The sequence below is a fragment of the Eurosta solidaginis genome, chromosome 4 (genome assembly GCF_040869045.1).
Source record: "Eurosta solidaginis isolate ZX-2024a chromosome 4, ASM4086904v1, whole genome shotgun sequence".
In the NCBI taxonomy this organism is placed as follows: Eukaryota; Metazoa; Arthropoda; class Insecta; order Diptera; family Tephritidae; genus Eurosta; species Eurosta solidaginis.
In genome coordinates this window covers 176648018-176894244 of record NC_090322.1, presented here as the reverse complement: position 1 = coordinate 176894244, position 246227 = coordinate 176648018, and the positions used below count along the sequence as shown (strand labels likewise).

Genomic DNA, 246227 nt, shown 5'->3' with positions numbered 1-246227 from the left:
CTGAACATCAAGGTCTACATAACGATAAGCTACAAAAGCCGGCATTGCTCTATTAACTCCTTCAAGGTAACAAATTCCTTTTTTAAGCCAGACAGGTTTAGCTCACAACTGATAAAACTCGTCCAAAAATATCGAACGAAGCGTTTTGGAACCCGAACCGCGAATCCAAAAACGGAAGTCAAAAATTTTGCTTCCATCAAAATATATTTACGAATAACCGAAAAATTACCCCGGCTCGCTCCGAAACCGGGGGTGTGAGCCATAGTATTTTTGAGCAGAACACCTTTCTCTTCGGCCGTGCTGGGAGATGCGACCCTTGATAAGTCCCAGGGGTGAAAGGAGCTTCTTCGCTCCTGAGACATCAAGAGCCGCTCCACGCCGTGCCAGCTCATCCGCCATCTCGTGACCCTGTATGTTTCGATGCCCCGGCACCCATATCAGGGTAACGATCCGCCGGGTCGTCAGAATCATGGCGCTCTCCCTACACTGCCCAACCAGGTTTGATGATATCGTCTCTGACTCGATGGCCACAAGAGCCGCCTGGCTATCGAGAAAATGGCTACCCTGTTACAGTTACCATTGATATCCATTAACGCTTTACACGACTCTTGGATAGCGATAATCTCAGCTTGAAACACGCTTGCCGAGTCGGGAAGCCGCATACATAAGGAGGTAATTCTATACGACAGCATGACACTGCTAATACGCGTCCAAATGTCGAAAGAAGTGTCAAAAGACGCGTATTAATCGCGACAACAATAATCTGAAACCGGAAAATAAAAATTTTATCTCTGTCCGGAGATATTTGCAGTTGAAATTAGCGATTTTAATGTGGTTGTTGTAATTAGTACCCACAAAAAAAATTGAGAGCGCAGAAGGACATCACCATGGCGGTAGCCACGGTTATACCACACACTCGGACTTGGCATGGCGTAACCCCATTTCGTTAATATCTTTTGAACGAGTTAACATTTTTATTTTCCGGTTTAGGATTATTAATACTGATGTCAAGGCGCGTTGACACCTCTCTCGATATTTTTGGACGCGTATTAGCAGTGTCATGCTGTTTTAAAGAATTACCCATAATAACGTGGGCGGGACTGTCGCAAATACTCCTGTTCCCACTCCGCAAGCCATTTTAGAACCGTCCGTGAAAACAGAGATGTCGAATCTCTGAATGATTGCCCCATCTTTCCTTGTGAGGAAGAGAATTGTGTAGTTTGTGTCGAAGACTTTGCTTGGACATAAAAGTGTCATACTGTCGAATAAAGTTACCAAAATTACCCTGTGTTGCTCCGACAACGATAACCGGAAAATATCGAGTTTCGCCGACACAGAAAGTATTTCTGTTTCCAGCCGGACAAGATGAATTTTGGGGTTAATCTGAATTGTGCAAACTCATCAACACTGGCAATCGGTGCTTTTAACTTACAACACTGCGTTTGTCTTCCTCCGTCTGTCATTCATCAATTATCAGCTGTGAATTTAGTCAATTATTTTAATAAGATTTTCCCAAAGATAAAGATTTGCAATTTTTAGTGCAATGTGGCTTATAAAAAGTTTCTTATTATTTTCCATTTGTTATGGCGCATGTGCCTCTTTGGGTGCGCTTCCAGTTGTATTGTGGCATGGCATGGGTAAGTTAACTAAATAGATTGAGTCAGTTGCAGCGAAGGTAATTTTGTCTATTTCCTTTTATGATTTCCAATATCTATTTACTACCAGGTGATAGCTGTTGCTTCCCCTTCAGCATGGGCGCAATTAAGAAATTAATACAAAAAGAGTTAAATGGCACATACGTACGGTCGTTGAAAATAGGAGGCAGCATTGCTTTGGACTACGAAAGCGGCTATTTCGTACATCCCGATCTTCAAGTGAGCTATGTGTGTGATCAATTAGCTAAAGACTCGCAACTAGCGGATGGTTACAATGCTATTGGCTTTTCACAAGGTGGACAGTTTTTGTAAGTATTTACCTATACCCTGGGGACTATTTGACTAAATTTCTGCTGATATTTATGCATTTATTTTCTAAATCAGACGTGCAGTGGCGCAACGTTGCTCTACGCCACCAATGAAAACGTTAATCTCTTTAGGAGGTCAGCATCAAGGTGTTTTTGGTGTGCCGAAATGTCCATCGTTATCGAATAGAGCTTGCGAGCATTTGCGGAAGTTATTGCATCGTGCTGTTTATGAAGAGTAAGTTAATATGTATAGATCTATGTTGTAGCTTAACTTCAATTACTTTTCAGTAGGTTACTTTGTTCTTGTTGTAGCGATAAATACACTCCCGAAGGTTTTGCGGAGCACTGCTACCACAACCAGGTTTTGGGGATTGTTACCGATGTTGGTGGTGCTCTGCGGGATATAGACCCGATAAGTTCCGGTAACAAGCATAATTAAGGTTTAAGCCGAAGATCGAAACGATTTAATATGACTTGGAGCCGCCTCGCCTGCTAAAAAAAACGGACTCGCCACGCATGGGCGAGGTTGCCAAATGGGCTGGAGAAGCTTTAAATTACGCTGGCAAACCTTTGAAAGGGTTGCTCTACACAACCTGTGAATCATTTGGGTATTTTAGCGGGATACAACCTACCTGCCGCAGGTATATTCCAAGCCCACTAAACCGCTGGGTTGGTGTAGCGATAATAGTTGACACCAGTAGCAACTAGTCTTAAACCTTGAAATCCAAGGGGCAAGCTTAACAAAGGGGTGTTGTTGTTGTAGCAGTGCTCTCTACCCTAAAGATCATTCGCTTGGCAGTATGGACTGCCGATATCGGTAATACTCAGGCTGTTGTAGGCGTAGCAGAGCTTCGCCCCATCCAATAAATGCACTCACTAATTTTCACCAATATCACACAGATAAGGGTATTAGAGGCGTTGGTGTCATGTGGGGACACAGTACAAGGTCGAAATGCATTGGGCGAAGTTGATTCTCTGACTCTGCTATTACAGTATGCAGATCGAAGTTGAGCCAGAGAGACGCGCTTCTCCCTGGTGAGGCTCCTTTCCAAAACTGCGAGTTTAGGACATTTGTCTCGGGGTTCACCGGGCAATCCCTGGTATAGTAGTCCGACGACTTTGTGTGGATGTCTCTGAGGGCCATTCTTGAGTGCCGGATTTCTTCATAATGCTTACGGAAATTACTTCTTAAGTCCTGGGAGGCGGGGCCCCAGCAACCAAGTGTCCCCTGGGCTGCCCATGTTTCTGAGTATTCAGCAGAAACTGTTTATTCAGCATTTCAGTTGTTTTCTTTATGGGGAGTTCTCTAGCCTCACTGGATAGACAATGTTCTAGAGACATAATAAGACATCCCGTGGCAGTTTTGGGCGCGGGCCTGCAGTTTCCTTCAGTGTCTATTTTTAGGTTCGACGACCATATTGGGGACTCTTAGCCTACAAGCGGTAGACCAATTGCTTTATAAGTGGTTTTGAGCGTTTATTTATCTTTGCCCAAATGCTGCCGGCAAGACACTTGAGGATTTTGTTACAGCTCTGGAATTTAGGTACAAATGCGGCTACATGGTCTCAAAACTTAAATCCTGATCGAACTTCACATCCAGTATTTTTATATGTAAGACAGTTGGTAGCGTAATTCCAACGACGTGGAAGGTCGCCGAGGATTCGGTCGGTGACAGTGTCAAATTTCGCGAGGTGAAAAATTGGAAAGATTAGGGAGATAGTCGTTGATTTTATAGCATAGCTAATCGATAGATGAGCAGGGACCTGTTGCGTAGGGCACAATGGTAACTCCTTCGGTGGGAAAGGACCTTCACCCTGTGGAACCCCTTGTTTCATTATTCTCGGTTTTGATGCTAAGTTCCTAAACTGCAACGGTCACAGTCATCGAAACCTTTTGCGGTTACAATACAACAACCACAACACTAGAGAAAATGATCACAGCTCCTGAATAGATGTCTGTGCTAGGCTGGGTTAAGTGCTGCTATAAAGCAATAAAAGGGGTTTTTTTAAGGTTGTTGTTGCATTAGCCGCCGTGGTGTGGTTGTAGCGTGCTTCGCCTATCACACCAAAGATCCTGGGCTCACGCCCCCGGCAAAGCAAAATCGAAAATTTGAAAAAAGTTATTTCAATTAAGTAAAAGTTTTTATAAGCGGGGTCGCCCCTCGGCCGTGATTTGGGATACGCTCCGAGTGTATTTCTGCCATGAAAAGCCTCTCGGTGGAAACTCATCTGCCTTGCAGATGCCGTCCAGAGTCTGCATAAAACATTTAGGTCCTGTTGTTGTTCTTGTTATTGTAGGGATAAGGACACTCCCCGAAGGCCTTAGGGAGTATTATCGATGCTGTTGTTGTTGTTGTAGCGATAAGGACACTCCCCGAAGGCCTTGGGAAGTGTTATCGACGTTGATGGTCCTTTGCCGTATGCATATCAGGAACGATTTGTTATGACCACTTGGGCGCTTCCCAAGGCAGTCGGTTCTATGTACCGGAGCGACTCGGGATTTTTCCGGACCAAAGACTGTCATTTCAGTGTAACCCCATTTAATTTGTTGCGTCCCTCCCACAAATTGTCATCCTCCCAGCAGCTCCTTGCAGTAGGATTGCTCCATATTCTCTTACTCCGGGAAGGCATCGAACCCAATCCGGGTCCGTTTTCTGACCCCGGTCCTGAGAAATGGTTTTGCTGCATCTGCCGGAAAAGAATCTTTTTAGGACGGTCATACTCTGTTCAGTGTGTCTCGTGTAAGGGATGGTTGCATCGGACAGGTTGTTCTGGGCTTGATTCCAAAACCCGACGTCCACGTAACTTTTATAAATCTTTTGTGGCTCCTTGCTATTCACGCCCAAGGGCGTCCCGTAGTGTACGCCTAAGCGCCCCCCACTACCTTCCCCGCTGCTCAGCAAGCCACAACAAGTACCCGCTGCTGCTCGCGCCCCACTGCGCCAACAACTCAAACAGCTGCTACCACTCATAACTACTACCCAAATGCCGCCCATTTTGAACATCCACGTCGATGGCACTACGCTACCGACTGTCCTACACCCCAAAATCTTGGGTGTGACGTTTGATCAGGATCTACATTTTGGTGAGCACGCAGCCGCAATTGTTCCGAGAATTCAGAGCCGTAACAAAATCCTCAAATCCCTCGCTGGCAGTACTTGGGGAAAAGATAAAGAAACGCTCATGACTACATACAAAGCAATTAGCCAGCCGATTACGTGCTACGCGTCACCCATATGGTCGCCAAGCCTAAAAATCACCCACTGGAAGAAACTACAGGCCTGCCAAAATACTGCTCTCAGAATCGCCACGGGCTGTCTTCTTATGTCCCCAGAACACCATCTGCATAATGAGGCGAGAATACTCCCCATCAGGGAGAGAAATGAGATGCTGACCAAACAGTTCCTGTTGAATACCCAGAAACCTGGGCATCCCAACAGACATCTGATTGATGAACCAGCACCGCCTAGGGACTTAAGGAGTCATCTCCGTAAGCATTTTGAGGAAATACGACACTTGAGAACCCAGCCGTATGAAGTGAAAAAACACAAGCAGGTCCTTGGTGAACTCCATAAACAGGCGTCGGACCTTTATGCCGGGAATTGCCCGGTGAATCCAGTACTTAACGAAAATTATCCAAAACTTGCGGAAGAGGAACGCATACTCCCCAGGGAAACGCGTGACTCTTGCTCAACTTCGTTCTGGATACTGTAACAGGTTAAACTCTTACCTATCCAGAATCAACCCCGACATACAAAATGTATGCCCCGCTTGCAATGTGTCCCCACATGACACCAACCATCTCTTCAATTGTAATGTGGAACCAATGCCTCTAACACCCCTTTCCTCCCCTGGTCCACCCCTGTTGAAACGGCAAGTTTCCTTGGACTCCCGTTAGAGGATATTGATGACAATTTGTGATCGGTCGCGGCTATTAGGTGGGGCGAGCGTTGCTACAGCAACAACAACAACTACCTTCGTAGTAGAGTCGGTAGCAATGCTGAGCATCAGCCCCTGCCCCGTCTCCCCCTCCCCCACCCCTCTTTTCCGACAGCAATCGTGTAGGTCAGGGAAACACACTCTTAGTCCCTACCTCCGTTTGCACCGTTTGCCAGCACAGAATATATATGTTTGCGACATCCGCCCAATGCAGCTCCTGCCTTGGGTGGTGCCACTTTCCTAGATGTTCTGGTCTCCGCGACGGCAACCCCCCGACGGGTTTCATCGCGCCATGTTGCCAGGTCGCAAACCCAAATCATCCGGGTACCCCAATGCTTGCCCAAGGACGCCCAGTCCCAGGGCCACAACAGCAATTGCGTCCTGGCCTTCCACAACCCAGGCGTAGTCACCCGTCACTTACCCCCAGAGTGGCGGCGTCTCCTCTTATGCACTTCAGAATTCTGCAGTTAAACTGTAATGGACTAACTGGGAAGATTACGGAGATAGTCGATTTCATGAAGCGGCACAACATCCGCATTGCTGCGATTCAAGAGACTAAACTCACAGCAAGATCTGCATTGCAGACCTGTTCTGGGTATAATGTCCACAGGAAAGACCGCGAGAGCGGAAATGAAGGCGGCCTAGCGTTTATCATACACCACTCTGTGCAATATTATATATTTGATCCTGGAATCGACCGCAGGGACAATGTCTTAGAACGTCAAGGCCTATCTGTCCGGTCAGGAGAGGCAAACGTAGAAATCTTCAACATCTACATCCCTCCTGCCACCTGTTGCCCCAGTGGATACCGCCCTAATATCAGAGCCTTACTCACTGGCAACAATCGCATTATCTTAGGCGATTTCAATGCCCATCACGATCTATGGCACTCAAACTTGCGGGCGGACAGTAGGGGTGAGATGTTGGCGGATCAAATAGAAGAAACGACGTTCTGCACAATAAACGGAGACGCCCCCACACGTATGGTAGGAAGCTGTCACAGTTCGCCAGATATATCAATCGTGAGCGCAGAGCTCGTAAACTGCGTCAACTGGCATCTGATGGTAACATTGGCATCCGACCACCTGCCCATACTTATTTCGCTCGAGCGTACCGCCGACTTCATCGTCACCGAAAAACGCACTTTCATAAACTTCAAAAAAGGAAAGTGTGAAGAATATAAATCTTTTACAGACAACCTCTTTGCTGCCCTCCCTATCCCGACTGATGCCCGCCAAGGGGAGCGTGCCTTCCGTAAGGTCATTGAATCCGCCTCGGCACGTTTCATTCCCGCCGGGAGAATTCCCGAAATCCGGCTCCACTTCCCGGCGGAGGCCGCAAACTTAGCGAGAGAACGTGACCTTATAAGACAGCTTGATCCAGGCGACCCCCAAATAAGGGATATAAACCAACGCATCAGATTGCTTGTGGACGAACACAAGCGGGCGAAATGGGAGGAGCACCTAAGAGGTTGTAACCTCTCTACCGGTGTGGGTAAACTTTGGTCCACCGTAAAGTCCCTATCGAATCCGACTAAGCACAAAGACAAAGTTTCCATCGCATTTGGCGACAAAGTGCTGTCGGATGCGAAAAAATACGCGAGCGCTTTCTGCCGACAATATATAATGCATTCTACGGTCGACAAAGATAGACGGAGGGCCAATAGACACGCACATAAACACAAATCCAGCGCGTCACCAATCACCATCACCGCTAAAGAGGTTGAGGACGCCATTGGTCACGCTAAACCATCCAAAGCAGTGGGCCCAGACGGGATAGCCATACCGATGCTTAAAAGCCTAGGGAAAGAAGGTTTCAAATATTTACCGCCTGTCTTCAACCTGTCTCTTTCCACCTTTGTCATACCCGAGAAATGGAAAATGGCCAAGGTGGTCCCGCTACTAAAGCCTGGGAAACCAGCTAACATAGGAGAGTCGTATCGTCCGATATCTCTCCTATCGCCAGTAGCAAAGACGCTTGAAGCCATTTTGCACCCTTATTTCCAAGCAAATTTGCAGCTAGCCTCTCATCAGCATGGCTTCAGAAAACTCAATAGCACTACCACCGCGCTAAATGCCATTAGCACCCAGATAAATTGCGGTTTAAATCAATACCCCCACCATAGAACAGTACTCGTAGCGCTAGACGTATCAAAAGCTTTTGATACGGTCAACCATGGCTCGTTACTGCAAGACCTGGAAGGGTCTACCCTTCCCCCATGTCTTAAAAGGTGGACCGCAAATTATCTGGGTGGTCGGCAGGCATCGGTGCAATTTAGAAACGAAACATCAAACCCAAGAGAATTAAACAAGGGGTGCCACAGGGTGGTGTCCTATCCCCACTTTTGTTTAATTTCTACATATCTAAGCTACCTTCACCACCGGAAGGAGTCACAATCGTTTCCTACGCCGATGACTGCACAATAATGGCCACAGGCCCAGGCCCAAAGATCGATAAGCTATGCAATAAAATAAACGGCTACCTCCCTGATCACTCCAGTTTTTTCGCCTCGGGAAACCTGGCATTATCACCGACTAAATCTTCCGCGACCTTATTTACAACATGGACGTCCCAAATGTCGACCATTTTGAACATCCACGTCGATGGCACTACGCTACCGACTGTCCTACACCCCAAAATCTTGGGTGTGACGTTTGATCAGGATATACATTTTGGTGAGCACGCAGCCGCAATTGTTCCGAGAATTCAGAGCCGTAACAAAGTCCTCAAATCCCTCGCTGGCAGTACCTGGGGAAAAGATAAAGAAACGCTCATGACTACATACAAAGCAATTAGCCAGCCGATTACGTGCTACGCGTCACCCATATGGTCGCCAAGCCTAAAAATTACCCACTGGAAGAAGCTACAGGCCTGCCAAAATACTGCTCTCAGAATTGCCACGGGCTGTCTTCTTATGTCCCCAGAACACCATCTGCATAATGAGGCGAGAATAGTCCCCATCAGGGAGAGAAATGAGATGCTGACCAAACAGTTCCTGTTGAATACCCAGAAACCTGAGCATCCCAACAGACATCTGATTGATGAACCAGCACCGCCTAGGGGCTTAAGGAGTCATCTCCGTAAGCATTTTGAGGAAATACGGCACCTGAGAACTCAGCCGTATGAAGCGGAAAAACACAAGCAGGTCCTTGGTGAACTCCACAAACAGGCGTCGGACCTTTATGCCGGGAATTGCCCGGTGAATCCAGTACTCAAAGAAAAGTATCCAAAACTCGCGAAAGAGGAACGCATACTCCCCAGGGAAACGCGTGTCGCTCTTGCTCAACTTCGTTCTGGATATTGTAACAGGTTAAACTCTTACCTATCCAAAATCAACCCCGACATACAAAATGTATGCCCCGCTTGCAATGTGTCCCCACATGACACCAACCATCTCTTTAATTGTAATGTGGAACCAACGCCTCTAACACCCCTTTCCTTATGGTCCACCCCTGTTGAAACAGCAAGTTTCCTTGGACTCCCGTTAGAGGATATTGATGACAATTTGTGATCGGTCGCGGCTGTTAGGTGGGGCGAAGCATTGCTACAACAACAAGAACAACAACAACCACATGCGACCTTCTTGGGCATACCGCCCTCCCACCCGCTAGATCCTTGAGGAATTATTAACCCCATAACCCCATGAGGAATTCGGGGTCCCCAAAGCCTCCGCTGTTAATGAAACAGGACTAGCCACGGATAGTTGAGGTTGACAATTTGGTTTGGAGAAGCCATATATTGCGCTGGCAACCTGAAAGAGTTACGCTACACAACTCCTTGAATCTGGGATTTTAGTCGCCTCTTAAGACAGACATACCTACCGCGGGTATGTTCTGACCGCCCAACCCGATGGGGGAGTGTTATCGATGTTGATGGTCGTTTACCGGATGCAGATCCCGTTCTTTCCGGTAACAAGCATCATAAAAGTACTAGCCCGACCATCCCGGGAACGATTTGGTATGACCACATGAAACCTTGTAGGTGATACCGCCCTCCCACCCCCAAGATCCATGAGGAACTTGAGGTCGCCAGAGCCTCGGATGTTAAAGAAACAGGATTCGCCACGGGTAGATGAGGTTGACAGTTGGGTTGGAGAAGCTATATATTGCGCTGGCAACCTCCTGAAAGAATTGCGCTACATCAATCAATTTGTCAGTCGCCTCTTACGACAGGCATTCCTGCCGAGGGTATATTTTAAGCAGCCCCCTAACCCGCTGGGGTCCCGTCCCGCCAATTTGTAGGAAAAACTAATATGCGCATGATTCAAATTGGGAGAAGATCGGCCTTAAATCTCTTCGGAGTTATGGCATCTTACAGGTATTTTTATTGATTGTTTTGTTGCCACACACACACGCTACAACAACAGCAACAGCACTTCGCCCTGATTAGTAGGTATAATATATGGGACGTGGATTATTAAGAACAACAGTCTACTAAATCCCGAGTCATTTTGATACTTGTCGTGTGAATGTCTTTCTTGTTCGTGAAAATGTGTGCCGCATCTTTCGTGAGACTTTCAAACAAAGCTTTTCACTAAATCTTTTAAGGATTATATAAACAAGATTATCAGCTAAATGTGGAGACGGTGGATCTATGTAATAAGTGTGCTCTCAGACTAAAGTGAAAAGAATGTGTCAAGACTCTACAATGGAAACTAGAAATCAGTAATTAACCTGCAAGGCGTGAATTATAAGAGGAACTTACACATTGCAATGCCAATTCAAACCTCATATGCATCAGTAAATAGGATATCCCATAGTGCCGTAAACTTGGTGATTCCGAATATTATTATCTAAAAAATACTGTTTCGATTGGTAATAACGCAGTGCATTACCTCAGCCCCAATTGGTGTAACATTTTCCATTTGGACATATTTACAGTTCAGATATAAACATTTGCCTATTTATTTTTCCACAGATGGATGCAACGCGATTTAGTGCAAGCCACATATTGGCATGATCCTTTCAATGAGGAGCAGTATCGACAATCAAGTACTTTTTTGTCCATTATCAACAATGAGGTTTACATAAACCGTACATACATCGAAAATTTAAATAAACTTAAAAAGTATGTTTAATGTGCAAAATTACAACAGGCAGATTCCAAAAACCGAAACTATTTTCAGATTTGTTATGGTCATGTTTTTGAATGATACTATTGTACAACCTAAAGAATCGGAATGGTTTGGATTCTATGTACCTGGTCAAGACAAGGATATTCGTCCACTCGAACAAGGTATCGCCTATGAAGATGTAGGTTCCATATTTAAATACGATTTTTTTTTAAACTGTTTTTACCGAATTCCTTTTGTTTCGCACAACAGCTCGGTATTAAGCAAATGGATGAGGATGGTAAACTCGCATTCTTATCTGTAGAAGGCGATCATTTGCAAATGACTAACAAATGGTTTATGGAAAATATAATACCATTACTTGCAAGCAACTGAAAGAATTTCCTATAACGACAAAAAGTTTATTTTAAATTATGAATCTCGAATAAGTAAATGCCATAGACAAAAATTTAAAACTAATGTCCGCACTATACATTAGGCATACCTACTAAATAAGCTCCCAGTGAAATTTACTATTGTAAACAATTGTGACTGTACAGGAACAAATTAGACTTAACTGATTGATATACTCGCGTATTATGCAATTTTTAATCAAATAAAGCTTACACGGTATCAAACTTAATACCTTAATCATATGCGGTCAAGTATGGCTTTCTCTATCCTTACATCTATGAACTGCTGCACGGTGGGGTATTTGATCAATCTAGCTGGCCAAAAGTCGATTTTTCAAAATATTCCAATTTTTTTTTTAAATATACTAACCGCGCACATCTACAGTTGTATAGAAATTGTGTGCAGCTCGGTGTATTTTTGGATTAAAAAGCAATATACCCTTCTAACCTAAATACTTGGTCACTTGTTTAGCCTTAATCAAATCTAGTTACATTTGTACGACAGGTAAATGTGTTTTTAATTCATGTTAGGTTTTGTATGGGTGCACCTCATAATCCCGACTTTCAAAATCCCGACAACTCATAAGCCCGACAATTTTTAGAAATCCCGACAAGACACAATCCAGACATAACAAAATCCCGACATAACGAAATCCCTACAACACAATATCCCGACAACTCAAAATCCCGACAGCACATAATCCAGACAAATTTACTAAAATTTAAAGTGCCTACGCAGAAGGGTGTACTACGCAGAAGGACATCACCGTGGCGGTAGCCACGATTATACCACACACCCGGACTTGGCATGGCGTAGCCCAGGGTTATTTTTTATAAGCGCGGCCGAAGGCCACCTATGCAGAAAGGTGTTATACGCAGAATTATTGTGCATGGCGCAGCCGGTGTTGGATCGGCTAAGGATTATTTTTATGAAGCGTGGCCGCAGGCCGCCTACGCAGATAAGTGTTCTGCGCAGACATACTGTGGATCGCGAAGCCGGTGTTGGATCGGCTAAGGATTATTTTTATGAGTCGCGGTCGAAGGTAGCCTACGCAAAAGGGGTGCCTAAAATAATAGAATAATACCGAAGATTTGTATTTTTTATGACATCGTTTTATCACTGAGTGAAAACTTAATCCAGCTTATTCAAAAATACTGACAAAATATATAAAAAATGTTGAAAGTCCCCAATTTACATGTTGTCGGGATTATGAGATGTCGGGATTTGGTCGTGTCGGGATTATGTGTTTCGGGATTTTGTAAGTCGGGATTAAGTTATACACCCGTTTTGTATACCGCATGTTTTTACTGATTTATTCTACTTGTAATACTACTACTGTTCAATATTAAATTTTTTAAAAACCTTGCAAACAAAGAGATATATCTTTTTCTCATGGCATATCATGCCAGTACTTTTTTGACAATACGTAAGCTTGTGTTTGTTTCAAAGTTTAATACCCCTATTGTCAAAAGGTGGCAACCATGTGAAAACATCCTCAGTGGCAACACCTAGGTGAAAAGTCTTAAAATGTTATACTATATCGATGTACCAAATTTGATTCAAATCGGTTAAGCCGTTTCCGAGATTGTAGTGGATATACAAAGAAATATAAAAAAAGGTGAGGTGGCAACCCTAAGTGGCAACCGTACTTAAAAGTATCAATATAAATGCGGAGTAAAATACCGGGTCCCTCCGAAACCGGGGGCTCGATCCATAGTAATTCTGCGCGGAACACCGTGAATTTACTGCCAAATATTTCCTTTCATAACAATAAAGTGAGACAACTACTCTTGTTACAGAAATAACTGCTGTTTTAGTTTTGGCCAGCTAGATTCATCAAACACCCCACCGTGTGTTGTCTATAAGAATTGATTGTAATCAAAGTCATTTCAACTGTCTATTGTTCATTGTATATTATTTTATTGATTATTGTTGTTGTTGGGTTAACAGTGCTTCGCCCCATTCAATAGGCACGTCCACTCACAAATTGTCATCAAAGTCCTCTAACTAGAGTCCAAGGAAACTGACAGTTTCAACAGGGACGGACCATAGGGAGATTGGTGTTAGAGGCGTAGCTCCCACATTACAGTTGAAAAGACGCTAAGTAGTACATAAAAGAACAAATTCCAATTTTTTCAATAAAAACAAGTAGAGCTCTTCGAGTTCCATTTTCCTTTTATATTTTTACATTTTAAACAATAGTAGCAAAAAGTATGCAAGTATAGACCCGTGTAGACCCGAAGCAATAATGAAGCAATGCCTAACAAATCATTGAACAACGCACTAAAAAAAGCCAGCGAAATCGAACTGCTCTCTCATACAATATCTGTACTCTCAATAACCGATACAATATCCTCCATAAAATTGCACAAATGGGTATAAGTTTGCATATAGAGCGTGTCACGGAAAGCCTTACGATGACGAAGCTCTTGCACTAACCACAATTTGATTGCGTCTTCATCTAACTCACGCGAGTGCAACCTCTCTACATTCTCAGCATCACCGCCAGCACTCTCCTTTATAAAAGAAGATATATCCTCCTCCGCCTCATAATAAGTATCCATATACTTTTTCCACGCCAATTTAAGAAAAGCTTCCTCAATTGTCAATGCTAAATCTTCCCACTCATCAATGCCCGCTGAAATTATGCCGCGTACATAGACATAGCATGTGTGCTCACGCTCTGTATTGTCGAGTATTTTCTCATCGAAACTAACATATGGATTACCGCGCATTTCTGTCAAAATACTCGTCATTTCGTCAAAGAGTAAAGCACGCTGATCGGGGTGTGGTTGACGTAAGATCAGAGATTTTAAAGTTTCCACTTTCAAATTCCATACAGGTTCGCGTGGCTTCTTTAAACGTTGATACAACTCCTTGAGTAATTGTATATCGTGATAGCGTTCACAACGATAACCCGGATTATGAAATTCGAAGAGTTCGAGCTCGTTGAGTGTACGCTTGTATGGGCAAATCACTTCGGGCGCTTTAATTAATGGCGTGAGCGTAGCCAACTTGTTGGTAAGCTGGCGTGCCATTTTCGTATTTGATTTATCTAATACATCTTTTTGTGTTAGACGTATCTTCTCCACAAACTCTTGTGCAGGCCGACATTTACCATTGAGACGCATTACAATCGCATCTACTTTACGACAGAAGAACTGTGGATCAATTTTAAGCATCCACTTTTGTTTGATAATATTGACACGACGTGGTTGAAATTGCACAACAACATTCATGATTTCACCCGACACCAGACGAAAGGGTTTTTGTTGAAACACAAATTCCTCATCATTTGCCTTTAAGAGATTGGAATTCTTGTCGAAGTACGGACGATTTACCCACTCAAAATTGAGTATCTTTTTGCCAAGATTTTCAATATGTAAAATACGTTTTATAACTTTCTCAAAGGGTTCGCATTCGAAACGCATCTCTAGGTCAATATATTTGGAGCTACGTTTTTCGGTTAGCTGAAAAACTTGTTCGTTTATCTTAACGCAATAGTCTGGCTCTACGGTGTGCGCCTCAAGCGCCCTAGTTGCTTGCACTTCGGGCGCACATTGCGATGTATCGTCAGATATGCGTTCGATTGGTTCTTCGCCCAAATATTTTATATTCGCATTATGCTGCAGCGTATGCATCTTATTTAAACCCTCACCAACAACCTGCAATTTCTCAATATCCGGATAGAATTCAATCAACTTTTCTATATGCTCACGCTTACGTTCAATTCGATCTTCCAAAACTTTCGATATCAACCAATTCCATTTCTTTTGTGTGCCTTGCAATTTTGGTTTGCCCAATAACTCCTCTTTCGTTACTGCCGGCAAACCAGCAATCTCGACAATCTTCGCGCCATCGCGTTCAGGTTTTGGTAACGTCTCACGTAACTCATTCACGTGCCGACAAGTATTACAGTCGATATATTCGGGTAATATAGCGGCATGTCGATCTATTAGCTTCAATGGATGCAAGCGGTCTGCATAGTCGATTAGACGTCGCACAGTTTGTTTGTCTCGTTCATCTACGGTTACAGCCCGATTGAAGAGCACCTCGGCTGGTACTTTACCCGTTTTTCTCCCTATACTCGCTTGCACACGCTTACGCTCTGCCAACATATTCTTCCAATATTTCAATCGATTGTCATAAGTATATTCGGAACTTTTCTTTTCCAAACTGGAGCAATGAGATGAGGAAACTTCGATTGTACCCAGCTTGTCGTCGAATATGCGATTGACGAGCTCCATAACGATATGGCGATTATGTGCTATGAATGTAGGTCTAGTAGCCGAATCACTCTCGGAAGAGACCAAAGAAGGTGGTGAGAAGATATTGATAAAGCTTAGATCCATATTGGATTTGTTGTAGGTATTGATCATGGACATCTTTATTTATTTTTTTGTTTTTTACTTTTTTTCGTAAATTTTTCGTTTTCAGTCTACAATTTTATCAATAATCAAAAATATAGCGTGCAAATTAAAAAAAAAAAATTTAAGTGCTAAAGGACTACCCGAACAGTGAACAAATTCAATCAAAGGATAGCCTGTAGAATTTTATTTTTAAGGAGAAAAAATTTATTAAATTTTCTTACGCTTTTTTCTGAAGGAAGGAATGAAAGTTGGCTATGATACAAAATACGTTATGAAATCGTTTATGACACACTTGAATGGAAAATGTTACAAGGTAATTCATAAGATTTCGAAATTTTAATTGAGTTCATGCCTGATCTGGCGGCCGCCGTGGTGTGATCGTAGCGGATCGTAGGAATTAAAACGCAGCGGCTACTGCCGCCTTTGGAAGCAGAGGTAGAGGGCGGCCCCAACTCCGTTGGAAGGACCAGGTGGAAAACGATTTAAACTCCCTTGGTGTAACCAATTGGCGCCGGTTGGCAGAGGAGCGACTGGCGCGCCTTGTTGGACGGCCATAACCGTGTAAACGGTTAAGCGCCAATTAAGTAAGTAGCTGTCCCTCTCTGACCTGCATTTTTTTATTCCATTGCATACTTAATGTATATTGGAAGGATTTTCCGTCATCCCTTGTCAAATTTGGTTTCGAGACAAACCGGTTTCGGCGTTGTGTCATCATCAGTGTCGAGTTTCGTTCTCGAACGAAAAATCGTTCCTATATACATCATTTATCCACCCTGTCGGAAAATCAACAAAACAAAATAAGCCATTGTATATTTACTTTATGCATAGATTTGTGCAAGTGAGATCAGAGGCGGATCCAGAGAGACTGCACGAAAAAAACCAACGACTTGTGCGGTTAGCAGAATATCAACGATATCGGTTATGGAACGGTAGGCCAATCCAATCAGAGAAGATGAGTGGAGTGGAAAAGGATACGGCTCTGAGGGATCAAGAGAGCTCTCTCACAGTACCGTGCAGCATTGTAAATTGTCTAGCGATTAGGAGCAATAGGCGACGTAACAAGCCTGGATAATAAGCTCTCAGCGTGGGTTTGAGAGGTGGTCAAAGTAAGCCGAATGCAGTTCAGGAGTTTCGCCGCAAAAAACCTTCGGTACAGTAAGAGCAGGAAGAAGTCACACGGCAGAATGAAACAAACACGTATAATTATCGAAACGGCACTAAATCGATCCTTTGCCACAACTTCTGATGCTCCCAACGAAAAACGAAATTCTCCACATATAAATCTTTTGAGATAACTCGAGTTTATCCCGGCCTTTGGGCGCTTTAACGAAGATATGAAGTAAAATTGAAACTAAATAGCCAAAATGGCAAGATTGAATTAACCTCACTTTTATCTGTAGATTTTTTAATAAAAATCAAATGAAGACTTCCAGCAGCCTACGTAAGTCTTATCACCCGGATACATGAAGGTTGAAATATACTTCCTTAAGGTATAAAGCTACGTAGCTTAAATTTTATAGGAAACACTTTATAAGAATGATTTAAAATTCGTATTTAATTGTTAAAAAAACGGCCGCTTGTATCTTTTAAAAAAGCTTTGCTTCGACTTCGAGGACATGTTGTTGTAGCAGTGCTTCGCCCCTTCCAATTGGTGCGACCGATCACAAATTGTCATCAATGCCCTACTTCAAGGACATCTTCAGTGATAGTGATGAAATTTGTTAGCCATTTTTCCTATACAAGAATCACAAAATCGGTTGATTACCACGCCCTCTTTGAAAAATACACGTGTGGGACTCACATACAAATTCGAGGTCAGTAGGTCTGCCGATTTTTTTCTACATATGTATATATCTGGCTATAAAAAAATTTTATTGTTCACAAAAATTCATAAACACAACAATTTTTATATTTTAATTAACGAATTGAGGGCGATCAACTTGCCTGGGATATTTTCATAACCAGCTCAAAGTTTAGGTGTTAAAAGATGCATTCGAAAAGTTGTATATTTTATTCAAATATCATTCAAAATCAATACTCCAATAATGAACCGTTATACATACATACATGTTTAAATTATCGTGCATTAAATAAAGGCTGAATTATCTTAAGAAAGAAAGTTTTTTTGTTTTCACTCACGCAAATCAAAATTTTAAATCGCCATTTTAATTTTTAGATTATTTATTAACTAAAAAGTAAAAAAAAAAAAGTAAAATAAAAAGCAAAAAAAAAATAAGCGAAATCTTCACTATGGCCCCTATTATGAGACAAATTCGATCTTCGACTGTGGTCGAAAGAGCTGATCGAACGAATTTTCATTCGGTATTACGACGCGCGTTCGATGAAGGCAAGCATTATTGTGAATTTCGATAAATTCAAAAGTTGTTGTTGTTGTTGTTGTTGTTGTTGTAGCGATAAGGTTGCTCCCCGAGGGGTTTGGGGAGTGTTATCGATGTGATGGTCCTTTGCCGGATACAGATCCGGTACGCTCCGGTACCACAGCACCATTAAGGTGCTAGCCCGACCATCTCGGGAACGATTTATGTGGCCACATTAAACCTTCAGGCCATCCCCTCCCTCCCCACCCTCAAGTTCCATGAGGAGCTTGGGGTCGCCAGAGCCTCGTCTGTTAGTGAAACAGGATTCGCCGCGGATAGGTGAGGTTGACAATTGGGTTTGGAGAAGCTATATATTGCGCTAGCAACCTGAAGGGTTGCGCTACACCCCTTGAATTTGGTATTTTAGTCGCCTCTTACGACAGGCATACCTACCGCGGGTATATTCTGACCCCCTTACCCGCTGGGGTAATTTCAAAAGTACACAATAGCATATTTCCAATACTCTGACAAATAAAATAGAATAAATAAACAAAAGCAGAACTAGTTATTAAATTAAATTAAAGTCATTAAATGCAAATATTAAAAATAAAAGTATGACTACAACGGAATTGTGGTTTGATGATTCGTCAGATGAAGAGGAAAGCTTACTGGAGCTAGCCAGAAGTAGGAGACGGGTAAGATGGTTCAAATCCTTTGGAAGTGAATTCCACCACGTAAGTGTAGCTTTCTAAATAAGTTGTTAAATTGTTGAAATTATAAGTTTTGTTTATAGATTTATTCAAAATTTCAGACGGTCCAAAGAAGCGTTCATGGACTTGTTGTCCAGTACAGATGAACTGCTGCAGGAATGCACAAGAGCCGAGTCTATTCCTAATATTTTTTAATTTTTGGAACAGTTCTCCAACTGAGCGTTGGAAACGAAAATGCACTCGGACTTGCCCAACCGACTGTGTCTGTGGTGCTATCAAAGGTGTTGAATGTGTTGGAAAATTTTATTTGTGAAAGATGAATAAAATTGAATTACGAGGAGGCTGAGCTGCATCAAGCAAAGTTGCATTTCTATAATGTGCAAGTTTTTTTGCTATATGGGGATTTTGTTCCATAATTGAAACCAGTCTTTCAAGCTGTTGCTTTGTACTCACGACCTTGGACCTATATAAAATTAATTCAAATGGTTTAAAATTACTAGAAGGTAGTAAAAAAGTAGAACATAAATACAAAAAACTTACATTTTAAACAATTCTTTTTCTATTCGATACTGCATCGGCTACAAATTTCTATTCGTTTGAAAATTAGATACACAACGAAAATTTCGACAGAGATGAGTTGTCATAATACCAATTTCAAATTCGATTTTCGATGTTCGATAGCCAGCGAAGATCGAATAATGCTCATAATAGGGCCTATACCACGCCCTCTTTGAAAAATACACATATGGGACTCACATACAAATTCGAGATCAGTAGGTCTGCCGATTTTTTCCTATATATCTGGCTATAAAAAAAAATTTTATTGTTCACAAAAATTCATAAACACAACAATTTTTATATTTTAATTAATGAATTGAGGGCGATCAACTTGCCTGGGATATTTTCATATCCAGCTCAAAGTTTAGGCGTTAAAAGATGCATAAACCTACATCGCTGGCACTCGATCGAATTATACGCCACTAAATCGATCATATAACTACAGAGCATTGGAAATATTGAAAATGTTGCCCAAAATTAACGAAATCTAGTAGAAAGTTAAATACAAAAACAAAAAATAAATGCAATGATATGAAAAGTAATCAAAAAATGCAAGAATAGCAGGTCGGCATATTTACAGTAACAAGCAAATAAAGATAAAAATCCAATTATATTAAAGCAAGATCAAATTATATTCAAATTACCGTAGGATATATCTGTGTACACAAGTCATCACATCTTAAGTCGAATTCACGCTATCGAAAAGTTGTATAAAAGGCTTCAAATCTCGAATATAAAAGTATATATTATTCAAATATCGTTCAAAATCAATACTCCAATAATGAACCGTTTATACATACATACATGTTTAAATTATCGCGCATTAAATAAAGGCTGAATTATCTAAGAAAGAAAGTTTTTTTTGCATTCACTCACGCAAATCAATACCCAAATCAAAATTTTAAATCCCCATTTTAATTTTTAGGTTATTTATTAACTAAAAAGTAAAAAAAAGTAAAAAAAAAAAGCAAAAAAATAAGCAAAAAAAAGCAAAAAAAAAAATAAGCGAAATCTTTCACTATAACTTGTAATTTATGAATTTCCCCAACATTGTGTCTCCCTATAGGTAATAACCGATCTAGCCACTAGTGTAATAATGTCCACACATTACGGCAGCAAAGTTTTGCACCTCGTTGCAAATATAGGGTCCTCCATACATATTTAAATCTAAAATCGTTAGTGTTTTTTAGAGGATAAAATGCTATCAAAAATTATTTTTGCGTGTTACCCTATCTAGACTTAGGCGATTATGACTTGCGTATAATAGGGGGACTCATGTAACCGTATAAATGCCTTATAAAGTGTGTAAACGTATAAATTTATCTAGTTTACGCACGAGCTGTCAAATTTTGTATGAAAAATCATTTACACAATTTGTATAAATTTACGCGCACATTTCATTGTGTAAACGCGGTAAACTCAAAGGAATGCAACCTTGCAGACATTACAGACGGCATTTTCATCAAAAATCTCCAACATCAGCAAGTAAAGGCGTTTTAGTTTTGATTTTTCACTTAGTCTTGACATTTTTTAATTTGTATAACAATCAAAAAATGTTGTTCGGCAATAATACAGCTGATAAACAATCAAGTTTATCAAGAGTATTACTAGGTGCGTTCATATAACAGCGTGTGTAAATGGATATAATTTTACACCTTATAAGTTTATATGCTATCATGAGTCCCCCTAATACGTGCAACGGATTTGCTTCCGCTGAACGTTTTTAACATGTAGCATACTTTTAGGAGCATTTTATAATACAATGCTTCCGCTGCCGCTTGTGTTTAATTTCTGGGCTCCTAGCAGAATATGCAAACACTTTTTAAAACTTCAAAGATAGTAAAATTTGGATCGTCAGGCTATTTATTAAACAAAATATTTTTAACGTTCTGCATCCTTCCAATTTGCCGTTAAGGAAGCATTGATGAGTCCATTGGGCCCACAAACTATTAATCTCTATAAATAAATAAATGTAAGGCGCGATAACCTCCGAAGAGATTTAAGGCCGAGCTTCTCTTCCAATTTGCATCGTGCTCCTCTTATTTTTTCCTACAAATTGGCGGGATGGGGCCTACTTGTTCTATACCGACTCCGAACGGCATCTGCAAGGCAGATGAGTGCCCCCAGCGGGTTAGGGCGTTAGAATATATCCGCGGTAGGCATGCCTGTCGTAAGAGGCGACTAAAAGACTTGATTCGGGGGGTTGTGTAGCGCAACCTTTTAGGTTGCCAGCGCAATATATAGCTTCTCCAAACCCAATTGTCAACCTCACCTATCCGTGACGAATCATTAACAGCCGAGGCTCTGGCAACCGCGAACTCCTCATGGATCTAGGTGGGAGGGCGGTATGGCCTAGAAGGTCGCATGTGATCATAACAAATCCTTCCCGAGATGGTCGGGCTTGGTACAGGATCTGCATCCGGCAAAGGACCATCAACTCGATAACACTCCCCAAGGTCTTCGGCGAGTGTCCTTATCGCTACAACAACAACAAGGCAGATGAGTTTCCACTGAGAGCTTTTCATGGCAGAAATACACTCGGAGTGCTTGCCAAACAATGCCGAGAGGCGACCCCGGTTAGAAATATTTTGTTTTAATTGAAAAACCCTTTTTTTTCTAAAATTTTTGATGTAGCTTTGCCCGGGGCGTGAACCCAAGATCTTCGATGTGGTAGATAAATGCTATAAAAGCTGTGCGTGGTTGTAATTTTACCTGAAAATGTATCATCTAAATTACCCCCGCCTAGTCTTTATTTGGCTGAAATCCAGCTGTATTGTGTTAAAGAAGGTGTAGCAAGCAGCAGACCTCCAAACTCTATCAGTTCATACAAAGCTGTAAAGCTGCTTTCTGAGATCGACAAAGAGATTAATAGTTTGTGGGCCAAATGGACTCATCAATGCTTCCTTAACCGCAAATTGGAAGGATGCAGAACGTTAAAAATTTCTTGTTTAATTAATCCTTCCGACAACAAGAAGAAGCCTGCATGCAGATCCAAATTTTACTTTCTTGGAAGTTTTAAAAAGTTGGAAATTTTTTTTACAAACCTTGTTTGCATATTCTACTAGGAGCCCAGAAATTAAACACAAGCGGCAGCGGAAGCATTGCATTATAAGTTGCTCCTAAATGTATGCTACATATTAAAAACGTTCAGCGGAAGAAAATCCGTTGCACCCATTATACACAAGTCATAATCGCCTAAGTGAAGCTGGGGGAAACAAGCAAAAATAATTTTTGATAGCTTTTTATACCTACTAAATAAACACTAATGGATTGATTATACATTTTAAACATGTATAACGGTTGGTTCATTATTGGACTATTGAGCTTGAACGATATTTGGATATATATACTTTTATATTCGAGATTTGAAGCCTTTTATACAACTCTTCGATAGCGTGATTTCGCCTTAAGCTGTTATGACTTGTGTACACAGATTAATCCTACTGCAATAGTTGAATACAATTTGATCTTGATAATTGGATTTTTTTCTGCATTTTTTACTCGTTTTTATATCATTGCATTTATATTTGTTTGGTTTCAACTTTCTTATTCGGCCCCTGCAATGGTGTATATCATCTGTTACACAAATAAGTTAATTTTTAGCATACATTAAGGATCATGTTATTGCGCATATGCTTCCGCTGCCGCTTGTGTTTAATTTCTGTGCTCCTAGTAGAATATAAAAAGTTGGGAAATTTCCGACTTTTTTAAACTTCCAAGTAAAATTTGGATCTTGCCGCTGCCGGGAAGATACCACACAATAGTTTGGAAATAAACCGAATATTTTTAATATTCAGGATCCTTCGAATTTGTGGTTAAGGAAGCATTTATAAGTCCATTTAGCCGACAAACCATTAATCTTTATGACAATGTCAGATAGCAGCTTTAGAACTTTGGACTGCTATAGGTTCGAAGTCTGCTGCTATACCTACTTTAATACTGTTGGAAATTAGGTGACGATAATTTAGATGATAAATTTTCATGTTAGAATACAACCACACACAATTTTTATAATCTTTGTCTAAGCGCCTTTAGAAAAATTTTCGACCTGTGTAATCGTCTTCGAGATTGGCTCACGATAACCCAAAGGAGGATGACATTTCAAAGCTTTAACAAATCGTTTTAAGGTGTGTAGTGAGACGTGTTACACACCATTCAGGGACTATTCTTAGGCGCATATATTAGCCTATTACAGTGTGTAGATCGAAGTAATGCGAGTCTAGCAGGTCTATGGGAGCAGACTGGATTATTCTACTGCGATGAACTTTGATTGTACGTACTCCAATGTCCACAAGAAACGCATATCATTTCCGTTTTATGTGCGTCGTATCTCACGAAGGAAACTCTGCGCCTATTTCATAAGTAAAAAGCCATTGGAATGCATTATTTTTAGGTACAACCATCTTCAATCTCTTTTTATTGATCCTCGACATTTTGCAGCTCTGCACTTGGTTCCACAACTTTCTTGCCTGGTCGATCGTGTAGAACTCTCGCCTACATTTAGTCATAAGTAAGAGTTTTACCTATTACAGTAACCATATAGAAATTGTGCCAGTGACGTGCATTTCCCTGGGGAAATTGCTTTCTACTACTACAAGTTTCGAATATTTCTCATTGAGAACGGAGTTCAGCGGGCATTTATTGGCACAGTAATTTACCGGCTCTTTGTGTACGTATTTGCTGCTTTTTTATGTTTTTGTACCGAATTTCTTCAAAATGGTTACAGAGATGTATCCTTAAGTTCGTGGAGGCGCGGCCCCTTCCATCAGTTTTCTCGAGTGTGTTGCCTCAGGCGCACATCTGTCTGCTCATTGAGAGAAATCTTCGTTTTCGAGGAGCTCGAAAAATAACTGGTGCGATTAGTAAAATTGCGCATGCCGAACAGCGTGAGTGCAGGTAAATTCAGACGCTGGCTTATAGTACAAGGTGTGTTTAAGCTGTGGAAGAACCCTTCTCCACATTGTTAGAAAGGTGTGGAAATTAATAACCAGATACTCTAATCCATAACTAGTTCCTTTGCCCCTCCATTTCGAAGTGTGGAGTGGGAATATTCCACCTAAAAAATAACAAAGAACTGCGCTTCTTATACCTACCGATTTTGGTATACCAATTAAATCAAGTTAAATACCCACTCAGCATTTAGATGATTCCCACTCAGCATTTAGATGATTAAGTTTTGAAATTCCCTACATATAAATACAATTTGATTACTCCTTCTGACTAAATAATAAGTTATCATACAATTGAACAAAAGAAATAATCAAATATGAATACTTTTGATGATCAAAAACTGAAAAGCAAATTTCGATAACTTTTTGGAATAATTTTTGAAGCCCTTTGATGATTAAATTTTAATATTTCATAAAAACCAACAAAAAGAATAATCAAATATGCTTACCTTTGATGATCAAAAACTGAATATAGTTTTCAATCACATTTTGGAATCATATTTGAATCAAATGTGTTTACTTTAGGTGGTAAAAAATTTATAATCAATTTTCATTCAGCTTTCTGGATATTTTATGAATATATCTGTTGACTGAATAATGAATTTTATACTTGTTGAAATTTTACTTTTCATTCAAAAAAAATTTTTTTTTTCACATACACATATTTTTTCAATCATGAAGCTAAGAAAAATATATAAAAATTTTATTATTTAGGCAAAAGATATTCTTCAAGACAAAAGTAATGTAATGCTGCTCGTGAACGAAGATTTCCCCAACCATTTCTCCCCTTCAGTTTCCCAGAAAATACATAATGATTGGTCAATGCATAGGTTGTGAGCTATTTGAACCCCAGGTAAGTGAAACTATCTTGACATACCTGAATACGGCTTCAACATCCCGTATCGTATCCGTATTTTAAGATGAAGACGATAATGCTGATGTTGGATGTTGTAGTCGCAGGTGTATATCGGTCAAGTTTGTTTTCGAGTTAGCTGTGGTTCGAATAGCTCACTTTCGCATGCTTTCTTCCCCTGATGAAATGAGATTATTATGTAGTATCCTATCTTGAATGAGATATGAAGAATAAATGCATTATAATAGCATTCAAAAATGATTCAAAAATCTCAACCAAAACTATTGAAATATATTCACGTATGTGATCAGAAAATGACTGTGAAAAGCAGTCAAATAAAACTATTAAAGGTCAATTTTACAATGATATCAAATATGAATAAAAAGCGTTTCGAAATACATATATGTAATACTCCTATATTGCTACAAAAGGCTAGGTACATTCCCAAAAATCAATTGTATGATAACTTATTATTTAGTCAGAAGGAGTAATCAAATTGTATTTATATGTAGGGAATTTCAAAACTTAATCATCTAAATGCTGAGTGGGAATGAATAAACATTTAATAATTTCTTTTTATATATAAATTTGCTTGTTTTTTTTTTATTGTTTTTTGAGGAGTTCAACTTACAGCACAAATTCTATTATTTTTTTTTTCTTTTGGAATATAAAAATATGACAATTTCGTGTAACAATCATTGCTGTAAAATACATTATCGCATGTGCTACTCACTACAAACAAACATTAATTAAATATACATACAATAAAACAAATATTAACTTTAACAAAATTCCATATTGCAATTGAATTCCGAACAATTTTGGAATGCTTTGTAAGCCCTTACATGTAGCACTGTCTTCATTGTGAGATTTTTCACTACTCTTCAAAATTTCAATCGCCTGCACCTTTCATCGTCAGCTCCTTCCCGTTTGTTAATACCAATTTTATTTGCTAACAAGCTTGAAGTAAAGTGGAATTCAGTACCAAGTAGTGTTATTCCATCAGCTGATTGCTCCCTCTTCATAGTTTCCAAGCAACACCTAAGTACAACAAGATGTCAGTTAATCGAAATTAATGCTTGAAACACAATGCCGAGCGACGACAATATACGCCGCGTCGGGCGATGGCATTTTTCAAATTACGCCCAGACATTTCGTCTACTTAAAACACAATGCCGGGCGAAATTGACGCTGTTTATTCGGAGTGGCCATTATTTAGAAATAAAGATGAAAACAATTAAAACTTTTTTAATTCTCTGCTTTAGCACTTGACTGCTAAAACACCCCCAAAATGTTAAGAAATTAACAAAACAAAACAAAAATGTTAAGAAATTAAATCAAAAATAAAAAAAAAAAATTTGTTTTTGGATATTATGTTTTCTTTTTTTATACTTAAAAAATTGAACAGCAGCAACCCTTGGCATGTTTGTCGTCATCGCCCGGCGGCGACGATAGAAATAAATCTATCGTCGCAGAATGACGTCGCGTAAATTTTGCTCTTGGCGTTCATTGTGTTCACCTTCATGTAATTATGGGGATTCTATTTTTGACAAGGCGATGTTAGTCGCTTTTATTTCGCGGCGTCAGGGCATTGTGTTTCAAGCTTAATGCAAATTTTCTTTTGACCTGACATTCTTCTGCACGGCAAATTGGGTTGAAATCGTTTTGCCATCACCTTGAATGGAGTCATGATTCAATCACAAGAGTTTTGCTCGACAGTCAAAATTTTTTACAATTGCGGTCATCTTGCTCCCAAGTTGAACTGACATCCCCTGACTATGTTACTTCTTGGCAAGTTTGTTTAAAAAAGTAGTTAAAGGCGAAATCTTGGTATAAAAATATGTTTCAGCAACACATATCTATTTGATGTTGTAATTTTTATTTATTCTTGAAAAAAAATAATTGTTTTCATCACATGAAACTTGGTAAGTTTAGACAAAAATTTAATAATGAAGCAATATACAGGAATTATTCTTGATTTTGCAGGTCTTAAGCATTAGGAAATATCCCCTACTGCTGTTTAATTGTGAATTCGATTGCTTATTTTGAGGTATGACAAGAAATTATAAAACATAAATTTAAAATTTATTCGTGACCATTTTTCAGAATAAGCAAAAATAAACCATTGTGATGGTGAGTGACCGGCACACATTTAAAGTAGTTCACTTTTAGTAGCCCGTTTAAATTAGTTGAAAGCACACACATATACATACATACATACACACATTTACATATATGTGCCGCTTCCCAGGTGGATGAAGTGCCTGACAGTCTGAAATGCGAATGCGCCGATTCTTTTTTTTTTGATGACAGTAAATTTTTCGTCTTGTTCTCATTTACTGCAAGACCCACTTGTTCACCTCTATATCTAATCCAGTGAAGACAGAACTCACGGCGCGTTTGTTAAGGCGAATAATATCAATATCATCAGCATACGCCAGTAATTATGTGCTCTTATAATTAATAGATTGTGCCATCACGGATTAGTTCTGCTGCTATAATTATCTTCTCCAATATTAGGTTGAACAAATCTCATGAAAGGGAGGCTTATCTGAAGCCTCATTGAGTTTTGAGTGGATCGAAGAGGGCCTTCCAAATCGTCACCGAGCTGGTAGAACTGCTCAAGGGCATCTGGCAGAGCCTTATTTACTTTGCAGGGATCTTAATTTCAGACATAGCAGCATACAAACAACTTCTTTTCGCGCTGTAGAAGGCTGCTTTGAAGTCGATAAAAAGGTGGTGAGTGTCGATTCTCTTATCGTGAGATTCTCCAGGATCTGGCACATCATGAAAATCTGGTCGAAAATAGATTTACTAATACCAAATAGTTCACTGCCTATGGGCTTCAGTCTTTCGCATATAAACCTAAATAAATGTAGAATGTTGTTTTAGGAAATAATTGAGTTTAAATAACTGCTTAAGCATTTGAAACAAATAAACCGCGTTTAATATATATATTGGGGCTTTAATATCATCATCTTTCGGATATACATAAGCCTTAGCTTTCCGAACTTTGTTATTGATTTAGTAAATATGAAATGCCGAAAGCAATCTGTACTTTGTGTAGAAGAACCTGGACCCAAGAGGGGTTTAAAATTTTGCATGTCCCCAAGAATGAGTTAAAAAGAATGTACTGGCCGAATCGTGCGCAGAGCTCCTAAGCGAGTCTTCGAAAATTTGTATCCTATATTTTAGTTCGGCTAATTATTTATTAGGAGCAAAAGCCGAATCAAATTAGCAAGCGACGCGTTACCTATGTATGTGGAATTACTCGAAGACTCTCTTCAGAGTATCGATATAGGAACCCAAACAGAGTAAAACGTCGAAAATCGGAGGCGGCGTTTACCGGCGGGGTATACTTATCTCTAATATCTTCAGATCATTAGGGGATTGTTTTAATAATTATTTCGAAACTATTACGGAATGATTTCGGGATTATTATCGGATCATTTTGGAATTGTTTTCGGGATATACTTTTGCCTATTTCGGGCCCAAATCTGGACTATTTTGGCATAATTTAGGGATAATTTTTGAACTATTTCGAGACTGATTCGGGATTGTTTTAGGAATCCTATAATTGTATTATAACATATAATAAAATTGTGAATGGATAATTATTTAACACACAATATATTGTGACGAATATTAGCAACACTAAGCCATACTTTCATTTCTAATAAAAGCTTGGTTTCCTCGAAAGCGGTGCCGCTATTTACCGGCCGTTGCATAGCGGTAGAGCATGTTGTCAAAATTGTTACAGTGTAAAAGTAATTATGTGTAAACTAAGAAGACGGTGAAGTTCACCGTAACGTAATATAGCGGCAGGGCATAAATATTACGGCCGTCATGACGGTAGGAACTCGTTCATCACCGTTTTTTGCCACCGCTATTGTCAAAGCGGTGAACATTTTGTAAAATATTTATAAAATAAACAATATTTTTGAATTTAAAGTTTTTGAACATGTTTTATTTTTGTATGTGCAGTTAAAAAATAATAGGAAAAATTAAAAAAAAGGAAAAATGTAAAATAAAATTGGGTGGATCATCTGCCGTAAGTGTTCGTAGTTTCCAACAAAGCGGTGCCGCTGAAAACGGTGATTATACCGGGCGTTCTTTAGCGGTCGTAATAAAGCGGCGCCGCTTTCCGATGAAAACAAGCGTTAAGCCGATACTAAGCAGTCACTTGTGTCTACATAAACAAATCAATCATTATGTCTACACATATGTACATACAAGAAGCGGAGAGATATGTACAAAGCCATGCATATATCTGAGATGCTCACAAAAGTATGCAATCATCGGTCGAAGTATCACTCACATATACACGCGCATATGAGAAGCTATAAACGTGCATCTGTAGTTTGTAGCTGGTGAATTTATAGCTGGTAAACAAGTAGTAAATTCTAGAAGGAGAAACGCTTAGCAGTATGCCGACGAGGAAACCGAATAGTATAAAAGTGAAGTACTTTCAAGTAGTCTAATAAATACCGACCATTTTTGTATTATTAAATATTGGAGTTATTTTTTCAACAGGTTAGTGATTCGAACGTTAGCAGAATATTTGGAATAAGCGGAATTTCACTAAATTCGTTACAATATATTTCAGTTAAAATAACCAAGTTGTAGCAAATATTTTAATATTCACTTATACCTAATTAACTATATCAAAGTGAAATTCAAATTAAAATGTTAATGAAAATATTTATAATAAAATCATTCTTTCCATTGAAACTGTTTATGAATATTTGGAGGTTTGTTCATTTTCTCTCGAATGAATGAAGCGAATTTTCTCCAAGTCGCATTCCTAGCACCTGTGAAAATCTTGTCTTGCTTACCGGTGCACTTAACGGACAATATGAGTATACAAGAATTATGTTTTGTAAGAAATTAATACAAAATACATATACAAAGTTTGAAAAGCTTGAATTTGCACCTGTTTATTGCAAAGATTCGCAGTCCCCGCGAAAGTATCTGTATGGTAGAGTAATACGTATACACATATGTACTTATCTATTTCGTCTGTGCGTGTTAGCATATACTGTAAAAAGCAATTATTGATAACTATTAACATACTACCTTTCATACTAGTCTACTACCATTCCTACCATTACGGGAAAAAATTATTCCCCTTTTTCCTTCTTACAGAAATGCAACCCGGAGTGATTTTAGAATTTGGGAGTGTCAAAGCTCTGCTGTCAGTTAGAGAACAAATGTTATGTTTTGAAATTTTATTTTGGGCTGAACCTCATTGTTTGGATTTTTCTAATTTTGATTTGCTCCTTTTCCTTAACATTGTTTAAAAAGTTTTAGTAAGCACTTCCAAAGAGAGCTGTAACTTTTTCTGACTAGTTATAAATATGTTTCAGTGCAGTGATGTTGCATTAGAAGCGAATATCTTCCCAAAATTTCATTTTGTGTTGGTAATATCAGCAAAATTTAAATGGTGTTGAATCTTTTTAAGCACCTGACTAGCAATAAACCTCACAGTGAAGACTTGATATTTTTTATCATTTCGGCACTATACTAAAAATTACGTAGTACATTAAACAAATAAGACAGTAATTAAAAAGTGTTATAAATTATGATTTAGAACATATACTTAGTAAATAGTTTTAATAGTTTTGAGGTAAGTGATAACTGAACATAACACATAATGGGAGCCCGCATTGCGTTATAGGGGAATAGAAAAAAACTAAAAAATTAAATAATTTATAAATTTATATCGAACCTTAACGTTAAAGTGTAACCAAAAAAAATGTGATTATACAGGAGATTTGTATTTATTTTTTAACAGCAGAGCGGATTTTTTTTAATGAATCTTAATGTATCGACATTTTGTTTTAGCTTGACATTATGGTTTTGGGGAGTGTTATCGAGGTTGATGGTCCTTTGCCGAATAGAGATCCGGTAGGTTCCTGTAACAAGCACCATTAAGGTACAAACTCGAGCATCTCGCGAACGATTTAATTTGACCACAGCAAACCTTCATTCTAGGCCATCCCACTCCACCCCTAGCTCCATAATTCCGTTATTTGTTTTAATGTAGTCCGAGTAGTGATTTTTGCAGTTACACCTTTTCTGGTGTCACACTGTCTCGTTTCTGATACCCTTTCTTAATAGCCCCGACTTTACTTTATACAGTAGAGTTTGCTGACGATCCGTACTCGGCACCCAATAGTGGTAAACAGTTTTCAAAAGATCATACTGTCGACAGTTGAGTGGCATATCAATTGCAATTTGTTTAACCAAAGTAAACAAACATTGAAATAACCTTGCAAAATTGAGAGAGCAAACATTGACAATTAAAAAGCGAGGCGGAGATGTATACAGATGGGCAGCTCGGATAGCGGCGTAAGCGTGGAGTCTCTTTTTGCTTTCATTCTCAACAAGGATTTAAGTTTTTGTAACAGGCGTGACGACTATACTTTGATGCAGTTGGTGAGCAGGTTACGGACCTCATTTTTATCTTGGGAGACTCATTTCCCCTGGAGCCCATTTTTCCAGTGTTTGGAGGCGGATGGAATGCGTTACATTTTAATTTAACAACTACTCGGACAGGTGCAAAACTGGGGTCGGTTGGCATCCAGCTGCTTTTCAATAAAGATAATGGGGCGGGGTTCGGTGGCATTCCAAGAAATTGCCAGGCGCATATGTATCTTAGCCCGAGTGAGTACGTGTAGAGCAGAGATATAAGACACTCCCACAAAGGTGAGTAAATAAGTGGTATGTTTAGTCGTATATAGTCGTAGTATGATATAAAAGTCAGCAATCAAGATGAGTCAGAAAACGATCTGAATCCATAGGATTCGAAGTCTTATTCGATTAATTTATCTGACTAAATTTAGCCTGAATTAGTAATGATGGAGAATATCGGAATGGATCTTTTAAGCTTTGTGAGATAGCGCAATTGAAGAATAAACAACTACCGACAAAGAACTAAAATTCTTTTTTTTTCATTGGCTACACAAAAATTGAGATTAGGATTCGATTAAATGCACATATACCAAAACTTGTATACACACATAAATATATACATATGTGACCCGGCGTATGAAAAGGTGGCTTATGACTCAAAAAAAAACAGCTGTTAACAGCTGTTTCTCGTAATTTCTTTTTTGAGTCGTAAGCCACCTTTTCATAGGCCGGGTCACATATATTTAATATTTGTATATATTAAATTAACAAATAAATAAAATAATTATATGTTTATATAGCATATACTACGTATGTGTATTACTTATGTATGGACCAATGTACAACCCTGCAAATATCGCAGTTTCTCCAAACCAATTCAAAGTAACAAAGCGACGTCATGACATCAGATTTAAGCTGTAGTTACCCACGAATGTACGTAGAAAAAATGTGGCAGCTGACACGACCTATCTTATGAATGTACAATGTAAATGAAAACTCACCGACGTTCAACGGACGTACGTACGTAGCCCGGAACGTAGAAATCAAAACAATTTTGATTTTTTTCGTAAGAAAAGGCCCGACGAGAGGGATAGGGAGAGGGGGGGGGGGGGGGAGGGGTCTGAGGGTTCATTTACCCCGGCCCAGGCTTTGGAGGGGCCCAGGAATTTCAAAATGCTATCCAAGCTTTTTGCTTACAGAAAAAAACAAACCACACCTTTAATCACCTTTCGTAGATAGCAATCATTTTAAATGACAACAAATTTTATAAATCTCTTAACGGGTCTGCATCCCGCATAAGGCGTTGTTGGTTTTTGGCGTCGGCTTTGTAGCATAATTTTGAATTCGTTTTCTGTTGCAGCGGAAAAATTCGGTATGATGCAAATTCTTATACAGCGATATATGTACATGTATGCATGTATACGCTTAAATATATGTACATGTATGTATATACAAAAAAATGGTAATTTTGATTTTGAGAATTTGTTCATTTTAGTATGGGGGCCCGGATTTTCTCTCGGCGGCCCTGCGTAAGAACATGCCAACTGATCGCTCTCTCACTAGACAGAGTTGCCTAGTAAACTTTTGTGCGCTAATTTTTGACCGTTTGCAGTTTTATGCAAAAACACCAAATTAAAGTTTGATAAATTGTGAAAATAATTCGAAATAATTATGTAGAAGTGCAGATTATAAATATGTAATCTATTTATACTTATTTAATATTAATTCCAGCCTTTTACAACATCAAAAATTAAAATAGAAAAAGTTGATGTTTCCATATGCATGCATTCAAACAGGTCAATGGCCACATTTTTTTCGTTGCCATTACGGGCATAAATTTCGTTCAAATTTGTGTACGTACGGCATATGTATACGTACGTTACACACGTCGGTGGGTAACTACGGCTTTATGCAATCGGTTTTGACGTATTAACGTATGAGCACCAATAGCGCATCGTGCAAGATACGGGTAAAATAAGATCGTGGAGGATAACTTAAAAGTACTCCAATACAACATAAATTAATCACATCCTCCACGATATTTTGCAGGGATATTGTACATATATATATATATATATATATATATATATATATATATATGTGTGTGTGTGTGTGTGGGTGTGTGTGCGATAATTGATTGTTGTAGAAAGCTAACCCAGTGGACCAAGCTTGATTAATTTGCGAGACTCGCAAAATCCTCAGAAGTGAGCTCATATGTGAACAAAAGAAGATAGAAACTTTATTTTTATCGCAAAAAACCCGTAAACAAGTTGTATTGCAGTTGAAAAAGTATCAAATGAGATATTTTATCCGACTACGCAGAAGTATCAAAAAAACCTAACAAAAATATTGCTTCAGACTCGCTAGCTTTATTTGTTGCGACTATCGTAAACAATACTTTCACTGCCACAAAATTAACGACATACGAATCATATTGCTATCGTTTTTTGATGCGTTTGCGAGAGTTTTATCCGGTTGAATAACGTAAAACGCTCAAATGGGGTATCATTTGTGAGCATTTGGTCCGCTGGGAAGTGTCAACCTAAACTAAATATTGCAACTTATTGATTCATGTGTACGTTCTACATACAAAAGTATTAAATAAGATTTAGCGAAGTGAACAGTTTGTCAAGTTCTTGTACACTTCAATTCCTTTTGCTATGTGTTATGATATACTTGTGTGTGTGTGTATGTGTGTAAGTATTAAAATATTTATTTTAAGCTTTGCTTTTCCACAATGGCTCTTTATCACTTCTCCTAAGTGTGCGGCTGCTGTTAAGCTGCAGCTTTTCTTACTTAACTAAGCTTTGCTTTTATTCTTTTTGGTTGATGCAGCAAATCATAATTTTGACTTTGGTTTAGCGTTGCGTGCGAAATAAACTTCTGGATCCTTGTGTGGTTGTTGAATTTCACGATAATTATTAACTATTTTTTTGCTTTCGTCTTTTGGGCATGATTGTAAATTGCGAAATACCTGTACCTGTGTAAGGAGAAAGCAAAATGGTTAGCATAAAAGTACTAGAAGTAGCCGATCTTATTCTACTCGATCATAGGTTGGCATGCCTATTAACTTTTTTAAACTTATCTTACAATTTGCTGGGCCGAAGTTCCTATACGGACTCCGAAAACATATGCATTTTTGCTGAACAGCTTTTCGTTACAAAAAATACTCAGTTTTCAAGACACTGGCGAAATCGACCTCTTTTGAAATTAAATGGGGTTACATGCCACGTGTCCCCGATATGGTCGCCCAGCCTAAAGGTTACTCACTGGAACAAAATACAGGTCTGCCAAAATACTGCCCTCTGAACCGCTACGGGCTGTCTTCTTATGTCCCCATAACACCATCTTCACAATGAGGCGAGAGTACTCCCATTTAGGGAGACAAATAAAATGCTAACCAAGCAATTTCTGTTTACTACCCAGAAACCTAGGCCCTACCGCCCTCCCACACCCTAGATCCATGAGGAGTTCGGGGTCGCGAATAGGTGAGGTTGACAATTGGGTTTGGAGAAGCTATATATTGCGCTGGCAACCTGAAAGGGTTGCACTACACAACCCTTGAATATTTTTCTGGGCCATTTTTGAGGTTACCTGCCTGTATTTAAATCTGGGTTCTTCGTTTTTGTAGGCAATCACACTGCACATTAGAACACGGTGATCGCCAATAATTTGCTAATTAAATGGCTCTTAAGCACCTCGACGTTGTTGACTTTCCCGCAACAAAGCTCGGCCTCTCTTCTTTAGACTAATTGGCAACGCCAAATTATACTCCACTACAGACAGGTGACGAGAGGAATATTTTTTGAACAGTTCATCACCCATTCTACTCCTATACTCGTCGCTAGCTTTACGGGAAAGTATATAAACCTCCCGACGAATTCTTCTCTAAAACAAATCCGGTTGGCATCTTAGCTGATGACAATAACGTGCTTGATTGTGCACAGTATATATGTTTATAACATGATTTTTGAACGTCGGAAGAGAACTTCAACACTGAAGTGTCTACTCATAAAAAAACACTTGTCGACTCACCACAAAATCAATTTTTTCAGATCTTTACACGAGCCAGAAAAAAAGGTGCCACCCCTAAATCCCAAAGCATCCGATGTATTGGACAATTGGTTTGGAGACAGTCCAGTTTCTGTCGTTGTGCAATCTTAGTACCATTTTTCTTTCACATCAGTGTACACTAGCAATTGCACGCTCTTGTAATAGATGAGCAATTTGCTTTTGTGGCTTAGTTTAAATTATGGTATCGGAATAAAACTTCGTTTTGTCTCGACTCGATGAGGTTGTTGTTGTTGTAGCAGTGCTTCGCCGCATCCCACTTCTGTACGTGATAAAGGAATAAAGGCAGATCACTTTATTACTATCAAAGGTCCCTTTGAAATCGGAAAATGGAGATCCTCTTTTCAATGGTCTTGGCCAGCTTATTATAAAAACTAGATCGAGAGCTCACTTACCGGTGTGGGTAAACTTTGGTCCACCGTAAAGTCCCTATCGAATCCGACTAAGCACAAAGACAAAGTTTCCATCACCTTTGGCGACAAAGTGCTGTCGGATGCGAAAAAATGCGCGAGCGCTTTCTGCCGACAATATATAAAGCATTCTACGGTCGACAAAGATAGACGGAGGGCCAACAGACACGCACATAAACACAAATTCAGCGCGTTACCAATCACCATCACCGCTAAAGAGGTTGAGGACGCCATTGGTCGCGCTAAACCATCAAAAGCAGTGAGCCCAGACGGCATAGCCATGCCGATGCTGAAAAGCCTAGGGAAAGAGGGTTTCAAATATTTAGCGCATGTCTTCAACCTGTCTCTTTCCACCTTTGTCATACCCGAGAAATGGAAAATGGCCAAGGTGGTCCCGCTACTAAAGCCTGGTAAACCAGCTAACATAGGAGAGTCGTATCGTCCAGTAGCAAAGACACTTGAAGCCATTTTGCTCCCTTATTTCCGAGCAAATTTGCAGCTAGCCTCTCATCAGCATGGCTACAGAAAACTCCATAGCACTACCACCGCGCTAAATGCCATTGGCACCCAGATAAATTGCGGTTTAAATCAAAACCCCCACCATAGAACAGTACTCGTAACGCTAGACCTATCAAAAGCTTTTGATACGGTCAACCACGGCTCGTTACTGGAAGATCTGGAAGGGTCTACCCTTCCCCCATGTCTTAAAAGGTGGACCGCAAATTATCTAGGTGGTCGGCAGGCATCGGTGCCGTAACAAAATCCTCAAATCCCTCGCTGGCAGTACCTGGGGAAAAGATAAAGAAACGCTCATGACTCCATACAAAGCAATTAGCCAGCCGATTACGTGCTACGCGTCACCCATATGGCCGCCAAGCCTAAAAATTACTCACTGGAAGAAGCTACAGGCCTGCCAAAATACTGCTCTCAGAATTGCCACGGGCTGTCTGCTTATGTCCCCAGAACACCATCTGCATAATGAGGCGAGAATACTCCCCATCAGGGAGAGAAATGAGATGCTGACCAAACAGTTCCTGTTGAATACCCAGAAACCTGAGCATCCCAACAGACATCTGATTGATGAACCAGCACCGCCTAGGGGCTAAGGAGTCATCTCCGCAAGCATTTTGAGGAAATACGGCACCTGAGAAGCCAGCCGTATGAAGCGAAAAAACACAAGCAGGCCCTTGGTGAACTCCACAAACAGGCGTCGGACCTTTATGCCGGGAATTGCCCGGTGAATCCAGTACTCAAAGTATCCAAAACTCGCGGAAGAGGAACGCATACTCCCCAGGGAAACGCGTGTCACTCTTGCTCAACTTCCTTCTGGATACTGTAACAGGTTAAACTCTTACCTATCCAGAATCAACCCCGACATACAAAATGTATGCCCCGCTTGCAATGTGTCCCCACATGACACCAACCATCTCTTTAATTGTAATGTGGAACCAACGCCTCTAACACCCCTTTCCTTATGGTCCACCCCTGTTGAAACAGCAAGTTTCCTTGGACTCCCGTTAGAGGATATTGATGACAATTTGTGAGCGGTCGCGGCTGTTAGGTGGGGCGAAGCACTGCTACAACAACAACAACAGAGCTCACTTACCAACCTCGAAAACACACTTATAAGGTTCATTCAGCTCAGAAAATGAGAACGGAGTTGAAAAGCAATTGGATGGGCGCTTCCCAAGGCAGCCGGTTCTATGTACCGGAGCGACTAGGGATTTTTCCCGACCAAGGGCTGTCATTTTCAGTGTAACCCCATCTAATTTGTTGCGTCCTTGGTCGCACCTATTGGATGGGGCGAAGCACTGCTACAAAACCAACAACAACATGGCCGCCCTACTAATATGACATCTTTAACCTGTTACAACAAGTCTCCCGCTACCCTTCACTTTAGGTACTTTTAACTACAGATACTTTTGAAAAAATGCTAGATTAGACGACCCGAAGTTTCGACGGTGTCAAACAGTCGGGTTGACATCAGGGTTGCCAATAAATCCATCTGTATTTAATATTATTAACGCATTAGTGCACATATTTTGCCGAATATGCTTTGAAGACCCGAAAGATTCTTAAAAGGGAGTTGCACAAAGCGATCCACCTGTATGAAAACTTTTACCGCTCAATATCAATCTCCTCCTTTACCTTTACTTTAGTGCCAAGATGAGATGGCCTAGACGGTTCTACAGATAGCAGGTCTTCTTATAGGTAGAATTCATTCCCATTCCTATATTTCCCTACATCGTGCCAGTCCCACTCAGATCTTATCAAGTAAAATGGTCATATATCCGATTGAATAGGATAATTAACGTAGGTTTAATATAGTTTTGCAATTGCAATACATTTAGCAAACTATTTCTGGATCCATGGTTCCTGGATGTTCTTTTGGCTTTCTAACTACAACTTCACACATTTGACCAGAATAAAGTAGAGTTGGTTTGGTTTTTATCAGGACTACTGGAAATACTACTACGTCTAGGTCGGTGACTGGTAAAACACATTAAGTACATTTATAAGGAAGTTAAGATATCGAAAATTAAACACGTTTTTTTGTCAGAACTTTGTAGATAATGTTATTTTCAAAACCTCTTCCTTTCACTTGGTCCTCCATAAACTTGCTTGGCTTATAGGCCGATGATATATGTATGTATTATTATTTCTATACAATGAGCTGTCATCCCAAAATATATTCCCTAGAACTCCAATAAGATGTTGTTACTCCACACTCACCTGTCCCCTGGAGACATATATCGGCGTACGATAAATAATCCAAGTGACACTCTCAAAGTATGGTGCTGTAGTGAGAGATCCTTTATATGTGTAATAATGTTTACTAAGCTCTTGCAAGCCAATCCAAGACAGACAATCTATATGTTTAGATACTAAAATGAATTAGAAATAAATTCATATCAAACCAAATGCAACAAATACTAACCGGAATCCAGTGAAGCGCTTGTATGAATTTTCTGAACTATGCGTATACCTTCAGTGATCTTCTTGAATTCAGGACAATCCTTATCACCACACGCCTGTATAAAGAAAGCCACCACCAATAAACCATCTGGTTTATTTTTCGCCTCTGTAAAATCTTTATATTTGGAATTGTAATGAACTGCGTGTGCTTCCATGGAGTATTTGACACCTTCGAGTGTATGCTCACAGCCCGATTCATCCGTATCCGCCCAATGGAAATGCAATTGCTCAAATATATATTTATTATCAAGCAAGTAGCCGCCTTTAATATACGGTTGCTCCTTACGTTTGGCAAATGTTACCACAGCCGATGTGCCAGTATTTTGTACGCGTGCTATACCAACTGGTTCCCAATGTCCATGATATTCCAATGGATCCACATCATCAACATGTTCAATTGTACGATTACTTATAGCAATTGGAGATTGAACGGGCATTATGTTTGTAATTCGTAGAGTCGATTTGTAAGAAGCGTTACGAAAAAGCTGAGTCAGCTGATTTAGTTATCGTGGCGTTCTACAGTGCGTATGCGCGATGAATGATGTAATGACTAGTCACCTGCGACTAAGTGAGTGTTTTGGTGTTTATACAAAGCTGAATGCCGTCTGATGTACGGTGTCCGATTATCTTATGTATTATTTACAGGTTCGATGAATTTTTTCTTCACCTTGTATACACAAATAATGTGTTTAATGGTTATTAAAGCGTGCTGCGACGTGATGGCGAATTTTATTTGTTACACGTTCACAAAGAAGTATCCAATTTAGTCGGCTGAGAACTGAAATGAGAATTAGAAGAAAAAACTAGATTATTGAACTGTTACAAACATTAAAAGCAAAAATTAGGTGGTTCATATTAAGGTGTCATTTAAGTCGGATAGCAATCGGGATTAAGTCCTTATATGAACCTTAAAACACTCCGAAATACTGAAAGGATCTGGAAACAGTCCTCGGATAATTAGGAATTGATCAGGAAAACAAACTCAAATGGTCTCGATATTGATCCTAAACTCATCCCAAAACCATTCTGGAATCGTCTGGAAAATACATAGAAATCAATCTTTTGTATGACTGTGTGTATTGGAACGATTCCGTCCTTTGCCAAATTGTCCACCCTGTAGAAAAATCAACAAAGCAGAATTGATTCCCAAATATTCCCAAAATAGGCTTGAGCTCCTCCCGAAACCAATATCGGAACTATGCCGAAGCAATCCCAAATGTTACATAACAGGCCCATAAGGATGCAAAAAAAGTTTCCAAAACAGCCTCTAAATAGTCCTAAATTCATAGTAAACAGAATGCCATAATCATAATTACATAATGGCCATAATGAACACAAAATTTCCTTAGATCTTGATCAATATTACCCACACAAATAAAAAGTATCATTGGTCAAACTCAAATACACTCAAGTGGGCGGTGCTAAGACCATTTTCAAAATTTTTTCAAATTTTTATCAACAGTCTCAATATCAGTCTACACATCAAATGTCAAATTGTTTACTAAATAATCAGGTTTTTTGCGTTTTCCAAAATATTATATGGATATGTAAAAAGTGGGCGTGGTTATCATCCGATTTCGCTCATTTGAAATAGCAATGGGAGATGAGTTGCAAGGAACCCATATACCAAATTGTGCACAGACAGACGGACGGACGGACATGGATAAATCAATTCCTTTATTCATCCTGAGCATCTTGATATGTATATTATCACTATTCCTTTATGCTGTTACGATTAACCGTTATATTACCAAAGTCAATATACGCTGAGTATAAAAGCAAGAAAACTGTAAAATATGTATGTATGTATATTGGGTCGGGTCGATTTGTATGGACGAAAGTTGACCAATATCGCGCCATCGATTTTTCGTTAGGATTTGGGCTCAGAAAAAAAAGGTCCACTAGGCATACCCAAAAAAATAATTTTCGAGCCTGCGAAAAAAAAAAATGGCGAAAGGGTCAATTTTTCTCGACCAAAACACTCTCCAAAACCCAAAAATATATATTTTTTTTTCCAAAGAAACTGTTGTAAAAACGTTGGCGATAACAGTTTTTTGAAGAAGAAATATTTTTTTGGGTTTTGGAGAGTGTTTTGGTCGAAAAATTTACCCTTTCGCCATTTTTTTTTTTTCGCAGGCTCGAAAATTATTTTTTTGGGTATGCCTAGTGGAACTTTTTTTCCTGAGCCCAAATCCTAACGAAAAATCTATGGCGCGATATTGGTTAATAAATCGACCCATTCTAATGTATGTATATAATCTCAAATTGTCAATTATAAAATGTTGGCAAACAAAGGGATGCTCACAGTCTCGATTTGGCAAAATTTAATATTTTTTATTTTGGTAAATTTAAATATTTTCAATATTAAGGGCCAGATTATGTACACACAGTTCACAGTCACCACTATTTAATACCAAAAATTTCATAAAGGCATTGAGGTTTACTGCCACACACTGAAGTGAATGAATGCTCTTACATGATAGGAATTTTGGTTCACACGAGAACTGACTCGCTGCTTTATACATAATTTGCCACTAAAAGGGATTGTGAGTACCTCAAATAAAGTTAACACAAAACTGTAATTAGTTGAACTATAAATATTTCGAGCTTTTAATTTAAACTTTTTGAATTGTGTGCTAAGTAATATAGAAACTTTAATTCGCAAAATTTTTGGAAAAAATAGCACTTTTTTAATAATAACTTTAATAATAATAATAATAACTTTAGAGCCACTGTACATTTCTTAAGAGAGATAGTCATTTTATGATACACAATGCACTTTTATGACTGAAAAGCCGGTACCTGTGATTCTTATTTATTGGTATAATTGGCTGCATGTTGTTTGTTCACGTGGCAAATAGAGGAAATTTCTATAAATGGGGCGTTCCTCGTCAACAAAGACAGCCGTTTCGCAGCTTTTCTATTATTAACGTTTAAATTTTTGAGTCAGCCGTCACAAACTCTTAGAAAAAGAATTTATTTCGTATGAAATTTATTGGCATTCTAAAAAATTACCACCAGAGAGATTTATCTACCTCATTTTATTTACTCGCTGACTTTACTTTCCGTTAATAAGGCAAACTTGGCGAGGAGATGTATGTGCATATATGCCGCTGTTGGAGAATAACAGATGTGTATTCAGAGTTAGGATGATATATTTAGCAGGAAGTAGGAGCAGACATGTAAGTAGGTCCGGTTTATCAGCGCGACTTTAAACTCCTGTTAAAGTTGAGGAGAGCTTAACCTTGCCACCGGGTGCGATAACATAAAATGTTGCTACTCATCTCAGTTTAAGCGGCCGAAGTAAGAAATGTACACAAGTCAACTTTGACTAGAGTTTTAACTCGCACTCAAAAACCGCACCTTAGTCGGATCCTGTCTACAGAAAACGAGCGTATAGTTTTTTAAACGGTTTTATTCAGCTTGACTTGACAGGCTGCACGGCCGTTGTGAACGAATTTTGTAATTTAAATTTAAGTAACTTCCCGATAAGCTACAAGCACCGCTAGGTGGCGCAAGGATCGAGATATTCACAAAAATCGTATTTGTGGTCCGATTTGGCTCATATTTGGAACACATAATACATACAACAATAGAAAGCGACCTATGAAAAAATCGCCGCTAGGTGGCGCAGGGATCGAGATATTCACAAAAATCACATTTGTGGTCCGATTTGGCTCATATTTGGAACACATAATACATACAAGAATAGAAAATGGCCTGTGAAAAAATCGCCGCTGGGTGGCGCAAAGATCGGACTATTCAAAATTTTCGTATTTGTGGTATGGTTGCCAGATTTTTATTTCGGATTCCCGGGACAAACCTCAAATTTGAACCAAATTCCCGGGATTTTTCCGGGACATTTGAAAAATTACAAACACCTATGTATATATTTGTATGTGTTGCTCATTTCGGCGAAATTATTTTTAGATAGAATTAAACTTTTTAAACTCATTTATTTATAACAAATATTTTTATGAAATAGGCTAACAATTAATATGTTTACTGTGTTTAATGCGAATTCAATATTCTATGGATTCATTTTGCAAACGTTATTTTAAAACACAACACTTCCCCATGCAAAATGAATATTTAGGTGTGCGAAATGTCAAGCATTGACAATAGCCGTGTTTTTTAACACGCGCGTATACGTTTCGTTTGCGCGTGTTAAAAAACGCCTATCTTCGCTTAGATAATGCTTAGGAGACCCATCTAGCGGCTGTGGTAAAACAACTAGCTACAGCAACAGGGTGTACCGAAAAGCGGAGACGCAACGCTCTGATGGCCATAGGGTATAACATATAGCTGAATCAGTTGCGATGAATTGTGGACACACATATAATACATAGAATTAGTGTACAGGGTGAAACAAAGACACATATTTCAGTTACATCTGAGTATAATGCGTATTGAAATTTAGTAGGACAAAATTTATGCGCAGCAATTTCAGAGGTGTATTTATAGTTTGTCTCTTAGCAGTCAATATAAAGTTTAAGCGTAAACGGATATACGCGTGTTAAAAAACACGGCTAATATTAAAAACCACAGTAGGGATGAACTTTTCTTCTTTTCAGAGTTGCATGCAATATGCTAATGACCTGAATACAGTCGAAGCCGCCAATATGGCCATGTTTCGTAGCAGATTATAATTTAATAATTTTGATATTGTGAAAATGCCGGGACATAGCATTTTTCGGCGGGACACTTTAAAATTTGTGAAAAATATGGGATGTCCCGGCCAATACGGGACATTTGGCAACGTTAATTTGTGATCCGATTTGATCCATATTTGGAACACATAATACATACATGAATAGAAAGCGACCTATGATGTCCGATTTGGCTCATATTTTGAACAAATATTACATACAGTCCGGTAGAAGTGACATCAAAATATTTTGGAGTTCGAGGAGAGACAAGCATATGTGGCGCAGTGTCGAGTAAAGTCTTGGGAAGGATTATGTATTGAGGACTTAGATTGTAGCAAATTGTCAGGAAAAAGTCCTTGTAATAATGAGTCACTAAATGAACTAAATAGAATGAGAAATAATGGACAATTAAATAAAGACTAAAAACTTGAAAATAAAATAATAAAAAAAAATGTTTTATTGAAAACAATACTTACATGAAGTAATAATAATAATAAAAGCTAGAAAATAATTAGGTAGGTCCTAGGTACAAGTCATCACACTCCTCATCAATCTAGGGTGTTGATCAGACAATTAAATAAAATCGTTGAAGGCGTAAAATTTCTATTGATAGTCATATATAAGACCAACTGAACCTTAATCAGGTTATGCTACGCCTCTTCGAAGGTTTTGCGGAGTATTATCGATGATAATGATAGTCCTTTGGTGAATATTGATCCGGTATATTCCATAAATTAGTACCATTATGATACTAGGTACGACTTACGACTGACATGCCTAAGCTGATCTTTGTTGACGCAGAACGTTCCATATTTACAGTTCATATTTAGCGCATTTGATTTTATTTATTTTATGTATAAATGATTGCAATCGGAGAATCATTAAAATAAATAACTTCTATCATGGCGAATTGAGTTTGTTTGACTGATGGCATAACTGCTGTTGAACAATAGCCGTGTTTTTTAACACGCGTATATCCGTTTACGCTTAAACTTTATATTGACTGCTAAGAGACAAACTATAAATACACCTCTGAAATTGCTGCGCATAAATTTTGTCCTACTAAATTTCAATACGCATTATACTCAGATGTAACTGAAATATGTGTCTTTGTTTCACTCTGTACACTAATTCTATGTATTATATGTGTGTCCACAATTCATCGCAACTGATTCAGCTATATGTTATACCCTATGGCCATCAGAGCGTTGCGTCTCCGCTTTTCGGTACACCCTGTTGCTGTAGCTAGTTGTTTTACCACAGCCGCTAGATGGGTCTCCTAAGCATTATCTAAGCGAAGATAGGCGTTTTTTAACACGCGCAAACGAAACGTATACGCGCGTGTTAAAAAACACGGCTAATATACCGTTATTTTTTATTCAATTATTCATATCGACTTCAAAACGTCAGGACAAACGAAATATGTAAACATGTGTACATGTTTATTAGGGGGTTGCATTATTTTATTAGGGATTTCAATATTTTTGTGAGAAAAAAAATTTCAACTCTGGATAAACACAAACTCGAATAAAGTGTAATGAACAAAATCTGAAAGTTATATACCTCAGCAATAAAAAGAAATTCCACCAAGTGGCAAAATTGTTGAATATTTACGTCGGTGGTACTCCGCTATCGACTATCAGCACCACCCAGAAGTCTTAAGTGTTCTGAAAGGTGTATCTGATTCAACACGCATGCAACCACAACTGCCTCTAGATTAAAGAGCATACTAAAAATTACAGTTTCAGCTGAGCTTGCATATATGCTGATGATATCGCAGTGGTAGTAGTGGCCAAGAAACTGGGCCTGCTTCAAGCATTATGTAGTGACGCCGTAGGAGGAATAAAGGAATGGCTGACCAATACGGGACTGGAATTGGCTAGCCAAAAGACAGAAGGGGTATTGCTGCAAACGGTCGGCGAACGAGTTAGTCTCAACTGTTGGGGATCATGAAATCACATCAAAGGAGTCTCTAAAATACTTAGGAGTGCACGTTGACTCTGAGTTAACTTTCAAACAGCACTTCATAGCGTAGGGTAGAGGGAGATTCTCTTTGCCCAAGGTGTACCACGGAGTTAGAAAACGCAGAACACGTCGGTTGCACTGTCTCCGTTTTTACGAGGAAAGACTCACCTTATATAGAGTTTTTGGTAGGAACCTACCAGGAGAAATTTAGTATCAGAAATGTGCAACAGGTAGGAATGCTGGATTGCAGTGAGCAAAATGCCATTGACGCGCCTGATGGATGCTGAGAGGGAGCGCAGAGAAATGCGCAGTGGCGATTAAATCGACACTCAGAGCAAATAGTGGGAACATGGACGCAGGGACAACAGTAGGCACTTAAAAAATGAGAAATATGAAACGCCACCCTGAAGTAATGCATAAGTGGTATCAGGGTGGGCGTCTATTCCAAAACTGGGGCTGTTTTTTAGTCTACGGATACACGGTTGCGACGGCAGCAATTATGGTGCATTAGGTATTTTTCAGCCCTCTCGCAAAAAAAACTGAGCTTACATACCGGCAGACAACTGCTTTATACAGATTTGCAGTATAGGCCAATAATGTCACTTCTCTTACTGCACATATACCGCCTACTTCCAGAGGAGACAATCAGCTTCATAAACATAGCTGTGTCACTCTGGCTCAAGTGACATCATTTTGTAGGTGATTTCAATTTTCAAGGTTCATAACAAGTGGACTTAGCACGTTTGCCCACGTAGCGAACCATACTAATACTAGTAAATGTGTTCGTTCATTAGAATTTAATAGTACTATCGACAGATAGATGCCACGCAAACTTTCAAAATTTATTTCGTAATCGAAAGCTTCCATCTTCAGAACTCGGTTGTATAACGCCCTATATCAGAATTTGTTTAAAAACGTTTTATCTCAGCAAAAACGCAATACATCTTAAGCTGAAAAAGGGCGTTCTTGAAAACGTTTCTGAGATAGGGTGCTCTGCAAAGGAGTTTGGACATAGGACGTTTTTTTGGAACAAGTGCAGATATATATATGCATACAAAGTGCCATGGCGGCTTTCTTTGCCCTATCTATCCCAAGGAGTTTCCAAGACAATTTGCTCTTTGGTATGATTGCTAGATATTTTGTACAACGATTCTTTTATAGGGTTTTTAGGATTAAAATCAATCCGCCAGGCACACAAATCCCGAAGTTCGTGATCCGTCAAAGAAATATTTGCTGCCAAAGTTTGGACAAGATTTATTAAAAAGGGGCTTGAATGTCTAACGATTTTACTACAGGTATGGTGAAACAAACTGGAAAAAGAAGCGGTGATGATTTCTCTAGCGACGATCAAGTTATTGCTAATTTATTTGCACAATTTTTCAAATCTAACTATTCCGCTGAATTTTTTTCTTTGTCTAGTGAATACCCGTATCAACTTTACTCACTTAACGCAATTAATATTCCATCAATATCTCCAGAAGAGGTTCTTACATATTTAACTTCTTCGAAGGAATCTTATAAATACGGTCCTGATCTAATTCCCACATGTTTCCTCAAAAGATGTGCAGAACACATTTATCTGCCCCTAACTGATTTATTCAACATGTCCCTAAAACATGGAGTTTTTCCTTCTGCTTGGAAGGAATCTTTTCTAATACCCCTCCACAAAAACCGCAGTAGGTCATGTGTAGAAAATTATCGAGGAATTGCAAAATTGTCTGCCATTCCAAAGGTGTTTGAAGCCATTGTTACTAATCAGCTAACATTTTCCATTTCTGCATTGATTGCAGACTCTCAACATGGATTCTGTAGAGGCAAATCTACCATTACCAACCTACTTGAATTCACAACGCATGTTTCTAATGGATTTAGAGAAAATCTTCACACCGATGTTATTTACACTGATTTCAGTAAAGCATTTGACAAAGTTTCATTGCTTATCAACAAACTGGATCGACTTGGTTTCCAACCAGGTCTCACTCAGTGGATATCTTCTTATCTCTGCGGTAGAACGCAACAAGTAATTTTTAAAAATACTCTTTCAGAGGTCATTAATGTTCCCTCTGGCGTTCCACAGGGCAGTCATCTCGGTCCAATTCTGTTCTTGCTATTTATTAATGATATCTGTACCATAATAAAATATTCCAAAATTTTAATGTATGCTGATGATGTAAAACTTTTTAGGTCTTATGAGTCTATTGAAGAACGTCCATTGCTTCAAGCGGATTTAAACTGCTTAGTTGCTTGGTGCAACGCGAATTCAATGCCGCTGAACATCAATAAATGTAAGTTCATGTGCCTCTCTCGGAGATCTTTGCCAGCAGCCTCTTACGTAATTGATAATTTTTGTATTGCATCAGTAAATTATTTTGTTGACTTGGGAGTCACGATGGATGCTAAACTTAGTTTCAACCTTCATATTATGACTACTGCCAATAAGGCTAGAGGTGTTCTATCATTCGTGAAGAGATGGTCTAAAGAATTTAGTGACCCTTATGCAGGCATGCTTAACGAACGAAACGATATCATTTCGTTACGATAATCAACGCTAATAAACGAAACGAAGTCACTTTGTTTCGTTTATTAACGTTAAGATCGTCAAATTAACGTTAATTTGACGTTCTTAACGTTAATAAACGAAACGAAGTGACTTCGTTTCGTTTATTAGCGTTGATTATCGTAACGAAATGATATCGTTTCGTTCGTTAAGCATGCCTGCCCTTATGTAACCAAAGCCCTTTTTACCACATTAGTTAGACCGATACTAGAATATGGATCAGTAGTCTGGAATCCACGATATCAAGTTCATGCAGATAGGCTTGAGTCAATACAGAAGCAACTTTTACTTTTTTCTTTAAGGAATTTTCATTGGGACTCTGCATATAATCTTCCACCTTATACTAGTCGGTTAAGGCTTATCAATCTTCCAACTTTCGCTAGCCGTAGAGAAATGCTAGGCGTATTATTTATGGCTAAACTACTGAATGGACTAATTTCTAGCCCCTTTCTTTTGAACGAAGTAAACTTCAATCTCCCATCACGAGCGTCAAGACATTACAAACCTCTTCTTTTGAGGCAGTGTAGAACTAATTTCGAATTAAATGAACCCTTCCGGTGTTTGTGTTATGATTTTAACTCTCACTCGAATTCATTTGACATAACGAATTCACTTTTTACTATAAGGAAAACTGTCCTATCCTATCTTAACTCGTAACAAAATAAAAATAAAAAAATAACAATCTTTATATGCTAAATCGTTAACTTATTTAACAATTTACTATATGTATAATTTTCTACTGTTATTATATAATACTCAGCTGATGATTTTTATTCTGTAGCTGAGCAGTTTTAGATCTCGACGCTTAACAAACCTCCGCCTATCAAAAACTCGGCAAAAACAAAAACAAATCCGTGCGTCATGCGGATGCGCCCCTCGTGTCGGTTGGGCGGGCTTTGGAGGGTATTAATCCGTTGGGTTTATTATAACTATTATTAAGACGGGTTTGATGGTGAATGAGGACAAAGCGAAGTACCTGCTGTCATCGAGCAAAAAGTCAGCGCATATGGGCCTTGGCAACCACGCTACTGTTTGCAGCCATAATTTCGAAATAGCAAAATACTTCGGTTATTTGGAACCAGCATTAACACTAACAACAACATCAGCTCTGAAATCGAGCGAAGAATTACTCTAGCCAGTAGGTAATTGAAAAATAAAGTGCTCTTTCGGAAAACGAAAATCATGCTCTACAAGTCACTTATAGTCCGGGAGGCAGCGACACATTTTTGGCACAAAAGTTACTACCCTTGGCTTTCACATATAAGGTAGTTGGTTGTGCGTACGCTCAGGAAACGACGGTCAGCTGGCACACTAACGGTGGGTGTAGGCGGTAGAGTCTCTCCCACGCGTAAAAAATCTTGTGGAATAAAACTATATTACCGTCGCTGAAATTTGTTTTCTGATCTAATTGTATTATAAAATAATGAAAAATAATAGTCAGCTGTTGATATGCAAGTGGAAAATGCATCAGCTGTGAATATAAAGAGTGTAAATGAAAAATGAAAATAGAAATATTTTACCATCGTTAAAATTTGTTTATATAACAAGAATTATTATTTAAGTGAGGAAAAAGTAAGTCAGCTGGCTGTTAGGCGGGGGAAAGACAGTCAGCTGATGCAATAAACATCATTCACGGCGAGCGAAGCCCAGGTCCTGAGAAATGGTTTTGCTGCATTTGCCAGAAAAGAATCTTTTTAGGACGGTCATACTCTGTTCAGTGTGTCTCGTGCAAGGGATGGTTGCATCGGACAGGTTGTTCTGGGCTTGATCCCAAAACCCGACGTCCACGTAACTTTTATAAATCTTTTGTGGCTCCTTGCTGCTCACGCCCAAGGGCGTCCCGTAGTCTACGCCTAAGCGCTGCTCGCGCCCCACGGCGCCAACAACTCAAACAGCTGATACCACTCATAACTACTACCATCGTAGTAGAGCTGGTAGCAATGCTGAGCATCAGCCCCTGCCCCCGTCTTCTTCTCCCCCCTCTTTTCTGGCAGCAATCGTGCAGGTCAGGGAACAGACTCTTAGTCTCTGCCTCCGTTTGCACCGTCTGCCAGCACAGAATATATAGGTTTGCGACATCCGCTCAATGCAGCTCCTGCCTTGGGTGGTGCCACTTTCCTAGATGTTCTGGTCTCCGCGACGGCAACCCCTCGACGGGTTTCATCGCGCCATGTTGCCAGGTCGCAAACCCAAATCATCCGGGTACCCCAATGCTTGCCCAAGGGCGCCCAGTCCCAAGGCCACAACAGCAATTGCGTCCTGGCCTTCCACAACCTAGGCGTAGTCACCCCTCACTTACCCCTAGAGTGGCGGCGTCACCCCTCATGCACTTCAGAATTCTGCAGTTCAACTGTAATGGACTAACTGGGAAGATTACGGAGATAGTCGATTTCATGAAGCGGCACAACATCCGCATTGCTGCGATTCAAGAGACTAAACTCACAGCAAGATCTGCATTGCAGACCTGCTCTGGTTATAATGTCCACAGGAAAGACCGCGAGAGCGGAAATGGAGGCGGCCTCGCGTTTATTATACACCACTCTGTGCAATATCATATATTTGATCCTGGCATCGACCGCAGTGACAATGTCTTAGAACGTCAAGGCCTATCTGTCCGGTCAGGCGACGCAAATCTAGAAATCATCAACATCTACATCCCTCCTGTCACCTGTTGCCCCAGTGGATACCGCCCTAATATCGAGGCCTTACTCACTGGCAACAATCGCATTATCTTAGGCGATTTCAATGCCCATCACGACCTATGGCATTCAAACTTGCGGGCGGACAGTAGGGGTGAGATGTTGGCGGATCAAATAGACGAAACGACGTTCTGCACAATAAACGGAGACGCCCCCACACGTATGGTAGGAAGCTGTCATAGCTCGCCAGATATCTCAATCGTGAGCGCAAAACTCGTAAACTGCGTCAACTGGCAGCCGATGGTAACATTGGCATCCGACCACCTGCCCATACTTATTTCGTTCGAGCGTACCGCCGACTTCATCGTCACCGAAAAACGCACTTTCATAAACTTCAAAAAGGAAAGTGGGAAGAATATAAATCTGCAACAGACAACAGCTTTGCTGCCCTCCCTATCCCGACTGATGCCCGCCAAGGGGAGCGTGCCTTCCGTAAGGTCATTGAATCCGCCTCGGCACATTTCATTCCCGCCGGGAGAATTCCCGAAATCCGGCCCACTTCCCTGCGGAGGCCGCGAGCTTAGCGAGGGAACGCGACCTTATAAGACAGCTTGATCCAGGCGACCCCCAAATAAGGGATATAAACCAACGCATCAGATTGCTTGTGGACGAACACAAGCGGGCGAAATGGGAAGAGCACCTAAGAGGTTGTAACCTCTCTACCGGTGTAGGTAAACTTTGGTCCACCGTAAAGTCCCTATCGAATCCGACTAAGCACAAAGACAAAGTTTCCATCGTCTTTGGCGATAAGGTGCTGTCGGATGCGAAAAAATGCGCGAGCGCTTTCTGCCGACAATATATAATGCATCCTACGGTCGACAAAGATAGACGGAGAGCCAATAGACACGCACATAAACACAAACTCAGCGCGTCACCAATTACCATCACCGCTAGAGAGGTTGAGGACGCCATTGGTCGCGCTAAACCATCCAAAGCAGTGGGCCCAGACGGCATAGCCATGCCGATGCTTAAAAACCTAGGGAAAGAGGGTTTCAAATATTTAGCGCATGTCTTCAACCTGTCTCTTTCCACCTTTGTCATACCCGAGAAATGGAAAATGGCCAAGGTGGTCCCGCTACTAAAGCCTGGGAAACCAGCTAACGTAGGTGAGTCATATCGTCCGATATCTCTCCTATCGCCAGTGGCAAAGACGCTTGAAGCCATTTTGCTCCCTTATTTCCAAGCACATTTGCAGCTAGCCCCTCATCAGCATGGCTTCAGAAAACTTCATAGCACTACCTCCGCGCTAAATGTCATTAGCACCCAGATAAATTGCGGTTTGAATCAATATCCCCACCATAGAACAGTACTCGTAGCGTTAGACCTATCAAAAGCTTTTGATACGGTCAACCATGGCTCGTTACTGCAAGACCTGGAAGGGTCTACCCTTCCCCCATGTCTTAAAAGGTGGACCGCAAATTATCTGGGTGGTCGGCAGGCATCGGTGCAATTCAGAAACGAAACATCAAAACAAAGGAGAATTAAACAAGGGGTGCCACAGGGTGGTGTTCTATCCCCGCTTTTGTTTAATTTCTACATATCTAAGCTACCTTCACCACCGGAAGGAGTCACAATCGTTTCCTACGCCGATGACTGCACAATAATGGCCACAGGCCCAGGCCCAAAGATCGATGATCTATGCAATAAAATAAACGGCTATCTCCCTGATCTCTCCAGTTTTTTCGCCTCGCGAAACCTGGCATTGTCACCGACTAAATCTTCCGCGACCTTATTTACAACATGGACGCCCCAAATGTCGACCATATTGAACATCCACGTCGATGGCACTACGCTACCGACTGTCCTACACCCCAAAATCTTGGGTGTGACGTTTGATCAGGATCTACATTTTGGTGCGCACGCAACCGCAATTGTTCCAAGAATTCAGAGCCGTAATAAAATCCTCAAATCCCTTGCTGGCAGTACCTGGGGAAAAGATAAAGAAACGCTCTTGACCACATACAAAGCAATTAGCCAGCCGATTACGTGCTACGCGTCACCCATATGGTCGCCAAGCCTAAAAACCACCCACTGGAAGAAACTACAGGCCTGCCAAAATACTGCTCTCAGAATCGCCACGGGCTGTCTTCTTATGTCCCCAGAACACCATCTACATAATGAGGCGAGAATACTCCCCATCAGGGAGAGAAATGAGATGCTGACCAAACAGTTTCTGTTGAATACCCAGAAACCTGGGCATCCCAACAGACATCTGATTGACGAACCAGCACCGCCTAGGGGCCTAAGGAGTCATCTCCGTAAGCATTTTGAGGAAATACGGCACCTGAGAACCCAGCCGTATGAAGCGGAAAAACACAAGCACACAAGTCGGACCTTTATGTCGGGATTTGCCCGGTGAATCCAGTACTTGAAGAAAAATATCCAGAACTCGCAGAAGAGGAACGCATACTCCCCAGGGAAACGCGTGTCACTCTTGCTCAACTTCGTTCTGGATACTGTAACAGGTTAAACTCTTACCTATCCAGAATCAACCCCGACATACAAAATGTATGCCCTGCTTGCAATGTGTCCCCACATGACACCAACCATCTCTTTAATTGTAATGTGGAACCAACGCCTCTAACACCCCTTTCCTTATGGTCCACCCCTGTTGAAACGGCAAGTTTCCTTGGACTCCCGTTAGAGGATATTGATGACAATTTGTGATCGGTCGCGGCTATTAGGTGGGGCGAGCATTGCTACAACAACAACAGCGAAGCCCAGCGTCCCGCATTGTTTTCTTGGCATCAGCTGACTACTTTTCCCTTGCATAACAAGCAGCTGATGAGCATTTTCTTTAAATACATGTTAAATATTATAACATATTTCATTTTCAGCGATGGTAATATTTAATTCGCTTAAATATTTGCATACAAAGGTTCTAAAATATGCAGTAAATGAGAAATATTCTATTTTTTATTTGTAAAACTAAAGTCTTTGTATTAAAATATTTTAATTTGAGAGAACAGCAATATTAACATTTTGATCATGAAATTATTAATAATTTTTTAAATAATAATTATTCATCTTCCGAATCAGTTGAATCATTATTACTTTGTCCGCTATCCTCCTCGTCGCTCGAAGGTAAGGTTTCTGAGGTGTCTAGTTGATTCTCATCATTTTCTATAAATAAAATAAACATTAATAAATTAATTATTAAGTAAATTTTATTAAAATATATAACGTAAAATATAATACCTTCAGTATTATCTTCAGTTGAGTCGAGTGTAATTTCTGAAACTTGTGATGGCAATTGCGTGCCTTCGAACCACTTGAAAATGTACTTCTCTTCTTTTTCTTCCCAACCATAATTTTCTGGAAAAAATGGAGAAGGATTTTTACAAAAAGCATGAGCCCAGAGATGTGCAATGTAACACGTTCTTAGAAAATGTTGCCGCAATTCGGATTGGCATGGTGGCATTGCAGATCCGTCGATACTTTTTTTTGGTAGTTGAAAGACGTCATCGTTGTCCAGTATTTTGTAAGTTTTTACGAAACTCGCTACACGCGCTTTGTTAATCTCATTCATCTTTGTGAAGCCATATATGCGGCAAACATATTCCTCAATTGTTGAAAATTCTTTGTTAATATCTATTTCAGAAATATTACTAATTTTTTTAAAAGCATCTATATATTTTTGTGTTTTCTGTAGCAACTGAAATGTTCGGTTTTTGCCTTTTCGAAAGAAAGCTGGATTGAAGTCGCAACCTAAGAAGAGAATTAAATATTTAATAACAAAAGCATTTTTCAGAAGATATATTTTGTAATATTAATGAACAGTTTATCAGTTTTACCTGTGAGAGCATGAAAACCTGGTAATGCGGCGCTCAACTGTGGACCCAAATTTTTATACAATTTTGTTATATTAATGAATCGTTGATGATTTCCTACGCCAAATTCCATTGAAATATTAACGTCTTTATGGGTATTTTCCATATTTGCTAGCATTATAATTGCAACATCAGTATCTGAACATCTTATAGTAATATTAGCTTCAAAATTTATTTTGCAAATGTGATATACTATTTTTGTATCTGCCTCCTCGTGCGCTGGACAATTTAAATTAAAATCTTCCGTTCTTTGTACGCAATTATTTACGACCCCATATTTATAACATTTATCAAAATTTAAATAAATTTGCCTATTTGCTATAAAAGGAGCCATGTAATCACTGTTCCAATCGTCGATAATAAAATTAACCAAAGCCTCTTTGAAATTAACATTTTTTAACTCAGCTACGAAGTCGGCCGGCGAATTTGATCACGTCCGGTAATGTGAAAGTTGGAGCGTCCCATTCCTCGTAAAATATGCTCATGATCTTTTATGGATGGAAACATGTATCGGTTAAATGCTATTATAACAATAGAGGCTTTGTCCATGAGAAACATTTGCAAAATTTTTTCCGATACGTTGCCAAACGTTAACGGTACTTCTTTCATTAAATGGAGAATAAAAAAAAACCATCGAAAACTATGATGTCAGTATGTGCAGGAGGTATATTGTCCGTTTTTTTTTTTCTAATAATTTTAAAAGAGCTGATTTAGCAGTCGTACAAATAGTACTATCTAAATGGCACAATGAAAAAGGTACAGGTGTTAATGGATATGTCAAGACTTTATCAATATCTAAAGTTTGTTGTAAAGATACGGACAGCAATTGGCCGAATAAATTCGTTCCATACGGACTTCTACAACTTTACCAGAAACTGACATCTTCTTTTTCTGTACAGTATTACTGAAATTTTAAATTTTATTTTGTTTTATAACTTTTTCAAACCTGACTTTATCTGCAGCGCATTCTTCAATAAATCTTTCTCGCTGTTCGTTCCCATTCTTCTCGATGTTCAATAAAAATGTCGCAATATTATCTGGTACTGATTCACCCGTTGAAATGTTAAATAAACAATTACGATCGATATTATTTGAAAAAGGATTAATATTTTCATTAATCGCTTCAATTAACTTATAAATTTGCGTATAATTTTTTGAATACGATTTTTTTCAAGATCAGCAGTAATATCCTGGCGCTTCCTTATGCCTGTCTCTTCCATAACAAAAGCAATTATAGTCGATCTAAAACTGTGGCTTTTACACCATCTTTGATGGGCTTCGGAATTCGTCATGTGACTTATGCCTGTTAACTTATTTGTAGCATCTGCATTTATGGTTTGCTCCAATGTTAAATAGACAGGTTGTCTGGAAAACGGGTTTTCTGTCCTCTTGATGCCAAACGATTCTTTTCGGAACTGTTCTCCTAAACCAGGATGAGATTCGTCCACCTTCATTAGATTGTCATGATATTTAACCAAATATCGAGAATAATTTTGTAAGTTAAATATAAAAAATAAGTTACTAATTTTTGGTAAAACATACAGAAATGTCTCGAAATTTGCCGCTCTTATGCTGCTATTCAACATGAAATAGTAATCTATTAAATTTACATATATATATCATGTAAAATTGCGCTGTTTTTCCTTCGAGCGTTTCTTTTTTATATGTTTCATACAATTGAAATAATTCTATTAATTCAGTATTTTGTAACATTGGCATACTATATTTTTCTTTGGTAAAATCTATTAAGTAATTTTTCATCTCATCCGTAAAGTCAAGGTTGCACAATTCCAGGAAACTTTCAAAATGCAATATTTGAATAGAAGCTGATAAAACTGTGTGTAATCGTTTGCATCTATTAAAGTGCTTTTCACTGATGAAACTATTTACAGATCCTCTCGCCAATAATTCACTATTGACCATAATGGTTGGTAGGCCTACGGCTTTAAAAAAAGGCCATCATCAGGTGAAATGTGCCAACGTGTATAAAAAGATTATCGAAACGTGGTTTTTCGGAAGCCTGTATTTGGAGAGCAATTTTAGCTATCGCTAAATCAAATGTCACTTGCATATGCTCTTCATCGCACTCCAAAGCAACTTTTTGGGACTGTTTCATTATCTCTAATACAACACTTGCGTTTGTTGGTGACAAATTTATTGTTGTTAAATACGAAATTTTTTGTTTTGGCGATAGATCGTTAAAAATGAGGCTATTGAAACCAACCCACATCGGCGTATTTGATATTTTTAAGAAATGCGATACGAACCATATAAAATTTGTTTGCTTCAGTGATGTCAAATTTTCTGGAATAAACGACCGTAGTGGACTATTTAAAGGTTGCAAATATTCACTAAGCTTCGGTTTTTTTGAATAATTTTCTATTTCCGAGGTAACTACGTCAAATGTTCTCCGTCTTTTCTTTGCAATTTCAGAAGGTTCTTCTACATCAATGCAGCGAGTATCATCATTGCTTCCGCTACTTTCAGAAACATTACTAATATTTTAAAATATAATGCCGACAGTGTCATGCAACGTATCTTTTCCAGTCGCTGTATCTACAAATCTATCAAAATTATTAAATGCCAATCCAGTGCCTAAATTTTTATTACGAGAAATATCTTCTGGGCAAATATCAGTGCGAAGGCAAGAAGTGAAAGTAGCTTCTGTTTGTAACTCCTCTACTGTTGTGTAACTACAGCAGTGACCATATCTGTGTAAAATATTTAAAATTTTTTTTACTATTTGTTAAACTATTTATGGTTATTCCAAGAGAAATTTGCTTTGATGTTTTTATGTTGCCATTAGAAATCGCATATATGTAATCTTCAGAAAATGATTTTGCTAGTCGCTGACAATGAGCACTACGTACACGACGATAATTTCCACCAGAAATTGATTTTAAATGAAACTGAATAATCGATTCTGGAATATTACACTCCCCTTTCATTAAATCAGTAGCTGTTAACTGACTGGGCAACTTTTTACGTTCCATTTTTTTCACTTCTGCATTTAAAATGAGGGCTGCTCTCTCCAAAACGTCATTTTTTTCTATTTTTAAAATATCACTCCGCAGTAAACTGCCACCGTAAGGTTTAACAATTTTTTTATTGTCTATTTCTACTATTGCAATTTTTTTTGTAAGTGTATTCTCCAATCGTTTTTCCAAGTGATATGGCTTTATGTACGAATACTCTAATTCATTCACGTCTTGAACATTTTCCATAAAAAGTGTCTGTAAAAAAGAAAGAAAAAATGACTGCTGGTTTTTAATAATATTTTCGGAAATAAATTGGCACACTTCTTCATAGGCCTTCTTGTTTACATTTCTAACTTTATGCCAGTCTGTCTCCTCACGTTTTGCGGAGACTTTGCGAAATAAATTATTTTCATATGCTTTTTTGCAAGTGGAGTGATAATAGATGTGATTATTTTTACGAATAATACTAACTTTATTAAAAAAAATTTAAATCGTCTAATTGGACAGCTAAACTTTCTAAATTATCAACTGTTTCTTCGTTACACACGCGTAATATTTCTTCACGGCTTTTAACCTTTTTCCGTTTTTTATCGCAAAATATACATACAGTTTCATTTAATAACTCCTCCTCTTGTTGGACATCTTCATTGGATTCAGTTTGCGCACATTCTTCCATAGTAACATCTTCAGCAGGATTTGGAATCATTACTTGTATAAAAAATCATTAAAAAATTATAATTAAGCATAACATATTAAAAATATGCTTAAGTGTAAGATTTTATAATTCCTTCAATATAACATTTTTTTTAATTAAAAATGATTTTAATTATTATGCACTAAAATAGTTAGTAACAAAATCTGTTACTAAAAAAAAATATTACTAAACATTAAAAAATAACTATTATTATTTAGAGAGCGATTTTAGAGGCAAATGTAACCAGAAAGTTATTCCAGGTAGAGAGTTCAAGCGGACCCTAAACGCACTTCTCTCCGTCTTCACAGGTAAATAAGCAGGTATACTCTCGGCTGTGTATCGTACTGTATACGCTTTGACTACGAAACTTTCAAATGTATATTTTGCAATTATTTTAACGGTAATTTTAAATTCTTAATAATGTTCACAAATAATTTAAATTTATATTTCAATCCGATTAACTAAATGCACAAATATAATTAACAGTACAAAATAATTTAAAATTTTTTTATTTGATTCTTCATTTATGTTTTATTAACAGTTCAGTAGTTTTCAATGTACTTACTCATTTTCCTTTGCTGATGATGTTGATGCTTCGCTTTCTTCGATTTCACTCACAATCTCTTCACGTTTGCGATATTTTGGCGGCAAAGCTGTAAATGTTCTATAATACTTGACATGGTATAATTCAAAGTCGTTTATTTGTTTCGGTAATACTACATTTTTTGACGACAAATTATTTTCTTTACGCACACTTAAGATGTCATTGCATTTCAATAAATTTGTCTCATTAAAGTTTATTAAATTACCCGATTTTTGCAAACAAAATACACAAAACCGTTGCACTTTAGACATTTTGATTTTACGTTGTACACTGAGGAACAGTTACTTGCGATCTGAGAGCGTCCCCACGCTACTGACCTTCCAGTACCGTACATTATTGTGCAAATATTTATGTACATTAAATATTACCATCGTTGAAAATGACATATGTTATACTATTTAACATGTATTTAAAGAAAATACTCGTCAGCTGCTTGTTATGCAAGGGAAAAGTAGTCAGCTAATGCCAAGAAAACAATGCGGGACGCTGGGGTTCGCTCGCCGCGAATGATGTTTATTGCATCAGCTGACGGTCTTTCCCCCGCCTAACAGCCAGCTGACTTACTTTTTCCTCACTTAAATAATAATTCTTGTTATGTAAACAAATTTTAACGATGGTAAAATATTTTTATTTTTTATTTACACTCTTTATATTCACAGCTGATGCATTTTCCACTTGCATATCAACAGCTGACTATCATTTTTCATTATTTTATAATACAATTTAATAAAAAAATAAGTTTCAGCTATGGTAATATATTTTTATTTAAAAACATTTTTTACGCGTGGGAGGCGCTCCAGCGCCTACATCCACCGCTACATGATTTTCAGCATGTAAAGCTTTGCTTTTTTCAATATTGAAACAATAAAAAACCAAAATGGGAAACAAGCAGCAATAAGCTTGATACTGTAGCTCTAAGCTAGCACTGAAATTCTGGACCTTGTAGTGCCAATCATTTGTATTTTTGATTGGAAAGGCCAGATTATGCTCATGAATTAAAAATGGAATAACTATTCCGGAATAAAAGAAATTAATAATTCATTATTCCAAAAAAAGAAATAACTAAAGGCTGTAATCCAAAAGTGTTATTCCATGAATGGGAATGCATGGATTGCATTCCGGGGTGATAGCATTCCTGAGCATTTTGGAGTTCAGATACTTTAAAATTTTCACTATTAAACCATCGACTAAAAAATTGAGGTATCGAGTTCTAAATATAGTGCCTGGCCTCTAAATCGTATCACAATGATGAGTTCCCAAAAATTTTCCAATCCAAATCAAGGAAAATAGACAATTTTGTCGATTACGCATTTTACATATTCGATCCATCGAAAATAAGATTATACAAAGTAAAGATGCCATTTAATTTAAACATTGTATAAACTGGTACAAACTATTCGATTTTTCCTGCTGCCATTGTACTTCACAGCACTGTATATATGTATGTATGTTCCAATATAAATGTAAAAGCTAGTCATTTGTTGATGAGTCGTTTGAAACAAAATATGGTTTTAATTTCAATATCCCGAAGGCGACGCTAGACCAACCATCTTTTCATGCAACATCATTATGCCTGTGTTTGCCGAGTAATTTTAGAACATTTTTCTTTTGTATTTCACTTTCACATTTATTGTAGGTGTGGTGTCACTGATATCTCGACAAATAGCACATTTTATTCATGATAAGTAAACTATAAAGTGTCCATGTTGACAAAAGAAATTATTGCTACGAGGGTTTATAAATAAGTACTTAAGTTGATAAACATAATTTAGAACGCAAACGCACTGAATATAATTTACGAAGCGAAATAGGAGCAGTAAATTAACACCCGTTCGCCTTATTTTATTTTTAAAAGGGAAACAACGCCCGTAGAAAAAAGGGAATAATACAAGCGGAGGAATAAAATTTAGATCCACTTGCAGAACGGCAGGTTCTTTTTTTTAGCTCAGAGTTAATTAAAAAAATTGGTGAAAAATGTATGAGTTTAACCTCTCATGTCAGGTTAACTCTGAGTTAAAAATTTAACTTCCGTTCTGCAAGTTGACCTTAACTAAAGAAATAAAAGAAAATGAAATAAAATTCAATGAAATTAAATTAAATTAAATACAATAAAAAATTACATTAAAAAAACGAAATGCAAAATAAATTAAAATTTTTAAAATATGTAATATAAAGTAAAATAAAAAAAAATTATTTGAAATAAAACAAAATAAAATATAACAAAACAAAATAAAATATAACAAAACAAAATAAAATAAAACCATATAAAATAATATATACAAATATAAGTAGAATACAATACAATATAAACTAATTAAAAGCAAGTAAGGACGGGACTGTCTTCGGCTGTGCCGAAGACTTCATACCTTTCATGAATGGGGAAGAACAATAATCTTATCCTGTTCGCAATCTCCAAATAATCGGATGTATAAGATAAGAAATGTATAGTGAACAGATGTATATACCTAAACGATTTTTAAGATAAATATAAAATAAAAAATGGCAAAAAACCCCCTTATCTGAACGATCGGTTGTATGGGATATATATTATATATAGCTCCGATCGAAATGATTTTTACAGGAAATCTTCTATGATATCTAATCTAATATATGTATATTATAAATGGCAAAGTTTGGATGTTTGGATATTTCTCCAGACGTTTGTCTTTGTGACTCAATCACGCAAGAACGGCTGGACCGATTTGGATGAAATTTTGCACACATATAACCAATAGTCTAGAAGGGTCTACTAGCTATATATTTTTGAAAAGGGGCTTGGTCCCCGCCCCCTAGGAACAGTTATAATTTAATTATTATAATTTTTCGTCTTTGCGACTGAATCACGCCAGAATGGCTACACGGATTTTGATGAAATATGGGACACAGGCAGTAGTCTACTAGCGAAATTTTTTTCGCACATGGAAAGAGGGGTGGGGGTCCCACGACCTCTTCGAGCAATTACTTTTTAATAATTTTTACACATTATAACTTTACGTATACTGGCCTTCACCAATATCACAGACTCAAGGGGTCAAATAAGTCGAGGGCTTACAAAGTAAGCAGTGACACCCTCCGCCCTCTTCCCCCCTTTATCTCCCACTCTGGTGTAAAATCTATAAATTGTTATAACTCAATATAAATTTTCTCCTAAATCAATAGTTTTTGGTATCTGGCACATACAGATCGAGATCTAGACAATTTTGGAGGAACGATCAGTGGTCCTCTCCTTTTACCCCCGCCATCCGCCCTCCTTCAATTGTTTTTATTAGCACGCTTTTATTAACTTTACCTGTACGTTTCTATGTAACTTTTCATTCGCTCCTGCGCCTGCTGCCTTATTAACATGGTTTTATAATTAGCTTCACCTTATTTGTAATCGCGTAAAGGTCATATCGAGACCCTTCCGGGATCATTTCTGGATGGTTTTCGGGATCGGTCCGGGATTACGCCGGGGTAATTTCGGGACTTTTTCGGGACTATTTCGGGACCATTTTGGGACCCTTCCGGGATCATTTCTGTATAGTTTTCGGGATTCGTCCGGGATCCCGTCGGGGTTATTTTGGGACATTTTCGGGACTATTCCGGTATCATTTGGGGACCCTTCCGGCATCATTTCTGGATGGTTTTCGGGATCCGTCCGGGATCCCGTCGGGGTACTTTCGGGATCATTTGCGTACCTTCGAGAGATAAATTCTTGATGATTTCTGGGATCATTACGGAACTTTTTCGGGGATATTTTGGGTCCCTTTAGGCATCATTTCTGGATGGTCCTCGGGATTCGTCCGGCATCCCGTCAGGGTCATTTCGGGACTTTTTCGCGACTAATACGGGATCATTCGGCATCATTTCTGGATGGCTTTTGGGATCCGTCCGGGATCTAGTCGGGGTCATTTGGGGACTTTTTCGGGATCATTTGGGGGCTCTTCCGGCATCATTTCTGGATGGTTTTCAGGATACGTCCGGGATCTCGTCGGGGTCATTTGGGGACTTTTTCGGGATCATTAGGGGGCTCTTCCGGCATCATTTCTGGTGGGTTTTCGGGATCCGTCCGGGATCTCGTCGGGGTCATTTGGGGACTTTTTCGGGATCATTTGGGGGCTCTTCCGGCATCATTTCTGGATGGTTTTCGGGATCCGTCCGGGATCTCGTCGGGGTCATTTGGGGACTTTTTCGGGATCATTTGGGGGCTCTTCCGGCATCATTTCTGGATGGTTTTCGGGATCCGTCCGGGATCTCGTCTGGGTCATTTGGGGACTTTTTCGGGATCATTTTGGGGCTCTTCCGGCATCATTTCTGGATGGTTTTCGGGTTCCGTCCGGGATCCCGTCGGGGTCATTTCGGTTCTTTTTCGCGACTAATACGGGATCATTTGGGAACCCTTTCGGCATCATTTCTGGATGGTTTTCGGGATCCGTCCGGTATCCCGTCGGGGTCATTTCGGGACTTTTTCTCGACTAATACGGGATCATTTGGGACCCTTTCGGCATCATTTCTGGATGGTTTTCGGGATCCGTCCGGGATCCCATCAGGGTAATTTCGGGACTATTAGGGGATCATTTGGGAACCTTTCCGGCATCATTTCTGGATAATTTTCGGTATCCGTCCGGGATGCCGACGAGGTCATTTCGGGATTATTTCGGGATCATTTTGGGATCCTTCCGGAATCATTTCTGTATGGTTTTCGCGATCCGTCGTTGATTCCCTCGGAGCCATTAAGAACTTTTTCTGGAGTATGTCGGGGTCATTTGGGGACTTTTTCGGGACGGGATCATTTGGGGGCTTTTCCGGCGTCATTTCTGTATGGTTTTCGGGATCCGTCCGGGATCCCGTCGGGGTCATTTCGGGACTTTTTCTCGACTAATACGGGATCATTTGGGGACCCTTTCGACATAATTTCAGGATAGTTTTCGGGATCCGTCCGGGGTCATTTCGGGACTATTTCGAGATCATTTGGGGCTTTTCCGGCATCATTTCTGGATGGTTTTCGGGAACCGTCCGGGATGCCGTCGGGGTAATTTCGGGACTTTTTCGCGACTAATACGGGATCATTTGGGAACCCTTTCGGCATAATTTCTGGATGGTTTTCGGGATCCGTCCGGGATCCCATCAGGGTAATTTCGGGACTATTAGGGGATCATTTGTGGACCTTTCCGGCATCATTTCTGGATAATTTTCGGTATCCGTCCGGGATGCCGACGAGGTCATTTCAGGATTATTTCGGGATCATTTGGGATACCTACCGGCATCATTTCTGGATGGTTTTTGGGATTCGTCCGGGATCCCGTCGGGGTTATTTTGGGACTTTTTCTCGACTAATACGGGATCATTTGCGGACCCTTTCGGCATCATTTCTGGATAGTTGTCGGGATCCGTTCGGGATCCCGTCACGGTCATTTCGGGACTATTAGGGGGTCATTTGAGGACCTTTCCGGCATCATTTCTGGATAGTTTTCGGAATCCTTTCGGGATCCCGTCAGGGTCATTTCGGGGCTTTTTCGGGATCATTTAAGGATGGCTTTCAGGATTCGTCCGGGAACCCGTCAGGGTAATTTCTGGACTTTTCCGAGACTATTTCGGGATCATTTGGGACCTTCCCAAGATCATTTCTGGATGGATTTCGGGATTTGTCCGGGATGCCGTCAGGGTCATTTTGGGACTATTAGGTGAGCATTTGAGGACCTTTCCGGCATCACTTCTGGATGGTTTTCGGTGTCCGTTCAGGATCCCGTCGGAATAATTGCGGGACTTTTTCGGGATCATTGGGGTCCTTCCGACATCATTTCTGGATGGTTTTTGGGATTCGTCCGGCATCCCGTCGGGGTCATTTCGGGAATTTTTCTCGACTAATACGGGATCATTTGCGGGCCCTTTCGGTATCATTTCTGGATAGTTGTCGGGATCCGTTCGGGATCCCGTCAGGGTCTTTTCGGAACTATTGGGAGATCATTTGAGGACCTTTCCGGCATCATTTCTGGTTAGTTTTCGGGATCCTTTCCGGGTCCCATCAGGGTCATTTCGGGACTTTTTCGGCATCATTTAAGATTAGTTTTCAGGATTCGTCCGGGATCCCGTCAGGGTAATTTCTGGACTTTTTGGAGACTATTTCGGGACAATTTTGGGACCCTCCCAAGATCATTTCGGGATGGGTTTCGGGATCTGTCCGGGATTCCATCAGGGTCATTTTGGGACTATTAGGTGATCATCTGAGGACCTTTCCGGCATCACTTCAGGATGGTTTTCGGTATCCGTTCAGGATCCCGTCGGAATAATTGCGGGACTTTTTCGGGATCATTTGGTGTCCCTTCCGGCATCATTTCTGGATGGTTTTTGGGATTCGTCCGGCATCCCGTCGGGGTCATTTCGGGACTTTTTCTCGACTAATACGGGATCATTTGCGGGCCCTTTCGGCATCATTTCTAGATAGTTGTCGGGATCCGTTCGGGATCCCGTCAGGGTCTTTTCGGAACTATTACGAGATAATTTGAGGACCTTTCCGGCATCATTTCTGGATAGTTTTCGGGATCCTTTCGGGGTCCAGTCAGGGCCATTTCGGGACTTTTTCGGGATCATTTAGAGATGGCTTTCAGGATTCGTCCGGGAACCCATCAGGGTAATTTCTGAACTTTTCCGAGACTTTTTCGGGATAATTTTGGGACATTCCCAAGATCATTTCTGGATGGATTTCGGGATCAGTCCGGGATGCCGTCAGGGTCATATTGGTATTAGGTGATCATTTGAGGACCTTTCCGGCATCACTTCTGGATGGTTTTCGGTATCCGATCAGAATCCCGTCGGAATCATTGCGGGACTTCTTCGGGATCATTTGGGGTCCCTCCCAGGACCATTTCTGGATGGATTTCGGGATCTGTCCGGGATCCCGTCAGGGTCATTTAGGGGTGCGTTCGAGATCCCGTCAGGTTCATTTCGGGACTATATCGGGATCATTTCTGGATGGTTTATGGGATCCGTCCATGACCACTTAAGGGTCATTTCGGGACTATTAGGTGATCATTTGAGGACCTTTCCGGCATCACTTCTGGATGATTTTCGGTATCCGTTCGGGATCCCGTCGGAATCAATGCGGGACTTTTTCGGAATCATTTGGGATTCCTTCCGGCATCATTTCTGGATGGTTTTCGGGATTTGTCCGGGATCCCGTCGGGGTTATTTCGGGACCTTTTCGGGGCTAATACGGGATCATTTGGGGATCCTCTAAAGGTCGTTTCGTGACTTTCTGTATTATTTCGGGATCATTTTGGGACCCTTTCGGCATAATTTCTTGATGGTTTGCCGGATCCATCAGGGTCATTTTGGGATCATTTGCGGGCCCTTTCGGTATCATTTCTGGATAGTTGTCGGGATCCGTTCGGGATCCCGTCAGGGTCTTTTCGGAACTATTGGGAGATCATTTGAGGACCTTTCCGGCATCATTTCTGGTTAGTTTTCGGGATCCTTTCCGGGTCCCATCAGGGTCATTTCGGGACTTTTTCGGCATCATTTAAGATTAGTTTTCAGGATTCGTCCGGGATCCCGTCAGGGTAATTTCTGGACTTTTTGGAGACTATTTCGGGACAATTTTGGGACCCTCCCAAGATCATTTCGGGATGGGTTTCGGGATCTGTCCGGGATTCCATCAGGGTCATTTTGGGACTATTAGGTGATCATCTGAGGACCTTTCCGGCATCACTTCAGGATGGTTTTCGGTATCCGTTCAGGATCCCGTCGGAATAATTGCGGGACTTTTTCGGGATCATTTGGTGTCCCTTCCGGCATCATTTCTGGATGGTTTTTGGGATTCGTCCGGCATCCCGTCGGGGTCATTTCGGGACTTTTTCTCGACTAATACGGGATCATTTGCGGGCCCTTTCGGCATCATTTCTAGATAGTTGTCGGGATCCGTTCGGGATCCCGTCAGGGTCTTTTCGGAACTATTACGAGATAATTTGAGGACCTTTCCGGCATCATTTCCGGATAGTTTTCGGGATCCTTTCGGGGTCCAGTCAGGGCCATTTCGGGACTTTTTCGGGATCATTTAGAGATGGCTTTCAGGATTCGTCCGGGAACCCATCAGGGTAATTTCTGAACTTTTCCGAGACTTTTTCGGGATAATTTTGGGACATTCCCAAGATCATTTCTGGATGGATTTCGGGATCAGTCCGGGATGCCGTCAGGGTCATATTGGTATTAGGTGATCATTTGAGGACCTTTCCGGCATCACTTCTGGATGGTTTTCGGTATCCGATCAGAATCCCGTCGGAATCATTGCGGGACTTCTTCGGGATCATTTGGGGTCCCTCCCAGGACCATTTCTGGATGGATTTCGGGATCTGTCCGGGATCCCGTCAGGGTCATTTAGGGGTGCGTTCGAGATCCCGTCAGGTTCATTTCGGGACTATATCGGGATCATTTCTGGATGGTTTATGGGATCCGTCCATGACCACTTAAGGGTCATTTCGGGACTATTAGGTGATCATTTGAGGACCTTTCCGGCATCACTTCTGGATGATTTTCGGTATCCGTTCGGGATCCCGTCGGAATCAATGCGGGACTTTTTCGGAATCATTTGGGATTCCTTCCGGCATCATTTCTGGATGGTTTTCGGGATTTGTCCGGGATCCCGTCGGGGTTATTTCGGGACCTTTTCGGGGCTAATACGGGATCATTTGGGGATCCTCTAGGGGTCGTTTCGTGACTTTCTGTATTATTTCGGGATCATTTTGGGACCCTTTCGGCATAATTTCTTGATGGTTTGCCGGATCCATCAGGGTCATTTTGGGATCATTTGGGGACCCTTCCGAGATCATTTCTGGATCCGTCCGGGATGCCGTAGGAGCCATTTCGGGATTTTTTGTTACTTTTCCGGGATAGTTTTTGCACCCTTCCGGGATCATTTCTGTATGGTTTTCGCGATCCGTCGTGGATCCCCTCGGAGCCATTTCGGAACTTTTTCTGGAGTATGTCGGGATAATTTAGGGACCCTTCCTGGATATTTTCTGGATGGTTTTTGAGATCCGCCCGGGAGCCCGTCAGGGTCATTTCGGAACCTTTTAGGGAACATTTTGGAACACCTTCAGGGATCATTTCTGTGTGGTTCTCTGGATACGTCTAGAATCGTGTCGTTGTCATTTCGGGTTTTTTGGGACTATTCGGGGAACTTTTGGAGACCCTTTCGGGGCATTTCTGGATGGTTTTCGGGATCCGTCTGCGATAGCGTGGGGGTAATTTCGTAGCTTTTTGTGGATAATTTCGGGATCATTTGGGATCCTATCAGGTTATCAGCTCATTTAGTTCTTTTTTTACTCAATTACAAAAATAAAATGCATTAGACAGAAAACAAAATTTTAAACAGATAATAAGCAGGCTAACGCGAATAGCCCATATATTTAAATTTCTCATTGCGGACGGGGCCGCGGGTAAAGGCTAGTATCTAATATATATTATAAATGGGAAAGTTTGGATGTGAAGATGTTTGGATGTTTGGATGTTTGGATGTTTGTCCAGACGTTTGTCTTTGTGACTCAATCACGCAAGAACGGCTGGACCGATTTGGATGAAATTTTGCACACATATAGCCAATAGTCTAGAAAGATCTACTAGCTATATATTTTTCAAAAGGGGCGTGGTCCCCGCCCCCTAGGAACAGTTATAATTTAATTATTATATTTTTTCGTCTTTGCGACTGAATCACGCCAGAATGGCTACACGGATTTTGATGAAATTTGGGACACAGACAGTAGTCTACTAGCGAAATTTTTTTCGAACATGGAAAGAGGGGTGGGGGTCCCACGACCCCTTCGAGAAATTATTTTTCAATAATTTTTACACATTATAACTTTACGTATACTGGCCTTCACCAATATCACAGACTCAAGGGGTCAAATAAGTCGAGGGCTTACAAAGTAAGCAGTGACACCCTCCGCCCGCCCACCCCCCCTCCCCCCTTTATCTCCCCCTCTGGTGTAAAATCTATAAATTGTTATAACTCAATATAAATTTTCTCCTAAATCAATAGTTTTTGGTATCTGGTACATACAGAACGAGATCTAGACAATTTTGGAGGAACGATCAGTGGTCCTCTCCTCTACTCCCTCCATCCGCCCTCCATCAATTGTTTTTATTAGCACGCTTTTATTAGCTTTACCTGTATGTTTCTATGTAACTTTTTATTCGCTCCAATGCGCCTGCTGCCTTATTAACATGGTTTTATAATTAGCTTCACCTTATTTGTAATCCCGTAAGGGTCATATCGAGACCCTCTGGGATCATTTCTGGATGGTTTTCGGGATCGGTCCGGGATTACGCCGGGGTAATTTCGGGACTTTTTCGGGACTATTTCGGGATCATTTTGGGACCCTTCCGGGATCATTTCTGTATAGTTTTCGGGATCCGTCCGGGATCCCGTCGGGGTTATTTTGGGACATTTTCGGGACTATTCCGGAATCATCTCGGGACTATTTCGCGATCATTTGGGGACCCTTCCGGCATCATTTCTCGATGGTTTTCGGGATCCGTCCGGGATCCCGTCGGCGTCATTTTGGGACTTTTGCGGGATCATTTGGGGTCTCTTCCGGCATCATTTCTGGATGGTTTACGGGATCCGTCCGGGATCCCGTCGGCGTTATTTTGGGACTTTTGCGGGATCATTTGGGGTCTCTTCCGGCATCATTTCTGGATGGTTTACGGGATCCGTCCGGGATCCTGTCGGGGTCATTTTGGGACATTTGCGGGATCATTTGGGGTCTCTTCCGGCATCATTTCTGGATGGTTTACGGGATCCTGTCGGGGTCATTTTGGGACTTTTGCGGGATCATTTGGGGTCTCTTCCGGCATCATTTCTGGATGGTTTACGGGATCCGTCCGGGATCCCGTCGGCGTCATTTTGGGACTTTTGCGGGATCATTTGGGGTCTCTTTCGGCATCATTTCTGGATGGTTTACGGGATCCGTCCGGAATCCTGTCGGGGTCATTTTGGGACTTTTGCGGGATCATTTGGGGTCTCTTCCGGCATCATTTCTGGATGGTTTACGGGCTCCGTCCGGGACCCTGTCGGGGTCATTTTGGGACTTTAGCGGGATCATTTGGGGTCTCCTCCGGCATCATTTCTGGATGGTTTACGGGATCCGTCCGGGATCCTGTCGGGGTCATTTTGGGACTTTTGCGGGATCATTTGGGGTCTCCTCCGGCATCATTTCTGGATGCTTTTCGGGATCCGTCCGGGATCCTGTCGGGGTCATTTTGAGACTTTTGCGGGATCATTTGGGGTCTCCTCCGGCATCATTTCTGGATGGTTTACGGGATCCGTCCGGGATCCTGTCGGGGTCATTTTGGGACTTTTGCGGGATCATTTGTGGTCTCTTCCGGCATCATTTCTGGATGGTTTACGGGATCCGTCCGGGATCCTGTCGCGGTCATTTTGGGACTTTTGCGGGATCATTTGGGGTCTCTTCCGGCATCATTTCTGGATGGTTTACGGGATCCGTCCGGGATCCTGTCGGGGTCATTTTGGGACTTTTGCGGGATCATTTGGGGTCTATTCCGGCATCATTTCTGGATGGTTTACGGGATCCGTCCGGGACCCTGTCGGGGTCATTTTGGGACTTTAGCGGGATCATTTGGGGTCTCCTCCGGCATCATTTCTGGATGGTTTACGGGATCCGTCCGGGATCCTGTCGGGGTCATTTTGGGACTTTTGCGGGATCATTTGGGGTCTCTTCCGGCATCATTTCTGGATGCTTTACGGGATCCGTCCGGGATCCTGTCGCGGTCATTTTGGGATTTTTGCGGGATCATTTTGGGTCTCTTCCGGCATCATTTCTGGATGGTTTACGGGATCCGTCCGGGATCCTGTCGGGGTCATTTTGAGACTTTTGCGGGATCATTTGGGGTCTCTTCCAGCATCATTTCTGGATGGTTTTCGGGATCCGTACGGGATCCTGTCGGGGTCATTTTGAGAATTTTGCGGGATCATTTGGGGTCTCCTCCGGCATCATTTCTGGATGGTTTCCGGGATCCGTCCGGGATCCCGTCGGCGTAATTTTGGGACTTTTGCGGGATCATTTGGGGTCTCTTCCGGCATCATTTCTGGATGGTTTACGGGATCCTTCCGGGATCCTGTCGGGGTCATTTTGGGACTTTTGCGGGATCATTTGGGGTCTCTTCCAGCATCATTTCTGGATGGTTTTCGGGATCCGTCTCCGTCCGGGATCCTGTCGGGGTCATTTTGGGTCTCTTCCGGCATCATTTCTGGATGGTTTACGGGATCCGTCCGGGATCCTGTCGGGGTCATTTTGGGACTTTTGCGGGATCATTTGGGGTCTCTTCCAGCATCATTTCTGGATGGTTTTCGGGATCCGTACGGGATCCTGTCGGGGTCATTTTGAGAATTTTGCGGGATCATTTGGGGTCTCCTCCGGCATCATTTCTGGATGGTTTCCGGGATCCGTCCGGGATCCCGTCGGCGTAATTTTGGGACTTTTGCGGGATCATTTGGGGTCTCTTCCGGCATCATTTCTGGATGGTTTACGGGATCCTTCCGGGATCCTGTCGGGGTCATTTTGGGACTTTTGCGGGATCATTTGGGGTCTCTTCCAGCATCATTTCTGGATGGTTTTCGGGATCCGTCCGGGATCCTGTCTGGGTCATTTTGAGACTTTTGCGGGATCATTTGGGGTCTCCTCCGGCATCATTTCTGGATGGTTTTTGGGATCCGTCCGGGATCCTGTCGCGGTCATTTTGGGACTTTTGCGGGATCATTTGGGGTCTCTTCCGGCATCATTTCTGGATGATTTACGGGATCCGTCCGGGATGCTGTCGCGGTCATTTTGGGACTTTTGCGGGATCATTTGGGGTCTCCTCCGGCATCATTTCTGGATGGTTTACGGGATCCGTCCGGGATCCTGTCGGGGTCATTTTGGGACTTTTGCGGGATCATTTGGGGTCTCTTCCGGCATCATTTCTGGATGGCTTACGGGATCCGTCCGGGATCCTGTCGGGGTCATTTTGGGACTTTTGCGGGATCATTTGGGGTCTCTTCCGGCATCATTTCTGGATGGTTTACGGGATCCGTCCGGGACCCTGTCGGGGTCATTTTGGGAATTTAGCGCGATCATTTGGGGTCTCCTCCGGCATCATTTCTGGATGGTTTACGGGATCCGTCCGGGATCCTGTCGGGGTTATTTTGGGACTTTTGCGGGATCATTTGGGGTCTCTCCCGGCATCATTTCTGGATGGTTTTCGGGATCCGTCCGGGATCCTGTCGGGGTCATTTTGGGACTTTTGCGGGATCTTTTGGGGTCTCTTCCGACAACATTTCTGGATGGTTTACGGGATCCGTCCGGGATCCTGTCGGGGTCATTTTGGGACTTTTGCGGGATCATTTGGGGTCTCTTCCGGCATCATTTCTGGATGGTTTACGGGATCCATCCGGGACCCTATCGGGGTCATTTTGGGTCTTTAGCGGGATCATTTGGGGTATCCTCCGGCATCATTTCTGGATGGTTTTCGGGATCCGTCCGGGATCCCGTCGATGTCATTTCGGGACTATTTCGGCATCATTTGGGGTACCTTCCGGTATCAATTCTAGATGGTTTTCGGGATCCGTCCGGGATCCCGTCGGAGTCATTTCGGAATTTTTTCTCGACTAATACAGGATCATTTGGGGACCTTATCGGCATCATTTCTGGATGGTTTTCGGAATCCGTCCTCGATCCCGTCAGGGTCACTTCGGGACTATTTCGGGATAATTTGGAGTACCTGCCGGCATCATTTCTGGATGGTTTTCGGTATCCGTCCAGGATCCCGTCGGTGTCATTTCGGGACCATTGGGGGTCCATTCCGGCATCATTTCTGGATGGTTTTCGGGATCCGTCCGGGATCCTGTCGGGGTCATTTTGGGACTTTTGCGGGACCATTTGGGGTCCATTCCGGCATCATTTCTGGATGGTTTTCGGGATCCGTCCGGGATCCTGTCGGGTCATTTTGGGACTTTTGCGGGATCATTTGGGGTCCATTCCGGCATCATTTCTGGATGGTTTTCGGGATCCGTCCGGGATCCCGTCGATGTCATTTCGGGACTATTTCGGCATCATTTGGGGTACCTTCCGGTATCAATTCTAGATGGTTTTCGGGATCCGTCCGGGATCCCGTCTGGATCATTTCAGGACTTTTTCGGGATCATTTGGGGTATCTTCCGGCCACTTTTCTAGATGGTTTTCGGTATCCGTCCGGGATACCGTCAGGGTAATTTCGGGACTATTTGGGGATAACTTGGGAACCTTTTCGGCATCATTTCTGGATAGTTTCCGGGATCCTTCGGGGATCCCGTCAGGGTCATTTCGGAACCCGCGACTAATGCGGGATCATTTGGGGACCCTTTCGCCATCATTTCCGGATGGTTTTCGTGATCCGTCCGGGATACCGTCAGGGTAATTTCGGGAATATTTGGGGATAACGTGGGAACCTTTCCGGCATCATTTCTGGATAGTTTCCGGGATCCGTCGGGAATCCCGTCAGGATCATTTCGGAACTATAAGGGGATCATTTCATTTTTCATCTTTCTTTAAGGGGATCATTTCACCTTCCAGCATCATTTCTGTATACTTTTGGGTATCCGTCCGGGATCCCGACGGGGTCATTTCTGGCCTATTTCGGGAACATTTTGGGGTACCAGCCGGCATCATTTCTGGATGGTCCGGGATCCGTCCGGGATCCCATCGGGGGAATTTCGGGAATTTTTCGGGATCATTTGGGGTCCCTTCCGGCATCATTTCTGGATCGTTTTCGGGATCCGTCCGAGATCCCGTCGGGTTTATTTTTTACTTTTTCGGGAAAATGTCAGGGAGTTTCGAGACTGTTCTTGGATCATTTGGGGATCCTTCAGGGATAATTTCTGGATGGTTTTCGGGATCCCGTCGGGGTAATTTCGGGACTTTTTCACGACTATTTCGGGGTCAGTTGCCCTTAAAGATCATTTCTGGGTGGTTTTCGGGATCCGTCCGGGATCCCGTCAGGGTTATTTCGCGCCTTTTCGGGACTATTTCGGGATCATTTTGGGACCCTTCCGGGATAATTTCTCTATGATTTTCGAGATCTGTTCGGGATCCCTTCGTAGTTTTTTCGCGACTTTATCTGCGATAAATTGCGGACCCTTTAGAGATCAATTCTGGATGGTTTTCGGTATCGGTCTGGGATCCCCTCAAGGTCATTTCGGGACTTTTTCGAGACTATTTCGGAATCATTTTGGGACCCCTCCGGCATAATTTCTGGGTGATTTTCGGGATCTGTCCGGGATCCCGACGGAGTTTTTTCGGGACTTTTTCCGGACTATTTCTGGATTATTTGGGGACGTTTCAGAGCTCAGTTCTGGATGATTTTCGGGATCTGTCCGGGATCCCGTCAGAGTTATTTCGGGGTAATTTTGGGACCCTTCCAGGATAATTTCTTCATGATCTTCGGGATGGGTCTGAGTTTTTCGTGACTTTCGGGACTATTTCGGGATCATTTGCGAAACCTTCAGAGATCAATTCTGGATGGTTTGTGGACTTTTCCGGGATCATTTGGGGATCCCTCCAGAGTCATTTCTGGATGGTTTTCGGGATCCCGTCAGGGTCATTTCGGGCCTTTTTCGTGACTACTATTTCGGAATCATTTTGGGACTCCTCCGGGATAATTTCTGGGCGATTTTCGGGATTTGTCCGGGATCCCGTCAGAATTTTTTCGGGACTTTTTCGGACTATATCGGGATCATTTGCGGACCGTTCAGGAATCAAATCTGGATGGTTTTCGGGATCCGTCCGGGATCCCGTCAGGGTCATTTCGGGACTTTTCGTGACTACTTCGGGATTATTTTGGGACCCTTCCGGCATCATTTCTGGATAGTTTTCGAGATTTGTCCAGGATCCCGTCGGCATCATTTCGTGACTATTTGGTGTCATTTAGGGACACTTCCGGGATCATTTTAGGTCTCTTCGAAACCGGTAATTCAGCACACATGGCCGTGGATTTACGGCAAATTATTCGTAATTAAAATTCGGTATGTTTTATCTTTAATATATCACAGCTTTTTCGTTCTATTTTTAAATGAATCCTGTAACGAACTATTACAACTATAATTAAAATTTTTGTAATATTTTAACCAACTAAATACCCGAAAAAGCAACACTGCTTTCATTTAAAAACTTCTTTTTGGTTTTAGCTAATTGTAGTTTCACTCCTTTTTTCTATGAGTGTAATTCTTTCACCCCTGTCATATCAATTAATTTAACTTAGAAACAAAATGTATTTTTTTTAATTCGAAAAAAGTGTATTGTACTATTCATGTAAGCGTGCCCATCAGCTCAGTTAGTTCTTTTTTTTTACTGTATTAAAAAATAAAATACATTGACAGAAAAAATTTTTAAACAGACAACTTGATAAGCAGGCTAACGTGAATAGCACATATATTTTATTTTCTCCTTGCGGACGGGGCCGCGGGTAAAGGCTAGTATATTATAAATGGCAAAGTTTGGATGTTTGGATGTTTCTCCAGACGTTTGTCTTTGTGACTCAATCACGCAAGAACGGCTGGACCGATTTGGATGAAATTTTGCACACATATAACCAATAGTCTAGAAGGATCTACTAGCTATATATTTTTGAAAAGGGGCGTGGTCCCCGCCCCCTAGGAACAGTTATAATTTAATTATTATATTTTTTCGTCTTTGCGACTGAATCACGCCAGAATGGCTACACGGATTTTGATGAAATATGGGACACAGGCAGTAGTCTACTAGCGAAATTTTTTTCGCACATGGAAAGAGGGGTGGGGGTCCCACGACCTCTTCGAGCAATTACTTTTTAATAATTTTTACACATTATAACTTTACGCATACTGGCCTTCACCAATATCACAGACTCAAGGGGTCAAATAAGTCGAGGGCTTACAAAGTAAGCAGTGACACCCTCCGCCCTCTTCCCCCCTTTATCACCCACTCTGGTGTAAAATCTATAAATTGTTATAACTCAATATAAATTTTCTCCTAAATCAATAGTTTTTGGTATCTGGCACATACAGATCGAGATCTAGACAATTTTGGAGGAACGATCAGTGGTCCTCTCCTTTTACCCCCGCCATCCGCCCTCCTTCAATAGTTTTTATTAGCACGCTTTTATTAACTTTACCTGTACGTTTCTATGTAACTTTTCATTCGCTCCTGCGCCTGCTGCCTTATTAACATGGTTTTATAATTAGCTTCACCTTATTTGTAATCCCGTAAGGGTCATATCGAGACGCTTCCGGGATCATTTCTGGATGGTTTTCGGGATCGATCCGGGATTACGCCGGGGTAATTTCGGGACTTTTTCGGGACTATTTCGGGACCATTTTGGGACCCTTCCGGGATCATTTCTGTATAGTTTTCGGGATCCGTCCGGGATCCCGTCGGGGTTATTTTGGGACATTTTCGGGACTATTCCGGAATCATTTGGGGACCCTTCCGGCATCATTTCTGGATGGTTTTCGGGATCCGTCCGGGATCTCGTCGGGGTCATTTGGAGACTTTTTCGGGATCATTTGGGGGCTCTTCCGGCATCATTTCTGGATGGTTTTCGGGATCCGTCCGGGATCTCGTCGGGGTCATTTGGGGACTTTTTCGGGATCATTTGGGGGCTCTTCCGGCATCATTTCTGGATGGTTTTCGGGATCCGTCCGGGATCTCGTCTGGGTCATTTGGGGACTTTTTCGGGATCATTTTGGGGCTCTTCCGGCATCATTTCTGGATGGTTTTCGGGTTCCGTCCGGGATCCCGTCGGGGTCATTTCGGTTCTTTTTCGCGACTAATACGGGATCATTTGGGACCCTTTCGGCATCATTTCTGGATGGTTTTCGGGATCCGTCCGGGATCCCATCAGGGTAATTTCGGGACTATTAGGGGATCATTTGGGAACCTTTCCGGCATCATTTCTGGATAATTTTCGGGATCCGTCCGGGATGCCGACGAGGTCATTTCGGGACTATGTCGGGATCATTTGGGATACCTACCGGCATCATTTCTGGATGGTTTTTGGGATTAGTCCGGGATCCCGTCGTGATCATTTCGGGACTTTTTCTCGACTAATACGGGATCATTTGCGGACCCTTTCGGCATTATTTCTGGATAGTTGTCGGGATCCCGTCACGGTAATTTGGGGACTATTAGGGGATCATTTGAGGACCTTTCCGCCATCATTTCTGGATTGTTTTCGGAATCCTTTCGGGATCCCGTCGGGGTTATTTTGGGACATTTTCGGGACTATTCCGGAATCATTTGGGGACCCTTTCGGCATCATTTCTGGATGGTTTTCGGTATCCGTCCGAGATCCCGGCGGGGTCATTTCGGGACTTTTTCGCGACTAATACGGGATCATTTGGGACCCTTTCGGCATCATTTCTGGATGGTTTTCGGGATCCGTCCGGGATCCCATCAGGGTAATTTCGGGACTATTAGGGGATCATTTGGGAACCTTTCCGGCATCATTTCTGGATAATTTTCGGGATCCGTCCGGGATGCCGACGAGGTCATTTCGGGACTATGTCGGGATCATTTGGGATACCTACCGGCATCATTTCTGGATGGTTTTTGGGATTAGTCCGGGATCCCGTCGTGATCATTTCGGGACTTTTTCTCGACTAATACGGGATCATTTGCGGACCCTTTCGGCATTATTTCTGGATAGTTGTCGGGATCCCGTCACGGTAATTTGGGGACTATTAGGGGATCATTTGAGGACCTTTCCGCCATCATTTCTGGATTGTTTTCGGAATCCTTTCGGGATCCCGTCAGGGTCATTTTGGGACTTTTTCGAGGCTAATACGGGATCATTTGGGATCCTCTAGGGGTCGTTTCGTGACTTTTTCTGTTTTATTTCGGGATCATTTGGGGACCCTTCCGGCATAATTTCTTGATGGTTTGCGGGATCCATCAGGATCCTTTCGGGACCATTTTGGGATCATTTGGGGACCCTTCCGAGATCATTTCTGGATCCGTCCGGGATGCCGTAGGAGCCATTTGGGATTTTTTGTTACTTTTCCGGGATAGTTTTTGGATCCTTCCGGGATCATTTCTGGATCTGTGCGGGATCCCATCTGGGTCATTTCCGGACTATTTCGGGATCATTTTGGGATCCTTCCGGAATCATTTCTGTATGGTTTTCGCGATCCGTCGTTGATTCCCTCGGAGCCATTTAGGAACTTTTTCTGGAGTATGTCGGGGTCATTTGGGGACTTTTTCGGGATCATTTGGGGGCTCTTCCGGCATCATTTCTGTATGGTTTTCGGGATCCGTCCGGGATCCCGTCGGGGTCATTTCGGGACTTTTTCTCGACTAATACGGGATCATTTGGGGACCCTTTCGACATAATTTCTGGATAGTTTTCGGGATCCGGACGGGATCCGGACGGGGTCATTTCGGGACTATTTCGAGATCATTTGGGGCTTTTCCGGCATCATTTCTGGATGGTTTTCGGGATCCGTCCGGGGTCATTTCGGGACTTTTTCGCGACTAATACGGGATCATTTGGGAACCCTTTCGGCATCATTTCTGGATGGTTTTCGGGATCCGTCCGGGATCCCATCAGGGTAATTTCGGGACTATTAGGGGATCATTTGTGGACCTTTCCGGCATCATTTCTGGATAATTTTCGGTATCCGTCCGGGATGCCGACGAGGTCATTTCGGGATTATTTCGGGATCATTTGGGATACCTACCGGCATCATTTCTGGATGGTTTTTGGGATTCGTCCGGGATCCCGTCGGGGTTATTTCGGGACTTTTTCTCGACTAATACGGGATCATTTGCGGACCCTTTCGGCATCATTTCTGGATAGTTGTCGGGATCCGTTCGGGATCCCGTCACGGTCATTTCGGGACTATTAGGGGGTCATTTGAGGACCTTTCCGGCATCATTTCTGGATAGTTTTCGGAATCCTTTCGGGATCCTGTCAGGGTCATTTCGGGGCTTTTTCGGGATCATTTAAGGATGGCTTTCAGGATTCGTCCGGGAACCCGTCAGGGTAATTTCTGGACTTTTCCGAGACTATTTCGGGATCATTTTGGGACCTTCCCAAGATCATTTCTGGATGGATTTCGGGATTTGTCCGGGATGCCGTCAGGGTCATTTTGGGACTATTAGGTGAGCATTTGAGGACCTTTCCGGCATCACTTCTGGATGGTTTTCGGTATCCGTTCAGGATCCCGTCGGAATAATTGCGGGACTTTTTCGGGATCATTGGGGTCCCTTCCGACATCATTTCTGGATGGTTTTTGGGATTCGTCCGGCATCCCGTCGGGGTCATTTCGGGACTTTTTCTCGACTAATACGGGATCATTTGCGGGCCCTTTCGGTATCATTTCTGGATAGTTGTCGGAATCCGTTCGGGATCCCGTCAGGGTCTTTTCGGAACTATTGGGAGATTATTTGAGGACCTTTCCGGCATCATTTCTGGTTAGTTTTCGGGATCCTTTCCGGGTCCCATCAGGGTCATTTCGGGACTTTTTCGGCATCATTTAAGATTAGTTTTCAGGATTCGTCCGGGATCCCGTCAGGGTAATTTCTGGACTTTTTGGAGACTATTTCGGGACAATTTTGGGACCCTCCCAAGATCATTTCTGGATGGGTTTCGGGATCTGTCCGGGATTCCGTCAGGGTCATTTTGGGACTATTAGGTGATCATCTGAGGACCTTTCCGGTATCACTTCAGGATGGTTTTCGGTATCCGTTCAGGATCCCGTCGGAATAATTGCGGGACTTTTTCGGGATCATTTGGTGTTCCTTCCGGCATCATTTCTGGATGGTTTTTGGGATTCGTCCGGCATCCCGTCGGGGTCATTTCGGGACTTTTTCTCGACTAATACGGGATCATTTGCGGGCCCTTTCGGCATCATTTCTAGATAGTTGTCGGGATCCGTTCGGGATCCCGTCAGGGTCTTTTCGGAACTATTACGAGATAATTTGAGGACCTTTCCGGCATCATTTCTGGATAGTTTTCGGGATCCTTTCGGGGTCCAGTCACGGTCATTTCGAGACTTTTTCGGGATCATTTAGAGATGGCTTTCAGGATTCGTCCGGGAACCCATCAGGGTAATTTCTGAACTTTTCCGAGACTTTTTCGGGATAATTTTGGGACATTCCCAAGATCATTTCTGGATGGATTTCGGGATCAGTCCGGGATGCCGTCAGGGTCATATTGGTATTAGGTGATCATTTGAGGACCTTTCCAGCATCACTTCTGGATGGTTTTCGGTATCCGATCAGGATCCCGTCGGAATCATTGCGGGACTTTTTCGGGATCACTTGGGGTCCCTCCCAAGATCATTTCTGGATGGATTTCGGGATCTGTCCGGGATCCCGTCAGGGTCATTTAGGAATGCGTTCGAGATCCCGTCAGGGTCATTTCGGGACTTCTTCGGGACTATATCGGGATCATTTCTGGATGGTTTATGGGATCCGTCCATGACCCCTTAAGGGTCATTTCGGGACTATTAGGTGATCATTTGAGGACCTTTCCGGCATCACTTCTGGATGATTTTCGGTATCCGTTCGGGATCCCGTCGGAATAAATGCGGGACTTTTTCGGAATCATTTGGGATTCCTTCCGGCATCATTTCTGGATGGTTTTCGGGATTTGTCCGGGATCCCGTCGGGGTTATTTCGGGACCTTTTCAGGGCTAATACGGGATCATTTGGGGATACTCCAGGGGTCGTTTCGTGACTTTTTCTGTATTATTTCGGGATCATTTTGGGACCCTTTCGGCATAATTTCTTGATGGTTTGCCGGATCCATCAGGGTCATTTCGGGACCATTTTGGGATCATTTGGGGACCCTTCCGAGATAATTTCTGGATCCGTCCGGGATGCCGTAGGAGCCATTTCGGGATTTTTTGTTACTTTTCCGGGATAGTTTTTGCACCCTTCCGGGATCATTTCTGTATGGTTTTCGCGATCCGTCGTGGATCCCCTCGGAGCAATTTCGGAACTTTTTCTGGAGTATGTCGGGATAATTTAGGGAGCCTTCCTGGATATTTTCTGGGTGGTTTTTGAGATCCGCCCGGGAGCCCGTCAGGGTCATTTCGGAACCTTTTCGGGATCATTTTGGAACACCTTCAGGGATCATTTCTGTGTGGTTCTCTGGATACGTCTAGAATCGTGTCGCTGTCATTTCGGGTTTTTTGGGACTATTCGGGGAACTTTTGGAGACCCTTTCGGGGCATTTCTGGATGGTTTTCGGGATCCGTCCGCGATATCGTGGGGGTAATTTCGTAGCTTTTTCTGGATAATTTCGGGATCATTGGGGATCCTATCAGGTTATCAGCTCATTTAGTTCTTTTTTTCAATCAATTACAAAAATAAAATGCATTAGACAGAAAACAAAATTTTAAACAGATAATAAGCAGGCTAACGCGAATAGCCCATATATTTAAATTTCTCATTGCGGACGGGGCCGCGGGTAAAGGCTAGTATTAGAAAAATATCACCAGGTTTCACGTTTTTATATCGGAAACTAAGGGAGAAATGGCCAAAAATCTTTCTATCTGAACGATCGGTTGTATGGGATAGGTATATACTATATACATATATGTAGCTCCGATTAAAGTAATTTTTTCAGGAAATCTTCTATGATATTATTAGAATAAATATCACCAAGTTTAACGTTTTTATATTGGTAATTAAGGGAGAAATGGCTACAAATCTATCTGGACGATCGGTTGTATGGGATATATATTATACATACATATATAGCTCCGATCGAAATGATTTTTCCATGAAATCTTCTATGATATATTAGAATAAATATCCCCAAGTTTAACGTTTTTATATTGGAAATTAAGGGAGAAATTGCCAAAAATCTTTCTATCTGAACGATCGGTTGTATGGGATATATACTATATATAGCTCCGATCAAAGTGATTTTTTCAGAAAATCTTCTATGATATATTAAAATATATATCACCGAGTTTCACGTTTATACTTTCTAAATTAAGGGAGAAATGGCCAAAAATCTTTCTATCTGAACGATCGGTTGTATGGGATATAACTATATATAGCTCTGATCAAAGTGATTTTTTCAGGATATCTTCTATGATATATTAGAATATATGTCACCGAGTTTCACGTTTATACTTTCTAAATTGCGGCAGGAATGACCAAAATCGTCTTATCTGAACGATCGGTTGTATGGGAGACATATGTTATAGTGGTCCGATCCTACCGGATCCGACAAATGTCTAATATAATACAAAAATACATCCTTGTGCCAAATTTCATTGAGATATCTCAAAATTTGAGGGACTAGTTTGCGTTCAAACAGACAGACGGACAGACAGACGGACGGACGGACAGACGGACATGGCTATATCAACTCAGTTCGTCGCCCTGATCAATTCGGTATACTTAATGGGGAGTCTATCTTCTATATTTCTCAACGTTACAGACATCGGACCAAAGTTAATATACCATGTTCATGAATGGTATACAAAATTTACGTTAAGCGGTTTTATTGAAAAAAATACTTGCATTAAGTAATAATAATACTAAAAGCTAGAACATAATTAGGTTGATACTACCGGGTACGCTAGTTTTAAATTAAAATAATTTAAAATAAAAAAGCTGTAGTATTTTGAAATAAACTAATTTTCAATTTTCAGCCCATTGTACAGTCAATGAGTGTATGAATGCATTTGCAAATTAAAGAAAAATGTTACACAAAAACAAGAATTGTTTTTTCAATTTATCACTTCTTTCAATAAAGAGTAATTTAATGATTTCAAGTTTATATACAATTTGACTGCGGTTAATTAACAGCTTACTTTCAAATGCATAGAGATGTCTACATTCAGATATTAAAGCAATTGTAAAGAACCCACCCAACAATAGCGAAAACTTTTTCAAAGCAGTCCATGTAAAATGGTAACTAATTTACTAATCTTTATACTATGTACAAACACACACCAAATTGGCAATTTATACCATTTGGGCAATTTATTACGCAATTTATCACATAACAAATTGTAATAATAAATTGCCAATTTAAAAAAAAAATTGCGTAATAAATTGTTTCAAACTGCAAATGCAACTTTGTAAAATGTGTTTATTGAGTAGATTTAAACGTCAGTTACCCATGGCTCAACTATATGGTTGGCTCATCTCATCAGCTGATTTTATTTTTTTTCATTTCACTGGAATAGGGATTGTCAAAAGAAGATGGCAAACTCAAAATGAAACCAAAACATTGAACACATTTTCTTACAACACACAAAAATTTCAAAGTTTTATGTTTTCATTCCATTCCATGCGCCTAATAACAACGCGCACATTTTGACAGTCTGAACAAAGGTATGTTGTTGCTGTAGAGTTGAGCCAACCAGCTATCAAATTACTATTGTGTAAGCTAAATTGAGTTGTATGAACACCACTCAATTTAAATCGAAATTGCCTCAATTTATTTTTCTGTTTGAACATAGTATAGCTCTCTTTATTAATTTGTAATGACAATGGTGAATAGTCATAGTCAAAATAAAATAAAATTTAAACCATAATTTTCTATGGGTTATCTGTCAACGGCCACCGTGGTGTGATGGTAGCGTGCTCCGCCTATCACACCGTATGCCCTGGGTTCAACTCCCGGGCAAAGCAACATCAAAATTTTAGAAATAAGATTTTTCAATTAGAAGAAAATTTTTCTAAGATGGGTCGCCCCTCGGCAGAGTCTGGCAAGCGCTCCGATTGTATTTCTGCCATGAAAAGCTCTCAGTGAAAACTCATCTGCCTTGCAGATGCCGTTCGGAGTCGGCATAAAACATGTAGGTCCCGTCCGGCCAATTTGTAGGGAAAAATCAAGAGGAGCACGACGCAAATTGGAAGAGAAGCTCGGCCTTAGATCTCTTCGGAGGTTATCGCGCCTTACATTTATTTTCGGCCATAACCGTTTAGATGGTTAAGCGCCAATTAAGTAAGTAAGTATCTGTCAAAATAGCTGGACCTAAATTTGAAACCTATTTTATTTTGACTATGAATATTCGCCAATATATTTAAAATATGTCACATCTCTATGTGCAGAGGAAGAAGAATAAAAAGCTAAAATATAAAAATGTTTAACTGAGAAAACATGATAAAAATTTTTTTAAAATTAATAAACCAAAATGATTAAAATATTTGGCCGCCAGGAACTGTATTTTCATGTTTAAGTTGCTAGAATGGAAAACCCCTGAATATCTGTATGACAAGATTCAATTAACCAGATCTCAGAGACTAAACAGCTTAATAATCCCGAAATATAGTACACTAACATCTAGCCGGCTGTTTTTCATTAGTGCAATTAAAATGTGGAACAGGATTCCAGAAAATTTAAAATCAGAACTAAATAGAAGCAACTTCAGAAAGCTAATATACAAATATTTTAATGACCTCGATATAACGCTGGCCTCGTAACTACAAATAAGCTGCTAGTATCTTAATCTCTATTTTCTGTCTCTCTCTATTTTCTAAATTTCACTTACTATCTATATCACTTACTGCCTTTTAAATTGTTAAGTGCCATTGCATTAGTATTAAGCTTGAATCAAATATTTTATTTTATCTTTTAAGTAATGTTTTTTTTTTTAAATATAAATACTAAATAATAGAATGTATCCCATTGCTGATGTACATATAAAAGACTGACTAGTCTTAGTTGTACAATGAAATTAATTAAATAAATGTTATGTTATGTTATGTTATGTTATGTTATATATTTTCCAGACCAAAAACGTGCTAAATTTTATTCCATTAATGATTGGAGCCAAAAGGATCTAAGTGCGCTCCTCCAAGCAATAAATATTTAATTTCTCGGCCAAAAGAACATGCAGAATTTTTTCAAGTATGCAGTTTTGTAGCCGGTTTAATTTTAGTATAATAAAGTGCTAAACTTAAGTTCGTAGGAAGTCTCGCTGAATTGAAAGAGGTGAAGAAGCCTCTCCCCTCTCTCGTCTGTGCCGCAGACTTGGGTTCAATACTTGACTAATGTAAAAGCAGGCTTACATGTATGTTGTATTTTATGTTGTATATTTTCTGTAAATACTTAATATAATGTCACTATGCTAATGTATGCCAAATTCGCGAAAATTTGTTATTTTGGCCGAGCAATCAACGTTCGAAATTTTATTGCAACAATTTTTGGAGCCAAAAGGGTCTAAGTCCGCTAGGATCCAGAAAAAAAATTGCCAAAAGTCAGCGAGACTTCCTACGAACTTAAGTTTAGCACTTTATTATACTAAAATTAAACGGGCTACAAGACTGCATACTCGAAAAAATTCTACATGTTCTTTTGGCCGAGGAATCAACGTTCGAAATTTTATTGCAATAATTTTTGGAAATTTTTGCAATAATTTTTGGAAATTTACAGTTATTTTCCATCTGCAGTAAACATCCTTTGAATAAGTTGACTAACCTGCATTCACTTAGACAGGAATCATTTCAAGCTCATTTACCCATAATTTACAATAAGTAATTTACATTAACCTTAATTATCTCAATTCAACGTCGATGTTACTTAGATCCTTTTGGTTCTAAGCCCTTCATATATATTCCATACACCCGAATGCTCAGATAGGAGGTTCACCGTCGTAGCTCCTGCGTGTAGATGCTATAACCGCGAAACTTTGTATGAGAATTATGAATTTGAGATTTACCAAAAATATCGCAAATATATCTTCTCTATATAAAACAGAATTTTGGAAGAGCGTTAGATAACTAGCATTATCCCGACTGGATAAATTGGTTAGGCAACTACACTAATATTAATAGAATTTGAGTAATAATTTGTTCCGGTGCGGTGAAATAATGGCCCACCATTTCCTTTTAAAAAGGGAAATAATACCCATGGGACTTATTTCTTAATCTTGGCGGGCGTTATTTAATTTTTGAAAATAAGTCCTGCGCGCATTATTTCCTTTTATTGCAAAATTACTCACGCAGCGTAGTAACGTAAAATAAAGCTTAATATGAAGATTTTGCACATAACATATTGTACAAAAAATATGATATAATAAAAAGAAACACAAAACAAAAAATAAAAAATAAAATCAATTACAGTAAAACGCAGCAAAATAAAATAAAATTTATTTATAAGCGAGTTCAGAATTTTGTGTATTTAATGTTGGAAACGTTGCTATAGCCAAATGAAAGTTACGGATCTTGAAAAAAAATTTCGTTTTAAATTGTTTCTTTGCATATTTTTATAGCTAACCGAACTAAAAATTAGAAAATAATTTTTAATAACAAAGATTTTACGTTACACTGGTAGAAGGTGAAATAATTTGTCATAAATAATTTACTCAAAATAAATTTTAAGTTATTAACATAATCAAATTCAGATTAAAAAGCGTGGGGCTCATTTACTATATTTTTATACTCAGCTGAGCAGAGCTCACAGAGTATATTTTGTCCGCATAACGGTACCCCGTAACGGCATGAATTAATCGAGATAGATATGGACTTCTATATATCAAAATGATCTGGGGAAAAAAGAAATTCATTTAGCCATTTCCGTCCGTCCGTCTGTCCGTAAACACGATAACTTGAGTAAATTTTGAGGTATCTTAATGAAATTTCGTATGCAAGTTCCTGGCCACTCATCTCAGATCGCTATTTAAAATGAACGAAATCGGACTATAACCGCGCCCACTTTTTCGATATCGAAAATTTCCAAAACCGAAAAAGTGCCTTAATTCATTACCAATGACGGATAGAGCGCTGGAACTTCGTAGGTGGGTTGACCTTATGACGCAGAATAGAAAATTATTAAAATTTTGGACAGTGGGCGTAGCACCGCCCACTTTTAAAAGAAGGTAATTTAAAAGTTTGGCAAGCTGTAATTTGGCAGTCGTTGAAGATATCATGATGAAATTTGGCAGGAACGCTACTACTATTACTATATATGTGCTAAATAAAAATTATCAAAATTGGATGAAGAACACGCCCACTTTTTAAAAAAAATTTTTTTTAAATTCAAATTTTAACAAAAAATTTAATATCTTTACTGTATATAAGTAAATTAAGTCAAAATTCAACTCCTGTAATGACATGATGCAACAAAATACAAAAATAAAAGAAAATTTCAAAATGGGCGTGGCTCCGCCCATTTTCATTTAGTTTGTCTAGAATACTTTTAATGCCATAAGTCGAACAAAAATTTACCAATCCTTCTCAAATTTGGTACGGACATAGACTCTATGACGGTAACTGTTCTCTGTGAAAATGGACGAAATCGGTGGAAGCCACGCCCAGTTTTTATACACAGTCCACCGTCTGTCCTTCTGCTCGGCCGTTAACACAATAACTTGAGCAAAAACCGATATATCTTTACTAAACTTAGCCCACCTACTTATCTGAACTCACTTTATCATGGTATAAAAAATGGCCGAAATCCGACCATAACCACGCCCACTTTATCGATATCGAAAATTACGAAAAATGAAAAAAAAGCCATAATTCTATACCAAATACGAAAAAAGGGATGAAACATGGTAACTGGATTGGTTTATTGACGCAAAATATAACTTTGGAAAAAACTTTGTAAAATGGGTGTGACACCTACCATATTAAGTAGAAGAAAATGAAAAAGTTCTACAAGGCGAAATCAACAGCCCTTGGAATCTTGGCAGGAATACTGTTAGTGGTATTGCATATATAAATAAATTAGCAGTACCCGACAGATGATTTTCTGGATCACCTGGTCCACATTTTGGTCGATATCGCGAGAACACCTTCACATATACATCTAAGGGCCACTCGCTTTTAAAAGCCTCATTAATACCTTTAATTTGATATCCATATCGTACAAACACATTCTAGAGTCACCCCTGGCCCAGCCTAATGGCGATATCTCGAAAAGGCGTCCACCTATAGACCTAATGCCCACTCCCTCTTAAAATGCTCAGTAACACCTTTCGTTTGATACCCATATCGTACAAACACATTCTAGCGTCACCCTGGCCCACCCTAATGGCGATATCTCGAAAAGGCCTATAGAACTAAGGATTACTCCCTTACTCACCCATATCGTAAAAACATTCTAGAGTCACCCTTGGTCCACCTTTATGGCGATATTTCGAAAAGGCGTCCACCTATAGAACTAAGGATTACTCCCTTTTAAAATACTCATTACCACCTTTCTTTTGATACCCATATCGTACAAACACATTCTAGAGTCACCCCTGGCCCACCCTAATGGCGATATCTCGAAAAGGCGTCCACCTATAGACCTAATGCCCACTCCCTCTTAAAATGCTCAGTAACACCTTTCGTTTGATACCCATATCGTACAAACACATTCTAGCGTCACCCTGGCCCACCCTAATGGCGATATCTCGAAAAGGCCTATAGAACTAAGGATTACTCCCTTTTAAAATACTCATTACCACCTTTCATTTGATACCCATATCGTACAAACACATTCTAGAGTCACCCCTGGCCCACCCTAATGGCGATATCTCGAAAAGGCGTCCACCTATAGACCTAATGCCCACTCCCTCTTAAAATGCTCAGTAACACCTTTCGTTTGATACCCATATCGTACAAACATTATAGAGTCACCCCTGGCCCACACTAATGGCGATATCTCGAAAAGACGTCCACCTATAGACCTAATGCCCACTCCCTCTTAAAATGCTCAGTAACACCTTTCGTTTGATACCCATATCGTACAAACACATTCTAGAGTCACCCCTGGCCCACCCTAATGACGATATCTCGAAAAGGCGTCCACTTATAGACCTAATGCCCACTCCCTCTTAAAATGCTCAATAACACCTTTCGTTTGATACCCATATCGTACAAACATTCTAGAGTCACCCCTGGCCCACCCTAATGGCAATATCTCGAAAAGGCGTCCACCTATAGACCTAATGCCCACTCCCTCTTAAAATGCTCAGTAACACCTTTCATTTGATTCCCATATCGTACAAACACATTCTAGAGACACCCCTGGTCCACCTTTATGGCGATATCTCGAAACGGCGTCCACCTATGGAACTAAGGATCACTCCTTTTCAAAATACTCATTAACAGCTTTCATTTGATACCCATATCGTACAAACATATTCTAGAGTCACCCCTGGTCCACCTTTATGACGATTTCTCGAAAAGGCGTTCACCTATAGAACTAAAGCCCATTCCCTTTTAAAATACTCATTACCACCTTTCATTTGATACCCATATCGTACAAACACATTCTAGAGTCACCCCTGGTCCACCTTAATGGCGATATCTCGAAAAGGCGTCCACTTATAGACCTAAGGCCCACTCCCTCTTAAAATGCTCAGTAACACCTTTCATTTGATACCCATATCGTACAAACAAATTCTAGAGTCAGCCCTGGTCCACCTTTATGGCGATATCCCTAAATGGCGTCCATCCATAGAACTATGGCCTACTCTCTCTTAAAATACTCTTTAATACCTTCCATTTGATACACATGTCATATAACCACATTCCAGGGTTACCCTAGGTTCATTTTCCTACATGGTGATTTTCCTTATTTTGTCTCCATAGCTCTCAACTGAGTATGTAATGTTCGGTTACACCCGAACTTAGCCTTCCTTACTTGTTTTAAAGTAAAATTTTAACAAAAAATGTAATATCTTTACAGTATATAAGTAAATTATGTCAACATTCAACTCCAGTAATGATATAGTGCAACAAAATACAAAAATAAAAGAAAATTTCAAAATGGGCGTGGCTCCGCCCTTTTTCATTTAATTTGTCTAGGATACTGTTAACGCTATAAGTCGAACAAAAATTAACCAATCCTTTTAAAATTTGATAGGGGCATAGATTTTATGACGTTAACTGTTTTCTGTGAAAATGGGCGAAATCGGTTGATGCCACGCCCAGTTTTTATACACAGTCGTCCGTCTGTCCTTCCGCATGGCCGTTAACACGATAACTTGAGCAAAAATCGACATATCTTTAATGAACTTAGTTCACGTGCTTACTTGAACTCATTTTATCTTGGTATGAAAAATGAACGAAATCCGACTATGACCACGCCCACTTTTTCGATATCGAAAATTATGAAAAATGAAAAAATTCCATAATTCTATACCAAATACGAAAAAAGGGATGAAACATGGTAAGGTTATTGGATTGTTTTATTGACGCGAAATATAACTTTAGAAAAAACTTTTTAAAATGGTTGTGACGCCTACCATATTAAGTAGAAGAAAATGAAAAAGTTCTGCAGGGCGAAATAAAAAACCCTTAAAATCTTGGCAGGTATAACATATATAAATAAATTAGCGGTATCCAACAGATGATGTTCTGGGTCACCCTGGTCCACATTTTGGTCGATATCTGGAAAACGCCTTCACATCACTCCCTTTTAAAACTCTCATTAATACCTTTAATTTGATAGCCATATCGTACAAACTCATTCTAGAGTCACCCCTGGTCCACCTTTATGGCGATATCTCGAAACTGCGACCACCTATAGACCTAATGCCCACTCCCTCTTAAAATGCTCAGTAACACCTTTCGTTTGATACCCATATCGTACAAACACATTCTAGAGTCACCCCTGGCCCACCCTAATGACGATATCTCGAAAAGGCGTCCACTTATAGACCTAATGCCCACTCCCTCTTAAAATGCTCAATAACACCTTTCGTTTGATACCCATATCGTACAAACATTCTAGAGTCACCCCTGGCCCACCCTAATGGCAATATCTCGAAAAGGCGTCCACCTATAGACCTAATGCCCACTCCCTCTTAAAATGCTCAGTAACACCTTTCATTTGATTCCCATATCGTACAAACACATTCTAGAGACACCCCTGGTCCACCTTTATGGCGATATCTCGAAACGGCGTCCACCTATGGAACTAAGGATCACTCCTTTTCAAAATACTCATTAACAGCTTTCATTTGATACCCATATCGTACAAACATATTCTAGAGTCACCCCTGGTCCACCTTTATGACGATTTCTCGAAAAGGCGTTCACCTATAGAACTAAAGCCCATTCCCTTTTAAAATACTCATTACCACCTTTCATTTGATACCCATATCGTACAAACACATTCTAGAGTCACCCCTGGTCCACCTTAATGGCGATATCTCGAAAAGGCGTCCACTTATAGACCTAAGGCCCACTCCCTCTTAAAATGCTCAGTAACACCTTTCATTTGATACCCATATCGTACAAACAAATTCTAGAGTCAGCCCTGGTCCACCTTTATGGCGATATCCCTAAATGGCGTCCATCCATAGAACTATGGCCTACTCTCTCTTAAAATACTCTTTAATACCTTCCATTTGATACACATGTCATATAACCACATTCCAGGGTTACCCTAGGTTCATTTTCCTACATGGTGATTTTCCTTATTTTGTCTCCATAGCTCTCAACTGAGTATGTAATGTTCGGTTACACCCGAACTTAGCCTTCCTTACTTGTTTTAAAGTAAAATTTTAACAAAAAATGTAATATCTTTACAGTATATAAGTAAATTATGTCAACATTCAACTCCAGTAATGATATAGTGCAACAAAATACAAAAATAAAAGAAAATTTCAAAATGGGCGTGGCTCCGCCCTTTTTCATTTAATTTGTCTAGGATACTGTTAACGCTATAAGTCGAACAAAAATTAACCAATCCTTTTAAAATTTGATAGGGGCATAGATTTTATGACGTTAACTGTTTTCTGTGAAAATGGGCGAAATCGGTTGATGCCACGCCCAGTTTTTATACACAGTCGTCCGTCTGTCCTTCCGCATGGCCGTTAACACGATAACTTGAGCAAAAATCGACATATCTTTAATGAACTTAGTTCACGTGCTTACTTGAACTCATTTTATCTTGGTATGAAAAATGAACGAAATCCGACTATGACCACGCCCACTTTTTCGATATCGAAAATTATGAAAAATGAAAAAATTCCATAATTCTATACCAAATACGAAAAAAGGGATGAAACATGGTAAGGTTATTGGATTGTTTTATTGACGCGAAATATAACTTTAGAAAAAACTTTTTAAAATGGTTGTGACGCCTACCATATTAAGTAGAAGAAAATGAAAAAGTTCTGCAGGGCGAAATAAAAAACCCTTAAAATCTTGGCAGGTATAACATATATACATAAATTAGCGGTATCCAACAGATGATGTTCTGGGTCACCCTGGTCCACATTTTGGTCGATATCTGGAAAACGCCTTCACATCACTCCCTTTTAAAACTCTCATTAATACCTTTAATTTGATAGCCATATCGTACAAACTCATTCTAGAGTCACCCCTGGTCCACCTTTATGGCGATATCTCGAAACTGCGACCACCTATGGAACTAAGGATTACTCCCTTTTAAAATACTCATTAACACCTTTCTTTTGATACCCATATTGTATAAACAAATTCTAGGGTCACCCCTGCTCCACCTTTATGGCGATATCTCGAAACGGCGTCCACCTATGGAACTAAGGATTACTCCCTTTTAAAATACTCATTAACACCTTTCATTTGATACCCATATTGTACAAACAAATTATAGAGTCACCCCTGGTCCACCTTTATGGCGATATCTCGAAAAGGCGTCCACCTATAGAACTAAGGCCCACGCCCTTTTAAAATACACATTAACACCTTTCATTTGATACCCATATTGTACAAACGCATTCTAGAGTCACCCCTGGTCCACTTTTATAACGATATTCCGAAAAGGCGTCCACCTATAGAACTAAGGCCCACTCCGTTTTAAAACACTTATTAACACCTTTCGTTTGATACCCATATTGTACAAACGCATTCTAAAGTCAACCCTGGTCCACTTTTATAACGATATTCCGAAAAGGTGTCCACCTATAGAACTAAGGCCCACTCCCTTTCAAAATACTCATTAACACCTTTCATTTGATACCCGTATAGTACAAACAAATTCTAGAGTCAACCCTGGTCCACCTTTATGGCGATATTCCCAAACGGCGTCCATCTATAGAACTTAGGCCCACGCCCTTTTAAAATACTCATTAATACCTTTCATTTGATACCCATATCGTACAAAATAAATTCTAGAGTCACCCCTGGTCCACCTTTATGGCGATATCTCGAAACGGCGTCCATCTATAGAACTTAGGCCCACGCCCTTTTAAAATACTCATTAATACCTTTCATTTGATACCCATATCATACAAAATAAATTCTAGAGTCACCCCTGGTCCACCTTTATGGCGATATCTCGAAACGGCGTCCATCTATAGAACTTAGGCCCACGCCCTTTTAAAATACTCATTAATACCTTTCATTTGATACCCATACCACAGAGAATTGGCGCAAATGAATAAATACAAATATAATAATTATAAGCTTGCGATACAAACAGGTGAATGGAACGAATATAAAAACATAAATCGTATCTACAAAAAGCTAGTCAAATTAAAGAAAGTTAAATATATGGAAAATTAAGTCGAAATGAATGAAAATAACGCCAAAGAAATGTGGAAACATCTCAAGCAAGCGGTTTGCTTAACGAGAGATAACGAAGGGATTAAAAAGGCGATAATAGATGGTATGATGGCAGAAAATGAAACTGAGTGGGCAAATGGTCTTAACAGGTTCTTTATAAATAGCGTAAAGAAATTAATAACATCATAGAACCTTGCCGTGTAGCACTAAGTGATATACAATTCAATTGTCATTTGATACCCATATCGTACAAACAAATTCTAGAGTCAGGCCTGGTCCACCTTTATGGCGATATCCCTAAATGGCGTCCATCTATAGAACTATGGTCCACTTCCTCTTAAAATACTCTTTAATACCTTCCATTTGATACACATGTCATACAAACACATTCCTGTGTTACCCTAGGTTCTTTTTACAACATGGTGATTTTCCCTTACTTTGTCTCCACAGCTCTCAACTGAGTATGTAATGTTCGGTTACACCCGAACTTCGCCTTCCTTACTTGTTAAATGTAAGCTTTAGCTAATGCACAAACCAGGAAATAACTTTAAAAGAGCTTGATGTCAATTTTAAAACAGGGTAGTGTGGATAAAAAGTTTTTTTTTAATAATTTGGGAATTATAGACTCTCATACAAAAAAAAATTTAATTTTATTAATTAATGACTGTTGATCGTAGTGCGGAAGGCTTTTCGTAGTCGCCGTATCTAACGCCGCTTATAAAACCAAGGCTATTTCAGCCATATATATTAAGCAAAATTTGGCTGGCATACCGACTTTATTTTCGGTGTTAACGCTAGACAACCCATTTTATTCTTTTCCCGAAATCATAACTAAAATTAATCTGTTTTGTTCATGAAATTTTTCAAAATTCTTACGGAAATAATCATGAAACTATTCAGAAAATATTCGTGCTTGATGTCGAATCTTATAACAATCCCAAATTGGTTTCGAAATACCCTCGTAAGATTAGCCTGAAATAATACCCAAGACACACTGAAATTTTTCCAAATTGGTCCTAAATTATTCAGAAAATAACAGGAAGTTATCCCCATTTTTTTTTCAAAATTGCTTCGAAATAGTTTCTTATTGATCCTTAAAATAATCCTGAAAGTTTCCTTAAGCCAGCGCCAATTGTTCGCAAAACAGTCCCGAAGTAGTCCCAAAATGATCTGGAAACATACGATACAGTTCCTTCGAAGTCCCTCAATCTGTTGCGCATGTACAAAGGTGGCACTTAGTTCCAGAAATAAACAGATCCTACAGGCTGCTGGATTACTGTAGCATATTCCAAGCGGAAATATTAGCTGTAACCAAAGCAGTAGAAACCCTGGAAGAGAATAGCTTAAGCTGCAACCGTGTTAACTTTTATATTGACAGTCAAGCAGCAATTAAGGCAATAGTCTCGCATAGCACAGCATCTAAATGCGTGTTAGAGTGTAAGCAGTCTCTGGAGAAAATCGGGACAGGGAGAAGCAAACATCTATATTGGGTCCCAGGGCATATGGGAATAGATGGGAATGAAAAAGCGGACGAACTAGCTAAAAAGGGCGCATCAATTGAAGCTTGCTCCGTAGACGTCCCAATTAGACTGGGCGAGATTAAGCGAAGGCGAGAGGTGCACATGGTCGACCAAGCGGGAAAGGCGGTTCAAGCACGGGGCTGTAAAGTGTCGAAGATTATGTGTAGGTCTTACAACCTTAGACTAACAAATTTGCTTCTATCATTAAAAAGAGAGGACTGTAGACTCATGACGGGTATTGTGACTGGACACTGCCTTCTGGCGTCACATGCCTTTAAATTAGGCTTGGTCAGTGATAGCAGATGTAGGAAGTGCGGGTTGGAGGAGGAAACGATCGAGCACGTTCTGTGCTCATGCCCTGCACTTGCCAGGCTAAGACTTCAGCTATTAGGAGTGATACAGCTGTCAGATCTAGAAGCAGCAAGTGGCTCTAGGATTTGCCAAAAGGACGGAGTTATTTTATAACATAGGTCCTGGTTTTTGATAGGGGTTTTCAGTTTGGTCGTTAAAACAAACTTCTGGTAACACTACGGACTTATTCAGTCTATGTGAGGTCCTCATGGACCGGCTAGTTCAACCTAACCCAGCCTTACCTAAGTTATCGTGTACACAGAGGGACGGAAAGAGATGGTTAAATAAGTTTGTGTTTTCACCATGATCATTGTGGTATATATATTTATCTCTATTAGCTTATGCCGTTACAAGCTATCGCTTCATCAACAAAGTTAATATAGTCTGTGTGCTTTGCTCAGCTGAGTATAAAAAGTAAGCATGAAAAATGGACCATGATAAGATTGTAGCGTACGCTTAAGATGTGGCGATCCTTACCTAGAGTTCCATGCCTTCGCTAGGAGGAATCTGCGTGCTGAAAAGATACCCTGCAAAGCCTTTACAATATTCTTAATTAATTTCCTAGGACTTAAGCTACTTGCTGCTTCTAGATCTGACAGCTGTATCACTCCTAATAGCTGAAGTCTTAGCCTGGCAGGTGCTGGGCACGAGCACAGAACGTGCTCGATCGTTTCCTCCTCCAACCCGCACTTCCTACATCTGCTATCACTGACCAAGCCTAATTTAAAGGCATGTGACGCCAGAAGGCAGTGTCCAGTCAGAATACCCGTCATGAGTCTACAGTCCTCTCTTTTTAATGATAGAAGCAAATTTGTTAGTCTAAGGTTGTAAGACCTACACATAATCTTCGACACTTTACAGCCCCGTGCTTGAACCGCCTTTCCCGCTTGGTCGATCATGTGCACCTCTCGCCTTCCCTTAATCTCGCCCAGTCTAATTGGGACGTCTACGGAGCAAGCTTCAATGGATGCGCCCTTTTTAGCTAGTTCGTCCGCTTTTTCATTCCCATCTATTCCCATATGCCCTGGGACCCAATATAGATGTTTGCTTCTCCCTGTCCCGATTTTCTCCAGAGACTGCTTACACTCTAACACGCATTTAGATGCTGTGCTATGCGAGACTATTGCCTTAATTGCTACTTGACTGTCAATATAAAAGTTAACACGGTTGCAGCTTAAGCTATTCTCTTCCAGGGTTTCTACTGCTTTGGTTACAGCTAATATTTCCGCTTGGAAAATGCTACAGTAATCCGGCAGCCTGTAGGATTTGCTTATTTCCGGTTCAACACAGTATACCTCAGACCCTACTCCTTCCACCACTTTGGAACCATCTGTGTACACATGTATCGCCTCGTCCGCCATTTGCGCACCCTTGCGCCAACCGTCCACCTCCATTGTGGCCTTAAGATCTCCCTCGAAGCGCAGATAGGGAATCACGTAGTCTGTTCGTGATTGATGACGCTATACTACTATGGCCATATGGTCGGCGCTCAAGCTGCCCCGAGGCACCGAGCCTGGTTGCGGTTGTTAATGCTATGTTCTTTGCTACCAGCTCTACAGGTGGAATGTGCAGAATGGCATACAGTGCAGCTCCCGTAATGCTAAGCATCGATAGTTTGCATACCCCCTCTAATTTTTTTTGGTATGTTGTTTTTTGTGTGGCTTCCACCAAACAAGAACTCCCTAGTATAGAATAGGGCTTACAATCGCTGTAAAAGCCCAATGAGAAAGAGAGGGCGATAAGACCCACGTACGCCCCAGCATTATTTTACATGCATAGAGTGCCGTTGCGGCCTTCTTGACCCTCTCCTCCACGTTGAGCTTCCATGACAGCTTACTGTCTAGGATGATTCCTAGATATTTTGTGCCAGGTTTCTCCTGTAAGGTTACCCCTCCTAACTTAGGCCTGGTCTAATGTACCTCTTTGTAAACAAGACCATATCCGTCTTCTCCGCATTGACTTTCAACCCGACATTAGATGCCCAGGTATGAATATCCTGAAGCGCCCGATCCATCAAAGAACTAATCGTTGGAAGGCACTTTCCACTTATGACAATTGCAACGTCATCTGCGTAAGCCGTAAGTTTTACGGGTCCCTCATCGAATCACCTGAGCAGTTGGTTGATGACCAGCGTCCACAGCAGAGGTGATAGCACCCCTCCCTGCTGCGTTCCCCTGTCCACTGATTTCGTGGCCTCGTACAATCCCCATTGTGATGTAATCTTCCTGAAATTTAACATGCAGCCGATCCATCTGGTTAAGGCTGGATGTACTTTAATCTAATTAAGACCACCCATAATCGCCCACTTAGAGACATTATTGAAAGCCCCGGCAATGTCTAAGAAGACTCCTAGAGCATATTCCTTATATTCCAGGGCTTTCTCTACGCTTATTACGACCCTATGCAATGCGGTGTCTACCGACTTGCCTTTGGTGTACGCATGTTGTGTTGTGGAGAGCAGCTTTTCATCCACGTTGGACTTTATGTACACATCTATCAGCCTCTCAAAGGCTTTGAACAGAAATAATGTTAAGCTAATGAGTCTATAGTCTTTGGGATACACGTGACCGATCTTCCCCGCCTTTGGTAGGAAAGCTACACGAGCAGTTCTCCAAGAGTGCGGTACATGATTCAGCCTTAGGCACCTATCGAATATTATTTTAAGCCATTCCACCACCGCCATACTTGAAACTTGTAGCATGGCGGGGAATATACCGTCTGGCGATTTAAACTTAGAAAACGTTTTCACTGCCCATTCTATCTTGGTATCGGTCACCAAGCCCGGCACTACTAGCTCCGTGATCGAAGTGTGAGTGATGTCTGCTGGCTCTTCTAAACCGTCTCCCGATGGGAAATGTGTGTCGAGAAGCACCTCAAGGGATTCCTCACTATTACGTGACCATTCCCCGTTCTCTTTCTTTATTAGTTCTTGGACTATGTTTCCCCTTGCTAGGACTTTTTTCAACCGTGGTGTTTCGCTGGAGCACTCTATGTCCGTACAGAAACTTTTCCGTGAGTTTCTCTCCGCCCTGGTAATTTCACGGTTGTAGATCCTCAGTAGATCCCTGTACTCGTCCCGACACGCTTCGCTTTCCGCGGTATTTGCTAGCTTAAACATTTCTTTTACCTGTCTTCTTAGAAGACTCAGCTCATTGCTCCACCATGGCGGCTTTACTTTTCCTCTGAATCTTCTTAGAGGGCAAGCTTTGTTATACGCAGTCATAAGCGTCTTTGTTAGGAATTCATTCGACTCCTCCAGTTCCTCCACATTGGCAACCTCTTTGGGTTGTCCCAGTTTTGTTTCTACATGTTTCTGGAATTTAGTCCAGTTCGTTGACCTAGGGTTTCTAAAGGTTCCTCCCTTCTCTACCCTCTTTAGGGGGATGCTGAAGCTGATATACGCATAGTCGGAAAGGATGGTCTATCAAGAACCATCCAATCATAACTTGATATATCACGCTCGGAGCTCAATGTAATATCCAGAACATTGCTGGATGTTGGACCAATGTATGTAGGGACATTTCCCCTGTTGGCTATCTGCAAATTGGTTTGCAGTATGTAACAAAAGAGGGATTCGCCTCTCTCGTTCGTATCTGCTCCTCCCCACGCTTTGTGGTGCGCATTTGCCTTTGGGGCCTTCCTGCTGTACTAGCCTTTTGCACTCCATCGGTGGAACCTCCGCAGCATGGGCCATGTAGCAGGACGCCAGGATAAATGCCTGCTTATTCTTTTGCTCAACGGCCACCGCTACGAGGTCCCCAGTGGTGTAATTAGGCAGCATATATGAATGCAGCTGTTTCCTTACCATTACTACAGCTCGCACCCGTCCTTCCATTTGCGCGTAGTAAACGCCAAACCCGCGCGCGCTAATTCCAGAAACCTTTCCTCCCGATGAGAGCCACGGCTCCTGGATCAGCGCCACGTCAAACGAACCCTCCTCAAGGGTTAGGAGGAGTTCGCTCGACGCCACTTTACTGTGTTGGAGGTTTATCTGTAGGACTCGCATCACCATTGGGCAGTTTGTCCCCCTCCAGCACCTTGGTCGTGACGTCGTCGTCCTCTCCTTGGCCTTTTGGTTTAGAGTATTCGAGGCCCCCTTCAGCCTCTCGTGACTGTTGTGCCGGGTGTTCCGGGTGCGAGTCACAGCACCATTTGGCGGTTGCTCCTCTTCTAACACCTTCGTGGTGACGTCGGGACCTCCACCTGTCTTTTTCCCCTTAGGCTTTTGAGGTCCTTTTCGACTTCGCCCACCTCTAGCGTGTTAGGGTTTTTATCCTCGGGACTTCTTTTCCTGAGTCGCATGTAAATTTTGCCAGTGCCAAAGGACATTTTGCAAAGCTGCGTCTACAAAATATCCTCCGCCTGCTTGTTTATTTGGAAGATGTAGAACTGACCATCCTCGGTAGGCCGAGATACAGTAAGTAGCTTCCAATCCTGTGTCGGTATGTTCGGATTCTGATTATGCAGAAGTCGCAGTGTATCCTCCGACTTCATCACGCATGGTATCCATACCTTAACTCTTGGTACCGTGGGGATTTGCGCTTTGTCCACTACCTCAAACCGCGCGTTCGTGCCTTGCCTTTGGAGGTTTGGAACCACTTCCTCCAGCCACCGCAAGCTCTCGATGTTGTCACACGCTATCATCTTCACACCATTATACCATCCCCCCGAATCTTAGGTAAACTTTGAGGTATCTTGTTGAGGTATCAATGTTTTAAAATATTAAAAAAATAAAATGTAAGGCGCGATAACCTCCGAAGAGATCTAAGGCCGAGCTTCTCTTCCAATTTGCGTCGTGCTCGTCTTGATTTTTCCCTACAAATTGGCCGGACGGGACCTACATGTTTTATGCCGACTCCGAACGGCATCTGCAAGGCAGATGAGTTTTCACTGAGAGCTTTTCATGGCAGAAATACAATCGGAGCGCTTGCCAGACACTGCCGAGGGGCGACCCCGCTTAGAAAAATTTTCTTCTAATTGAAAAATCTTATTTCTAAAATTTTGATGTTGCTTTGCCCGGGAGTTGAACCCAGGGCATACGGTGTGATAGGCGGAGCACGCTACCATCACACCACGGTGGCCGGTGGTTTTAAAATATTATTGGTCATAAATCTTTGTTGACAGCCAAGCCGCCTTAAGGGCACTAGAGCCCAACATGATAAAATCGGACATCGTGGGGAGATGTAGAGCCTCTCTGGCTTCTATAAGTCATCTCAATGTCTCATTTTGCTGGCTCCCTGGGCACAGAAGAGAATGAACTCGCGGATGAGATGGCTAGGAAAGGTTCCGATTTAGACATGTCAGGTGTTATCTCCTGGGGAGAATCGACGAATATGAAACAGGGCAACGGATTGCTATGGACCAATAGGGTTGACTGAGAAGTTTCAAGGTCCTTATGGCCAAGCTTGGATAAGAAAGGCACCAGCTTCCTTCTCAAACTGAACAAATCTGCGGTGAGGGTACTTAAGGGTGCCATCACAGGTGATTGTGCTATCGCACCAATTCTCCGACGGTGGCGAATACCAACAAGCTCCCTCTGCAGAAGCTGTCAGGATGAGGAGGAAGAAAAGTCGATCTACCACTTTCTCTGCCGATGTCCGGCGCTTCAAAGAAGGCTCATATTTCTGGGCCCACGGTTCTTCGACAGCCTCGCAGAGGTTGGGAAGGTGGACGTCTCGCTTCTTCTTGGGTTTATCAGGGAAACCAAGTGGTTCGTTGAGGATCACTAGGAGGTAATGGGGTTAAACGAATGTGGCGCCACCCTGTACTTACTGAGGGCACTCACAATGGACAAAAATGTCTAAGAGTGTGGGTAATACCCACGCACGCCCTCTTAACCCAACCTATTGGTGATAAATTAAAAACGGATTAAGTCGTCATCATAAAACTAAGTAAACTGATTACGTTTATTATACGGATTGAGTCTGGGAAAAAATTAAAAAATCTGTAAACTAGACGAGTATAAAAGTTATATCTTTGAGACAAATAAATTTTATCAATGCCATTGTATTTGTATTTATAACGAAATGAATATATATAAAAAGTTGAAAAACTTAAGCTAAATAAACTATACGATAGAAGCTCTTGGCTGAGTTAAATTAGAACTTACACACCCTTACTTACTTACTTAAATGGCGCTTAACCGCCTAAACGATTATGGCCGTTCAACAAGGCGCACCAGTCGCTCCTTCGCTCCGCCAACCGGCGCCAATTGGTCACCCCAAGGGAGTTTAAATCGTTTTCCGCCTGGTCCTTCCAACGGAGTGGGGGCCGCCCTCTATTTCGGCTTCCATAGGCGGGTTCCGATAGAAACACTTTCTTGGCCGGAGCATCATCTTTCATTCGCATAACATGGCCTAGCCAGCGCAGCCTCTGCGTTTTAATTCGCTGGACTATGTGAATGTCTGTGTATAGCTCATTATTATCATTAGACACCCTTATCTACTTGTTTTAAATATCGTTGCTCATACTACAACTCAACCACCAGAATATCGAAATATTTTGCAGAAAGCTTGCTTTGAGAACATCAGCATACATGCCAGGAGTATGAACTGTAAAAGTCCCAAACATTGCAGTTAATTGCTTGTATGCGGTTTGTTCTATTTGAAAGAGCATTAAAGAGAGGGAAAATATGTCTTAGTTCTCAAATGCTTAAAAAATTGTATTTATCAATAAACAGTACTGGATATAGTCACGATCGAGTTTTGTTTGATATTACAAACCTAGCCTAACGTAAAGTGGTTGTCCTTTTCAACCGGTAGCCAATGTCAACGGGACAAAGGCCCTTCAGTTAAGCAATGTTAACTCCAGGAAAAAGTATAGGAACATCAGAAAGTATTGCGGTATGGTGAAAGAAATATGGGAAGGAATCTCAATCAAATCGACGCAAGGAATTTTTACAATCCATGTCACAGAGGTGAATAGTAGTCTTTACCACTGTCATACACTAACCGAGCTTTTATATACATATATATTTGCAGGTATTTTAAGTTCGACTACTTTAAGCAACAAACAACATTCAATTATAAAAATATGTATAGTGTATTTCTGTATAAACTATAAGATGTACATAAGTATAATCATGATTATATATATATATAATTTTTCCATTTGTAAAACAAACGGTACAATTATACAAAAATATAACTTAAGCACTCCAAAATATTTCATTGGCCGCAAAAATGCACGCTATTCACAACTTGCCTCATCCTCACAAACTACTTCACATTCGGGTGGCTCCATTTGACATGCATCCAAGGGATTATACTGATTTAAATTCACCACACGTGTACAATTTATATTCTGAACTGGGCGTGAATTACGTAATATGCGCGTCTTGCCATCTTTGGACAACAATTCACGAAATTCATTTAATTGTCGTTCACTAATCGCTAGTGGTTCAGGAAAGAGAAACCATTCAGCACCCTGATAGCATGGCGGCTCAGTCAATGAACCACCATAACTATAAAAGCCGGTACGAAATGGATAGCAGAGGTAGGATAGGGGAAATGGTGGAATTTCAATTTTAGAGCCTGGCTTTTTAATGCGATGTAAATTTTGTACAAGTGGGTCCAAATAGGGATTGTGGGATGAAACTTCAAAAAAGTAGCCAATCATTAGAAGATCGTAGCTTGATGTACAATCACCCGAGGGTCCAGTGCGGTGCATCGCCTGTGAAAGTGGAGAAAAAAAGAGGTAAAATTAGTGTGAGGCAAGATGAAAGAAACACAATTGCCAAATAACCTGTAGTTCTAGGGGGAATTTGCGATAATTCATCATATGTTCGGAGCCATCATTTCCTAGTAAACTCCAACGAAAGCACAATTCTACAAAAGTGTAACAGGCTAGTAGATCAGCGCCGCTCACTGTGGGTGTATTGCCAGAATAGCAGGCGCGCATCACAACTGTACGATATCGAATAGATTTTAAGCAAAATTAATAAAAAGGTGAAATAAGTCTACGTACCTGTATGACCGTTATTCTCCAACATTATGCCTTCGGGTAGATCATCATAATGAGTCCAACACAATAATTCACGTATTGGATATGTTTGTACATTTTCATCGATAATATTAATAGGCGATTGATTTGCATCCGAACAACTCCAATTATGTGGACCTTTTTTCGAGTTTTTGAGAAAATTTAAAATTAATCAAAAAATCTTTGCTTACCATTATCTGGTCCATAATCAAATTGCTCCGACCCACAACGTGCGCTACCGCTATCGCTGCCACCGCCACTACCTGCCCCACAACTGCCCCCCCCACCGGTACAACAACCCGGTATACGAAAATCACATATCAATTTTGCTGTATAAATATTTGTTACGAACACCAACGCTATTATAAAGCTGAGCGCCATCACCACCAGCGGATATTCTAAAGCGCAACCGATCACATGGTAGACGCCGTTAAATAAGAAATTCAATAGCGAGCACAAAGAACACTCTACCATGTTGATAATTATGTGAATTTTTGTTATTGGCTTAGTAAGGATTGTAAACAAAAAGGGATAATCCTTCACCAAGTTTCTATTTGTTTATTTATCACGGTTTTTATTGATTATTTTTCGTTCAATCAAAAAAATTCATTCGCTTGACAATAAAAACCCTACAATTTTCTTGAAAATTAAATGTTTTTATATTAAATAATTGTACAGAGTAATTGCGCGTGACCAGTGCTAGATAAAGAGATTTCAGCCCAGCCAAATAAGCTGTTCATGTTCATCATTTAGCCCAAAATGCGACATTTATTTTAGCATGAGCGATAGAAGTTTGGACAGCAAAATGCGATTCAATGCGGCATTGGCAGTTTACATGTGGAAATCAACCGTGCCGCTTTCGAAAAAACTCTCGAAAAAGTTGGTAGTGTTGGTTATTTTTCTTTTCATGTGCAAACTCGTCCTTTAGCGTTTAAAATTAAAACTAAGCATTAGTCTACAATTTACAAAACAAACAAAGTTGTGCAAAAAAGCCTATTTCCAATGTTGGTATAGAAAAACGTATGATTCGAACTTTGTAAGTGCGCATTTGCAAAATGCTGCCAGCATGAACTTTTCTTCCAATCCCGTGATCGAAAATCCAAAATGCTAAAATGAGCATGAAAAAGTATAATATTGTAATAATTTTGGGAAATTCCGCTTATTTGAAACCTTCTGCAAACGTTCGAATCGCTAAACTGTTGAATAAATCACTCCAAAATTCCGTATTGCAAAATGGTCTTTATTATACTACTTTGGGAGTAGTATAATTATACTTCACTTTTCAACTGATACCGTGTTTAAATCAAACTGATTAGCTTGCGCTGCTTTTATGCGCTCTGTTGCCTTATCCGCATATTTCTTCAACGGCTTAGACGTTTCACCTCCTAGAACTCTTGTAGCTCATGCTTGGTTACGAGCTATATACGTGTATATTTGTAGTTTATAGCCATAGGCGTGTGCATGTGTAACTCTTCGGCTGATGACTACATGTGTGTGTGGACATGTATATAAGAATGGCTGCTTCATGTTTTTGTTGTTGCGTGATTATTTACTAACAGCCTAGTGATGTAAACATTCGCTACAATATAAACGGACGAGTTCTTTTAACACGAAACTGAATCTTCATCCATCCGACTGAGAGTTGTTGTTGTTGTTGTAGTGATAAGGACACTCACCGAAAGCCTTGGGGAGTATTATCGATGTTGATGGTCCTTTGCCGAATGCAGATCCGGTATGTTACGGTAACAAGCACCATCTCGGGAACGATTTGGTATGGCCATATGAAACCCTCTAGGCCATACCGCCCTCCCACCCCCCAGATCCATGAGGAAATTGGGGCCGCGAGAGCTTCGGCTGTTAAAGAAACAGGATTCGCCACGGGTAGGTAAGACTGACAATTGGGTTGGAGAAGCTTTATATTGCGCTCGCAACCCCCTCAAAGGGTTGCGCTACACAACCCCTTGAATTAATTTGGTATTTTAGTCGCCCCTTACGACAGGCATACCTGCCGCGGGTATATTCTAAGCCTATCCCGCTGGGGTGTCCGACTGAGAGTCGTAAGCTTTGGTGGATGACATCGCTACAAGCCATGGCTAAAACGTAGAGAGCGAAGTTAGCGGAAAGTCAATAAGTTCGGTGAGGCTACTCCAGAGAACTACCAAGTAGACAGAGTATGAAAGCCCTCTCATAGTACAAATCGGCAATAAGAATAGTCCAGTTATTGTCGACCCATCCGATCGAGAGACATAAGGTCATAAGATTTGACGCCAGAAACCCTCAATGCTGCAACGGGTATGTAAATCCAGGCGGAATGAAGAGACAGCGACTGACGGAAGGCGAAACCCCTGCTTTTAAAAGATAAAAGGAGTCCAGTTTCAAGACAGTCACGCAAGCTAGTTGCTCGCGAGCTTCTCGGCATTCAATTTAATCGATTCATCGGCTGTTGTATATAGAGCTTATGATTTCTTCTGGAGCACAAGCGAAAATTTCCACAAAACCACAACTAAAAGCACCAAAATGTATAGAATACTGCCAATGCAGCGACTGAATTGAAAGTCGAGAAGCTCGCGAGTATTACGAGTATGTCGAGATTCGAGAATCTCGCGAGAATTTAAAGTCGAGAGGCTCGCGAGTATTACGAGTATTTGGAGATTCGAGAATCTCGCAAGAAGCCTTGTTCTCGATGTCTCGTTAAAAAAAAATAAAATATTGAGAACAAAATTGTAGGTATAATAAATGTTTTGAGTTAAATGTCATTGGAAAGAAATATAATCAACAAAAAATTCTGAAGTAAAAAAAACCAAGTTTATGTCGAGAAGCTCGCGATATTTACGAGTGCTTCGAGACACGAGAATGTCGCGAGAATTTGAGTTCTCGATTTCTCGGCTCTCGAAAATCTCGCTTGTGTTCGAGAATAAATCGTAAACTCTACGTAATAATAATTGTGTACCTAAACTTTTTAGTAAGAAATCTAATAAAGTTTAACTTGAAAGCGTGTTCAAATATTTATTCTACAAAACAAACAATGACAAATATTAAGTAACTAACGTAAAGCTTAAACAGCTGTCGTTTTCAAGCATCAACAAATACTTAATGAAAGCAACATTTTGGCGTTATATACTTACAAGGTGATTAAGGCCGAGCCTTTTCCATTTGTTGTATGATGCTTTTTAGTTTTTCTTACAGATTGACAGGACGAAACCTGCCGGTTTAATGCCGACTACGAACGGCATCTGCAGAGGCAAATGAATTCTTCGTGAGAAGCATCAAGATAGAGCTTCCATCCGAAGGCTAAGAAGTGTGGAATTTAAGGCATAGACGTCTGTACTGCATCTGTTTCGATCACTCCTTATAGACAGAGTGCCTGTCAATGCCTGTTCATGACAGATAACATAGCATAACATAATACACTTTGGTCAAACCTTAAACCTGGCAGGCCAGCACACTACCTCTATATTTCGGTGCCCCAACATTTACCTAAACACAATATAAACCACAAAATCTACATAGTCGAATGAATACCTAATAAATTTGCTTCTACAACAAAACTGATTAACCCCAATGCACTTTTGTTTTTGTTTTACTCTGAAGAATAGGCACATATACAAATTCACACTTTCAATATAAAGAAAAAATTTCATAGCACTCCCATATGCGCTCACTTATAAATTCTATTCATATGAAAGTGCCTGAATTTGTTAATGAAAAATATTCTAAGATGAAGCGTTCTTGAAATCTAACTCTAATATAGGGCGGTTTTGTGACAAATCCTGAATTGAAATTTTTGAAAAATATTTTGAGATAGCATTTTGAACAGGCAGCCGACATGGGGTGATACGCTACTCAGCAGCCGCAATGAACTGACAAAAACAAAAATAATAGAAAATGGCTTATTGTCTTAGAACTTTATATTCCTACCTATACTTTGACAGAAGAGTTAAGCTTTTGGGCGACCCTGCTACACAGGTCGTATTCACCTTTTTATTCTGAAATTTCGGAAAGCTCTTTTCCGTTAAGTATTAAGTGGAAACGTTTCGGATAAACCGTTAATTTAGAATATTCGGAATACGTTCATTCGATACTACCTCACGGGGTCCGAATATTCCAAATAAGTATATACATAATATTCCAAATGTAAAACGATTTCACAAATTCTTAAATGGAGACATATGTTCCGAACATACGGAATGAATAAGTCAACGTGCTCAATTACTAATGACATTTTTACGCGAATCGGTTTACTAGTCGAGTTTTTGACGTTGAACGATGAATTTTTATTTGGTTTAGGTTGCGTATGTTCATAGGTTTACAAAGTGCACGATTCCTTGGTGTCCGTACTTTTCATAAAACCCCTATGTTCACCCACACTAATAGATCACGGCATAGTTAATAAATTCATCAGAAAATTAAAAAAAAATGTTCTAAAGAATTGTGCAGTTCAGTACTTATCGGGTATTTGTAAACTGGTTGCTTCCTATTTCTACTACTAATATTTTTCGAAAATTCGCAAAGAAACAACACAGTTAACGAATGTCAATTCGATTCGGGAGAAAAATGGCTGCAATTGTCAAAAAATGTGTCTGTCGAGCAAACCTCTTGGGATTGACTCATGGCTTTAATAGATTTAGAGTAATATTTGACTGCTTTTCACAGTCATTTTCTGAGCATATTCGTGAACATATTTCAATCGTTTTGGTTGAGATTTTTCAATCATTTTTGAATGCGATTATCATGCATTTATTCTCCATATCTCATTCAAAATAAGATACTACATAATAATCTTATTTCATCCGTGGAAGAAAGCATGCGAAAGTGAGCTATTCGAACCACAGGTAACACGCAAACAAACTTGACCGATATACACCTGTGACTACAACATCCAAAATCTTTATTTTAAAATACGGATACGATACGGGATGTTGAAGCCGTATCCAGGTATGTCAAGATAGTTTCACTTACCTGGGGTTCAAATAGCTCACAACCTAAGTATTGACCAATCATTATGTATTTTCTGGGAAGCTGAAGGTGGAGAAACGATTGGGGACATCTTCGGTTACGAGCAGCATTTACAATATCTTTTGTATAAATAAAAAAAATTTATATATTTTTTCTAACTTCATGATTGAAAAAATGTGTGCACATGAAAAAAATATGATTTTCAATGAAAAGTAAAATTTTAACAAGTATAAAATTTATTGTTCAGTCAACAAAGATAGTCGGAAAAGATTCAGAAAGCTAATTGAAAAATGATTATACATTTTTGATCACCTAAAATAAACACATTTGATTCAAATCTGATTCCAAAATGTGATTGAAAAATAATATTCAGTTTTTGATCATCAAATGTATTCATAATTGATTATTCCTTTTGTTGATTTTTATGAAATATTAAAATGTAATCATCAAAGGACTTCAAAAATGATTCCAAAAAGTGATCGAAAAATGATTTTCAGTTTTTGATCATCAAAAGTATTCATATTTGATTATTTCTTTTGTTCAATTGTATGATAACTAATTATTTAGTCAGAAAGAGTAATCAAATTGTACTGATATGTAGGGAAATTCAAAATTTAATCACCTAAATGCGGAGTGGGCTCGGTGAAGAATGAAATGTGTCTCTGTGTAAAAATGGCTCCAAGCCTTCCCAGCGGACCAAGTTCGATTAATTTGCGAGACTTTCGCAAAATGCTCAGAAGTGAGCTCATATCTGAACAAAGGAAAATAGAAACTTTATTTTTATCGCAAAAAACCTGTAAATAAGCTCGTACGCGATCAAAAAGCGATAGAAAATTTATTTACCGCATATCACTCGCATAATGTTTGCAGGAATACTAGCAAGCAAGCAAATAACGATTCTAATTTTTGTGACGCAAAAACTTTCTTATGAGATTTGCAACACGTGTTTTGTGACAAAGACCAAATTGCAGACAAAATAACGGTTAATAATTTCGTATGTAGCGTTATTTCTCATATCGATGCGCAGCGCAAAAATAAGAAATAAAACAATTGTTTAGTTGAATGATATCCGCGAAAGTGAATAGTTGAGTGCTGTGTTCGAAAAATTATTTAAAAATTTTTTAAATTATTTATTATACGCATATAGTTAAGTGGAAAGTAAGTACAAACGTGATTTTACATATTTTTGTTTTATTCAATAATGCCTCCTAAAAGGAAGGGAAGAGAATATATTTGCGGGGCGAGGCATGTTAGACGGAATGCAGGGGAAATTAGATAATAAAAATATTGAGAGTGAAATCGAATTAAATTCACCTGTCACTGAAGCTGTATCTATAGATAATGACAGTCCAAGTGACTTTAGTGAAATCGATTTCAATACTCGGTTAGCGCAGTGGTTGTCCATTAACAACATCAGCAAGGTCACAGGTAGTGATTTGATCAAGCTCTTGAGTGAAAAAATTCCAAACCTACCCAAAGATGTTCGTACTTTGAAATGCACTCCTCGTGTCTGTCTGAAACGAATTGTAGCGCCGGGGGAGTACGTGCATTATGGCATAAAAGATGCATTAACTGATTTTCTGATGAACTTCACTTATTTATCTTCCATAATAAGTTTAAATATCAATATAGATGGTCTACCGTTATATAAAAGTACAAAATTAGAAACTTGGCCCATTCTAATTAACGTTAATGGAACAAAGCAAGTTTTAGTAGCTGGAATATATGCAGGTTACACAAAGCCGTGTGATCCCAACGCATATTTAGAAGAATTTGTTCACGAATTGGGAAATTTAGTTGAGATGTTTCAAGATAGAATATTTCAAATAGAAGTAAGAGCATTTATTTGCGATGCACCAGCCCGCGCCTTTATTTTGGGTGTGAAATATCACTCAGGGTTTTTTTCATGCAATCTTTGTGTTCAGAAGGGTGAAAGTTTTAGCGGCCGAAGAATTTTTAGAAAATCATGTAATCTACCACGAACAAATGAAGGCTTCCGCAGTCGCCTGCAACAAGATCACCACAATATACAAGCCGAACTAGCCCTTGAAAAATTGCCAATAGATATGGTTAATCAATTTCCCTTAGATTACATGCATGTTGTTTGTCTTGGTGTTATGAAATCGATCCTAGTAGCTTTAAGGATAACAAAATGTCATAAGTTTTCTTTAAGTAGGCACTCGTTATCTTCATTGAATAATAAGCTTGAGCATTTAAAAAAATTTTTACCCAGAGAGTTCAATAGAGAAGTAAGATCCCTTGATAATGTTATGAGATTTAAGGCTACTGAGCTTCGTACTTTTTTATTATATACTGGACCTATAGTATTGAGAGGTATTTTAGATACTTCCTTATACAATCATTTTCTTCTACTCAGCTTAGGAATTAGGCTTCTCCTTCACACCGAATACTGCGTTACGCAAAACTCCCTCGCATCGAGTTTATTAGATGACTTTGTAAGCCGAGTCCCCTCTTTTTATATGGTTTCAATGCTAACATTTAATTTTCGTTGTCTAACTCATCTAAGCCAACAAACGCTTCGGTTTGGTTCCCTTCAGACCATAAGCTGCTTTCCTTTCGAGAACTTCTTGGGACATCTAAAAACAATGGTGAAAAATTCTAGCTATACCCTGAAGCAACTATACAATAGGATTGTTGAGCGCAGTTTGTTAAACGTCGTCCTCAAAGAAAAGACTTTAAAGTTCAATGGTTCTAATAGCAAAATATCCTATAAACACTGGTATTTCGATGTGAAGGACAGAAATCGATTTTATTACGTTAAAGATGGGAGCAAATATGCTATTTACAAAATAATTAAAATTGAAAATACGACTTTGTATAGCCAGTTAGTTGTTGACTTGGAGCCGTTTTTTACTTTTCCAATTAACTCCACCTTTGTTGGCATATTTTCCTCAAAACAATTTAATTTCGGCCCAAACGTAGTACGTCATAATGTAGATAAAGTCTCAGGGAAAATTTTTCATTTTGAAGATAGCGGCATACATCGACTAATTACAGAACTAACAAAATATTAATTCGTACAATTTTATTTTGGATGGCGGCGAAAACGGAGTTAGCAGCGAAAATTACATACTCACAGGTAATATAATACATAAATATTTGCATATCAGCGCGTATTTAAAACAAAAATAACGCAGGTACAAAATTTAGTTGCAGCTTTCAATAAAATGATTTAACTACCACCAACTAAATACCTACTTTATTTTGATTATGAATAAGCCCATTTTTTATCTATATTATACGTTATACGTAACATAAACATTTAGATTGCATTATTATATATTTTCAGATATATCTAATAGGCCTGCAAGCAATCAAAACAAGTTTTTTCAAGAAATGTTAAATGTAACAAAGAAAATGTTTGAAACTCAACAGGAAAGAGCGAATAAAATTGATCAGTTGACGTGTAAAATTGATCGACAGGGTGCCGAATTGATTTCTTTAAGAAATGAAATTGCAATAATAAAGGCTCGAATTTGTGGAGAGGCACACAGGCCAAAAGTGGTACTGCCAGTATCACCTCTTAACACTTACGAAGACTTTGCGGTATTGGAAGAAAGTCTTAAAAATGAAAAAACCTTTAAAGATTTGGTATAAAATTTATACGTAATTTTTCAATTGATATGATAAAAATGTAGTTTTCATTTGCTCAAGGTTGTCGAGTTAGTAACTAGCGCAGAGAAAACTTTTGATAAATTTATAAGGGGCTGCTGGCGTCAAATAATGACGGATGAACTGGCAAAAACGTGTTCCTGGCATGGAACCGACACAAAAAAATGTGTAAGAGGATTTCTCACAACACTAGCCATACGCCGTGAGTATAATTTTTACAACTTTCTGTGTCAATATTAATTTATTTTATTAGTTTTTATATTAATAATTTTACTATTATTTATATTCGTAAAACAGTTCTAAATTTCAGCCTACTTTTTCTATTTCAATCTATATTTTACATAAACCAAAGAGTTTAATTAATTATTTATTTTACTTTATTAAATTATATTTTTCAGTTTTATATTTATAGATGCATTCAAACAGAAGTTCGCACTAGGAGACAATGATTTTGATAGATTAACGCAAAAATTTTTCCAATACGCTGCAGAACGCGTAACCAGAACAGTCAAATCGGAGTCAAAAAAACTTAGAACTTAGTGATTTTTTTAATTGAATTAATTTAATTTATTTAGTTATTTTTATTAAACACACTTAATAATAAAAAGTGAAATAAAATACATAAATTAATAAAAATAATATTGTTATATGAACTACAAACTGTTTTTTTATAAAAAACAGAATTAATAAAAATCTGAAATTAAACACCATGCATATTCGGAAGTCTCTATTTTTTTGAGTGTGCCTCACTGCATTTAATATAGGGGAACACAACGTGAAAAGGAACAATTGAAAAATTCGCACATCCTATTTCTTGTGATCATTTTGTAATATCCTTTTTGATACTTATTTAATATTGTTTCCGACTAGGGAAAACAGTTTTTTAGTATCAATTTTGAGTTGAAAATGAATCAAATGAAATATTTCATCCGACTACGCAGAAGTATCAAAAAAGTATATAAAAAATATTACTTAAAACTCGGTAGCTTTATTTGTTGCGACTATCGTAAACAATACTTTCACTGCCACAAACTGAACGACATATGAATCATATTGGTATCGTTTTCAGAAGCGTTTGCGAGAGTTTTATCCGGTTAAATATCGTAAATCGCTCAAATGTGGTATCATTTGTGAGCATTTGGTCCGCTGGGTTATCACACAAAAGAAATATGTTTGCGATATACATTGACAACCTGCAAACTTATTTGAGTCAGTTTAATTATTTCTTACCTGTTGGTAATCAAATGTTAGACTGACCGACTAGGTACCTAGTCCCGTACCTGCGGTTCGATTGGTCTCTTAGAGCCACGATAGCGGCGAAAGCTTGGCGCAAGGGCGCTCAAATAGCGGACTAGGCGATATACGTGTATACCGATGGTTTTCAAGTAATGGAAGGAGTAGGGTGCGCGGTATGCTGCGCAGTATTAACACTGGTGGAAAAGAACTTAAGCTGCAGCCGCGTAAATTTTTACATTGACAGCCAAGCAGAAATAAAGGTCATAGTCTCTTATAGAACAACATCTCAAAGGGTGTTAGAGTGTAAGCAATCTCTGTAAGGAATCGGGATAGGGAGAAACATACATATTCTTTGGTCACTGGACATATGGGAATAGATGGAAATTAGAAAGCGGTCGAGATAACTAAAAACGGCGCTTTGCTCGAAGCTTGTACCGTAAATGTTCCAATCAGATTGGGCGAGATCAAAAAAGAAAAGAGATGCGCATGATCGACCCAGTGGGAAAGGCGTGAAAAGAAGAGCGGGGCTGCGAAGTGTCGAAGATCATGTGCAGGTCTTACAATCTTGTGGCTTTTTCTTTTCTGAAAATAATGTAACCCCGTGCTTTCTTCTCGTATGTCTCGTATATTTGTGTGTTCCTTTCATAAACAATTTTCATTTGAAAGAGAAAAGGGCTGCAGTACGTTTTGCGGCCGTGTCCCGCGCTCGGGTTAGAGCAGAAAACGATTGAGCATATTTTGCGTCCGTTCCCTAAGCTCAAAATGCTAAGACTCAGCTATTAGGAGTGGCACAGTTGTCAGATCTAGAAGCAGCAAGTAGCATGGGTCCTAGAAAGCTTCTAGTATTTGCCAACAACACGGAGTTATTTTACAACAAAGGTCCTGGTTTCTGATAGGGTTTTGCAGTTTGATCGTTGAGCAAACTTCTGGTAACACTTCATTGGACTCATTTAGTCTATGTGTTGGTAAACATTTGTAGCAGATAATGCTCGATTATGCTCAGCCTGTGTTGTTTGATGCAGCAAAAGGAAAACCTAGTTTTCGATCAAGATGTTTTTATAAGGCAAATTTTAATATGCTGAATTATCTTATTTCTACCCATGACTGGTCGGATCTTTACGCTTGTAATGATATCGAGTCAGCAACTCCTATTTTTTACAGTTCTCTCGATGGCTTCTTCAATTGCTGTGTGGGTATGGTACGATATGTCGAAAAATTAAAGGTCGAAACTAAAAAAGCCGAAAAACGCAGCTATCTTTTAAATAGAACCCAGAGAGTTATGTTCAAAAACAGTCTCTCTGAGTTGATAGAAGTAACTTCTGGTGTGCCTCAGGACATCCATTTGGGTCCATTACTTTTTACACTCTTCATAAATGACTTACCTAAGGTTATTTCGTATTCCCGAGCTCGAATGTATGCAGATGATGTAAAACTATGCTATACATACTTCCCTTCCGACTCTTCTCGTTTGGATCTACTTCAGGCCGATTTACTTATTTCAATTATGGTGTACAGTAAATCTACTAGTTTTGAACTGTTGCAAATGTAAACTAATGACATTTCATAGAGTCCACCCAGTTTTAAAGTCCTATGTGCTAGGTGGCGCTCCCTTGGAGCGTATATCTGTAGTATGTGAGCTAGGTGTTCTTTTTGACGCGAAACTGAGCTTTAACATGCATATTTCATCTATCATAAACAAAGCATCGGGTGTACTTGGATTTATTAAATGATGGGCTAAAGAAATCGACAATCCTTATCTAACCAAGACCCTTTATATATCATTGGTACGCCCAATACTAAGATTATTGCTCCTGTATTTGGTCTCCGGGATATACAAATCATATAGATCGAATTGAATCGGTACAGAAGCAGTTTCTAATCTTCGCATTACGTGGTCTTAACTGGGAATAAAATTCTCATCTCCCGCCTTATAGAAATAGACTTCTGCTCATTAGTTTGCCATCTTTAGAGAATAGAAGAAAATTACTCGGGGTAATGTTCCTTCATAAACTGATTATCGGAGAGATAAACTCCACTGACCTTGTGAGCAGCCTAAATTTTTCTGTTCCTGCGAGAACTTCGAGACACTATGCTCTCTTTCATTTACCCATTCTCCGGCGAAATTTTGCCAAATTTAGCCCTCTTCGCAATTGGTGCTCGCGCTATAATGAACTGTATTAGTTTTGAATATTCCGTTGCTGCTATCCGTAAGGAAATACTCTCACGTCTGGCTTGATATTTTTCAAAGATTTTTAATAAGATGTCAATTTGTATTTCAATATTAATTTCATTTAGATATTGATTAAAATTAAAATTTAACTTAATTAATTTTATTGTTTATAATTTTGTTTTTTATTTTAAAATTTGTTTTTACACTTATGTTTTTTCTTATTATTTGTGCTGTATCTTGTATCCAGTAGTCGACCGCTTTGTGTCTGTGTTGACTTTAATATAGTAAATAAATAAATAAAAAAATAATAAATCCTACTGGTGTAAATATATGTATATGTAACACCACTCACTCTCCTCCTACTTGTTCAATCAAAAACTTACCTCAGTTTTTTTCATTATAAATGTTAAATACAAATTGAAATTAATATGCAAAAAAAAACAGTTTTGTAAAAATAGCGTTAACGTTTTTTCGGCTATCATTTAATTACATTCGAAAAGAATTAACGAGCTTTACGGCGTTTATCATGCAGGCTTTTGGAGTACATCTGTACCTAAGTACATAAAGTGTCAAAGCAAACAATGCGCAAACATTAAAGCAAATAAAAGTTGTTGAGTTAATTAAATATTGGAGACATTCACGTGAGCCTGGTTATCAGCTTATCTGTTAAGGTGAATATATTTTTAACGCAGTGTACACATAGAAACAAAATACACTATACATAAATAATCAGGCGGACGAGAATACCACAATTACTTTTTCTTTCATAAATAGCAAAGCCAAAATTTGGGAAGACTTGCAACTCGCCATACCTTCTAATATTATTGGTATACATAGATTAATAGAAGATTAATGATATCAATATTAGGGTGTGTCGATTTGTATGGACGAAAGTTAACCGATATCGCGCTATCGATTTTTCGATAGGATTTGGGCTCAGGAAAAAAAGTTCCACTACGCATACCCAAAAAAATTATTTTCGAGCCTGCGAAATTTCATTTTTTTTTTCGTTTTTTTCGATTTTGATTTTTAACGTTTTTTCATGACCTACCAAACAAAAGTCCTATCATATATTGGGCCAACATCCAGGAATAGTCAAGACTGCATATAACAGAGCTTGACACCTAAGAAGATTCGAGTAAAAGCAAAGCCACCATGCGGGAGCATGTATTTTTAGAGGAAAGGTAAAAAAAAATGTATGCTGACAAAGGTGACGGATCTGTTGAGTATATACAAGCCAGAAATTCACAGAAAAATGTCTATGCGGACATCGAGTGGTCCAGAGAAACAGCGCAGTTGAGGAAAGGCGAAAAATATTCCATGGACTAATAAAGAAAGAGAGCGGGAATGGTCATGTAGTAGTGAAGAGTTCCTTGGAGCACTGTTCGGTACACATTTCGCATCGGGAGATGATGCAGAAGAGGAGTGGCTTAAAATAATGTTCGACGGGTGCATAAAACTGAATCATGTACCCAACTCTTGGTTAATTGCTCGTGTCGTTTTCCTACTAAAGCCGGGAAAATCAGTCATATTTATACCAAATATTATAGACCCATAAGAGGAACATCATTTCGGCTCAAGGCCTTTGAGAGGCTGATAGATGTGTATAAAAAATGAGTGCACCAAAACACAAATGCGTGCACCATATATACCTGGACATCTAATGTCGGGTTGAGCGCTTACGCGAAGAAGACGTATACGGTATTGTTTATTACGAGGTATAAGGTCCCGAATTGGGGTAAGCCTATGCTAGGAGGGGTGACTCTGTAGGAGAAACCTTGTACAAAATATGTAGGAATCGTTCTAGATGGTAAGTTAAAATGGAAGCTCAACGTGGAGGAGAAGCATAACGGAAGCCCTGTAAACAACACCGATCGCTGCACTGTATACCATATTGAGCATTTCACCTGTAGACCTGGTGACGAAGAACAAACAGTTTAAAACTGCAACGAAACTCAATTCCTCGGCCAGCTTGAGCACAGACCATTCGGTCATAGTAGTATTATGTCTTCAAATATTGGGCGCTGCCTGTGCTTTGATGTGTCTCTTAGTGTCACAATAGAAGGCGAAGGTTGGCGCAAGGGCGCTCAAATGGCAGACGAGGCGATACACGTCGGAAATAGTTTAAACTGCAGCCGCGTCACTTTTTACATTGACAGCCAAGCACCAAATAAGACAACAGTCTGTTATAGAACAACATCTAAAAATGTGCTAGAGTCTAAGCAATCCTTGGAAAGAATCGGGATAGGAAGAAATTTAGATCTATATTGGGTCCCTGGGTATATGGGAACAGATGAAAATGAAACAAGCAAGGAAGGCTAAGTTCGGGTGTAACCGAACATTACTTACTCAGCTGAGAGCTTTGGAGACAAAATAAGGAAAAATCACCATTTAGCAAAATGAACCTAGGGTAACCCTGGAATGTGTGACATGGGTTTCAAATGGAAGATATTACAGAGTATTTTAAAAGGGAGTGCGCCATAGTTCTATAGGTGGACGAAATTTCAGGATATCGCCATAAAAGGGGACCAGGGGGACTCTAGAATGTGTGTTGTACGATATGGGTATCAAATTAAAGGTATTATAGGGGGTTTTAAAAGGGAGTAGCCCTTAGTTGTATATGTGAAGGCGTTTTCGAGATATCGACCAAAATGTGGACCAGGGTGGCCCAGAACATCTTCTGTCGGGTACCGCTAATTTATGTATAAATGTCATACCACGAACAGTATTCCAAGGGCTTTTGATTTCGCCCTGCAGAAATTTTTCATTTTCTTCTACTTAATATGGTAGGTGTCACACCTATTTTACAAAGTTTTTTCTAAAGTTATGTATATTTTGCGTCAAAAAACCAATCCAATCACCATGTTTCATCCCTTTTTTCGTATTTGGTACAGAATTATGGCATTTTTTTTCATTTTTCGTAATTTTCGATATCGGAAAAGTGGGTGTGGTCATAGTCGGATTTCGGCCAAATTTTATACCAAGATAAAGTGAGTTCAGATAAGTACGTGAACTAAGTTTAGTAAAGATATATCGATTTTTGCTCAAGTTATCGTGTTAATGGCCGAGCGGAAGGACAGACGGTCGACTGTGTATAAAAACTGGGCGTGGCTTCAACCGATTTCGGCCATTTTCACAGAAAACAGTTATCGTCATAGAATCTATGCACCTACCAAATTTCAGAAGGATTGGTACATTTTTGTTCGACTTATGGCCTTAAAAATATTCTAGACGAATTAAATGAAAAAAGGCGAATCCACGCCCATTTTGAAATTTTCTTTTATTTTTGTATTGTGATGCACCATATCATTACTGGAGTTGAATGTTGGCATAATTTACTTATGTATATACTGTGAAGATTTTAAATTTTTTGTTAAAATGAGACATTAAAAAAAAATTTTTTTAAAGTGGGCGTGTTCGTCATCCGATTTTGCTAATTTTTATTTAGAACACATATAGTAATAGGAGTAATGTTCCTGCCAAATTTCATCATGATATCTTCAACGACTGCGAAATTACAGCTTGCAAAACTTTTAAATTACCTTCTTTTAAAAGTGGGCGGTGCCACGCCCGTTGTCCCAAAATTTACTAATTTTCTGTTTTCCGTAATAAGGCCAACGCACCTACCAAGTTTCATCGCTTTATCCGTCTTTGGTAATGAATTATCGCACTTTTTCGGTTTTTCGAAATATTCGATATCGAAAAAGTGGGCGTGGTTGTAGTCCGATTTCGTTCGTTTTATATAGCGATCTGAGATGAGCGCCCAGGAACGTGCATACCAAATTTCATCAAGATACCTCAAAATTTACTCAAGTTATCGTGTTTACTGACGGACGGACAGACGGACGGACGGACATGGCTAAATGAATTTCTTTTTTCACCTAGATCATTTTGATATAGAGAAGTCTATATCTATCCGTTATGCGAACAAAGTTAATATACTCTGTGAGCTCTGCTCAGCTGAGTATAAAAACGGATGAGATAGCAGGAGAAGGGGAATAGAGGTGCATAGGATCGAACAAGCAGGAAATGGTGGAACCAAGCGCGGGCTGTAAATCATCGAAGATCATGTGAAAATGCTACAACCTTCGGCTTACAAAGTAGCTCTTACCATTGCAAAGAGGGACCTGTAGGCTCACTTTAGGTATACTGATACAACTTTGTCTTCTGGCGTCCTAAAACCAAATGCATTTTTGAGATTCTTACCTTATTCTAACGAGAACTCTCTTAGAACTATTCTTAAATAGTCTTATACATACACTGGTTAGGAAAATAGTTGAGAAAGCGGTTACTCACAATGAAAATTTTTTAAGAAATATTCCGAGTGTATTTCTGCCTGCCATGAAAAGCTTCTCAGTGAAAACGCGCCTGTTTCGAAGAAGCCGCTCGGAGTCGGCGTAAAACACGTGGGTCCCGTCCCGCCAAATTGTAGGAAAAATTAATAGGATCACGGCACAAATTGAAGGAGAAGCTCGGCCTTAAATCTCTTCGGAGGTTACCGCGCCTTGTTTTTATTTTTATTTTATTGTTACCAACCAGCTCACTCTTTCGATCTCTATATCAATTGCTAGTCGCCAACACGGAATTCGCAAGGAAAAATCTGTAATTATGAACTTGCTTGAATTCACAACAAACTTCACAAATGGTTATCGAGAATATATGTAAACGAATGTTGTATACACATATTTTAGTAAAGCGTTTGAGAAAATGCGTCACTCGTTACTTATTCATGAACTGGATAAATTCGGTTTTACACCAAGTTGCACGCAATGGATATCGCCTTATCTTCTTGACAGAACTCAAAGAGTACTTTTTGAAAATGCGTTGTCCAATGTCATTGGTGTAACATCTGGACTTCCTCAGGGCAGCTACGCTTTTATCGTAGATTACTTCAGCCATCTTCCTACACTCTTAGGCCTACTTGCAGAACGGCAAGGGGGTTAAGCCCATACATTTTTGTTAAATTAATTTGCAGTACTGCAAGTGGCCTTTAACAGTTTTAAGCTTGAACAGGTTTATACTTTTATAGACATTGGCCTTACTTTGGACAGCAAACTTAACTTCAACCTTCATATTACTGCAACTGTCCATAAGACTAGGGGTGTTCTGGCGTTTGTAAAGCGATGGTCTAAAGAATTTAACGACTGGTGCCTTACTAAAGCTCTCCTTACAACATAAGCCAGGCTGATATTAGAATATGATTCAGTAGTTTGGAATCCGAGCTACCAGGTTCATATTGATCGGTTAGAATCAGTCCAAAAAGTCCATAGAGAAATGCTTGGTTGGTTTTTATGATTAAATTTCCTAAATGAGCTCTTTCGCTGTTTTTAGATTTGATATTTGTTAGAGATTTGATATTTCGAACTGGCTCTTTAGCATTAAAAGATCTGTTCTCCCCGCTCTTAAAATCAACTCATTGTATTCATTAACATATTAAATTAATTTTATAGCTGTATTTTTTTACATGTATATTAGAGCGGGTCAAATTGTATGGATGGATTTTTTTTCATCAGGAGTATAGCACGTAATCTACAGATGATTCTAAGAAAAATTGCTGAAGACACCATAGCCCTAAGTCCGATTTCGAGTCCCCCACTTTTGCAAAATAGATATTTTGCCATATGAATGTAGGGTTTGGCCAAAACATCTTCATAGCTTCTGCTAGAATTATAGGAAAAATATCATACTGGGCTTACTTTAAAGGTATTTTACGAACTTTTAACTACTATATTATCATTTTTAACAAATTTCTTATGGAAATTTTTTTCTTTACAGCTAAAATAAGCTCAGAACATTTCCAACAACTTTCATTCAGACTGTTTTTCTTTTTTCGAATTCGTTATAGTAGAAAAAAAATGTTCAAAAAAAACCTATATTTTCAAGTAATAAGCAAAAAAACACAATTTTTATACTTTTAATCTAATTTATTTAAAAAATTATTTTTTTACTTAGAATTTACCATTTTAACGTATTTTTTAAAATAAAAGTAATGTTATGTTATTATTTTTTAAACTCTTTTTTGCTCTCCATTAATGAGACATTTCATACAAATATGGTAAAAGAACCCCATTTAGTTGTTCTAAAAGAGCCTAATGCTGAATTACTTGGATATGTTTATTTGGGTGAAGAAGAAAATGCAAAACACAAATTAAAACAAGTAAGGAAGTGTAAGTTCGGGTGAAACCGAATATTACATACCCAGCTGTACACTTGAAATGCTGTTGTTGTTTGTTTTCCTCGTGTTCCAATGACACATGAACCAGATACGGATAGAGATTTAACATGCAAATACAACAACAATGTGAACCATATGGAACCGTGTGCTTAATAGTGTTACAAGGCTGCGCAATAATACATATACATATGGTTCCATTCTGAACTAATTTTCGTTTAAAAGGAGCAAAAAAAATATAGAGGCTAACACCAATGACCTTGAGCGGGTAATAATAATGAATTTTTCCTTAGATATGGGGATTTCCCCACTGTTTACAAGTAAGTATATACAAAAAAAGTATAAAAAGGGCAGGGTTATTAACGATATTTACCAACTTTTACTAGAAATGGCTTATTACCTGCATCTACGCACTTATACAAAATCTTTTATATAAAAGAAGGCGATTTAACCGATTTAGTCCATTTTTACTGAAAATATTTCCTGTTAAAAGGCATACATGTGCACCAAATTTTTCGTCGAGTTATGGCTCCAGAAACGTTGGGAAATGCATTGTAAGAAAGGGGCAGTGCCACGCCCATTTTTCAAGCTTTGAATTTTTTCCCATTTCTTGTTATATGGCACAAAATACGATTGATACAGAACTATTTTTCGCTAAGACTTAACTTATTATTTTTGCCTACGACCCTTTCAAAAGTTATTTATATAAAAGTGGGTGGGGTCCTTAACCAATCTTATCCATTTTTACTAGAAATATTTCCTGCTATAAGGAAAATATGTGTACCCAATTTTGTTACGATACGTAAATTTTTCTTCGAGTTATGGCTCCCGAAACATAGAAAATTGGTTAAGGCTTGGTTTCCTCGAAAGCGTTGCCGCTATATAGCGCCCGTTACATAGCGGTAGAGTACATTGTCAAAAATCTTGCAATGTAAAAGTTATTACGTGGAAACTAAGAAGACGGTGAAGTTCACCGTAACGTAATATAGCGGCAGGGCAAAAAATATTACGGCCGTCATGACGGTACAAACTCGCTCGTCACCGTTTTTTCTCACCGCCGCACTCAAAGCGGTGAACAATTACTCAAATTTTTGATTTCTTTGAATAAATTAATAAAAACAAAAACAGTTTTTTTAATAATTTGGGAAAAATTGAAACATCCGTCCTGATGTCATGGACAACGCGACAGCTGTTTCGATTATACCTTGTAAATCTCTTCAAAGCTTTTTCTCCCGGGAGTCGGAGTCGAACCCGCACTCCTACGATAGTTGAAATGGTTATAAACGCATTCAGCTACGTCATGCCTTAGTTGTTGTAAAGTTTTTCCCAATTGCCTTCTTCGCATATATTATCTTCCACACATTACATAATTCGTATGCAGTTATCTGTTGAAGTTATGCCTGTTTGTAAGGCGGTTTTCAGAGAAACTTGGTAATTGTTGTTGTAAATTATAAAATTGAAATAAATGTTTTCACACATTTAAAGCGATACGGGCAATCCCGGTTAACTCATATAAGTAGGCAACATTTGGTTAATTCGTTGCAGTTCTATAAAATAGAACAAAAACAACAACAAATACCAAGTTTCTCTGAAAACCGCCTTACAAACAGGCATAACTTCCACACATAACTACATAGGAATTATGTAATGTGTGGAAGATAATATATGCGAAGAAGGCAATTGGCAAAAACTTTACAACAACTAAGGCATGACGTAGCTGAATGCGTTTATAACCATTTCAACTATCGTAGGAGTGCGGGTTCGACTCCCACTGCCGGTAGAAAAGGCTTTGAAGCTGTCGCCTTGTCCGTCCTGATGTCACGTTGTTTAAATTTTTCCCAAATTATTAAATAAATTATAAAATTAAAAATTGCTTGAAATAAATGTTTTCATACATTTAAAGCGATACGGGCAATCCCCGGTTAACTCATATAAGTAGACAACATTTGGTTAATTCGTTGTAGTTCTATAAAATAGAACAAAAACAACAACAAATACCAGTTTCTCTGAAAACCGCCTTACAAACAGGCATAACTTCAACACATAACTACATACGAATTATGTAATGTGTGGAAGATAATATATGCGAAGAAGGCAATTGGGAAAAACTTTACAACAACTAAGGCATGACGTAGCTGAATGCGTTTATAACCATTTCAACTATCGTAGGAATGCGGGTTCGACTCCCACTCCCGGTAGAAAGGGCTTTGAAGAGATTTACAAGGTATAATCGAAACAGCTGTCGCCTTGTCCGTCCTGATGTCACGTTGTTTAAATTTTTCCCAAATTATTAAATAAATTATAAAATTAAAAATTGCTTGAAATAAATGTTTTCATACATTTAAAGTGATACGTGCAATCCCGGTTAACTCATATAAGTAGACAACATTTGGTTAATTCGTTGTAGTTCTATAAAATAGAACAGAAACAACAACAAATACCAAGTTTCTCTGAAAACCGCCTTACAAACAGGCATAACTTCAACACATAACTACATACGAATTATGTAATGTGCGGAAGATAATATATGCGAAGAAGGCAATTGGGAAAAATTTTACAACAACTAAGGCATGACGTAGCTGAATGCGTTTATAACCATTTCAACTATCGCAGGAGTGCGGGTTAGACTCCCACTCCCGGGAGAAAATGCTTTGAAGAGATTTACAAGGTATAATCGAAACAGATGTCGCCTTGTCCGTCTTGATGTCACGTTGTTTAAATTTTTCCCAAATTATTAAATAAATTATAAAATTAAAAATTGCTTGAAATAAATGTTTTCATACATTTAAAGCGATACGGGCAATCCCCGGTTAACTCATATAAGTAGACAACATTTGGTTAATTCGTTGTAGTTCTATAAAATAGAACAAAAACAACAACAAATACCAGTTTCTCTGAAAACCGCCTTACAAACAGGCATAACTTCAACACATAACTACATACGAATTATGTAATGTGTGGAAGATAATATGTGCGAAGAAGGCAATTGGGAAAAACTTTACAACAACTAAGGCATGACGTAGCTGAATGCGTTTATAACCATTTCAACTATCGTAGGAGTGCGGGTTCGACTCCCACTCCCGGGAGGAAAGGCTTTGAAGAGATTTACAAGGTATAATCGAAACAGCTGTCGCCTTGTCCGTCCTGATGTCACGTTGTTTAAATTTTTCCCAAATTATTAAATAAATTATAAAATTAAAAATTGCTTGAAATAAATGTTTTCATACATTTAAGGCGATACGGGCAATCCCCGGTTAACTCATATAAAAAAACAGTTTTTATTTTAAAATTTTTGAGAAAACGTATACATATAAAAAACAAAACTAAAGAAACCCCAAAAAATGTGGAAAATGGTGAAATCAGATTGGCATGCATTGGCTGCGACGGTGGACCAACTTTACAACAAAGCGGTGCCGCTGACGGTAGGTAAAGCGGGTGATAATTAACGGCCGTAATAGAGTGGCACCGCTATTTGAGGAAACCAAGCCTTTAGTCATAAAAGGGGCGGTGCCACTATAAAAGGTTCGATGATAATTAAAACAAAATAGATTTGGTGAGCGCTTATGTTCAGCGCAGAAATCTGATTATTATTTATTAGCAAATGCTTTCTCTTTTATAGTAAAATGACTTACAATACTAATACAATGTTTACATACAATACTTACACGCTAAGAATAACTACACTATAACTTCTATATATCAAGTCAGCAAAATATTCTTATAACCTAACTATGTAATAATATTTGGGCAGTCACATTGACAAACCGACGGTGTCGATCAGTCATGCTGATCGATACGTGAGCTGGTCAGTGTGACGCATACGGGTTAAACAACTGTACACGGATACGGCTCCCCGCTGGGTTCAATATAACTTATCTATGCCGCTATGACTATGCCGCTATGAGTTATTTGCGTGTGGTCGAAAGTGTTATGGTTATAAATCAAATTGGGAAATGAAATACCATTGATATAAACCTCTTTTTTGCAACGATATAGAGTATCAATATCAGTCCACGTGTCAAATTTCATTCTAGGTATATTATTTACTAAATAATCAGGTTTTTGTGTTGTCCAAAATGTTATATATATAAAAAGTGGGCGTGGTTATCATCCGATTTCGCTCATTTTCAATACCAATATATTCTGCGTCCAGATAAGGTCGTGTACCAAATGTGGTGAAGATATCTCAATATTTACTCAAGTTATCGTGTTGACGGACGGACGAACGGAGGGACATGGCTCAATCAAATTTTTTTTCGATACTGATGATTTTAATATATGGAAGTCTATATCTATCTCGATTCCTTTATACCTGCACAACCTATCGTTATCCAATCAAAGTTAATATACTCTGTGTGCAAAGCACGCCGAGTATAAAAACGTGAAGGTGTTATGGCTGTTACAGCAGAAAGTCGTGTTAAACAGCCACGAATGGAGAGCAAAAAAGATTTTAAAAAATAATAACATAACATTACTTTTATTTTGAAAAATACGTTAAAATGGTCAATTCTAAGTAAAAAAATAATTTTTTAAATAAATTACTTTAAAATTATAAAAATTGTGTTTTTTTGCTTATTACTTGAAAATATAGGTTTTTTTGAACATTTTTTTCTACTATAACGAATTCGAAAAACGAAAAACTGTCTGAGTGAAAGTTGTTGGAAACGTTCGGAGCTTATTTTAGCTGTAAAGAAAAAATTTCGATAAGAAATTTGTTAAAAATGATAATATAGTAGTTAAAAGTTCTTTTAGGCTAATTTATACTAAAATTCAAAAACACTATAGATTTTAATACAGATTCTGAAATGCACGTAAAATACCTTTAAAGTAAGCCCAATATGATATTTTTCCTATAATTCTATCAGAAGCTATGAAGAGATTTTGGCCAAACCCTACATTCATATGGCAAAATATCTATTTTGCAAAAGTGGGGGACTCGAAATCGGACTTAGAGCTATGGTGTCTTCAGCAATTTTTCTATCATATATCGTCTTCAGCAATTTTTCTGTATATAATCATGCGCAGATTACGTTTTTGCTATAGATCCATCAGGAGGGAAAAAAAATTTTACGCGCTCTAATGTATATACATATGCATTTAAAGTTTATATGGACTGCTAGGTGCATAAATTTATCTACACTTATGAAATTGTTTCGCAAAAAACTGCTTAACTTCAGTTTGCATTATATATGCATTTGCAACTGAAATTTGTCCGTCCATTTAATCTCTACACTATTATCCACGTCTATGACCGAAAAGTATGTGTGTTCACGACTCATCGCAACCGATTTAGCTATAGGTTATACACTATGATCAGCAGAGGTGCGTGTCTCCGCTATTAAGCACAACTCGTTTTGTAGCAGGTTATTTAACCACTGCCGCGAGTCTTCAATAATCGCCGCTAAATTGGTCTGTTAAACATTTGCCGTCTTTCAGTGAGTTTTACAGCTCCGGCTCACGCTCAATTCTCACGGGAATGGTCTGGATCATTGAGAGACTTTAGAAGCAGATGTCGTGAAATTTTCGCACACGTGAAATGTGATAGGCAGATGTCGCTGCTGTTTTTCATTTAACTCATACGGCGAAAGGCTAAGCAGCGACATCTATTTTTGAAAAAGTAGGTATATTAAAGGCCGCGTTGCCAACCTAAAAAGAAGTAATTAACAAATTATCTGGCTCACAAATTGAACCAGACTTCTATCTGGATTTATCCGGCTCAAGTCGTTGTTGTTGCATTTACATGCAAAATTATTTATCTGGCTCAGGATTTTGCCACCGGATGATAGCTATTATCTAAGTGATGATAAGCGTTTTTTTTTACTGGCGAATACAGCATATATTAACTTTATCCATCTTTCAACTAATTACTTATTTACATATATTTATATATATTAATTCAGTATTTATTTCCCTTAGCAGATGAGTTTTCCTGCTCAGCTACAGCAGTTTTAGATCCCAGCGGTTAACAAACCACTGACTTACAATGACTCGCACGAACAGGATTAGCCTAGTTTCAATGAAAAAAAACTGAAATTACATACATTAGATATTTGTCATATCTGAAAAAAAATTCTTTGTAATCGAGTAACATAATAATGCCCCGTTCATCTTCTACAATAATTGTTTAATTACTTCATTTTTTTTTTGCGCCACTGTATGTACATATGTACATATATGTGGTGACATGTTAATGAGTATAATTGATTTTAGTAGATATATAAGTATAATTAAATTAAGCTTTGGTTGAAAACAAATATATATTTTCAGTGCTTGTTGATCTGAGTTTGGCAAATATTTCAAAACAATATGAAAGTCGTGTACGTAAGTTGAACATGTGATTTTTAAAAACATTTTTCGAATAAAGTAAGAAATTAAATACGAATTATGAATGCATACAAAAATAGAATAAATGTAAAACGGATGCAATAAAAAATGGTATATTTAGGAGTGAATAAAGTAAAAACGAAATACAGAAAAGGTTCAGTAAAAATGGGACAACTCATTGAAACCGTATATAAACATTTTAGGCAGAGTACCATATTTACCGAATTTTTTTTTTTTTTTTTTGTATTTCATGTTTGCGGATATGTTTACAAGTTTTTCTTTTACTCACTTTTAAAATAAGTAAATTTTATTTTGCCACCCTTTCCTACAAAAAAATAGCAGTGGAAATTTTGAGCCCCAGCGGGTCAGGGGGCTTAGAATATACCCGCGGTAAGAATGCCTGTCGTAAGAGCCGACTAAGATACCAAATTGATTCAAGGGGTTGTGTAGCGCAACCCTCTCAAGGTGTTGCCAGTGCAATATATAGCTTCTCCAACCCAATTATCAACCTCACCTACCCGTGGCGAATCCTGTTTAATTAACAGCCGAGGCTCTGTCGACCCCGAACTCCTGATGGATCTGGGAAAAGGTTTTTGAAAAAATCCGAAAATCCGAGAAATTTTTACGAAAATTTCGAACTCTTATTGGATTTCTCTGAATTTTTTTTGAATAATATAATTATCTAGCCCAATAAATTTTTTTTAGTAAAGTACAACTAATAGGTCTCGCAAAACTTGCATTGTCTTTTGGCATTTCTTTGGTTTCAGTTACAAAATTCATAGAAGTTTTATCTTCAAATGTCAGCAATAAATAAAAAGAACTTAAGTTAGGAAATTTAGCAAAAATTACCACTGCTATTTTACTGTTCGCGTCTGTATATAATAATTTATGTAGTTTATTTTATGAACTGAACAGTCACATTTAATTACGTGCATGCATAGAAGTGTTATGTTTTTTTATACTCAGCTGAGAAGAGCTCACAGAGTATATTAATTTTGTTCGCATAACGGTACCCCGTAACGGCATAAACTAATCAAGATAGATATAGATTTCTATATATCAAAATGATCTAGGCGAAAAAAGAAATTCATTTAGCCATGTCCATCCGTCCGTCTGTCCGTAAACACGATAACTTGAGTAAATTTTCATTTCGCTATTTAAAATGGACGAAATCGCACTATATCCACGCCCACTTTTTCGATGTCGGAAATTTCGAAAAACCGAAAAAGTGCGATAATTCATTACCAAAGACGGATAAAGCGATGAAACTTGGTAGGCGGGTTGACCTTATGACGCAGAATAGAAAATTAGTAAAATTGAGGCAATGGGCGTGGCAACGCCCACTTTTAAAGGAAGGTAATTTAAAAGTTTTGCAAGCTGTAATTTGGCAGCTAAGTATGTAATGTTCGATTACACCCGAACTTAGCCTTCCTTACTTGTTTTCATATACATATATACAAATGTATATATACTCGTATTTATTATGCAAATAAATAAATAATAATAATAATATTTTTTTGTTCACAAAACATTCGTTTTCGAAAATTTTATATCAATTGTTTGATTGATAACGATCAGCTTCTTTGAATATTTAAAACATTGTAGGTTTGCAAACGAATTAATTTATTAATTTAGCGATAATCGAGGCGTAGTAACTATCTAAAGGCAACATCAACCTAATATCATTTTCGTTCCGCGTGTTTGCCACTCGATTCGATTGGCTGTTTCACCTGCTTCGAAACCGCTTCCAAGAGAAATTTAATTTTTGATTTCAGAAACATTTAACTGGGTTTCTAAGTCAACATGTAGACAAATGAGCTATGCAATCATACATACATACATATATGCTGCGTAAAACGACGCACTCGACCCGTTGCAAATCGCATCCACACGAATGGAATAACTTCTTGTTTTTCTGGTCTTATGTCAACAGGCATAATATTTGTTTGAAAGATACCGTTATGTGCAAGGCTTATAACTCATATAAAGTAAAACTTAAGTAAGGACTTATTATAAGCCATAAGGTAGAATAGAAAGTTGTTATTATAAGGCTTATGGACCAACGAATGTAAGGTTTACTTACATAAGGCCTTATTAAAAGAAACTACTTGCTGTATTAGGACCTTTTATATAAGGCTTATATATAGCCTATCCAAAATCAGACTTACATAAGCTGTTTTAATAACGAGGTTGAATAAGGATTGGTGTACCATAGTACAACCTTAATATAAGTTCACATATAAAATTGCTTCGACTTAAAATAAGACGCCATCTGATTTCAAATTCCTATATTCATATTGATAATAACCGATTTCAAAACTTTATTTAACAGGGGGTCACTCATAGGCAGTGGTTCGGCAGGCCCAGAAAGTCGCATGAAAATATTCCCTCCAAAAATTCATTTGCCTGATGTCGTTTGGAGTCGGTGTAAAACACATACCAAAAACTTGAAAAAGAGGTTCTCAGACCGTGTGGAATGTAGAGCTTACATCACGTTGAACTTTCGCTTACAATGCATGTTCAAATCATGTAATATGAGGATGAGTTTAGTATATTTGTGACACCTGCCCTTGTACCCATATAGGAATTCATATTTTGAATATAGCAGATAGTTACATTCTTTGCCTATGGAAATGTTAAATATTTTATTTTTTTCTTATTTATTAAACTGAATATGTTATAGGCAAAGCTGAATATAAATTACCATTTAAAGTCAACAAAAACCATTTACGGGAGTTGCGATAACATTTTTGTGATACAAAAATTCAGCAAATTGCTATATAAAGATCGAATTTAATTGATAAATATTGTAACGAATTCTGGGGATTTCTGATTATTATGCAAACTTCTGCTAACGTTCGAATCGCTAAACTGTTGAATAAATCACTCCAATATTCAGTACTAGAAATTGGTCTTTATTTAGATAACTTTGGGAGTAGTACTTCACAATTATACTTCACAGCCAATAGCGTCTTTAAGTCAAAACTGATTAGTCGTTCCTCAGCTTGCGCTGCTTTTATACTCTCTGTTGCCTCGTCAGCATATTTCTAAAAAGGTCTAGACGTTTCACCGTCTAGAATCTCCTGCTTGGTTGCCAGCGATATACATGCATATTTGTAGTTTATGCGTTTCTCATAGTTATATGTGTGTGTATGTGTGAGTAACTACTTCGGCTGATGACTACATGTGTATGTGTGTGAGATATCTCTTCGTCGCCATCTATGTATGTGTACAAATGATGATTTATGTGTTCATGTACACCAGAGTGGCTGGATTTAATATTTTTGTTGTTGCGTGCTGATTTACTAACAGCCTAGTGATATCAACATTCGCCACACTATTTGTTAGTGCTTAATCATTGCCCTTCTGACTAATCACAATTGAAATTAAATAAGCACTGCCGTCAACATTTTTTTTTTTTTTTTGTAAAACAATTAGGTGTTTCCAAATTAACACAGTGGTTAAAATACGGTTTGTTGTTGTTGTTGTGTTAATAGTGATTCGCCCCATTCAACGCACACGACCACTCACAAATTGTCATCAAAGTTCACTTACGAAAGTCCAAGGAAACTGGTAGTTTGAACAGGGGCGAACGTTAGGGAGATTGATGTTAGAAGCGTAGGTTCCACATTACAACTGAAAAGATGTTTGATGTCATGTGGGGACACATCGCATGCAGGACATACATTACGTATGTCGGGGTTGATTCTGGACAAGTAAGAGTTAAACCTGGTACAGTATCCAGAACGAAGTTGGGTCAGGGTGCGTGTCTCCCTTGGTAGTGACCTTTCTCCTTTTGCTATAGTATATTGACAACAGGGTTCCCCGGGCGCGTCCTGGCAAAGGCGTTTACCGATTCTATGTGGATTATGCCTAGGGCCTCCTTATGCTTGTCTGAATCAAGCGGCCGTCTTGACATGTGCATTATGCAGCTGGGATATGAATCAACACTATAACTTCAGTGGAAGCAAGTAAAGGGGAGTCTCGCCAATAACGCGGGGAACCTTGTTTTCAATTTCATTCTAATCTGAAACCCGTTGTTAAATACATTTTCTCTTCACTACCTCTGAAAACAAGCTGAATATCAAATTTAAAGAAAGTGTTGGATACATTTGTTAACCAAAGAGCGAGATCTAGGAGATAGTAATTGCAATCTTATTAGCAAGTACTACATACATATGTATATGATAGAAGCAAACATTGTGTTAAACCATCAACTTCCGCACAATATCTATTGTTCAACGATATTTGTCGCACAGATAACAACCCAGGGTGATTTCTGACCAAAGAGCTCTTTAGTGATACTTGAAAACACTTTTAATTTATTCAATCTTCGTTTATGTAGTACATACTCCGCTATTTGTAGAATTGAGCAAAACGCCGGCTTGTGAGCTCCTGGCCCAACCATCTCGGGAACGATTTGGTATGACCACATGAAACCTTCTAGAACTTACCGCCCTCCCTCCCACTAAATACATCAGGAGTTCGGGGTCGGCAGAGCCTCGGCTGTTAATGAAACAGAATTCGCCACGGGTACGTGAGATTGACAATTGGGTTGGAGAAACTATGTATATAGGTATTGCGCTGGCAAACCCGTTGATAGAGTTGCGCTACACAGCCCCTTGAATCAATTTGGTTTTTTAGTCGCCTCTTACGGCAGGCATACCTACCGCGGGTATATTCTAAAACCCCTAACCCGCTGGGGGGACTTGTACCTTAATCGTGCTTGTTACCGGAACGTACCGAATCTATATCCGGCAAAGGACCATCAGCATCGATAACGCTCCCAAACAACTTCGTGAACTGTCTTTATCGCTAGAACAACACCAACAAAGGATAGAAACGTAAAATTGCGAAAATTAATCAATAAACTTGCGAAAAGTGCTGCGTCGCCGGTGGCGTAATAAACGCCGAACATGTTTTTGTTTTTGCAGCACTATAGAGAATATATTCAGCCAATTAGTGCACTAACCATAAAATGTATTTACTTTTTATATTATCAGTAAGCTGTGAGCCTACTCCATTGAAAATTCAACAACACTTCATACAAAATAACAACCTTCTCATTACCCAGGAAACAATGAATTGCTTGCCGTGTTTACGACTTTAACACGGGCTATGGAAAAATCCCAGCATTTTTTGTAACTTTTAGAACACGCACAATCGCTTATTAAACTACATATTTTTAGCTGAAGCAAATGTAAAACATTGGTATTATTAATGCGTTCTAAACTTTGATCTTTTGTCTTACCTGTTGATTTTGTTGTTGCCGCAAGTTGGCCGACTAATTATTGACTTTTGTGTTCTAAATAAATACAATTCTTTTACTATGCACTTTTTTGCAATTTGCATTGATTCTTTCACGATTGCTTACAAATAATTCACATCACACATTTTTTAACTCATTTGATACTTTTAAACAATTTTGATTTATCTGCGATTCTTTTATTTGAGAAAAACTTTAATTAGATAACGAATTCACTTCTCCGAAGATTATGCAAACACCAGCTGGAAACATAGTGTACCTATACCAAGTGTGTTCACTAAGCGATAAACGTCAAAAATACAAACAGCCTCGCTCACCTGATGGAAATCTCAGGTCTAGAGTCGCATTTTTGGTCTCAACGACAACATTTTTGACTACCAAACGTATCGACTTTTTCATTCGGCGCACTCGGTAATGGTATCCATTTCGAATTCGCTGTCATTCCGAATCCAGCGAGTGCCTGTCAGAATGCTTGACAGATAAGTCAACACACTTGTACTTGTACACTATGGCTGGAAATTACAACATTTTACTTTTATCGTTTTCGCTAGCTGTCATCTGTCATAAAAAAAATGATGTAATAAAACGCAGAGTTGCATTGGCATAAGGGAAAACTTAACGAAAGGTTGAAATAAGTTGCGTTTCAATAGATTCTGATACCGGTCCAGATATTCGCTTATGCTTTAAGCTTTTATTTTTTATATTTTATTTTTGCTAGAATTCCAAGATAAAACTGTGAAAAAAAAAACGCACTGATATAAACTTCGTGAGTTTTCTTGGCAGTTAGTGTACTCTATTGTGACATTCAAAACCATACGCACTGTTGCAGAATGAAGTTTTTGTTTTCATGGCGTTTGATGAATATTTTCTGACTGACATAAGACTTTTACATTCAGCGCTCACCTAGGTTCAACTATATGGTTGGCTCACCTGTGCAATAACAAAATATGTCTGTTCAAATTGTCAAAATCTGTGTAATGGTGTTGGTGCGAATGGTATGGAATGGAAACATAAAACTTAGCAGTTTTTGTATGTGTAAGAAAATGCGCCAATGTGTTGGTTTCATTTTGAGTTTGCCATCTTTTGACAATCCTATCGGCCATGCAATGAAATAAATAAAATCAGCTGATGAGATGAGCCTACCAATGGCTTAAAGAGTCATCTCCGTAAGCATTTTGAGGAAATACGGCACCTGAGAACCCAGCCGTATGAAGCGAAAAAACACAAGCAGGTCCTTGGCGAACTCCATAAACAGGCGTCGGACCTTTATGCGGGGAATTGCCCGGTGAATCCAGTACTTAAAGAAAAGTATCCAAAACTCGCGGAAGAGGAACGCATACTCCCCAGGGAAACGCGTGTCACTCTGGCTCAACTTCGTTCTGGATACTGTAACAGGTTAAACTCTTACCTATCCAGAATCAACACCGACATACAAAATGTATGCCCCGCTTGCAATGTGTCCCCACATGACACCAACCATCTCTTTAATTGTAATGTGGAACCAACGCCTCTAATACCCCTTTCCTTATGGTCCACCCCTGTTGAAACGGCAAGTTTCCTTGGACTCCCGTTAGAGAATATTGATGACAATTTGTGATCGGTCGCGGCTATTAGGTGGGGCGAGCATTGCTACAACAACAACAACAACTGAACTATGGCGCTCACTCAGCAAAACAATGTGCACAATAATTTACAGAATCGCATGAAAATTTAAAATGTAAATTGTGTGTGCAAATGAGTGTTCAATGAGTATACATTTTGCAAATTTTCACAGTTAGGGAATTGACACCGTATTATCCATCTGGATCAACTTCGGATCCGCAGGATGGCTTGGTTGATTTGGTTTTTGTGGAAATTTGGTAAAAGTCTAGTTGAGGGGTCGACTGCTAATAAATTCTGATCCATATACCGGTCCAGATACTGATATCCACATAGATCAATTTGGTATCCACAGGATGACTTGGTTGATTTGTTTTTTTGTGGAAATTTTGGTAAAAGTCTAGTTGAGGGGTCGACTGCTAATACGCTACCAAAAATATCGAGATATGTGTCAAACGACGCGTCTTGACATCACTATTAATAATCCGGAAGGCAGAAAATACAAATTTTAACTCGTTCAAAAGATATTAACGAAAAATTAGCCGCGGTTCCCTCCGAAACGGGTTGGGATCCATAGTATTTTTCCGCAGAACACCTTTCGGCATATGCGCTTATAAAAAATTACCCTGGGTGGGTCCAACACCGGTTTGGAGACCAAAACAATATCCGCGAAAAATACTTATGTTCACAATTTTTTTGTGGTTACAACAAGATGACAACATCATTAAAATCGCTAACTTCAACTGCAAATATCTGCGGACAGATATAAAAATTTCCTTCTCCTTTTTATTGTCGTCGAGGTCGATACGAATCTTTTTTGACGCGTATTATCAGTCGACCCCTCACTAGACTTTTATCGAAATTTTTGAACAGCTTGCTCTCTTTACTACTTAAAAAGTTTGTTCCACTCGGCAACCCATAAATATTTACTTTAATTCTAAACACAAATTACTAAGGCCATAAAATAATTATATTATATTCATTTTAAACCTTGATAGAACAAATACACATTTTTTACTTGCGTGTCTAGAACCGAATATGTAAAACAAATACAAGAACTTCAGCATAATCTGGAACTGGATTTTGCACAGGGCTCCTAACAGAAGTAAACATTTTAGTATCAGCCTTTGGACGTTTGTTGTTTAGCTTGAAACGCATCTTTTGATACTTCTCTTGACTTTTTAGATGTGTTTATTTGATGACAGTATTTGTACTCTACCTTTTTTTAAAGTGAAAAATCCCATTCAATTTTATATGGAAAATATATCGCATTTGTGCAATGGTCATGATTTACAGAAATAATAAACGTATTTTTAGTTTGGTAACTTTTTAAGTAAAATTTTATGGAACGATTCGCTGCTGACTCTCATACCTATATGGCACTACTTTATTTTCGTGTATTTTTTCTTGTATTTTATCTTCAATTTTTTGTCGCACTCCCTCCTAATACGGCTTCAGTACTGGTGTAAGTGTGTAAACTATATTTGAAAAAACTAACGAAATACAAGGAAATTACAATCTAGTTCATTAAAAACAAACGAGCCAGTTTGTATTTCGATAGGTTTTTTTTGACAGTCTGCCGTTTTTTCTTTATTTTTTTCTGACACATTTTTTTTAGTTTGAAAATTTGGTGCATAAAAACACAATTAAAATCATTGTTTACTATAATTAAAATCAACTTTCTTGTGAAAAAGTGAACCATTAGCGACCGAAGTAATCTTCGCGTGTTATTTGCACTATTTTTATTGTTAAAAGTGTTAATTTAAAAATAAAATGTAAAACACAAACAAAAACATGTTAAGCTCACTAATTTTGGGGGAATAGTGGTCTCGCTTTTTCATGATAGAAATTGTTTTTGTGTTTTGAAGTCCCGATAAAGTTTCGTCAGTTTTTTAGCTTGGAATCCAAGCAAAAATAAAGTAGTGTCATATATGCTTCATAGAAAGTATTTGTTTTTAAGCCACCGTTAGATACAAAAAAATTGTTGCTGATTGCCTTCAACTTTTCTTTTAGAGTTGCGCATCACATTTAGACGCAGCGACTCTTACTGAGCAACAATTTGAAATTTTATTTCAATTATTTATACAAATTATTTTTTTTAATTAAAAATTTTAAAACTTATTGTAAAATACTAGAAAAATCAATTAAAATTATAAAAATTTGTGTTCAAAATTAACAAAAAGTTCCTCATACCTATATAACACTACTTTATTTTGTCTTGGATGTCAAACTAGAAAACCTAACGAAACTTTATCGGAACTTCAAAATACAATAACAATTTAACCATGAGAAAGGGAGACCACTATTTCCCCAAAATTAGTGAGTTTTATATGACTTTGTTCATGTTTTAAATTTAAATTTTTCGATAACATTTTTAACAATAAAAACAATGCAAATAACATGGGAAAAATAGTTCGGTCTCTGATGATATACTTTTTTCACAAGAAAGTATTTTATTTGTATTTTTATACACAATGTCCATTTGGCAGAAAAAAGAAGGAAAAAACGGACGAATGTCAGAAAACCTAACGGAATACAAACTGACTCGTCTGGTTTAACCAAAATGGATAATGTAATTGATATTAGAGAAAAATTGTAAGTTTACAAGCGGCGATGGTTACTAGGACATATTTCTGAATTTCACTTCTTCATAAGCTAGTTTTTCTGGAGCTGAGCGTTGAACTCGAATCTCCAACATTCACATCAGTGCAAAGCCTTTAGCTGCTGAGCCATATGAATGTCCCGTTGTTCGCTGTACAATTGGTCTATAAGAGTTGCCTTTTTGTTTATATTCCTTTTGATCACCATGTAGGCACATACACTCTGTATATAGTTTATTCCTAATGGTGTGGATATGATTTAAACTTACAATTTTTCTCTAATATCAATTACAAAAACCATTGTATAAAGCAATATGAGCAAAGATCGCTAATTAAATACATATGATCAAAATGGATAATGTTTTTCTTGTATTTTTTTTTGGAATATAGCTTACACACTTACACCGAAGCCGTATTAAGAGGGGGTCGACAAAAAATTTAAGAAAAAATAAACGAAAATAAAAGAGTCATATAAGTATTCGATAAGTACCGAGTTTCAGCAACAAAAATATTTGTATGTAAACAGCGACTAAACATCTTAAGCAACAGTCTCATTCGGGCTGATTACATTCAACACGGCAAAGCTTAACTACAACACAAGGCGAATTCAGTACCAGGTGTTGTTTTCCCTACAGCTGATTGCTTCTTCTTGATTATTTTCCATACAACGCCTTGTACTCCAATATGTCAGTTAATCGAAATCAATGAAAATTTTCTTTTGGCTTGTCATTCTACTGCACGTCGAATGAGTTGAATTCGCTTTGCCGTCAGCTTGTATGGATTCGCCTTGACTACAACCGTAGCATCGTAATCAAGGCGAATACAGTAGATGCGCCTTGATCGTAATGTGTGTGATAGTCTGCTGTATTACCAGACGAATTTCTCCCAAGACCGCACAAATTCTGGGTTTCTGTAGGAGACGCTGTGCACGTAGTTTTTTCTTAAGTCTTTATAAATTTGTAAGCAACGCTTCCGCTGGAGCATAATCCATTCCTAATAGTGATGGACGATATGGCTATTTTGAGCTATCAGTGAAAATAGATATGGCTATTTTTTAATCACGGCTATTTTTTATAGCTTTGGCGATCGCTTTATTTTAACAAGCGATTATATACAGAAGATATGATGGGCGATACACCCATTTTGAGCTATCAGTGAATATAGATATGGCTATTTTTTATAGCCATGGCGATCGCTTTCATTTATCTTTGATAAGCGAATTTGCAATTATTTGTATACTTTGATGTACTTTGATGTATACTTGAATGTTATACATTACTTTAATTTAGTACATAGAATAAATGAACCAAAATTGGAATAAAAAGACAAAAATATGTACCTTTTATTGTAAACTGATGTAATGTGAAATTCTAATTTTCTGAGATGTTATGATATATATTATTAACTGGCTTACGATAATATGTTCAGTCTCGTATACACTCAATGAGATGAAACTAGCTGAAATAGATGTCTATGCATCTTTGTTTTATAAATTTTGCTAATTGAAAATGCTTTGATTTTTAAATGCAAGATGAATCAACCCGAAATAAATCTGTATATGTAACACCATAAAAACATGATTTATTTACTATATTATACTACACCGATGTATTCATAAATACTCCGTATGTATTTATTCTGAAAGTTGTATTTGGCTGCATAATATTTGTATAGTAAAGTGAATAAATTTTTAATGAAAAATACAGAGCAAAATATAGCAAATTCTTCAAACTATTATAAAAATATTCTTTAGCAGAAAATTAGCCACCCACTTCAGTGCCCTAGAAATTAGCCAGAGAATTCAACCATATACAAACCATATGACAAAGCTTGAATTGCATTCTCCCAAAAAACTTAAATTTTGAGTTAATCTGTTTACAATAAGACGAGTGATATATGTTTCTATAATTCCTTTATTTTTCCATCAAAAACACAAATTTTATAAAACTGTTAACGGCTACAGCCTAGAAGTATTAACTTATGAATAACACATGCATTAGTTTCATGTCCGAATCAGTTTTAGCAAGCGTAAAATATGCTATTGTTTTTTTTTTTACTTAGGCCAACGTCCCATCTTATTTCTATACCCTCCTGTGTTTGCGATTCTTTTAAATTTTTATCGTATTCTGTTTCCAGGCGCACAAGTGGACCAAAAACTTTCTCGTATTGATAACGATCTTCATAACGCAATAGAACTTGTGATGGTTCAGTATCTATACCTGGCTTCTCTAAATCCTGAAATGTTGCATCAATATTTTCCTTCCATAATTCCTTAACCAACCACGGCAAAAACGAACGATCAGTTATAAGTGGCTTCCATTGTTCTTGATCCCAATTCATATACATTACGTACGCCACACGAGGACCATTTTAGTACTGTTTCTCCAAGTGGACCTTCAGAATGTAGGGTGACTTCCCTATGTTTAGCCCTCACCGAAAGATTAACAATTTGGGATCCAGATGTGCTTCCACGCCCATTGCAAAACCATTTTTTGCAATTATTGCACATCACTTCGTCGTCGAAATTGTTGTTGCACAAGTTTGCTTTGTTCCGTTCGCCGTTTCCACAATTTCTCTGCACAAAAAGCACACTTTTTCGCCCTTATTTACCACCATCTCTTGACGAGAAATTTTTTTCATTGTGCAGTTCTTAAGACAACTATCCCCATTTTTCGATAATAGCTGGCAAACTTTTGTAAAAGTATATTTTTTCCAATTTTAGAGAAAATTATTCCTTTTTGTATCCAATAAACTTTTTTACTCAGTCGGAAAGTAAAGCACACAGATGAGTAGTGATGAAGGATATATCACTATCGATGATTGCATCCCCGCTATCACTATTAGTATTAGAATTTCATGCTGAAGGAAAATCGCCAATCGCTATAATCGCTATTGGCGATATTCTGCCAGAGGTGATTTTCATTCAAAAGAATCAAATCGCCAATCACTGATATATTTGAATTGCAATAGCTATAGCTACTAGCGATTTGTCAATAGCGGCGATGCAATCACCAATAGCGAAATATCGTTCCATCACTAATTCCTAAGTACCTAAGCCTAGTGGAGCGGAGCAGCCATTATAGCAAACTGATCTGACTTCCTGGTCTGTTTGTTCGTATAGCTGCCATAAAATTGAAAAATGTGATAAATTTTCTTAAAGTTTTAATTCAAAATATCTTTTTATATTTTATATTTAGTGACATTTCATTCCTAAATCAAACGAATCATCGCAATTACCAAGGCGAATCTATACAAGGTGATGGCAAAGCAAATTCAACCAATTCGCCGTGCAGAAGAATGTCATGTCAAAACAATTTTTTTTATTGATTTCGATTAACTGACATATTGGAATACGAGGCGCTGTATGGAAAATAAACAAGAAGAAGCAATTAGCTGTTGGGATAAAACAAGGCGAATCCATACCAGGTGGTGGCAAAGCGAATTCAACAAATTCGACGTGCAGAAGAATGTCAAGCCAAAAGAAAAGTTTCATTGATTTCGATTAACTAGCATATTGTTGTACAAGGCGTTGTATGGAAAATAATCAAGAAGAAGCAATCAGCTGTTGAGATAACATCACCTGGTACTGAATTCGCCTTGGGATAACATTACCTGGTACTGAATTCGCCTTGACAATTACTTTCAAAAAAATGGACCAATGGAGACGGGTGGCGGAATATTTGAAATCAAATTTTCTCATGCACTCGCAAAATGATGTCTGGAGTGTTTAATTGGGTCAATAAATTTTGTGTAATACTACTGTAATAGCAATGCAACCTTGCATGCTAAGTTGGCAATAGTGATTTTGACTTTTTCCTTTGTACCTACCGCTGACGTATACGTGCATGTATGTGTGAGTGTGTGCAAGGAAGACGGCAAACGTAAATTTTTAATTATTCATCTGATTTCCTTTAAACAATTCTTTAAGAAAATATAACTTTTTGATATTTAAAAACTTCCAATTAAAGTTTGAAAGCCTATTCATTGGATAAACGTACAAATGCATTGAAATAGTGCGATTAGGTAATTGATTATAATTTGATTCGAGGCAAAACCACGATGAAGCAACAGTGACTCGAAAGTTAATCTAAGAAAAGAAGCAGTGTCAAAATGAAGTGTGAATAGCAAAAAAGGCCGAAACAAAAGTAAAAAATCAAAATTTCCTATTTACAAGAAATCATCAAAAAACAGCGCAAAGAACAAAGTGAATAGCGTAATTTCGATATAAATATAGTTAAGTCAGGAAGTTCAACCGAAAAGTGGGTGCAAAATAGAAATTATGGTGTACAATACGTGTTAACAGATAGGTAGAAATTCTTGAAGTGATTCAGCATTGCATACGATTGTGTTGAGGGTGTCTTAAGCTGGATCATTGTCTTCTTTGGCGACAGAGGTGATCTTATGACATAAGTTGGCAAAAACGATACCATAGATGAAACGATACTTTGAAGCTACACATACAAAGTTACTCAAATGCGTTTCCTATCGGACGTACAAACGCGTAACTATATTTAGGCTATCTGCTCCAGAGAAAAGTGGTTCGTTTTGGATCGGAAGTTCGAAGATTCCGCAAGTGGTTTCCGCCGCGTATTTGTAACACATCGCATACGTTGATTTTGCTTTACTTGTTCTTCGTTTCAAGTAACGTCTCGTGACCTCATCAGAACGCCGCTAAGGTCTATTATACCATCCGTTTATAACAAAACAAACGATATAAAAAGACAACAAATAGCATTTGAGCAAGCCAACATTTGCAAATACTTATATATTTTGGCTGATATATTACTTACATATATGCATGCATATGATAATATATACATAAAAAAACAGACCGACAGGCAGGCAAGCACTGTGAGCCACTGACGCACTTGGGATTTGCCGTTGTTCACAATCGTTTTATTTCAATATTTCATTTTATATATGTATTTGTTTATTGATATACACAAACGTGTACGGCAAGGGGATTTAACAAAAGTTCGCTTAGTTAGTGGCTTGTTATTTTTTTTTAAATTAAAGGTTTAACTATTTCATATACATAGCTAGTTATCTTACAACGTTTCTGAATGATTAAACCGAGCTGGTACAGGTGAAAACTCAAAATAACTAAAATTTAAATTCGTCAAGAACTGCATATTGTAACCTTAAGATTTTAAAGCAACTTGTTAAGAAGAAAAATACAGCAATTTTTCTGAAGAGTCTGTTGTGCAAACAGCGAGTTGAATGGTCTGGAATATACCCGTGGAAACACTTGCTTTTCCTAACACGCGGGCAAAGTCCAGCGACCCGGAAGGTCAAACAAATCGATACTAATATCGGAGCGTACCAAATTCATATACGGCAAAATATGACCATATTTTTAACATCCGTCTAATCCTTCGGGAAGTGTTTTTGAGGTTACAATAAGAGTAGTCAAAAGAGTGATATAAAATTTGTCACAAGAAACAATCGCACAATACATCCATGCCCGATTCTTTTTACAGTTCCACAAATGAAGCACTCAATTAGACCCCAGCGGGTTAGGGGGTCAGAATATTCCCGCGGTAGGAATGCTTGTCGTAAGAGGCGACTAAAATATCAGATTCAAGGGGCTGTGTAGCGAAACCATTCAGGTTGCCAGCGCAATATATAGCTTCTCCAAACCCAATTGTCAACCTCACCTATCCGCGGCGAATCCTGTTTCACTAACAGACGAGGCTCTGGCGACCCAAAGCTCCTCATTGAACTTGGGGGTGGGGAAGGAGGGAATGACCTGAAGGTTTAATCTGGCCACATAAATCGTTCCCGAAATGGTCGGGCTAGCGCCTTAATGGTACTGTGGTACCGCAGAGTACCGGATCTGTATCCGGAAAAGGACCATTACATCGATAACACTCCCCAAAGCCTTCGGGGAGCAACCTTATCGCCACAACAACAACAACAACAACCCCTGGCAAAGTTGAAAATATTTTTACATTTATAAATAAACCAAATTCTGCATTTGGGATGTTGGGTGGTAGGAAACTGAATCATTGAACTGGCTATAGTCTATCTCATGGCCTATTGTTGTTGTTGTTGCAGCGATCAGGATACTCTCAGAAGGTTTTAGGGAGTGTTTTCCTTGTTCATGGCCCTTTACCAGATATAGATCAGGTACGTTTCGGTAACAAGCATCATTACACATTGAACCTTCTAGGCCATCCAGCAGGTAGGTCAGCGCTAGGCGATCTCTCATAATCCTCATGGGAGAAATAGTTACCCATGTGTTCAACCATAGCGTTGCACATCTCTAAGCCCTAAGGAACCGCATTTATTGCTGACTCATACAGGCTGAAAATGGCCCAACCTTCACATTTCAGCTACTTCTGTGAGGACATCATATTCTGCAAGCTTTTCAGCGTTCAAAACTAAATATAGAATACGACCTTCGTTTAAACATGCTCAATTTCTTCCATCCCGAAATCTTACATACACACGAGGGTAAAAAAATAGCAAAAATTATATGCAAATATACATTTTTTGGCTTATTTAAAAAATTTAAAATTATATGTATGTCGAAACCATTTTCGAAAATAATTTAAAATTTGAAGTTATTGAAAAATGTCCATTTAACTTTCCAAATTCTTATGCAGAATTTTAGAAAACTTTTTGAAATGCAGTTCTTGTATACAAACTCATTTGGGTTAAGCAATAGGTTTGAAACCTGTCAAAACTATCGTTGTTTTTTAACAATCTTACACATCATTTTATAAAACTGACGTAAAATTAAGAAAATAACTTATAAATTTGCAAATAAATTTAGATTTTGTTTTTCAAGAGTGTATTATATTAACGAAATTTAATAAAACATTAGTTCATTATTTTTTTCTTTTTAATTGCAGTTTGAAAAATAACGATGCAAAAAAATTGGTGCCTTTTTCAACTTAAATAACCGTTCTCGATACGTGTACCGTTAATTCCACCTAGAATCTGCAACAGCAATAACGAGCTCAGATTTATTAGCTTTTTACTTATATATACGCAAAAAAACAAAGCAGAATTAAATAAATAAGTAAATGAAAAACACTTTAAAATTACAAACTTATTGTACTTAAGCCTCTCTCGAGCTAAGGGAGTGGGAAGAAAGAAGAATAAATACAGCAATTACACATACTTTTATCCATGTGCCGGATTGCACTATAACCCCTAAAGTCACACTATAAATATAAAGTAAAACAAAGGAATACAGGAAATTCAATATCCAAGCAGAAGTTCAGTCACGACTATTTAACAATTTGGGAACGACAATAGCATAAACCATTGAAGACCCCTCAACCAAAAAAAAAAAAAGAAACAAACACTGTAAAAGTAGTGACAACAATGAAAGTGTACAGCAAAGACAAAGTAAGACAGTAAATTGTTGTTGAAAGTGCCAAAAAACGCGCAAAGCTTTGAACGAACAGGAAAAACCAACAAAACCCAAAATCGGTCTAGTGGTATATAAGCTCTTGCTTCATTGTGATTTGATGTAAACACGAAAATTTGTCACCAACTGCAAGAATACAAATATACAAGAGACAATAGACACCCAAAGACCAGCGACTATCACTAAGACCTACATTGCATAAGCTGCTCACATTTTCATATGCCCCTAACATATTATATATTTATGTAAAAGAAGAAAAACCTTTGTATTCCTGTTTGTACGCTTACTACTTAAAGTAACTGCAACTTTATGTCGCTACATCCAATCCATAATAACTGAGACAGTGAAATAGTTCTCGCTGCATTCATACTATTAAAGTGCAAACGTTCTTAAGCTCATTCAACTCCTGGTTCGCTCTCTATTAAATTTCTGCGGAAGTATGTTTTGTCTCTGCACTTTGCTGCACTACCACCAGCACCAAAATCCACATCAACAAAATGCGTTTTAACTAAATTTCATAAAAATAATTCCATACAAATGTAAATAATAACAATATTACAGTGTTCGTTGTTGTTTTCGAGTGTTGGTAGGGCATTACACAACAAAAAAAAAAGGAACGAAAGTGCTCAATCGATGTTACTACTATGCGGTGGAGCACAGTGCGTGCGATAAACAAAAGCAACATTAATGAGAAGAGCATTAGTACTAAATTAATAGTGACTGTAAATGATATAAACAATTTTGTTGTATGCTTTGATTTGAATGTGAAGCTGAATAAATTGTTGTATAAAAGCGAGAAACAACAATAAAAAACGGAGCAACAATATGGATGAGGAACGTAAAAGACGGTAAGTTGAAAATTTCACCTTATATTTTTTATATTCGATTTGGTTAGTTTAGCTGGTAGCTACCCTAGATAAGCGAAGCTCACTTAAAAAATATGAAGGTGGGCGGTGTACGACATAAAAATTACGGTGACGTCAGCTTTAGTTCTAATAGCTGAATAGTGTTAGCCTTTATTGCTAAGAAGAATATATATAGAAGTACTAACTATTAACTTATTTTATCATTTTCTTTTATTATTTTAGTTAATTGAAGAAAAAACTTTAAATTAACTGTGTTTCAACAATTTTTGTTGTTTTATCGGCCTACTGATTTGTATGATCGCAGGTTCGTATCGAGCCCAAGGCCTAACAATAATTTTTTATCATTATTATGATAAATTTTTTCTTTATTTGAAAAAAGTTTAAATTAGAATAGAAGAAAGAGAAAATTTAGACAACTGCTAAAGCTCGTTGTATAGATCCATTTCGGGAACTGCTAAATTCCTTCATCGGCAACGTTTAGGCGCCGCTGCTATATAAATTCAGCTATTACGGCGTTGTTTGTTTGTCTTCATTATTTCTACTTTTATCCTGTTGCTTGCCAATTGATTTTTACAGCGCTGCGACATCTGTTGCAGAAACGATGTGAATATTGAACATTTAATGGCAATGATGCCATAGTGTCATATTTATTGACACTTTTTCCCCGTGCCCTGGGATGTTTTAACAATTTTTGTTGCTTTATCGGCCTACTGATTTGTAAGATCGCGGGTTCGAATCGTGTATCTAAATTCGAATTTCTTATTTAGAATCTTCAGCATTTTTTAAAGTATCTCGTTTTGTAGCCCAATCAGTCTAACAAATTACAAGTTATAGCGTACTAAAAATACGCTATGATATTTGAACATTTTTTGTTGTTGTGTTAAGAGTGTTTTCGCGCATTCAAAATATGCAACCACTCACAAATTGTCATCAAAGTCCTCTAATGAGAGTCCTAGGAAACTAGCAGTTTCAACAGGGTTTCGATCATAGGGATGTTGCTGTTAGAGGCGTAGGTTCCATATCACAATTGAAAAGATGGTTGGTGTCATGTGAGCACACATTGCATGCAAGACTGCGTCTGCTGAAAAGAAATAGAGATACATAAAATAGTCACACTTTTGTGGCTTCTTGGCGGTCACGCACAAAGGCGATTTACGGTTGCTATTCAGTCAGGGTTGTTTGTAAACAAATAAAAGTTTAACCTGTTACAAGTTCCAGAACGAAGTTGGGCCAGAGTGCATCGTGCCTCCCGTGGTAGTCTGGTTTCTGCTAACCAAAGGAGCTTACAGATTCTAGATCAAAAGACTGCGTATGCCGCTGCCCCATCTTGTCATACTGCTAACGGAGATGTTTCTTTATCGGGATTCAAGGGGTTGTGTAGCGCAATATATAGCTTCTCCAACCCAATTGTCAACCTCACCTTCGAGCGGCGAATCCCGTTTCACTAACAGACGAGGCTCTGGCGACCCCAAGCTCCTCATGGAACTTGGGGGTGGGGAGGGAGGGATGGCCTGAAGGTTTAATGTGGCCATATAAATCGTTCCCGAGATGGTCGGGCCTGCACCTTAATGGTGCTGTGTTACCGGAGCGTATCGGATCTGTATCCGACAAAGGACCATCACATCGATAACACTCCCCAAAGCCTTCGGGGAGTAACCAATCGCTACAACAACAACAACAACAACATGTTTCTTTATCCCTTTTGGATGTGGGACTAGATCAAGCAGTAGTTTTCTGAGATGTCATGGTTTGTGACAAGTCAGCAAAAACTGTCTGTTCAGCATTTCATTATGCTCTTTAATGTTGAGCTCTATTCCCCCACTATTCAGATGATATTCAGGGGTCATAAGAAGACATCCCATGTTAGTTCTGAGTGCAGTATTTTGGCAGGCCTGCCAGCTTTTCCAGTGTGTTTGTTTTGTGGTATTTCATATTTCATATTTCTTTATTTCAGTCTATGGCGTTTAAAGCCCTTACAGACTAGATAACAATGTTGAATTAAAATTCGATAATTATTTAATAGTATAGTACATAAGTTGAGTATAGACACAATAAAACTTACATGCTATAACGAGATTGACCAGTACATTTATCTGTTTGAAAAGATATCAGTAAGTATAGTTTTAAAAGTAAACTTAGAAAGAGCAAAATCAATAGCTGAAGAATCAGAGATGCGATTAAAGTCGGTCATAGCTCTAAGCAAAGGTGCGTTTGAGGCATAGAGGGTTCGGACACAATCCGTATAGAAAATCGGTATATTGCGAAGAGGCCTTATAGGGATATGGAATTGGAGACTCCTGAGGAGACAAGGTGCATCAACTACACCATTAATGATGTCATAAACAAACGTGAGCGATAGGACAGTTCTTCTGCATTCCAGGGACTCTAATTTGATAAGTAAGCACCTGGATTCATAAGATGGAATCGGTTCAGAAAAGTTCATCGAGCGCAGCGCGAACCGAACAAACGCTTTCTGCACACGCTCAAGCCTAACAATATGGCATTCATGATACGGCCTCCAAATAAAACAGGCATATTCCAGCTTCTAACGAACTAGTGCAGTGAACAATAACTTGAGGGTGTAGGGATCCGTGAAGTCTGTGCACGAACGCCTAATAAAAGCCAGAAGTGAATACGCCTTAGCAATAGTAGAATTTATATGAGTCGTGAAAGAAAATTTCGAATCGAAGACAACCCCCAAGTCCTTTATCTCGTTAAGAGTTGAGAGGTGGGTACCATCGAGAGAGTAGGAAGTGGGAATGAGGCCACGTGATTTAGAAAAGCTTACAAGAAAGCATTTGCTAACATTTAGTGGCAAGTTATTGGCACGACACCAAACAGCAACGTTATCTAAATCAGATTGTATTTTACTCACGTCGTCTGAGTTTGCGATGGTATTAAAAATCTTTAGGTCATCAGCGTATAATAGAAAATTAGAATGCTGGAAGCAGGTGGAAATATCGTTTATAAAAATTACAAAAAGTAATGGGCCAAGTATGCTACCTTGAGGCACGCCGGAGGCTGCTGTGAATGTGTTTGAAGAGTTATTGTCAATAACCACAACACAGCTACGCTGGTGGAGGTATGATTTAATCCATGATAAAAACATCGAGTGGAAGCCCACGCGAGTCAATTTAGAAATCAGGATAGAATGACTAACTTTATCAAATGCTTTTGAGAAGTCGGTGTACACAGTATCAACTTGACAACGGTCATTAAAAGAAGATATGCAAAAATCAGAGAAGATAGATAGGTTTGTTACAGTGGATCTACCGGCCATAAAACCCTGCTGATTTTCAGTGGTTATAGGTTTAACAGCAAAGTACATTTTTTGTTTCACAATGTACTCGAATAACTTTGAAACAGATGATAATTTTGCAATGGGCCTAAAATTTCGCGACATTGTTCTTGCTACCACACTTGAAAATAGGGCTGATGAAGGTTATCTTCCACGCATCAATAAATTCGCCGCACTCTAAAGATTTGTTGAAAATTAAAAGGAGGGGAAATGCCAGAGCCAAACAATTTTTCAAAAGATAAGACGATGAGCCGTCAATATCAGTATGGGTAGATGATTTAATATTCTGGATTCCATCGACCATATCTTCAAATGATAGAGTCAGCGCACCAAAGTTAATGGGACTGTCAACCACAGTGGGCAACTCCTGCGGGTCTTCCGGTGGTGTCACGAAATTGGAGCAGAAGAAGGCTGCAAAAAGGTTGGCCGCTTCAGCTGTTGATGAAGCATGCTCAGAATTATAGATGACTGAAGCAGGGATACTTGAGCATCGTTTATTGGACTTTACATAAGTCCAGAATGCCCTAGGGTTTTCCTTAATGTCGGATTCAAAATTACGAACATAGTTACCATGGAGCCTCTTGCCTAAGGCTTTGAACGATTTGGAATAAGGCAAGGCGACCAGACTGGCAACTCGTAGCACACGAGCGACCTGCCAATGGCTTTCTAAGTTGTTAGCAGCGTTTCTTTATCTTTTCAACAAGTGTTGCCGGCTAGTGACTTGAGGGGGATTCAAGGGGTTGTGTAGCGCAATATATAGCTTCTCCAACCCAATTGTCAACCTCACCTTCGAGCGGCGAATCCCGTTTCACTAACAGACGAGGCTCTGGCGACCCAAGTTCCTCATGGAACTTGGGGGTGGGGAGAGAGGGATGGCCTGAAGGTTTAATGTGGCCATATAAATCGTTCCCGAGATGGTCGGGCCAGCACCTTAATGGTGCTGTGTTACCGGAGCGTATCGGATCTGTATCCGACAAAGGACCATCACATCGATAACACTCCCCAAAGCCTTCGGAGAGTAACTAATCGCTACAACAACAACAACAACAGTGACTTGAGGATTTTGTTGCGGCTTTGTACTTAAGGTACAATTTCGGAGGCATGTGCCTTGAAGGTAAGAGTTTTATCGCACGTTACACCCAAGATCTTTGGGTACCCCAGCGGGTTAGGGGGCTTAGAATATACATACCTGCGACAGGTGTGCCTGTCGTTAGAGGCGACTAAAATTCCAAATTGAATCAAGGGGCTGTGTATCGCAACGCTTTCAAGGGTTTGGCAGCACAAAATATAGCTTCTCCAACCCAATTGTCAACCTCACCTACCCGTGGCGAATGCTGTTACTTTAACAGCGAGGTTCTGGCGACCTCCAGCTCCTCATAGATCTACAGGGTGGGAGGGCGGTATGGCATAAAAGGTTTCATGTGGTCATACCAAATAGTACCCGAGATGGTCGGGCTAGTACTTTAATGATGCTTGTTACCGGAACGTACCGGATCTGCATCCGGCAAAGGACCATCAACATCGATAACACTCCCCAAGGCCTCAAGTAGATTTCTAAATATTTTCGAAATTTCGAATTTTTAGAGAACTATCAATTGTACTTGGTTGAATTGATTTGACTACCAAACTGCATACTTTAAAAAATTCTGAAAGGAAATTATAAAATTCGAAAATTTCATGCAGATTTTAAAACACTTAAGACAACTATAATTTGTACTTTGATAGATTTGTACTTTGAGAAGACCATAAAAATGCATACTCAATAGAAAATCTGACAACTATAAATAAAAATTCGAAATTTTGATGCATATTTTTGAACACTTCTCGAATTTTCGAATTTTTTCGAATTAGTTTTTGAGATGAGTTTGCGCAGTTTAAAAATGAAATTCATTTGGGTATTTTCTAATATTTATGAAAATATAATAATATATAATAATAATGTGATTAAGTGATAAAATTTTATTGCTTTGCTTTGTTCGCAGCTGTACATCTATTTAAAAATTTCTTAGCTTCTTTTTCTGCTCTGAGCCCGACACTTGTTTTTCTGTATGTAGGCTAATCTATTCATTTTGCTAAAAAAGATTAAACAGAAATAAGCTTAATTTGCACCAATCTATTGCCAATACTTTTGGTTAATTTAATTGAAATTAATCCTAAACGGTAAGCAAAAAAAAAAACAAAAAACAAAATTAGCTTAGGTATGTCAAAATGTTGCTATGATAGTTGTTTATATGTATGCTGTATACACAGTTATGTGTCAAATAATGACACTATGCAAAGTGGTGTTACTTTAACGTATATCTACTACAACTTCTGTATTGTAGAAGAAATACTCAATAGATCACATTTATGTGGGTCGGACGCGCTTGACAACGTCGGCTGACCTAACGAATTTAATTTTTTTAAACCAATATGTGGCTTCCTGCAAGATGGGAACTGGTGACTTCAAGTACGAGCTCGATCTTTGAAATAGAAAATTAAGCAAAAAATAGGGATATTCTCTCTGTCAAGAAACTAGAGACAACTTATAAAGTTTTCCCTTTTACTGTTAAAAGTTTTCTGCACGCAACAACAAAATACATTTGTGTAAAATTTTCCACGGTTTCAACATTTTCTTTACTCAAACCCATGATTCAATTACGAGAGGTTTGCTCGGCTGACAAAATTTTGTGACAATTGCAGCCATCTTGCTTCCAAATTGAATTGACGTCCATTAACTGTGTGGTTTCTTTGCAAACTTATGAAAAATATTAGAAATAGGAGGCAAACAGTTCACAATTATCAGATAAGTACTGAACTGCATAGTTCCTTAGTATTATTTTTCTGATTTTATGGTTAGGTTAGGTTGAACTGGCCGGTCCACGAGGACCTCACATAGACTGAATAAGTCCGTAGTGTTACCAGAAGTTTGTTTTAACGACCAAACTGAAAAACCCTATCAAAAACCAAGACCTATGTTATAAAATAACTCCGTCCTCTTGGCATATACTAGAAGCTTCCTAGGATTTAAGCCACTGGCTGCTTCTAGATCTGACAGCTGTATCACTCCTAATAGCTGGAGTCTTAGCCTGGCAAGCGCAGGGCAAGAGCACAGAACGTGCTCGATCGTTTCCTCCTCCAGTCCGCACTTCCTACATCTGCTATCACTGGCCAATCCTAATTTAAAGGCATGTCACGCCAGAAGGCAGTGTCCAGTCAGAATACCCGTCATGAGTCTACAGTCTTCTCTTTTTAATGATATAAGCAATTTGTTAGTCTAAGGTTGTAAGACCTGCACATAATCTTCGACACTACAGCCCCGCGCTTGAACCCACGCCTTTCCTGCTTGGTCGATCATGTGCACCTCTCGCCTTCGCTTAATTTCGCCCAGTCTAATTGGGACGTCTACGGAGTAAGCTTCCAGGGATGCGCCCTTTTTAGCTAATTCATCCGCTTTTTCATTCCCATCTATTCCCATATGCCCTGCACCCAATATAGATGTATGCTTCTCCCTGTCCCGATTTTCTCCAGGGACTGCTTACACTCTAACACGCATTTAGATGCTGTGGTATGTGAGATTATGCCTCAATTGCTGGTTGACTGTCAATAGAAAAGTTAACACGATTGCAGCTTTGGCTATTTTCTTCCAGGGTTTCTACTGCTTTGGTTACGGCTACTATTTCCGCTTGGAAAACGCTACAGTAATCCGGCAGCCTGTAGGATCTGTTTATTTCCGGATCAGCACAGTATACCGCAGACCCTCCTCCTTCCACTACTTTGGAACCATCTGTGTACACATGTATGGCCTCGTCCGCCATTTGAGCACCCTTGCGCCAACCGTCCACCTCTATTATGGCCTTAAGATCGCCCTCGAAGCGTTGATAGGGAATCAGGTAGTCTGTTCGTCTTGTGATTGATGACGCTATACTACTATGGCCGTATGGTCGGCGCTCAAGCTGCCCCGAGGCACCGAGCCTGGTTGCAGTTGTTGACGCTATGATCTTTGCTACCAGGTCTACAGGTGCAATGTGCATAATAGCATACAGTGCAGCTATCGGGGCTGTTTTCAGGGCTCCCGTAATGCTAAGCATTGATAGTCTGCATACCCCCTCTAATTTTTTGAGGTAGGTTGCTTTTTGTGAAGCTTTCCACCAAACAAGAACTCCATAGTATAGGATAGGGCTTACAATTGCTGTAAAAACCTAATGAGAAAGAGAGGGCGATAAGCCTCACGTACACCCCAGCATTCTTTTACATGCATAAAGTGCCGTTGAAGCCTTCTTCACCCTCTCCTCCACGTTGAGCTTCCATGACAGCTTACTGTCTAGGATGATTCTTAGATACTTTGTGCAAGGTTTCTCCTGTAGGGTCACCCCTCCTAACTTAGGCCTGATCCAATTTGGGACCCTGTACCTCTTTGTAAACAAAACCATATCCGTCTTATCCGCGTTGACTTTCAACCCAACATTTGATGACCAGGTATGAATACCCCGAAGCGCCCGATCCATCAAAGAGCTAATCGTTGGAAGGCACTTTCCACTTATGACAATTGCAACGTCATCCGCGTAAGCCGTAAGTTTTACGGGTCCCTCATCAAATCGCCTGAGCAGTTGGTTGATGACTAGCGTCCACAGCTGAGGTGATAGCACCACTCCATGCGGCGTTCCCCTGTCCACTGATTTCGTGGCCTCGTACAATCCCCATTGTGATGTAATCTTTCTGCAATTTACCATGCAGCCGATCCATCTGGTTAAGGCTGGATGTACTTTAATGTAATTAAGACCATCCATAATCGCCCATTTAGAGACATTATTGAAAGCCCCGACAATGTCTAAGAAGACTCCTAGAGCATATTCCTTATATTCCAGGGCTTTCTCTACGCTTATTATCACCCTATGCAATGCGGTGTCTACCGACTTGCCTTTGGTGTACGCATGTTGTGTTGTGGAGAGCAGCTTTACATCTATCAGCCTCTCAAAGGTTTTGAGCAGAAATGATGTTAAGCGAATGGGTCTATAATCTTTGGCATACACGTGACCGATCTTTCCCGCTTTTGGTAGGAAAGCTACACGAGCAGTTCTCCAAGAGTGCGGTACATGATTCAGTCTTATGCACCCATCGAATATTATTTTAAGCCATTCCACGACCGCCCTACCTGAAACTTGTAGCATGGCCGGGAATATACCATCTGGGCCCGGCGATTTAAACTTAGAAAACGTCTTCACTGCCCATCTTGGTATCTGTCACCAAGCCTGGCACTACCCGATCCATGATCGAAGTGTGAGTGCTGTCTGCTGGCTCTTCTAAACCATCTCTCGATGGGAAATGTGTATCGAGAAGCACCTCAAGGGATTCCTCACTATTACGTGACCATTCCCCGTTCTCTTTGTTTATTAGTCCCTGGACTGTATTTCCCTTTGCTAGGACTTTTCTCAACCGTGCTGTTTCGCTGGAGCACTCTATGTCCGTACAGAAACTTTTCCATGAGATTCTCTTCGCCCTGGAAATTTCACGCTTGTAGATCCTCAGTAGATCCCTGTACTCGTCCCGACACGCTTCGCTTTCCGCGGTCTTTGCTAGCTTAAACATTTCTTTTACCTGTCTTGCTCCACCATGGCGGCTTTGTTTTTCCTCTGAATCTTCTTAGAGGGCAAGCTTTGTTAAACGCAGTCATAAGCGTCCTAGTTAGGAATTCATTAGACTCCTCCAGTTCTTCCACATTGGCAACTTCTTTGGGTTGTCCCAGTTTCGTTTCTACCTGTTTCTGGAACATAGTCCAGTTTGTTAACCTGAGTTTCTAAAGGTTCCTCCCTTCTCTACCCTCTTTAGGCGGATGCTGAAGCCGATATACGCATGGTCGCAGAAGGATGGTCTATCAAGAACCATCCAATCATACCTTGATATATCACGTTCGGAGCTCAGTGTAATATCAAAAACATTGCTGGATGTTGAACCAATGTATGTAGGGACATTTCCCCTGTTGGCTATCTGCAAATTGGTTTGCAAGATGTAACAAAATAGAGATTCGCCTCTCTCGTTCGTATCTGCTCCTCCCCACGCATTGTGGTGCGCAATTGCATCCGCGCCTATGACCAACCGCGCTTTGCGCCCTTCGCCCTGTACTAGCCTCTTGCACTCCATCGGTGGAACCTCCGCAGCATGGGCCATGTAGCAGGATGCCAGGATAAGTGCCTGCTTATTCCTTTGCTTAACGGCCACCACTACGAGGTCTTCAGTAGTGTAATTAGGCAGCATATATGAATGCAGCTGTTTCCTTACTATTACTACAGCTCGCACTCGTCCTTCCGTTTGCGCATAGTAAACGCCAAATCCGCGCGCGGGTAGTCCAGAAACCTTTCCTCCCGATGAGAGCCACGGCTCCTGGATCAGCGCCACGTCAAACGAACCCTCCTCAAGGGTTAGGAGGAGTTCGCTCGACGCCACTTTACTGTGTTGGAGGTTTATCGGTAGGACTCGCAGCACCATTGGGCTGCTTGTCCTCCTCCAGCACCTTCGTCTTGACGTCGTCGTTCTCCCCTTGCCCTTTTGGTTTAGAGTGTTCGAAGCCCTCTTCAGCCTCTTGTAACTGTTGTGCCGGGTGTTCCTCTGTGCGACTCACAGCACCATCTAGCTGTTGGTCCACCACCTTCGTGGTGACGTCGGCTACCTCCACCTGTCTTTTTTCCCTTAGGCTTTTGAGGTCTTTTTCGACTTCGCCCACTTCCAGCATGTTAGGATTTTTATCCTCGGGACTTCTTTTCCTGAGTCGCATATAAATTTTGCTTGTACCAAATGACATTTTTCCCAGCTGCGTGTACCTGCTTGTTTATTTGGAAGATGTAGAATGACCTTCCTCCGTAGGCCGAGATACAGTAAGTAACTTCCAATCCTGTGTCGGTATGTTCGGATTCTGATTCTGCAGAAGTGGCAGTGTATCCTCCGACTTCATCACGCATGGTATCCATACCTTAACTTTTGGTACCGTGGGGATTTGCGCTTTATCCACCACCTCAAACCGCGCGTTCGTGCCTTGCCTTTGGCGGTTTGGAACCACTTCCCCCAGCCACCGCAAGCTCGCGATGTTGTCGCACGCTATCATCTTCACACCATTATACCATCCCCCCGAATAAAAGGTTGGAAGGGGCTTACTTGGTTGTTCCCGCATCATCTTAAGCATTAAGCTAATCAGTTCCCTTTCTACAGATCTCCACCTTTCAGTAGTCATCTGTCCGAAAGGACTGCTACGATCAACCAACGCCACAGTCAGTGACTGCTTTGCCACATTTTTATAGTAAATTTATTAAATATAGCACGATCTACTAGTGTTGGTGAATTAAAGAAATTGTATGAAAGCTTCCTTAGTATTTTTCTGATTTTGTGGTAATATATCCTGGACTAGTGGAGATGAAAAAAGAACATTTTTTGAAAACTACATAAAAAGAACTGAATTCCATCTAGTTGGACAACTTTGGACTAGTTTTTATACTCAGTTGAGCAGAGCTCACAGAGTATATTAACTTTGATTGGATAACGGTTGGTTGTACAGGTACAAAGGAATCGAGATAGATATAGTCTTCCATATATCAAAATCATCAGTATCGAAAAAAAATACGATAGAGCCATGTCCGTCCGTCCGTTAACACGATAACTTGAGTAAATTTTAAGGTATCTTGATTAAATTTAGTATGTAGCTTCCCGGGCACTCATCTCAGATCGATATTTAAAATGAACGATATCGGACTATAACCACGCCCACTTTTTCGATATCGAAAATTTCGAAAAATCGAAAAAGTGCGATAATTTATTACCAAATACGGATAAAACGATGAAACTTGGTAGGTGAGTTGAACTTATGACGCAGAATAGAAAACTAGTAAAATTTTGGACAAAGGGCGTGGTACCGCCCACTTTTAAAAGAAGGTAATTTAGAAGTTTTGCAAGCTGTAATTTGGCAGTCGTTGAAGATATCATGATGAAATTTGGCAGGAACGTTACTCTTATTACTATATGTATGCTTAATAAAAATTAGCAAAAACGGAGAACGACTACGCCTACTTTTTAAAAAAAAATTTGTTTAAAGTCAAATTTTAAAAGAAAAGTTTATATCTTTACAGTATATAAGTAAATGATGTCACCATTCAACTCCAGTAATGATATGGTGCAACAAAATACAAAAATAAAAGAAAATTTTCAAAATCCGCCCTTTTTCATTTAATTTGTCTAGGATACTTTTAATGCTATATGTCGAACAAAACATTACCAATCCTTGTGAAATTTGGTAGAACGATAACTGTTTTCTGTGAAAAAGGGTGAAATCGGTTGAAGCCACGCCCAGTTTTTATACACAGTCGACCGTCTGTCCTTCCGCTCGGCCGTTAACACGATAGCTTGAGCAAAAATCGATATATCTTTACTAAACTCACTTCACGTACTTATCTGAACTCACTTTATATTGGTGTAAAAAATGGCCGAAATCCGACTATGACCACGCGCACTTTTTAGGTATCGAAAATTACTAAAAATGAAAAAAATGCCATAATTATATACCAAATACGAAAAAGGGATGAAACATGGTAATTGGATTGGTCTATTGACGCAAAATACAACTTTAGAAAAAAACTTTGTAAAATGGGTGTGACACCTACCATATTAAGAAGAAGAAAATGAAAAAGTTTTGCAGGGCGAAATCAAAAGCCGTTGGAATCTTGGAAGGATAACTGTTCGTGGTATTACATATATAAATAAATTAGCGGTACCCGACAGATGATGTTCTGGGTCACCCTGGTCCACATATTGGTCGATATCTCGAAAACGCCTTCACATATACAACTAAGGCCCACTCCCTTTTAAAATACTCATTAACACCTTTCATTTGATACCCATATCGTACAAACGCATTTTAGAGTCACCCCTGGTCCACTTTTATGGCGATATCCCGAAATGGCGTCCACCTATAGAACTATGGCCCACTCCCTTTTAAAATACTCTTTAATACCTTCCTTTTGATACCCATGTCATACAAACACATTCCAGGGTTACACTAGGTTCATTTTCCTACATGGTGATTTTCCCTTATTTTGTCTCCAAAGCTCTCAGCTGAGTATATAATGTTCGGTTACACCCGAACTTAGCCTTCCTTACTTGTTAATCCTAATTGTGTGGAATACTTATAGGCGCGCTATCGAAAGCTTAGTGACATTGGGTTTATTTAATTGAATTTCATTTGAAATTTTCCACTGCTATTTTCGTGTTCGCTGCTGTACATTGTAATGCTTCGAAATTAAATATTTCGGATTCGCGATGTGCAAATTGAGTAATTAGTAATTAACTAATCCAACACTGTTCTTACGAATTAGTAAATAAATTTCCTTTTAAAAATTTAGATTTCCTGAATCGAATTAGGGATCGTAGCGAATGAAATTTTCTTATAAGTATATATATTTTATGTATTAATTTATGTACTTCTGAATTGTCGCAATAAGTGCAAATATTTTTTCAAAGTTAATAGAAAAATCTAAGTATGTATATTAGACTGGGTCGATTTTTGTATGGACGAAAGTTAACCGATACCGCGCCATCGATTTTCCAATAGGATTTGCGCTCAGGAAAAAAAGTTCCATTTTTTTCAAAAAACTGTTGTAAAAACGTTGACGATAACAGTTTTTTGAAAAAAAAAAAAAAAAATATTTTTTGCGTTTTGGGGAGTGTTTTGGTCGAAAAATGAAATCGCAGGCTCCAAAACTATTTTTTTGGGTATGCGTAGAAGAACTTTTTTTTGCTGAGTTAAAATCCTATCGAAAAATCGATGGCGTGATATCGGTTAATAAATCGACCCACTCTAATGTATATACACATGTATGTACTGATCAAATTATGCTCACCGGGTCAATATATTTAAATAAATATTTACTTCGTCGGACGCATAGGGGGGTAAGAGTTATATTTCTAGAACCGTTGGAATGTTCCGAACCAGATTTTAATTTCATCTCATTTCAAAGATATGTAGATATAGTATAAATGTATACATACATACATTCGAATTCGTGATAAGTAAACATGTATATCTTACGATATGATTCCAAATAAATCCCCCACGGCTTTGTTACCCATCATCCATCATCCAACTACTAGTTAATTAGCCCAAATCTAGAAATATGTAGTATGAACTTTTGTATGAAAACACGTTCACTTATAAATAATGATATGGAAACCCTAACCGCAAATGGAGTGCACACGCGTATATAACATTTATCTATCCATTGGTTGGTAGTGTTTTGGCGATTATTGAAACTTTTTGCAACATTTTTGCTTATCCATATTTCGTTAAGTTGCGTTGTCGGTGTAAAAGTCCATTAAAGCGCGAATAACGCGCGCATCAGCTAATTGCATACATTGCAACTGACACTCAAACTCATTGATATATGGGCACTTACATAGTTATATGTATTTTATATACTGAATATCTTTATAAATTAGGATCTCCGTGAAATTAATGCATGCAATCAAGTAAAATTTTCCCTAGATTTTCTTCTATAGGAATCTTTGAAAATAATCCATGAAAGATCTGCAGATAGTCCCGAAATGATCCTGAAATAGCACTGAGATGATTTCGCAAAGATTTCAGAAGTTATGCCGAAATAGTTCCGAAATTATTTAAAAATATTCACGAAAACAGGCCCAGAATGAGGCCCGAAAATGTTCCCCAATTTTTCCCCGAAATTACTTACTTAATTGGCGCTTAACCGTCTAAACGGTTATGGCCGTCCAACAAGGTGCGCCAGTCGCCTGGCCTGGCGCCAATTGATCACACCAAAGGAGTTTAAATCGTTTTCCACCTGGTCCTTCCAAAGGAGTGGGGGCCGCCCTCTACCTCTGCTTCCATAGGCGGGTTCCGATAGAAACACTTTCTTGGCCGGAGCATCATCTTTCATTCGCATAACATGGCCTATCCAGCACAGCCGCTGCGTTTTAATTCGCTGGACTATGTGGATGTCTGCGTATAGCTCGTACAGCTCATCATTAAATCTTCTTCGGTACTCGCCAAAGCGTAGATGTCCATAAATCTTTCGAAGAACTTTTCTCTCGAACACTCTCAGAGCCATTTCATCTGATGTTGTCATGGGCCATGCTTCCTGATGCATGATTTTCGTTCGCCCAGAGAGGACTTTACTTTTCAATTCCCTACCCAGTCCAAAGTAGCATTTATTGGCAAGATTGATTCTTCGCTGGATTTCAGCGCTGATGTTGTTGTTGTTGCCCCGAAATAGTCCGGGAATTATCACGAAATATTAATGAAATTATTGGGAAAACAATTTCGGAACGATACGGAGGTAATTTCAAAATAAACCACAAATGATATGATCTTTAATGAAATTATTAAATGATCTTGAAAACAGTCCCGAAATAGTTTGTAAAAATCCCAAAATAGGCCCAATCTAATCATAAAAACAACTAATACTTGTTAGATATACAGTTTATCAGTATTTGTATAGTTAGGAAACTTACCATACCGCGCCAGCTTCCTCTGCTACTTTAATCGAGGTTTCGAAAGAAGATAATTGATATTGCTGCAGCGGTAAGAACACTCGCCGAGGGTGTTACTGATGACAGCAGTCCTTCATCCAATCATCGAGTTGCACGTTACAAACTTTTGTTGTACATATGGAAAGGTTGCGCATTGGCATATACTCGAAGGAGTAACCGGCTGACTCAATTTACCGGAATACTGTAGCCTTTTGCGCACCGAATTAATTTCCAAAAAAGTAGACCTTGGTGGATTAATTTGCAAAAGTTCTGCTCCTTCAAAGGCCTACGGGGAAATAACAATCCCTCTAGTAAATGTAGACAGGCTATGAATGAACTAAGCTATGTACAACTGAAGTAGATTCGGTTCCCGAACATATAGACATTTCTGAAAACTGTGCTGCGGACGGTCTAGCCAGAAAAGCTACGGATATGCCACAGATCGGTGGATCTAGACTCTATACGTAAGCCTCAGTGGGTTAGGGGGGGGGGGGGGCTTTATATATACCCAACGCAGTTATGCTTGTAAGAGGCCACTAAAATACCCAAATTATTAAACGGTTTGTGTAGCGCTACCCTGTCAAGAGAGTTGCCAGCGCAATTTATAGCTTCTCAAACCCAATTATCAACCTCACCTACCCTGTTTTTTAGCAGCCGAGGCTCTGGCGACTAAGATCCGACTAGGGGTTGGGAGCGGCATGTTCTAGAAAATTCAATGTGGTCGTATTGAATCGTTCTCCAGATGATCGGGCTTGTGCCTTAATGGTGCTTGTTACCCGAACGTAACTGATCTATATCCGGCATAACCTTCGGGGAGTGTCTTTTTCGCTCCAACAACGTACGCCCTCCTTTATCTTCCTGTGAGCAGAAGCTTGAGCTAATGTTGTTGTTGTAATAACGATAGACACTCCCCGAAGGTTTTGGGGAGTGTTATCGATGTTGATGGTCCTTTGCCGGATACAGATCCTGTACGTTCCGGTAACATAGGTACTAGCCCGACCATCTAGGGAACTATGAATATGACCACATTAAACCTTCTAGGCCATACCGCCCCAGCGTAAAAGCGTATCAGCGTGGTATTGACGTAATGCGTAGTAGCGTATTACCGTAAAAGCATAAAACATAGTACGTTGCTCGTAAACGTAGTCATAGTTGAAGGCATAGCTATGATTGTCTCCTCAGTCACACTTTCGTAATCGCAAGCGTAAACCCACTTCTACTGAATAAAAAATTATAGCAGCTGCTACATAAAACCCAGTAGCTTTGAAAACAACAGACACCCTAATGTACATAAATGAATCCAAATATTTGTATAGGTTGCACCAACCAAAAGAGTTATTGTACATCGAAAATGAATTTTTTAAAAATTTGTGCTAAATGTTGCTGAACAAATTTTTAAAAATCCAAAATAAAATCCAAATTTGAAATATAAATAAAAAATACACAAGTTTGTTGGCGCGAGCTTGTTGTACATCGGACAAGCGTTGGATTGACGGTCTGTTGTTTTTAGTAGTTTTAGCCAGTCAACGATATGAATTTGTGTCGTTTTGTGACAAGCGTGTGAGCGGCGTAAATGAGCAGCGGGACCAATCAAACGCCGTTGTCGAACAAAACGTGAATTCCGGCAATTGATAGCGAAAACCGACGGACAGACACTTGGCACCAAAGGCAAAGCAAAAACATAAAAGTTGAAAAAAAGTGTTTGCAATGTGATTGTTTTCGCGACACTGACTTTGCCATTTATTATTATTTACCATTTTGGATAAGAATAAAAATACAGACCAATACGAAACTAATCACAGCAATAGTGAATGAAATATTTAAACAAAAAAGTAGCAATTCTGAAAAAATCGTAGCAGAGTGACCGATTGACAAATTTGTGATCTTTGGTGTTAGTTGAGTGTCGATTGTGAAGATTAACTGACAGTGTTGGATAAAGTTAAGGCAACATCTAAAAACATACCACAATTTATTGGGTAGGGCTCGGTCCAGTGAAACACTTGCATGTTTCAAACGTGTTAGTTTTCGATGCAAACTATCAAGACCAAGCCTTCCAAGTCAATAGGCGCAGCAGTATAGCCATGCCAGTGCTGAAACACCTTGTCAATGCGAGAGTAATCACCCAACGCACGTTTTCAACATGTCATTGAAGTCCATTGTCATTCCAGCACAAGGGTGAATGGCATGGATAATTCCATCACTATAGCCTGGAAAACCAGCTAACGAGGGTGAGTCATATCGACCGATATCACTCCTTTTGCCATTAGCAAAGACGTTGGAAACCGTTCTGCTCCTTCACTTTAATGCGAATCTTCTCTTAGCCACCCATCAGCATGGATTCCCCGAAACACATATCACTAAAAGTTTCAATCCTTCCCTCTTGTCTAAAAAGATGCACCACAAATTATCTGAATTGTAGGCAAGCGTCGGTTCAATTTAGGAATGAAACATCAAAAGCTAGAAGAATAAAACGGGGGTGACACAGGGTGGGGTCCTATCCCTTATATTATAATAATATAATAGACGAAGTAGTTTCTAAAATAAATACCTAGCTATCTCCCCAGTTTTTCTGGTTTTTTCACCTCACGCGACGTGGTAATATCTCCGACCAAGTCCACGGCCACTCTGTTGAAGACGTGGAAGAAACAGATGACGCAAATATAGGACGTCGAAGGTGTTACGCTATCGATTGTCACCCAAAGATCTTAGCGGTAGCGTTCGATAACACTTACCTTCACGGCACAAGCCCCTGAAATGGTATCTAAAGTACAAAGCCGTAACAAAACCCTCAAATCGCTTGCCAACAGCACTTGGGAAAAAGATAAAGAAACGCTGCTAACAACTTACAAAGCAATTACCCGGCCACTTATGTGCTGCGTGCCGCGAGTTTGGTCGCCTGACCTAAAATACATACACTGGAAAAAGCTTCATGGCTGCCAAAATACTGCACTCAGAACTACCACTGAATGTGTTCTTATAAGCCCTGAATAGTGAGGCATAAGAGCTTAACACAAAATAGCACAATGAAAGGTTGAACACATTTTTAGATGAACTGTCTTAAATCCCAGTAAACAACTGCTTGATCTAGCCCCGCATGCAAGAAGGATAAGAAAACATATCCGTAAGCACTGATATTCGGCAGCTGCACACTCAGGTGCTTAATGCAGATAAGCATAGGGAGACCCTTATTGAGCCCCGTTATTCATATACACTATCCAACCCTTGCAGGAGGGGAAAGTAGCCTATTAAGGGAGGCCGTCTGGCTCAAGCGAGCATGAGGTCGCAAATGGCTGAAAATACCTAAAAAATTGTCGGCCTAAGTACTAGATTAGATATTTTGTGTTGTTTCTTTTGTAGGGATACGCCTTCCAGGTTTGGCCTGTTAGGAACCTTTTTGTTGCTAGTAAACAAGAGTTGTTCCTTCTTCAGCGCCCCAGCCTCCACAGTTATGAAAATAATAATATCGGCCCTGTGCCTTGGCGCTGTGTACTGGATTCATGGCCTTACTTAGACCCACTGCGAAGTAATCTCATCCATCTGGCTTAGGTTGAATGTACCTCAATGAAATTAAGAGCATTCATAATTGCCCGCTTCGAAACGTTGCTGAAGGCCCGCCAATGTATCTGACTACGGGATATATCTGGCGACTTGCCTTGGTTGCTTTATATGGATATCATTTAATCTCACTAGGGCTTTGAGTAGAAAAGATTTAAGTCTTTGGGTGCAGATGATTCGTTTTTTTCTTTTTGGTGTGAAGACTATTTGAACCGTTCTTTGGGAATCAAACCTCAAATATTGTTTTAAGACATTCTACAATCGTTTCAAATGCCATCTGTAGCATAGAAAGGACTATCCAATGTGGGGCAATTTAAATATGAAAAAGTTGTGCGCGCCTATTTAATTTTGGCATTTATCACCAACTCGGCTACTGTAAGCTCCGTATTTGGACTGCCGATATTGTTTTCCAGCATCGCCGCATTGTCTCGATGGAAAATATATGCCGAAAATATCTCCCCTAGATAGGACTTTCCTCAACCGCACTGTTTCGCTGAACTACTCGATGCACAAATAAATTTTTCCTTGAGACATCCGCCGTCCTTTGGATATCACGTTTATATATTTTCAAGAGTGCTCTATACTCATCGCAGTACTTACTGCAGCTCTCACCCTCGTCTTTACGTATTTAAAGCCAACTAAATAAACATTGCATCTATTTTGAACAACACTGTAGAACCAAGTAAACAATGATAATTACTACCCAGATTGGTGAATTCATTGCAACAAAGTTTCGATTGCAGATCGGTTCGAATGACTGCTGATCGGTTTATTGTGATTTATCGTGGTTTAAGCGCGTGTACGCATGCGTGCTCGCCTGTAAACGTCGGTAGTGCACAGAAGTAATGATTATCGTAATTGAAATTGATTTTAAAAATTGCGACGGCACTATTAGTGAGAAATGATAAAAAACGCGTAAATTATCAAATAAACCAAAAAAAAAAGATTATAATATATAATTTTTGATGCGCACAAGAAGTGTTTATATTCATTTCCATTTTGATTGCGTGAAAGTCACTGAAATTGTAAATTAAAAATATTTCAATTATGCAAGATGTTGCGTGTTCGCGTGTGATAATTCGGTGTGTAAAATGCGATTTACTGTGAAAACAAATAAAATATGGAATTGCACACAACAAATTTGCCCTAAATGTGTTAGAAATCACGCCCAGACAACAAGAGGCGTGTGCTGCGATGGGTGATTCGTACCCATCGGACTATGGGGTATTTTGAAGAAAGTTATCCGAAAATGGCATATGTACATATCTCTGCTAAGTTTTGAGTTAGACGAGACGATGAAACAATCTCGGCAGCCGTTTCCAAAACCTTCTATACCTCCTATCTAAAAATTTGTTTGAAGAAAATAGTATTTCCGAATTTCTTTTTTCAAAAACATTCCTATGCCAGCTTTTGATTAAAGTTAGCCAATTATCAGAACTCTTTTCGAAAATTCATACGCTATCCCAGAATTCGGCGTATCTCACTTTTTTTTCGTAAACGCTCAACCTCAGCTAGGTTAGATTAGGTTATATTAAGAAGGCGTGCGTGGGAATTTCCCTCAGTAAGCGCCGCGGGCGGCACATTCCTTCAACCAGATCACTAGGAAGTGGTCCTTTACGGACTACTTGCCCTCTCTGCTGAACTTAAGTAGGGTGAAAGATCCATCTTTCCAAACTCTGCCATACTGTCGAAAAATCGTGCGGTCAGAAATCTGAGTCATCTTGCTTGCAGTTTTGGACATCGGCAGAGAAAGTGATGAATCGACTCCTCTTCCTTCTCATCCTGACAACTTCAACGGAGGAAAAAACTTGTTGGCATACGCCACCGTCGAAGCATTGGTGCAAAAGCGCAATGACTGTGATGACACTCCTAAGTTCGCTCACTGTGTATTTGTTCAGCTTGAAAGGGCAGCTAGTTTCTTTCCTATCCAAACATGGCCATTATGATCTTTAGATCTTGCAATCATCCCTGTTGGCCCACAGCAAGTCCGTCGCTCTAGTCATAATAATCGATTATTTTTTAGGAGATAACCCAGCAGTGGTCGTACTCGCTTATGTCTATTTGAAAACATTCCTTGGCCATCTCATCTGCAAATTCATTTCCTTCAATATCGCTGTGCCCCGGTACCCAGCTAAGGGAGACATTTAGGTGCCTTATACACACCAGCGAGGCTAGACACCTCAACACGATGTGCCACTTTATCACGTTGGATTCTAATACCTTTAAGGCGACCTGGCTATGGACAAAGATCGTTATATTGATGTCTCCGACCGTACTATCCTGTACTAGCAGGCTGGCTACTCTCTCTAAGACATCGACCTCCGCCTGGAATATACGATTTATTAACCTGCTGAGTATATTCCAGCTGGAGTTCCCTTTTCCATTTTCGAATATAGTTTATGTTCTGTGCCTGGAAGTCAAAAACCGCCGTGATATGATAGGTGTCGCGTTAGGTCAGCTGTGATTCCGTTTAATCGTCCTCTTGTCATGCCATATAATATCGTCGCGTGTCCGTATTTGGTTGATTTTCACATGTTGAATTATATTAGTCGCAGAGCCCCTTTCCCGGCCAATACCTGCTCGAACACAATGTTTAATGTTTGCTGAAATAGAGCTTTGGTTTCAAATTCAAATAGAGAATTGGCTTCAAATTCTGATGTAGGCATTTTTTAACCGAATTCAGAAATATAGAGTATTACTGAAAATTTCAAAATTGAACATTGAAAAACGTTTTTAAAGATCTAAGATTAAAGATCTTTTTTGGCCTTTTTTCCTTGTTTCAACTTGTAATGGATTTTCCTTAAATATTATATGAGTTTGTTTAGCTGAGTTCTAACCTTGATTTTAAGACAACTTTCTTCATAATACTCCATAGTGCGGCGGCGTTCATCAACTCATTCCTTTACTTATCTATGCATCTAATTGAAAACAAACAAATAATGAAGTGTAAAAGTGTAATTCGCTTGAATAGCAGCCGTGCGCCCCAAATGCCATCATTGTACACTGGATATCGGAAAATATACATACAAGTAAATGTATAACGTATTGAAATGTTGAATAAATTTAGTGAACAACAATAATGTTTGCCAACATCAGCCATTATGAGCGGTAATTTTCTTGTTTGCTATTTTCGGCAGAAACTAATAAATTATTTGCGCTTTTCTTGAAATGCTAAGGAATTACAAAATACCAACCAACATTCGCCAAATGTACGTGTGTGATCTGAGCATGCGTTTTGTATAAGTGCGCGCTTCACTGGTATTTTAATTGCGACCTTGAAATATATTCCCAATTTGGATTTTAAAAATAATTGTTTTATACGTTTTAAATGACACACCCTATAATTGCATTTAATTTATTTACACTTTACATTTACTAAGTTATTAATCAAATTTCAAAGAAAATAGATTTAATACGACTTTTATAATAAGCAGAGTTGCTCAACCCCTGTACAATTGTAGAACTTTTGTTTTTTTAGTTTTGCCCTGAGGAATAGGCACAGATACAAATTCACACTTTGAATATAAAAAAAAAAAAAAATTGCATAGCACTCCCATATGCCCTCACATATAAATTCGATACATATGAAATTGCCTGAATTTCATATGAAAGTGCAAAGAAAAAGCAATTCCTTATGAAGTCAAGGCACTTCAGTATGATATTCAAATTTACGCTAACAAATTGACACCACAAAATTTTGCAAAAATTTTAATTCAAAATTTATCCATTAAGAATACCGCTAAGATTATTTAAACATTTAAAATAATTATTTTTTTTTTTCAATTTAAAAAAGTTTCAGTGTACATATAATTTTGCATATGTATTGTGATTTGCACTTCAATATAAAATTTTAGCAATACTAATAAAGAATAAGACTTTATTTTAAAATTTTAAATCACAGTGCAAAGTAGCATTTATTGGCAAGAGTAATTCTTCGCTGGATTTCAAAGCTGCTGTTTTTGTTTGTGTTATAGCTGGTGCCCAAATAAATAAAGTCTTCCACTATTTCGCAATTATGGCTGCCAATAGTGGCAGTCTAAAACCTCGTGGTAGTCTTCGTTTAGTTTCGGACGGCTCGGGTTCATCAACCCTGAGCGGTATACCGCAGCCTCCATTCAGCAGAGCAGAAAAGCGTTCCCTCCATAGTCAAAGTACTATCTGGACATCGGTTACAAAGTCGACGTTATTGTTCTTACAGGAGTTTTCCCGTGCTTAAAATGGTCCGCCTGTCGCCAAATTTTCCGGTAAAATTTGCGGGGGTTATTTCTTTTTCCGCGGTCACCGGTAACCAATATTTTCCTAGGCGGCGGTATGAAATTTGAGAGTCGAGTCGCGTGATCGTTAGCAGGTTGTTGCAATTGTAGCATTTCGATGTCTAGCTTTCCTTGTGTTTTTTGTTCCTTGCGTTTAGTCGCGAAGAGGCAAGCGCGTATTTTTGGTGCAACGAGTCATTAGCAGAGCTTTCATTATGTAGGCTGAACTACGGCGATGTGGCCAACACACCTTTACCCACCCTGGTGTTAAAGTCACCAAGCATGGGAAGTTTGAAGCAGTGGTTTTGGTGGTGGAGTGGCATAAGGTTAGCGGTCATAAGGTCAATTGACTTATAAACACAAGGAAAGCTAGACGTTGGAAGGCTGTAATCGCAACAGACTGCCAATGATTTCACAACTCGACTCTCAACTCAGAATGCAGGAACATTGGAAGCATATCTCGAAAGTACTTGGGTCACCGCGACCACGGGAAAACAACTGGTATGATGAAGAATGCAGTGGTACCTTAAAAGCGAACGGAACAAGAAAAATGTGTGAACTCTACCGCGTGTTAAAAGGGGAAGTAATAACTCTCGCAAATATTACTAAAAAATTCGGAGACAGACGGAAAGTTCTAAGTCCGGGGCAAACTCCTAAGTAACTTAGTAATCGATGTCCAGAGAGCACTTAGATTATGGATGGGGCACGTCTCTGCTCTCCTGAATGGAGGCAGCGGAGTACCGCCCAGGGATGATGAACTCTATCCCGCAATCGTTGGTGTACTAGGTAGGCTATTAAAACATAAATTCCTCTCTGGGCAAACGAAAATCATGCTCTAAAAATCACTTATCGTGCCCGTCCTGCTATATCGTGCAGAAGCATGGACCATGACAACAGCAAATGAGGTGGCTCTGGTGGTGTTCGTGAGAAAGGTTCTTCGAAAGATTTAGGGACCGCTACTCGTTGGCGAAAGCGAGTACCGAAGAAGATTGAATGATGAGCAGCACGAGATTTACGCCACCATCAGCATAGTCCAGCGAATTAAATCGCAGCGGATACGCTGGCTAGGCCTCCTATGCAAGATAAAGAAGAGGACTGACCCCGCTACGCTGCAAGGACCAGGTGAAAAACGATTTATATTACCAGGGTGTTACCAATTGGCGCCAGTTGGCACAGCGAAGAAGCGCCTGGCGCGCCTTGTTGAACGGCTATAACCGTCGAAACGACTAAGCGCCAATTAAGTAAGTAAGTGAGGACTTCTTCTATATTTGTATTCTAACATTTCCCTTTTCTTACATTTGACAACTTTTACACTCAAATGCTTTGTACAACTTGTATCGGTCTGCAACAAGTGCTCTTTTCATTCGATTGAACAGTTTAGATTTTGATCTCTTGAGAAAATATTAGTTGACGTTATGACCATTTCAGAAAAGTTGATTGGTCATAATGCCAAAATCGTCGATAAATCGTAAACATTTGACATTTGGCGTTGTGACTATTTTGTATGGTCATTGTGTAAATTGACCGTATGACCATTTGAAGTGGTCACAAGGCCAATTGACGTTATGACCGTTGATCATATGTCACACACCTCCGATTTTACTCACCAGTATAAATAGCTATGAATGTAAAATCATAGTAAGCATTTTAACGGCGATTATAAAATAACTGTTTTGATTAACAATACATTGTTTCTGAATCAATAATACCCTAATCGGCAATATTTTTATACTCAGCGTGCTTTGCACACAGAGTATATTAACTTTGGTAACATAACGGTTGGTTGTACAGGTATAAAGGAATCGAGAAAGATATAGACTTCCATAGTATATCAAAATCATCGGTATCAAAACAAATCTGATTAAGCCATGTCTGTCCGTTAACACGATAACTTGAGCAAATATTGAGATATCTTCACCAATGATGAGGATGATAACCACGCCCACTTTTTATGTATATAACATTTTGAAAAACACAAAAAACCTGATTATTTAGTAAATAATACACCTAGAATGATGAAATTTGATATGTGGACTGATATTGAGACTCTTGATAAAAACATTTTTGAAGATGGGTGTGGCATCGTCCACTTGTGATAAAATCAATTTTACAAATATTATTAATCATAAATCATCATAACAAAATTCAGCAGAGAGCCTGCCTTGCTTCGAAGAAAAATTAACAAAATCGGTTAAGAACCACGCCCACTTTTATATAAACGATTTTTAAAGGGGTCTTGGACGAATAAAAAAAGCTATACCTTTGCGAAAAAGAGCTTAATGTTAATGGTATTTTACTTTCCGAACGGATTTATAACAAAAAGTTAGAAAATATTACATTTTTTTAAAATGGCCGTGGCACTGCCCCTTTTTTGACTAAGCAATTTTTTATGTTTCGGGAGCCTTGACTCGAAGAAAAATTAACATATCGTGATAATATTGGGTAGGAAATATTTTAGTAAAATTTGACGGGATCGGTTGAAGACCACGCCTATCTTTATATTAAAGAAGTTTAAAAGAGTCTTATACCAGAATAATATGCTATATCTTACCGATAGTTTTGTATCGATGATATTTCACTTACCAAGTTTTATTGTAAGAGGAAATTGGGAGACACTTTTTTTTTAATGAGCGGTGCCACGTGTTATGTAGAAAAGTAATTTGTCTGAAATGAAATGTACAATTGAAGCTGATGCTGAGTATATAATGTTCGGTTATACCCGAACTTAGACGGCCTTATTTGTAAATAATGCTGGTATTTTCAAAATAATTGAGTTGTCATCTTAGAGGAATTGTAGTTTCTCTCATATTTTTTCAATTATTTTGCTACTTTGTTTGCATTGATCTTTTTTTTTAAATATTTCATAATAATTATGTTATAGTTTTGGCAATGTTGTTATTGTCACCTATGGCTGTCGCCAATTTATCGCCATCAATAGAACCAAAAATGATAGATTTTAACGATTTTATCATCTCACATACATTCGTACATTCGCATTTTACTTATGCCATAAATTTAAAATTTGTACAATTTCAAATGCGTGTCTCTTATTTTGCAACGACTTGTAATATACAAAAGTATGACTGCTTGTACCCAATAAGCATTGCAATTTAAGATCCGCAAACTTCTAACAGAAATTTACCATGATTCTATATATGTGACCCGGTTTATGAAAAGGTGGCTTGTGACTAAAAAAAAAAAATATTTCTCGCAATTTCTTTTTTTAGTCATATGCCACCTTTTCATAGACTGGGTCACATATGTAGCTTTCGTAAGTGAAGAATTTGAATATCTTTTTACATGATCAAGTAAACAAGGCTTTCTTCGAAAGCAATTTCTTTCGTATTTAAAAAAAAATATATATTATTTGACAGCTTTCGAATCGAGTTAGAGAATAAGGCCCCTGAGTGCTAAATAAATTGTTATGAGGCAATGCACTGCGACCTATAGGTCTATTGGGCCTGCATTCCCTTCACAACACCTCATCTGAACCAAACTCCCTGAGGAAATCCAGGGTTCTAATTTTAGCGATGCAAGCATCCTTAGTCTTCTTCAGCGACGGCATCGCATTCGAGACGATCCGTTCTACAGTCTCATCCTCGCTATAGCAGAGGTTATTAGACTATATGCCTAGTTTTTACATGTTGCTATTAAGTCTGTAGTGACCTGTGAGTATGAATGTTAAAATTCCAAAGCTGCTTTTTGGGAAGTTAATCATGGCCTCCTCTTGCCCGAATTATTCCCTTATTGTGTGCGACCCCATCGCCATGATGGGCTCGGGTTTTATAGGTCTTTTGGTCGCTGCCTTCCCAGCCAGCCGCGACGCTTCCTTGTTTCCATCCATTCTTCTGTGGACCGTACCCAAGCCAAACAGCCTCTAAACGATTCCAACTCTGCAAGCACTCAAGGATTGTTGATGATCTAATCTCAACTGACGATATTGCCTTGAGCGCGGCCTGGCTGTCGTAGAGTATAACGATTGTCTCATTTGTGTAGCATTGTTGCAGGATGATCTCCGCACACCGTCTTATGGCGACACGCTTGTCCTGAAAAATGCTCGGACAATGCCCGAGTGGTACGGCGCCGTAGAGCCCCGCTATGATACCGCCGGTGTCTTCGAGCCATCGATGTACCATATGAGAGTGTGCTTCCGGTAGAGTGCTTCTAGATTGGAAGTAACTTTTTTTCAGATCTATTCTAGAACGCTTTTCAAACCTAATCTGAGGAGCTGTGGGATTTGTTCTTTTTTTTCTCGATATTGCGGGACTGGCATTTAGCGTCTACCTGGATTCCTGCTCAATTACTATGTGTAGCAGCGTTTGCTCGAGCAGCGCCTCTATGGCCGCCGTTGGCATGTGCGCATGGCTTCCGCAATGCAGACACACGCCAGGCGTTGGAGCTTGGTTAGTGATTTCTGTATAATCACCAGAGTTGCTCTTGGGGCCCATGGAATTGCTCCATACACTATATCCACCTTAGGATCTTTGCGCTACATCTCCAAGACTTTCCTGCAATACGTCTGCACACCATTATTGCTCTCGCCGCCTTTTATATGATGTCGTTGTGCTTTCTTCACAGTGGCTTGGAGTCGAAAGTGACTTCCAAGTTGTTGTTGTTGCTGTAGCGATAAGGACACTCGTCGAATACCTTGGAGAGTGTTATTGTTGATGATCCTTTGCCGGATGCAGATTCGGTACATTCCGGTAACAAGCACCATAAAGGTACTAGCCCGACCATCTTGGGATCGATTTGGTATCACCACATGAAACCTTCTAGGCCATACCGCCCTTCTACCCCTTAGATCCATCAGGAGTTCGGGGTCACCAGAGCCTCGGTTATTAACGAAACAGGATCGCCACGGGTAGGTGAGGTTGTCAGTTGGGTTGGAGAAGCTATATATTGCGCTGGCAACCCCTTGAGAGGGTTGCGCTACACAATCCATCTACCGCGGGTATATTTTAAGCTCCCTAACCCGCTGGGGCGTGACTTCCAAGTAATTCACCTCCGTTGCATGGACCAATCGTACTCCATCCATTACTATTTGCCTCAAAGCATCGAGTGTTCTTCTCCTGGTAAAGGTAACCAATCTTTCTTTAACCTCAACGCCGTTTGCATTATGTCACAAAGGGTATTATCAAATTCTCCCCTTGCAACTATGACAATATTGTTAGACAGCGGATTCCTTTCTCTGTGGGCCTCTGTATAAATTCATCTACTACCAGGCTCCACAGCAGGGGTGGCAGGCCGCTTCCTTGCAGACATCTTCTTGTGGTCATAATCTTCACTGTGCCTACCCCAATTGATATTTCGGCAACACTTGTACGTGGTAGAGCACTTGTCCACATTTTCTGGCTGTTAAGGAGAAGAGCTGTTTTGAGGCATTGTGGTCTGAAGTCCTAGAGTTTCACCTCTAAAACCTACCATCTTAGTTCAAAAAAAAATATATATGTATATATATATAATAACAGCTTAAGTTCCTGCTCGCAACAGAATTGATGGCGAATTGGGTATTGCTTATATCGATTTGTATATGGGGTATTCCATCCCATTTCGACCAATTTTGAACCCGACCCCTTTAGAATTGGTTGAAAGTTTTTCTTCTTTTTCTAGCTTACGAAAGACGTTTTTCAGAATTTTTTCAAATGTTTTCATCCAACTCAAAAAAAGTTATGAATTTAAAAAAAAAACACCGTTTTTGTTTTCAAAATGCTATAACTTTTTCAAAAATTGACCGTTTGGGATCTTTTTTTTTTTTTTTAAATTTGTTTTTAAATGTACTTTTCGGAAAAAATACAAAAAAATTTTTAGTTTTTTTTGTAATTTTTCAGTTTTTCGAGATTTTTCGAATTTCGCCATTTTTTTTTCTCATAAAAAACTTCAATCAATTCTGCAATCATCTCCACTAATCCCGGAGTGGGCCGATATATTTTTATTTTTTTTTTTAATTAAAAAAAAAAACTTTAAACATTTTTTTGTATTTTTTCCGAAAAGTACATTTAAAAACAAATTAAAAAAAAAAGATCCCAAACGGTAAATTTTTGAAAAAGTTATAGCATTTTGAAAACAAAAACGGTGTTTTTTTTAAAAATTCATAACTTTTTTGAGTTGGATGAAAAAATTTGAAAAAATTCTGAAAAACGTCTTTTGTAAGCTAGAAAAAGAAGATAAACTTTCAGCCAATTCTAAAGGGGTCGGGTTCAAAATTGGTCGAAATGGGATGGAATACCCCATATATAAATTCCATTTCTATATTAATGTGCCTCTTGCCTTTTATTGCTTTATATTGTTTGCACATGTTTTGTCGCCGATAACTGTCATGGCATGGAACAGACTTACAAAAAGTAAAACATAAATCGCAATGCTTTGTTGGCAGCAAAAACTGCTAAAACATTGTTTTTACTTGATACTATTGCAAGTATGAGTGACGTGATGAAATCACACCTTACGCGTAGTTATTGATAAATTATTTATTTTATATCACTCAATTCAACTGGAAAAGTTCTATTTAGCCGTTAAAAAATTGACTTAAGTAGGGAGAATAGTTTTTTTTAGCGAAGTAGAGAGCATAAATACTAAATCATTTAAAAGTTGCATTATACTCGTTCCCTTCATATTGTAACGAATTTAGTGAAACTCCGCTTATTTTACCCCTTCTGCAAAGGTTCGAATCGCCAAATTGTCGAATAAATAACTCCAATATTCAGTAATGCAAAATGGTCTTTATTAGATTACTTTGGGAGTAGTACAATTATACTTCACTTCGCGACTGATAGCGTGTTTAAATCAAACTGAATACGAAATGTCTAGACGTTTCTCCTTCTAGAATCTTCTACTTGGTTACCAGCAATATGCGTGTGTATTTGTAGTTTTTAGCCTCTCGCATAGGCATATGCGTGTGTACATGTGAGTACTACTTCGGCTGATGATTACATGTGTTTATGAGTATCTCTCCGTTGCCTTATATGTATGTGTGTAGATGATGATTGATTTGTTTACGTACATACGAGTGGCTGCTTAGTATCGGCTTAGTGATGGTAGTATCGCTTAGTGATACTAATATTCGTCACAATATTATACCGCTGTCCATTCCTTCTAGTTGGTTGATTGGTTGCTGGGGCGCCCGAATACCAAAGATCAAAGCCCAAGTAGCGCACGGGGCGCCATTTTGATGCAAATTTTTCCTGAAAACAATTGCTGCTGCTTTAGTATGGCTAGTCGATACTCCGTTTGCAGCCATTGGGTGCGGAAAATGAACCTGCTGAATCTTTTATAGAGAATTTCACTACTTCCTTAAGTTTCCGCAGTATTTAACAGACCTAGTGTGTGCTAGAGCTGCCGTCCTCGTCGCAACTCCTGCAAATGCTGTTAAAAGGTTCCCCCTGCACTCAGCATGCAGGCCAATGCCCCATGATTGTGGCAGTGATCCCCAAGATATCTTTCCTTGACCTATTTAGTAAGTCCTCTGTTCTCCTATTATCTTTATTCTTGATTATCTGAAGGCCAAATAAGTATCCGTTGAATCAATATTTTTATACCCAGCTGTACTTGTACACAGGGTATCATAACTTTGATTGGATAACGGTTGGTTGTACAGTAGGCCGGGTCGTTTTGTGGGGAGGCAAAAAAATCGCCCATTGCTCTGGGAAAATCATATTCCAGGGATCAAAATAAGAAACTTTGCCGAAGGAACCATACCTCTAAAACGAATACTGATGTCCCCCCTTTGGGTCGTAGGGGCAAATTTTGAAAAATCCCACTTTGAAATGCATATGTTTTTTCTTTTTGGAGTTTATTTTTCTCTTTAGAAATTTATTTAGTTAGAACATATGTAAATGAAAAAATGAATTTAACTTAGTAATAGAAAAGAAATTAAAAAACTGTGATGCATTTGCATGTCGTAAACATAGTTGTGTGGGTTTTTTATTCAACAGTTTTAAAAAATGAAGGTATCACTGTGACACAATTGCAGATCGTAAAATTGCTTGTGTTGTTTTTTTTAAGCCACCACAAGACACAGCAGGTAGACTTGAAATTGCCCCTACCCAAAAGTTCGACCCAAAGGGGGGACATCAGAATTCGTTTTAGAGGTATGGTTCGTTCGGCAAAGTTTCTTATTTTGATCCCTAGAATACGATTTTCACAGAGCAATGAGCGATTTTTAAATCGACCCGCCCTATTGTACAGGTATAAAGAAATCGAGATAGATATAGACTTCTATATATCAAAATCATCAGTATCGAAAAAAATTTGATTGAGCCATGTCCGTCCGTCCGTCTGTCCGTTAACACGATAACTTGAGAAAATATTGAGATATCTTCACCAAATTTGGTACACGAGCTTATCTGAGCCCAGAATAGATTGATGTGGAAAATGAGGGAAATCGGATGATAACCACGCCCACTTTTTATATATATAACATTTTGGAAAACACAAAAAACCTGATTAGTTAGTAAATAATACACCTAGAATGTTGAAATTTGACGTGAGGACTGATATTAAGACTCTTGATAAAAATTTGAATTTTTTTAAATGGGCGTGGCACCGCCCACTTGTGATAAAATCAATTTTACAAATATTATTAATCAAATCAAAAACCGTAACGACTATCGTAACAAAATTCGGCACAGAGGTTGCCTTTACTATAAGGAACGGCTAAGGACCACGCCCACTTTTTTATAAAAGAGTTTTAAAAGGGTCGTGGACGAATAAAATAAGCTATATCTTTGCAACAAAAAGCTTTATATCAGTGGTATTTCATTTCCCAAGTGGATTTATAACAATAAATAGGAAAAATTTCAAATTTAAAAAAATGGGTGTGGCACCGCCCCTTTTATGACTAAGCAATTTTCTATGTTTCGGGAGCCATAACTCGAAGAAAAATTAGTTCAGAATATTGCGCAGCCTTGTAACACTATTAAGCATACAAAACAAACAACAACAGCATTTAAAGTGTACAGCTGGGTATGTAATGTTCGGTTTCACCCGAACTTAGACTTCCCTACTTGTTATTGATGTAAGTGGGTGATGTATCTCGACCGCCTTCGCAGCATCTAGCAGTGCCTCGACCCTTGCAAGTTAGTCTGCCTTCTCATTGCCCTCGATGTTCCTGTGTCCAGGTACCCATATAAGGATTATTGTTTGGAGACGAAGTGATGGGGAAGTTCAGCGCAAGGAGCGTTGCATGGCTATCTGCGTAGATCACACCTCGCGCTCTCCCACCGAGTCCTCCCACAGGAGCGTACACACCCTGTCTTTGCACAGAACTTCAGCTTGGAAGATACAAGCAAAATTGGGTGGACCGACTGATAGCGACCAATTAAGATGTTGACAGCAGACACCCGCTACCACACCGCAGGCCATTTTGGAACCGTCGCGACGGTGTAGAGCGTAATTGCGTCCTTCATGTGCACCTGTTGTTGTTGTAGCGATAAGGTTTACCCCCAAAGGCTTTGGGGAGTGTTATCATTGTGATGTTTGGAGACGAAGTGATGGGGAAGTTCAGCGTAAGGAGCGTTGCATGGCTATGTTAGTAGATCACACCACGCGCTCTCCCACCGAGTCCTCCAGGAGCGTACACACCCTGTCTTTGGACAGAACTTCAGCGTGGAAGATAAAAGCAAAATTGGGTGGACCGACTGATAGCGACCACTTAAGATGTTCACAGCAGACACCCGCTACCACACCGCAGGCCATTTTGGAACCAACGCGTTCGAGATTGGGCGGTATCATTCAAGAAAATATTATTACTTTTTTTTTAAATATTTTCTTTTTTGTAGCTTATTTTTGTGTTTACTTATTTCATATTTTACTTTGTTTTATGACCTTAAAACATTCCAATAATTTGTTTGCCTTTTCTATGCCATATTTGTTGTTCATAAGTATGCGTTAATATCCAATTTTAGTCTGCTCTTTTTAGCTTTTATAACTTTTGTACTTCAATTCGCTAGTGTTCATTGGCGTTTTGCTTTAAACTAGCGTTTCAATAACATGTGAAGGGATTGCAATTTATTTAACGACTCCCCTACCTGGTTAAATATCTTATTTTTAAGTAACGACATTTGTGTATTCATTTTGGGTTAAACCTCGAAATAATTATTGATTTATAAATATATAACAGATTACCAAATTTCTTCGAGATATCTTACAAATTGAGGGACCGGTTTCGCTTTCAAACAGATAGACGAACATACCGGCAGCTAGGCTAGTGTTAAGTTGAGCTGGCCGGTCCGTGACTGAAAGGGTCAATAGTGTTAGCAGAAGCTTGCGCAACGACCAAACTGAAAACCCCTTTTAGAAACCTAAGTCCTGGTTATAAAATAACTCCGTCATCCTGGCAAAGACTAGAAACTTTCTAAGAGCTATGTTATTTGCTGCTTCTAGATTTGATAGCTCTGCCACTCCAAATAGCTGGAGACTTAGCATGGCGAACACAGGGCGCAAGCACAAAACGTTCACCAGCCCGCATATCCTACATCTGCTATAACTGAAAAGGTCTAATATGTCATGTGTCGCCAGAATACAGTGTCCAATCAGTATACGTGTGATAAGCGTAACTTTGTTAGTCTAAGATTTTGAGCCCTGCACATGATTTTCGAACTTTGTAACCCTGCGCTTGGTCCCACGTTCTTACCTGCTTTGTCGATCATGTGCAACTCCCGTCTTCTTTTATTAGAACCCGTAACCTTCGGTGTGGTAGGCGGAGCATAATGCCACCCCACCACACCACCAAAATTATCCAGCACATAAATCGCCAGACAAACTATACAAATTTGATATGACACAGTCAGCTTCTTGGCAGTTTTTCAAAAAAAACATAGTCTCGAAAAGATTATATTGAAATATACAGCAGCGGACAGAAAATTAGCAGTTGCAATGTAGCTTTGTCAATTAAACCCTTATATTTTATTATTTTCAGTATTAAAAAACAAAAAATCTATGAAGTATGTAACCAAAAAGTTATGCAAACCAATCTTAAAAATGTTTTTAAAAAGAATCGCTAAATCGAGCTAATTTTACGAAAATTTCTTATTTTTCATTTAGAGTTCTCTGAATTTTTTGAGTATGCAGTTTTGAAGCCCAACCAATTGTAGTCTAACACAGTACATGTTGTAGGTCGCACAAAATACACATAATTTTAGAAAAAATTTTTTTCGAATGGTTTTTAGATTTGCTATTGTTGAAATTTCAAAATCAAAATTCATCAACATCATGTGTGAGCCTAAGGATTAGCATTCTACTGCATTTTGATCCATTTAAATAAAGGAACTTTTTAAAAATTTGTAATCTTTTTATTTTCTCCTTTTGTTGCGTTATCTCACTGCTCTGAACTATGTGTGAAGTTTCAAATTTCTGCTCCATTTTTCTACATACGTCGATACGTGTGCCGTCTAATGGAACTTTTTGGGATAGGTATTCAGGTATTCTACTGGCTTTGGCCCCTTAAAAATGTTTACAATTTCAAGCCTCTATCTTAACTGTGAGCTACCTCAAAATGTATTGTAAGCATTCAAATCTCATATGAATATTTTTTAAACGGTTTTATTTAGCTTGACTTGACAGGCCGGCCGCACGGCCGCTGTGAACGAATTTTGTAATTAAAATTTAAGTAACTTCCCGATAAGCTACAAGCTTGAAACTTGGAATATTCCAGGCATGCTTAACCAACGAAACGATATCATTTCGTTACGATAATCAACGTTAATAAACGAAACGAAGTCATTTCGTTTCGTTTATTAACGTTAAGATCGTCAAATTAACGAAGTGATTTCGTTTCGTTTTCTGCCATTTCAAAACGAAATCAAATCGTTTATGTTGATTATTAATTTCAAACTATGCTGGCAAAGCTGATTGATGGCGGAGTCATTAAAGGTGAAAGCATTAGCCAGGCTGATTGCAACTTTTCTCATGAATTTTGACAGTACGAACATTTCTCAGAGTATTTTTGACATTACCACCAACGAATTACACAAACAAATTACATGGAGTTTGTGTGTGTATGTGCGCTCGTTGTTGCCACCTTACGGCTTCACCATGGCTATAGCATTGCCAGCACAATTCAAACATAAAATATCACGTTTTTGTTAACGTTTTTAACGTTAACGAAAGATTTTCGTTTCGGTTAAAAACGAGATACAATTTATCTTGATAATTTCTTTATCGATAATATTTCGAAGTGTTTCAACGGAAACGGTGGAAATTTTTTGATAAACGATTAGCTTAACGTTAAGGTGCATCCCTGGAATATTCTTCAGAACCCGATGACAATGCAATAATAAGAAAAAACTCCGATAGGTGGCGCATGGATCGAAATATTTCAAAAAATCGTATTTGTGGTCCGATTTGGCTCATATTTGGAAGACATAATATATGCAAGAATAGAACGAGGCCTATGTAGAAAAATCGTCGCTAGGTGGCGCAACGATCGAGATATTAAAAAAATCGTATTTGTGGTCCGATTTGGCTCATGTTTGGAACAAGTATTACATACAGTCCGGTAGAATTGTCATCGAGAGAGGGACAAGTATACGTGGCGCAGAGTCGAGTAAATTCTTTGGAAGGATTGTGTATTGAGGACTTAGATTGTAACAAATTGTCAGGAAAGAGTCCTTGTAATAATGAGTTACTAAATGAACTAAATAAAGACTAAAAACTTGAAAATAAAATAATTAAAAAAAATTTTTAAGTTGAACGGTTTTATTGAAAACAATACTTACATTAAGTAATAATAATACTAAAAGCTAGAAAATAATTAGGTAGGTCCTAGGTACTAGTCATCACACTCCTCATCAATCTAGGGCGTTGATCAGACAATTAAATAAAAGTGTTAGACGCGTAAAGTTTCTATTGAACCTTAATAAGGTTATGCTACGCCTCCAAGTTTCAAGAATCTGAGTCCACGGGAAATTACTCTAAAATCGATTGCAACAGCAAACATACTTATCTAAATTCCTTTAAACACATATTGCTCAGCATTCTTTTTTACTGTGGAAAAATGTACGTATTAAAATTTTGACCATACCTGTGTATGCTCCATAAAAAGCTGTCGCTTGTCGCGAATAAGGACAAGGGGCAAATGCCTAATGAACCTATTATTTTGATCATGAGTGTATGTGTGTGCTTAGCACTGCTAACCGCTGAAGTGACAGCTGCATTTGTGCCTGAAGCGTCTGTTATGAAATTGCCACATAACTAATGTGTAAAATTGCTCATCATCGCTATCAGTGGTAAATTTCTGATGACTAGTACATACTCTGATGTCGATGCCAAAACTGAAATCAAACATACACATAAGGGGGTTTCACTACGTTTTGCACTTTTGGATTGTATTGGTATTCAAGATATACAAGGCTACAAAAGCACTTCATTGCAGAGTTAGAGCATGCATTGGTAACAACTCTGCAAAAATCCAACTAGTCTAGGATGAATCCTGAAAGAGTCGCAAAGGAGTATGCGACTATATCCAGTTTTGATCTCTTTATATGGGTTGGAGTGGTCCCTTTTGTGTGAGCATGTCCTATGGAGAGACCAATTCACCTGTTTATGCCTGAACGGGTACTCAGTGCGTAGGTTACATGGGTACCTGTCTAAGAAGACCTACCCCACAGTGTAACTAAACACAGATCAATGTCCGTTGAACTTCGGCCCAACAAGTTGGTACCAATCGGTGAGCTGGATGTTCAAGTCGACCAGCCTTGGTTTGGCCGGGGAGGACTATCCACCCTCCCCTTACATTTCGGGTTAATGGCACCAGGTAGCACGGCAACTCCACCGCGAGTTCCGTGCTTTCCTCAGTGTCCCTCTTCCATTTATTTTGTAATCTCAAACATCTGATTAACAAGTTAATCAGATTGGGATTTGTGTTTTGTCGCAATTTTGGAATGTGACCAACAATACATTGTTGCCGACGGAGCTGGTTTTGCTTAGACATTGTTTAAAGGCGGCACCTCTCTCCAACGCTATGCACCATCTTGTTATGATCAAAAACGTCCGTTCGCTGTGAACCAACTACCGATGTAATTTATCAGTGCAAGTGTCTTTCCAGCATGAATAACTACTTAAATGTTCCATAATGTCATATAATTCCTTGTGAATAAAACTATCTGATGTCATATTGTACAGACAGTGATACTCACAAGTACTTACGACACAACACTCGCAAGATACATCTTCATGGTACTAAACCACTTGCGCATCAAGATACATCTCGTTAGTCACAGGTACTTGTGCGTTTAAGATCATGTTGCAACTGAACCCAGCCAAACGTTCCATTCAGTTTTGTTTGCAACTTAGATCTGCACTATTTGCTACTTATATGTGCCCACATATTCATCATTATTTGCTACTGTGGTATACAACTCCAATAAACTCGCCGTTGTATAAACTCTTTATTTCACTCGAATTACGCTCAGTTTATCCACAATTTAGGGCTGTTGACAACCTATCCAACCATACACCTGTGTTGGGGGGCTTTCCCGCCTCAGCAATATCTTTGCAAAAGCAGTCCGCCTACATTTTTTGGATGTGGCCATCCATTCTGCTAACGCCTCATATTCGCAACGCAGTCTAAAGCAGCTTCAAACGTCTCAAAAGACAAGATGAGCACCGGCCCACTCGTACAATTGTCGATTGTTTTCGGCTGACGATAGACATACGTTTCACCATCTCTCTACGTTTTATACTCCGGTTGCCACAATTATGGGATGTGACCAACTCTTTCGTCTGCCCCTCAGGGTCAGTTTTTCAATGAAATTTGGTGGGTATACTGTGACAAGCAAGAGACGGAATTCCCTTGGGTTTGCACTTCCCAAGGGAAAACAAGTTTACTCAGAGCGTGTCATAAAGTGAACTCTTTATTTGAAACCACAGCCACCGCGATGCTCCCACAAGGGGGCCGACCCAAGACAGGAGATGAGACCTGAATACAAGCATCATATGATGCAGTGCATAAGGTCACAACTGGCTTTTCCTGCTCCCGTGGTCGGCGGCAGTTTTTATAAGGACCATGCTTAGGCTTCCACAGGGTGATACGCAGCGTCCACCCTGCTCCCTTTCGAGTAAAATCACCTTACTCATGGATTGGTTAGCCATTGTATTATGGTCGCCTTTTACGACCGGTATACCTACCGTGGGCATATTCTTGGCCCCTAACCCACAGGGGGAGCCTGAACTGGTAGTGTCGGACTGCTTATCTTGTTACCCCTACGGGTACTGTCGGACAGATCCTTTTTGTAATGTTTGACACTTCCTCTTTGTACGGGTAGCGTCCGACGGGTCCTCTTGTTACCCCTACGGGTACTGTCGGACAGATCCTTTTTGTAATGTTCGACACTTCCTCTTTGTATCCCTTTGGGTACTGTTCGACACGCGCTTTTTTTACCCCTACGGGTACTTTCGGACAGATCTTTTCTGTACTGTTCGACAAAGAGGACTTTGTACCCCTATGGGAAGTGTCCGACAGCTCCTTTTTGTATTCATACGCGTAATGTCCTACATATTCTCTTCGTGCCTCTACAGCCAGAGTCACACAAGTCTCTTTTGTTCGCCTAATACGATATTTCTTACGGATTTTATAATTTTTTCAACTCTAGTACAATATTCTCTAGTACAATATTCTTAATTCTTTTTCGTATTGGTGTTGTAGAATAATAAAAACAAAACAAATATTAAGATAATGGGACATATGGTCCTAGTATTTTAGGTTCGGAATAGAGCTCCGTATTTTTCTTAAATAATGCTATTCAAACACATTTAATATTTTTATTTTATTCATTTCTTTGCTGTTTTTTTATTGTTTTGTTTTTTTGAATTGGCTACATAAATTTCAAACTGTCTAATGACAAATAAACCCAAAAGTGACTATAGGGGATCAATTATACCCCAATGTGTATAAAAGAGATCAATCGCAGACCGCTATCTTTAGGGATATATCGCCGTTTTTTGCAGCGAAGCTTTAAAATTTTTCATAGCCATTCAAAACATATGTATGTATTACGAAAATTTATGAGAAACATTTCCTCATTGCGTTCGTTTATTTGGCTGCTTGTGACATTACAAGCCGAGCAAATCGCGCATCGTTTACAAGGCTTAGTGAAACCCCCTAAAGAATATAAGTACATATGTACTTGCATATGTTCTTATACGTAAATATTTAAAAATAATGGGATGCAACAGTTTATTATTATTATTAATATTTGGCGAAGAAAAATATATACATATTCAGAACAAGTATTGGCTTTTGTTTGCAATTCATCGGTGATTACGAAAACTCTTGACGCTAACGGAAGTGATATTCAAAGGTAAAGTCCAAGTCTTTAATTTATTTGATTAACAAATTGACGCGTATGCACTTAGATTTTGTACTTTTAAATTTAGAAAGGATTACTCATTTTTATTTTGAAGTAGTTTAATCAGTTCTTAAACAGTATGCTGTAAGTGAAGGTACATACTACCTACAGCAGCGAACAGAGAAATAGCATGGGCAATTTGTATCAAACAGCAATTTCAGTCTTTTTTTATTTTCGGCATTTTCGGAGAAAAATTCTATAAATTTTGTAATTGAAACTAGGCAAACCAATCTCTAAAACGTTTTCTAAAAAAAACGCAATTTCGGTTAAATTTTCGAAAATTTCTAACTTTTTATTTGGTATACTAAGCATTTTTTCGAGCATACAGTTTTCTAGCGCAATCAATTTTATTTTGACAAAGTACAAGTTATACGGCTCTCAAAATTAACATTGATATTCGACAATTTTTATTCCGAAGGATGTTTTAGGTTTTTTCCATACAACGTGTGAGAAATTTTTTTTTATATGGAACACAACCTGATCAATGTGAATTTTCAGATACAAAACTGCATACGTAAAAAACTTCAAACAAAACTTCGAAATATTCGTAAACTGTTCTCAAAACTCAATTGTGGAATATAATTGTCAAAATTCGAAATATCATGTCCGGTCATAGTGATGAATCCAGGGGTTCCTTGAATTTAGGTTTTTTTTTGGAAAATGCTGGGCTTAGCGGCGCACAGTGGTATTTTTGCATGATTTAGATGCGGAAAATTAATAACTCACTGAAAAATGAATATATTTCATTCAAACCAAGTTTAGCCCCCTTCAGTAAGTATAGGCGAAGGGGGGTGTGGAGTTGGGAGGGTTGGAGCTCCCTCCAAAATTTTTGAATTTACCCCAAACAAAAACTTTCTTATATCCTTATCTTGTTCTTTTGTTCAGAATTGAACATACCTATATTTAAATTTCTTATCTTCTTCAAACCATGAAGCAAACTTTCCAAGAAAATTAACTTTGGTTTAATTCACATACAACAAGTAAGGAAGGCTAAGTTCGGGTGTAACCGAACATTACATACTCAGTTGAGAGCTATGGAGACAAAATAAGGAAAATCACCATATAGGAAAATGAACCTAGGGTAACCCTGGAATGTGGTTGTATGACATGTGTATCAAATGGAAGGTATTAAAGAGTATTTTAAGAGAGAGTAGGCCATAGTTCTATGGATGGACGCCATTTAGGGATATCGCCATAAAGGTGGACCAGGGCTGACTCTAGAATTTGTTTGTACGATATGGGTATCAAATGAAAGGTGTTACTGAGCATTTTAAGAGGAGTGGGCCTTAGGTCTATCGGTGGACGCCTTTTCGAGATATCGCCATTAAGGTGGACCAGGGGTGACTCTAGAATGTGTTTGTACGATATGTGTATCAAATGAAAGGTGGTAATGAGTATTTTAAAACGGAATGGGCTTTAGTTCTATATGTGAACGCCTTTTCGAGAAATCGCCATAAAGGTGGACCAGGGGTGACTCTAGAATATGTTTGTACGATATGGGTATCAAATGAAAGCTGTTAATGAGTATTTTGAAAAGGAGTGATCCTTAGTTCCATAGGTGGACGCCGTTTCTAGATATCGCCATAAAGGTGGACCAGGGATGTCTCTAGAATGTGTTTGTACGATATTGCAATCAAAGGAAAGGTGTTACTGAGCATTTTAAGAGGGAGTGGGCATTAGGTATATAGGTGGACGCCTTTTCGAAATGTCGCCATTAGGGTGGGCCAGGGGTGACTCTAGAATGTGTTTGTATGATATGGGTATCAAATGAAAGATGGTAATGAGTATTTTAAAAGGGAGTAATCCTTAGTTCTATAGGTGGACGCCTTTTCGAGATATCGCCATAAAGGTGGACCAAGGGTGACTCTAGAATGTTTGTACGATATGGGTATTAAACGAAAGGTGTTACTGATCATTTTAAGAGGGAGTGGGTATGAGGTCTATAGGTGGACGCCTTTTCGAGATATCGTCATTAGGGTGGGCCAGGGGTGACTCTAGAATGTGTTTGTACGATATGGGTATCAAACGAAAGGTGTTACTGAGCATTTTAAGAGGGAGTGGGCATTAGGTCTATAGGTGGACGCATTTTCGAGATATCGCCATTAGGGTGGGCCAGGGGTGACTCTAGAATGTGTTTGTACGATATGGATATCAAATTAAAGGTATTAATGAGGGTTTTAAAAGCGAGTGGCCCTTAGATGTACACACCTGCTCAAAATACACACCTGCTCAAAGTACACATCATTCCTTCAATTTCAAAACAGGAAAAATCCATTTTATTAAATCAATATTATGAAAATAAAACACAATTTTATCCTTGTCCTATTTATCAATGAAAATAAGCAAACTTCACATTAAAGTAACGAAACACATATTAGTTATTATTTAAAAACATTATTTGGCCGAAATTAACCTGCTCATAAAAATAGGTACAATTTTGATGAGATAGTAAGTATAAAAAAAAATATATGAAACAAAACTTTTCTTTTAAACATTTAACATTGCTTAGTTAATAACCAGTATATCCACCTTCATTCTGAACTACTTTACCCATTCTTTTGACCATATTATTGTTTAAAGTGTCTCAGGTTTCTACGGGTATATCAAACCAAGTTTTTTGAACACATTGCCATAACTGGTTTTTGTTGGAGAAAGTTTGACCTGCCAATTTCTTTCTTAAATCTCCCCACAGGTTTTCAATCGGATTTAAGTCCGCGGATTGACTAGGAAACTTCAAAACATTAATATCATGGTCCTCAACGAGGATAAAATTGTGTTTTATTTTCATAATATTGATTTAATAAAATGGATTTATCTTGTCTTGAAATTGAAGGACTGCTGTGTAACTATTATTTTGAGCAGGTGTGTATATGTGAAGGCGTTCTCGCGATATCGACCAAAATGTGGACCAGGTGATCCAGAAAATCATCTGTCGGGTACTGCTAATTTATTTATATATGCAATACCACTAACAGTATTCCTGCCAAGATTCCAAGGGCTGTTGATTTCGGCTTGTAGAACTTTTTCATTTTCTTCTACTTAATATGGTAGGTGTCACACCCATTTTACAAAGTTTTTTCCAAAGTTATATTTTGCGTCAATAAACCAATCCAGTTACCATGTTTCATCCCTTTTTTCGTATTTGGTATAGAATTATGGCATTTTTTTCATTTTTCGTAATTTTCGATATCGATAAAGTGGGCGTGGTTATGGTCGGATTTCGGCCATTTTTTATACCAAGATAAAGTGAGTTCAGATAAGTACGTGAGCTAAGTTTAGTAAAGATATATCGGTTTTTGCTCAAGTTATTGTGTTAACGGCCGAGCGGAAGGACAGACGGTGGACTGTGTATAAAAACTAGGCGTGGCTTCCACCGATTTCGCCCATTTTCACAGAGAACAGTTACCGTCATAGAATCTATGCCCCTACCAAATTTGAGAAGGATTGGTAAATTTTTGTTCGACTTATGGCATTAAAAGTATTCTAGACAAACTAAATGAAAATGGGCGGAGCCACGCCCATTTTGAAATTTTCTTTTATTTTTGTATTTTGTTGCATCATATAATTACTGGAGTTGAATTTTGACTTAATTTACTTATATACAGTAAAGATATTAAATTTTTTAAATTTATTGTGGTACAGCATGGTTCAAACTTTTGGCAGGCTTTTCTTTTCACTGTTTTATATATTTTCAGCACAAAAATAATACACATTACAAAACTCATAATTTCGTAAAAAATACTGAACAAAAAAACTTTTGGTAGTGAAAATGAGCGATATCGAAAATTTAGAAAAATGGAAAAAAGATAATTCATAAACGAATCCCGCTGAGCTGATGAAATTTGGTAGGTGGATTAGTTTTACGACGCAAAACATAAATTCCAAATAATTTTTGAAAATGGGCGTGGCACCAGCCACATTTAGAAGAAGAAAGTTTAACAAACCGTAAATCAAAAGCCGTTAAAGATATTACATTGAAATTTGGCGGAGACACTATCCTGGCCAAATTATATAGACCGAGTGAAGATAATCAAAATCGGTTAAACACCTCGCCCACTTTTTCTAAAGGTCTAACCTTAACAAAGTTTGCAATAACTATGGTATTTAATTACATTTGGCTAATATTCTATCTCCAGTAGTGGCATGGTTGAGTTAAGAACAAAACTTAAACAAATTTTGTAAATGGGCGTGATCCGCCCCTTTTTTACTTCCTTTATATTAGGTCGGTTGAATGTTTGTCCGCTTTTCATACAAATCTTGCAATAGATTTTTAAGTAACTTCTGATTGAGCTACAAACGTGAAACTTTGCACATAGGTTAGAACACCGTGACAGTGAAACAAGAGGAAAAACAAAATCCGTTAGGTGGCGCACGGATCGAAATAATTAGATAAGAATTTGAAAATTTTCAAACCAGCTTTTAAGTAACTTCTCGATGAGCTAGAGACTTGAAATTTCAAACTTAATTCAGAGGTCGAAGACAGCCGATGACACGATACAAAAAGATTCGATAGGGGGCGCACGGGATGAGATATTTAGAAAAATCGTACGAAACGGAGGGAATTTTGGGATTGATTTTAATGTAAGTTCTCATTGAGCTACAACTGTAAAACTTCACAGATAGGATAAGACGCGGAGAAAATTTAAGAAAAGGAGAAAAAATTTCCGTTAGGTGACGCACGGATCGAAATATTTAGATAATAATTTGGAAATTTGGTGTTTTGAGATCGATTTAATAGTAACTTCTCATTGAGCTAAAAAAATTAAACCTCAGAGACAGTTTAAGACACCGTGACAAAGGAACAAAAGGAGAAAAAAATTCGGTTAGGTGGCGCACGGATCGAAAAAATTAGATAATAATTTGGAAATTTGAAACCGGGTTTTAAGTAACTTCTCAATGAGCTAGAGGCTAAAAATTTAGAGCTTAATTGAGAGGTCGATGACAGCCGATGACACAATACAAAAAGTGTCGCTAGGGGGCGCACGGACTGAGATATTTAGAAAAATCTAACGGAACCGAGGAAATTTTGGGATTGATTTTTATGTAAGTTCTAATTGAGCTACAAGCGTAAAACTTAACAGATAGGTTAAGACACCGAGAAAATGTAAGAAAAGGAGAAAATAAAATAAAAAAGTTTTAAGCACTTCCTTTATATAAATGGACAAAAGTCAGCGAAAAATGTCTTCTTATATAAAGACATATTCTTGCTAAACTTTGATTTTTAAATTATGACATAGAAATTGCAAAAATATTTATGAGAAGTAAAAGTATGAAGGTGGAGCGCAATTGATTGACTAATTTATATCTCCTTTCCTACCAACTTACCAATCCAAGTAATATGCGCCCACTTTTATATTTTTACTTCTCATAAATATTTTTGCAATTTCTATGTCAAATTTTAAAAATCAAAGTTTAGCAAGAATATGTCTTTATATAAGGAGACAGTTTTCGCTGATTTTTGTCCATTTATATAAAGGAAGTGCATAAAACTTTTTTATTTTATTTTTATTTTGTTACTCTTTCCAAAATATTTTTCATGCCATAAGTCGAACAATATACATTTTTTTTTCATAGCTTTAACTCTTAAACTGTATTTTTACCCGCTCAAGTTCATTAGTGGTAGCCTCTATATCCTTTTTGCTTCTTTTGAACGAAAATGAGTTCAGGCTAGAACCATAGATGTATTATTGCGCAGCCTTGTAACACTATTAAGCACACAAAACAAACGACAACAGCGTTCAAGTGCACAGCTGGGTATGTAATGTTCGGTTTCACCCGAACTTCGATTTTCTTACTTGTTTATAATTATTTCGAAAAACTCCCCATAAATAAGTGGAAGAACGTCTTATCTCAGTAACATTTAAAAACGCGTTCGACGACACTGAAACTCCATCACTCCTGTAGTTAGATTTATCACTCATATAATCTTATCATCATCATCTATGTCATCTATGATTTGCCTTTAACCTCCTAGACGATTTTGGTCGTTTCGTAATAAGTCACCCTGTTTGGCATATCGGGAGCATTAAGTGCGATCAAGTCTCACTCCGATTGTGCCTCCAAATTAAGTTGAGGTCTACCTCTTCCATCTCGTCGTCAGTCTGAAGTTTACGCTGTCCGACCACTGCAGCATCTGTCACCGCTATTAAGGATTGGGGGAATAGAGTGCTATCTTCCAATGTAATACTTTCTCGGCTAGTCGAGTGGTTATCGAAGCGCTTAGCCTGCCACAGTGAGGTTGACGGCTTTCAACTACGAACTACTTTTTCTTCGGAGGTATCTGTGTACAACTATTACGCTGATCTCTGGGCCCTAGCGAACACTGGCAAACTGAACGTCGCTGTCACAAAGACATTGGAATTTTGTGTGACGAGGTGGAATCATCCAAACGCTTTGTGCTCAGCTGTCCAGCTTTTGCAATGACGGAGCATACATATCTGGGTCGGGATATATTCGATAATTACTAGCTAGTAATACCGTAAGGTAATGTGGAAACACAATGGATCATTAAAGTGAATGCCGCAAGTGAGCTGTTCCTCAACTGGGCTGCGGTTAGCACAGCTAGCCGAGCTTACCTTAAGAGGGAAGGGGGATGTTGATTGATTTCGCTGCAGCTCAAAACATGGTAATCTGTAGTACCAGGTTCTATTATAAGAAGATCTTCAAAGCTACTTGGCTCTCGAGAAGCTTCTCACAAACTTTGGGCAGAACATTTCTCTACGCTGCTCCCGCCTTCTCTCTGAGAAAATTTTGTTTAAAGAAAAAGTTCGGAATTTGTGTCTGGATTATGTGTTGTTAGAATTAAGTATGTACCGTCGAGATTTTGTCGTGCCTGGATTATGAACGGTTGTGTCCTGATTATGAAAGGGCGGGACTCGGCCATGTCCGAAATATGTATTTCGGAATTCTGTGTTTCGATACTTTACTTAGTCGGAATTTTACTTTCATTCCTTACAACTTGATCTCTTGAGTTTGAACACAATTTTACAACAAATATTCTACTTTGATTAATCTACACTTCTTTTATAAGTATATATTTTTTCTTTTTTTTACAGCGCCCAAATATTGGAGCGTGAGATGCGTGATCCGTACAGTATTTGCAATATAGATTGCCTCTTAGATACCGTTACAGCATTGGTGAACGATTGTGATCATGAATCATTGAAACGTCTAAAGAATATCGAACAATATGCCACCAAATGTAAGTTGATATATACGCACCAATACATAAATACATGTGTGAGCACCAAAATAGCAGCCTTTATTAACAAATTTTATTAATTATTTTTTGCTTTTATTTATTTTTCTTAGTTTAAAAAAACTTAAAAGAGTTGTATTGAAATTATAACGTTTTCGAAAAAAATTCGGATATTCGAAAACGATAATTTTTTTACTATCGTTATCAAAAATTTTTAATAAAGATTCGAAATTTTCACGTAGCTTCTCAAAAACTTTTCGAATTTTTCGAAAACGTTATAGAAATCGGTTTACATAACTTTGCTTTCAAAATTCATAATTTGTTTTCAACCTTACAAATATTTTAATTTTTCGAAATTAGTCTACATTGATTACGGTACACTATTAGATAAATTTGTTTTTCATTCAAAATTGTTATGAAGATTTTTAAAAACTTCGCGTATATTCCAGTTTTTCGAATATGTTTTTGAAATTAGTTTACATATTTCCGTTATACAGTTCACACACACCTTTTTTCAGTGGAGTTTTTTCCTGTTTTTGTTTTGTTTATTTTCGTTACTTTGAGAATGAATTGTTTAAAGAAAACAACGTTAAACAATTTCAAACCCGTTTTCGAAGAAAATCGAAATTTTAGAAGAGCTTAAAAGCCTCTAAAAAGATTCGAAATTTTTAGAAATTTTTGAGACTTATTCAGATTTTTTTCATATAAAAATGAATTACATACATACTTTGAATGGAAGAAAATCTTAAACAGCCTTCGGGAAAACTGTCAAAAATTAATACTAAACTAAAGTTTTTGGAAATTTCAAGTAAAAATCCGAAATTTTCATGAAGGTTCTCAAAAACTTCAATTATTCGAATTTTTTCGAAAACGTTATAGAAATTGGTTTATATAGTCTATGTTTTTCAATTCATAAAATATTTTTTTATTTTTTGCATATTCGAATTTTTTCGAAAATGTTTTCAGATTTTTATCGTATAAAAAATGAAATACGCACTTTGTGTGGAAGAAAATCTAAAACAGCCTTCGGGAAAAATTGGCAAAAATACGAATTCCGAGGAACTTCAAATTTTTACTTTGTTAGACTAAAAGCTATTAAGCTACTAAACTAAAGTTTTGGAGTTTATTTAATAATTTGGAAAAATTTAAACAACGTGACATCAGGGCAAACAAGGCGACAGCTGGAAATGTGGAGAAAATTTGAAATTTTCACGCATGTTCTCAAAAACGTTTTGATTATTCGAATTATTTGTAATTGGAAATTGGTTCATATAGTTTTTGTTTAACAATTCATTAAAATTTTTTAAATTTTTCGAGTATTCGAATTTTTTGAAATATGTACGTTATAAAAGTTAGTTCATATAGTTTTTGTTTTTCATTTCATTAAAACATTTATATTTTCTCGAATTTTGGAAAAAGTTTTTGAAATTATTTACATAGTTTTTGTTTTCAATTAATGAAAGTTTTTCAGCTTTTCGATTACTCGATTTAAAAAAAAAAATCAAAATTCGAATATTCGAATATTCGAATTTTTTCGAAACCCATATAGAAATTGGTTAACCTAGTTTTTGTTTTTGAATTCATTGAAGTTTCTTTTACATACAAAGTATGTACTGTGCAAAAAGAAAAAAATATGCAAGGAAGGCAATTGGGATAAAATTTACAACAACTAAGGCATGACGTGGCTGAATGCGTTTGTAACACTCCAATCATCGTAGGAGTGCGGATTCAAATCCCATTCCCGATAGAAAAGGCTATGAAGAGATTTACAAGGTATAATCGAAACAACTGTCGCCGTGTCCGTCCTGATGTCACGTTGTTTAAATTTTCCCAAATTATTAAATAAATTATAAATTGAAGTTTCTTTTAATTTTTCGAAAAAGTTTTTGAAACTAATTACATAGCTTTTGGTACACAATTTATAATTTTGTTTTTGGTTAAAAAGGATAAATAAAAGAAGAAAAGTACTTATAAAATTTATAATAGTTTATGTTGCCATTTTTGTGTTCACAAGTGTATGTACATATGCATCACTTCAATTAACCAATTTTATTTTCTAATTACAGATAAACCGGTATCGAAGCAAATATGCCAATTGCGCATGAATGTTGAGGATTTTGATTTTATCAAATTAATCGGCGCCGGTGCTTTTGGTGAAGTACAATTAGTACGACATAAATCCTCACGACAGGTCTATGCCATGAAGAGACTTTCCAAATTTGAAATGATGAAACGACCCGATTCGGCTTTCTTTTGGGAAGAACGTCACATTATGGCGCATGCCAATTCCGATTGGATTGTACAATTACATTTTGCTTTTCAAGATGCCAAATATTTATATATGGTTATGGATTATATGCCAGGTGGTGATATTGTTTCACTTATGTCCATGTATGAAATACCAGAAAAATGGGCCATATTTTACACAATGGAAGTTGTACTCGCACTTGACACCATACATAATATGGGTTTTGTGCATCGTGATGTTAAACCAGATAATATGCTACTCGATCGGCATGGCCATTTAAAATTGGCCGATTTTGGTACATGTATGCGTATGGGTCCGAATGGTTTGGTGGTATCGAGCAATGCTGTTGGCACACCCGATTATATTAGCCCGGAGGTATTGCAATCACAGGGTGTGGATAATGAATATGGACGTGAATGTGATTGGTGGTCGGTGGGTATATTTTTGTATGAAATGCTTGTGGGTGATACACCGTTCTATGCTGATTCGTTGGTTGGTACTTATGGCAAAATTATGGATCATAAAAATTCGTTAAGCTTTCCAGCCGAAGTGGAGATAAGCGAAAGTGCCAAATCATTGATGCGCGCCTTTTTGACCGATCGTACACAGCGTTTGGGGCGTCATGGCATTGCTGAGATTAAAGCGCATCCATTTTTCACCAACGACACATGGACATTCGATAATATACGTAATAGTGTGCCACCAGTTGTGCCAGAATTAACATCGGATGATGATACACGAAATTTCGAAGATATTGAACGTGATGAATCACCTGAGGAGGTGTTTCCTGTGCCGAAATCTTTCGATGGCAATCATTTGCCGTTTATTGGTTTCACTTATACAGGTAAAATATGATAACGCCTGTTGGTTTTTGTTCCAGTGTTTGATCTCCAGTAGTGCTAGCAAAGTACGTCTGTACATCGTTCCTTCCGCCTGTCTGTGCACAAGCAAATATTTCAAATAGTCAGTAATCATTTAGAAGTCATAAAGGAATTTGCTTGTAGTTAACATTTGCATGATAGGCACCGGAGTTCTGGTTTTAATAACAACAATACTTTTCAGTAAATATTTGAAAAATCGATTTAGCTATTCTAACCCCTAATCTCCTCTTGGGCATGTTTTTCGTGTCAAACTGTTTTAATTTTATTTTATGATCTGGCTGTATCCGGTCTAGTTTTAGACCACCTGAAAGATTAGCATTTACTGAGTAAACGAACGGGAAATGTTCTCACTGGCCCTTTTGTAATGAGGCAGATGCAGTCAATAGAGAGCGCCTAGAGAAAAATCTTCGTAAGCATTATTCGATTCGGTGTCTTAGAACCCTGCATCGTGAAACATGCCATTTTACAGGCATGCTTAACGAACGAAACGATATCATTTCGTTACGATAATCAACGCTAACGTTTATTAACGTTGATTATCGTAACGAAATGATATCGTTTCGTTCGTTAAGCATGCCTGCCATTTTATTAGGAGGAGAAAGACTGTCGACCACAGATACACCCTTCCGATATCCTCAAGATCGAAATGATCGTCCACCTCTGTCAAAAGCTGGCCGCTGGAGTAAGAAGGGATTTCCCACAGGATAGGAGCAGACCACTAGGCGGAAATGCGCATTTTCAACCGTGCTCTACCTCCGGCTCAGATGTACCCATGTGCTCCCAGGACACCGCTATGACACCCAAATGATCCTAAACTTAAAATATTTCGATGCAATTGCGATGGGTCGAGGATCACACCATACAATCTCAATTGCATAAGTGAGTTTGGTGCTTTAATAGCCCCTTGTCTATCCGAGTAAATTTGAAATTCTCTAACCGTAGTAGCGTTGGCAGTGGTTGGGTAATCACTGCTTTGAAAAGCTTCTCAGTGATAATTCATCTGCCTTGCAGCTGCCTTTCGGATTCGACGTAAAACATTTAGCTTCCGTCCCGCCAGTTTGTAGGAAAAATTAAAAATTAAAAAGGAGCACGACAAAGTTTGGAATAGAAGCTGGGCCTTAATCTCCTCGGTAGTGAATCGCGCCAAGTATTTATTTTGTAAATTTTTTTTAAGTGTCGTTTTGTAACATAACATCCACCACATACTTATTCGCGATTCCGAACTCTTCACAGAAAACCTTCCACCAACCTTACCTTCCAACTTACCATCCGTAAACCATTGACACTGATGATGGCGTACCGGCGAAACCGGTTCGTTTTCAAGCCAAATTTGACAACTGATTTTATGTCTAGGAAGTAAAAGTGCTGGAATGTCCGTATACGAAATGCAAATAGCATGGTGATAGCTGTCTTGTCCGCAATGTTCACTCATGGATAGTCATAATGAGATTAACCTCAATGTAGGTATTGTGTAAAAACGCTTACCCTCGCTCCCTGTTGTGCTGACACAAACATTTTGCTAATGATCACCGTGTCCAATCATCCGTGTCCATCTCATTAAGTCAGTGTACAAACATTGGCTAAGTAGGGACTTAAGCTGTCAATGGCCCCGCTTTCAAGGCAACCGCTTTCCCAGCCTTATCCTCAACTCTAGGTCTCCAGTGAATGTTCGTGTACAAAATATTCCGATTTTTTACCCTATCGGAGATTTCTTCGGTACTAACCCTTGCCCCTAACCAGAATTGCTTGGTCATCAGCGACGGGAACCACAGGCTTCTCGTTCCACTATAACCTTGTTTACTGGCACAGCCCATATTAGAAGAGACCCGCTATAGCGGCGCTAAAAGCAAATTATTTGTCGTGTAGGAACCTCTCTATATATCTTCCATTTGAATGGCGAGCTGTTCTTTTTTTACCTGCCCTTGCAATAGGCTATCTGCGATGCCGGCAGTAATACCTGAGAAATCCTCTCCCATACTTGGAAATCAATTAGGCTTCCCACGTTTTTAGGCGAAGCGAAGATACGTGAGAGCTACTACGGGCCATTGAAATGAAGATGACTGTAGTCATTTGAATGGGATTTTTTATGAGAAGTATTGCTGTCGGCGGGAAGTTAATCTATGCGTGTCCCAGTTGCCCAAAGATATTGCTCCCTAGTTTGGCATCTTAGCTGCACAAGATTAGTCAATTCACCATTGGTTTTATAATATTTTCTAACCGAACTTATTACGACTTACTTTCCACATGATTTTAAATTTATCTCTAATCTTCTACACAGGAGACTATCAACTACTAACCAATGATACCGTCGATGCGGAAGCAAAAGAGTCGGTGAATGCCATTGCAAATCACAGCCATCGGCATCGTCCATCCAACTCAAATGAAATCAAACGTCTTGAGGCCCTACTCGAACGTGAACGAAATCATTCCGAAACGCTGGAGAAGCAGGATAAAGCTTTGCGCCAACAAATGGAATTGATTGGCAAACGCGAAGCTGAACTACAACGCATTGCCTCAGAATATGAAAAAGACATGGCGTTGCGACAACACAACTACAAAGTGGCCATGCAAAAAGTTGAGCAAGAAATAGAGCAACGTAAAAAGACTGAGGCACTACTTGCCGAAACTCAGCGTAATCTAGACAACGAGCAAAAAATCCGTACACGCGAAATGAATAATAATCAACATCATAATGAGAAAATTTTAACGCTCGAGAAACAATTAAATGAAATGGAAGAAAATTTCAAGAATGAAAATGAGCACGTGCAAAAACTGAAGAAACAAGTGGCGGAATTAGGGTTGATACAGCAAGAGTTGGAGGGTAAGCAGGCGCAGTTGCAATCACTAATTGCCGCACTACAATCACAAAAGGATGCGTTGCAGCAAGAGGTGGCGGAAACACAAGCATTGCTGGCACAAGAAAGAAATGCGCGGTCGCAGTTGAAAGAAATGGCCAAGGAGACCGAAAATAAAATGCAAACTATGTCGAATGACCTGGAACGCATGGCGCAACGTGAACAGCAATCGCATGAGGATAATCGCGTACTAACAGAAAAAATTTCCGATTTGGAAAAGGCTAATGCTAGTCTGGATTTTGAGTTAAAAGCGATGCAGGGACGCTATCAGCAAGAAGTGAAGGCACATCAGGAAACGGAAAAGTCGCGTATGCTCAGCCGCGAAGAGGCAAATCTGCAGGAGGTAAGTTTAATTTGGCAGCATACAAACGAATATTGTTACTCTTTTTTTTTTTGTTTTCGTTTTTATGTAGGTAAAAGCGCTGCAAACCAAATTGAATGAAGAAAAGTCGGCACGTATTAAATCCGATCAAAACTCACAAGAAAAAGAACGCCAATTGAGTATGTTGTCAGTGGACTATCGTCAAATACAACAACGCTTGCAAAAGCTTGAGGGTGAGTGCCGTCAAGAAACGGAAAAAGTAATGGCCTTACAATCACAAATCGAGCAAGAGCACAGCAAAAAGAACTCGCTACTATCCGAGCTGAGTTTGCAAAGCTCCGAGGTGGCGCATTTGAAATCGCGTGAAAATCAATTACAAAAAGAAGTCAGCTCATTGCGTGAAGCTAAACGTAAATTCGAAGAAGAGATTTCGCAAATCAAAAATACATTAAATAAGGAGATTTTACTAAAACGCGAATATCAAGATCAATTGGAAGCCGAACAGTATTTTTCACGTCTCTATAAGACACAAGCAAATGAACATCGCGAAGAAATATCGGAACGTTGTCGTGAAATACAAGACCTCAAAGAGGAACGAACTTCGCTGAAACATCAAGTGCAAGTGGCAGTTGCACGCGCTGATTCCGAAGCTTTAGCGCGTTCAATAGCCGAAGAGACGGTCGCAGATTTGGAGAAAGAAAAGACAATCAAAGAATTTGAATTGAAGGATTTCATGACGAAATATCGTAATGAATTAGCAGCAAAAGAAGTAGCATTGACAACAGCTAAAGAAACTGAAACTGATTATGTAAAGAAATTGAATCAAAAGAATGCTGAAAATGATGATTTGTTGCAACAACAAAAGAAACTACAAGAAGAAATGTCGCAATTGCGAGTTGCCAAGGATGAAGAGTTAGCTAAGTTGAAGGAAAAGCTGCAAACGGAAATGTTGCTGAAGCAAGTGGCTGTAAACAAACTAACAGAGGTGATGAATCGGCGCGATACGGACTTACAAAGTGAGTCAGAGTCAGTCAAAACAGAACTGTACAAAAGGAGGAAATTTATTGAAATTGTGTTTTCTAAACATTTGCTTATTTTTTTTTTATAGAACAAAAAGGCAAAGCGCGCTCTTCCGCCGAATTGCGTAAGAAGGAGAAGGAAATGCGACGTCTACAGCAGGAACTCTCACAAGAGCGTGAGAAGTACAATCAACTTTCGCTCAAATTGCAGGATGTGCAAAGCCAAATCATCGAAGACAGCCATGTGAGTTGGAATACAATTTTTTTAATATTTTCTTATTATGATTTTTTTAAACTTGGGAGTTAAGTAAATCGATTAAACAAGGTTGAAATCAGAAGTGGAATAAAATTTGGTACTAATGTTTTGTTGACGGTGAGATGAATTTGGGCATTATAGGGTCGCGCAAGTTATGACAAAGACGTATGTTTTAAGTAAAATCTAATGAATTTGATATATATCTAATGAATTTGATGTATATCTGGTTGGGATAGTTTTTAGATAATTTCAGGATGATTTGGGGACTATTTCGGTATCATTCGAGATCGGCTTGGAATTCTTGGCAAGAGTCAAGATCATTACTACATAATTGTGGTATAAGTTTTGGAATTTTTGACATCCATTACGGAAATTATTTCTTGACTATTATCGAGTTTATTTCTAAATAAATTTTTTATCACCTTCGGAACTTTTTTAAGGGGATAACTTTGTTATTATTTCCGGTCCATTTATGAGCTAGCTCATTCTCTATCTCAGTTCTAATATTGAAATTTTTTCGGTCTCGTTTTCTTTGTCCGCTTTAGAGGAGTTCCTGTTTGGTTTCTTTTCCGTATAGGGCGCGAAGTATGCTTTAAATTCGATTCCAAGTTTGGACACGAAGTCGTTTCGGATCTTAGAGCCTCACTCGAATATTGTTCTTTTCCAGTTTTGAAGTTAATTTTGTTATTCTAACCGCAACAACACCAACCGAAGTATTACGGGAGTGTCACGAATATGGTCAGTCCCTTGCCGGTACGTTCTGGTACTTGTTTGACGCTTCGTACGATTTATCGATTGGTCGCTGTTGTAGTATTAGCATTTTACGTAAGAGTTATCGGTTTGTATAGTTTTTTTTCCGAATATGGATCCAGTTAGTTCCGGAAAATATCGCCGTTAGGGTACCAGCCCGACTTTCGCTAGAGCGATTTGGTGGGACTACGTCGATCCTTCTATTCTTTAAATCTGTACCTGTAGGTCGAAGTTCTCTGCTTAATGGAGTTTTGGAGTTAACAGGTGCCACGTAAAGTTAAGTCAGTTAGAGAGATTTATAGCGAGAAGTTAGAGGAGTGGTGTCCGTAGATCAGCCCACGAATTGTATTTTCCTTTATCGCACATTCAGGTTGTTGTTCTTCGTAATCACAAAAACGCAAGAAGTTTTACTGCAAAAATGTTAAACCCTTCTTACAGCAGCTACTTACATACATATATTTGAATGCACTTGCAGATCAAACAAAAGCTGCAAATGGAAATCGATTGTAAGGCTACAGAAATCGAGCAACTGCAATCAAAGCTTAATGAGACCGCTTCATTATCATCAGCCGATAATGATCCAGAGGATACCCAGGTACTTGTGAGTGGAAAAGTAATTTGGAAATTGGATGTAAAAAATACTATAAAATATTTATTTTTAGGATTCGGTATTTGAAGGCTGGTTAAGCGTGCCAAATAAACAAAATATACGTCGTCATGGTTGGAAGCGGCAATATGTGATTGTTTCGTCGCGTAAAATAATTTTTTATAATACCGAAATCGACAAACAGAATACAATTGATCCTGTGCTTATATTAGACCTAAGGTAAACTTGAACTAGTAACGTATTTTAAACAACCTTCTAGGATGGTAATAATTTTGTACATCTTTTCATTATTTAGCAAAGTATTCCACGTGCGTTCTGTAACGCAAGGTGATGTGATACGCGCCGATGCCAAAGAAATTCCACGCATATTTCAACTTTTATATGCTGGCGAGGGCGAAGCGCGCCGACCGGACGAACAAAATCAATTGGATATTAGTCAGTTGTTGGCGGATGAACGGCCCAGCACAATTATGTACAAAGGTGCCATAGCTTTTTGCATTAAATTTTAGTTGTTTACATGACTAATATTTTATTAAATTCCAATTTAGGTCATGAATTCGTACATATAACGTATCATATGCCAACCGCCTGCGAGGTTTGTCCCAAACCGTTATGGCACATGTTTAAACCGCCAGCGGCGTATGAGTGTAAACGGTAAACTTGAATGTCATTTATGTTATACATTTTCTAATTGAAACTCATTTTCATTACAGCTGTCGTAATAAAATTCATAAAGAACATGTAGATAATAATGATCCGTTGGTGCCGTGTAAATTGCATCACGATCCGCATACTGCCAAAGAAATGCTGCTGCTGGCCGGCACACCCGACGAACAGCATTTATGGGTGACGCGCCTCTCCAAGCGCATACAAAAGTTCGGTTATAAAGCTAATTCATCATCGAATAATAATAGCGGTGGAGGTGATGGTAGCAAAATATCGCCAAGGTGAGTTTTTTTGTCTATGCCTACATCTTCACGATTTTGTATCATATACAATATAGAAGTACTATCAGTCATTTATACTATATGCAGATAATTATATATTTATCAACAGCTGAGTGGAATGATAACCTATATCAGCTGCCGGTTCGAAAATGCTCAACAAAAAGTTTAAAGAACGTCTCATCTTTTAACAATATGGTGTTTTCAAGCCGGGATCTAAGTAAGGTTATCCACTCAGTTGTCTTGATGTGAAGTCAAGTCTTTTGCAAAATACTTACACGCTTAATATGCACTAGGCATCAAATGAAAGTGCAGAGTTCTTATGTATTTTTTCTACAAACAATATGTCACAGTTCGTGTGTTCCAGTTCGGAAATATTGTTCGATTATTGTTTTCATGGTAAAATTATTGAATCCTATCGATCCAAGAAAACATATTGCACACTAACTACAAAAGAGTCACAACTTGAAAAATGTAAATGATCAGGAGAGAAGAAAAACGGTTTATGTGAAAACGTCTGTAATGTTATGCTGAAATCCATTTTTACAAAGAAGAAGACCTTCATTATAAAATGAATTGACGAAATTTTGTTGTAATTATTTGTTTACGAACAAAATATATAGCAATTTTGAATTATGACTATTTATGACAATTATTTTATCAAAAAAGGCACATTTCACAATAATTCAAGCAAATTTACTTACTCTTTACGTATAAAAAGACACATTTTAATTAATACACAACAAAGTTAAAACTTTTTTGCAACAAGATAGTCAGAATTTAAAATAATACGCTTTATGCGTAAAAAAACTGTTCACTTTTTCTTAAGCACATTGATACAACTAAAAATAGTACTCATTAGTTGATACAGCGCAAGCGATGCAATCAGCACCAAAACTGGCATAACGGTAATTTTCCAGTTAAAGAAGAAAATGGAATCGAAATTTAAGGGGCAGTTAGAGATGTGTACTGTGTATTGGTTTGTGGAAAAAACCAATTTTGAAAAATTGTAAGTTATGACTCTTTTGTAGTTAGTGTGCGATATATCTGATTGCAGAAAATATGTTTCCAAATCGTTTTAGCCACTCTCACAGGATACGAAGGTGAAATAACGCCATTTTACTTTTATATATAAACATGATAGTGACACTTAGATATATCAGATACAACTTATATCCGTGAAAAGGAAATACAAAAAAAATGTAAAAATGAGACACCCCATATAGCTTTCATATGAGGTTTCAATGAGTTTTTCCCTTTTAGCACGCTTATATTAGCTTAACTTGTATGTTTGTAACTCTCTAGTATAGGCGCGCAAAGAGACCCATCTAGCGGCAATTATTGAAGAATGCAGTTGTTAAATAACTTGCTACAAAACGAGTTGTGCTTAATAGCGGAGAGGCGAACCTCTGTGCTACGGCGTGTTGTTTCGTTTCTTAAACAATATTTATGTTACTAACTTCACTTTTATGTTTGGATACCCCTGTTGTTGTTGTTGAAGCGATAAGGTTACTCCCCGAAGGCTTTGGGGAGCGTTATCGATGTGATGGTCCTTTGCCGGATACAGATCCGGTACGCTCCGTTAACACAGCACCATTAACGACCATCTCGGGAACGATTTATATGGCCACATTAAACCTTTAGGCCATCCCTCCCTCCCCACCCCCAAGTTCCATGACGTTTTGGGAGTATTACCTTTGCCGGATATTGATCCGGTAAGTTCCGATAATTGACATCATTGGGGAACTAGCCCGACCATATCGGGAACGTTTTAATATGGCCACTTCGAACCAGTGCGGTCTATGGATTTTAGTAGTTGTTGAAGCGATAGGGGCACTCCCCGAGATTCGGGCTATTAGCGAGCTTTAGGCAATTTTGATGGTAATGGTTTTGTTTAGCTATATTTTATTAAAATAATTTGTTAAAAATAAACGATTGTGAGCACACAAAGAAATCTATTTATACTATGGTACTATTGTGAATATTTGCACTGTATTACCGGCAGTTGCTACCATATGCCAGATAGCAGCGCAAGCTGTAAGTTTTAATTGATTGATAGAACAGCTGATTTCTGTTGATATTTGATAAGAGTCTTTTATATTGTTTGCGCAAGATACCCACGGGTCCGGCTCGTATGTGTATAATACATGCATATTTATAACAGGATTCGCCTCGCGTAGGTGACGTGGGGAATTAGGTTGCGGAAGCTATGAATTGCGCTTATCAACCCCTTGAATCCCTACTTATTTTTCATTAGTAAAATTGCTAATGGATTTTGGTCGCCTCTTACAGCCGTTAAGCTTACCGCGTGAGTATTCTAAGTTTTTAAGATGGAACTCTTGCAAAATAAAAGCTGTCTTAAATATATCTTTGTCAAAAGCATCAACTTTCCATCCGTGCTCAACTTTCCAGGACACGGATTTACCTTTATATTGATGATGATGCATGAGTGGTGACAGAATAAGTGGTGTTATCTGACTAAACAGCTAAAGATTACACACAATCGGCTTCGGGCGTGGGTTATCATTGATCGCGCTAGCACCAGCTCTATAAAAATGCAAGCACGCGACTAGCATTATGCAGAGTCGACTTCAATAAGGCAAATGCTTCAACCAGAGCCTTACCGTTCGCGTTTGTAGTCCGACAATCTGGTTCCAGATCCCACGTTTTGAAGTATCCCGCAACGATGACAATTTTCCTTTCTCTGGCGTCTCTTACCAGCCGTTGCAGGATGAATGTAGACTCTGTCAGATCTATACGTGGTGCAATGTATCACTGGGTGAAGTACAGTAAGGACTCATAAACCGCCTAAGCATGTATTGAAAAAGTGATTTTCTTAAGAAAAATTGAATTTCCTGAACAGCTTCACTTGTTTTACATATTTCAAAAACCTGCTTCTTATCTTCAGATACCTTTACGAACATCTTACTAACTTTATTAAATTTTCATTGAAGTTACTACTGCGAAAATTATGCTTTCATTTGATGACTAGTGTACTTGCGTACATTTTTCTAACACGTGGTACTTATTCATACGTACAGTTGCGAAAATTAAAATAGCTGTGTCAATATTTAGCACATTTTATCAGTTATTGTATTCTTTTTGTTATTTCGGATAATTTAAGAAAAAATTGCATGCTTGTAGAACTGAAACTTTGCAAACCAATTTGAAAAACGTTTTCGGAAAATTTCGAAAATTTGGCAAGTATGATTTTAAAATTTTCGATTTAGAATTTGTTAAGGAATTTTGTAGCCAAACTATTTTAGTCTAAAAAAGTACAATTTATAAGTCTTTAAAAATACGCATTGATTTTTAACATTTGCTTTTTCGAATAGTGTTTCAGATTTTCATTCAAATAGAAAATAAAGGGATTAAAAACTTGCACTTAGTTACACTAAAATTGATTGAGCTACAAAAATGCATAATGAATAAAATTCTGAAAGCTGTAAATTAAAAATGCGAATACTTCATGCAAACTTCTCGAATCTTCGAAAATTTTCGAAAACGTTTTTATACCCAGCTGCACTTGTACACAGGGTATTATAACTTTGATTGGATAACGGTTGGTTGTACAGGTATAAAGGAATCGAGATAGGTATAGACTTCCATATATCAAAACCATCAGTATCGAAAATAAATTTGATTGAGCCATGTCCGTCCGCCCGTCTGTCCGTTAACACGATAACTTGAGTAAATATTGAGATATCTTCACCAAATTTGGTACACGAGCTTATATGGACCCAGAATAGATTGATGTGGAAAATGAGCGAAATCGGATGATAACCACGCCCACTTCTTATATATATAACATTTTGGAAAACACAAAAAACCTGATTATGTAGTAAATAATACACATTGAATGCTGAAATTTGACGTGTGCACTTATATTAAGACTCTTCATAAAAATTAAAAAAAATTTTAAAATGAGCGTGGCACCGCCCACTTGTGATAAAATAAATTTTACAAATATTATTAATCATAAATCAAAAATCGTTAAATCTATCGTAACAAAATTCGGTAGAGAGGTTGCCTTTACTATAAGGAATGCTTTGAAGAAAAATTAACGAAATCGCCCACTTTTATATAAAAGATTTTTAAAACGGTCGTGGACGAATAAAATAAGCTATATCTTTGAAAAAAGGAGCTTTATATCAATGGTATTTCATTTCCCAAGTGGGTTTATAACAATAAATAGGAAAAACGTAAAATTTAAAAAAATGGGCGTGGCACCGCCCCTTTTATGACTAAGCAATTTTCTATGTGGCGGCCACCGTGGTGTGATGGTAGCGTGCTCCGCCTATCACACCGTATGCCCTGGGTTCAACTCCCGGGCAAAGCAACATCAAAATTTTAGAAATAAGGTTTTTCAATTAGAAGAAAATTTTTCTAAGCGGGGTCGCCCCTCGGCAGTGTTTGGCAAGCGCTCCGGGTGTATTTCTGCCATGAAAAGCTCTCAGTGAAAACTCATCTGCCTTGCAGATGCCGTTCGGAGTCGGCATAAAACATGTAGGTCCCGTCCGGTCAATTTGTAGGGAAAATCAAGAGGAGCACGACGCAAATTGGAAGAGAAGCTCGGCCTTAGATCTCTTCGGAGGTTATCGCGCCTTAAATTTATTTTATTTTTAATTTTCTATGTTTCGGGAGCCATAACTCGAAGAAAAATTAACGGATCTTAATAAATTTGGCTACAAAAATTTTCCCTATAGCAGGAAATATTTGTAGAACGAAAAACCCATTTTTTGAATTTACTCTCCAAAAAAGTATGAGATATCGGGACACCTATTTATCGGGTACAATTTTGCAACTTCTCGTCCAAGCGAAATGCAAAATTGCGCCCTCTTGTTGCAAAAGTTTTGCTTGAACGAACAAGATTTTTCCAAAATTAGTAACATTTTGTTCAAGTTTTTATGAATTTTCATTCGCGCGAACGAATCTAATAAGATAATAAAAAACATCCGTTTTTAATGTTGATGTTTCCGACAACATAAAAGTTTGAGTTGTTTTGGAATCGTTTCAGCTTAAAGTGTTACGAAAGTTAAACTTGCCGAATTACATGTAAAGTTACTCCAGTGGTGAATTACCTTTCTGCGATTTGACTCTTTACTTTTCTATAACTTACAAGTTCTCTTTTTAAAATGTTACGTCAAATATTTAAACTACAAGTTTTGTTCGAAACAATCAAGTGTGGCAACTACATGCGAGAGAAGAAATTGAAAGAATTGAGAATCAGTTTTGTGACTAATATTTTCATTTCTTTATTCATATGTATGTATATGTAGCAAGCAGGCGTATTTATGTATTCACATATTTACGTATTTATATGGCGGCCGCCGTGGTGTGATGGTAGCGTGCACCGCCTACCAAACCGAAGACCCTGGGTTCACACCCCGGGAAGAGCAACATCAAAATTTTAGAAACAAGCTTTTTCATTAGAAGAAAAATGTTCTAAGTGGAGTCGCCCCTCGGCAGTGTTCGGCAAGCACTCCGAGTGTATTTCTGCCATGAAATGCTTTCAGTGAAAACTCATATGCCTTGCAGATGCCGTTCGGAGTCGGCATAAAACAAGTAAGTCACGTCCCGCCAATTTGTAAGAAAAATTAAAAAGGAGCACGATGCAAATTGGAAGAGAAGTTCGGCCTAAAATCTCTTCGGAGGTTATCGCGCCTTACATTAATTTATTTATTGGCAACATAGGTACTTTCATACAAAGCTGTCGCAACAACTTTTTTTGTTCATTTGACTACTAAAACGGTCAATTACGAATCAACGATTTGTGCGCAGTTGATTCAACATCTTGTTGCGATGCATATAAATTGACAGAAATTTCGGTTGAATTGACCCGTATTTCGGTTGATTTTACCAGTCTTTTTCTTTCAGTGTAGGGAAATCTGAAGGAAAACTGCATTATTACCCGCTCAAGGTCATTGGTGTTAGCCTCTGTATTCTTTTTTGCTTCTTTTAAACGAAAATTAGTTCAGAATATGTATATGTATTATTGCGCAGCCTGGTAACACTATTAAGCACAAAAAACAAACAACAACAATAACATTTGAAGTGTACAGCTGGGTATGTAATGTTCGGTTTCACCCGAACTTAGACTTCCTTACTTGTTGATGTTGGGTTACATAGTTTCACTTACACAATTCATGAAATTGTTTTATCGAAAATGAAAAAAGGACATAATTGTTGAAATTTGCTAAAAATGTTCACGAGATCGCAACTGTTTATCTCATACATTGTTTATAACATATATCACATTAATTTTACTATTCTATTTTCTATTTCTTAAACTTTACATAAATGTTGCTTATTCATTATGGTAAATGACATTATACAACGAAATAAACCGCTTGCTCGTTATTCGCCAATCTGTGATTGCAACATTTCCTCACACTCAAAAAACACTCAAACAATCCCCGTATCACATCATCATTATGAATTATTACTACCATGAATGATGCCAAACGCTACAAACAACAAATATTGCTATTAATTATCGTACTATATATATTATACATACATCTATTGTGCCTATTTGAACTTTATACACATTTTTGTACGATTATTTTGTATTCAAATGCATTTAAATACTACGCCATGCAGTCAATCGACTCGTTCTGCTTACAAGCCATATGCAGTTAATGTACAAAGATCAGCTACGCTACCAGCTAATACATCGTTAAAGCAGTGATGCCAACATAAAACATAAAAAATATGATTATTTGAAGTAGGAAAAGTTAGTAATAAAAATTTTGCTATCATAGCACGCACTTGTGTGCAAACAAAAAAAAAAAAAAAAAAAAACGCAGCTAAATGCGATATAAAATAAAATAAACAAAAAATACTGAATGAGTGAGTGAACGATAATAATTTGCTGCATATCTGCATAATAAATATACAAACATACATATTTGTATACATATATACATTTTGTAATTAATAGTTATCACTAGTTTAAACACACACACATAAACACAGCTATGAACGTGCATTTACTTATATATTTTCATTACATATACAATTATGCTAATTATGCTATATTGTTTGTATGTTTATGATTTATTCCAAAAAATGTACGCTATATTTACATACATATACATTAGACTGGGTCGAAAAAAAGTTGCTAACGTCCGCCCCTAAATTTAAAGATTATGTTGAGAGGGTTTCGGAAAACAATTTTTTTTATTTTTTTTATCCTTCGAAATACAGCCGAAAAGGGGTTTTCGTTGTAACTTGGTTATTTGACGTCCGATTTTTAAAATTGATATGTCATTATTTTGGTCTTGAGAACCAATGTTCTTTTAAGCTATGAAGTCGTTTTCACATGATTAGATCAGCTAAAAAAGTTGTACCCCCCTAAAGCATCATTTTTCGTTACCAAACGAAAGTACTTAAAAATTCAAGAAAATGTTGCTTTTAAACCATATTACTAAAATAATAAACAAAGAAGTTATAGCACTTTCAATATTTATTGCAACTGTTATTTTACCTGATTCTTATTATACTTAGACCTGAAAGTCATGATTTGGAGGAAAAATTATTATTATATTAATAAAGATATGTCACATATCATAAATAGGGGAAGTTAAAGTAAATAAGTGAGTCAAACCTATTGTTTCGTATTTATAATAATAACGCTATGCGACAAAATCAACTTTTTTTATGGGTATTGGACAAAACCCACTTTTTGTAGAGACCGAGGCTTAAGTAAACAAAGTACTATCTCCGTTTTTCGAAGTTAGGCTCCAAAAAATAGATATTGGCTTTCGAAGTTCGAAATTCTAAATTTCAAAATTTTATTTTTTTTTGTTAACCCGTTCAGCAAATTAAAAAAGTAAAAATGTGGTCGTGGTCCGCTCTTTTCCCTTATTTGAAGGGATGAATTCTTTTTTTGAGAAATTTGGTATAACATAACATTTTGAAATGTAGAATTTCGAACTTCGAATTTCGTAAGCCGATATCCATTTTTTGGAGGCTAACTTCGAAAAACGGAGATAGTACTTTGTTTACTTAAGCCTCAATCTCTACAAAAAGGTGGGTTGTATCCAATACCCAGAAAAAAGTTGATTTTGTCGCATAGCGTTATTATTATAAATACGAAACAGGTTTGACTCACTTATTTACTTTGACTTCCCCTATTTATGATATGTTACATATCGTTATTAACTTTTCCATGCAAACCCTAATAATAATTTTTCCTCCAAAAATATCATGAGTTTCAGGTCTAAGTATGTATAATAAGAATCAGGTAAACTAACAGTTGCAATAAATATTGAAAGTGCTATAACTTCTTTGTTTATTATTTTAGTAATATGGTTTAAAAGCAATATTTTTTTGAATTTTTAAGTACTTTCGTTTGGTAAGGAAAAAAAGGATTCTTTAGGGGGGTACAGCTTTGTTAGCTGACCTAATCATGTGAAAACGACTTAAAAGGACATTAAACGGAAATCTGAAGCTTCTCAAGGCCAAAATAATGACATATCAATTTTAAAAATCGGACGTCAAATAACCAAGTTACAACGAAGAAACCTTTTCGGCTGTATTTCGAAGGATCAAAAAAAATAAAAAATAAATAAAAAATAAAATTTCCGAAACCCTCTCAACATAATCTTTAAATTTAGGGGCGGACATTAGCAACTTTTTTTTTGTATGGGGACCAACCCAGTCTAATATACATACTTACAATCGTGAATAGCAATGGCAGTAATTTATTTTTTACCTGCTCACTGATTAATGTAATATATCAATTAATTACTTATTATTATTTGTTACACGCTAATGTTAAGTTTACTAATAAATGTGTTAAAGCATTCATATCAACTTTAACGCTAATTTACAATTACATTACTTCCTGTATGCTAATGCTAAATGAAAACTTAGAAAAAACTCATACATATACATTCTTGAAACGAAAACCGTTAATAACTAAGTATGCTGCTATTTACAAAAATAAGTTAAATTTTTATACTACGACTTAAAATTATATAGGCCGTCGTTTATTATACCATGGGCCCAGCTTATACTTTTCTTAAAACACTGGTAACACTATACAGAACTCGGCTGGGTATTAGACCAAACCATTGTTGTTTTTGTAGAAAGTGATCCCAAAAGCAGAAGTTGTCAATGTTTGCCCCAAAAACATAGTCAGCCGAATTCTAAACAAAAATTCCTTATGAGTTTTTTACCTTCTTCCATTACTCCTACTCTAAAAAAAAACCTTGGGAGTTTTTCTCCCTTTCCTCATATTCTGAGTAATTTTCCAAAAAGAGAAAACCGGTTAAGAGAGAAAAGTAGGTATTCATCCTAATTCTGAGTATTCCCCTGGAATTTTGTTCTTGCGTACTTTTTTTATTCCCGCGGCAAAATTCCTCCAGTTCTTTTCTCCTAGGGAGAACAATAATTGGGGAATAGGAATTACGAATTTTCGAAGTCAGCTGTTTTGCCAAAGGACCCTTTGCAGCGCATTTCCATTTTTGTTAAAGAAATTATAAAGTTTAATTATTGAGGCGAATTTGTTTAAAATTGATCAATAAAATATAAACAATGCATTTCATATGATATTGGACGATATGAGTATTGAATTGATGCCACAGCAACATCGACAGAAGAGCATTAGAAAGCTGTGCGTTAATACGAATACGCTGGAGTTGCAGTTGCCTTCTTCCATATATGTAGCAAAGCATTTTTTGCGGGGGCCGTGTCGAGTCCAACTTCTCTCTAGTCATATGCCAAAATCTTTCTAAATATTTTGATATTCCACTCAGCAGTCGATATGGTTCGTAGGCTAACTTGCTTATGAAGCAATGCTTACAAAAATATTGATTTGCTCCAATACCCGGAAAAAATTGATTTGTCGGAATGTTTTTGATCCTACGTCAACTTTTTTGCTTTTAATATTAGTTAAGTTCTGACATTTACTTTTTAAGTCCAAAAGTCAAGTATTGAATTGTTGCCCGGCTGCGAGCAGGCTACGAATTTTCAATTCCCCTTCAGAATTTCGAAGCAGCATTCCAATAAGAAAGAATTCGAAATTAGCCTCCACAACATAGCTATTTGGCTTTCGATGCTCGGAATTCTTAATATATATATTTATTTAGCTTAAAAGTTTATAAATACAAAGTTTTGGGTGTGGTCTGCCTCCTCGATAGGAATATGTATAATATACATTAAAACAAATATTATGAGAGAACATCTTCGAAAAAAATTAAGTCCTTTGATTGCAATAACTTATAATAGCTTGTAAGAAAAACGTTATGGTACCATTCAATAAAAAGGAAAACCCGAACCATGTCATTTATTACAAAAATTCAGGGTCTTATTTCGCACTTCTCCCCATATCCATGCCGCGAGGGATAACTTCGAAAAACAAGAATTTTATCTTTTTGGTAACTGCTTAATCTGTTAAAATAAAATGTGCCCAAAGTGTCCCCAAAAGACTTCGTCGGTGTGCATTTATTGTGTCAGAAAATACCAAAGCCCCAAAAATTCAATTAAAAATAGTTTTGAAGCGCTCCAAAATCATACGGTTCGGAGACATTACGAACTAATTTAATGATTTCATAGAATACGACCACGTGAATGTTCTTAACTTTTTACTTGAGTAAGATGGTGCAGACCATTAGCTTTATTTGATACTAAAAAGGTTTTAAGAAAGCTACCCGTATCTTGAGGGATCCCCACCCTTGAACGGACAAAAGATGATTGACGGTAAGTGTCCGTTCCAGGGAGGTTTTATTGTATTTCATTATTCTCGTGTCACTTATTGTTGTTTTTCGTATTTCGAAAACGACTAGATTCGGTTAGTTATGTTTCTTGCAGTCCTTTTCTCTCACTGTTTGTTTTTTTAAAAGCTATAATCACTAAAATATTTATTTGTATTTATTATTGTATTTCATATTTAAGTTTTATGCTTATACATATATAGAAAAGTTAGGTGTGCCCGCATAAATATCTTGAAAATCAGCGTTAATTGCGAAAAACGAATACCAACTCAAACCTAGCACACCAATATCTTTTAGAAAAGTATAAGCTGCTTACAGATTGTATAAAACGCCGGCCTGTATTAGCTAATATATACATACATATACACATTTCTTAATAAGAAACAAATAAACCCTAGTGGAATGATATTGTTATTGCTATATAACAAATAGAAGTCAAAATATTTTTGTATAAGTTTGTTAAAAAAAAAACATAAAAATGAATAAAAAATAAATCGTGTATTAAAAAAAAAGTTATTACTCGCTAACAAATATTAATAAAAACAAATAATTTTTATATACCAAAATCTACATATCATTTCAGTTGTCGATTTTCAAAATTAGTTTAGTTTTTTAAGAGTTAAGAAGGCATCTTAAAGCCTTTGTGCAAATGTGGAAAAATTTGAAAAAATTAAAAAAATCTTCGTGTTGCTTATACGAATTTTCAGACCAGCTTAACTGGAACGCATTTACAACTGGGTTCACACTTTGTGCTTAGAAACTAACCTAGATATAGACATTTTTTTCAACATTTATTATTTCTTTTCAAATCAGATTTTCAGTTCATAGATACAGTGAACAAATTTTCGCGTCAAGGTGAAACAGCCTATTCGACATTTATTCCAAACAAACTAATATCAGCTTAAAAAATCCTATGTTATGTACAATGTGTTGCTTATTTATGCTAAGGCGTTAAAAAAAATTTTCCAAAATGTATACACACAACTGCGATAAAAAATAGCAGCAAAAATGATTTGTAAATAAATAAAAACTTTACTTAAATGTAACCAATTTCAAAACACTAAGAAATTCCAAAACATTTTAAAATATTCAAGAAAATTTACAAACTTCTATTTAAGTTTTCTGAAACTTTTTGAATTTGGAGGTGTGTAGTGCGATTGATGAAAAGTATAAGTTCGAAGTTTTTCAAAATTCGAATTGATTTTGGACAAAATGGTTCCGAAGTGGATTCTCCCACATGAAAATTTAAAATTTTCGCACTGCGTACTCTAAAAGTTTCTTTAAGTTCTTAAAGAATTTGAAACTTTAATGCATTTTATTATTTTTTTCGAAACCGTTTTCGAATTTTGGTTTTTTTTATGTAACCAAAATAAAAAAAATAATAAAACTGTTCAAATTCGCAAATATTTGTTGTTGCAATTTTTTTCACACGCAGGTGTATATATGTAGATGCACAAGTATTACATTTAAAAACACATTCGAGTAAATATTTTTGAAGATGCAGTTTACCAAGACATTGTTAAGCATTAGTTATAAAATATTAAATTATTTACCTTTTTTTATTTTATTTACTTTTAAAATTTGTGTATTAAAAAAGAACTAAGATTAAAGTCAAAACTTATGAAAACTAGCACAAAAAATTAAAAAAAAAAAAATTTTACAAAAAAGCAGAAAAAATGTAAAAAAAATTTAAAATAGAAATAAAATGCAAAAAAAAAATGCGAAGTGTAAAAAATTTTACTTTTAAGTGACCGAACGAAAAAATTTAATGGAAATAAATACTGTTTTTATATTTTAGTAAATTCCTCAGACAACATATAAAAGCAATATTAGAGTTAACGAAAAATTAAGAAACTAAAACAAACGAATGGCAATTCCATGCATCTTACAACTCCTTACAAAATTTTGAAAATTGAAGCAGTTTAAAATAATCACTGAAACATTGAAAGTTGTTTTCCAAAACAGCAGTGCTATACTGATACTGCAGTAAGTTTTATTTTGTTTGTATATTAAAAAAAAAATTAATCAATGTTCTGCTTTTAGTAAAAAAATTTGCCAAACCCAGGACTGCACATTAAGATACTTTAATTTCATTTGATATCGAGACAAAAAAAAAAAAAAAAATGCAAAAATTTTGTTTGTTTGTTGATTGCTATAAAACCAGGAGGGTGGCTTTTCGTAAGTCGACAATCGTCAGTTCGATACTTCAATTCGATATCGAACGCTGGATGAGTCCGTTTGGTTTCATATTTCAAACAATTTTCGGAAATGATTTTGAAACTACCAAAGTACATATTTTCTATTTTGAATAATGTCGGTTCTTTTTTAACATTTAATTAAAAAATTCATTTCATAAATAATATCAAAAGCATAAAAATTTAACTGGCGAATAGGCAGGTTAATAGCTAATTACGTATCGAAAAGTTATTATCGAACATGTGGACCGGACAAGTTCATATTTTGGGTTATGGAAAGCGAAAACTTTCATTGGATATACGTTCTAATACGATATCGAATTACCGAGAGCCAACCCAGCCATTAAAGTTTTGAAAATATTAATTGAAATTCAGAATTTTCAATTGCGTATGGGAAATTACATTGAAGTTCAGAAAATTACAACTGAAGTTAAGATTACCATTTGTAATGCGAAAAATGACTACTGAAGCTCAAAGTTTCCAATTGGCGTTGAGAAAACTTGCTTGCAAAATTTGTATAATTTTATTTAAAAAACTGAAAAATTGGCAGAAATCAATGCGAATTGTGGGAACCTCAAACTTGATAGATAGACTTAAATCGTTTCGAAAAAAAACTTGCAACTTAAAAAGTTTCTAAAAATTCGAAGCATACAGTTTGAAGTTCTTTCGAAAACGTTTTCGAAATTGGTTTCTAAGTTTTCGTTATCAAGAAAGTATTCTTCAAAATAACGAAAAAAAATATTGCTAAATTTTTCGAATGAATTCAACTGAAATTCTTTTTTTGCCGCTTAAATGAACCCCAATGTGCAGCCCCGGTTAAAAACAATAACATATTTAGAAATATTTGTGGTATTTACGTGGCTGTGGTTATCTGTTTCGGCGGTTATATAATTTCCAATATTACAAAAGCCAAATACATTGTAGAGAATGCATTTTTCGACCTGCTAAGTTGATGACTAGCAGATGTGAATACCCCAATAGCAAATTTTGAGTTTTTATTTAGACTGCGCTTTGCGTGAACTGGAAAATAAGTTTCGTTTTTGTGTTCTTTTCTAAATTGCATTACTTTCAGGCATACGCTATTTTTAATTTGTAATTTTTGTAAGTAACGCAAATATTTTTATTTGTCTTTTTTTTTTTTTTTTGTTTTTTAGAAAGTTGCCAACATTTCCAAGTTAAGAAAAATTGGTATGCGAGCATTTGTTTTAGCTTTGTCCCTGTTTGACACGGTAATTCAAAAACTCACATACCTACATTTGTAACCATAAGCATTTAAGACAATTTAAAATTGAACAAAACATTAAAAAAAAAAATTAAAAAATTAATAAAGGAACAAAAAAATCTTGTAAAATTTTAAATTTTTAGTTTTATTTTTAGTTCTACCATATTTTATAGTTTGTGTTATTATTTTACGTTTAATTTTTCTTTCTGAAGGACAAACATATAAAAACTGTGTGAATTCCAAGCAGAAGTTAAACTTGGTTTTCAACCAAACAATTGATTCATTGGTAATATTATAGGCTAGATTGAACTGGCCTGTCGATATAGACCTCACATGAACTGAATGTGTTACCAGAATATTTTTTTTGACGACCAAACGGAAAACCCCCAATAACTCCGTCCTCTTGGCAAATACTAGAACCTTCCTAGGACCTATATTAATTGCGGCCTCTGGATCTAGCAACTCTGCCGCCCTTAGTAGCTGCGGCCTTGACCTCGCTAGCACAGGACACGAAAGTAGAATGTTCTCAACCGTTTCTTTCTGCAGCGAGGCCCCGAGGGCAATGTCCAGTAAATATGCCCATCTTGAGCCTTAAGTCTTGTCTCTTTAGAGATATAAGGAACTTTGTGAGCCTAACATGATTTTAGAAATTTTGCACCATCGCGCTTCTGTCCACACGTTTCCTGCTTGATGGATCTCCCTTTGATTTCTCTTATACGGATTGGGACGTCTGCCGTCAATTCATCGAGTGCTTCCTCCTCCATTGTCAACTCATCGACCTTTTCGTTCAATGTGGCCATATTAAATCGTTTCCGAGATGTTCGGGACTTATATCTTAAATGCGCTTGTTACCGGAACGTACCGGATCTGTATTCGGCAAAGGACCATGAAAATCGATGACACTCCAAATCCTACGGAGAGTATATCACTAAAAGATCAACAACATTAAGATTGGAGTTACGGTTACCATTATGGTCGAGATAAGGGTTGCAGGGACGGTTTGGAATACAGTTACGGTAATGCTTGTGTTTTATATACTTCTTGGCCAGAAAATTTAGTTCGATTCTTGAATGGCATTCGGTTCGATTTGTTTCCAGGGAAACTCTTAACTTTCCCCTTCAGTTCTGGAAGATCGTCATTACCTCGCCTTATGGCCATGCCCTTGGCAACGAATTTGGCCTTAAACCCTATTGCGATGTAATATCCTTGCGGCATGGCATAGCATGTATCACATGCAACTTGTTAAGGCTGGATGTTCCATCTATAATTGCCCCTTTCGTAACATAGTCGCAATCCCCTGCAATGTTTAGGAAAATAGCCAAAGCATACTCCTTGCATACGAAGGCTTACTCTATGTCCATGGCAGTACAATCTTTCGTCCATATTCGACTTTATATACAAATACGTGAACGGTTTAGAGGAGGACGAATGTTAACTGCTTGAAGTCTTTGAATAGTGGATGAGTGATTTTTCCTGCTCTTGGTAGGATAACGAAGCGAGCCGTTCTTCAACAGTGCGACGTATGATTCAGTCTTATGCACACATCAAATAGTATCTTTAGATATTCTACGATCTTTTTACCTGCAAACAGACTTTAAACTTCAGGAGGGTTTCGCTGTCCATTAAATTTTGGTTTCTGCCAACAACCCTGGTTTTGTACTCTCCGTATTCGGAGCGTGGGTATCGTCTTCCAGCTCCTCAACATCATCTTCCAATGGGAAGTGTGTGTCCAGAAGGACCTTGAGAGACTCTACCCTTTTCTTTCTCTGTCAGCTCCTGTCTATTTCAGCCTTTAATAGGACTTTTTTTAACATAGCTCTGCCGATGTTTCACTGGACTATTTGCTGTTCTTTAAACACCCCTGTAATTGTCCCAGCATGTAGAATTTTCCGCAGCCTTTGCTTACTTAAGGAATCCCTAACCTATCCCCGATCTCGCAGAAATCTCAGTTCCTTACTCCTCCTTGAAGAAGATGCTACGTTAGTATCATTTTTATCGTGTCTGTGAGGACGTTGTTGCATTTTTCCAACCCTTTTACAGATTTCTGAAATTTGTTCCAATACGATGCTTTAGGGTTGTGTTGTTGTTGTTGTGGCGACAAGGTTGCTCCCCGAAGGCTTTGGGGAGTGTTATCGATGTGATAGTCCTTTGCGGATACAGATCCGGTACGCTCCGGTAACACAGCCCCATTAAGGTGTTAGCCCAACCATCTCGGGAACGATTTATATGGCCACATTAAACCTTCAGGCCCTCCATCCCTCCCCACCCCCAAGTTCCATGAGGAGCTTGGGGTCGCCAGAGCCTCGTCTGTTAGTGAAACTTGATTTGCTGCGGATTGGTGAGGTTGACAATTGGGTTTGGAAAAGCTATATATTGCGCTGACAACCTGAAGGGTTGCGCTACACAGCCCTTTGAATCTGGTATTTTAGTCGCCTCTTACGACAGGCATACCTACCGCGGGTATATTCTGACCCCCTAACCCGCTGGGATTTGCTTTAGGGTTCGTAAGGGTCTTTGCCTTACCTTTCCTATGCTCAAGGACTCGGAGCAACATTGAGCTGCATGTCCCTTCATCCCTCCCAAGTAATCATTTCTCCATTAAATTGGCTGAACGAACAAATTTGTATTATTTAAGCTGTAACACTTCAGTTATCCCACGTATGTACGTACATTAGACTGAGTTGATTTATTAACCGATATCGCGCCATCGACTTTTCGATAGGATTTGGGCTCAGGAAAAAAAGTTCCACTACGCATACCAAAAAAAATAATTTTCGAGCCTGCGAAATTTCATTTTTTTGACTTTTTTCGACTGTGATTTTTAAGGGTTTTTCATGACCTACTAAAAAAATTTTCATTTGATTGTAAAATTTTCATGTATACCCTGTCCGACCCAAAAATCTCCGTTGGCGATAAGTTTTTGAAAAAAAAAAAAAAAAATTGATAGAAAATTTTACAATGAAATGAAATTTTTCAAAAACCTGTTATCGACATTTTTGGGTCTGACAGGGTATACATATGAAAATTTTTTTAGTAGGTCATTAAAAAAAACCTTAAAAATCAAAGTCGAAAAAAAGTCAAAAAAATAAAATTTCGCGGGCTGGAAAATTATTTTTTTGGGTATGCGTAATGGAACTTTTTTTTCTGAGCCCAAATCCTATCGAAAAATCGATGGCGCGATATCGGTTAACTTTCGTCCATGCAAATCGACCCACCCTAACGTACATACCCAAATGAAATTTTTTTATCTTTCATTTATCTGCAAATCTTGGTGCTTCATAGATTTAAAAAAAAAATTATTAAGGTAAATTATGCGCTATTTTTACTTTCTAAAATTCTTTTCACTCATTCCATTTGGCATTTGTATATAACAATATAAATTTCATAACAGATCATTGCATGTATGATTTTGCATTTTACTTAGAACTCTTGCTTTTTAAAAGTAGTGCGCCCCAAACAAGCAAAAAAAAAAAAAAATACATATATTTTATAATTTTTTTTTAAATTTTTTGACTTGAAGCCGACTGAAATGGCAATCGTCCACAACATCGCAACAATCACAACGGCAATCATCGCCGCCAACACCACCACCAAAACCTTCATCATTGCAACGGCAAAAATCGCAACCGCCATTGTTCCCGACTAATGAATGAGACATATCTACATATACATATATCCATATATGAAACAGCAAATTGGAGCAACAGCAACAACAACAACAGTTATTAAGACTATCAAATCGTTTGCGTAATAGTTTTATAAAACGTTTTCGCTCTGTTTTGCATTATGACTAATTAACGGCGAATGTTTGAAACAATACGGCGAGTTGAAATTTAGTTGCTTAGTTTAGAAATCCATTTACATACGTAAATATTGGTAACGGTGCATCCAAAGTACGATGAAATGAGCGATTGATGGGAAAGTACATATTGCAAGTCGAAACACACATTGTTTTTTTGGAATCCATCCGGACAAACAAATTTGCATTAAAAGTAGATTTTGAGGCAAACCATATAGTTAATTTGTGTAGTTGGCTGAAAAGCCCGAAAAATATGACTGAGATTATTTTGATCCATTATTGACGAGCCTGGATAATTTCGTTTTCAACACGCTTATATTAGTTTCACTTTTATGTTCGTATATATTGTAACGTATTTAGGGAAATTCCGCTTATTTGAAACCTTCTGCTAACGTTCGAATCGCTAAACTGTTGAATAAATCACTCCAATAGTGTGTATTGCAAAATGTTCTTTATTATACTACTTTGGGAGTAGTACCAAATTAGTGTACCCTAGTTTTGGTCCTGCCTGAAAATTGGTTTGCCTACATTCAAAAAGTGAGCCTCGCTTCCCCCTCTTCTCTCTCTTTCTCTCATTTCATTTATCTCCCTCCCACTCCCACTTTAACTCGCACCTCCACTTACTCTCACTTCAACTCTAACTCAAAAAAGTTTACGAAATCGGTCACGCCGTATTTGAGTCTTTTCGTTTTAGCGAGACCAACGCCAAGCAGTTCATTTACACACATGTACACATATATATATATATAGATAAAAAAGTTTCGTATATGCTCCGATATCAGCCTTTTGACGTGGTACGGATATGTTTGCGTGTTGATGTTGGTTTCTAATAACTAAGCGCGCTTATTGTGTGATGACGGTCTTCAGTTAAACACATCAAGAGATACGACGGCACTTGGGTCTTACGGAAACTGAGTATTTACTAATATCCTTAACTTGTTTTTAGGCACTCTTATTACTATGGATGCTTGGAAAGTAGATTAGTCCTGCTGTTTGAATATGTGAAGTCAGTCAATGTAAGCAAGTTTAGTCCTATTTTCCGGAAAGTCAAATCTTATTTCGCTAATTTCTCCGGTAGAGAAGATACTTGGGACCTTTCAGAAGATACATATCACGAGTACTACACATACGCCCATACAGAAACTTTCGAGCTGACCTTACTACTCTTGTGACGATTGAGGGGAATATAGAGAGCTTTCACATTGCCCTAAGCTAGAAAAAATGCACTGTGAACTATTCGAGCTGCCAACATTCTGTGGTATTTTGTACTAACGTATCTAAGGGTGGTGTTGTTTTCCCCCGTTCTGTGCAATTTCTATGTCTCAAGGCAACCTCAACCTAACCGCTTTGTCAATTGGGAGCTCAACCCCTTTTCCTCTCGATCTTTCCAAATGTGTTAAGGCGTCCCCCTCCCTTTACTTCCACAGGCGTGTTCCAAAATAATACTTTATACGCCAGGCCATCTTCTTTCATTCGCATAATACAAAACCGTAGTTTCTACCGGTTAAATGACTACCCCCGAACTGAAGCTAACCGGGTCAGAGTTGGAAGACACACTTGTACCAACAGCACTGAAGTCTAAAAAGTATTTAAATTAATTAATCAAAGGATGCGACTACGTCAGCACCACATACGGTTGAACCATTTAAGAATGCGTTCAAAAGGTATGCAAATGTGCAATTCGATTTCGTAGGACATCTCAATCTTAAAAGTGTGAGTTAAAATCACTGCGAAGGGTCAAAATGAGAACCTGTACCTTATCCTAATGTGATAGATCTGCGCTAGCTCGGAAGTAGTGCGATTCGCTGCAGAGATAGCCAAAGCAGCTATGATGCTGTCTTATAATTTGTTGAAGTATGTAGATGTCCGAATGAAGCTCATATATCATAATTGGCGCTTAATCGCTAAGGCGTCACTCCTACTCTGCAATAACTGGCTACAATTGCATACACCAAGGTGATCAAGCCTTCCTCTACTTGTTTCCACGAAGTCAGTGAAGGTTTCCTCCTTCATCTGCTGCGTTAACTATATTAATTTCTGCGCAAAGCTCATAGTACTCAAGTAGTACTGAACAACCTTTGAAATACGTCGTCGGTACCAGAGAAAGGCCCATAACTCTCCCGAAGAACATTTCTCTCGAATACACCAAAAACAATCCCATCTTATATCGATACCGTTGTGATTCTGAACCATATATGAGGACAGGTACAACAATAGGCTGGAAGTGCTTAAGTTTTGTTCCTCGAGAAAGGATTTTAGTTTTAAGTTGCCAGCTCAGATCAAAGTAGCATCTTTATGGACTACTGCAGGACGACAAGAAATCGGACATCAAGGCAGGTCACACTCTTGCTCTCAAAGTTTGCTCTCTCGTTCTCAATGTTGTTTGCACTCTCATTTCACCAATTGTAATTCCAAGACTTTGGTTGTAAGAAAATCCTCCAATAACTGTCCGACAGTATTTGGACAGAGACAAAGAGATGTCGTTAGGGCGGTCTTTCCTTGTCTACTCTATTACAATTTGGGCAGAGCCACAACCATTGTTTTTTTTTTATAGATTTTGAATCGATGTGGCGGGCGTCCCAAATGTTGGTGCAAATACAATATTTGAACGAGTTCGCTTCAATATAACTAATCTAGTTCGATGTAAAGTTTCAGCAAATGCTCGAATCTTCACTTAGAAATTGATGAGACCACGAAAATGTACTTCGGGCTGGACCTTGGGAGAATTTCATGACTTTCAACTTCGAATTGAGCGCAAAACTCGAGCAAGATATAAGAAGCGAGATAATTTCGAAGAACTAAATTTTGTGACTCCGGGTCTCGAACATCTCAAGACGCACATATGCGACTTATCATGGCTTTTAAAACATATTGTCAAAATAAAGGCGTATGCAGGTTTCCAAAGTCTTATCTCAAATTCTTAGGTCAAACCCTTAGAGTTAGTAATATTTTAATTTTCTAAATGAATAAATTTTGAATAAAAATTTGTATCAGTGCCATAATGTTTGAATAATTTTTAGTTGTCAATTTGTTAGTGTAAATTTGTTTTTTATACCGAAGTGCTCCTTCATCATATGAAAGTGCTTTTGCTTTGCACTTACATATGAAAATCAAACCCTTCCATAAGATTTTTTTTATATATGAGGGCAAACGGGCCGTCAAATTTTCTGACTAAAATCGAGATTCTGACAGAATACTACCCTTCGACACTCCCGCCCAGCCTGCATCCATCCGTAAATAGCTGACCAGGCATTCGCTCCTGTTGCCAGATTCATCACTCATATTCGCTCAATGAAGGAAGGCTGGGCAAATGATAAATTTGCACAATAATGGCAAGCCTCTTTTTAGAATCACTTTGTGCTAGGCTTCATTTGAGTTTTCATAAAAAATGTAATAACATTTTCAAACCTGAAGAGCTTCGATTGGTAACAATCCTTCATTTCTTCGTAGTTCTGAGGCACCTAAATTGTTGTTAATTTACTTAATTACTTAACTAAGTTTACGCACATTAAACGGATTTTTATTTTACTTATAAGTATGAACATATTTAAAATTAGTTATTTACTTTTTAAGTTATTGTTGTAATGGTTAAGCTTTTATGTACTTAATAATTTGATATAATATTTTGTGTTTTTATGAAATATATTTTTAAAAATTATTTTTTAATAAGATTGCTTTACTTGTATTGATTGATAAAAGTAGTTTTGAGTTTGTCTAAATATTATGTACTATACATTTTTTAAATTTATGTAACAGTTAAAAATTTGAGTCGAAATTTTAAATCATTCATCGGTCAAAGAAAATGTTCAAACTTCTTTGCACTAAAATAAAGGAAGCCTCTCAGCAGGCAGGTCGAGCGGTCAGTATCCTGCGTTTGTGGCAGTGATCCCAAAGATTTCTTTCCTTGTTCTATTTGGTAGGTCATTCGTTCTCTTACTATCGTAATTTGGCCTGGTTTGCTTGGTATCTTGCAGGTGTTCAAGGAGTATCAGTTGGAAACCGGTAAATCTTTGAACCTGATATGTATATTCTTTTGAATGATGCATCTCGACCGCCTCCGCAGGAGCCATGCCTTTGCAAGTTCGTCTGTGTCTGTGGCTTGAAGTGACTTCCTGCAGCAGCTGACGGCCTCAGACGAAGTGATGAGGGAGTTTAAACCTCTACATTTACTACTGCGTTTTCTTAAGTCATTTTGGTTTTGTCAAGAAACCGTTATGAACTATAAGTCTTAAAAAACCAAAAAAGTTTAAGCTTAGATATAATTGAAAATTTAAAAATATATTCTTTGAGTAGATAGAACGCCCGAATGTGATCCACATCATTTCGACTCCAAACCTACGGACTGACTTCACACAATTATTATTTTTAATTAACAATTTTTGTTGTTATATCGGCCTACTGAGTTGTAAGATCGCGGGTTCGAATCGAGCTCAAGGCCTAACAATAATTTTTTATCATTATTATTATGATAAATTTTTTCTTAATTGAAAAAATGTTTAAATTAGAATAGAAGAAAGAAAAAATTTAGACAACTGCCAAAGCTCGTTGTATAGATCAATTTCGGGAACTGCTAAATTCCTTCATCGGTAACGTTTAGGCGCCGCTGCTATAACCATTCAGCCATCACAGCGGCTTTTTGTTTGTCTTCATTAATCCTACTTCTATTCTGTTTCGTGCCAATTTTTTCTTTCTTCTATTCTAATTTAAAAAATTTTTCAATTAAGAAAAAATTTATCATAATAATAATGATAAAAAATTATTGTTAGGCCGTGAGCTCGATTCGAACCCGCGATTATTTTTAATTAAAATTTACTATTCTCGGATTTCAAACTGAAATCAAGCACTGCACACTTATTTTCGAGAAAACTGATATAATTTATAATTTACACCAAATTATGTTCTATCAAATATATAGTAAAAAAAGTTTCAGATTTAGGCTCATACTTTTAGCCCTGCACCGAAACGTTTTAGACAGTGTTTCTCGCTCAATTTGTGTTTTGTAGTTTTGTTAAGTCAGTTAAAGTTTCTTCCGAGGGTGTACCTAGCACTGCCAAGGGACAACTTTGTTTTGAAAACTTTTTGTATCGTTACCACTAATTTTTGGAACCGCAGCCCCACTGCTTTATAGAGCTTTAGGTAACTTTCTTTTATACCCGCATTTTTTCCATACAAAAGTGCGTACTGGCAATCGACTTTTAAGTAACTCCCTATTGCACTAAAGCCTCCAATTTTGTTAAACCGACCAGAACCCTTTGGCAACACAACGTAAGAAGTCAAAATTAAGATAGGTGGCGCACGAAGTGAGACATTTGGGAAATGTCTGCGAAATTAGCAATCTTAAAACAAATTTTTCTTTATCCTTCTAAGAGCTAGATACTTTTAACACAGCCTATACCACATACTTAGTCAAATGGCGTTAAAAGATGTTGGAAGAAAAATTCCTCGAGAGAGCATGGACCAAGATATTAAGAAACTCGTTAAAACCTATGGAATATTTTCCACCGATTTTCAAGCCACTTCGGTGGAAGCGAGATATATGCAACCGAGAACATAGTTCACAACTGAGTGAAAGTTCTAAATAAGTTTCGAATATAGAATCGTTGGTTAGAAACCGATGGCAATGGGACATGATGTGGAAAAATGTCTATAGGTGAGGCACGGATCGAGATATTTGCAAAATTCGGACAAACCGATGCAATCCTGCGCTTAAGTTTTAAGTAACATTTCAAATAAGCTGGATACCAGAAGCTTAGAAAATAGTTCAGAAACCTGTGGCAATGCAACATATGGTAAAAAATTTCCATACAGAGGTATTTTAAAAACTGTAACTAAATATGGAATATTACTAGAGATTTTGAAATAACTTGGTGAGGAGCTAGAAACTTGAAATGCAACTCGTAGTTCAAACCCTGGCGTTTATGCAACATGATGCTTAAACAATTCCCCTATATAGCGCATGAACTGAGATATTTGGAAACTCGGAACTCTTGCAGGCGACATTTTGGTAACTTGCCGGTGAGTAAGAAAGTTAAAAGCTAGCGTAAACGGTATCACTAAAGTCTATTGCGATTTCGAGGGGGTTAGGTTAGGTTAGGTGGTAGCTGGCCTGGTAGAGAAAGCTCACTTGGACAGCATGAGGGAACGTTGTGATACCACATAACAGCACGGTGACGTAAAGTATAGCTACTTAGAGAGTCGTTACATGATATAGTTTCGAATGAGACCGATCTCAATCTTGGATAAATCCTTCGGAGTCGCGCGGTACTATGAAATAAAAAATAAAAATATGGTAAACCAGCTTGTTTTGGGATAAGTTTTTCCGCTTTGGTTTGTTAACACAAAGGTAGTCTTAGTAATTTGTTTTGTATTTTTATTATATATTTATTACATATGTAGTTGCAAAAGGTTTTCTGTTCTGGAAACAATGGCTAAATCAGAAAAATGTGTATCCTCTGCACACAAATTGTTTATTCTGAATAGACCGTTTCATCAGTCAAGCCAAACAAAAAAATGCATCATACGTCACCTGTTAACTTAACAATCATTACTATTGTCCTTGGAATAAAAGTGAATGCTGTTAATATGACAGAGATTTATGGTCATAACAACAAAGCGCCGTAAGCGTAAGTTTCTCTTTAACATTAGCTGATACATTTGCTAATTGTTATTCGCTGTTAAAATGACGAATGAAATTAGTTCTTGCACAGAAAACTCAGTTAGATTGATTGTTAATCTGTCAGTTTTACAAAATATTGTTAACTTGTGACCAACAATTTCTATTCTGAAATTTGATATTTCACAAAAAATTCAATTTAATTAACCATAATGCGATGCATTTTACCGAATATCTGTATATTCATAAACAACAAACTCGATTTGTTGATTTGACTAGCGTAATTTTTTTTGTCACATGCAGACCTTAGTCAACACTTTCTTTTTGAAACTTCATCATAGGCAAGTTTTATAATTTTGACTAGGTTAGGTGGTAGCTGCCCTGATAAGGAAAGCTCTCTTGGATTGATTTAGACTAACAAAGTTTGTCTTATCAATGAAATTAGAAGAATGAAGGCTTATGATGGACGTTCTTATGGGACACTGCATTTTGCTCATAATTTAGGTCCGATTGAAGTCGACTGCTGGGGAAAAGGGACGAGCTCAGATCTTGCGTTTGCCAGCGATTAGAAGTTGCTCAATTTTCAGACAAAAAAGCTTAATTTCGAGAATTTCAAGACTCCAGAAATCGAAACTCGGCTTCTTGCGGAATTATCGCAATACTCGGCATTTTGTTTATAAACACTAATTTATTTTTTATTTGCGGTTCTGTGGAAATTTTCCCATATTTTCAAGTAAGCAGAAATCGTAGGTTTCATATATAATACTAGTTACGTGAATAAAGCGTAAAGCGAAAAATTTCTTTTGGAACAAACCCGAGAGATCGTAAGCTCTAAATTTATACAGAAACTCCGACAATTTCGATAAAAATCTATCATGTGGACGACTTTCGGGATGCGGAAGCTACGGTGGAATCAATGACATACCTCATAATTTTTTTTTATTTTGAATTCCTTTCGTGAAAACTAATTTTGGCATATGCTAATGTTTGTCATATTATATACAGCAACGAACAGAAAAATAGCAGTGGCAATTTTATTCAAATTTCTTCCCTTAAAAAAAAGTTCACAATTTGTATTGTCGAAATCTAAAATAGCCTTGGGAAGAAAATTGTCAAAAATATAATGCAAATTTTGAGAGACCTATAACTTTGGAGGGCATTTTTTTCGAATTTTTTCGAAAACGTTTTCGAGATTGGTTTGCAGTTTCACTTATGAAATTAATTGACAGTTTTTTTCCTTATACCTATCAAAATTAAAAAGAAAAGTATTTTATTAATGAAATTTGATAAAAATTGCCACTGCCATTTTTCTGTTCGCTGATGTATATATATTTAATATTAAAATTAATAAAATAAGCATTCCTAACTATAATTTAAGCAATATTTAAAGCATTTATAATATTTATAAAAGCTCGAAACGAATTAAACGGAAAGGCAACTAAAATATAATCAAAACTTAAATTAGGTTAAGTTACGAAACAAAAATCAATAATAAAGCAATGAGGGGGAGCGAGGGGGGGGGGGGGGGAATTGCATATACACTATTGTGAACTCGCGTGCTAATTTAATAAAATTATGGCACAAATAAACATTTGTTTGTGCTGTTTGGTCCAGAAGGGACATGCGTTCGGTTCTTCTTCTGGCAAGTATACGTGAGTATATTTAAGCCCCCTCAACTCCCCGCAATGAACACTGGTCGCACAAATTGCGATTTTTCTGCACTAAAGCGGAAGTGCGTTTAATTAAGTATTCAAATATTGCTTACTACGATCGTAGATATTAAGAAAAAAAAACATTCGAGTGCCACTTAATTTAAAATAAATAAATATGTAATAAATTTGTGCATAGTTTAATGTATAATATATATATATATATATATATAAGAATTAAAGCAGCTGTGACCATATCAACTATCATAATTATAATTATATCTAAATGACGTATGAAATATGAGCATGCGAAAATGTATTTATGTAAGCGGCATATAAAAAATACATTCACTCGGAATAAAAAATTTTAGTTTATATTGAAATGAAAAAATTGAAAGCGAAACGCCTTAATTTTACACTTGAAGATTTACATACCTACATTTCATTATATATTTGTATAACTAACTAATAACAACTTAAGAGCGTATTATAGAGCCTACTTACTTATATATACATGTACAGCAGCGATCAGAAAAATAGCAGTGCCAATTTTTATTAAATTTCATTAATAAAATACTTCTTCCGGTTAGTTAAATAAATTTTTTTTTATTTTAGATAATTTAAGGAAAAACTTGCATGCATTTTGTGACTGAAACTATGCACATACATGCATGTTTTCGAAAAAATTCGAAAAAAATTTTACGAAAATTTCGAACTGCTTTTTTTGTTTTCTGAACTCCCTTAAGTATGCAGTTTTGTAGCCCAATCAATTTTACTCCCTCAAAGTGCAAGTTATAGGTCTCTCTAAACTCGTACTGAGTTTTGACAATTTTTTCTAAGTGTGTTTCAGATTTTCGTCCATATAAAAAATAAAATTATGCGCACTATTTATGAAATAAAAGTTAAAAAAACGTTCGTGAAAAAAATTTCAAAAATCACTACAAATTTTAAGATACTTATAACTTGCAATTTGAGACACTAAAATGGACTGGGCTACAAAATTGAATGAAAAAAAATTTGAAAATCCAAAAAAAATTCGAAATATTTTCTCGAAATTTAAAATTTTTTGCGAAAACGTTTTTGCGATTAGTTTGCATAGCTTCAGTTACACAATTTATGGAAGTTTTTTTCTAAACTTTACGAAACTAAAAAAAAGAGGAAATAATTAGCAAAGTTTGCTATGATATGAACTTTTCGTGTTCGCAGCTGTACATAACAAAATTCCCTTACATAATTATAAGCGCAGTGATATCACGTTTTATCTATTTATATTATTTAGCTTTCGTTTTAATAATAGAGTTTTATATATAAAGCCGTATAAATCTATATAGCCATGATACCACAAAATTTTAAAAATTTCAAAGCAAGGTTCTAAGGATTTTCAGAACGAAATTATTTTTCAAGAATATTATAAACAGTGCTTACTAGGGATAGTCTAAAATATTGCTAAAATCTGCTCCCGATATAATATATCTTTATCCTTAATATATAAAATTAAAAGCCCTAACTTCCTTCGAGCAAAATAGCCGATCTACTGGTTCGATTTTCCTAATTCAAGTCTTGAAATGACATGTGTAGTGATAGAACTTTTCGAAAAAGTATCGATGCCGGTACTCGTATAAAATACTCGGATCAAAGAATCGATGCTAGTACTCATACTCAGTAAAAGGTATCGAGTATACTCGATGCAAGTGAGTACTTCGGAACTTTTACCAAAAGTGAAGAAACTTTTTTTAATATGAGATCGTATGTTTTGAATTTAATAGAAAACAAATAAGGAATTTTAAGTTTGGACGAAACCTAGCATTATATATGCATTTGTGTGCCCCTATATATATTTTAAGAATACATTTAAAGAGAAACGTCACGAACATTAAATGACTTAAAAGTTTTGTGGAGAGATTAACTAAATATAATTTATGTACTTTGCACTGCCATATCTCTACTGGTTGTTGTTGTTGTTGTTGTAACAGTGGTTGGATCCTCTAACGGGAGTCTAAAGAAACCTGCAGTTTCAAAGGAATGGACCACATTGGAAGGGGTTTTAGAGACGTTCGTTCCACATTGCAATTGAAAAGATGATTCGGTATATGTTAGAGTTTAGCCTATTACAGTCTCCCTAGGGAGATCGCTTTCCTCTTCTGCGAGCTAAGGGTATTTAACTTTAAGAACGGGGTTTGCCAGGCAATTCCTGGCATAGAGGTCCGCCTCCTTTTTGTGGATATTTTGCTTCTAATGCTTCCAATATCACTGAGGACCTTTTTGTGTTGTTCTTCTACATACGGCTGAGATCTCAGTGCCGTATTTCCTCATAATGCTTGAGGAGATGACTTCTTAAGACCCTGGGGCGGGGTCCTTTAATTAGATGTCTGTTGAGATGCCCAGGTTCTGTGTATTCAGCAGAAACTGTTTGTTCAACATTTCATATCTCTCGCCCTAGTGGGGAATAATACTCTTGCCTCACTATGTAGGTGGTGTTCTGTGGACATAAGAAGACAGCCCGTATCGATTCTCCGAGAGGTGTTTTGACAGGTCTGTATTTTCTTCCAGTGAGTAACCTTTAGGCCCGGCGACCATATCGGAGGCGCGCAGCATTCAAGCGTCTATGTATCTTTACCCCAAGTGCTTCCGGCAAGAGATTTGAGGATTTTGTTACGACTCTGGATTCTATGTAGGTGCCGATGCATGCTCACCAAAATGTAGATCCTGATCCAACGTCACACCCAGTATTTTTGGTAGTCGTTGTAATGCCATCGACGTGGATGTCCAATATGGTCGACATTTGTTATGTGTATGTTGTAAGCCCCTTTTCTTTAAAATAGGCGTGGTCCTTATCCGATTTTGATCGGATTTATGTATAATACCAATATTATTTCCGCCACATTGCAAAGTGATATTAACGGCTTTCGATTAACGGTTTGCAAAACTTTTAAGTTGTCTTCTGTTTAATGTGGGCGGAGCCACGCCAAGTTAACAAAATTGTAAAAAAAATTTATATTGTATATCGCAACTTTTTGTATCCACTCTCCAAGTTTTACCACGTCATCAGTATTTGCTAAGGCATTATTCCTTTTTCCCATTTTTGAGAGTAGACGTGGTTATAATCTGATTTCGACTATTTGCAATACCCATATATCGTCCACGATCCTGTAAAAGCTGTTAACTCCATCCACCAAAGTTTCACACAAAAACTAAAAAGTTCTATTACATCACAAGTTAAAATGTATTGAAATTTTATGTGGTTAGCAGCTTTTTATTATAATTTTGTTGATAAGTTAAACGGGGGAGCTTTTACCGCATCGTCGACGATCTCAATTTATGCTCAAGTTTTGGTGATGATGGACTGAACTTTGTTAAGCTTAAACATGTAGACCACCGGAATTTGGTGATATCGGGGAAAAGTATCGGAATAAAATATCGATACTTTACTCAGTACTTGGAAAAAAGCATCGAGTACGAAATACTCGAGTATTTTTTGGAAAAGTATCGATACTACTCACTCAGTACTCGTATCGTTCTATCACTAGATATGTGTCTGCCCGAAATTTACATAGGGGTAGTTTTTTTTATGGGAACTATAATAAGAACATGTTTAATTAAATTGTTTTATTCTTCAACAGGGCCAATCATAACTTAAACAGTTCATATAGCCCAGCAACTAATGACGCTTTGCACACCGATTGGTTAGCGAGAGCGAGCTCAGGAGATCTTGCTGATAAAGCTTCAGCGAACCACATATAATGTTTGTGTGTGTTTCAAATGCCTAAAAAATGGTGGCCTGATGGCCCTGGTAAAGTTCAGATACCGCTATATAAAAATGTTACTATTTATGAGTCGGTTCTCTTGAAGTTTGGTACTTAGGGTGACTTTTGCCTAAATGAACCATGGACCGACCTTTTGGAACAAGACATTCTCGAAGATGCGGTTTGCTTCTGAACAGAGTGAGAAGCAAGAGTGAGAGGGGAGGCGACAAAGAGGAAATCGGAGAGTTAATGGAGGAGAGAGATGTGTATCCATATATTTAGACGAAACAAAAGACGGAACTGATAAGTTTTATCATAAGCTATGCGCGTTTTTTGTTGCATTCATTTTCAGAATTCCAAGTCGCCCGATTCCTAATATTTGGTTAACCGTTTTGTATTTTCAAAAACTAATGATTGAAAAAATCAAAATAACTCGCTTATAATTATGCTATATAAATTTATAAACTTTGCAAAAATACATACATACATATTATATATGAATACTTTACAATAGATAGGGCGACCGTTTAAATTTTATAAAAAATATATTTTACAACTCGAAGTGCAATAAAGTAATAATAATTTTGTAACTAATAATTTTTGCATTTTCATATCAAAATTATATTTTAGGCGAGGGTCATCACAAGGAGGCATTTACCTTTTCGGTCTACGGTACTGTAAGTATGTTGGGAAATATTCCCCCTCAGACGTCATTAATGTCCAGATGCTGAAGCCAATCATTCACAATTCTAACCCATAGTAGCAGTGAAAGAACACACCTGTGGGATACCACTTCTCATTTTTGTCTGAGCTGACGCTATCCCGCCACCTACTTTGATTGGCATGCAACTCAGTAGTTGATTCGAATTCGAGTGCTATATGGGTCTTATCATTGACCGCTGGTTGGATATTGTCAACAAAGTATTTAGCCGTTGCAATAAAAATCAGTCAGGTATTCTAGCGTTTTTTAAAAGGGATGAGGACAGAGTTATAGTTTTACCTACCCTACCTATGGAAGAGTGACTTTCTCCATATTACAAGACTTGCGGACATGGCTGGTTGGTTGCTGTGCTGCCCGGCGCCATTTTGATGCACTTTATTATGGAACCAACAAATTATCATGCACATATATGAAATTACTGTACCCTAGACTGGGTCGAAAAAAAAGTTGCGAATGTCCGCCCCTAAATTTGAAGACTATGTTGAGAGGGTTTCGGAAAAATTTTTTTTAATTTTTTTTGATCCTTCGAAATACAGCCGAAAATGTTTTTTCGTTGTAACTTGGTTATTTGACGTCCGATTTTTAAAATTTATATGTCATTATTTTGGCCTTGAGAAGCTTCACATATCCGTTTAATGTCCTTTCAAGCTATGAAATCGTTTTCACATGATTAGGTCAGCCAACAAAATTTTACCCCCCTAATGTATGTTTTTTTCCTTACCAGACGAAAGTACTTAAAAATTCAAGAAAATGTTGCTTTGAAACCATATTACTAAAATAATAAACAAAGAAGTTATAGCACTTTCAATATTTATTGCAACTGTTATTTTCCCTGATTCTTATTATACTTAGACCTGAAACTCATGATATTTTTGGAGGAAAAATTGCAGGGTTTGCTTTGAAAAGTTAATAATGATATGCCAATATCATGAATAGGGGAAGTCAAAGTAAATAAGTGAGTCAAACCTGTTGTTTCGTATTTATAATAATAACGCTATGCGACAAAATCAGCTTTTTTTCTGGGTATTGGACAAAACCCACTTTTTTGTAGAGATTGAGACTTAAGTAAACAAAGTACTATCGCCGTTTTTCGAACTTCGCCTCCAAAAAATAGATATCGGCTTTCGAAGTTCGAAATTCTACATTTCTACATTGAAAGAGTAAAAATGTGGGCGTGGTCCGCTCTTTTCCCTTATTTGAAAGGCTGAATTCTTTTTTTAAGAAATTTAGTATAATAGCTGTTATACGAGGTGAAAAGTCAGACTCTGACTTCTAACTTTTCACCATACTTTTTCAATTTGCTGAACGCGTTAACAAAAAAATAAAACTTCCAAATGTATAATTTCAAACTTCGAACTTCGTAAACCGATATCTATTTTTTGGAGGCTAAGTTCGAAAAACGGCGATAGTACTTTGTTTACTTAAGCCTCAATCTCTACAAAAAAGTGGGTTTTGTCCAATACCCAGAAAAAAAGTCGATTTTGTCGCATAGCGTTATTATTATAAATACGAAACAACAGGTTTGACTCACTTATTTACTTTGACTTCCCCTATTCATGATATTGGCATATCATTATTAACTTTTCAATGCAAACCCTGCAATTTTTCCTCCAAAAATATCATGAGTTTCAGGTCTAAGTATAATAAGAATCAGGAAAAATAACAGTTGCAATAAATATTGAAAGTGCTACAACTTCTTTGTTTATTATTTTAGTAATATGGTTTCAAAGCAACATTTTCTTGAATTTTTAAGTACTTTCGTCTGGTAAGGAAAAAAACATACATTAGGGGGTAAAATTTTGTTGGCTGACCTAATCATGTGAAAACGATTTCATAGCTTAAAAGGACATTAAACGGAAATGTGAATCTTCTCAAGGCCAAAATAATGACATATCAATTTTTAAAATCGGACGTCAAATAACCAAGTTACAAGGAAAACACATTTTCGGCTATATTTCGAAGGATAAAAAAAAAATAAAAAAAATTTTTCCGAAACCCTCTCAACATAATCTTCAAATTTAGGGGCGGACATTAGCAACTTTTTTTTTTGTATGAGGACCAACCCAGTCTACTGTACCCTGAGCTTGCTTTTACTAAAACTTTTGGTAAGGCAAAACAAAAACAGGCGTGAGTGCCAAGTAGATTAATGTGTAAATATACATGTACAGGTGAACGCATAGAAGACTACTGTTTTTTAGTTAATTAAGGTTCGCCCAGCGGATGAAGTTAAACCAAATTAAAGGTAACTTTATCAGAAACAAATAATGTCGAGCTTTTTATTGCTTTATTATCGGATTATTGCCGATAGCAAAACTATTATCCTCGAGTTAATAATTTGTAATCGACTATGGCCGCCTAGTCAAAGGCTTGTTATTAGGTTATTATCAGCTTGTTATCGACGGGTTATAGATGGATCATCGATTATATATTGAAGTTTTATCGGTATCTATTTTAAATAAACCGATAACCAATTAGTTACACTCCTATAAATTATCTATAACTATCGATAACTAATCAATATACTTTTCATAAAAAATTTATAATTTTTCTATAAGAAATCGATAATTTTTTGAAAAGAGCTATAACTTTTCGATACATAATCGATGAATTTTCTTTCAAAAATGTATAAATTTTCGATAACAAGTCGATATATTATCTACAACAAATCGACAACCCTTCGATACATTAAATTTTTGATAACATCGGTATGATCAAGAAAATAAAGCGGTAGTTTTTCGATAACTTATTAAAAGGGTTTCGATAACAAATATATCTTTGAAAACGTATCAAAAACTTCTCAATAAAGAATTGCTAATTTTTCGATGATAAATCGATAACTTTTGGATAACGTTTCGACAAAAAATCGATAAGATTCCCATAACAAATTGGTGATACTGCGATAACAAATTGATAACTTTTCTATTACATTTCGACAACAAATCGATAGCTCGCCTCTACCTAGTCGTTAGCACACCTATAACAAACCGATAACTCGTCGTTAAGAAATGGTAAACACACCCATAAACACTTGACAACCAACCTATAAACCATCGATTATAAAAGAACTAGCCTTTACCCGCGGCCCCGTCCGCAAGGAGAAAAAAAATATATGTGCTATTCACGTTAGCCTGCTTATCAAGTTATCTGTTTAAAAATTATTTTTGTCTAATGTATTTTATTTTTGTAATTTAGTAAAAAAAAGAACTAAATAAGAAGATAAGCTGAAAGGTACGCTTTCATGAATAGCACAGTACAGTTTTCTCGAATTAAAAAAAAATACATTTTGTTTTTAAATTAAATTAATTGATATGAGAGGGGTGAAAGAATTACTACTCATAGAACAAAGGAGTGAAACTACAATTAGCTAAAACCAAAGAGAATTTTTTAGATGAAAATAGTGTTGCTTTTCGGGTATTTAGTTGGTTAAAATATTAAAAAAAGTGTAATTATAGTTATAACAGTTCGTTACACGATTCATTGAAAAAACTTAAAAAATTGAACGAAAAAGCTCTGTTAGCAGCAAATGCACGGCCATAAAAGCTCATAATATAAAAAGGCATGTGTGCTGAACTACCGGTTGCGAAGAGACCTAAAATGATCCCGGACCCAAGATGATACCAAAATTTCCGGGCAGATCCCGAAAATCATCCAGAAATTAACCAGGAGGGGTACCAAAATGATTCCGAAATAGTCCCGAAAAATTCCTGAAATTACCGTGGCGGGACCCCGAAAACCATACAGAATTGATCCCGGAAAAAGTCCGGAAAAAGTCCCGAAAAAACTCCAACGGAATCCCGGACAGATCCCGAAAATCATACAGAAATTATACCGCAAGGGTCCCAAAATGATCCCGAAATAATCCAGAAAAATTCCCGAAATAACTCCGACGGGATCCCGGACAGATCCCGAGAATGACCCATAAATTATCCCGGAGGGGTCCCAAAATAATCCTGACGGGATCCTGCAGGGATTCAGAAAATAATCCAGAAATTATCCCTGAAGTATCCATCCTGAAATAATACCGAAATACTCCCAAAAAAGTCCCGAAATGTTTTTGCCGGAACACGATATAGCCCTGAAAAAGTTTCCAAAGTACGCTGACGGGATTCCATATGGATCCCGAGAAACATTCCGAAATAATGCCGGAAGGGTCTCCAAATGATCTCGAAATAGTCCCGAAAAGTACCCATTTGACCCTGACGGGATCACTAAAACCATCCATGAATCTAGGGGGATCCCCAAATGATCCCGGAAAAGTCCAGCAATAACTCCGACGGGATTCCGGACGAATCCCGAAAATCATTCAGAAATTATCCCGAAATGGTCCAAAATTGATCCCAAAATAGTCCCGAAAAACTCCCGAAATAACTCCGACGGATCCCGGACAGATCCCGAAAATCATGCAGAAATTATCCCGCAAGGGTCCCAAAATGATCCCGAAATAATCCAGAAAAAAGTCCCGAAATAACTCCGACGGGATCCCGGACGGATCTCGAAAACCATCTAGAAATGATGCCGGAAGGTACCCCAAATGATCCCGAAATAGTCCCGAAATGACCCCGGCGGGATACTGGACGGATCCCGAAAACCATCCAGAAATGATGCCGAAAGCATCCCCAAATGATCCCGTATTAGTCGAGAAAAATTCCCGAAATGACCCCGACGGGATCCCGGACGGATCCTCAAAACCATATAGAAATGATGCCGGAAGGTACCCCAAAGGATCCCGAAATAGTTCCGAAATTAACCTGACGGGCTCCCGAACGGATCCCGTAAACCATCTAGAAATGGTGCCGAAAGGTATCTCAAATGATCCCGAAATAGTACCGAAATGACCATGACGGGATCCCGGACGGATCCCGAAAACCATCTAGAAATGATGCCGGAAGGTACCCCAAATAATCCCGAAATAGTCCCGAAATGGCCCTGATTGGATCCCGGACGGATCCCGAAAACCATCTAGCAATGCTGCCGGAAGCTACCCCAAATGATCCCGTATTAGTCGAGAAAAAGTCCAGAAATGAACCCGACGGGATCCCGAACGGATCCCGAAAACCATACAGAAATGATGCCGAAAAGGTCCCCAAATGATCCGGTATTAGTCGAGAAAAAGTCCCGAAATGACCCCGACGGGATGCCGGACGAATCCCAAAAACCATCCAAAAATGATGCCGGAAGGGACCCCAAATGATCCCGAAAAAGTCCCGCAATTATTCCGACGGAATCCTGAACGGATACCGAAAACCATGCAGAAGTGATGCCGGAAAGGTCCTCAAATGATCACCTAATAGTCCCAAAATGATTCTGACGGCATCCCGGACAGATCCCGAAATCCATCCAGAAATGATCTTGGGCTGGTCCCAAAATGATCCCGAAATAGTCTCGAAAAAGTCCAGAAATTACCCTGACGGGATCCCGGACGAATCCTGAAAACCAATCTTAAATGTTGCCGAAAAAGTCCCGAAATGACCCTGATAGGACCCCGAAAGGATCCCGAAAACTATCCAGAAATGATGCCGGAAAGGTCCTCAAAAGATCTCCTAATAGTTCCGAAAAGACCCTGACGGGATCCCGAACGGATCCTGACAACTATCCAGAAATGATACCGAAAGGGCCCGCAAATTATCCCGTATTAAAAAAAAAAAAATAAATGTAAGGCGCGATAACCTCCGAAGAGATCTAAGGCCGAGCTTCTCTTCCAATTTGCGTCGTGCTCCTCTTGATTTTTCCCTACAAATTGGCCGGACGGGACCTACATGTTTTATGCCGACTCCGAACGGCATCTGCAAGTCAGATGAGTTTTCACTGAGAGCTTTTCATGGCAGAAATACAATCGGAGCGCTTGCCAGACACTGCCGAGGGGCGACCCCGCTTAGAAAAATTTTCTTCTAATTGAAAAATCTTATTTCTAAAATTATCCCGTATTAGTCGAGAAAAAGTCCTAAAATGGCCCCGACGGGATGCCGGACGAATCTTAAAAACCATCCATAAATGATGCCGGAAGGAACCCCAAATGATCCCGAAAAAGTCCCGCAATTATTCCGACGGGATCCTGAACGGACACCGAAAACCATCCAGAAGTGATGCCGGAGATCCTCAAATGATCACCTAATAGTCCCAAAATGACCCTGACAGCATCCCGGACCGATCCCGAAATCCATCCAGAAATGATCTTGGGAAGGTCCCAAAATGATCCCGAAATAGTCTCGGAAAAGTCCAGAAATTACCCTGACGGGTTCCCGGACGAATCCTGAAAGCCATCCTTAAATGATCCGAAAAAGTCCCAAAATGACCCTGACGGGATCCCGAAGGGATTCCGAAAACAATCCAGAAATGATGCCGGAAAGGTCCTCAAATGGTCTCCTAATAGTCCCGAAATGACCGTGACGGGATCCCGACAACTATCATTCCGAAAGGGTCCGCAAATGATCCCGTATTAGTCGAGAAAAAGTCCCGAAATGACCACGACGGGATCCCGGACGAATCCCAAAAACCATCCAGAAATGATGCCGGTAGGTATCCCAAATGATCCCGAAATAGTCCCGAAATTACCTCGTCGGCATCCCGGACGGATCCCGAAAATTATCCAGAAATGATGCCGGAAAGGTTCCCAAATGATCCCCTAATAGTCCCGAAATTACCCTGATGGGATCCCGGACGGATCCCGAAAACCATCCAGAAATGATGCCGAAAGGGTTCCCAAATGATCCCGTATTAGTCGCGAAAAAGTCCCGAAATGACCCCGACGGGATCCCGGACGGATCCCGAAAACCGTCCAGAAATGATGCCGAAAGGGTTCCCAAATGATCCCGTATTAGTCGCGAAAAAGTCCCGAAATGACCCCGACGGGATCCCGGATGGATCCCGAAAACCATCCAGAAATGATGCCGGATGAGCCCCCAAATGATCCCGAAAAAGTCCCCAAATGACCCCGACGAGATCCCGGACGGATCCCGAAAACCATCCAGAAATGATGCCGGAAGAGCCCCCAAATGATCCCGAAAAAGTCCCCAAATGACCCCGACGATATCCCGGACGGATCCCGAAAACCATCCAGAAATGATGCCGGAAGAGCCCTCAAATGATCCCGAAAAAGTCCCCATATGACCCCGACGAGATTCCGCACGGATCCCGAAAACCATCCAGAAATGATGCCGGAAGGGTCCCCAAATGATCGCGAAATAGTCCCGAAATGATTCCGGAATAGTCCCGAAAATGTTCCAAAATAATCCCGACGGGATCCCGGACGGATCCCGTAAACTATACAGAAATGATCCCGGAAGGGTCCCAAAATGATCCCGAAATAGTCCCGAAAAAGTCCCGAAATTACCCCGGCGTAATCCCGGACCGATCCCGAAAACCATCCAGAAATGATCCCGGAAGGGTCTCGATATGACCCTTACGGGATTACAAATAAAGTGAAGCTAATTATAAAACCATGTTAATAAGGCAGCAGGCGCATTGGAGCGAATAAGAAGTTAGATAGAAACATACAGGTAATGCTAATAAAAGCGTGCTAATAAAAACAATTGATGGAGGGCGGATGGCGGGAGTAGAGGAGAGGACCACTGATCGTTCCTCCAAAATTGTCTAGATCTCGTTCTGTAAGTACCAGATACCAAAAACTATTGATTTAGGAGAAAATTTAGATTGAGTTATAACAATTTATGGATTTTACACCAGAGGGGGAGATAAAGGGGGTCGGGCGGAGGGTGTCACTGCTTACTTTGTAAGCCCTCGACTTATTTGACCCCTTGAGTCTGTGATATTGGTGAAGGTCAGTATACGTAAAGTTATAATGTGTAAAAATTAGGAAAAATAATTTCTCGAAGGGTCGTGGGACCCCCACCCCTCTTTCCATGTTCGAAAAAAATTTCGCTAGTAGACTACTGTCTGTGTCCCAAATTTCATCAAAATCCGTGTAGCCATTCTGGCGCGATTCAGTCGCAAAGACGAAAAAATATAATAATTAAATTATAACCGTTCCTAGGGGGCGGGGACCACGCCCCTTTTGAAAAATATATAGCTAGTAGATCCTTCTAGACTATTGGCTATATGTGTGCAAAATTTCATCCAAATCGGTCCAGCCGTTCTTGCGTTATTGAGTCACAAAGACAAACGTCTGGACAAACATCCAAACATCCAAACATCCAAACATCCAAACATCCAAACATCCAAACATCCAAACATCTAAACATCCAAACATCCAAACATCTTAACATCCAAACTTTGCCATTTATAATATATATTAGATTAGATAACACGCCGTCCGGTTTGGATACGAGTTTCAGTTCCTTGCCTTTCCCTTTTATTTTCTTTTCTTTTCTCTTCTTTTCTTTTCTTTTCTTTTCTTTTCTTTTCTTTTCTTTTCTTTTCTTTTCTTTTCTTTCCTTTTCTTCTCTTTTCTTTTCTTTTCTTTTCTTTTCTTTTCTTTTCTTTTCTTTTCTTTTCTTTTCTTTTCTTTTTTTTCTTTTCTTTTCTTTTCTTTTCTTTTCTTTTCTTTTCTTTTCTTTTCTTTTCTTTTCTTTTCTACTCTTTTCTCTTCTTTTCTTTTCTATTCTTTTCTCTTCTTTCGTTTTCAAAACGTACCATATTGGTACATACTTTGCCGGCTGATCAATCCCTTCATCAAGTTAGTCGCATCTTAAACGTTTTTTCTAAGTTCATGCTGACAGAGCTTACCTTAGAAATTAGGCGTAGTCAGGAGTCCGTAAAGCCGGAATGAAATGGTCGGCAGTAAGCATAGAAGCCATATGAGTACTCTATTCATTTCCGGATCATGATCGATTTGGCTCGGCCGAGTGACATTCGAGTAGAAGTCAATCAATCAAGTGAGGTAACACAAGCAGAAGATTCGATGCTCTCATATCAGAAAGTGCCGATCTAAAAGCGACCGAATTATACCCATTAAAAAGCTATCACTTCGAAAACACTCCCCCAGAAAGCTTTGGGGAATAAATATGTTGTTAAAACAACGTAAGTTCAGTTAAGCATATCCACAGGGCAAATTATGACTATTCATCCAATATTCGATGTTTGTTACTTTCGTATTTCAGCCATTTTGTTTTGCCTAACAGGTATTTGACCAAAAAGAAACAAAAATCGAAATAAAAACAAATAAATTGATATGGAAATGTCTTAATAACGTGAGGTACTAAAAAAAGTCAACCACAAATACTATAAATACGAGTATCGTAAAATTATGCAATCCTTAATTTGTATGCGTAAAATTTGGTGATTTCTCTCTATCTTAAAATAACCTACCTTTGTTTCAAGGTCAGTAGCGCAACTAATACGAATATAATGAAAGTCAATTTAGGTAGGTATTTCAGTCAAGATGTTCAGCAGGAATGGGTAAGCAGCGCTACTTATAATTTAAATATTTCACTTTTTTTTAGCTATTGGTACGTAAGGTTCATATTAGGCTTTTTGTCTTAACAGTAGGTAAAAGTTGCACAAAACTACCAAACTTACACAATTCTATCATCACCATCATCATTAATTGACGCTTAACTGCCTAAGCGATTGTAGCCGTTTCATAGCAAGTCACGCCAGCTATCACTGTTTCGCGATAACTGACACCAATCGGAAGCACCAAGAGAGTTCAAGTCTTCCACTACCTGCCTCTCCCAACTTAGTGGAGGTCTCCCCCTTCATCTGCTTCCAAACTGCAATGTCGACTAAATTACTTTCTTGACCGGAGCAGCTTTGTCCATTCGGGTTTTTATTCGCTGCACTATCGTCTTTTCTGCGTAAAGCTCATCATTATTCGCCGTCGGCATCACGGATAAGACCATAAATATCCTTGAGCACTTTTCCCTCGAACACTTCAAGAGCCATATCATCGACACCGTCCATGATTCCACACCATACAGACAGGTTTTGCTTCTTTATCTTATCGCGAGAAGGCAGAACTTAATAATATCAATATCATCAGAGTATGTCACCTTTAATCGATGGAAAGGCATTCAAGGTACATTTGTTAACAACAAGGTATATTTTCCGTCAAATTAGATATAATGGTTAAGTCTGATAATTTGTATTTGCTTTCCTAATGTGTAAATGTTTTCTAATGTGAATGTATTGAAATATTAGACCGGCTTACTACTAGCCAATAGGCCATTTAACCACTAAATACTCGTATCTATGCAAAACAAGGCCGGTATTTTTTTTTAGTATTTACCTCATATCTTGGTTATTCTCTCATTCGGACTTAAGCAGGTTTGAATATTCATGATGTACGCATATATGTACATTAGACTGGGTCCATTTATTAACGATTTCGCGCCATCGATTTTTCGATAGGATTTGGTCACAGGAAAAAAATTTCCACTACGCATACCCAAAAAAATAATTTTCGAGCCTGCGACTTTTTTTCGACTTTGATTTTTAAGGTTTTTTTCATGACCTACTAAAAAAATTTTCATTTGATTGTAAGATTTTCATGTATACCCTGTCCGAACGTTGTCGATAACAGTTTTTCGAAAAAATTGTTTTTTTTTTGTTTGCTCGGCATAAAAATTAGATATTATATAAAAGGTAGATGTGGTTGTAGGCGCGTAATAGCGATGCCAGAACGTTACTGCTGGAACGCTCCTGAAATGACCACTCCGAAGACGGTCGGCTGCATGAGGAGCCCACTGACCGTTACCGGGGTTGTGCCACTACCATAATGGTGGTGTAGATGTCGGCACCGAGTGTTAGCAGCACCGGCACGGATCGATAAAATGTCGGGTCAGCGAGTTTTATGAACTGGAATGGCGCGGCGACCGAGGAGTTAATCGTCGCGGTTGGGCTCAGACGTGCATGCCGTGCTACCAGGGTAGCCTGGGTCGTAATCCTGTCCGTAATTCCATACTTCCCGCGCAAAACTAAAGTACCATTCGTAAGCCTGGCCGTGTTAAGCCGATCGAGTTTTTTTTTCAAAAAACTGTTATCGACGTTTTTAGCGGACATTTTTGGGTTGGACTTTTTGAACTTTTTGTTTCTGAGCCCAAATCCTATCGAAAAATCGATGTCGCGATATCGGTTAACTTTCGTCCATACAAATCGACCCACCCTAATGTACATACAGTTGGAATCCTACTCACCATCAACAGCATCATTAAAAAAGTCTTAAACGCCTTTCGCTTTAACTGACGCCAATCGGGAGCACATCCCCAGTGGAGGTCGGCCTTGTCTTTCTCTGATTTTAAACACGGGTGCCGGAAGAGTACTTTCTTTGCCGGGGCATCTTCATATATTCGCATCACATGTCTAACCCAGCGAAGCCTTTGGGCTTTTAGTCGTTGCCCTTTGTTAATACCTATGTTAAGCTAATATAGTTCATCATTTAGCGTTAAACGTTAAACGAGTCTGATGAGAAGACCACCTCTCATCACTAGAGTTACTTTCCAACTGTCTACTCAGTCCAAGAATAGTTCTCAGTTAACGTACCTATTCCTATTCTTATTTCTATTTCTATCCTGATTCCTATTCCTTATCCTATTTTAATTTTCATGATATCACAAGGCCAAACTGTTTGAGTCAAACGCACCTCCTCCTAAGAGGCAACAGATTCAAGGGCTGTGTAGCAGACCCCTATTAGGGGGTCGCCAGCACAACTTATAGCTTCTCGAACCTAATTATCAACTTCACTTACCCGTGGAGAATCTGTTTATTAACATGCGAGGCTATGGCTACACCAAGTCGTCCACGGAAAGAGGAGCTTCAAAGATCTAACCCCAGCGGGTTAGGGGCCTTAGAATATACCAGCGGCAGGTATGTCTGTCGTAAAAGGCGACTAAAATACCAAATTGATATAAGGGGTTGTCAGCGCAATATATAGCTTCTCCAACCCAATTGTCAACCTCACCTACCCGTGGCGAATCCTGTTTCTTTGACAGAGGAGGCTCTGGCGACCCCAAGTTCCTTATGGATCTAGGGGGTGGGAGGGCGTGATGGCCCAGACGGTTTCTTGTGGTCATACCAAATCGCTCCCGAGATGGTCGGGCTAGTACCTTAATGGTGTTTGTTACCGCAACGTACCCGATCCGGAAAAGGACCATCAACATCGATAACACTCCCCAAGGCCTTCAGGGAGTGTCCTTATTACTACAAAAACAACAACAACGTTCAACGTGGTAATATCAAATCAAAAGTCTTTGACGTCGGGCTAGTACCGTAATTGTAATATTTTCCGAATCGTACCGGATAAATATTCGCAAAAGGCCATCAACATCGATAAAACTTCTCAAAACCTTTGAGGAGTCTCTTAACCGCCAAAAGAAGAAGAAAAGGAAGACAGAAGTCTTAAGAAAACAAATCGTTTGAGTCCAAAAAATAATTCGTTTTCGGCAACAGCCCCTACAATGCCTGCGCCTAATCTACCCTGACCTTTTTAATATTTGGCTTAATATCTTGTGCTTAATAGGGGCTTCCTGATCGCAAGATCATTTCAGGAAATTGGAAAACAGTTGCAATTGATCTGTGAAAGGTCTGCAAGGGTATCCTGGATAAACTTACCTACGTTGCATTACTTATCCGAGATGACAGTTGCCATGGTCGCTTCTTATCGACGCGCAAGAAGTTTCTAACATACTCCCCTAACCTGACACCAAAAACGACATTTTCTGTTTATTTTTGTTTTGGATCAACATTCAGCAAATGGGTGCCATAGAGCCAACTACTAGACTCGGAAGCGAAGGAAAGAGCTCTTGACATAACGGTCAAAGCGACTACCAAACGATAGGAGGCGGAAGGTTGAGAATCTGACCTCTAATGATGATGTTGGCCTCGAAAATTAATCTGCCCTCATTTTGCGATTCAGGGAAATGCTGGGGAGCCGACTCGAGCCGAGCTAAAGTTAATGTTAACGAGCTAATATCTGATGCATGTACGCCACTAGCACGTGATTTCTAATGATTTGAGTAAGAGCGCTAGAAGCTTGGTTTTGCTGCAATCGTGGATATTCTACGCCACACTAGACCGAAAAATTGGCTAACTTTTTACATATTGTGGCGAATGTTGACATCACTAGGCTAGTTTATAATCACGAAACAACAAAAACATGAAGCAGCCACTCTTATGTACATGTACACATTAAAGCACGCGAAGAGATACCTCAACCCCAGCGGGTCAGAGGGTCAGAATATACCCGCGGTAGGTATGGCTGTCGTAAGAGGCTACTAAAATACAAATTCAAGGGGCTGTGTAGCACAACCCTCAGGTTGCCAGCGCAATATATAGCTTCTCCAAACCCAATTGTCAACCTCACCTATCCGCGGCGAATCCTGTTTCACTAACGGACGAGGCTCTGGCGCCCCAAGCTCATCCTGTAACTTGCGGGTGGGGAGGAAGGGATTGCCTGAATGTTTAATGTGGCCATATAAATCGTTCCCGAGATGGTCGGGCTAGCACCTTAGTGGTGCTGTGTTACCAGAGCGTACCGGATCTGTATCCGGCAAAGGACCATCACATCGATAACACTCTCCAAAGCCTTCGGGGAGCCCCTTATCGCTACGACAACAACAACAACAAAAACAAGAGATACCTCACACACACAGATGTAGTCATCAGCCCAAGTTGTTACTCATACATACACACGCATATATGTTGCTCAATTACCAAGCAGGAGATACAGCAGTTCTAGAAGGGGAAACACCTAGAATTTAGTAGAAATATGCGAATGAAGCAACGGAGAGTATAAAAGCAGCGCAAGCTGAGCAATCATGAATCAGTTTGATTTAAACACGCTATCAGTTGCGAAGTGAGGTATAATTGTACTATTCCCAAAGTAGTCTAATAAAGACCATTTTGCAATACGGAATATTGGAGTGATTTTTTCAACAGATTAGCGATTCGAACGTTAGCAGAAGGTTTCAAATAAGCGGAAGTTCCCAAAATTCGTTACAACATTTATAGGATCGCAATGGGTCAGACCGCCTAAGTGTGTCCCCTGTGGAACCGCTCCTACAACATAGCCTTTATGTGATTGAAAAACATACCGATGGACTCAGAACAGGTCTTTTCAATGACATACTTCCAACATATCAATTGGATTTATGTTACTCCTTTCACACCACG

At 38.5% G+C, this 246227-nt stretch overlaps 5 protein-coding genes and 1 long non-coding RNA gene across 23 annotated transcripts; 3 read left to right on the top strand and 3 right to left on the bottom strand.

Moving 5' to 3' along the window:
* Window positions 1–1448: 1448 nt before the first annotated feature.
* On the top strand, window positions 1449–11594 carry Ppt1 (Palmitoyl-protein thioesterase 1). The gene is made up of 6 exons (XM_067783955.1): window positions 1449–1637; window positions 1726–1963; window positions 2040–2198; window positions 10819–10968; window positions 11027–11153; window positions 11225–11594. Exons 1-6 carry the CDS (start codon window positions 1544–1546, stop codon window positions 11345–11347), a joined length of 891 nt encoding a protein of 296 aa, XP_067640056.1. The 5' UTR covers window positions 1449–1543; the 3' UTR covers window positions 11348–11594.
* Window positions 11595–13609: 2015 nt separating this feature from the next.
* LOC137248352 (uncharacterized) lies at window positions 13610–15933 on the bottom strand. Its single transcript, XM_067779222.1, has one exon. It carries the CDS (start codon window positions 15748–15750, stop codon window positions 13681–13683), a length of 2070 nt encoding a protein of 689 aa, XP_067635323.1. The 5' UTR covers window positions 15751–15933; the 3' UTR covers window positions 13610–13680.
* A 10384-nt stretch (window positions 15934–26317) lies between these two features.
* On the bottom strand, window positions 26318–133339 carry CAH3 (Carbonic anhydrase 3). Of its 8 annotated transcripts, none has more exons than XM_067783947.1 (6): window positions 133009–133339; window positions 58932–59030; window positions 58280–58380; window positions 54659–55182; window positions 54063–54572; window positions 53784–53987 (listed from the first exon to the last, which is right to left on the bottom strand). In XM_067783947.1, the coding sequence occupies exons 4-6, from the start codon at window positions 55026–55028 to the stop codon at window positions 53884–53886; spliced, it is 984 nt and encodes a 327-aa protein (XP_067640048.1). In that variant the 5' UTR covers window positions 55029–55182; window positions 58280–58380; window positions 58932–59030; window positions 133009–133339; the 3' UTR covers window positions 53784–53883. The 8 variants fall into 8 exon arrangements, with proteins under 8 accessions (XP_067640052.1, XP_067640055.1, XP_067640053.1 ...); XM_067783949.1 differs by having other exon boundaries at window positions 58932–59019; XM_067783946.1 differs by lacking the exons at window positions 58280–58380; window positions 58932–59030 and adding an exon at window positions 55641–56142 and having other exon boundaries at window positions 54659–55429.
* On the bottom strand, window positions 102309–104099 carry LOC137250703 (putative carbonic anhydrase 3). Its single transcript, XM_067783945.1, has 4 exons — window positions 103458–104099; window positions 103252–103404; window positions 103030–103190; window positions 102309–102957 (listed from the first exon to the last, which is right to left on the bottom strand). Exons 1-4 carry the CDS (start codon window positions 103738–103740, stop codon window positions 102475–102477), a joined length of 1080 nt encoding a protein of 359 aa, XP_067640046.1. The 5' UTR covers window positions 103741–104099; the 3' UTR covers window positions 102309–102474.
* On the top strand, window positions 110020–112513 carry LOC137248351 (uncharacterized). Its single transcript, XR_010952160.1, has 4 exons — window positions 110020–111322; window positions 111533–111834; window positions 111898–112057; window positions 112254–112513. It is a non-coding gene; the product is annotated as an uncharacterized lncRNA (long non-coding RNA).
* A 7741-nt stretch (window positions 133340–141080) lies between the features above and the next one.
* On the top strand, window positions 141081–232018 carry Rok (Rho kinase). Of its 11 annotated transcripts, none has more exons than XM_067783937.1 (13): window positions 141081–141245; window positions 144080–145451; window positions 191476–191621; window positions 193685–194710; window positions 197026–197945; window positions 198016–198940; window positions 199033–199187; window positions 200425–200550; window positions 200612–200775; window positions 200852–201036; window positions 201105–201210; window positions 201270–201503; window positions 231320–232018. In XM_067783937.1, exons 2-13 carry the CDS (start codon window positions 145429–145431, stop codon window positions 231438–231440), a joined length of 4131 nt encoding a protein of 1376 aa, XP_067640038.1. In that variant the 5' UTR covers window positions 141081–141245; window positions 144080–145428; the 3' UTR covers window positions 231441–232018. The 11 variants fall into 11 exon arrangements, with proteins under 11 accessions (XP_067640038.1, XP_067640037.1, XP_067640030.1 ...); XM_067783936.1 differs by lacking the exon at window positions 231320–232018 and adding an exon at window positions 219159–221852 and having other exon boundaries at window positions 200425–200544; XM_067783929.1 differs by lacking the exon at window positions 231320–232018 and adding an exon at window positions 219159–221852.
* The last annotated feature ends 14209 nt before the right edge of the window (window positions 232019–246227 follow it).

Bases quoted from the DNA above. Each gene is read 5' to 3' on its own strand.
- Rok (XM_067783929.1), top strand. From the start codon at position 145,429: ATGGATGAGGAACGTAAAAGACG. The intron at 197,946-198,015 runs GTAAGTTTAATT...GTTTTTATGTAG, and splicing joins AAGAGGCAAATCTGCAGGAG to GTAAAAGCGCTGCAAACCAA. The intron at 200,551-200,611 runs GTGAGTGGAAAA...ATTTATTTTTAG, and splicing joins CAGAGGATACCCAGGTACTT to GATTCGGTATTTGAAGGCTG.
- LOC137250703 (XM_067783945.1), bottom strand. From the start codon at position 103,740: ATGGTAGAGTGTTCTTTGTGCTCGCTATTGAATTTCTTATTTAACGGC. The intron at 103,191-103,251 runs GTACGTAGACTT...GATATCGTACAG, and splicing joins GGAGAATAACGGTCATACAG to TTGTGATGCGCGCCTGCTAT. The intron at 102,958-103,029 runs GTTATTTGGCAA...CCACTTTCACAG, and splicing joins AATTCCCCCTAGAACTACAG to GCGATGCACCGCACTGGACC.
- CAH3 (XM_067783947.1), bottom strand. From the start codon at position 55,028: ATGGCTCCTTTTATAGCAAATAGGCAAATTTATTTAAATTTTGATAAA. The intron at 54,573-54,658 runs GTAAAACTGATA...TTCTCTTCTTAG, and splicing joins AGGTTTTCATGCTCTCACAG to GTTGCGACTTCAATCCAGCT. The intron at 53,988-54,062 runs GTATTATATTTT...TTTTATTTATAG, and splicing joins AACTGAAGATAATACTGAAG to AAAATGATGAGAATCAACTA.
- Ppt1 (XM_067783955.1), top strand. From the start codon at position 1,544: ATGTGGCTTATAAAAAGTTTCTTATTATTTTCCATTTGTTATGGCGCA. The intron at 1,964-2,039 runs GTAAGTATTTAC...TTTCTAAATCAG, and splicing joins TCACAAGGTGGACAGTTTTT to ACGTGCAGTGGCGCAACGTT. The intron at 10,969-11,026 runs GTATGTTTAATG...AACTATTTTCAG, and splicing joins AATTTAAATAAACTTAAAAA to ATTTGTTATGGTCATGTTTT.
- LOC137248352 (XM_067779222.1), bottom strand. From the start codon at position 15,750: ATGTCCATGATCAATACCTACAACAAATCCAATATGGATCTAAGCTTT.